This window comes from Lepidochelys kempii, chromosome 11, assembly GCF_965140285.1.
Source record: "Lepidochelys kempii isolate rLepKem1 chromosome 11, rLepKem1.hap1, whole genome shotgun sequence".
NCBI classification, from domain to species: Eukaryota; Metazoa; Chordata; order Testudines; family Cheloniidae; genus Lepidochelys; species Lepidochelys kempii.
The window spans coordinates 53528487-53816844 of record NC_136390.1 but is presented as its reverse complement, the minus strand read 5'-3'; the positions used below and the strand labels follow the sequence as shown (position 1 = coordinate 53816844).

The following is a 288358-nucleotide window of genomic DNA, read 5'->3' as shown; positions in this document are numbered from 1 at the left end:
GTTACATGGAGGAGGAATATTGCCCAGTGATTTAGAGTGAAGAGGGAAAGGTAAGTATTTTTTATACACTATCCATGTCCTGTTCAGAGCTGCCAGTTACAATTGTAGGTCTTTCTTGTGCAGAGAATGATCTTAGAGTCCAATCTCATGAAGAGGGGTAAAATGGGGCTCTTACCTTCCCACTTAGGCAACTCAGACCTCAAGAGCCCCTGTTGTCTCCCATGTTGCCTTAGTCCATAACTATTTTTCTGGAGAATACGCTTGTGCAGGGTGCCCATTCTCCCAACTACAAAGCCAAGAAAAGTATATATAATCCAAGTAATGTCGTGAGTCTAAGAAATCCTAGGTCTCCAGCCTCTCAGGAAAGCATAACTTCCTCCTCATTCTCTGTTCCAACTTGGATGAAGGGAGACAGTTGATCAGGCCAAGATGGTGTCATAGAAAAGGTCCAGTTTTCAGAATTTGGCTGTAGTTCCTTCCCACGGGTACCTTCAAAATGAGGAGTTCTCCAAGGAGAGTTTTCTTCCAGTCTCCGATTTGCAAGGAAAGATGATAAATTCAGAATAGAATTGCCTGGGCATAACCCACCCAGTCACAAAGTGTATAAACTCTACATGGCCAAATACATTAGGTTTATTTTGGTTCCTCAGCTGAGAGGGGATGTCTGTAACCAGGCTCCAGGGTGCCACTTCTCAGATAGATGCAGTGAACAAACATATTGAATAGTCTGTGGGAGACTGAGGCTTCTGCCTCTGCTCGGCAAGTCACTGTATTCTACATGGTTACCTGCAGGACTTCACTTTCTTAGGTACACCATCTACTGGTTCCTGCCAAGTCTAAGGGTATGTCTACACTGATGTACCCCATATCTGCCTTTCAGCATGGGATACAAACTGTTTCCAAAACCCAATTTAACCCCTGCCCTGAAGGATGGCACCAAGCTATTCAAGGGAATCCCAACCCACAGCCATCAAAGAGGCTACAGATCATGGCAGATTGTGCTTCCCAGTTGAGAAGACGGTATTGGTGAGGAGCTACTCCTGAGGGCATGATAGTGAGGTGTGCAGCAGCCATGTTTTAAGACATGTTCCTCCTGCTGCACAGCAAGCTTTCAAGTGCTGCCTGGAGGGGGATCAAGGTGTTGTGAGTGTCTAGCCAGCTCTTGGGATAGATAGTGAATAACTCCAAATGGCACTCAGGAGCCATCCAGATGCTATGTGACAACCTTCTCCTCACCTCCTTCCTCTCCACTGAAAGATCTAGTGAGGTTGAAGTCCCACAAAACAACCCCTTTTCCTGCTCCTTCTTAGTTAGTGGGGAAGTACTGGCTGATAAGACTAAAAAATTAATATGAATGTTATTCTTGTAATAGCTGTAGTATATTTAATAATGCATTAAACTATGTTTCCGTAGACTTACTGCAGTAAGTCTCTGACCCCCACCCCTTTGCTTTTTTTTCCTGTTTGCTTTGGCAAAAGCAGCTACCTCTTTCCTGCAATTATGAACCTCCACAAAGGCTGTTTCTTTATATATTTTAGAGGTTTCTCTTTCTCCTTACTTCATGATACAAGTAGATCTGTCTCTTTGATTGCTTCTTCCTTGTATGTTCATCTGCTTGTGACAAACAGACTCTTTTAACTTTCCTTCCATATAGTTTATGATGCAGGCACGCATATGTACAGTTTTATCTGTTGAACTCTTCTTCAGTATTCTTCTTTATTGTTCCCTCTTTGCTACCCTTATTTACTGACTCCCTTCCTGAAGGTACCATCATTATTTCTTCCTTGGATGAGTCAAAGAGAAAAATGGGGAACTATGGTTACTGGAAAGTTTGCATTTGAAGCTTTAAAACATCTCAATCTATGCAGGCATAGAGGAAGTCTTTTATTCTTTTCAAACGTTTCAGTTACTTATGAAAGAAATTGTATAGTACTTTACTCCTGGCAACATTCCTGGTAAGTTATTTATATTAATAGCAAGTATCTGACTCAATTTTGTGAATTTTGTGCCATTCCTCCACATCTGTATACCTGCTTTTATTGACCTACCAGTGCTTTATATAATTTTTTGCATTTTATTTCATATTTTCTTTTATTGAGTATTGAAATCTGTTTTAAGTGCTACTTGAACAGAACTCTGTCGTTCATTTAACCAAAGCAACACTAAACTTTTCCTTCCAAGCTAGATTTACTGTACATACTGTACTCTTCAAAATACGGAAACAGTTATTCTGAGTAAAGAACAGTTTTCATTTTCTTAATTAACTTTTTTTAAATGAGGGTTTAATGTATGCTCATTACATCAATTGCAGTTCCTTTCTGAAAAGTGACTGTAAAAATGGCATCATGGGGTTCCATGTTTATCGTATTTCAGTGATTTGCAGATCAAATGTGCTCAGTTCAGAAGTAAAACATGTTTTTCTTTTTCTGACTGGCAGACTTGCAAATTCAAATAAGACTCTGAATCAAGCTGGGTTTTTTCCTTCTCATGCATCAGCAGCAGCAAGCCAAATTATGGCCTCTGATTTTTTGTTTCTGTGAGGTTGCACAGGTGTAACTGAACAGAACTTAGTCAACAATTCTCTTGATTATGACAAGAAAGAATTGAATCTAGCTCAGGCTTAGCCGTGTTGACTCTGCAGGGCTAATAGGATTAAAGAATAGAAAATTATTTTTGTCACTAGAGTCCCCTGGTATGAGACTGAATACACATAACAGTTAGATCTCATAAATAAGTAGGAGCCATTTTCACAGTCGCTTTTCAGTGTACAACAGCACTCTTAGCCATTCCCAGGACATTATTTTGAGTAGGACAAATGATTAGACTGAAGCAGATACCCTCTGTGGAGACTGGGGAGACAAAATCTCTTTCTCCACCGTGGGGTAGGCTGTGGAGCTGCATTGCATCCCCTCCACAGCCCTCTGCCTAAGTCATATTTCCCCCTTCCCCAAAGACTGTGACGTGCTCAGATATTACAGTATTGTACTTAGCTTCACAACACACCTGTCAGATAGAGATGTACTACATGACTTGCCCTATGGTATGGCAGGGAATTGAACCCAGGTCTCTCAAATCCTAACTGGGGCCCTAACCACTGCTTCATCTTACGGGCTAGAATAGTGGCTGCTGCCCCTCTCTGGCCAATAGACCTTCAGGGCTATGGCTCCAGAAGTCCTCCTCCATGCCAGCATGTGTGGAGCCAGCATGTATTTCTCCAAGGGCTGCAGAGGTCCCATGTGCACCATGTGACTCTGCCTATGGACACCCCCACAAGGTGCCATTCTGCAGCAAATGGAGGATCTTATGCTGTGTCTTTGCCTATCTTTCAAGTAATCTTGCAGGCTATTAAAAGTAACCTGCTCCATAACAATAGAGGTACTTCTGAATCAAACAGGATGCGCTCAGTTGGATTGCTGAACTCTACAAAATGATAGCGAGGACATTTGAGATGTCAAAGTTTGATACTTTTCTTCTAAACATAACCTAAGTGAGTAGCAACTATTTTTAAAAGCATGGTAGAGACAAGTACGTTGGTTATTCTAGTACTAATTTCTGACCTCAGCTACTGTATTGGAGATCACTGTTGAATTCCAAGTTGGAAAAGTTCTTATTGTGAAGTCCTTCATTTCATCCCTAATCTTTTTCTCCTGCCATACTCCATTCATTTTATGTTTCCCTGTTATAACACTGTTGCAAGGATACATTATCTTAGCCTGTTGCTCCATAAAACTCCATTATATTCCATCTTATCATAATACCAACTTATTACAACACTAAATAAAAAGGTTTGTGTCTTTAATTAAAGAGGAGTGTATTTTGGTCTTAGTAACTGAAAAACTGTAAGCAGAAAGACTAACATAAAAACATCGAGAATTAATTCATTATACATTGGCTTGCCAGCATATAAGGAAAGGCTCTCATTTTGACTTTAATACATTGAGGAGATGATTAAAAAACATAAAAATAAATCCCATTCTCTTATACTCGCAGGCATTTAAACTGCATTGAGCACTAATGGCATTTTCACACAAATGCCACAGAAGATGTTTTACTGAATTTACAATAAGTCTCTGGGTGTCCAAAGACGTGGCACCAAAATGCTCTTCCTTATGTGTTTTTAATTAGACCATCATGGTATCCTTGTTTGGTTGGTTTCTGCTTCCAATGTTTGCCAACTACTCTCCAAAGACTGGTGGTTGAGCCCTGGCTTATTTAATGCTCTGATCCTGCCATGAGCTTAACATGGGCACAGAGAGCTGATTATGCAGAGCTTGTTGCAAATTCATGGCCTCTGACACCTCTTGATGCTGGTGATCTGGACAATCATTGCCCCACCTCTCTGTAGGTAAAGTTATTGAGAAAGTTGGTGTCATCTGGAACCACAGCAATGGTTGATCCTTCCAAAGTCTGTTTTGTTTCTTCGTTGGCCTGAGCACACCAGAGAGACAACATGTTTGTAGGGTTTAATTTTCTGCTCCTAGCAATTGACAAAGGTCACGTGTCTGTGCTGATAGTTGTATTTGAGTGAATTTCCCAAATAATTGCTAGGGAAAAGCAAGAGTCATGAAAACAAATTGCACTCACCTCCCTGTGTAAAACAAGTCCTGTCATTCAGTACCATACAGCAAAAAATAATTTTTCCTTGTCTTTTGCAAACCACTGTGTGATGCTGTCTGTAGCATGGACACTAAGGACCCTCTGGAGCCAGTAAGCATTGATTTCAAGGAAGCAATGCTGCTTTACACCAGCTGTGTATCTGACCCTATATAAATTAAGCTGGGTTAAATTATGCAAGCCTCAATTAAGACAAGTGCCCAAGCATCACAGGCTTTGGCCCATTGTATCATTTGATTCCATCATATCACGCTTACTATTGTTTCCATGATACTGAATCAATGGATTCCATATCTTTAAAACTATAGAGCCTGGCCATGCAGTTCCTATGCATTGATTGGAGCCAATAGGTGTTTCCTATGTTGGGACTGTAGGATCTTATTGACATCATTTTTCATATCTTGGTGTTTGTGCTGCTACCTCCTAAGGGCCCTAACCAGCGGCCCTATACCCATGGGTGACAATGAGTGGGTTAAAAGTCGTCTTCTCCCTCTCCAACCAGAGCATCTGCTGCTGACACCTTAGAGGTACCATGCGATAAATGATAGAACTTTATGGGAGCTGGGCTCTTGATTTCTAGGAACCTCTTTCGAATATATTCCACTTTCTTTATTCTATATTTAATTGTGATTATTTAGCATACAGATTGCTTTGAACTCTTCTTGAGTGACTAGCTGCACAAGAGTCCAGTCCTAGGAGATGTGAGGCAATGTCTGGAGTGCATAGAACATTCCTATGGTCTCTACCTTCACAGTGATCCACAGGGGATCCATTACAAGCCAGCATGAATTAGAGCAGTCTCAAAGTTGCACCAACTTACTCTAGGGGCTGAATCTGGACCCAGCAGCCCTGGGAACTGAGAGAATACATGACGGCATAAACTTTTCACATACACTGGGCAGAGCTCTGACATACCTAAAGATCTGGACCAAAACTTTTAAAGGACCCAGCTATGCTTGTTAATTAAAACAGGAAATCATTATAGATAATATTGCCTTTTAAAGATAGCAACTTTGTCTTTTTGAGAGGTGATTCCTCAATGATTTACTTAAACAACTAAGCAATCTAGTTGTTGGTGAAGAATCTAAACATAAGAGTATTCAGTTAATTACTTGAATTCTAAGTCAATAAACTTACCACTGTGCTCTTTACCTAACATCCAAGTAGCTTAGTATCATTTCAAATTATACTGAGGATAAACTAGAAATAGCTGATTTAGCCGATACAACTGGCAGACATGTTAGGAATTTCTTGAAATGGTTTTCATTGGTATAATAAAGCCATTTATTTTAGATTGGTCTTTGCAAGTAAGTTGTTGGGGTGGGGGGGAAGTGGTTGCTAAATCTGTTTGGCTCTCTAAATGAATCTTTCTTTGAAATGTCTTTAAAGATTTAAGTTTGCGCAATACATCAATCTCCAAAAGCATTTGGACTTGAAACAGTGAGCTTAACTAGCCTCTAGAATAACATGAAAGGTAGTACAGCGTTTAGATCATCTATTGACAAAGCCTCTAAAAACTCCAAGTGCCCTATTTATCTCTGGGCTTAACTTTAAAAACCTGATGGAATTTTTAAGTGAAAAAAGTTCTCCTAAAATATAATCATCAGACCCTCTAAGTCATTGTTCAGAACTGCCTCCGGAGGGTTTAGTTTCTTCCATACCTACTTGCAGTAAGATATCCTGCCTGAGGGGATGATTTACTGTATCTGGGAAAGGGAGCTGCAATTTTTCTTGCAAAGTTGTTAAAGGGACTGAATCTAAAGAGATTGGGAGATTTTAAGTTTGAGCTGTTTACCTGGTCACTTGGATAATTTACAACACCTCATTCAGTGGCTGTAGAGATGCAGTTCTGACTCCTGATATGGCAATACTGGTAATGGATGTAAATGGACTTTTAATTGCTTGAAACACTGTTATGAAGTCTCCTCAGGATTATATTATCCAGCCATTTTGATGGAGTAGATAAACTTGTTTTTTCCTTGGGTTCCTCTGTGTAACATAAATAGACTCCAGCAGTTCTGTACTTGACAGATTTGGACAGTTGATTCATTGCACAATGGCAAATGTACTTCATAATAAAATGTTTCTACGGACAGTCTGCTTTTGTATTAAAGTCAGCAGTAAGTGTAGAAGGAAATCCCAGGAGACCTGCCGTAATATGTGTGTACTGAGCTGGTTGGGGTCAGGGTTTGGTTTGCATGACTTGCATTAAAACCTAGCTTTCATCCTAGATCACAACAGTTCTTCCACCAGTCTGGACTAACCCTTGTGTGATCTTTGCTTGCTCTTATCTGCTCTTTCTTTGAAATCAAGATGGCACTTAAATAGTCCTATAAGGGACTGTGGAATCCATTCTGCTGGGTTATGAGTTTGACGTTTTAGATGTTTTCTCTAGTGACTCTATCCAGGGCCAAATGGAAGCCATTTCTGCCAGACTGCAGAGGTTTTTCAAGCCTACCACAAGATGCAGCTACAAGACCTGCTCCTCCTCTAGGAGGTATTACCGGTCAGATGTCACAGTTTGTTTTAATCTTAGATACTTGCCTCCCTAAACCAATTCAGCCACATACAATTTGACCAGATTCAGCCCTCTACTAGCCAAAATAAATATTTAGATTACCCATTTTCATTGTCATTCTGGTGATCTAGATAGTTGAGTGGAAAATTTTATTTGTTCCATTTGTTGTACAGTACATATTCCTGTAGGATTTAAAATTGTGGGTCTTGTAACCTTCCACCTCCTATTCCTGAAACTCCTTATGGCCAGATGTCTTTCCCCATTGCCCTGCTACTCATAGCCAGGATTGGGGTGGCTTGTAGGGTATTTCCTGAACCACATGCTGATCCAGGATAGATATTGTTTTCTCTCCAACCACTTCTCTCAAGAAGTCAGATAGTTGACTTCAGTTCAAAGACAAACTGCAGTGACTGGACCTTAAAACAATCCAGGAGTCAAATGGTATCAGTTTGGTTTTTTTTTAATTAAAAAACATGTATTTAGAATGGAGGGAAAATTAGACAAAGGGTGAAATTTTTGAAAATGCCCCAGTGACTTAGGGCCAGAGTTTTAAAGGTATTTAGCCACCTAAAAAAATTGAAAATTGTGAGATTTTCAAAAGCACCCAGGTGCCTAACTCCTATTGAAAATCTCACTAGGCACCTATCTGCATTTGTAGGCACCTAAATGCCTATTGAACTCTGGCCCTTTCCCACTTTTAAACACTTTACTCTAAATGAAACAAAATCCCAGACCTGAAAAAGAGCTCTGTGTCAGCTCGAAAGCTTGTCTCTCTCACCAACAGAAGTTGGTCCAATAAAAAATATTCACTCATCCACCTGATCTCTCTAATATCCTGGGTCCAATACTGCTATGACAACATTGCTAAAACACTGTGTAGCATAACTTTTGGGGAGTATAAGAATAGGTAAGGTAAGCTTGATAGGTCTACTTTGGATTAGTTGTAGTAAAGAAACAAACTTGCATGTTTATTGAAAGCACGTTCTCTCTTCCACAGATTTCCTGTGATTTTCTGTCCTCTTGGCAGAGAGTATACCAGAGACACAGCCTCTGCTTTCTTGGATAGGTCCTTCCTACTCCCACTTCAAAGATTGCCTGCAAGAATTAAGTTTGTGTCTCTTCTGTTTCTTTATGATGTATAAAAGAAGGCCTGAAAGGGTGTGTTTAATTCTGCTTAGTTTTTAACCTGAGACACAAGGCAGGTGAGATAGTATCTTTTATTGGACCAAGTTCTATTGGTGAGAGAAACAAGCTTTCGAGTATACACAGAGCTCTTCTTCAGGTGGTTTTTAACCTTGCAGATAGCAGGAACATCATCTCTGGTCTTTCCTAGTGTTGCCGTAGAACTTCTTTAGGGTCTCACAGGATGTGTGTGTCATACCTAAAGCAAGGGAAAGGAATGTTGAATCTTTATCAAATACTGTATATCCTTTATCTAAACTATAACTATATAAATGCTAACTAGAAAAAAAAAGTGGTCAATGATCTAACTGAAGATTTATTGCTCTCAATTGTTCATTTTTCATTTTCTTGACTTTTGAGATGTCATCGTTTTCCTAGTTCTTCAGTTGTCATAGGGTTCCAGAGCAGACAAGACCTGAATTTCTAATGTGAAGAACAAATGTATATTTTGTGATTTTATTTATTTTTTATAAATCATAAAGATTCAACCAATGCACAGGGCAACTTTTCCCCTTTGCAGATCACCCTTAAGGGTCGAGTGTCCTCATGCCTGTAGTCATTTTGAACTTAAGTTGTTAGCCTGTACATATCAAGCATCCTCATGTACATTTATGTACACAGATGTCCTCTCTGACGAGATTATCACAATCCCTTTTGAAATGTTGATTGTAAATTTCCCTATCAGCAGTGTATGCCTTGCTTTGGACAAAGAGTTTTGCTCTTGTTGGTTGTCTTCCACCGCCACCTTCCCCACCCCAGTCACAAACTAAAAAGTTCTTTTGAAACTATAGCTAGTTGCCTGTATTTGCACCCCTATCATCTAGGTTATTCACTGTTGTAAAAAGACTTTTTTCTTTTGGAGTGCTAACAACCTCCCTTCAAAGGTTTACTTTCCTTCCTCAAAGGTATTAACTTAACAGAAGGTTCACTTTTTGTTTTGCTTCTGAGATCTAAAAGATAATTCTGTGTTTCTCTCAACAACACTTTACTTTATATCAAATATAGCATTGGCGGCCAACAATCACAGATCACAAAGGAAAACTTTTGGGCAAAGCATCAGACTGGTGTCATCATGATGAAACAAGAGTGAGAGTTTTCTTTGGACATATCACATAATCGTTTAGAGGACCTACTTGTACGTCCAACAGTAGCATCTCTGTATGTTCAAAACATTGCTAATGTAATTCGTTTCCTTTTCACAGCGGATAAAGACAATTAAAACATAGGTTTCAGAGTAACAGCCGTGTTAGTCTGTATTCGCAAAAAGAAAAGGAGTACTTGTGGCACCTTAGAGACTAACCAATTTATTTGAGCATAAGCTTTCGTGAGCTACAGCTCACTTCATTGGATCTTCTGCAGTTTCCACAGTATGCATCCGATGAAGTGAGCTGTAGCTCACGAAAGCTTATGCTCAAATAAATTGGTTAGTCTCTAAGGTGCCACAAGTACTCCTTTTCTTTTTAATTAAAACATAGTTTGAACTGAGATACGTTAGTTTTATCTTGAATGATCTGAAAAGAGTTTGTTACATTGCATTGAAAAATAACACCAACTTTACAAATTTATTTATAGCACTCTATATGTAATTTTTGGTTGGATTTCATGTACTGTAGGGAATATTTTGTCTAGGAAGCAAACAAACTTCCTGATCAGTTGATGGATTATTTCTAAATTGTCTCCGGCCCTGGTGTTATGGTTGCTTGCAATGATTTATAATGCTTGGCCATTCTTTTCCCTCCCTTATGAATACATTGTTAAACTATCCTATTTGACTCTTCTTTCCTGGTAGCATTATTTTTAGGATTTTGATTATCTTGTTTTCATCTTTTTTATATCTATTGCAATACTGGATGCAGGATAATCTTGCTTCTCCAAGTGCCATGGGTGACAGTTAATACATTTGTATAACCCAGGGAAGTTTCAATGTAATTAGTAGCTGCCAAGAGACATCACCCTGATACTGTTTCATAATAATAGAGTTTCAGTGAGTAATCTATTGATATATTTAATTTTTTCTGCATTTTGATTTGCTAACAATTCCTAATAAATATGTAAATATTTAAAAAGACTATTTTTCCTAATTTAGACTCTAAATCAGGAAAGCACTTTGTGGAAACGTGGTTAAGTCCATTCCTATTCAGAAAAACATTTAAGCAAATGCTTAAAGCTAAGGACACATTTAAGTGCTATTCTGAAACACGTCTTTGCATGTCAAGCAATCCTATCATAGAAGCTATGCACTGGGGTAGAATTTTAATGCCTGGTTAATCATACAAGCAGGGGTGAAAGTAAGTCGAGTGACTTACCGCTACTCTGGGGCCAGCTCTGGCCCCTGGAAGGGGCGGGGCCTAGGGCGGAAGGGGCGGGGTTGAGGGGGTCAGAGCCAGCCCCAGCCCACCCTGTAAGGTAAGTGCCCCCCCAACCTGGGTAGCAGCAGCAGCCCGGGGCTCCAGGGGCTATTTAAAGGGCCCGGGGCTCCCCTCTTCTACCACCCTGGCCCTTGAAATAGCCGTCGGAGCCCTGGGGAAGTGGCGGGGCTCCAGCGGCTATTTAAAGGACCGGGGCGGCAGAGGCAGCTGGAGCCCAGGCCCTTTAAATAGCCCCTGGAGCCCCCCGCTAACCCCAGGGCTCCGGGGGATATTTAAAGGGCCGTGGCTCCCCTGCTTCTACCGCCCCGGTTCTTTAAATAGCCGCCGGAGCCCTGGAGTAGCAGCGGTGGGGCTCCAGCGGCTATTTAGAGGGCCCGGGCAGTAGAAGTAGGGGAGCCCCAGGCCCTTTAAATAGCTGCCGGAGCCCTGCAGCTGCTACCCCAGGGCTCCAGCAGTGGGGCTCTGGAGGCAATTTAAAGGGCCTGGGGCTCAAGCCACTGCTGGGAGCCCCAGGCCCTTTAAATTGCCCCCTGGGGCAGCCGGGCTGCCCCAGTATGGTGCACTGGCTCTTGCCGATACACCATACCGCGGCGTACCGGCTTACTTTCACCTCTGAATACAAGCCTAACACTCAAAAACAACTAGTAAAATTATTCCAGTTTCACAAAAGCTTTGGGAACTTGACTTGGGCAAATTTTTGATAGAGGAGGGCACCCATTTTGCTTCACTTATTCTGGCCAGCACTTCTAATTAATCACCATTTAATTTAATTTCAAGAAATTATTTACCATATCTGGTAATGAGATAAATTGTAAGTTAATTGACTGCACTACTTGCAAGCATTTAGTGCAAAGGAAAACACCTGCTGTATCATTCCAAGTTTGCATTACAATGGGGATATGTCCAAACAAATTCTGCTTATTCTTTTATCTTTTCTTTCATCTCTTTTTGCTGTTCTCAAGTTTCATGTGATATTTTCTGCCCTTGACACGGTATGTGGTAAACCGGAAGTTTATTAGGAACTGTACGGATGATAACATCAAGCTTTCAGTATCAAGACATTCTAGAACCATATGTTTTCATTCAGGCAGAGCCAACTCAGCCCTTCACACTTCCAAGCAGTCCCCTGCGGGATGGTGGGAATAACTCAGACCACACTTTAAAAAGAGGTGCTCTCTGATCTGCAATACCAAGTTGCTATGGTATATTTTGTGGGCTTCATCCTGCCAGATGCTAAGCACTCTGGCCCTAATTCAGCAGAGCACTTAAGCTCGGTTTGGGATAAAAGTCTGGAAGAGGAAAGCCTCACTAGATCTGTTGCAGCAGGATTTATTTTCTATGCACCTTATATGTTAACCTTATTTAAAATTTTGGTACTCGTTTTGGGGAAAACACCATGACAAATATAGATCTCTTTACTGTTCATCTGCAGACTTGTTAATGCTTGGATTTCTATTAAAGTATGATAATGTGAAGACAGTGTAAGGTTAGTGTTCCTCTAGCTTCTGTAATTTTCTGACGTAGCTCTTGTATGTATGGTTTGATAGGTTTTTGATTTTTTAATAACTAATTCTTCTTCTTTGGACAACTATAAATAAGGTTAGGTTTTATTGTTTGGGGTGGGGGGTTGGGTTTTTGTTTTTTTTTTATTTTGACAAATGGACCTTCTCCCATGTAATCTAAGCTTATCTGAAGGGGGACATCTTGTTTTAGTCAATTGTTACCTTGCTATGTGTTCTGTACACATTAGTAATATATTTGTTACATTAGGCAGAGAATAAAAGTGTTACTTGGAAAAGTTAACCAGGAAAACAATATTGCAGCCTACCTTCTTTAAATAAAGACCACCTCTGCACTATGAAGTAATACTCTGCGGTGCACAGTCATTTTCTAAAAAGCTTTTACACCTAGTTGTTCTAATTAGCTGAAAATTGGAGGCATGCTCTTTAGTCATATGATGAAGTTGTAATGGAACAAAGAAGGTAACTGTGGATAACTGTAAAGTCATTATTCACTCTAAACGTTTACATAAAAGGACTGTTTCAGAGTAGCAGCCGTGTTAGTCTGTGTCCGTAAGAAGAAAATGAGGACTTGTGGCACCTGAGAGTTTGTTAATCTCTAAGGTGCCACAAGTCCTCCTTTCCTTTTTGTAAAAGAACTGTGACTCCTTCAGGGAGTAGACTTTGTTCTATAGGTGGTGAAGTATGATCTAATAAGCGTAACATCATAAGAGCAATAATATAGGCAAAGCTGCATTAAAATAATACACTGGGAAGGGTGGCAGTTGGAATACGATGATGGTATTTTATCCATCATGATGGAGGAAAAAATAAATGGCCGTACTTCTCAACAGACAATGACTCAGGATTGGAATTGAGCCAAATAGCAAGGATCTCATGCTTCTAACCACTCCTTGATCTTCAGGGTTCTTAAAAATCGACATCAATTGCAAGTATTCTCTTCAAGGTGCATATTACAAACAATCATCAGGTATGAAAAGCAAAGCATTTTTAGTTAGTTCGTTTTTGCTTTTGGCCTAGTTGTGACTCGAACACCCTAGGCAAGATACAAGCAAACGGCAGCACAACTAGCGGGGCACCATATGTCTGCAATCCCGCCCAGTCTAGAGTAAGAAGGCCAAGTCAGTACTTCTGCTTCTGAATCTCTGGCCTCTAGAACACCACAAGGCAGGGGCAAGGGAGGGAGAGGAAAATGTTAATCCTGCTATGCTCCTGCTGTAAACACTACCATGTTTAGCCTTTAAACAGCAAAAAATGTATGTTCATTTGGCAATATCTATATGCTTACGGGTGCATTGTGAGGTAGAAGGCAAAATTCTATCCTCACAGTACTCGGAAGAAGTGTCTTTGGGAATATGTATCTCTGATTGTGTGCGCGCATATATGGTAGTGCAATAAGTACACTTACACTAGAACATGCTGTTGTTATCAAATAGGGTTTTTTAAAGACTTAAAATACAGCAATGAGCCACCTCATGAGAAGGCTACTGGTACATGCCTTGAGAACTGCACAAATTGCATACCATAATGCACATCCCAAAGTGGCTTGTTGGCATTAGACTAGCTCGCTCATTTTATATTTCATTTGAGATGTAGTTCCTAGTAAAATAGGGGGAAGGCTATAAGGGTTAAAACTTACATAATTATTTTTTAAGGTTAGCCAGATTTAGACACAGACCCCTTACTCTCAACTCCTAATTTCAGAAATCTCAAATCTCAGTGATTTGTTGACCAGCACCCAATTTTAACACCTTTTCTTTTGTAGACGTCGAATGTGGGCTATTGAACAGCTCCTATTTAATCTTTTCCACTAGAAAATGAGTTTAGAGGGGTGGAACGAGCCACCACACAGCAGTCTGGGAATTGGAAGTGTTTGGGGAGAGTTTAAAATCTGTTACTTTTCTCCATCAAGCCCTTCCTCTCTCCACTCCCAGCTGTCTTTCTTAACCCTCAGTCCCATGGGGTGCTTTTATCATCACTGGAAAAATAATAGTCTGAAACATCAAGGCTGTTTTATTTCATTAGTCCCATCCATTTCCTGAAGCCATTCTTCCGTGTTTTTGTCCATGAGAATACTTAAAGTGATCTGTGGGAACATGCCTATCTTCGGATATTGTTTGGGAGTTTAAATACTACCTCTATTCTTCTGGTGTCAATCTGAGCTCTTCAGTTACTTGTAACATTGACATTAGAAATTAACGGATGCTGTTGCTGCCCCCAAACGTCTTAGAGTCCAAGGCCCTGCTCCTGCAAAGACTTAACATGCTTAATTTTACCCTCCATCTCACTGAAGACATCCCCAGTGTGTGAAGTGAAGCATGCGTATAAATCTTTGCCAAATCTGGGCCTAATTTAAGCCCAGATTCTCCAAGAGAATATAAATAAACAATAAGAAGGAACTGGGGAGGGTAGTGGATGATAACAGGAGTAAGATCACACAGTTCATGAGGCAAATTAGAAAGTGCCCCTGGCAAAAAAAAAAAAACCAAACAGAAGTGTGAAGGTTCTCCAACTACCTTCCAGGTTTGTGTGAAAAGGAGTTTTCTGAATGAAGAAACCACTCCCAGGCCCCAGTATTCAGTCAAAACTAAATGGCTGTTTGTACTTTCACTGAGATTGAGTGGAACTGAGTAGAGGGTCTCGTCTTCAGGACAACAGTTCAGGATAGCTTGGAAATGGCTAGAGGTCTCTAGTGTTGTATAAGATTTTTTTGTGAAATAAGTTGGTGTTCTAAATCCAATTAGTACTGGACAGATTTCACCAGCTCATTTGGCATTAATTGGAACCCATGCTGGCAGACAGGCTGTGAAATGAATGAGCATGGAGAATGAACTATCCTTACGCCTCAGAGAGAAGGTCTTTCCAGAACTGAGTTAAGCCTACACCTGCTCTGACCATGTTACATGTGTCTGTGGATCTATACTGGAGAGGGCTTTAGTCTCCTGGTCTGCCAATCCAGCATATTTCACAAGCACTACAATTCACTTTAATATCTTCCAAATGAATTTAGGTACATTTTAATAGTAGTTACTAGAAGAAAGATTAGAGTTACATTTTATGGGCACAATCCCTTTAGGAGTAAATATGGGGCAGAATGTATCTGCACTACCTACAGATCATAAGGTACTTCTACATTCCATGGTACTATCTTTTTGTATTCTGAGGCAAACGTAAGATAGCTCTTTCCCTGACTTCCTAAATTTCAATTGGACCCTGACTCCTAATTTAGTTCTTCCCTGTCTCACCTGCCTGCGTGTGCTGCTAAAGACACCAAGCCCACACAGGAGAGGTGCTGGCAGGTCCCATGATCTGCCAAGAGCTTCTCACTCTGACCTGGAGAAAGTGCTGCTGAACACAAAACATGGAAAGAGAGAGAGGCCATAATGACTGATTGCATTTTGTCACCAAGAATTCTTTGAAGTTGCTCATTAATCTGTTATACAAATCTGTCATGTTAACGTCCAGCTCTAGAATACTAATAACACTCTGGGCTTTGAATAGGGAGGATGCTGGACTTTTAAAGGTAACTCTCCCACCTAGCTCTTTATTATATATGTTGAGTTAAGTGGTTTAGTGTAAAATATATTATAGGGATGTTGCAATTATCCCAAAACCAAGTGTGTTAAATCCAGAAACTCAGAGTAAAGGTTAAACTTAAATGAAAACCAAACACATTCACTAATGGAAATGCACAGTTAGAGCACACAAACAACCTTCACTGTGGCCTGCGTTGACACCATGCAATAATCATATGATTATGATTAAGTCATTTAAGTGTTTGTGATCCTATATTAGGTTAAACTGATTTGTAGAGACATTAATTCCCCCGTCCCCCTGTTGTGTCACTAGAGGGCAAAGTAAAGGTTGTTTGAGTGCCTTAACTGTGCAAAAGTCAGCTCAACCTTAACTCTGCACAAGCACTTCTTCCCACATATGTAATATAAAAAATAAAATAGCGCATTAACTCCACTGATGTCAATGAGCTTTGGATCAGGCCCATAGTTTTTACATTTATAAAGTGCTTTGGGATACTTTTAGATGGAAGGCACTGAAATAATATGGGATTTGGTAATCATCATCATAAGACATTTCAGGAACTGTTATAAGCTAAAGGAAATGGTTACACTTGACTGGAACCACTGACATTTCACTCTTGGAAAGAAATCAAAAGCTATCTGATAGATACTGTAGAGCACCAGCCCCCGACAGTATGAAATTGTATGACTTTCTCTCTCGTGCCCCTATCCAGCTCCAAAGACAGCAGGTGAGATGTTTTAATCCTATTACTATAAAAGGGAATGCCAAATATTTCTTGCTTTTTTGATGAGCACGTACCTTGGAATATAAAGTGTATAACATCTTGAACATCTTGCACATAAAGGACCAGCTGTTCCGTTTAAAGACAAGTCTATCTTGGTTTTTGTGTGTGTTTCCTTTTCCCTTTCACAGTCGTGTGCATCCTTTCTTTATGTTGCCTTAGCCAAATAACATACAACACTCACAGTAAACAAAGCATTTATAATTCTTTCTTGTGATCTGGTATTGCTGCATTCCTTCATGAAATTACTCAGTTAAGGATAAACAAGGCAGCATCTTGACAGGGTCAAATTCTCAGTGGAATGAGGGATTTGCAACCCGTCAGATCTCAAAATTCTGGGCCTCATCCATTTGGCTTCCAGGAAAGAAGTCTGATTAACAAGAGGCGAGGAGAATGAATCAGAGAAGTCATAATACAGTATGTCTCACTAAAGCTAAGTTGAGAAGAATGTGTGTTCTATTACCGCAGAGGTAAGGCGGGAAAAAGGAACTTGTCAATCTGATCTGTATAATCAGTAAAACTTCAGTATATCTTGTCATTTTGTCAAGATTTATCTTTCATTTTTTCAGAGTTTTAGGTTCTGTTTTCTTTTCAGATCAGACTCTTTCAACTGACATACTTTATACATGGAAACCCTGGTGAACAGGAAAGAATGCTCCCGGTGCTAAATATAAACCAGCAAGTTACAAGATAGCATTGCCAGGCACTTCAGGACTGTAGAAACACAAAAAAAGAAGTTAGGTATTAAGTTTAATAAGCATACTTGGCTCTTCTATAGAGTATACTATATTCAAAGCGTTTCATAGACACTAGCAAATTGATCTTCGCAATACCCCTGCCAGGAAGGGAGGTAAGTAATATTATCCATATACATAAGGAAATGCAGAGACTAGTGACCTGATTTTCGGAAATACTGAGGACCCACAACTTCCATAGCTCACCTCTGAAAATGAGGCCATGGCTGGCCTTCTCAAGATTTCTCACCAAGACGACGGCAGAGTCAGAGGCATGTATCTGTCCCCTCAGGGTAGGAATGGAGCTACACTGATTTACACCAGCTAAGGATTTGGTTCCTAGATGTGTAAAAAGCATGTGAGTTTACTACAGACAAGCCAATTCGAAGCCATACTTCCTCAGAAATCAAATATTGCTCCAGCATCTGCTTAAAAAGAGATGAGTGAATCAATTCTCCAAAATCCTTATGTTCTGATAGCAACAAGTGGTCAGGGCCCCATGTACGCTTTGATTCCACAGTAGCACAACCCTCACCCCTTCTGGAATCCAAGCTTTCACTTCTTGTGGCTGCAAAGAAAATCTTCCAAACATGAGGCCAGGCCAAACCAATGAAACAATGTCTGCCTGAGTTTGAAACGAGGCTCTGAGAAGGGTGAATTGCTACTATTCATCTTACTGGATCATACTGCAAGACTGGGATCTGAGATTGTAAGTTTTCTGTGGTTTGTGTGATGGTTCTCTTTGTACAGGGAAATAAAAGGGTTGCACCGTAGAGGTATAATACTATCATTCCCCTTTCCCATGTGAGGGAGACTCATCGAAGGCTTTGGAGGTGCTCCTCTTCTAACCACCAACCCATGTAAGGTGTGACCGGTATAGAAAGATTCCATGAGGGCTTACATATCCCCTGAGAAGCAGTTATGCTGACACTCCAGAGCCTGGACTAAGAAGGATTCCTCCCCTAAAGGCCCCAGTCCATGTCAGGTGCTCTGTTGTGCTGAAGTTTGACTTCTTAGGCCCCAATTCTGCAATGTTTTATGTAAAGGCAGACTCCTGTGCTTGTGCACAGCCTCTTCAGCAGGGCTCCAATGGGAGGAGCAGGCCTCCCATATGCAAAATTTGCAGGATCAGGGCCCCAAACAAATTTCTTAAGGACGACAAAACACCTTAAACATTAAATCGCAAACCTGAGGCAAAGAGTTAACTGCTAGTTTGTTATGAAGTCCTCCTTCATAGCGTACTACATGGCAGTAATATAATCTGCTTACAAAGAGGGCATATTTTTGCCAGTAAGGCAATTTATTTACAATAACAGACATATCAATCTGATGGTAATTACAAAATGCAACTGGAAAATTAAAATAAGTACCTCAGAGGCACTTGTAGAAGAAATTTTCCAATAGAAACATACTGGAAAAATACAATATATATTGTTTCTGTCCACAGCCTAGATTAGTTGCCACATTAACGTATGCTAATGTACATTTATGCACTCCTGCTAATCACATCCAGCGCCCTTCTGAAGTAAATACAGTCTCATTCCATTCCATCCAATACTGCTACACAAAACATAGCACTAATCAAGCAAGTTATCAGGGTAATTAGGGAATAGAAATCACTGGGGGCATCATGCATTATGATTTGTCTGCTTTATTTTTAAAAGCCGGAAATGCAAATGGCTAATAAATTTAGTTAGTGATAACTTTGGTTTTTATTTGATGTTTAAATTAGTATGAGACTAGCACCCGGGTGGCATATATTGTTAGAAATTGCTTGCTTGCTGCTTCGCTTTTTCTTGCTTAATGTGGTGTTGAAGCACCTAATCTTATTCCCTTGCCAAAAAGACAAGAATGAGACTTCTGTTATGTCACATGCTGTCCTAGAGCCAGATGCTCCCCTCTGCCTTGCAACGCAGAGGGGGATCAAAGGAGCAGGAAAGCAGGTGCAGTGTGCTTTGTGACCTACTCTCCGCCCCCTCACCCCCCAAGAACATAACATAGCTAGATATCCCCGAGCTCTGGGGGTCCCACGAAGAAGGCATGCTGTGAAGCACGATGCCCTGTCTACTTAGTGTATTTTCAGCAGGAAATCTCTGTAAGGCGTTAGGGAACGATCCAGAGCCCCTTGAATTCACTGGGAATCTTTCCACTGACTTCAGTGAACTTTTGGATCAGATCCTTAATGCTTTTCATTGTAGCATTATCTCCCACTGCGCAGCTTCTAACCCCCTGGGAGGTGCTGGGACCACAGTGACGGGGAGCGTATGTTCAAATACTATAATAAAATTCCTCAGCCTGGGTGAATTGTAAGGATGACAGTAGCACAGCTGATTTTTGCCCCACAGGATTAAAACTGAATGATCCACTTATGTGTTTAATGATTTGTTTCATGTTTATTTGCCTGAGGTATCCATGATTGGCTGGAAAACTAACTTGAAACCTGAAGTGGTCTTTGTGTTTAATTTATTATCTCTGGAAGTGCTCAATATAAAAGCAATTTTAAATAATTTCATCTGAGAGGAGAGAGAATTATTTGTTCTGGAAACCAGTGACCCAGCTGAAAATGAAGATGACAACACACAGATTTAGACAAGAATGAAGGCTAAGCAGTGAAGTATTTAGTACCTTTTAATTTTTCCAGCTAGTTTAAATTCAAATTTCTTCAGGCTCTTTAGAAACAGTCTATACATCAGACCAGGTCTGTGCAAAGATATGGTAGAAAGATGTTGATTTAAATCTTCCATTTTTGTAGGAAGATTAATTTGGGTCAAAGGAGGACAGTATAAAATAATATTGTGAGGGTTTGTGGAATTCTTTTTAATTAATGTTTCCAGAATCTGGATTCCTGAGGTGAAATTCCATTATTTAGACAAATAGTAAATTGTAAATTCAGAAGACCCCAGCACCGAGTGAGTTGCTGTGACAGATTTTCAATTTTTTGAAAATTATATTCAGTGACTTAAGCAACAGACAATAGTGGGTTTTTTTTGTTTTTTTTTTTAAAAGTACAACACTGAATAGTGGAACTGTTTTAGAAAACATAGGATAGTTTGTAGTGGTTGTCTAGGAGAAAATGAATATATTTGTTTCTGGCTTTCAAAGGTTTTAAAAAATTAATAAACACAATTTTATAATTTTACTAGCTAAGGATGTGATACTGTAAACCCTTACTCAAGTGTGGAGTCCATTGATTTCAATGGTGGTGACTCATGTGAGTAAGGACTAGTCACCTCAGTACGGGACTGAAGGACTGAACCCACTGGTGGTACTACTTTGTAATACAGAAGAAGTTCATATTCAATTTTTCAATTTTAAAGGAGAATTTAAAGCCAGATCCCCACCAGATGCAAACTAGTAGCTCCACTAGAATCAGTGAGCTAGAGTCTCTCCTTGAGGCCTGACACAACTCTAAACGGCTGACAGACGGATTTTAAATTATGCAGCAGGTTTAAGATCTTTAATGGGCTGCATGCCCGTGACAGGTTGCTATGCAAAGTATAGCCTCATGCCTGACTCTAACACGCGTGCGCACACACACACCCCTTCTCCCTTGACATGTGCCCTACAACAGGAGAGAAGGGTTGGAGGAGCAGCACATCTGCACCAGCAGGGCGAGGACTTTCAACAGGAGAATTCTTCATTGTCCAATGCAGCCAGTCTCCAGCCCCTTTCTGCCTCCTGGGTGGGGCTGGGAATTGCTTAGAAAATCCAACTCAGCAGAGCTTTAGTGACTTACGCCTGCTGAGGATGTGGCCTCTAGAAGGAATGGTGCTCGAAACAGTACTGGAAAATGAAGCAATCCACCCCACAGGACAGCAGCAAGCCCTTTCTCAGGGCAAACTCCCAGTAGGCCTAAGATGGCAGTTTAGTCTCTGTATTCACTCAGTTCCTGGAGTCTGTACTGCCTCTTGATGGCAGGATTGTTTCTTATATATTAATTATCTTTGAAGATGTTAATGCACCCAGAAACTTGTGTGAAGGGGTCACCTTTGTGCATATTGACGTAAAATATAAGTATAAAGGCTGGATGACTGCTGCTGAGGGAAAAAAATCCCTACATATTTGCTCATATGTAGAACAAATTTGCTTCTGAATTCAAATGTGCCCTTTTGTGTTTACTTTCCATAAGTGATCAGAGTTTTAAAAGCTTGTGTACAGTGAATTTTCAGTGACACACTGGAGTACTCACACCATAAGTGGTACATTTTTAAGTAAGATGGGCGCATAGGAAGCCCCTTAATAGAGCCCTGGAACAAAGGCTGTTAAGCAAGCAAACAACAATCTGAGCCACGGTATTTGCAACACAAGAGTTAAGAGTTTTACTTATTCAATTAGGTAATAAAAACAATCGCATGTGACTTATAATCATTTACAGCTTGAGTCTGAATGTCTAGTGATAAATATTTGTAGTGAACAGTTCTTGATCCCTCCAAAGTGGGGGGAGTGAGGTTTCTTCTTAAAATGTGAGTAATTTCAAATAATGACTACATCTTCCCTCCCCACCCCCACCCCCACCATAGATCTGCATGTAGAACAGGCTAAATTTAAAGTTAATTTATTTTCTCTGAATTGTTTGCTTATCCCTCAGTAATATAAGCCAAGTGCAGGACTACTTTTTTATTTGGGTTCACAAAAATATCTCACCAAATATCCAGGCCTAGGAGCTCGGCAAAAAGAATAACTGTTAAAGGGTACACAAATGGGTGCAGTCAATGGTAATTTATCTGCTCTCCACACACATCATGACTAGCACATCCCAAAAATATCAACTGTCAGCCTATTGATTGCAACCAGATAGTCCCAGGGAATAGGAGAAGTTATCAATCAAAATACGGTTCTCCTCGAGAAATGCCAGGGACTAGACCTGGTCAAAGTTATTCATTACAAATAAATTATCTGACAAATTTGACCTTTTTTCTGTTCTTGGCCTGGTCCTGATTTCTGCAATTATATGTACTTGTTCATTTGTATTTGCCAAAGTGTTTGAACAGTGCTCGGTCTTTGACCACAAAGGATTGTGGTGTGTATATATAGAACTGTTGACCGTTTTGTGGGTCATAGACCAAGAAAAGCTCAGACTGGCCAGTTTAGAATAAGAAGGAAGATTAAAAGCTGTATCCAGGGAGATGGATGGGAATCCCCAAGCTGAAATTTGTCTTGGGAATTAGTGGGAATCTGGTAGGGAGCAGGTACTACAAAATAGAGGCAATCTAAGTTGCATTTTCAGGCCCTAATATTGCTCTATTCTACCTTTGTTTCAATTCTGTGTTTAGAAACACAGATTATTTGAATAACTGGTTATTTAGAAAGAATGTTTACACTTTTCTAAAAACACTGTTCAGAAGGAAAAAGCAAAGAAAACCCCTGGAGACTGCTTTTTACCAGTAGTACGGTATTGAAATGAATCACCAGTCATACTGTAAAAGGGACAGTGATCTGTTAAAGCAGGAGTAGGAGTCCAGTGTTTCCTGCAGATGTATGTATAATTCAAATTAACTCAATTCTTTTCTATACATATTTAAAGGAAGATTTTGGCGATAAACAGAGTTATCTTTCAAGAGTCAGGAAAATTGTTAAATAAAGTTGATATGGGAACATTTACATTAGGCAGCAGAATTTATACATTATTGGTCTAATGGATATCAGGGCATAAGTAGACATATATATCTTTATTTTAGGAAGGTTGTAAACATGGTCCCAGATGACATGACATTCTCATAAGCAAGCTGGGGAATTGTGGCCTAGATAAAATTACTGTGGGTGCACAACTGGTTGAAAGATCATGGTCAAAAAGTAGTTTTATAAATGGTTCACTCTCAGACTGGGAGGATGTATCCACTAAATCCCACAGGGTCTGTCCAAAGTCTAGTACTATTGAGTATTTTCATTAATGTTTTGGATAATGGAGCAGCATGTATGCTTATAAAATTTGTGGATAACAACCAGCTGGGAGGGGTTTCAAACACTTTTGGAAGACAAGATTATATATCAAAATGTCCTTGATAAATCTGGAGATTTGGTCTGAAATCAACAAGATGACATTCAAGACAAGGGCATAGTACTACACAGAGGAAGGAAAAATCAAATTCACAGGTACAAAATGGGGAATAACTGTCTAGGTGGTAGTATCGCTGAAAAGGATCTGGGAGTTATAGTGGATCACAAAGTGCATATGAGCCAACAATGTGATGGACTTGCAGAAAAGGAAAATATTCTTAATAGGAGTGTAGTATGTAAGACACAAGAGGTAACTCTTTTGCTCTATTCACTATTGGTGAGGCCTCAGCTGAAGTAGTGTGTCCAGTTATGGGCATCACATTTTCAGAAAGCTGTGGGTAAACTGAAGAGAGTCCAGAGGAGAGCAACAAAAATGATAGAAGGACTATAAGGAAAAGTTTAAAACTGGGTATGTTTAGTCTTGAGACAAGAAGACAGAAGGGTGACCTGATAATCTTCAGATATGTTAAGAGCTGTTATAAAGAGGACTGTGGTCAATTGTTTTTCACGTCGACTGAAGATACTGCAGATTAAGTCCCTTACTTCTTGTCCTAAGGGAGTTTTAGGTTAGATAATATGCAAAACTTTCTAACTATAAGAATAGTTAGGCACTGAAATAGGTTACCAAGAGAGGTTGTATAATCCCCATCACTGGAGGTTTTAAAGAACAACTTAGACAAATACCTGTCAGGGATGGTTTAGATATAGCTGATCCTGCCTCAGCCTGGGGGAATGACTCTCAAGGTCCCTTCTAGTCCTATGTTTCTATGATTCTGTGATTACAGCTCAGGTTCGGTAGGCCACCTGTATTCAGCAAAGCACTTAAGCAGGTGCTTAAACTAAGTATCTTAAGTGCTTTGCTGAATAGCAATCAACTTCAGCATGTGCTTTAAGGCTCCAGTTCAACAGAGCACTTAAGCACATGCTTAATTTCAATAACTAGCAATGCAATCGATAATAATGACTAAGCACTCAAAGTACTTGTTCTTAGTTAAACCATGCAGGCATAGAAAAGGAAATTTCCCCACAACCCGTTCTTTGCGTGCTACAGTAAGGACTGTAGACTGTTAAGCGATTCCACCACTGAAAGAAATGAATTTCCACTTCAATAAAAACATGTCCAGACCGTTTACACATCTGAATCTGCTCCAACCGTGCAGCAACAGAAGTGTTTTCATGCACATTTTTCCCTGTAGTTGTCTGTGGCAGCAGGCCAGTTCATATTCCATTCTTAATAAAAAGTTGTTTTTTTTAAAAATTGTCACACACACCTTTAAAAACCTCCTCTTAATAGTGAAATGGAATGTACAAAATAACATATACAGCCACCAAGGATTTCATGGTGGTTCGTTATGCAGCACAGCACGTCCACTTGAAACTTTAGAGCCAAGGCAAAGTTAGAACACTAAATCCTCTTGCTTTGAAAAACATGGGACCCAGCTTTTTGAGCTTGAAGAGAAACATCTTTAGCTGGTATGATTCCATCCAGTAGAGATCTGTCACATGTGCGTATGTACACACACGTCTCCAGAACAAAATGCTAGCCCCACTGAAGTCACTGGCAAAACTCCCATTGACTTCACTGCGGCTGGGATTTCATTTGCAGAATTCATTACAATAGTTTCAGTTCACTTCCCTCCTCAGATACTGAAGTTTGTACAAATGGGTTAGAATTTCTCTAAGTACCATTCCTTTAAGGTTTTAAGGAGTTGTTAAAGAGATTTTTTTGGAATAATTTGAACAGAGTGATTCTAATATATTTCTCCCACTCCAGAAACTTTGAATATTTTCTGGTGTATCCATTATGAAGTGATGCTAACTTTGAATGACTTGCTGCATCATGTCCCATTACATCATGAAAAAAGAAATGGAGCCCATCAAAAATTTAAAAATGTCTTCTGATCAAGCTGTCACTACCACTTTTGACAGCAGCTGTATTTTCCAGGTTTCAGAGTAGTAGCCATGTTAGTCTGTACTCGCAAAAAGAAAAGGAGGACTTGTGGCACCTTAGAGACTAACCAATTTATTTGAGCATAAGCTTTCGTGAGCTACAGCTCACTTCATCGGATGCACTCAGTGTAAAATACAGTGGGGAGATTTATATACATAAAGATCATGAAAAAATGGGTGTTACCATACACACTGTAAGGAGAGTGATCACTTAAGGTGAGCTATTACCAGCAGGAGAGCGGGGGGTGGGGGGGAAACCTTTTGTAGTGATAATCAAGGTGGGCCATTTCCAGCAGTTGACAAGAAAGTCTGAGGAACAGTGGGGGATGGAGGGGGATAAACATGGGGAAATAGTTTTACTTTGTGTAATGACCCATCCACTCCCAGTCTCTATTCAAGCCTAAGTTAATTGTATCCAGTTTGCAAATTAATTCCAATTCAGCAGTCTCTCTTTGGAGTCTGGTTTTGAAGCTTTTTGTTGAAGTATTGCACCTTTTACATCTGTAATTGAGTGACCAGAGAGATTGACGTGCTCTCCAATTGGTTTCTGAATGTTATAATTCTTGACGTCTGATTTGTGTCCATTTATTCTTTTACGTAGAGACTGTCCAGTTTGACCAACGTACATGGCAGAGGGGCATTGCTGGCACATGATGGCATATATCACATTGGTACATGTGCAGGTGAACGAGCCTCTGATATTGTGACTGATGTGATTAGGCCCTATGATGGTGTCCCCTGAATAGATATGTGGACACAGTTGGCAACGGGCTTTGTTGCAAGGATAGGTTCCTGGGTTAGTGGTTCTGTTGTGTGGTGTGAGGTTGGTGGTGAGTATTTGCTTCAGGTTGGGGGGCTGTCTGTAAGCAAGGACTGGCCTGTCTCCCGAGATCTTTGAGAGTGATGGGTCATCCTTCAGGATAGGTTGTAGATCCTTGATGATGCGTTGGAGAGGTTTTAGTTGGGGGCTGAAGGTGACGGCTAGTGGTGTAGGATTCACACAAGGTTTATATGCTTGGCAACATTCAGGGCACACCCAGAGTGTTGTGCTGGACCTGTGCACACACAGCTCCTTTCAAGGGCATCAACCTTGGAAACTCGCCCAGATGACATGAACCGTGGGAAGCCTCCCAGGACTGGGCTCAAGGCCCGCGAGCAAGGAATGCGGTAGATAGAAATTGGTAAATAAGAATGTTAAAGCCAGTGTATTCCTTTTATCTGTTGGAGAATGTAATGCGCGGGGGGAGAGAAAGAATAAAGGGGGAAGGTGGAAAGCTGACAGGGAGAAGCCTGTTAGCAGACCAGCCGTTTGCTTGCTAAAAGCTGTGTTCTGTCTTGTCATTGAACCGCCACATAGTGGCGTTCTGTTATTTTCTTTGTTGGGCCTGTCCTGTAGTAGGTGACTTCTGGGTACTCTTCTGGCTCTGTCAATCTGTTTCTTCACTTCCGCAGGTGGGTATTGTAGTTGTAAGAATGCTTGATAGAGATCTTGTAGGTGTTTGTCTCTGTCTGAGGGGTTGGAGCAAATGCGGTTGTATCGTAGAGCTTGGCTGTAGACAATGGATCGTGTGGTGTGGACTGGATTCCAAACTGTCATAAACTGTACATCTTTTAAACCTGGCTCTTTGTTTTGGTTGTATTTTTGTCCCTGATACACAATTATAGGAGGCCTGAAAAAAATCTCTTTTAGATTTGTTCCAGAAAGACTTTGCCTCAGATTCTCCCCTGCATTTCATGGCACTAAAACTTTCATAGCTGATCACAAAAAGACTACAGCAACATAGGACATAGTCTGCATAAAGGATCCTCCATCTCAACCCTCTGGACTAGGGGAAAAAAGGTGATGTGAGTAGGTCCTCACTGTGCCCTTGCAATATCCCAGGACCCAACCAGGCCATCTGAGGCCACTAGTAGATGTCATAAATTAGAGCAGCTTGCCATTCCCCTTTCCCCACTCTTTGTCTATCTTGTCTATTTAAACTGTAAGCTCTTTGGGGCAGGGTCCATCTACTACTCTGGCCAAGCACGATGGGGCTCCATTCTTGGTAGGCCTTTAGACACCAACATAACACACATGTTAAATAATAAGAGGGATTGGATGCTGTGGGGGGAAACAAACAATAGAAAGGGATAAGTGGAGTCAAGAGAGCATGGAGGAAGAGGAAATGTGACATGTAAAAGGAAACATGTTCAGACAATATGTAGGAAGAGTGAGCTGGAATGACCAAAAGTAATGAAACCTATTTGTGGGCAGCAGTAGATCTGAGCTGGGGCAAGAGGTGAAACCAGAGGCCAGATTCTTGGCATAGACTAAGTCCCCATAGGCCACCTCAGTAGTGGAAAGGGGACTCAGAGCTGCCCTAAATGGGCAACTAGTAAGTGTCCTAACATTGGGGCAGCCAGTGGTGTAAAGCTCGCAGCATAGGAGATATTTTGGGATGACAGAGGCTGGGCTGGGCTGACCATATTAGGTGGTGGACATTAGAGCAGCCCGTGACTGCCCTAGCATATGAGTGGTCTGCCCCAGTGCTAGGACTGGGGAAAAGAGAGAGCTGTCACTTTAGCACTGAGCATGTAAGGATCAAGTCCCTGGTTTCCTTTTGCCTTTCAAGCATTTTATTGGGACCAGGAAAGAAGAACCAAGTGTCTTTGTGTGTGTATAATTAACTCAGTGCTGGAAACTCTTTACAAAATAGTTCCATTAGCCCTCTCTACCCCTTCCCGTCACACTATTACTGCACTAGTGCCTACTTAGGTAGGGAGGGAACTGGGTCCAAAGGAAGGCATGTTGAACATCCTGTACAAATGCTAAAGAAGTGGTTTCCCTGCAATGAAACCAGCTGAAAGCTGTTGCAGTGGCTTCCTTTAGTCATGTGACTCTTAGCTCAAGATACTGTGTCTGACTCCTTTTGCTCCTTGACATGAGGACTAGTCATTTCCCCACCAAATCCTAACCCCTCACATGGATGGGTCACCAAACCTCTTAGTGGATATGGGAAAACAGGCAAAAGTCTTTGATAAAGTCTCTCCTAAGAGGCTCTTAAAGAAACTGGTAGTCATGAGGTAAGAGGCAAAATGATTTAGAAACTCTTTAAGAGACTGGACATAGAGACTAGAAATGGTCAGTAGTCAGTGTGGAAGGAGGTTAATAAGGTCATTCATTCCTCAAGGTTATGTGCTAAGATGGTTATTTAATGCATTCATCAATGATCTGGAGAAAGGGATGAGCAGTGAGGTGGAAAGAAGTTTGACTGAACACAAACCAGGCACTAACTCCTGGAGTGAGGAAGAAACTTCTCCCACTAGAATGATATTAATGTGATTAGTTAACAAGTTAAAGCTAAATGGGAGAATGAATTATTTACAAGTGACTGGACCTGATATTGAACTGGAAAACATGTGGGGCCAGCCACTAACTGGCTTTTTTTGGGGGGGGGTGCTCTGGGGAAGGAGGCTATGCGCCCTGTTTAAGTAAACAGACTGCTCCCAACATGTATTCACAGGGGAGCATGCTGTCCCATAGGATGTGAGGCAGAGGCAAGGCCATGCCCCAGGTCCTGAAGAGTGGGCTGGACACATGTAGGGCAGCAGCATCCTTTAGGGGCTGGGGAGCTTAGGAGGAGAGTCTGTTGTCCGTACCGGCCTCTGGGTTCCTACATCTTACTTTTCTTCTCAGATCTTTGCAAAACAAGCACTATCGAACTCCCAAGAGGATGCTAAAGGACAGTGGAGATACCAGTTCCAGGCATATTATATTTGATTGGTTGGAAAAAAAATTGACAAACTATTTTTCTGGTTGAAAAATGCCATTTTGTCTATGCAGAAATGTTTCACAGAAACGTATCTGTTTTGACAAAGTGGCATTTTTTTTAAACCAGAGAAAAAGGTTTGTTGAAATGTTTCTGGCCTGTTCTACCTTCCCTTTTCCTAGCTATACTTAGAGGCCATTTGTTCCCCATTTCTCTCTGTCAAGCTTGGGAAAGTACAACTGAATCGGGATCTGCATGTGCAACTACTGTGCTGTCCCACAGTGAATTACACTAAAAACAACTACAACGAAAACCCCTCCAGAAAAGAACAGTAAGGTTCAAAGTGAAGTACTTCAATGTTAGGAAATACCAGTATTATGGTTTCTTGCACAAAGTTAATTCAGCCTCCTTGTGCATATTGTGACAGGGTCGAGCCAGATGGCTAGAAGGCAGATATATTAGCCCCAGGTTAAGTAGGTCCCTTTTCCCTGGGTTAGGTAACAGGGAAGTTTCCAGAACAATCAGGAACTTTCTGGAAACAATTAAGGCAGACAGGCTGATTAGAACACCTGCAGCCAATCAAGAAGCTGCTAGAATCAATTAAGGCAGGCTAATCAGGGCACCTGGGTTTAAAAAGGAGCTCACTTCAGTTTGTGGTGCGTGTGTAAGGAGCTGGGAGCAAGAGGCACTAGGAGCTGAGAGTGGGAATGCAGACTGTTGGAGGACTGAGGAGTACAAGACACCAGAAGGAAGGTCCTATGGTGAGGATAAAGAAGGTGTTGGGAGGAGGCCATGGGGAAGTAGCCCAGGGAGTTGTAGCTGTCGCACAGCTGTTCCAGGAGGCACTCTAGACAGCTGCATTCCACAGGCCCTGGGCTGGAACCTGGAGTAGAGGGCAGGCCCGGGTTCCTCCCAACTCCTGATCAGACACAGGAGCAGCTGAGCTGGACTGTGGGTTCATGAAAACAGCCAAACTGAGGGCTGCTGTGAATCTCCGAGGCGAGCAAATCCGCCAATAAACACAAGACCCACCAAGGCAGAGGAGGAACTTTGTCACAGTATGCATTATGATACAGTCTTTAATTTACATGATTGCATTGTATTTTTTCCACAGAACCTCTGCCTTGCTCTGCCAGTGGGTTTCACAGGTACTTGCTGACAGCAGAGGAATGCTAAGACTCAGAAATCTTGAGTTCTCTTCCAGGCTGTATGGACATATCTACACCGCAATGAAACAGCCCTGACTGGCCTGTGCCAGCTGACTCTGGCTTGCAGTGCTCGGGCTAAGGGGCTATTTCATTGCAATGTAGATTTCTGGGCTCACGCTGTAGGCTGGGCTCTAGGGTCCGGAGGTCTCAGGCCCTTATAAGTTATAAGCAACTGAAAACTGGGTCCTATAAAGGGAAAGGTCAGGCAACTTAAATAATCAGGGGTGCTAGAAGCTCCAGCTGTAGAATTCCCCTGGCTTTGGTCAGAGAGAAACATCTGCAATTAAATCCTTCAGACCTAACAGAGTACAGCATCTAACTATAAAGCCTGAGCATTCCCCAAATACCTAATTAATACTTTTAATTACATGTATTTTATGTATTTCTTTAACATGGAAGCTAACTTGCTTTCTTCCAATGCCAGAGTGTGGGAGTGAATTGAGTGTGTCCATGTGCTCTGCAAGACAAAGAGTGACAATTTAAGTGAGGCTGAGAGGCAATTCCTAGCTGTGAGTGCTGGACAGGAATTAGACCTGAGTTCTCTACCCAGCTCAGCCATGGATTGATTTTGTGATGTGGGCAAGTCGCCTCACTTCTGTGGCTCTGTTTCTCCATCTGCAAAACAGGATAAGCCATCACAGGAGGGTTATGTGACTTTAATTTGTTTTTATAGCATTTTGTGTTTCTGAGATGAGCAGGGCTATACAAACATAAAGTATTATTAGTAGGTAATATTACTAATCCTAAACTGATGGGTGATTAAGTGTGAATTAAATGGTAAAATTAAGTATAAATGACTGGAGATCATTCTCAATGAGGAAGAAGTAGAATTAAATAAGTGGGAATAGATACACAAGTAGAGAAGATAGCGGGTGCCACAGATTCTGTAATTTCAAGATTTCTGTCATTTAGTTCATGCTTAGTAACCAATTCTTATTCATTTGTGTGGAAAGCAAAAGCTTTAAATAAATACTCTCAGAATTCTGTACAGCATTTCACTGCTTGTGTGTCTGCCTGAGGTGAATGCAATAGGGAAAGAGATGTGAGATAAATAAAAGGATATTGAAATGTCAGCGATGACAAAGTATGATCTGATTCAAGTGTTGGACTCTTTACATAGGGTGAAAAAGTGAATCTGTGTGTGAAAAGTGACTTGCCCATAAAAATCTATCTTGTTCCAAAAGTCTATTATGGAAAATAACTTCCTCCCTTGCTTCATGCCTCTGGAGGTGAAATTGATCCAAAGCAACCCATTTTGGTTACAGAGAACTTATTCTATTTCATGCAAATCAGAGAAAGTTACAACTAGTCACACCGATAGAAAGTTTGCTAGAAATGCAAATTGATACACCAAATCTACCAAGGAACAAGCCTTCTATAAGTCTTTGCTGATTAATCTGATCCCTTACTTCTACAGTTAGGAATTAGTCCAGGGTGTCAATGAGTCAGAAGTCTGCCAAATGTATTCTGTATGATGTGCACTATTTAACTGGGAATTGTGTAGGTGCAAACCTTTGTGTTCATGAGCAATATGACATTACTTTTTTTTATTTTTAGGTTTGTGTCTTTTGCACTGAAGTCTCTTATTTAGCTTTTACAAAGACTGATGGCTGCTATAATCCTTATTTGGTTTAAGCTTTCTCCATGTACTCCGGTTATTTGTTGCTGGGCGGGAGGTTACAGGTTTCTTGCATGTAGTTTTGGAATTGCAGACTAATCAAACCAGGATCCTAAGCAGGAAGCCGCATGGCATCCCAGATATCTACAATAAATAAAACAAAGTAAAAGGGAAGAAAAAAATATATTATTTCAAGTGGCAAATGCCATAGGTAATCTAGAAAACAAGGAGCATAAACCTAAAAGCTTCTTCGGGTTTTTCACAGTGAGTTGAACTGTAATGGGATCAATTACAGTTGCCTGCCTGAGTCAGATGAAACTTTGTTTACAGTCTATGAAATGTACAGAGGAAGACTTGAATGCTTGAGGTTTTGGTTTTTGTTCTTCCCCTAACATCTTAATAGACATTATCTATCAGATTAGCAAGGACTGAAAGAGATTTCCAATGTTTCAGTGCAAGCAAAAAAAAAATCTTTTTCAACAGGCAAAGAGTAATAGGCACATTTTCAGAGTGAAGAATCTATTTAACATTTCAGACTTTAAAAGACTGGGAATGTTGCTCTTCAGGACTGGAATTGTAACTAAAAGCTGCTTCTGGTCGTGAAGATGCAAAGCAAACAAAAATGACAGACTCACAAAGTTCAAACAGCTGTGTGTACCTGCAAAACAGGCATTGCAGTGTGCATTTGATAAAGATATGCAGCCAAAAATCTAGATTTGGAAGGAATATTTCCTCTAAATAGTTCAGCAAAAGGAGAATGAGATCCATCTTTTTATTCTGAATAAACACAGTTGTCTCTTCTGTCTCCCTGGTTGGTCTAATTCTGTGAACTGTATGTTTGAAGGCCAGAAATTGTCCATATATAGAAAAGTAAGGCATCCAGTGCTGGCTCTACTAACTAAGAAGCTTCTGTCTGTATCAATTTTACCAGGGCTGAAGTCATGTTTTGAGTAGGTACACGCTAGAGGTTGGATATTTCAATTACAGAACATCGCTTCTTGCCAAAGCTCGCCATAGCAGCTGTCTCATTTCCTAATACAGTCAAGAATTTTCCCTGACGTTTGAATTTTCATCATGAAAATATTCTTTCACAAATATAGAGGCAAACTGAATTAGTTTGGATCCACCTGCCACTCTGTGAGGATGAGGCTGGGTCTGAGCTTTCCATATGACATGGAAATTTTACGCATGGTGTAGCTGTTAGTTCTCCTAGCGTGGTCATTGGGGCTGTTGTTTTTAGGTCGGGGACTATTTTGCATTTTCTGATGTTCTCAGGAGACTTTTTTGTGCTTGACTTGATGTGTGAGGAGAAGCAGGTGCACTAAGTAAGAAGACACTGGCATGGCCTCTAGCACTTTATTTATGAGAGCATCCTTTATCTCCATCTCTCTACAGTAGAAGTGTGGTGGCAAATCTGTCTTCGAAAAGTGGATGAAGCAACGTTGCAAACACATTTTTCTTCCCATAACCTATTTATCCTTCTACATTCCTCACACTACCCATTTATTCGAGTCTAAGGGAAGTTTAGAAATAAGGTTTTCTACCAGTGTAATTTCAATGGCACTTCCATTTTTGCTTCAGATTAGTGCTGTGTGTACAAGCATGATGTGTTGATAGAAACACCATCCTTTACTACACAAATGGTGTTATTTAATGCAATGAAGCCAGGGCAGAGACTTGCGGGGGAGGAGTGGGGGGAGATCAGCCTCTTCTAACAACACAACACCATCAGGTGAGCAATCATTTTCAAAATCCTATTTTAGGCTCAATGCAGTTTCTAGTAGATAGCTGTCCACCTCAGGATAAATAGCTGCACAATAAAGACCCTCTTATTGCCAGTCCTAGCAGAAAGGTCCGATACTAAATAGATGTGGAAACACAAGTATAACATACTTTGTAGTTGCATATTGCCTTCTCTCTGAGGATCTGAAAGCAATTTGCAAACATGAAGTATGCTTCCAAATGGTCCTGGGGGAGTAAGTACTCTCCCGGTTTTAAAAATGAGAAAACTGAAGCACAGAACAGTGAAGTGACTTGTCTGTGGTCTCACACAGTCTGGAACAGAGCAGGGAATAGAATCCAGATCTTGTGACTCCCAGTCCTGTGTTTTAATCACAAGAACATCCTCCCCCATGCCCTGATTTTGCCCTAGTTGCTTGCTTTGAAGGACATTGTGGGAAAGCTTGCACTGCTGTCGATTCTGCTGTATTTGATCTATGGATATAGAGAGGATTGCAGCCTCTAGGGCTGTCAATTAGTCACCTTCCATCAGCAATAAAAATCCATTCAATTTTGTTTTTAACACAAAATAAAACAAGCCTCCTTTTATTAGAGAGAGAATTTTGCCTAAGTACCTAAATCCCTAGTCACGCAATGTCTCTGAGGAAACATAGTAAATGGGAGAAGCAAGTAATGATTGGGGGAATAGCTAGAAATCAGAATTCACTGAAATAAGGGTGTGTCTAAGCTCATCCAGCTCTGTATTTTGGGTCTCACCCTGTTCCCATTGAAATCAGTGGCATAACTTCCACTTACTTCAAAGGGAGCAGATCTAATGCTACAGAGCAGTCTGTTTGCTGGGGCTACATGTTTTAGAGAGGGAAAGATTGGAAACCTGCCCAATATGCTGTCAGTGGCATGTAATTGACTATTTGACCATTGCTCCACATACCGCTAAGGATGGGAACATAAGGTCCTTAGTTTGCTTTAGGTCAAGCATTATTTTTCCATGCACAGTTTCATAAAGTTGTGAAATAGCCTTTCCGAGACAAATGTGCTAAAAGCAGCACAGTAACTGGGATCAGCTGCAGCCATGAATTTTATGAATGGTTTGCTGGAAAGCACATTAAATGGTAACATCAGTCCAAATATGAGGTCTGCATTGTTCCTGTTCCAGGCCTGCAGATGGGTAATTCACAATCTAAGTGGTTTTCATGGCCAACGTTACAAGAAGTCTTGTTTGCCTTGGACCAGCTTCCTTGGGCTGCAAAACATCTTGTCTTGTTTTTCAGAAAGTTTTTATTCCCATTCCAGAAAAAAGAAAAAAAAGCAGCCGGAGTTGCTGAAGCAAAAAAAACCCGGAGCAGCCAAGCCGCAATATCGGGACAAATGACGTCCCGACTGTGCATCGGTCGGGACGTGGGACAAAGACCTAAAAATCGGGATAGTCCCGATTTTATCAGGACATCTGGTCACCCTAATTTTAAAGTCCCTTTAGAAGGAATATAAAGCTTTGGGGCATAAACTAACTTTGATGGGTTGTCACCCTTGGGGTGCAGTCTGGAAGCTGTTGGAACCACTGTGCTCCTCGAAGACACACAGCTGGGTTGGGGACACACCCAACCTGTTATCCCCCAGCACAACAGCAGGTGGTGCCACTCACCCAAACTGGGCTACCTGAGTGCAAACAGCAGATACCAGCCCATTTCCCAGCTCCCCAGGCACGCATGCCTTCCGGCCCCCACCCGGAGTATAAACCCAGAATTATACTGTCTTGCACTGCACGGGGATTTGTACAGTGTAAGCTCATTAATATGTCCGCCCCTCTCTCAATGTGGAGAGGAATACGCACACTTGTGGTAACCAAGCTGAGGCTTTTTTCCCCCAGATGCTTCACTTAAAGGCACGCTGGTTTAGGTTAAAATACAAAACAAGTTTATTTACTATCATTTGTATTCTATCTTTTGTAGTTAACAGATCAAAGCCGATTACCTAGTAAATAAACAAAACTGCAAACTAAGCTTGAAATACTAGAAAGATTGGATATGAATTAGTAATTTCTCACCCTGGTGAGCTAATTTGATGGTACAAGTAGGCTGCAGATTCTTACAGGACAAGCTGCTTTTGCTTTGCAGCTTGGGCTCCCCACCCCCATTTCAAGTCCTTCTCTTTCGGAGCTTCTCTTAGGTGTTGAGTTGTGGGGGAGTGAAGATCAACAGATGATGTCACTCCCTACCTTATATAGCTTTAGCATAGGGCAGGGACCTTTTGATCCAAAAACAGTTCCCAGCCCAGTTTGTGAAAAAATGCAGGTACCCAAATGGAGTCCAGAGACATGTGGTCTGGTCACATGCAAAGTCATAGCAGCCGTTACTTACAGGCTGGCCAAAAGGTCCACAGGAAAGTTCACCAGGTAGGGGATAAGCTTCTCCTAAGGCCTATTATCAGAGGGGTAGCCGTGTTAGTCTGTATCCACAAAAGCAATGAGGAGTCCAATGGCACCTTAAAGACTAACAGATTTATTTGGTCATTAGCTTTCGTGGGTAAAAAACCCACTTCTTCAGACTTCTTTGAGGTGCCACCAGACTCCTCATTGTTTCTAAGGCCTGTTGTTTTCCCTAATGGCCCGTTACCCTGAATGGGCTCTTCACAATCAGCTAGTTACCCACTAGGCAAGATGCTTCCATCTATCACACAGGTGTGACTATATGTGAAATACAGATACATAGTCAATATTCATAACTTCAGATACAAAAATCATACATGCATACAAATAGGATAACCATATTCAGCAAATCATAACTTTTCCAATGACACCCTTCTTTTACAAAATGCACCATAATTATGCCATAATCATATCATAATAATATCACTATGAAGAATGTAGGGTGCAGTGTCACACTAACTTCTAACTAGTGGAGAGTTGTGAGGAAACTTGTCCTGGGGGCAGGTTCAGAACTGCCTGCTGCTGGATTTCTTCATTTGACCTCACTGGAATGGGTCATGGTCTGAAACAAGATACTGGACTGAATGGATGACTGGCCTTACCTAATGTGACAAATTCTATGTTCCAAACCATATGAGCGGAGCCTGCTCCTTTTGAATACTAGTTTCAAACTCTTTACCCATTGGACTTTTCCTACAATGGAACCTTTGTTTTCCCCTATAAAAGGATTTCAATTCCAGGGTTCCCAGGCATCCATCCATATTCTTTATGTTCTCACTTGTGTAGCAGATAATGAAAGTGGGATTTACAACATCTTGCAGATCCATGTTTTAAATAAAACCTGTTGCACAGCCCGATGGAGCCAGTTGTTTGGTTGGGAAGAATGACCGCGCTTCCCAAATCTTCTGTAGTCAGGCCCCAATTCAGGAAATGAGCCTTGTTCCAAAAGGGTGATTTAAGCACAGGTGTAAACCCACTGAAGTCAACAAGCAGTTTCCATTTTTACATAGTCACTCTTCAGAGCAGAATGGCACTTTTAAAATCTACAGAAACATTCTCAGAAAATTGCAAGTAAAAATAATGTTACGGTATAAATATTTTCTTAAACCAATTTGAAATATCTATGAATGAACTTTTGAATTATTTCTCATGAACTGCCTTTCTAATTATGCCCAGTTACTATTTTTGGAAATGAGCTTTTATAATTACCACACCCCTTGCCTCACCTACCTACTCAGCAATGAGCTGAGTTATATTCATGCAACAATGCACATAACCACCTACATGATACACTAAGATATTTTCCAAAATCTGCAGATGCTGTTCAACAAAAAGGCTAATATTTGTCTTTTATTTTCTCCCCACAGTGTCATTGGTAAAGTTTAGAGGTTACCTGCCCCTCTCAGCTATGGCCTCAAAATACAGAAAAGCAACATTGCCATGGTAACAAGCTGCTCCCACAATCTATAAAAATAAAAGGCTAGCTATTTGTTTCCATTGATAACATCTTATATTTAACTGCCTTGAGCAGCGCTGACAGGGTCAATCCTTGTTACAATAGTTAGTTGTTTTTGGCCAAACAAAGGAAAACACTACCTGCTGCAATTGACTGTGATGGACACAATCATAAATTGTTAGCATTAACCAATTTTACCACTATAAACAATCAGATGTGTCAAGTGCTCTTCTCACCCATTCCTTCCCATGCAAGAAGCAAAACAGTAATTTTGTTTCTTACCTGGCAAAGCACATGCTTGCTAATTGTATACATTCTAATTCTGGGAATAAAATATCTGCCCAGAATGCTGGTCTGCCTCTCTAGTAAAGTGAGGGGTGCCAGTAAGGCTGCTGGGGGGCTCAAACATGACTGTGCAGGGGAAATTCATCCAATGCATAATGCATGTTACCTCACTCATCAGTAGGTATCGCTCACTTCCGTGAGATAGACATTGTAGCGAGTCCCATACCAGGACTTCCATCTATTTACCGATATGTGCCCCATTATCATAATATCTGAGTGATTCACAGTTTTTAACGTATTTGTCTTCACATCACTTCTATAATGTAGGGAATTTCTATGTGCTTCAGTTCCCATGAGGATAAAAGAGGTAGGGACGAGGATTTTACAGGTATTTGGACACGTAAAGATACAGATAGGTGAATGGTGGATTTTTCAAATGGAAGTCAGTGGGAAATAGGTGTCTAGGTGCTTTTGAAAATCCCACTAAGCACTTCTGTGCATTTTCAGGTGCCTAAATACCTTGAAAAATCTGGCCCTATGTGACTTTCCCAAGGTCATATTGGAAGTCCGTGGAAGAGCAGGGACTTGAACCCAGGTCTCCCAATAATTAAATGTAATACTAAATATTCACAATACACCTTAGAACTGCCATGGAATGGAAGAAAGCTATGTTTTGGGTTGCAGCAGATGTTCTGGTAATGTTCCAGAATGCATGTATTGTCAATATATACAGATATTTTACAATAAAAATAGGTATTTCTTAAAGCATGCCAAGTAGTATACCATATTACTTTGTATTGATTAATAGCCGATTCCATGAAGTGGCCAAGTCAGCCTACTGACATGCTGATTTACTGTGGGACAAAAACATCTATTAGCACAAACAGACAAAAATGTGGGTTTATATAAATTTCAAGCCAATAATACAAAAAGCCTATGTGAGTATTAACCTCACATTAAGTGTAGAGGCTATCCGTATGCACTTCAATCCATTTGTGTGTAAGCAGAGTCAGGAGGAGCTCCGCCCTGACATCTGGTGGTGAGGTGTGGCAAGTTGTGGAAAAGAACTTCAGGGGCCAATATCATTTGCATAGGCACACCCACCCCGCCTAGAATGAGGCCATAGCTGCCCAAAATGGTCACTTTGACTGTTGTGGGATCCCCAGTGTCTCTGTTATTGGGGCAGGAAGAATAAATTGTTATTACCCTGATTATGGGAACTGTGCTTGGAACTATACTTGGCCTTTTGTTATGATGGAGGGACTCACCATCAACTAAGTAGCACTCGCTAGGCAAGGGACATGGGTTCCAAAACTCTGTGAATTGAGAGAGACTTGAGACAGGTATTAGTACCTGGTGGTGTGGGCCCCTTTGTGAGGGCCTGAAACACCAGTCTCTCTCCACTGTGGAATGTCAGAGCTAATTTTGGGTCTATTAAGAGTCTTGCTACAGGTACTGTGCTGAATTCACTTTGGCCTTATGGTGCACCAGCACGAAGGCTCCCACTACTATGAGCTGAAATCACTGAGCATTGTGTCAAGCAGTAGGGAGCCGGAAGATCTAGAGTGCAGTGGTGCTGTTCGTGGATAGGCTGGCGGAGCACATTTTTAGCCAGACTGGGGAGTAACACTCTGCAGATTAACTTTTGAACTCTGGGGCTGGAGTTTTTGGACTTTGGGTGATTTGTGGATTGCTGGACTCAAGAGACGTTTGGGTTCTGGGACTCAAGAACCCAAGGGAAAGGATGTGGCCCAATTTGCTGGGGTGAGTCTTTGCTCATGGTTTGGTTAATGAACACTAGTTGTGGTGTTTCCCCAATTTAATGCTGATGTCCTTTACCTCATGTTATTAAAGATTCTCTGCTACACCAAGACTCTGTGCTTGCGAGAGGGGAAGTATTGCCTCTTTGAGGCGCCCAGAGGGTGTGTAAGATTTTCCCAGGTCACTGGGTGGGGGCTCGAGCCAGTTTTGCATTTGCTTTGCTGAGAGGGAACCCCTGTGTACTGAACCCGGCCCTTGCTGCTATCAACTTGGCCTGGCAGAAGGGTTACATGTGTCCTCCATTTAATTGGACACAAATGGCATTGTGAGGTACTAAAATATATATTTCTTGATCACACAGATTTTAATCGATCCCCAGCTTTGAAGTCCACAAGGAATTTTCCCCCAGGGCATAGTGGCAAAGAATTTGGAGGGTTTTGCATTACTCTGGTCATTCTGTGGAGCATATCCTACACAGAAAATCTCTGGTGGGGATTTTGTTGGATCTTAGTTCTTCCTGGCTTTTTTTTTTTTTTTTTGGTAGAGGTAGATTTTGGAGTTTCGTTTTTTTGTTTGTTTGTTTTGTTTTGAGAAAAGTGGAATATTGAACAGGCTGTAGGACAATAGAAATCAAATTTTCTTCTGATTCAGTCTGGTGACTCAGAAATTTCTCCGAATTGAAATAGATTGTGAAGAGAGAGTTCAGAATTTTGGGGAGGACTTCTTTACAGATGTAAACCCAATCATAAAAGACAGGCAGTGCATGGTAATATGGCTTAGAAATCCTATTGTAATTCTATCTGCAAACTGACCTTAAAGAACTAGTCTCAAGTAAATGTTTGGAAGTCATACAAACCGTATAAAGAGGATGCTGTTTGGTTTTGCTCCTCTTGTTAAGCCCCACATTTCTTATGGGACTAGTAAGGTCATTCAAACTTGAAATTGGTGTCACCAAGGCCTTGTCTACACTATGGGGGTAAGCTAACCTAAGTTATTCAACTCCAGCTATGTTGTTCACATGCTGCATTGATGGGAGATGCTCTCCCACTGACTTACCTTACACTTCTCATTCCAGTGGAGACGCGGAGTCGACGGGAGAGTGATCTGCAGTCGATTTTAACGGGTCTTCACTAGACCCGCTAAATTGACCCCCAATGCATCGATCGCAGCAGCGTCAATCCCCAGTAAGTGTAGACATGCCCTAAGACTGACCTATTTTTCCCAATGGGATCTACAGGCACAAAAGAGAATTTCTAAATATGACTGAGCGATTAGCTTGTTCCATTGGGTGCCTGTTTTATAGACCCCATGCAAACATAAACAGAGCAGTTTCATATGTCAATGCAACATCTTTTTCCATGTATAAGCAAAGCCCAGGTTGAACCTGAGTAACCCAAGTAAGGATAGCTGCTACAATATGTATCTTAGCCATCTTTATACAATTCATGGCAACAGTATCAGGAGCTGGCAATCACACAACTAATCTTCAAGTATAAGTGAGGGCCCAAGTTCTGCCCTCGTGGTGCTCCCCAAAAGTAACTGCGGTTGCGTAGGGTGTCAAACAGATAATGATTTGACCCAAGAGTTTTTGCTTAAAAACTTTTTCAGTGAAAAAGTTAGTCCACCCACCTTGATCTCTTCTAAGGAAAGTGTGGGCCCCTTACTGAATGAGGGAGGCAACCTAGTGACAGAGGATGTGGAAAAAGCTAATGTACTCAATGCTTTTTTTGCCTCTGTTTTCACTAACAAGGTCAGCTCCCAGACTGCTGCGCTGGGCATCACAAAAGGGGGAAGAGATGGCCAGCCCTCTGTGGAGGTAGAGGTGGTTAGGGACTATTTAGAAAAGCTGGACATGCACAAGTCCATGGGGCCGGACGAGTTGCATCCGAGAGTGCTGAAGGAATTGGCGGCTGTGATTGCAGAGCCATTGGCCATTATCTTTGAAAACTCGTGGCGAACGGGGGAAGTCCCGGATGACTGGGAAAAGGCTAATGTAGTGCCAATCTTTAAAAAAGGGAAGAAGGAGGATCCTGGGAACTACAGGCCAGTCAGCCTCACCTCAGTCCCTGGAAAAATCATGGAGCAGGTCCTCAGAGAATCAATCCTGAAGCACTTGCATGAGAGGAAAGTGATCAGGAACAGCCAGCATGGATTCACCAAGGGAAGGTCATGCCTGACTAATCTAATCGCCTTTTATGATGAGATTACTGGTTCTGTGGATGAAGGGAAAGCAGTGGATGTATTGTTTCTTGACTTTAGCAAAGCTTTTGACACAGTCTCCCACAGTATTCTTGTCAGCAAGTTAAGGAAGTATGGGCTGGATGAATGCACTATAAGGTGGGTAGAAAGCTGGCTAGATTGTCGGGCTCAACAGGTAGTGATCAATGGCTCCATGTCTAGTTGGCAGCCGGTATCAAGTGGAGTGCCCCAAGGGTCGGTCCTGGGGCCGGTTTTGTTCAATATCTTCATAAATGATCTGGAGGATGGTGTGGATTGCACTCTCAGCAAATTTGCGGATGATACTAAACTGGGAGGAGTGGTAGATATGCTGGAGGGTAGGGATAGGATACAGAAGGACCTAGACAAATTGGAGGATTGAGCCAAAAGAAATCTGATGAGGTTCAATAAGGATAAGTGCAGGGTCCTGCACTTAGGATGGAAGAATCCAATGCACCGCTACAGACTAGGGACCGAATGGCTAGGCAGCAGTTCTGCGGAAAAGGACCTAAGGGTGACAGTGGACGAGAAGCTGGATATGAGTCAGCAGTGTGCCCTTGTTGCCAAGAAGGCCAATGGCATTTTGGGATGTATAAGTAGGGGCATAGCGAGCAGATCGAGGGATGTGATCGTTCCCCTCTATTCGACATTGGTGAGGCCTCATCTGGAGTACTGTGTCCAGTTTTGGGCCCCACACTACAAGAAGGATGTGGATAAATTGGAGAGAGTCCAGCGAAGGGCAACAAAAATGATTAGGGGTCTAGAACACATGACTTATGAGGAGAGGCTGAGGGAGCTGGGATTGTTTAGCCTGCAGAAGAGAAGAATGAGGGGGGATTTGATAGCTGCTTTCAACTACCTGAAAGGGGGTTCCAAAGAGGATGGCTCTAGACTGTTCTCAATGGTAGCAGATGACAGAACGAGGAGTAATGGTCTCAAGTTGCAGTGGGGGAGGTTTAGATTGGATATTAGGAAAAACTTTTTCACTAAGAGGGTGGTGAAACACTGGAATGTGTTACCTAGGGAGGTGGTAGAATCTCCTTCCTTAGAGGTTTTTAAGGTCAGGCTTGACAAAGCCCTGGCTGGGATGATTTAACTGGGAATTGGTCCTGCTTCGAGCAGGGGGTTGGACTAGATGACCTCCAGGGGTCCCTTCCAACTCTGATATTCTATGATTCTAGAGGCTCATTTGTACTGAGGTTTGCCAGTTACCTTCGGTCTCTATTATCTCCATTGCTTTCTGGTATCCTATGTGTGTGTTTGTTTCCCAGCATGCATAACACTCCGAAAATAATAATTTGTCCTGCTGTTATTCATATAGCCATTTGACACTGGAACTTGCATGCTCTGCCAGCCAATACAGTGTATACTAACCTTAGCAAAAGCATGGTATTCTCTAGAATAGTCACCAAATTGTAGTTAGGCACCTAATTCCCATTGACTTTTATGCAAACTGCAATTAGTGCCTTTGAAATCTCCTACTGCATATGCCATTGCCCAGCACTTGCACCAAGCTGGAAAGATAGCAAACAGGTGTCCATGAATGTTGTCTCATTCTAAAAGCTTTGAACTTCCCCTTTTTCATTCCTGAACTCCATGTTACAGCACCTGATCTGCCACATAAACAAATGGTTTTCTCTGGAGCAGACATCAGTGCCATTCCACTGGTCGACTGACTGTGGATAGAAGGACAAAGTACTTAGCAACTCCAATTAGGAAGCAATACACAACACCTCTGAGTCATTTTGCTTCTGGCAATCTGGGACATTAAATCTCATATTTACTGCCCAACCAAGGTCAAAAAAAGCTAACAAATAGTGGCATGATTTCCAAAGCAATTGATGGAAAGTGAACAGGTTTACTCACATAGGGATTTCTTTGCTAGTACAGTAAAACTCCTGAGTAAAACTCCTGAGTTTTTGAACTAATTTGACAGTTTGGGGAAGACTTACCATTGCACTAAATCACTCTTTAGACCAATGAGTCTGAGGATGGCACGCCACAAGTGGCTCTTTAATGTGTATCCAACAGCGCTTTGCAGTACATGATATTAGAACACTGGGATTTAATTATTAACCAGTCTAAATTACTAACCAGTCCGGATGCTTTTATTATGTTATTAACCAATTGTAGTTGATTAAAATAATACTTGGTCAGCCATTTTGCTGTAAGAATATATATAAACTAAATATTTCCCATCATACTGTTTAAATATGAATATATAGTGCTATAGTAAATGAAACAATGAATTCACACTACTGTGGCTCTTTTGGGTAATGTGGATCACTAATTTGGCTCCTGAACCACTGAGGTCTGAGTATCACTGCTTCAGGCCAAGAAAGTCCACATTATGGCTGAGTCCTGTTGATGTCCATTTGGCAAAGCTCCCATGGACTTCAGTGGGAGCATGATAAGACAGAGGGCTAGTCTTCACCACAGGGAGATTGACAAGGCTGCAATCGATGTAGCGGGTGTCCATTTAGCGGGTCTAGTGAAGATCCGCTAAATCGATGGCAGAGCACTCTCCAGTTGAGCCCGGTACTCCACCTCTCCGAGACGAGTAAGGGAAGTCGACTGGAGAGCATCTTCCATCGACGCAGTGCAGTGAAGACACCAGGGTAGGTTGACCTAAGCTACGTCAACTCCAGCTACATCAGGGGTCTTAACTCAAATGACCACGAGGGCCACATGAGGACTAATACATTGGCCTGAGGGTCACATCAGTGACACCCCCCCCGCTGCCCCACCCCCGCCCCCACTCCACCCCTTCCATGAGGCCCCGCCCCTGCCCCACCTATTCCCACCCCTTCCCTGCCCCCATTCCAACACCTTCCCCAAAGGTGGCTGTTATACCTGATCTTAATGGATGGCAAAGCATCTTATTTGCCATATAAAGAGATAAATTTACAATACTAATGGGTCCATATGCCATAACAATAGACTACTGCTCCAAGAAGTTTGCCTTTTCTATAAGAAAAATCACTTGTGAATTGAGATTAAGTTGAAAGGTAAATTGTTGGATGCCGCTGCCTTTGATCTAGTGATGAACTATAAAAACTGTCTTTAACAAAAATAATAATAAATCAAACTGTCACTTAATGAAAGTGTGATGGGGTAAAAGAGAGGGAAAATTAGATATGGCAAGAAATCTACCTTGTTTGAATATACACACACAGACAGGGACAGTTATAGAAAGAATGTGTTCCTCGAAGATCCAATACATCTCTACTGGACAGCTGAGCAGCAACAGGGTTTTGAAATCTTTCTGGAAAAGATAAAATCCTTTCACACAGAGAGAGCACACAAATTGTTTGAAAGATATGTCCAGTTTATTTTGATAAGTACCCCATAATCCTCTAGATGGCTTTATAATACATTAGCATTCTTAATAACAACTATAATCAACGTCAAAACAGACTGTCTTCCCCTACTAAAAATTCCTCTGCAGAAATCAGTCATAATCACAAAACCCCTCAACTGTCCCCCTAACTCCCAGTCGTCTTCTGTTCCAAATACTTCTGCCAGCGGACACTACAGTATGTAAGCAATCAGGAGCAAAGCGGGGAACCAAGTTCCAGAGCAGAGACAATGCAGCTGGTCCTTCCCTCTTTAAACCCCAAATCTAGACACCCCTCCATGTTTCACATATACGTTTTGCATAAAGCTACTGACTCTTATCCCTGAGGCTGAGCATAATTAATTCCATTTATTTCTAGCTTCTGCACAAACCCTTTTTTTTTTCTGGTTAGCGTGACAGTGCAAAGGAACAGTAAGTACACTCTAGAAAAGTTACAAAAGGCCATAACAGACCAAGGCTGTGGGGAGGGGCATGATTTTAAGGGATCCTGGCTTGTTTTGAGTTTGTTAGCATAAGAAGAATGGGAAAAATGCTACTCTTCAGTCCCATGCTTTTGTAAATTCAGGGATTGGGGCTGAAGGAGAAATCAATGATAAATGGGGGAGCCTTTGTGAGCTGTGGGGAACAGATGTATTGTGGCATGAAGGAGGAGCATGGTACAATGGAGGGGGAGAGGTGGCTATAGAAGGAGAAGCAGCAAGGCTGCCATTGTGAATAGCTAGTGAATGAGCTTCAGTGAAGGCCACTGGGCTTCCAAAGGAAGCTGCTGCCTGGCTAACATGTAAATATCAGCTGCAGCCATGGTGACCTTCTTAGGGGAGACGTCTGCAAAGCCAATCAAGAAGCTTTGGGACTCGAAAGGGTTGTAACTCAGTGGGAGCTTTGCATCCCTTTCATCGCTGATCCTGAGGTGATACATTGGGACTCAGAGGGTGCCGATCATCCGAAGCGCCAGTTGAAATGAATGGAGTTGTGAGGGCTCAGCACCTCTGATAACCATGCCCTAAATATATAGGGGGGTGGGCATGAGAAATTGAAGGGCCTATTGGTGTATTCTTTGTGATAATCCAGCCCTGAAAATGCTACTATGCTGGCCAACCTTGAAGCCAGAACCAGAAATGGAGTGATCTAGAACTAACCATCTCCTGTGACTGACAGGAGGAACCAACCTAGGTCAGTTTATGTCAGTGCGATGTTCTGCATGGTGAGTTATTACATGGTGATTGCACTTACTTGTTTTTTCAACTGAAGGTTCACATGCGTGTGGTGAAATATTCAGTGTCACAAAGCAAGTGTACCTTTAGAAAACAAGTTGAGATGCAAGCATTTTGAAATCTCTTGGTAATGGTGTGAAGGTGATGGGATTGGGAGAGGGAGTGTGAAGTGATTTAAAATTATGCCTTTGAATGCATTTTTATTACCTGCAAATCCCCTTATATTTGCAAATTGTCTGGCTTTCCTACCGATAAGCTGGCTGCTTCACTCTGTATACAGTATGTACATATATATTTCTTCCAGCATATTCCCTTTATTTTTATTAAAATGGTGCAAAACTCCTAAGAGACTTTCAGGAATGAAATCAGATTTGGAGGCAGTAATACGGATGTTATACTTGAGATTAATTTCTTCTTTCTCTAGCATTCCTAAACACAAGGCACCCAGGAGCCTGGCATAAATAGAGCCACTGTCTGCAATTTGAAAGAAACGTAATATACAACTTCCATCAGTGCTCAGTATGACTTTTCCCTTCCCCTTCTGAGACACGTTACTTTGTGAAACATCAGCCAGCACATCCTTGAAAACTACTCTTTGCAATCTTGTTTGTGAATAGACTTCCTGTATAACAAGTGGTAACTAGTTTGCATCTGAATGTCAGAATTCTTGCACGCTGTTTTTCTTGTTGTTTGTGTTTATATAAACACCTAAATACCTGAACCAATATTACAGACCCATTGTGCAGATGATTTGCATACACATAGTTTGAGACAGTCTCTGTCTCAAACAGTTTACAGTCTAAATAGACAAGAGAGTTGACAAGTGGGAGAAAGGAAGCATTATTAATCCATTTTACACATGAGGAACTGAGCTGCAAAGAGATTAAGCAACTTGACCAAGGTCACCCAGGAAATATGTGGCAGAACCAGGAACTGAACCCACAGCTCCTGAGTTCCCGATTAGAGCATTGACCACAAGACCATCTTACTAACCTCTTGGGCCAACCGTGCACCTTGAAACTATGTGTACCTGTAGCTGTGTGTGTGCACTCATAAAATCATAGAATATCAGGGTTGGAAGGGACCTCAGGAAGTATCTAATCCAACCCCCTGCTCAGAGCAGGACAGAATCCCCAACTAAATCATCCCAGCCAGGGCTTTGTCAAGCCTGACCTTAAAAACCTCTCAGGAAGGAGATTCCACCACCTCCCTAGGTAACCCATTCCAGTGCTTCACCACCCTCCTAGTGAAAAAGTTTTTCCTAATATCCAACCTAAACCTCCCCCACTGCAACTTGAGACCATTACTCCTTGTTCTACCACTTAGAACAGTCTAGATCCATCCTCTTTGGAACCCCCTTTTAGGTAGTTGAAAGCAGCTATCAAATCCCCCCTCATTCTTCTCTTCTGCAGACTAAATAATCCCAGTTCCCTCAGACTCTCCTCATAAGTCATGTGCTCCAGCCCCCTAATCACTTTTGTTGCCCTCCACTTGACTCTTTCCAATTTTTCCACATCCTTCTTGTAGTGTGGAGCCCAAAACTGGACACAGTACTCCAGGTGAGGCCTCACCGATGCCGAATAGAAGGGAATGATCATGTCCCTCAATCTGCTGGCAATGCTCCTACTTATACAGCCCAAAATGCCATTAGCCTTCTTGGCAACAAGGGCACACTATTGACTCATGTCCAGCTTCTCGTCCACCATAACCCCTAGGTCCTTTTCTGCAGAACTGCTGCCTAGCCAGTCAGTCGCTAGTCTGTAGCAGTGCATGGGATTCTTCCTTTCTAAGTGCAGGACTCTGCACTTGTCCTTGTTGAACCTCATCAGATTTCTTTTGGACCAATCCTCTAATTTGTCTAGGTCCCTCTGTATCCTATCCCTACCCTCCAGCATATCTACCACACCTCCAAGTTTAATGTCATCTGGAAACTTGCTGAGAGTGCAGTCCTTACCATCCTCCAGATCATTAATGAAGATGTTGAACAAAACTGGCCACAAAACCCTTGGGGCACTCCGCTTGATAGCGGCTGCCAACTAGACATGGAGCATTGATCACTACCTGTTGAGCCCGACAATCTAGCCAGCTTTCTATCAACCTTATAGTCCATACTTCTTTAACTTGCTGGCAAGAATACTGTGGGAGACTGTATCAAAAGCTTTTAGGTTTTAGGTTAAGCTAGGTCCGTTAGATGACAATCATTATTGAGGCACAGATTTGGACTGAGATGGCAAGGCTCTCCAGGGGAAAAAATGAAGGATGGACCATTTTGGCTGGGCAGGGGAAGGAGGGAGGGTTGTGGAACCAGAGATAATTTCGAGTTTAGAGCCAACTGTAGAAAAATGAAGCATACTGGAATAGAGTTATGAAGGGTCTTTCAAATTGCAAGCCACATTATCAGCTACTGTTGGATCTTATAACACTACAGTAGCCTTCTGCATGACCTGTTATTGTTGGATCTCTATTATCCTGCAGTATCCTTTCACCAGTATGCATGATGGCTATCGTTTCGCCAAAAAGACATTTTGAACAATCTACAAATAACAATGGACTTCAGAAGTAGCAAGATCAGCCATTTTATGGGGAATTATCATGGTGTTGGGGACCTTTATATGGGGGCTCTCACCCATATAAAACTAGTTCCCAAGTCTTCACTCAGTGGTTGAGGTTTTTAATAGACCATCCTTCTGTAAGGAGGTGGAGTAATAAACCATCAGTCCCTTCTCTCTTGATTTTCCTTAGCTTGTTAATCAGTGTTAAAGGTACTGGATCTAACAGGAGTCTTGTTCTCAGCACCATAAGCAGCTACTGATTTTGTTGAGCAAAAAATATTTCCCATTTTCAGCTGATATACAGCAGTACAACATTACATGTCACCTGGGGCTCCACCAGTTCAACTGAATGTAGGGCATGACTCACACCATGCAGTGGGACTGAAATAACACAGGGTAACATTTGTCCAGAAGCAAAAGTAAACAAGATCATTATCTTTGTCACAGCCTCATCTGTTGCTGCACTAAAGGATGACTGTGTCACAACTGAATTTTAACAGGCCTTTATTAGAATTTGACCCTTAAAACATGTCATAACTCTGCCAACAGACTATTTAGTTGAAAGAAAAGAAGTTACAAAATAGATTTAAAACTTGGCTATCACACAGGGAGAGAAAATCCTGAATAATCTTACATGCTTGCAGTATATGAGAGGCTATAAACGGTGGTAGGCCAAACTCTTCTCTTAGGGCCTGATCCACCACCCAACAACATCAATGGAGCGATTCCCATTGTCTTCAGTTGGTGCCAGATCAGGCCTATGTTAAGGTCATTAAGGTTGCATGTGCCAAACGGTACTTTCAGTTAAGTCCATCATTTTTAAACACATGGTCAAAATTCAACAATGGAGTAAATTCTAAATGCAGTCAACGGTACTCATGCATACTGTGGAAGTATAACATTGTATAAGTATAACGTTGTATAAGGGGACATGCTGGATACATTGTATATGAGAGGGCATGCCAAAACATGTTACAAAGTATCTGAGGGAGCACACGTAGGGACAGTTAGCTTCTGAATGGAGAAGCAATTAAGATAGAGCCAGCACGTCTAAGAAGCAGGCATCAGAATGGAAGGTGTGAAGGGCAATTAGTTAAGTTAACTGGAAGCTGTTAAAGGAGATTGTTAAGGGTGGCAGGTAATTGAAGATACGTGACTGGTCTCAGGGATCTCGAAGGGTGGTGACTAAAATCTTTTTCTTCTTTTGTCTGTAACTTCTCTGTAACTTGTTCTCCAGTAAGCTGTATAAATTAAGAGACACAAGCCCCACTCGGGGGGCTCACTTCTAAATGTATTAGCAGAGCAGCTTTGCTAATAAAATAGAGTGGTCTGATAAATTGTGAGTCTGAGTCAAACTTTGACAATACTTACATGAAGGCTGAGTTTGGTCACTTCTGCACTGGCATAAGTACTCACAACTTCACTGTATGCACATATTACACACTGAATAATGTACAGTAAAGTCATTTGAACAATGCACACCACTCCAACACTTGATATTTTTTCCTATTTCGATAATAATCTACGTAGGGGGGAAAAGTATAACTTCATTATACAGTAGACTAATCAAATATTAGCTTCAGAACGGTCCCGTTCATTTCCTAAAGCCAGCCCATAAATCCGATCCCTGATGTGGAAGCTAGTAACCCCAACAATTTTACTGACTTAAACCTATGTAAGTCATCTGACTAGTCAGTTTATTTTATTATTAATAATATTATAGTATCCCAAAAGGCTTTAGCAAAGATTGAAGCCCTATTGTGCTAGATTGCATAAAACACATAGTCACAGACAGACACTGTCCAAAGACTGTACCATCTAAACAGACAGATAAAACCATTATTATCACCTTTTTACAGCTGGGCAGTGGAGGCCCAGATACATTAAGTGCCCTGGCCAAAGGCCGTACATGAAATCTATAGCAGACCCAGGAATTTAACCCAGATCTCCCAAGCCACAGTCCAGCACCTTAACCAAAAGACAGTTATTAGAAGAAGCAATTGTTAAGGACATATTGCAAACATTGCTCTTGTGCCAGTAGTATGTATGTGACACACAGCATGCTGGTTAGAGAAACTGGCCTTGATTCTCTGTTGCCCTGATCTTGTGCAGCCCTTTACCAGTAGTGCAAGGTGGAGGTAAAACACTACCTACCATTCTGATTCTTACAATCCAGTTGTGTTGACATAATGGCTACACAGGATGTGTGGGAAGAGCGAATCCAAGCCTCAGTCACTGAATATGGTAACAGTTTCCAAAGGTCAATGCCACTGTTCCATGACGAGAGTCAGTCTCCACTCAGGGCACTTGCTACTGTTCCAGAACTCACTATGATTATTAAGCACACAGACATTTTTTCAGAAGTTTTTCCAGAGTTTTTTTTTTTTTCCAAACAAGAGTAGATTATTCTTGAGAATCAATTAATTAAGCTGAACATTCAGACTCAAAATCCAAAATGCCACAATGGGGAGTTTTGAGGGTGGGGAATTGAAAGAAAAAGAAGTCTTGTCTGCTCCCATTTATGCCAAAAAAGCAAATTAATTGTTCAACTTTATTTGTGAATATAAAGGCTGGAAGTTTTGTGGACATGATTGTTTTCCCCAGGAAAATAGAGATAAGAGAATGTTTGTCAAGCATGAACAACTAATTCTGATGGGAAGTAAAGTCTCTAAATTGATTAAGGCATGGGCATAAGATAGGCGTTATCAATAAACTGCAGGGGACTCTGTTTTGGCTAAGAGATAGAAACAATTAGCTTCAAATTACCATTGCCAGCTAGAACAAACTGAAGATTTAAAGAAACAAAAATAACCTCTTCCATCAAGATGTCTTAGTAACGTTCCTCAGCTATCTTGTTTTGAGAAAAGGCTTCTTTGTTTGGTGTGGGCTTGCAGTTAGTGTCAGGCACTTTCACATGACAGAACTTTTAATGGTGTTTGTCTATGGTCTGCTGCTTCTGGAGCTGAAATGCACCAATATTTAGTTTCAGAATTTATGTGCAACAGCCTAGAGCGAGTTCTCAAATTCAGACAGCCATTCTCCCTGCAATCTTTCCATCAAAAACCTGCTTTTCAGAGAAACAAAGAAGCACCTCCTAAAACTGCTTGTATAGAAACAATTCAAATAAAAAAGTGAGATGCTTAGGAAGATCAATCAACAAAATTTAGGGTTATACTTTAACTGATAATTAAATTTAAAAAGGGAAGATAAACGTCCATTTTCTTTGTATTAATGTAACTTACACCATAATATTTTTCAAGGGATCAAGACAAAGTTTCTAGAGCTTCCAGGCTACATCCCCTAGGAAAAGCCTCAAATTTTGATATTTATGATAAATTTACAACATTTGTAATGTATATCGGGATGGGAAATTTCTGTGAACTACGGGTCAAATTCTACTCTGAGCCATATTAATGCATCTAAAGGAGCACTGAGTCCTAAAGCTATAATGTCATGTGTCTATCATTTCAGCTTTCTAAGGGCTCATATTAAAAATAGTAATAATAATTAAATACTTTTGCATTTCAAGAGCACCTTTCATTCAAGGATCTCAAAGCATCTGTATCTTTTTACAACAACTTTTCACTTGGGGATGAATAAACCAAGTAAGAATTGACCTGAACCTTCATGCAAAATTTGAACCCAAACCTTTTGAAAGTTTGAAAGAAGTAGCTCACAATTTTTTTCAAAAAAAATCTTCACCTATTTTTCTGCACTGCCTGGTTTTGACCAGGAAATGGCTATGCCATGATATTGCAGAAAATTGAGAAAGGGATTTTCTTGTTAGATTTCTAGCCCCTTCTCCAGACCAAAGAGCTTCCAAACTTTAGGATGTTTATTCAATCCTTTTGAAGCTGTTTCATCACTACTTTTCACCCATTAGGCTCTCATCCGTCCCATCTTGCCTCTCTCCACTGAAGGTATCTAATTGCTTCAGCTTGAGGGGAACAGAGACAGCTTGACATCATCAGCAAATTCCCACCCAGGTGGAGAACTCTCTGAACCATCTTTGAAATATTCAGTTAAATTGGTGTAAAAGATTGATGATTCCTACAAAAAGAGACTGCTTTTCCTCTTTTCCCAAAAGAGATGATTTTGTCCAGCAGGGCTGCAGGATGTGGGAATCTACTTGGGAGGGCAAAAAAGAAAAGTGTATTTTACATATAAAAATATTGAGGAATATCTTGGCTCAGCTGGTGGTTTAGGGATACAGATCTGCAGCTTGAAAGGGAAGCCCACACAGAGAAGAATATTTCAAATTCAAATACTTGTGGATTATGAGTCCTAGCTCAAAAAGATATTAGATGCAGCATCTGCAGTTGGTCTGCAACTGCAGTTGAGGGTTTTCACAAAATATGATTATGAGAGCCCAGATCTATGGCTGTCAGGTTTGATTGGGGCCATGCTACGAGGATGCTCCCGGCTGCTTCCAGGATCTTTGGAGTAGAGTTCTATAGAAAAGATAATATGTGGGCAGGCAGTGCAGAGGAGCTAGAAACTGTCTGGATATGGACAGCTGAGAATTTCTCCAGCATAGAGGGCAGTCTGGGGTGGAGCTTGACAGCTGTATGTAGGCTGTCCCCATATGCTGGACAGCCCTTTGAGGCATAGTTGAGATGAGGCCCCAGGCCTGTCAGATTAAAATTCCAGAATTTCAGAAGTTTCAAAGAATCAGATCTTCCTGTACCAAGCCCTAAACCCTCGCATCCCTCTAAGTATGTTTGCAGGCACAATTCAGGGACCTGCAAAAGTTAGTATGGATGGATTCAGAATTCATTTACGTGAGGAAAATCTCAACAGATACAGATTCACACAAACCTAGCCTCATGGACTTCACACACAGGAGCCTCTGTGATGTTGGAGGGAAAGTCAGCCCCTTCTCTTTGACAGATTTGGGCCAAAATTTTTTTAATTCCCTTCCAAAAAGAAGAAAGGATCAGATGGTGATAAGGCCCTATACTGACTTTTGTCAAACACAAAAAGTACTTAACCAAGTCTCCTCCTACCTCCAAAAAAATTAAAGGCACTTTGAGATCATGATTCCAATTTCCAAAAACAACAATAATGAATTTAAAATAGCCCTAGCATGCAAATGAAAAGCCACAGTCTCCATTTACTCTCATGAAAATCAGACAGAAATGGGAATGTGGATTAAATGGAAATCTCAAGCCACTTGATTTTCCCGTATTGTCCTTGAAATAATTATTAGTCAGTTATTTCCAGTTTGACAGACTTTTTCCATAGGGTCTGGAAGTGGAGTGTTCGAATGGTTATAAAAGCAGTAATGAGGAAGGACTGAGGATTCATGAGCACAACTTAGAAACATTCTGAAAGAACCTACAGCTGCATAGGGCATCTGTAACTTTAACATGCATGCCCAGCACTTGTGCAGTTGATGATCTAAACTGACATGGGCTTGGCAGTATTGCAGAGAAAATTATCACAGGGATAGATAGTTTTCTTCATGGTGTTTCTAGGATACCAAGCAAACATATACAGTAACTCCTCGCTTAACGTTGTAGTTATGTTCCTGGAAAGTGTGACTTTAAGCAAAATGATGTTAAGCAAATCCAATTTCCCCATTAGAATTAATGTAAATGGGGGAGGAGGGCTAGGATCCAGTGAAATTTTTTTTCACCAGACAAAAGACTATATTATATATATACCACAGTATAAGTTTTAAACAAACAATTTAATAATGGTACACAGCGATGATGATTGTGCAGCTTGGTTGAGGTGGTGAAGTCAGAGGGAGGGATAAAATTTCCAGGGGGATGCCTTACTGCTAAATGATGAACTAGCAATTGGCTGAGCCCTCAAGGGTTAACTCGTTGTTTATGTAACCTCATACTCTACAAGGCAGCACGAATAGAGAGAGGGGAGACAGTATGGCAGGCAGAGACATAACCATGTGTGTGAGAAAGAGATGCACATTGCCCCTTTAAGAACGCTGACCCCACTCTTAAGTACACTGCCTTTTTAAGTAGATCGGCAAGCTGAGATGCAGCTGCAGGCAGGAAGCTCCCTCCATCCTGAGCCCTGTCCTGTCCCCTCTGCTCTATAGAAGATGGGGTAAATGGGGTGCAGGAGCAGGGGGAGGGGGACACCCTGACATTAGCCCTCTTCTTCTCCCCACCTTCCAGCACAGCAAGCAGGAGACTCTGGAGAGCAGCTCCAAGGCAGAGGGCAGGAGCAGCACATGGCAGTAGGGGGAGGGACCGCTGAACTGCCAGCAATTGTTAGTCTGCTGGGTGGCTGCCACACAGGGAACGTAGGGGAATGGGGAGCTGCTAGGGGGCTACCAGTCCACCCTGGTTCTAAGCCCCCACCAGCTAGCTGCAACGGGGTGCTCTTCCTGCAAGCAGTGGACAAAGCAGGCAGCTGCCAAACAAGCATTGCACAGCTTTAAATGAGCACATTCCCTAATTGATCAGCAACGTAACAACGTTAACTGGGATGACTTTAAGTGAGGAGTTACTGTACCCTCTTCAGCATCACACATGCATATCTATGGTTCTCTTCTATAGACTGTTATATGGAGACTGCCTCTCTTTACAACATGTTTGTTTCCTTTTCTCCACCATACTGTGTGTCAGATTTTGTTTTCTAATTGCTTGCAGCCAGCACACCTGCCCTGCTGCAGGAAACTTTTGAAAATGACATGCACATGTAAATCCTGAAAATGATTCCTATTCATGGTGGTTTATGTGGACCCATTTTTATGAATATATAGGTTACAGGAAACCAAAGGTGCACCCTGGTAGAAATTACTGGAATAGAACATTAGTCTCATTTAATTGGAATAAGAAAAACAGTATTTCTGATACTGCTGCAGACTTTCTGAAAGAGAAAGAAAAAAAATTATTAGAACTGCAATTAGTTTTTTCCCTTTGCCCTGAATGCATGACCTGTTGTCCCTCTATGTTCAAAAGTCTGTGATTTCTCACTCTTCTCTGGTGCACAAAGTGGGTATCTCTGGCTTTTATTGCTTTTCGCAATGGTGCATTTTGGCAGTCGTGTATCTTTTGCTATAGGAAATTCTGTAAATAGGATAAGGGATCTATCACAGGCCCTGATCCTGCAATGGGAATCATGGGTAGATGAATCTCTACACCCACTTTGGAGCCCCACAGGGACTTTGCACAGGATGCAGTCTGGGGTTCTCACTGCAGGTTCAGGGCTGTTAATTGTTAAATCATGATGTAATTCCTTTGAGATTACTTGGTAAATCCCCATTAGTAGGAAAGAGTTCATGGTAGCTACTTGTATTCAGATAAATACCTGAGAAAATAATCATAATTTGTGAAAACCCTCACCCAAGCAGCACCTTTCCCGAAGCCCAACCCCAGCCAGGCAAGGCAAGGTGCCTGCAATACCATGGAAGCTTTGATTTAATTCTGGCTGAGGTGAGAGGCAAGCTGGACAGAAGAAGGGCATATCTAGCTTTTGGAACCTGCGATTCGTGCAGTTCTGTGTGTGGAACTGTGGCATATGTGCAGGACAATTAAATGGGGCCTTGGGCCTAACCTTGTCTGCATATACTAACTGTTCTTAGGCACAGCTGGCAGAGTGAAGAGGAGTATGCAGTCTTCCGGCTCACTCTGGGGAAAGGCCCAGCCCACCCAGCTTTCTCCCTCCTACTCTTTATGATAGCATGAGGGCAACAGTGCAGGGAAAGTCTGATGCCCGTCCACCCCAAATGGAGAAAGAGTTAGAGAAGGAGAACAGACAGAGGGGATGTGGGATGGAAGAATAACGTCAGTGGGATAAGGGGGGCTCCCAGAACCTTAAATCCAGCTCTGGAAAAAGCAGTGGTCTGGGGAGGGCTGTTCTGTGCTGGACTGGGGAGAGAAAAGAGTTACAGGAAGCACCTAGAAAGGAGGATGCATTGGGAGGGGCAGAATTTTTGATGGATTTTGTCCGTCCATTAAGGCTGAGTGCATCTTTGTGTGCTCAGTGCGCCTATCATAAACATTCAGGATATTACACCTTCTCTTCCAATTACTGCTTCCTTTCTTCAAACCGCATTCACCATTTCACACTTGAAATATTTCCTTTTTTAAACAATAAGTCGTCTTGCTATCTCTGCTGCATCTCTTCTGTGTCATCTCAATAGTCTTCCGAATGCTGCTGCCACTCAGCTGCGCTTCAAGGGTCTTATAACAAGAACATGGTATGTGACACTCCGGATCTGCCAGGAGACACAGAAGAGATCTTACAGTATTTATATATAGAATCGGGTCTAGCTTCCTAGCTTTAGTTCTTTCATACACCTATGAAAAGATCTTGTCTTCCAAGATATTTCAAAATAATGGTACCCTTATTCTTGAGTCTCCAGTGGGAGGTATAAATAAAAGAATTAATTTTCTCCAGCTTTACCTTCAAAGTGCTTTCTACCATTAGTATTAAGTAGCATTTTTCAAGCACGCAATCTGAACAGATGGGGTCTAGGATGTTGTTGAATGAGAAGTGAAGTCATCTCATACAAGTTTTCTGCATCAAAAACAAACAGCATTAATCTGAGAACAAAATCTGTACAGTACCAGTATTGTCTCTTACAGCTCAGTGATGGAGTAGAAAATGCAGCTGTGGGTTCAGTATTTAGGCCTTTATTCTTCTTATGACAAATTGATAATGGAGGGCATTCTAAAGATTGTGTTAAAAGCTGACATAATGGGGAAGGAAGATATGTTGTAGTAATTTATTAGGTTGTTAAAAGTGAGAGTTGTATACACTTTGGCTTGCCATTTTCTTTAGGCGGCGGGTCTGGGAGATGAAAGCTGGCTACATTTTTAAGTTCAAAATGAAATTTATTGGAGGCTCCCGTTATTAATGTCGACATTTCTGTTGACAAGTATGCATGTCCTGAAAGGTCTTTATCACCTCTTCCTTGCCACAGCCGAGCCCTACTGTAATTAACTCTCAGAAATGACTCCTGTATTATTATTATGACACAACTTGGAATCTCCAGGCTGCTTATTTGCCAAAGAACTATTTCACATTGTGAAACATATCTCATCGCTGCCTAAGATAAACAGGGCCAGATCCTTCGCTGGTGTAAATGCACATAGCTCCATTGAAGCCAACAGAATTATGCAGATAATCTACTGAGAAACTGACTCCTAGAGTACTAATTATGGGCCTGATCCAAAACCCATCTAACTCAATGGGAATACTTCCAGTGACTTCAAAGGGTTTTGCATCAGGCTCTGTCTACAAAAACTCATCTTTTTAATACACAATAACTTCTATAACTTCCAGGGCAATAAACATATTTCTCTTATCAGTAAATCCACCATTCTTTTTACATCTAGTAGGAAAATGGAATAGTCTTTGAAAACATATGTGTTAATTAAACAACATCCTTCTGTAGAAGCAGAATAAAGTAATTTATCGGTGTCCACTGAGAGTCCACTATGAACTACAGCTTTTACTGTGTGGAGTCAATAAAGACATTAAAAACAAACTCTTTCATGTCCCACAAGCTTAAGTTCTTGTGTACTTCTCATAACTGAAAAGAAGCCTTTGAATTAAATATAAAATACTTGTAAGAGCATGTTGAATGATTATATTTGCTATCTTGCTGGTTCATTTTGCTAGCTTTTGATGTAATCCTATGTAACTTTGCCAGCCTTTTCTGATGTGCTCTTACGTGTGACTTCATGTGATCCAGCGAACATAGAATTAACAATACACTGATAGTTCTGATGGAATTTATCAACTCCAGAGGCGCTCTCTAAATCTGAATATTCCAAGTTGCCAATTTCATTTAATTTTCCTCTTACTTGTTCCCATCCGAAATTGGTTTACAAACTCTGTATCATTGCTGAACTGTTTAATTGTTATTTTATAATTAGCATATCTAGAAGTGAGGATGGAGAATTAAATAACAAAAATACTAGCTCTTAAAAATAACTGCCTACCTCTGACTTGTGTGTAAAATCCTTCCGTGTCACACTCTGTTCTGCAAGCAGTGTGCCTAGAATTCCTTCAGAATACTCCAAAACTCTCAGTATGCCCTTACTTTTATCTGAGCCTTTATAAGCTTTATTTAAAAACGAACATGTTGGATAGCGTGTAATCATTTTAGGACAACGGTATTAGAGTAAAGCTATGCGTAACGTTGGGAGATGCTTATTATTCACATATGAGTGCCCAAAAGTGTGCCGGGCACATCACGTGCACATGCACAAAGTAAAGATACAGTCCCTGCTCTGGAGCTCTCACCGTCAAAAGGTAAATGTGTTATAAGCGTGAAGGTGATAAATGAACACAGGTGGAAGGGACAAAGGTTAAGATAATGGAAAATGACAGGGTCACTCAGTAAAGTTTTGATGCTGCACACATGAGCAGTGAATAATTGATTATTTCCGGCTTGGTGGCTGAAACAAAAATTTTAAAAAAAAATCATTTCAGGTCATACAAAATGTTTCGTTTGACCTGAAATGATTTTTTTTTCAATTTCTTAATTTTGTTTCTGATTGGTATTGTCCCCTTTTTTTTTTGTTCAGTTGGTGTTTATTAAAAAAATTAGCTAATGTCCAAATGTCAGTTTAAAATGAAAAGTCAAAACATTTCATTTCTAAAATGTCAAAATGGAATGTTTGGATTTTTGAGGGGAAAAAATAATTTATTTTCAATCAAAACTATTCACCAAAATACACCCACATTTGCAAAGTTTTGCTCAAGCTGAGACTGCATTTTCCAGTAAATAAACTGTTCAGATAATTTTGTCTAGGGTTATGTGTCAGCTAGATAACGAAAGTGTGAGTGACTTCCTACTGAGAAGTCCCATTGACTGTATCCCTCAGCCCCAGCTTATATTTCTGACCTCATCTTCATTTACATTCTTACCCAGTCCCCTTCACTCTGCGAGTGTTGTTGGCACTGGTGCCCCTTTTGTTTCCTTCCCCCATTCCTGTCTCCATGGTCCTTCCATGCTGCCCTCCACCAGCACAACTACACCCAATGTATGGAACACCCTCTTCAAGCCTATTCACCCTCCCTCTCTTCATTCAAAACCCTCCCACAAATTTACTTCTGGGTTGCCTATAGAAAGTTTGGTCAATTAAACAGTTTCAGAAAGAACTATTTTGGATGGGGTGTTCACTCCACACAAGCCCTGGGCAGATTAACAGGGTCCAGAAGGGTCCAATTAATCTTAGATGCTGCACCTTGGAGGGAAACCAGGGATTGACAAAGCCTGGTTGCAGACAAAGCCTGGGAGGAGCTGAAATAGGATTATAATATAGCAAATTAAAGCTGGAAGAGGCTGCAGGGAAGAGGTCTGCAGTCACCACCTAGAGGGAAAGAGAGTTGGCCGAGGACCAGAAGAAAATCCAGGCGGTTAGTAAGCCTTGGACTGGGGAGTCTTACAAGAGGCCTAAAGGGGTGAAGTAGCCATAGGAGCAGAGGAATCTCCAGGGGTAACCCATAGGCAAGGAGAGAGATGGGGTAGGAAGTAGCTCCAGGAAATAGCAGAAGGGTCTGAGACTGAGTAGACCTCGGTTGTTAGTCGTAGGGTCCCTGGACTGGAACCTAGAGTAGCGGGCAGGCCCAGGTTCCCCTACCAGCTAATGGGCAAGAGGCACAGGGCATGGACAGCTTGTCCAGTGGGACTTTATTACCCTGGAAGATGGGGGACTATACAGTGACCTGAATGGAAGGCCAAGTCACAAAGAGGGAGTACCCGGAGTCACAGAGAGAGAGAGAGAGACCACTGTGCAAGCAACCAACAGAAGGGGAGCCAGATGAGGCGAGAGCTAATTCCCAGATCCAGCCACAAGGAGGTGCACCTTGGAACTCCCTTTACACTCTTCAAAAGTGAAAGACAGAGGCAAGTCTTTCAGAAGCGGCATAACTGACTGGTCTGAATGAGAACCATTCCAATACTTTTCTCTATTGATGTTCTGCAAACGGAGATTTCCAAACTCTCTTATGACTCTGGCTGACCTATGTCTTTTTTTTTTCCCTCCTTCTTATAGCTATGCAGACTGTTTCTTTAAATCTGCAGCAGGAAACCAAGCAGGAACAGGAGCTGGGGGAAGTTTTTGTTGCTGTTTTTGTTCGGGGGTTTTTGTTTGTTTGTTTGTTTGTTTTAAGGCAGAAGTTCTGCAGTGAATGACACTAACAAATCCCATATATAAAAAGTCATTGTACATCCTACCCCCATTTGGCTTAACCACTTGGCATGACAAATGCCAAGCCTGTCCTCTGAGTTCTGCCTCTGTCATTCAGTCTTCTCCTGGGTGCCATTGTTTGGTCTGAGCCTGGTCTGTAAGTCCCACGTTCCACCCGTGTTGCCAGCTCTCACAATTTTATCATGAGACTCGTGATATTTGTTGCTTTATTACAGCTACAGCTCCTAGAATCCTGGGCTTACATGACAATCTCAGCTTTAATTTTTAAAATGTATATTACCAGACTCCCTCATGGATGCAGAGAGGTGCTTGAGAAAATGACCTGAATGTCCCTAAAGGCTAAAAAATTCAGGTGGAAAATAAAAAGAATAAAAAAACACTTCAATAGTCTCATGATGTGTGGTCCATACTCATGATTTTTGAATGCTTGTCATTGGTAATACTGAACTTTGTGGCTACTCTCTGTAGCTAGAATGGGCTAAACAAAACCCAAATCCACTGGATTCAGTTTTGCAATGTGGATCCAGCTCTACTCTAACACATGTGTGAGAGAGGATACCACACTGAAATATCCGTTTAAAATATGATAAAGTCTAGGCAAGGCTTAAAATAGCATCCCCCCCCCCCCCAAATATTTAAAGCTCACAGATAGAGTGACAATGAAAAGAGGACAAATATTTTGAATTTTCTGCCTCAGTAATATTTATTACCACTGATTTTATTGAATTTGTTTGCATCTTAAGCCACCATGTAAGCTGGGAGCTGTACTCTTCTGTCTAGCAGAAGCTCTAGGAAGGATAAGTGATGTTCTTAGCATATGTGAGGAGGCTCCAGTTTGCACTGCTCTTGACCACATTTCAGTACTAATCTCTATAGAGCTCTGTATCTTTCCAGGTGTCCCCAGCTCTTAGTGTGGTGAAGCACATGAAGGCAGCACATATGGCAGCATTATAAGGAAAGTGGAGCTGGTCTATATCAGGAATAAACAACTGATTAAAAAGAGAAGGGGTGGGAGATCAGGTCCTCCCTGATGTCAGCGTTGTCATGGCTGGATGAATGGAGGAAGAGTGCACGTGCATTTGTCTGTGGCCAAAACAAAACATGTCCTTTAACTTCACACACAAAACAGTAATGTGTTTGCAGGGTAACAGTAGGGACAGTAATAATACTAACATAATCATTCCATTGTTCAGGTAGAAAAAAATCTGGTTGCCCAGTACAATGACATTTCTGTCACTATGAAAGCAGCTGGAATTACATGCGTAATGTTGCATATATTCGGAGACTTTAAGACAAAATAAAAGGATATTCAAAATGTTTTGTTTTATAGCATGCAAGTTCTATATCTATATATATAATGAAGAAATATATTCCATGTTTAAATAGCATCATCATATATTCATTCCGGAGAGAGAGAGCATTTAGAAATTAGCATCCTAACAGATACATTACCCATAGTGCTTGAGTGGCTATATGACATTGCTCTGAAGCCATTGTCTATCTACCAACATCTAGCAGAGTGTGGGTTGGGAATGAAAACCTATGGGCAAAATTCAGGTTAGTGCAGAGCACTAAGCAGGGTCAGGGAGGAATGAACTATCCAGCCTTATCACATCTACTATGCCAGCAACAGCGTAGTAGTACTATACATAGGCGCCAACTTCTGCTGGTGCCCGTGGGTGCTCGATCCCCCTCTGCCCCGGCCCTAGCCCCGACTCCACCCCTCCCACCGCTGCCCCACCTCCATTCCAGCCCCCTCCGTTCCCCCTATTCCCCCTTCCCCAAATCCCTGCCCGTGCCCCGCCTCTTCCCTGCCTCCTCCCCTGACCGTGCTGCATTCCCACTCCTCCCCCACTCCCTCCTGGAGCTTGTTACACCACGGAACAGGAGAAGCAGGGAAGCAGCGCGCTCAGGGGAGGAGGCAGAGGTGAGGTGAGGTCGGGCGGGGAGCTTAGCACCCAGTGGGTGCAGAGCACCCACTAATTTTTCCGTGTGGGTGCTCCAGCCCCAGAGCACCCACAGAGTCGGCACCTATGGTACCATAGTAACAACAGCCATTCTGTACCACATAGAGCTGCTAGTCCACGTAGTTGCTCCCAAATCTTCCCAAACCACTGACCCATTTGGAGCCAGCACTGACCCTCCTACCATAGCATGTAAAGGGACATAAATCCTACATGTGCTAGGTCAGGAAAGTCTCTCTGACTGATTGGTCCACCTTCAAGTCCTCCACCCATGTAGCTCCACCATGAGACTTAAGTAATGCAGAAGACCTTCCCTTGAGTCCTCCCCCCATGCCATAGGTGGATTTCACCTTATACATAAGGTTCAGACTATAGGCATTTCAACTAATATTATGGAAGGTTTCAATTCTGTTCTATATAAGTTCTTGTTCCGCTCTAATCACTGTAGTATGAGCGCCTTCCAGTAGTGCATTGAGAAATGTGATTAATGTACTATCTTCAAACAGTAAAACAAATAGAGAGGCAAGGACCATGTCTTTGGATGTGCTTATATAGTGCCAAGCTTTTGTACTGATTTTGTCCGCTTGCGATGCCTTGAGGCAATCTGGAAATCCATGATAGCTCTAACAAGGCGATGGGCTGTCCAAAAGTCATCAGTTCCATGCATGGGATTGCTGATGATGATAGTGCCTTGCGCAATGGGGCCCTGATCCTAATGGAGGCTTCTAGGCCCTTCTGTAATATAGATGTTACGTCATCAGAATAATTATACAAATTAAGTAATTCTTAGCCTGTTGGTTCATATTTTATCAGACCAAGCACAACGTAGACTTCTAGGTGTGGTAATAGTTCAAAGGTGGTGTTACACCCAATCGCCAGTCCTGTCTCTGTCTGACTTGCTCCAAAGATGGTCTTCCCAGACCTTGTCTAGCATATTTTCATGCCCCTAAAAGTGCACCTGGTTTGGTGGGACAGCGGAGCCTCTGTGTTTCTGATGTGGAGAATACAATCAAAATATGCCCAAGAGTAAAAACAAGTCTGAAAGGAGGACTATCTGTGAAACCACAGGCACCAGTTCATCAGTCCACAACACACAGACTTCTCGGTCATAGTGGAGGAAATAAATACTATAGCCTTCCTAGCAGAGGGATACTGGGTTAGAATGCCTTTCCTCGTTACTACTCTGACCTGGAGGGGTAGGTATGCATCAAGAAAACAACCAGAACCCTCCACACCAATATATTCTCCCTACCAGGGTGGCAAGGTATGAGGCAGCACTTTGCAGGGTGCCTCCATTAGAGCTATGCTGCCAGGAAGCAGGAGGGGAGAGGGCCCTGGAGCCAAAGAGGAGTTTCTTAGCATAGATGACTTTGCTGGATGGCTCCCCCAAGATTTTCAAGTCCTAGGTGCCAAAGCCCTTGCTGATGCTGTGAGGGAGGACAAACCCACCTCCTGATATAAGGTCTGGTTCACAGCCCATGTTCTGGATCAAGACCATAATATCCTAAAGAAAATTCTACAAATAATACCTCATGGAACATTCCTTTCCTAGCTGACTCCCCTCACACAGAGTTTTTCCTATGGTTGGTTTATCTTCCTGTGGAAGGAGTTGATCTGGCCCTAGGAAGTCTGTGATAGATATATATGTGCTGTACTTGTCACATCTTAATTGCTGGTCCCATCTCTTCACACAGTGGGAGACTGAGAAACAGTACATGTGTTGGCTTCAGTGTACAGCAGCTTAATGCAATTAACAGTTTAAAATGTTTCCTTTCCCCATGGTGTAATGAATATTTAGATAACTTGTGTGATTATGTTTTTGCAGCCCTCCTGTGGTGCAGACTTTGGGGGATTTTTTTAAAAAATTCCTCAGTACCAAGAACTCAGGGAAAACCAAGAGAGTGTTGTATATTTTTGGAGGGATGCTATGCAAGGCAAGAATTGTTTTCACTTAGCATGCAGTACACAGTGTATAGTGTAGTATACTTTTGGTCTAATTCTTTCTTGTTTTCTGATCCCATAGCAGCGATGATAATTATAATTATACTGTTGTAGAGCCCATGGTGTGCGATGCATTTTCCAAACAGAAATGAAGGCATAGTCCACAATACCCAGAATCTAAAAAAGACAAAGACAGAAGGCTGGAGGAAAGGGATGTAGCATGCAAAGCTAAGTGATCACAGTGAAGATGGGCATACATCTTTGTCAAGGTTCCTTCCCCACTCTGAACTCTAGGGTACAGATGTGGGGACCTGCATGAAAACGTCCTAAGCTTACTTTTACCAGCTTAGGTTAAAACTTCCCCAAGGTACAAACTATTTTACCCTTGGACTTCCACTGCCACCACCGAACGTTTATCTGGGTTTATTTTATTAGGAAAGCGTTGTTTGGAAACGTCTTTCCCCCTAAAATCCTCCCAACCCTTGCACCCCACTTCCTGGGGAAAGTCTGGTAAAAATCCTCACCAATTTGCATAGGTGACCACAGACCCAAACCCTTGGATCTTAAGAACAATGAAAAAAGCATTCAGATCTTATAAGAAGAATTTTAATAGAAGTAACCGTAAAAAAAAGAAGTAAAAATAAAAAGAATCACCTCTGTAAAATCAGGATGGTAAATACCTTTCAGGGTAATCAGATTCAAAACATAGAGAATCCCTCTAGGCAAAACCTTAAGTTACAAAAAGACACAGAGACAGGAATATCCATTCTATTCAGCACAATATATAACCGTCATATATATATAATGGCAAACTGTCTGTTGAACTTACACAACTCATTTACTGGCCTGCAAATAGTATTGGCAGAAATGTCTGTTGTCCAGTAACAGGAAATATTCAATAGTGACATCCTGGCCCCACTGAAGTCAATGAGGTTTTACCATTGACTTCAATAGGGCCAGGATTTCACTTCATGCTTTTGGCAAACATCTGACCCATTAAAAATCCATCTGTTTTGCAGTAATTCAATAGAGATAAAAATTGTCTTTATTTTTCCCTGCAAATGGTGCTATTGATAGTCTTTGATATTTGTTGTTTCTAAAAGGCGTGACACAATACTGACTGATGCTGGAGCTGGTTCTGCTCTCACTTATGTATCAGGGTAAAATCAAAAGTAATTCCATTGTTATCAATGGAGTTATGTTGGTATTAAATCAATGTAAATGAGAGGATAATCAACTCACTTGAATACAAAGGATTGGCCCTACAATGAAAACATTAGTGGCTATTTGTGTAGTTGGGGTTGGGTCATAAGAATTGCCTAGAATAAAAACTCAGTGTATGTGAAGGAGCAAACTGTATGATGAAGCCAAATTGAACCTCTACTGACCAAAGGGAAGGGATCTAACTAGCAGGTGCTCTCCAGCTGACTCACATAAAACAGCTGCTGCCAATGGCAGCTGCAGGGCACTCAACACAACCACATCCAGTTTTTTTGAAGTGTGTTCTAAGTGTAAAGCCAGAACTTAGCAACACAGCATCTGTAATGGGCAGTGATAGGTTTGTCTGATAGGATGTGGAGCTGACAAAAATAAAACCAGGTGCCATTCGTACAGCATTTGTAGAGAAGACAATTTAATCTGTGAAATTGTACTCTGAGATAGGGTTAAGCAAAATGCCACCGCTTCGCTTTTGTGATGCATGTCACCATGTCTAACAATGGTACATCGATATGTTCAACTGTTTAAACCATTTAACCATTTTTCACAAAACAGCCTTTTAACTGCTCGCAAGACCTCATCAAAGAATGTACAATTCACAAGTGTAAATTAAACCATATGAAAGTCTCTCTGAGCAGGTAACTGATAGTTTAGTAGTACACCTGCAGAATGCAGACCTAGGTGGTTTTGTCACATGGTACACACAATCCTTTGCTGGTCATGGGCCAGAGTCTCCATTGCAGCAGATGTATTTGATGCTGATATAAATGGAGTCACACTGATGTAACACACTAGTAAGGTGACCATACATCCTGTTTTGGCCACGACTGTCCCTTTTTTAAGCACTGTCCCAGCTGTCCCAACATTTTGGCAAAACTGGGCATTTGTCCCATTTGCTCTTGCCAACTGAACAAATGCAGTTTTGCCAAAAAAGTGGAGTGCGAACCCTACTGGGGTGTGGAGGAATGTTTGAGGGGGAAGAGGATGAGCGGCAATGCCAGCACTGTGCAGGACAGAGGGCTCAGGGGAGCAGCTGGGACCTGGCCAGCCCCATGCAGGCAGGTGGCAAGGGGGGCTCGTGTTGGCCCCACGCGCGGCGGATCGAGGTGGGTCTCGGGCTGACCCAATGCAGGCGGGAGGCCTTGGGCCAGCCCCATGCAATGTCCCATTTTCCCTTTGGGAAAATGTGGTCACCCTTCCCAGTAGAGAATCTGGCTCTCTGCTCACAAGTTTTTTTCCCCCATGCCTATTCTATTCTGTTAAGGTCTGCTGGACTGTCAGCACATTTCTTGTGAAGTACAGCTACTCAGATGTGAGTAATCATCTGATTACAATCTACTTTTTAAGAGGTGGAGGAGGAAGTAATTGGGCAATGTCACGGCACCGTCGTCATCATTGATGATCCTCTGCACAATAATACATTTGTGCCGGGCTTGATTTGAAGGGGCTCTGTGGTGAGATACAGTGTACATCCTCCAGATAGAAGGGTACAGTCATCCATTTAATAATCAATGTGCGGTACAGAGAGACAGAAGACAGAAATTAAGAGGAATTCTCCTTGCAAAATTATTTGCATTTAAGACCTCTTCTTCTTTAGAAGGGAGATGATTTTTGAAAGCACTGAGGAGGTGAAAGGTGATAAAGGGATGATCCAGACTGAAGGCAGAATTTATACCAATTAATAAATGTAAAATTTCTTCCTTTTTTTTTAGAAATTCAGGAGTCAGAATATTAGTGTCAGCATCAGCACTTCGAGCAAAATCACACATTTGTGTCTGTGGGGGCGGGGCGTGAAAGATGAGGAAAATCCTACTCATGATAGCAGCACCTGTGTGCTGCTTTTGCATCCCATCCCAGAAAAAGAGAGAGAGTCACATTTGAGTTTCTCTTGCTGGTGGAGAGCTTTATAGCGGGGGAAAGGAGGGGGAGAAGGAGGTATGAAACCTGCCCACATTTAGTGCCCTCTGCTCCAGACATCTGTTCCCAGAAGCAGTGATCCCTAGCCCTCTGCCGGTGATTTTTAATATGTGGTTGCCCCTACACAGAGCTTTTTCCTCCATATGACATCTTGTTTGGTGATTTGTGTGAAGCAGTAACATTCTGCAATTTTTTCTCTTTCGCAAGTAAGACCCAAGACAAATGCACACGCACGATGTAACATCCTGCTTCAACTGAAAGTAGATTAAAATTGCAGGGTAAGAGAGGAATTGCTGTATGAAGTATACAGGTTGCTTTGGGAAATATATTGATCTCTTGAGTTACTGTCTCTTTAAATGTTTCTCCTTTTCTGAATATGCTTTGAGGCTAGGAGCTGTTCAGCTAGCATGTCCCAGAGTGATAGCACAGGTAGAATTAGCTGGAAGGCAGCAGCTGAGGAGAGAAGCTTTCTGATCAGAACAGGCCTCTGAAATAAGACATGAAAAATAAAACTGTCTCTAAATCTGGAAACCAGATTCTGTAAAAGCTGGAGAAAAGGGAGACAAACTGATCACCCAGAAGAGGAACAATTCAGTCAGTGTCCCCCAGCCTTGGCATATGTTCATGCACAATATGTGTATTATGTGTATGCCCCATCTTGTGTAAAGCTGGTGTGATAAATGAAGGAGCGGGCATACCTCCATTTTATGGACACCCAGCCAGCCAGTTAGCTATAAAGTCCCTCTTGGTGGCTCTTCTCTGCTTGCTTTACCTTTAAAGGGTTAAGAAAGTCCCCCAGGTAAAGGAAAGGGAGTGGGCACCTGACCAAAAGAGCCAATGGGAAGGCTAGAACTTTTTAAAGTGGGGGGGATATCTTCCCCTTTCTCTCTGTTATTGTTCTCCGGGAAAGAGGGGAACAGGGAGCAGTTATGCTGTTAGAAGATTTAAGCCAGATATGAAAATCATCACATCATACCTAGAACTACTTTTAACAACCTAAATATGTAAGTAGATCAGGAATGTTTAGAAAGACACTATTAGGTTTATTTTCTGTTTATTTCTTATGGCTAGTGGACTCCTCTATGCTAACTCCAGATACTTTTATTTGCTTGTAATCCTTAAGATGAACCCACAAGAAAGCTGTTTTGGGTGCTTAATTTTTGGAATTGCTCTTTTAAATCTAGCAAAAGCCTAACTTCCAGATGTATTTTCCTTCTTTATGTTTTTAATAACATTTACCTTTTGTAAGAACAGGACTGGATTTTTGGTGTCCTAAGAGGTTTGTGTGCATGTTGTTTAATTAGCTGGTGGCAGCAGATAATTTCCTTTGTTTTCTTTCTCAGCTCTTCCCTGGGGGGGGGGGATGAAAGGGCTTGAGGGTACCGCACAGGAAGAAATTCCCAAGTTCCAAAAGAGATTTTGCATCTGGGTGGTGGCAGCGTTTACCAAGCCAAGGTCAGAGAAAATCTGTAACCTTGGAAGTTTAATGCAAGCCTAGAGTAGCAAGTATTAATTCTTAAAATCCTTGCAGGCCCCCACCTTCTGCACTCAAAGTGCCAGAGTGGGGAATCAGCTTTGACAGCTGGCATAAAGCCATCATAGCTAGCTCTTATTTAAACTTCTCTGAAACCCCTACATGTGGGGGAAGATTTGAAACTTTCCCAGGAGCTTGGGTGTCGGCATGACTGGAGCACTCTGTGCCCTGCCAATCCCTAACTGGCCTCCGCGTATAGTTTAGAGTAGCCCTGGGCACATCTGCCTCCAAGTATGTGGATCCACAAACATCTCACACTTCTTCGGATGTGTGGCACTGACAGACCAGGCACCAGCTCTTACCAAGGCGTTAGGCCTCAACTGAGCACTGACAAATTCATTGCTGGAAACCAGTCTGTTTCACCTGTGTATTAGTGTGGCTAATATGGGTATTGGACTTATAACATGTGTTTAGACTTTATGAAATACTTCTAAATTGCTGCATCCATTAATCTCATTTATAATATCTTTATCACATGCTATGAGGTAATATTTAAGTTTTTGCTTTATAACTAAAAAATGTTTGCCCTGAAATTGTGACCCCAGTCAGGTGAGATCGTCTCCTGCCCATCAAGAAGGACTATTAAAACTAAATTGGCCATTGTGGAATGTCACAATACAACGACTTTCTTAATTGCCATCTCACAACATAAGGAGGCTCCATGCAAAAAGACTCTTCCCATCAGCTTGAATTCTGGAAGAAGGGAATAAAAATAGGGGACAATAACATTTTTCATCTCTTTTGCTGTTTGGATTCTCACAAGACCAGAGCTATGAGACAGAAGTAGAGATCCCCAGGGTCAACCTGGGTTAGCCCTAAAAGACATTCAGAGCTCACAGATTACTACAAACTCTGTCACCTTTTAAAACAATAGGCTGTAATTTGTTTGTGAATATATCTTTGCCTGCTTTAACGTTGTAATAACTCTCTCATTTCTTTTTCCTAGTTAATAAATCTTCAGTTACATGTGTTGTCTTTGGTAAGAGAACTGAGGTACAAATTGATCTAGAGTAAGTGACTGGTCTCTTGGGACTGGAAGCAACCTGAATATTTTGTGACATTTGGAGTGTATATAGCAACCAACTATTACTAAGTCCAGCTTGCCTAGGTGGCAAGATAGACAGGTATGTCTAAGGGGACTGTCTGTGACTCCATGGTAAGACTGTTATAGTGCTTTAGGAGTTCACACTTGTTACTGGGTTGGTGAAATCTAATTATAGAACACACAACCAGTTTGGGGTCTGCCCAGCTCCTTGACAGTCTGCCCTGCTCTTGGCACTCCCGGTCGTGAACCACTCTAGACAGTGTGACGGGGTGTAGCTCAGGTTTGAGGCCTTTGTACAGACAAATGTGCAATGAATTGTGGTATGAAAATTGTACATTCTAAGTTGTACCCCTTAGAGTGCACAAGCATGTGATACTGAAAATAGCAATCTTTTTTTTAAATTACCAATTAGTACATAATTTAATTGTAATACTACTGTATTATAATGTACTTATTAACAATAAACCCTGTATAAGAAACTCAAAAGGCGATTCACTTATCAGAAATCTCTGTTCAGACCTTATTACATTTCTATAAAGTTATCACCATGCACCTTTACAAAATGCTTAGGTGTATATGTGTGTACACACATTGAAAATAACCTAAGGCAGACCATTTACATGTACCACACTTGGGGGTTAAATTACTTTCTCTGTACAACTTAGTCTGCTTGTGGCTTTTCCTTCGTTTGTCCATGGTGAAACCCATGATGATTTCATTCATAGCCCACAGTTTGCAGTGAACTTCACATAAAATACCTTTTACTGTTCTAATATTAAATGCCCTTGCTAATCTACACTTTGCCAAGCTGTCATACTCTGCTTGCTTCTCAGCAAAGATCAAATCAGTGAGAGATGTAGTGATTTCCTATAGGATTCATTACCAAGGATTCAGTATCTGTATGAAATATGACCTAGTCCATTATGAAGAATGGTAATGTTCTCCAAAACAATATACAATATACCTGTTTCTTCACTTACTTTCTCATTAACAAAATTGTGTAATTTGCTATGGATAGCCCGGTATTTAGGACGAATTAGAGAGAGTCTGCTGTAAATACAGTGGAAAACCCTAACCTACCCATTCACTTAATGCTGATGTATCTAATTTGCATGTTTCATTCCTATATATAGCATAGCTGTAATTTGTTTTAGTCTATGTAACTACCAGAAACTGCACTTCTCACCTGTTTTGATGATCTTTAACACACACACTGTTTTGGGGTTTTTTTTTTAAGAGTAATAGAATGCCTGATCCTGGGGCAGTTCCTCACATATAATCCTTACTCACTGAAATACTTCCACTGATACCAGTCTGACTGGGCCACCTGTAGCCAATGGTACGGTTCAAGTAAGGAAGAGTTGCAAGATCAGGTGCCTATTGTGAGTCAAATAACATTTTTGGTGAGATATGAAGACATTTTCTAGAACGTTAAAGCTATTCCAGAACCACTTACCAAAGCAAAATAAAATCCCACAGGAGTCAGCACGAGTTTGTCTTAAATGGCACGTTGAGACCTAGGAATGTAGAAGTGCCATTGTTTTTTTAAAAAGTTAATTTTTAATAGGTGCTTCCATCAAAGCAGTGATGAATTAATTAAGAAAGCACTTGAAGAAATAATAAGGGAATGGATACTTTTTGAAGGACTTTCATTTTGTGATGGCAAAGTGACTCTAGACATGACTGCCACGATGCCAAGTGGCACTTGGAGGACAGTTCAAAAGGCTCCCCAATATCTGTCAACAAATTTTGCAGCATCTGAAAATATGTGGGAAAGGATAGTGTAGGGAGTGTGAATGTGTCAGTCCAGTTTCAGATTTCTCATCTCCCCTCTATTCTTCTTTGTGCTACTGGAAATATGGTTTGTTTGTTTTTTAAGTTGAGGTTTGCTTATACACACAAGTTGTACTTGCAATGCTACCCTCATAGTGTGGCTGGTAAGGGGAATAAGCTATGCAACTAAAATGATTAGGGGGTTGGAACGGGGTCCCATATGAGGAGAGATTAAAGGGGCTCGGACTTTTCAGCTTGGAAAAGAGGAGACTAAGGGGGGATATGATAGAAATATATAAAATCATGAGTGGTGTGGAGAAAGTGAATAAGGAAAAGTTATTTACTTGTTCCCATAATATAAGAACTATGGGCCACCAAATGAAATTAAGGGTTAGCAGGTTTAAAACAAATAAAAGGAAGTTCTTCGTCACTCAGTGCACAGTCAACCTGTGGAACTCCTTGCCTGAGGAGGTTGTGAAGGCTAGGACTGTAACAGTGTTAAAAGAGAACTGGATAAATTCATGGAGCTTAAGTCCATTAATGGCTAATAGCCAGGATGGGTAAGGAATGGTGTCCCTAGCCTCTGTTTGTCAGAGGGTGGAGATGGATGGCAGGAGAGAGATCACTCTATCATTACCTGTTAGGTTCACTCCCTCTGGGGCACCTGGCATTGGCCACTGTCGGTAGACAGGACACTGGGCTGGATGGACTTTTGGTCTGACCCAGTATGGCCATTCTTATGTTCTATATGGCATTTTTATACCATTATAACTGTGTCCGCAGTAGGGTGGGTACTAATATAACTACATCTGTTTAAAAAAAAATACAACTTCTAACCAAGATAGTTATACTGGTACAAATCTGTGTGCAGACCAGCCATCAGAGGAAGTGAGAAAAGAAAAAAAAAACACGTCTCACTTTTTTGGGAGAAAAAAGTTAGTGACAGCAAATTTAGGGAGGTGGGAAGGAGACTTTCTTGGACTTAACTTTTTTCTACTGCAAAAGCATGAGGATGTTTTTTTTAAAAAAAATAGTTTTACTTTATGTCACTATTTAAACTTTTTTTCAAAAACTCTTCCCCTATTTCCTCCACCTCTTTTCTCCAATGGAAAAAGGGATAAAGTAAAGTTAAAGAAGGGGGTGGACGGGAATCAAAACAAAACCCTGACCATTCAAAACGAAGGAAGGAGGCATTTCAAAAAACAGGAAAACGAAATTGAAAATTTTGACAGGTTTCAGAGTAACAGCCGTGTTAGTCTGTATTCGCAAAAAGAAAAGGAGTACTTGTGGCACCTTAGAGACTAACCAATTTATTTGAGCATGAGCTTTCGTCGTGAGCTAGCTCACGAAAGCTCATGCTCAAATAAATTGGTTAGTCTCTAAGGTGCCACAAGTACTCCTTTTCTTTTTGCGAAATTGAAAATGAAACTCTTCGTTTTCTCTCCAACTTTCTGTGTGTGCAGGGTCGGGGGGAGGGAGGGAATCCACAACGTTTTGACTAGGTACACTGTAAGGTGCTTAGCACAATGGAGCCCTGATGCCTGATTAGAAGAGAGGAATCAATCTGACCCCTGTTGCGGGGGTGGTATTTAATGAGAGAAAGTATTGCTATTCGTCTCTTAGTCAAATTCTGTTCACCATATTCAATTGATATCAATAGGATTACTCACATGAATAAGGTGAGAAGACTACAGCTTATTAGGCAAAAGCCTGAATTGGGCTGTTTTGTTAAGATCCATTATGACACAAACGCAGAAATAGGAACTGTTTAGAACTAAAAATAGATTAGGTAACATCCAAATTCTTTTTTTAATGGTCACTCATTTTCTCTCCTATAAAAAAAAAATCACCAGGGTCCAAATGCTCTAACAAATTGGTACCATGGCAGTGCATTTATCAATGTGATTAAAGGACAATATTGCTGTTACCCAATATTACTATCATAGATCAAAAAGCCTTGAATTTCTGATTTTGTTTATTTGCTAAAACCACTGTGCTAACCTCTAGTATAAGGATATGCGATGTTAAAGAACTTTATATGCAATGTTAGTATCCAATCCAGATTGTTTTAGCTTTCTGGTTTTGTAGAGTTTAGAAGGTGCTAATCACCTTTCTATATTCCAAATTATGTTTCGTGCCAGCCCACAGCATTAACAGACCCCCTTATATTTGATTGTGCACAGTTTGAAAGCTTTATGCCACAATACCAAAGAACATTTCAGGCAGTAAGCTATTAAGGCAGCCATCATTTAAATTAAAAAAAATGCTTTGGGTTAAGTCTGGCTAATAAATGCTGTTCTCAAAACAAGGGCTGGAGTTTCCTGTTTTATGAAGCTGCAGTACCAATCCACAACCGAAGTGAATAAATTTGACTCACAACAAATTCCTATAATGTGTAATTAGCTCAGTACACATGTTTGGGTCAGATGAGCACTCAAAACTCGATATGCGTCCACACCTCTTGGGACTTTAAAAGTTCATCTGGATATCTTGTGAGAATAGTCTTCCTTGTAAGATTCCTGGTACTGCTTTCACATTATTTACGGCCATACACATTCCTTTGGTATTGCATGCCTAGAGACAATGAGATTGTGTGTACTCTTCTAATCAGTCTGTAGCAACACAGAGATTATGAGCATTCTCTTTCCTCCCATTATAATGGGGGGAGGAGCTACACAACTTCTACTTCTATAGCTTCCTTTATCAATCAAGATTGAGAGGAAAAAGATATCATTAGTTTAATGATGAGTGTGTGAGAGTTTAGCAATTACATTTTCTCACTACTTTGGTCTCAGAAAGTGTCAGAGTGCCTATTGGGAAAGAGAGTATGAAAATAACAGTTACATTTTCTCTCTAGTCTAATGAGTACAGATACTTACACAGAGAGGGTTCCCTTGGTTAATTATCTAGTCATCAATCACTTCAGCATTCCCTATTACGAAACTAAGAGCCAGAAGGAGGTATAATAAATATAGACTGGGTTGCTGATCAGGAAAATATGGCACAGTTCAGAGGTCCAGGCCTCAGGACATGCTATGTTAAAAAAAAAAGACATTTTGATGCCTCTCCAGAAGCAAATTGAATATAAAATCAAATACATTTTCAAACAAAATTTCCAATGAATACTCTATAGCCAGCTGTGAGTAAAAATAAATGCGGTAATGATCCTCTCCCATGCCTTGGAGGTGATTAAATAGCTGGAAGAATTTGATTGCTTTTACTATTGTTATCTTTCCTCAGTTCACAGAATTTGGAGTTGGGAAATAAATCACTGCCCAAATTGATGCTGAGATTTTTGCCTTTACGTTTTTGGCATGGCAGTAAGGACTTTTTTTTTTTAGTAAAATACAACAAAAATGCAGCACACCATTATCTATTTGGCTAATATTCCACTGAAAAACATTTCAATCAGCAGTGGGTTTACTCAGTGCAAACATAAGAGCATGCACGCATATGCTTGAGAAAATCAACTCTGAACAGAGACAGCGATAATGTTAGTTTTTAAGAAAATGTAAATTATTAACTGCATAATCCTCCTGGAACTAGTAATGCCTCTTCTCACACAGAAACAGAGAAGCTGCTGAAGTTTTTGCTGAGCTATTTCCATTCTGTTAAGAGTCCTTTCTCCCTTAGAGAATTATAGGGGAATTTCCAACATGCTTCACTGGAATAATTTGACTTTTCTCCTTGATTTATCAGGGATCTCCTAGCTGGGAGCTTTGGAGTTTCCAAGAGAATCTGGATAGAGAATGTCCCTTTCTCTGCTGATCCCCCCTGTCAAGGTTCCTCCCCCACTCTGAACTCTAGGGTACAGATGTGGGGACCTGCATGAAAAACCTCCTAAGCTTATCTTTACCAGCTTAGGTCAAAACTTCCCCAAGGTACAAAATATTACCCCCGTTATCCTTGGAATGGCCGCTACCACCACCAAACTAATACTGGTTACTGGGGAAGAGCTGTTTGGACGCGTCCTTCCCCCCAAAATACTTCCCAAAACCTTGCACCCTACTTCCTGGACAAGGTTTGGTAAAAAGCCTCACCAATTCGCCTAGGTGACTACAGACCCAGACCCTTGGATCTTAAGAACAATGAACAATCCTCCCAACACTTGCACTCCCCCTTTCCTGGGAAATGTTGGATAAAAAGCCTCACCAATTTGCATAGGTGACCACAGACCCAAACCCTTGGATCTGAGAACAATGAAAAAGCATTCAGTGTTTTACAAGAAGACTTTTAATAAAAAATAGAAGTAAATAGAAATAAAGAAATCCCCCCTGTAAAATCAGGATGGTAGATATCTTACAGGGTAATTAGATTCAAAAACATAGAGAACCCCTCTAGGCAAAACCTTAAGTTACAAAAAAGATACACAGACAGAAATAGTTATTCTATTCAGCACAATTCTTTTCTCAGCCATTTAAAGAAATCATAATCTAACACATACCTAGCTAGATTACTTACTAAAAGTTCTAAGGCTCCATTCCTGTTCTGTCCCTGGCCAAGACGACTACAGACAGACACACAAACCCTTTGTTTCTCTCCCTCCTCCCAGCTTTTGAAAGTATCTTGTCTCCTCATTGGTCATTTTGGTCAGGTGCCAGCGAGGTTACCTTTAGCTTCTTAACCCTTTACAGGTGAGAGGAGCTTTCCCCTGGCCAGGAGGGATTTCAAAGGGGTTTACCCTTCCCTTTATATTTATGACACCCCCCCTCCCCCCAACCCTCCACCCAGGGTGAAGGGAATCACTGCTCTAAAATGTATAGGGATGGAATCTCCACCTTGCGTAAGCTCCCTAGTGGAGAGAGAGGAGTTAAGAGCTCTGTGTAAATTGCTGCCCACAAGAAGCCATTTGCAATACACAAAAAGAAGTTGTACTGGTCCGACAAAAGCCAGGAACTATGCTACATATTCTTGAGCACCATCTACTGGCACTTTATCTTCTAACTACCTACCTATATATAGATAGATATCTCTCACTTAGAGGCTGCAAGGAGTTGGTTGCAGATCCTGCACCAACTTGCCCTGGCATAAATTAGAGCTGCTGAGGACCAGCTTTATTTTATACCATCTGCATAAGGTCCCACGGGAACCTTACACGAGGAGAGGACCAGGTGTAGTGGAGCTTCATTCTGTCAGGCCCTGCCTGTTTGCCTGTGCTGTGGGGAGGGTGGCTAGTCTAGGAGGGCGGACAGCAGATAGGGCCCTTGTGCAGTGGCCAATTTAAGTCCATTTTGCACCATTTGAGCAATGCAAAGTGCACTTAATAGATGAAGAATCAGACCCATCAATTTTTAGGATACTGGGCATTTGCCCCGGTTATAGTTATCAGGGACCAGCTGTTGGTGTAGCTGCACTGAGCAAACCTCTAGTGTACACAGGTAAAGCTGCTATTTGCCGTCGTGGAGCTTACACCTCCTGGAAACAAAGGTAAATCACAAGTTATAGCAGTTTACTCTGTCTACAGTAGGGGCATGTACAAATACAGCTATACCAATGGCTAGCCAAAACGGGGTAAATCTCCGGCATAGACAGAGCCTTCCCATTTATGCTCATGGGAGTAGCCTGTCTCAGCAATGAATATTGTCCTAGTCCCTGCCCAGCCCCCATGTTGTAATAGATTGTGTGGCAAAGAATGCAGACATTGATTTGGTAAAGATATAGCTAGGGCAGAGACGGCTACACTTTCAGGAAAATGTAAGCAGGCCACTTTGGCTCTGTGCAATAGGCTAAGGCCATATCCTGTCTCATTCTGGGCAGCTGCAGGGGGCTGGCCCATCCAGAAGGTGGGGGGCAGGATCTGGGCACTCTAAACACATCTGCATCCCCTGCATGGAATTCTGTGTGTTCCAGTGCAGGGAGAAAATGTTGAGGCAGAGAGTGATCAGAGAACACAGTGATGGGTGTCTCAGAAGAACCTAGGTAGACTGGTAGCTGGTACTATCTATCTGGTACAATTTTATCTGATACCAGCTACTATCAGACAGAAGAAACACCATGCGGAGCCAGGAAATTGACATCATACAGGAGTGACGTCATTCTATAACTATCTCCAGAGCTGTCCCACCTGTAGCAATACAGTGCCATATGCTCATCAGCATTCCACAATTACCTGCCAGTCAAACAATCCTAAAAATAAAAGCCAAATGTCATCAAATTTGGAAAGTTTTCCCTTTTATCTCTCTCTCTCTCTCTCTCTCTCTCAAGTGTTGCCATGTCACTTAATCCATTGAACTATTGTCTGTCCTGGAAGAAGCAGTGATTTTCAGTGTTTGTTGATTTTGCTACTAATGAGGCTTGTAGGAACTAGGCTTCTTGTAAATCAACTAAAAAGTGAGAGCTTTTGAGTTGGTTGACCTTAGGCAGAATTATGAATTTCTCCCTGTCTTGAAGAGGACGTTCATTCCTGCTCATCTGGAATGAATGGTACTGAGTAACATTGAATTCCTATGTAAAAAGCCCTGCTGGAAGGTGAAATTTTAAAACTCCAGAACTGTACTACATAAACTGTCAGAATCCATACATTTTAGTCTACTTATGTATAACCAAAAAGTAAAATGTCAATATTCACAGACTGTCCAATAAAAGATATTACCCCACTGTGATAGACCCAGACCAGTTGGCTACAGCAGAGTAGCAGAAGGCAGATATACTGGCCACTGGATTAACAGTTTTCTGTTCCCTGACTGACCAGAGCAGGGGCTGCTCCGGGCTAATAATAACACCTGACTCCAATTAACCTGCAAAGAGTTAGGTGAGGCCATTAAGCTAATGTGACCACCTGACCCTCTAATTAAGGCCTCTCTGATACTATAAAAGGGCTCACTCCAGGAGAGGAAGTGCAGCTGAAGGGCTGGTTAATGAAGACACGCTAAAGGCATTGGTAAGGGAGCCCTAAGATAAGGGTAAAGAAGGGAGAAGCAGGAGAGCTGTGAGGAAGTGGCCCAGGGAAATGTAGCAACTCTGGCAGTGAAAGGTTGGCTGCCAACAGCTGCTACCATTAGGGTCCCTGGGCCGGAACCTGGAGTAGAGGGCGGGACCAGGTTCCCCCCAACCTACCACTACAGAAACACCTCCTGGGAGGGGAAAATAGGCCCCTGTCAGGAGAGGAGGCTAAACTGTTTTGGTATAAGGCCATAGGAGCAACAGAGACTGTGGGAATTCTCTCACCAACCTCCTTGCTGGCTTATGATGAAAAGGGCTCAGTAGACTGTATCCCTGGCCCTAGAGAGAGAAGGGCTACGTGGAGGGTTGCAGTGAGCCTCTGAAGCTAGCATAAACCTGGAAGCACGGGACCCATGGGGACAAGGTCGGAGCTCTGCCACATCACCCACCTTGTCTCTCTAATATCCTGGGACCAACAAGGCTACACCACCACTGCGTACAATAATATTCTTCCTCACTTTTCTTGCCCTATTTGTGATTGTTCCTATCAATTTCATATAGCCCAACCAGTGCTATATACTGTACCAGTATGTATTATAACATTTTGCATGTAGGTTTGCCCCATTTCCTAGCATGAGCCATAAAACGCGGTGAAACGAAAAGTAAATCACAAGACTGCTTTTTGCCACCAAGGCTGTGGAATGCTTCAGTCAAAAATCAAAGGCTGACACAATCTGCTGAGAGGCATGTCACATGCCAAGAAATGCTGAGCCTTCTCATGTTTATATAAAAAGAGGGTTTTTTTCATTCTTTTGTATTCTTTCCCACTTTGTCCTCTGAAACAGTTAATTACAGTGAAAAATACTTTTATTTGAGTAACTGGCAATGATATGTGCTTGGATTACTCACTAGTTCAAATGAAGATTAAAATCCATGTTATTTTTGTCATGAATGGGGGGAGAAAACATGCAGATGAATGTAATCTATTTATTGGTTTAAAGACACAAAGGAGCCCCTGAGAGCATCAAAAATCCAGGTGATGTCCAAGTGTGCTTTATTTTGCATTCAGATCTGTGAGTTAGCTGAAAGCAGTATAAAATCTGTGCTATCAGATATAGACAAACAGTACCCTTTTGGTATGCATCAGAGTAGGCCCATGTGTACTGCTTATTCCAGCAAGCATATGATGTATAATAAAATGTGCTCCAACACTCGCTTCTTATAGGAGCACGGGACTTACAAAAGTGCAGGGCTGAAACCACCGACTTTTTGGTAAAACTGTTCAAAGCTGCAAAAAGAAAAGGAGTACTTGTGGCACCTTAGAGACTAACAAATGTATTTGAGCATAAGCTTTCGTGAGCTATAGCTCAATCCGATGAAGTGAGCTGTAGCTCACGAAAGCTTATGCTCAAATAAATTGGTTAGTCTCTAAGGTGCCACAAGTCCTCCTTTCTTTTTGCGAATACAGACTAACACGGCTGCTACTCTGAAACCTGTTCAAACCTGGGTAGTCTGTTCAAATTTGGGAATACTGGATGTGATTTTTGGTGGATGGCAAATAGCACAAGAATACAAGATACTGCTAGCACTCCAAACTCATAAATTATATCCTGAACAATTTTATCTGTCTTCTGGTTAAAAATCAAACTCTTGGTTTTTGTTGGATGAAAGTTAATATTTTAAATCATATTAAAAAGAGAAACTGGGCAGAGGATACCACCTCACGATTGTAGGTGCTCTAGCACCCCGACGGAGCTAAGTTCTCCAATCCAGCACAGCTGTTTTCAGGACCGGGGCAAAGAGAGGAAGGTAAAAGATGGCTTTAGATCACCTGTATGTCCCCTTTATCCTGGGATTGGCCAGAGTCTAGTCTATTTTATCTAGGTTCTTGTCCTACGCTTATCACTGTAGTAGTAGAAATAATACCACCTACCTCTTATTTGAGTGCCTTCCACTAGAGCATTGAACAATAAGACTAACCTCTGTCATGTGTTTGTTTTCTCATGTTCTCCCCAGGGTGGGAGAATGTGTGCAGTGGAGTGTTTTGTTTTGGATTTTTTGTTGGTTTGTTTGGTTTGGTTATTTTATATTGTGTGTCTGAAAGAGAAGGCACGGTCAAAGAAATGTGCCTTGCACGTGGAGCAGAAGGTGGTGAGCTTTATGATGGTTCTTAGTTTTTGGAGCAGTTCATTCCACATTCTTGGGCTAGCCCACAAGAATGCTCTGTCTCCTACGCACACAAGCTTTACCGTTATTGTAGAAAGTTCCATAGTCCAGAGGAGCAAAGTTGTCAACCATGGTCTTCATCCTGGAGCTTTTAAATACCCTGGGCCCAGGCCATAGATAAGGACTTGAATTTAATTTTGTATTCTGTAGGGAGTAGAGGACAGATCTGATGTGCCCATGGGAACCTCTGTTGCTGAGGGGACGTGCTGTAGCATTCTGTTGGAGTTTCTTAAATGCTGAAGGTTTCTTGGCTGGACTACAGCAATGCAATGTACCTGGTCAAGAGATGACAAAGGCATGAAAAATTGAGGTCAAGTCATCATTCACTGGGATGGGAAGTAGTTGCCTGGAGATGGTAGAAAGGGATCCTGCTATGTGAGAGTTTAACATCAGGGAGGAACCTAGGAGCACTCCTAAGCTACTGACTGAGCTGAGCAATTGTGGATGTGAATTTTCAAGCAAAAAGGACTGTTCCATAGCTGCAAGCAAAATGCTATTCTATGTCCACCAGCATCATCTCTATCTTGCTTGGGTTCAGCTCCAACCAGTTCTTCTACATCTCTGAGCTGATCTCATCCAAGCACTGAGCCATCTTGGTGGTGATGGTATAATCATATGTGGTCATATAAATGGAGCTGTATGTCATCTGTATATTCCTAGCACTTCATAGATTCCAAGGCCAGACGGGACCATTGTGATCATCTAATCTGACCACTTGTATAACACAGGCCGTAGAACTTCCCCAAAATAATTCCTAGAACATATATTTTAGAAAAACATCCAATCCTGAGTTGATGTCATCTGACCAGTTTACCTAATGGCTGCATGAAGATGTTGAATAGGACCAGAAAGACAATGATCCTTGTGGAATCTAGTCCAAGAAGTGAATATGGTTGAACTGGTCAGAAGTAGTGACCATAACTAAATTAAACTTAACATCCTTGTAGGGGGCAAAATACCAAAGAAACCGATCACAGTAGCATTTAACTTCTAAAAGGGGAATGCAAGAGGGTGTGTCTTTCCTCCTGTCTTCTTGTCCTGCAGAAACTGAGTAGACTCCACTTTTGGTACATTCACAGTGCCATTTAGTTTGAGTTCCCTCCATCAACACCACTCCACTCCAGTCCCTGTGCAATGGTCCATTTCCAATATCTTCTGTGCCTTTGGCCCTCTCATCAGGACCCTGAATGGAAAAGGAGTCTCCTTTCCCTGAGGCCTTCTGTGTGATTGGACTCAGATGGCCCTGTTTCTGTTTCCACCCCAAACCCCTACATTCTTGGTGCTTCCTTCCTGTGCCTCTTTATCAGATTTAGGCTGATGGGCTAATTGGCTCTTTATCCCACCCAACCTGATTATCCAATTATCTCAATCAGCTTTCTCTGAATAAGTAATTGGCATGTTAGTGATCAGAGTGCAGGCTCACTTGTTCACTCCCTGCACTCTATCACAGGGAACTACACCAAAATGAGGAAGCTAGTTAAATGGAAATTAAAAGAAACAGTCACAGGGGTGAAAAGAAAAGGGGTACTTGTGGCACCTTAGAGGCTAACCAATTTATTTGAGCATAAGCTTTTGTGAGCTACAGGTCACTTCATCGGATGCATACTGTGTGCCTGAAAGCTGCATAGAAACTATAAAAACACCATAGTAGAGGCTTAAACTAAATATATACTCCAAATAAAAAACCAAGCATACAGTAAGACAACCAAAAAAAAAATGCCACTGTGTCTAAACAACAGAGAAAAAGAGGCAGTTAGATGCAAGAAGTTAGTTAAAACCTGGAAGTCAAATCCTACTGAGGACAATAAAAAGGAGCCAGGCAAAGTCAAAAGTAAAAGTACAATTAGACAGACCAAAAAATAATTTGAAGAACAACTAGCAAAAATACAAAAACTAACTGCAATTTTTTAAGTCTTTAGAAGCAGGAACCCTGCCAAACGATCAGTAGGGCCATTGGGACAATGAATCTGCTAACGGAGCACTGAACAAAAACAAGGCCGTTGCAGAGAAGCAAATTCTTTGCATTGGTCTTCAATACAAAGGATGTGAGGGAGATTCCTACAACTGAGTCATTCTTTTTAGGGGACAAATCTGAGGAACTATACCAGATTGAGGAGTATGTCAGTAGAGGAGGTTTTGGAACAAATTGATAAACAGAAATAAGTCACCATGACCAGATGGTATTCGCCCAAGAGTTCTGAAGGAAGTCAAATATGAAATTGCAGAACTACTAACTGTGGTATGTTACCTGACACTTAAATCAACCTCTGTACCAGATAACTGGAGGATAGCTAATGTAACACTGGTTTAAAAAAAAAAAAAAAAAAAAAGCTCCAGAGGTGATCCTGGCAATTACAGGCTGGTAAGCCTAACTTCAGTACTAGGCAAATTGGTTGAAGCTAAAGTAAAGAACAGAATTATTGGACTGTCAGATGAACATGATATGTCAGGGAAGAGTCAACATGGTTTTTGTAATTATGCCTCGCCAATCTGTTAGAATTATCTGAGGATGTCATCAAGCATGTAGACTAGGCTGATCCAGTTGATATAGTTAACTTGGACTTTCAGAAAGCATTTGACAAAGTCCCATACCAAAGGTCTGTGAGTAAATAAGCAGTCCTAGATAAGAGGAAAGATCCTCTCATGGATCAATAACTGGTTAAAAGATAAGAAACAAAGGATAGGAATAAATGGTCAGTTTCACAATGGAAAAGGGTAAATAGCGGGGTACCCCAAGGATCTGTGCTGGGACCAGTTCTGTTCAACATATTCCTAAATGACGATACAAAATTACTCAAGATAGGTAAGTCCAAAGCAGACTGTGAAGAGTTAGAGTGATCTCACAAAACTGGATGACTAGGTAACAAAATGACAGATGAAATTCAATGTCAATAAGTACAAAGAAATGCATATTGGAAAACATAATCCCAACTACACATACAAAATGATGGGGACTAAATTAGCTGGTACCACTCAAGAAAGAGATCTTGGAGTCATCGTAGATAGTTGTCTGAAAATAACTGTTCATATTGCCATAGCAGTCAAAAAAGCTAACAGAATATTAGAAGCCATAAGGAAAGGGATAATGATTGAAAATATAATGCTACTATATAAATCCATGGTACACCCACACCTTCAATATTGCATGCAGTTTTGATCAACTTAAAAAAGATACATTAGAATTAGAAAAGGTACAGAGAAGGCAATAACAATGATTAGGGGTTTGGAACAGGGACTGTTTAGTTTAGAAAAAAGATGACTTAGACGGGATATGATAGAGGTCTATAAAATCATGACTGATGTGGAGAAAGCAAATAGTAAAGTGCTGTTTACCCTTTCACAAAACTCAAGAACCAGGGGTCTCCCAATGAAAATAATAGGCAGCAATTTAAAATAAACATAAGGACGTACTTCTTCATGCATTGCATAGTTCACCTGTGGGACTTTATTGCCAGGGGATGTTGTGAAAGCCAAAAGTATAACTGGGTTCAAAGAAGAATTAGATAAGTTCATGAAGGACACATCCATCACTTGGTCTTAGCCAAGATGGTCAGGGATGCAACCGCATTCTCCAGGTGTTCCCAAAACCTCTTACTGCCAGAACTGGGACTGGATGACGCGATGGATCACTCAATAATTGCCCTGTTCTGTTCATTCTTTCCGAAGCACTGTTGGGTGACAGGATATTGGTCTGACCCAGCATGGCCATTACGTTCACAAGTGAAGTGTCTTAATGGAAGTCCAGTTTCCCATCACTACTCAGAGGGTGCTCTCCTCCAGAAAGGATTCAACCATTTCAGAACATTATCCTGGACTCTGGCCCTCAAGGGGCCATTCCAGCTTCTGAGGCCTGTGCAGGAGAACAGGAATATTCCAGCCACATTCCTGTTCTCCCAGAAATGCTCCCTGTGCTTGGGGCTCTATGTTACCCTGAGAATCCTCAGACAGCTGGATCTGCTGGCTTCAGACTCATTTATCACAACAGAGAGACACAAAACAGCCGTAGTGGGATAGTGATGGAAAAGACTCTGACACTCCAGTTGCAGATAGTAATTTTCATGTAGTTGTGATTGGATGGGAATATAGATAAATGCAGATATGAACTGGCCTATATGCTGAAGGATAGCTGAGAATACTGTGCTAACAATAGACTGTGTAATAAGGGATTAATAGTGCAGAAGAATGTGTTTCTCAACTAGGTACTATATGAGAAAATTATTGTATCTCAGTGTCTGGTCATTCATAAGAAATGTCTAAAGAGGAAAAAGAGAAACAGGACATTCTGAACACTGTGGCAGCTGTATTTTTATCATGAAATATTTGTATGAGTAAAGTTTCTTTTACAGCTGCCTTGGATATTGATGGTACTATATCTGAGACTGTGCCTTCACTGGCCAGTCATGTAGGCAAATATGAATTTCAAATTCCAGATGTCTGTGTCCTGCTGCCATATGTGACCTCTGGTGAAAGTCCCAGAGTCCAAGGTAAGGTCAAAAGGCAGGCACAAACGTTGGAACACTCCTTTGCAACTTCATCTGGAACCAGAAAATGCCTTGTCTGAATGGATGACAATGAAACAGGTGCCTGTCTTTGAGACCTATGTATAAGACAGTTACAGTTGATAGGTGTCTCAGAACTTCTTATGCTGACCACTGCATTACCCTAATATAATATGACATTCTAGCTTTATTTTTTTTTAAACTGGTCTCTATTACTGGTGTTCTTTAACTTTGTATAAATGCCAGAGCTGCCTTTGCTATCATGCACTGTGTGATGTACTATGAGGCAGCCTAGGGAATTTAAGAAAGGCCCTGCTTTGTGAGGGTCCTGGACCAAAATTTCCAAAATTGCCACTACGCACCTGGAAAAGGCCAGTGTTGATTTTGGAGTCCATGGTTGTGGGGAAGGAAAATAAGTTATGGGGGGAGCCTGGGACAGGATTGTTGGAACATAGTCTGAGTAGAGGATCGAGAGAGGGAAAGAGAGGCTGTGGATATGGGAAGAGGTAGAATTCCCAAGATGGAGGAAGAAGCAGTGAGACTGTGGGGAAGAACTAGGGAAGATGAAAAGAGATTGGAGAGAGCTAGAGAAGGAATAAACCAAGATCTGGGACCAGAAAGACTTTGACAAAGAGAAGGGAAAGGGACATATAGACGGAGAGAAGAAAGAGCACAACCTCTACTGCAAACTCTGTCAGGATTCTATCGCCCCTGCTCAATGGTCTGTCATGATTCCATCTGCTGATCAGTGGGTGCTTCATGTGTCTGATTGCTAGTCTTTTTGTCTGTTTAGATGGTAAGCACCTCAATGCATAGACTTTGTCTCCTCCATGTTCTACAACTTCAGTGATAGATAAACAATAAATACCAGAGGGAAAAACAAAAGGAAGGGGGTGAAGGGAAAATGAAATGAAAAAAGAGAAGAAATAAAGAAATATGAGAGAGAGAGAGAGAGAGAGAAAGAGAGAGAGAGAGAGAGAGAGAGGGAGAGAGAGAGAGAGAGAGAGAACTAGAAGTTAAAAGAGAAAGGAAAAGCAACAAGAGATCCAGGTCCAGATTCTGGTCTAAGTCAAGTAGCTCCATTGACGTTAAACCCTGTGATTCTATCTAGCTTCCAATTCAACCACGTTAGAAGTCACAACTGCCTTGTCTAAACCAGACTTTTAAATCTTAGAATGTATCAGCTAACATGTCCTAACCAACACGTCTTTAATCCTACTCAAGGCAATGGGACTCGGGGAGTCGATAATGACAGCATAACGGCAGGTGGGTTGGGAGCAGGAGAAGCAGAAGACCAGTGTAGAGGAGGAATGGAATTTCCCCTCCTTCTGGGGGTTGAGAAGCTGCAGCCCCTGCCTTTTCTGAAACCCCTAATTCCTTCTCCCTCAGGAGAAGATGAGGAGGAAATTCCATGCATTCAGTCTCTTGGACCTTTCTGGCCCCCTCCTGCAGGTGTTCCCCTATGAGAGTATTCTATGGTGCTGTGACATCTAAACAAAAGATCTGGATTAATATTATTATTGAATACAAACAGGCTCTTTAGGACATTGCTTCATCAAATAGGCAGGCCACGCTGGGTTGTTTTTTTTTTTTAATCCTTATTTACTTGCCAAAATAATTGGCCAGATTTTCAGAAGTGTTGGGCAGCAGTAGGTCTCTGGGGGCTTTTGAAAAGCAGGCCATTTATTTAGCTGCTATAGGCACCCACGTTTGAAAATCTTGGCCATGGACTTTGGTGCCTGGTTAAATTCAGGTTCCAGCTGAAGGACGCAGCTCTGCCCCCTGTTTGGGAAGAGTGAGGAACCCGTTCCCCCGCCCTCCCCACTTCAAGCCAGGTGCCGGCTGCTTAAGGAGAAAACGGATGTGTATAATATTTATTTATCTATTTACTTCTTCAGCGACGCAATATTCGGCGCCTGGTGTTCTCCTGCCACACGGTGGTGCTTGCCAGTTTCAGACCCCCCCCCCCCCCCCGTGCTTCCCCCTTGGTGGTATTGCTACAGCCCGTCAGTGTTTAAACGAAGCAACATAAAATCCCCAGCATTTGTCCGTAAGGTGACATTTCTTGCAGTGCTTAATAATTTAGAAATGGGGGAGCGGGAGGGGGGAATGATGGATGCAATTGTAGTTGCTGACTCTTTAAGACCATTAACTCCGCTGGAGTTTCACTGTACGGCAAGGGGACTCTAAAGAAGAAATTTATGATTAGTGAGCATTTACTTAGCCTTCGGATACACTTGGAACCGTTAAAAGGTTGCAGGCCTCACTGATGATCTTTTATGTTGTGAGCCGGGCGCTGAAGTGCACCGAGGTCCTGTTTTCTCGGGGTAATTGTTGCATAAACACTTTGTAATGGCCTTCCTTTTATTTAGCTTAACGCGTGGTTTATTTTCAGAAGCCTGCCTGATGAGTTGCCAGAGCGGCTCTTCTCCAGCGAGCAAAGATGCCTGTCTGCAGCCGAGTTTCTCAATCTTTCTCCACGGTCACAACGTATTGATGTGATGTTACTTGTGTGTAAAGGGCTGCCGCAGACCTTTGATTTCTGGTCCTCTGCCTTACGGGATCACCGTTCTAGCTAATGGCTCTGCCTTTTCCTTAACGGATTCCGCTGCTGCGTCTAGGGGGAAAAAACCGAGGCTTTGATGCCGTCTGGGTAAATTGATCCGTGTTTTTATGGAGCCTCCCTGAGCAAGGAGCAAGAAGCCACAGCCCAGCCTGTGAACAGCTGCACTTTAACTGTTGGGGGCGGGGGTGGCTGTGAGCCTGGGCTCTTTACCTGGGAGGTTGAGAGGAAGATGGGTCTAGTCCCCCCCCCCCCCCCCGCCTCTCCACCAAAGACCGACTGCGCTAACTTGGAGGGACCTTGCTGCTGTGTGCGCTCACGGCGGGAAGGAGACGGGCAGAGGAGGGCTGGCAGGGGTGGGGAGGTTGCATTTGAAAGCCTCCTGTGGCTGTCTGACCCGCTCAGCCAGCGCTGGGGGGCCCAGGCCAAGGGCCCTGCCGTCCCCTTTTGCGGGGCTAGGAGCGAGCGTGGCGCTCCCCAAAGAAGCTGTTCTGCGCGCAGCTCTTAACTGCAAACACCGCGCGCGCCTCCGGGTTTCGGTAATTCCCTTGTGGGATGCGGGCGACCTGGGAGGAGAGAGGAAGGAGGGTCCCCCGGGGCCGTCTCTGGCGGTCAGTGATGGCCCCGTTAGCGGTCAGAGGGGGGGTCTGGCTGCGAAGGGTGCAGCGGGCGCAAGGCGGATCCTGCCAGCCCCGCTGGGCAGACGGAGGCTCCCGCGGAGTTTCACAGTCTCCCCGCCAAGCACACGCGTCTGAGGCTAACAGAGCCCTGCACACCACCGTGATCGTGCGTTTTCCTTCATCTGCTCCGCCGGGATGCTGCTGTCGCTGCACCCGCCGAGACCTGGTGCGTTCTGCCGCCTTCTGGGCAGGGCCGGGGATGTCTCCTTTCCCTCGGGTCGCCTCCTCTCCACCCTCTTAACCGCCGGCCCGGGACGGTTTGTCCGCTTTACAGCCGACCTGCCATTCCCCACCCCCCACGCCAACCCCGCCACGGGCGAACAGCTCAGCCCGGGGGGGGGGGGGGGTAGTTGCTAGGAACTTCACCAGCCCCCGGGCTGGTGGTCCGTGCGCAGCTGCTGCGGGCGTCACGCGTGTACCTGGGCGCGTGCAATGCGCACAAGCGACGAAGCCCGCAGGCATGTGTGACTGCAGCCCTGTGCACGCGTGTGTGTGACTGCGCGTGGAGGGCATGGGTGGGGGAGGGGGAGCGTGCCGCGCACGTGCCTGCACGCTCTACGGGGGTGCGCCCTGGCTGGAGCCCCCCGGCCCCCTCAGCGGCTGCGGGTCCCGCCGGAGGCGCACCCGGGACGGCGGGGAGTCCGGAGAGCTGCTGCTCCAGCCCACCCCGGCGAGCGGCTCCGGCCGCCCCCCCCCCCCGATCCATAGCGGCGGGCGGGGGCTGTCAGCAGAGTCCGGTTCCCCGCGGCGCAGCGCTGAGTCTCCTCAGCCCGGTCCCGAGCGGGTCCCGGGCAGCAGCCGCTGCAGCCGCCGCCGCATCCCTCCGCCCGCCGCCGCCGCCGGCCCCGCCCTGCCGGGGGACCTGCATCCCGCTCCTCCAATCAGGGGCCGGGCTGCCTCGGCCACGTGACGCCGGCGAGCTGAGGGACCTGCTGCTTCCCCCGCGCCAGAGAGATGCGGGCGGCAGAGCGCGAGAGCAGGCGGCGGCCGTTGGGCTGTGGAGCGCCGTGACTCCCTCCCCGCCCGGAGCCCTATGGCAGCTGCCGCCGCCGCCGCCTCCCTCCTGCCCGGCCGCCGCCGCGCCTCGGGCTGAGCCCGGCCGCCGGATCGCGCCGCCGCTGGGAAACTCTCGGGATCGTCATGCCGGGACCGGGCTGCCTCTTCCTGACCCGCTGCTGGCCGGGGCCCCCGGGATGCTAGGCAGCCCCCCGCCCGGATCCCTCCTGCCCCCCGTCGCCCCGAGACCGCGCCGCTTCGGGGAGCCCCTGGCTGCTGCCGCCGCCGAGTTGAGTTAAGAAGTCATGGTGCTGGGGGAAGCCTCCCCCCCTCGGCAGTGCGGCGGCGGCGGCGGCTGGACACTTTGCGATTGCTGTTGCTGGCTGCTGCTGCCGGTGATGTTACTCCTCATAGCCCGACCCGTGAAACTTGCCGCTTTCCCTACCTCCTTAAGTGACTGCCAAACGCCTACCGGCTGGAATTGCTCCGGTAAGCTGCAAGCCAGATCCCCCGCCACCTTCCTCTCGGTGTCCTTTTCCAAAGGCGGGCTCGTCCCAAAACCTGCAGATCGCGGCGCTGACTGCAAATTACTGAGCACTTCGCCAGCCCTCCCTGTGACTGTCCAGTGTGCATTGCCAAAGGAGAGACTGGACAGCAGGGCGGAAAGTGCAGGGATGTTTCAGTACTTCCCCCGCCCTGCACTATAATGGCATCTGCTCGAGCTTTTCATCCAGCGGTGTAGTCCATAGAGTTTGTTGCAGGCTGGACACACACTATCGTTTTGTGATCCCGCAAGACTGATCAGTGCCATGGGGTGTTTTGTTTTTCATAACGTATTAGAAGTGAGAACTGTGTGTGTGTGTGTGTGAGAGAGAGAGAGAGAGAGCAACAATTTTAGGAGAGCGAATGCAATAAATCGCGTTGTGGCTGTCTGAGAAATGCTGATTCCTTGCAGAAAGTGCAAGAATCCGTGCTAGGTCGTCTTTCCAAGAAAAAGCAACTCCTGATAATAATAAGAATATGGAAGGTTAATCCTGTTGGGCGAAGACCCCTTTTTTGTCGCTGCTTCCAGGCATTTCGATTTTGTTGTAGGCATGGGATTTTGTTTGCTTTTCTGTCTTTCATGATGTTGTATTCACTTTGTAAACCCTATAGTTTCTGGGGAAAAGTTAGCAGAGGAACCGTTTGCAGCTGTCACATTGGGTATTCACAGGACCAAAGGGCAGGGTAGCTAGCCGCAAGTGATCAAGAAGTAACGCCTCTTTCCTCGAGTTCTTCTGCGGGCTGCTATTAAACAGGCTTTTCCCCTTCATCTGGTCAATTTCAGCCCCGCTGGAAGGTGCCTGCCAGGCACAGTGCGGGTGAAATGTACTAATTGAATAAGGAAGAGGCTGGGGACCGGAGTTCTTGCCCTTTTAGATCAGCTGCGAGCTGGCTTTGTGACTGATCAGCATAGCCCTTAATACAGTAATAACAGTGCATTGCATGGAGTGTGTTTACCATTTGTGCAGTATTTTCAATACAACCTCTGTTTGTCAAGGCCCATGGTTTTTTGTTTCTAGCTGATGTTCAGTCCTTCTTTTTGAAGCACTCTTTTATATAGAGAGAGGGAGACAGATCTCCAGACCCATTTGCAGGCTTCTGGTGAAGCAGAATCACTCAGTCTCTTTCAGTGACAAAGTGATGTATGTTTAAATATGTCACGTTGTGTGTATGTGTGTGTGTGCATTGGAGGTTGGGAGACAAGTGCTGTGTATAGGTTAAAGTCAAATGCTTATCTATCCACTGATTTAAAAAAAAACCTGGAGTCTCAAAATAGGGTGATCCCAATTTTTTTATCATCCTTAAAGTTGCTGACTTTACAGTGAATATAATATTTGGGTCAACAGGCTATGCCTCCAATATTTGAGGCGTTTCTGCAATGAGACCTTATAAAAGGGTTCTGAGAAAATATCAGCCTTCAAGGTAATATATGTATAATATATAATAGGTTGGCAAGAAGCAATTTTCACTGTTTTCATTTTTAATATTCAGTGATATGGTTAGAAGAATTAGGACATTTAAAAAATCAGTGGGATTAAATCTTAATGGATTTGGAATGTAATATAGCTGTTTTGTTTAATGCCTTGCTACACACTGTCGGAGTGGGGTGGCAACTAGTGAAATCTGAAATTCACACTGGCATTCATGAGCTAAATCTTCAGCCAGATCTATTTGTCTGCAGAACTGACGGGAAAGAACTAGGTTCACTCTGAAGAACCTGGCACCCCTCCTGTTAACTTAGAGGTGATCAATCTTCATTCGAATCAGACAGACCATCACAGAAAACACACAGCCTGTTTATCTTTATTATTGGGGCTTTGTTATGGCATAGTCTGGAGAAATTCCAATTTGGCTTTAGACCCAAAGATCTGCTGTTGCATGGAAAAATGTTGAACCAACCAAAGAAAATATAATACACCAGTCACTGGATCATTTTTGAGGAACTGGAGTCTGTTTAATACTGTAGAATAAAGAGGGTGGAGGTGTGGGGAATAATGACATAAAGTGTGGATAATTGAAAACAGGGAAGGACAGAACATCCAGACTGTATTATTTCACCAACAAGATTGTGGTGCTATGTAAATTAGAAAAGCAATCACCCTGTATTGTATATCCTGCCATACTGAAGCTGACAGTATTTTTCTGTTTACATTTGAGGTTATGATGACAGAGAAAATGATCTCTTTCTCTGTGATACCAATACCTGTAAATTTGATGGGGAGTGTTTAAGAATTGGAGACAGTGTGACTTGCGTCTGTCAGTTCAAGGTAAGAAGATTGCTGTTTCATTCTTTAATTCACTAATAAGAATACAAATCTGGGATCTCCCTTTACAACCTATTACTTGGCAATTTATTTCTCTTCGTGCAGTGAAGTTAGAGGGAAAACCTGGCAGCAAGTATAGAGAGCTGGCAGGAGTGCCAACTGATGTCAAAAAGACATAAGTTTCTCTGGGAAAATGCGGGTGCTGTGGTTATAAATGTCCGTTTGGGGTCTGCAGCTTCAGGTTGTGCATGTGTGATTTTGTTGCTGTGCCCTTTTAACAAGGATTTTAAATCCTTTCCAAATATACTAATGGTACTGATCATGCTTTATACACCCAGTGTTCTGTTCTAGTTAGAGAAATGGATCTGTAATGTGCTTATACGGTATTTTTCAGTAAGGTTGCATAATGGCAATGCTTCTGGTTGTATATCAGATTTCACACCCCTACCCCCGTCCAAAATCACAAACTTCATTTAGGTGTTAGGTAGTTTTAGTGGGCTATTGTTGATTTTCTCCCCTCTCACCACCTCCTTTCTCTCTTCCCTCTCCATTCAGCTAAGTCTAAACCTCAGGCATCCTTAAAGTCACATAGATTAATCATAATGTATTTCTTCTAGTGTGTTTTGCCTAACCCAGAAGACAGCTGTGCTTTGCGTAATTATCCAGATAAATTTTTTGCAAGTTATTGAGTTTTGAGACTGTACCAGCATATGCTTTATATACACCTATGCCCCAGTGGTTTTTTGCATTTTAATACAGCTTTATTAAATTGTAAAACTTTTAATAACTATTTAAATAGTTACAGTAGAACAGACCGAATGGTGCAGTGTTTGGTATTATACTCATCTCTAATGACTGATTTAATTTATTATTGACCATTGATAGACTGTTTACTCTAAAGATAGACAAATATCATTTGTATTACCAGAGGCAAAAATATCATATCTGAGGATGAAAAAGACAAAATTAATAATGCCTTAATTTAAAAAATGAAAGACCATCTCACCAAATGCAAAACAATTGTTTTACTAAAATTACTGTATTTAACATTAAATGATTGTATTTTTCTGTTGACGGAGATAATATATATGGCCCGTAACCAATTTTTTAGGTCTCCAGTTTACATATGGTCAAACATTTCATGTTTAACAATAAATGTTAATGTAGAGAGTTGAGTGGTGCAGCATTAGCATTTGTAACATGTTTAGTTGTTTAGACATTTTCATTCCCAAGGAAACCCTATAATGCAATCAACATTTGTGACTTGCGCTGTTGCCTGGTGCCGATACCTGTGCTGTGCCACTGACATATTGATCATACAGTGACCATAGAGAACACTATGTTCTTGTGTTTGGTCACAGTTTGGCACTGGCAGTTGGTTTAAATGGAACAATTGCCAGGGAGGAGCAAAGCAAGACTTTGCTAAGGACAGGGGACACAATGGAGGCTATGTTTTCCCAAGGAAGCATGCCAGTCTATGGTGACTAAGAATAAAGAAACGATAGTAAACCTCAGTAGAATGCATTCCCTTGGATTTGGGAGATAAGTGATATCTGTGCTGATGTTGGAAAACCATATGATGTTGAAATATACCAGAGAAATAAGATACAGGCTTGCCAGGTTTCATCATCTGGGTAATGTTTATAATCTTAAATGAAATGAAAGTAAAGTGACCAGGTGATCGTGGAATTCATTGAAAGTTCTTTGAAGTCAATGGGAACCTAGCCATTGACTTCAGTGGTCTTTGGATCAGGCCCCATATGAAATCAGAGCTCTTTCTTTTGGCTTTGGCCATTCATGGAGCCACATATTTGAACATGAGCTCGTAATGCAAGCTACCTATGGTTGATGCTATACAGACAATGCAAATACTTGTGTGGCTGATGCTGTCGGTTTGCTAGAGTCAAAGTAATCCTTGCACTTCTGAAAATCCCTTACTTTAATAGAGTTAAAACAGGGAGGAACTTGGCTCATCATATAGCATCTATGGGCAGTTTAGGACTCAGGAAAGGTACACAGTTTTAGCAGAAAATGAATTCTAATACAGTATGGGTTGACTGAGTAACACACAAAGTCACACAAGGGGTATATGGAATACAGTCACAAATCCATATGGCTCAAGTTAGGGGGTTTGCTTAGTCAGAATTCAGGCCCTCTTTCCATCCACGCTTCTCTATGGTGACAATGAGCAAATCAACAGAGGAGTGCCCATCAGTTTAATTATTTTTTATGTTTTCTCTGTTACTTGCTAGGGGCTTTAATTGCAGTTGGAAAGCAAAGATGAGGGTTGCCTTTATGCTATTTAAAACTTCTGTCTGGCCACCCCTTTACGTGTTTTTTATAACACTGGTTCAGATAGTGTCCGGCCAAACTGATTTAATAAAATAAACATTTGTTGCTTGAAAGGCAAATTAAAACCAGACTGCTTTGGGTCATTTGAATGGGCTACTGCTCCCAGGCAGAAGATAAATGACTGGGGTTTCCCCCTAGTTGACTCATTTTTGCTTTTTTAACACTGCAGAAATATAGACCACCCATTGGTTTCACCTGGTGAGGGACTTGTATTTCACCAGAGCGTATTCTCTCCACATTTGTTTTAATAGGAACAGAAGTTCACTTCTTCTTGTGTTACAGCACAACCCTACATGTTCATTGGGTATTAATGTATCAGGCCATTAATCATTCCTTCTCATTGGAGTTCATTGTTAGCTGTAGGTAATAACCTCAAGGATATAGAATTAACCAACATTTCTTTTTATGACATCATAATCTCTGCATATTAGAAGGGCCTTTATTTGACTGCCCCTGACCGCACTAGTCTGCTAGACTAGCACAGTCCTTCTTTTTCGTCTGTGACCACATGAAAATGTCTGAATAAGTACTTAGGTATTTCAGTTGATGCTGAGTTTGTTTCTCTACATTTAGGACCTGATCTTGAAAACATTTACACACACACGTAGCTTTCCTTATGTGAGTAGTCCCATTTGCTTCAATGGGACTCCTCACATGAGTTAGTTACTCAAGTATTTTCAGGATCAGGACCTTAGTTAGAGGGTTGTGAGTTGTATTATTGAAATGCATTTTCATATTACTTTGCATGCTCAAAATATGTGAAGTGTGGTGACAGTATTTATCACATGCTTATGAGAGTAGGAAGTAATCAGTTTTGTAGTGCTAACATGAGCGGGAGTTACACAAGTATGTCAGCTTCTCTGGAAAATAAACCTTCTGTGCTAAATAAACCTTATAAACTCTGTTATGCCAATACATTCATATGCCTATGATTATAGGCATACAACATTCCAAATGCTATGAAAGGTAGTCAAGGGCCGGTGTATGGCGAAATTAGGGCATACTTATTGTTCTTCCTTGCTTGGGTTAAGCAAATATATGTTAAAAATACATGTGTGAGAGGGAGAATTCTACATAATAGGAACTTTATGTTGCAGCGAATGGGAGTTTTGACATGATTTGGCCCTCACTGAAACTCATCTTGAGGCCTAGGACTTGGTGTAGAGTCCTGAGCCAATGCCCAGAATGTACGGCTGGATTGAGGAAAGACTGACAGTCAAAATCCAATATGCCACCAACTGCTGGGACCAGAGAGAAATGAGTTTTATACCAATGGAAATCCGTGAATGCCAGTTTTCCATTGTTATAAAGCAGCAGAATCCAGCTGTGACAGATCATGAGATATCAGATTATTAAAATCACAGTAGTCTGATAACCATTTTGATTTTTCTTCCCCACTTTAATTCTGATTTTAATTCTGATTCTTCCCCACTTTAATTCTGATGATTTTTCCACCCCACCCCGCCACGGGCTTCAGTGCCCCTGGTGCTCAGAACCATAGTTAGTACCCTCTGAAAACTTCACATATCCACGTTCACTGTTGCTGAGCAGCAGCTTTAATTTTTTTCTTTTTGTCAGTGTAACAGTTGTGTATAGGTGATGGCATAAAGAATGGATAATAGAGGCAGAAATGCATTGGGCAGGGAACACTTTTTGAAAAGGAAAGGATGTGTCACCTACATGTATGCAGTGACACATGGCTTGTTGTGTGTTACACAACGCACAGTTCCACCCGTGAGCCTGAGTCTCAGTTTGAAAATGTCAAGAGTCCTGAAAATGCCAGGATGGAAGAGAAAGAAAGACTGTAAAAGCAGAACACAGTAGCATCCTCCACAGAATGCAATAGTCTCTCAAATACCGTGTGTACTTCTAAATGTACAGAATTTGGGGTGAAATCCTGTCCACATTGTAGTTCATGGAAATGTTGCCGTTGACTTCAGTGGTCCAGGATTTCACCCTTGACCTTTTCATGCAAACCCTGCTCACTTTATGCACATGAATAACCGCATCTGAGGTAATGGGGTCACCCACATAGGTAAGGAAAGCAGGATGTGGCCCTCACTGTTTTGAAGCTAGTTGGCATAAAAATTATGAATCTTATCCTGCTTTCACTGAAACTAATGGAAAATATGCAACTGTCTTCAGTGGAAGGAGGATCAAACTCTGTGTTTCTGCTTGTAATGGTGAATGTTATAATATTCTGGGCCAACTCCTGAATGTCTTGTTCACATAAATAGTCACTGTGGTGTTCATGGAACTTTACGTGTAAGGCAACTAAGACTTGGTCCTTCATGCTAAAAAAAAAATCCAGTTGTTTGTGTTAATTGTCTTGGTAAACTATTCCAAACCACCCTTCAGCTCTGTCCAAATCACTGTTTAGCTTCTGGGTGAAATCTGGCACTTCTGTCTTTGACATAGGTCAGATTTAGAATGTACTCTTCAAAATGGCAAACAGGCACATTTTAATCAATAGTTCAAAATAGTAGAATTGATGAGCTGTGGGGTAGGAGAAGAAAGCATTTGTTGTTATGTTTATGAAAAAGAAGGTGGCATAGCAGGCCTAAGACTTTTAAGAAAATATAATACATAGGGAAAATGTCACTCATCTTGGACCAATCAAAATGTCACTCTGACAAAGTCTGAATAATTTCCTGGCTATATCCCTGTGTGGAGGCCTGCAATTAATTCAGCTCACGCATGTGTTAATCATGTCTGTAGCCATTCGTATCTAGGCAGATTTCAAATTCATATTGACATCAGTTTCATACTGGATATCACATGTTTTAGCACAACATAAGACACTCAACATAAGACAGCTAAATTGATAGTATGACTTTTTAATTTTTATGTGGTTTTTAAACAGAGGTGATCTTTTATAAATAATAATCTTGATCATTACTTTTATAATTAAACAATGAGACATATCAGGAATATAGTAGTCATGAGATAATCACATCCCTGGCATAATTATCAGGTACAGGGCACATCCAAGTGTCTCTAATACCTCAGAGTGTGATTATCTTATGATAACTACACCCTGTAGGTTGCCTAATTTCCATTATAAAATGGAATTATTTTTATTAAAATGAACAAGCGGGGGAAGAAACTTGTTCTCTTTGTGATGGAGGAAAATAAAGCTGATAGTTGACAACACTGAGCAGAAGTTTCAGCTGAGCTGATAGTATGCATATTATTCAATCTCTCTGTTCTTCAGTATTGTTGACTTTACATGCCTTGTAATTCTGGCCCTGATGCCCTCAACATGAAATAGAGAGCTGTGAACTCTAGGAAATACTGTAACAAGAGCTTGCTGAAAAATTTCAACATTTTAATGAAAAAAGGGACACATCTTTGCTGACAATTTTCACAAAAAAATCCATCCTGTTTTCTAATCCATCCAATCAATTCTAATTATGAGAGAGCGTGCATGCCTATTATCCTTCAATGGGAGTGGGAATGCATACATTGCCATACCAGATAAGACCAGAATTACATCTTGTCTAGCATTCTGTCTCTGAATAGCCAGCACCAATTACTTTAAAGATATATGAAAGCCCAGAGTGGACAGTTATGGAATAACTAGCCCATATGGGAAGTTTCTTACTCACACCTGTCAGTTAGAGGTCGTGTTGTGCCTGAAGCATGACCATTTAATATCCCTTCATTTTTTTCCTGTAGTCCTACTAATAATGATAGTTTTGAAAAGAATGAGCAAGGATCAGGCAGTTTCTTAGCTCCTGCTGTTTTCATGCTGTTTTATTTTTTTGACTGGGAGATGGGGCGGGATATGACTTGGTATGGTACCATTTGGTGGTTGTTACTAATTACATTCTTTCTTTTTCTGCATTCATTAGTGTAACAGCGACTATGTGCCGGTGTGTGGCTCCAATGGCGATACCTATCAGAACGAATGCTACTTGAGACAGGCTGCCTGCAAGCAGCAGAGTGAAATACTCGTGATGTCGGAAGGATCATGTGCAACTGGTATGTATAATACTTAGTTTGTAGACTATATTGAGAACTTGGTTTGAAATCAGATAAAATAGCTTGCATATCATGATAAGGACTCTTTGGATTCCTGGTGTATTAACTCCAGATGAATAATTTACCATATAGACCTTAAGTAGCTACTGTCATCCATTCCTTTTTTTAAAAGATTCTTGACATGATTTTGAGGAACAGGGCATAGAATACCATTTCTGTTTTAATATTTATCGTGCATTCTGCCATGTGGTGTGCACTGTATACAGATATATAGTGTGAATACAAGTAACTGGACAGAAAGATTAAGTTAACCTAGAACACTTTGCTTGTGTCAATGGCACTTTGTAATCTGGAGGGGACAGCCTATGAATGTTATTGCATATGGTAACTTTTCCATAGGCTTTTTCTTATATACTTAGGATTAGATCCCCAATGGTATAAATCAGCATAGCTTCAGTGACTGCCGTGGAACTGCACTGATTTATAGTGGCTAAGGTTTTGGCCCTTAAACTTTAAGTTAAATTAGTGAGATTGTGCAATTGTCTTCTCTGTATTTCGTGGAAGAATTAACTAAGTATTATTTCGCAAGGCACCTTTTTTTTACAAAAACTAGACAAGCCATTTACAACACACACTTTGCTTCTCTACAAAAGAAATAGGACACTAAACTATCTAAACTACTATATGCCACAAGGGGCCACAACAGTGGTTCCCTTAACCCACCCAGCAATATTTTTGTTAATCTATCCAACTATACTCTTAGCCCAGCAGAAGAATCTGTCCTATCTCGGGGCCTCTCCTTCTGTCCCTCCACCCCCACGAACATGATATAGTTCTGTGGTGACCTAGAATCCTATTTTCGACGTCTCTGACTCAAGGAATATTTCCAACACACCTCTGAACAACATACTAGTCTACAGAGACCTTCCTACCAAGACTACAAAAAGAAGGATTCTGGGTGGACTCCTCCTGAAGGTTGAAACAACAGACTGGACTTCTACATAGAGTGCTTTCGCCGATGTGCACGGGCTGAAATTGTGGAAAAGCAGCATCACTTACCCCACAACCTCAGCCGTGCAGAACACAATGCCATCCACAGCCTCAGAAACAACTCTGACATCATAATCAAAAAGGCTGACAAAGGAGGTGCTGTCGTCATCATGAATAGGTCGGAATATGAACAAGAGGCTGCTAGCCAGCTCTCCAACACCACTTTTTACAAGCCATTACCCTCTGATCCCACTGAGGGTTACCAAAAGAAACTGCAGCATTTGCTCAAGAAACTCCCTGAAAAAGCACAAGAACAAATCTGCACAGACACACTCCTGGAACCCCAACCTGGGGTATTCTATCTGCTACCCAAGATCCATAAACCTGGAAATCCTGGACGCCCCATCATCTCAGGCATTGGCACCCTGACAGCAGGATTGTCTGGCTATATAGACTCCCTCCTCAGGCCCTACACTACCAGCACTATCTTCGAGACACCACTGACTTCCTGAGACAACTACAATCCATCGGTGATCTTCCTGAAAACACCATCCTGGCCACTATGGATGTAGAAGCCCTCTACACCAACATTCCACACAAAGAGGGACTACAAGCCGTCAGGAACAGTAATCCCGGAAATGTCACAGCTAACCTGGTGGCTGAACTTTGTGACTTTGTCCTCACCCATAACTATTTCACATTTGGGGACAATACCTTCAAATCAGCGGCACTGCTATGTGTACCTGCAGGGCCCCACAGTATGCCAACATTTTTATGGCTGACTTAGAACAACGCTTCCTCAGCTCTCGTTCCCTAATGCCCCTACTCTACTTGCGCTACAGTGATGACATCTTCATCATCTGGACCCATGGAAAAAAAGCCCTTGAGGAATTCCACCATGATTTCAACAATTTCCATCCCACCATCAACCTCAGCCTGGACCAGTCCACACAAGAGATCCACTTCCTGGACACTACCGTGCTAATAAGCGATGGTCACATAAACACTACCCTATACCGGAAACCTACTGACCGCTATTCCTACCTACATGCCTCCAGCTTTCACCCAGCTCACACCACACGATCCATTGTCCACAGCCAAGCTTTACGATACAACCACATTTGCTCCAATCCCTCAGAGATAAACACCTACAAGATCTCTAACAAGCATTCTTACAACTACAATACCCACCTGCGGAAGTGAAGAAACAGATTGACAGAGCCAAAAGAGTACCCAGAAGTCACCTACTACAGGACAGGCCCAACAAAGAAAATAACAGAACGCCACTAGCCATCACCTTCAGCCCCCAACTAAAACCTCTCCAACTCATCATCAAGGATCTACAACCTATCCTGAAGGACGATCCATCACTCTCACAGATCTTGGGAGACAGGCCAGTCCTTGCTTACAGACAGCCCCCCAACCTGAAGCAAATACTCACCAGCAACCACACAACAGAACCACTAACCCAGGAACCTATCCTTGCAACAAAGCCCGTTGCCAACTGTGTCCACATATCTATTCAAGGGACAGGCCTAATCACATCAGCCACGCTATCAGAGGCTCGTTCTCCTGTACATCCACCAATATGATATATGCCCTCATGTGCCAGCAATGCCTCTCTGCCATGTACATTGGTCAAACTGGACAGTCTCTACATAAAAGAATAAATGGACACAAATCAGATGTCAAGAATTATAACATTCAAAAACCAGTCGGAGAAGACTTCAATCTCTCTCGTCACTCGATTAGAGACCTAAAAGTGACAGTTCTTCAACAAAAAAACTTCAAAAACAGACTCCAACGAGAGACTGCTGAATTGGAATTAATTTGCAAACTGGATACAATTAACTTGGGCTTGAATAGAGACTGGGAGTGGATGGGTCATTACACAAAGTAAAACTATTTCCCCATGTTTATTCCCCCCCATCCACCCTCCACTGTTCCTCAGCCGTTCTTGTCAACTGCTGGAAATGGCCCACCTTGATTATCACTACAAAAGGTTTTCTCACCTCCCCCAACCCCCCACCCCGGCTCTCCTGCTTGTATTAGCTCATCTTAAGTGATCACTGTCCTTACAGTGTGTATGGTAACACCCATTGTTTCATGTTCTCTGTGTATATAAATCTCCCCACTGTATCCACTGTATTTTCCACTGAATGGATCCGATGAAGTGACCTGTAGCTCACGAAAACTTATGCTCAAATAAATTTATTAGTCTCTAAGGTGCCACAAGTACTCCTTTTCTTTTTCCGAATACAGACTAACACGGCTGCTACTCTGAAACCTGAAATATTCTGTAACACACAGAAAGGTGTATGAGCACAATCTGACATGAAAACTGACTTGCTCTGTGCTGGAGTTCTCAGTATTTTCCTTTTGTGTTCTGTATTCATTAGAGGTGGGCAATGAAGTTAACTTGAAAAGAAGAGAAGGATCAAGCCTTTGTTCCTTGAGGGAACTCTTTAAATGTAAAGCAGAATTTTTCAGGTTAGCTTGGAAGAGTCAATAAAAGTGCAAAAGAAAAACTTTTTGTGCACTGCAGCAATCTGTGTTTCTTGCACCTAAGAGAAAATAAAATTTCTTCCCGTAAATTATGCTTCATCTGAGATTGCTACCTAAGACTTTGCAAGGGGAAAAGCACATTGTGTAATGTTCTTTGTCTACAAATTGGTATTATCTGGAGTTCAGGCAGGCAAAGTCTGTTTTGGCAGAAGAGTTTCTTTAGGAAAGATACTGGGCTTTTTTCATCAAAAAGTTTTTAATAGAATAATTCCACTTCCTTGCTGCGTCATTTCTTAATCTCTCCCATTATTTGTAGTAGTCACTTTGGAGACATCCTCTGCGATGCTCGAGGTGCTTGGGGAGGAAAGAAAACTGGGATTCCTGAAGTCTTGCACATTGGTCTCTTTTTCCTCCTCACAAAGACAAGGCTTCTGTCAATTATGGACCTGATCTATAGCCTACTGAAGTCACTGGGAATCTTTTGATTTGCTTTGTGGGGCTTTAGATCGGGCCTTATCTGAGAGTGCTCTTTGCTTTCCTTGGGGCTGCTGGGGAGTTACTGGATCTCTCTGTGGATGTAGGCAGAGAGAGCAGAATGTTAATCACAAGAGTACACCTAATCCATTATGCTGAGAGGAGAGTGCTAAACCAACTGATCTGGAAGTTTGGAATCTGCTGGATTCCCCCCAAAGGGTGGAGTAAGACGGACCAGTACAATCCCATCCTACAGTGGAGGGAATGTCACTGAGAACATCTGGTGAGAAAGGGAGGATGGTCAGAAAGAAACCCCTTGAGGATGGCTAGGTGGAGTCTGGATATGAGTGTGTGGAATGAGAAAGGAAAAACATGGAGCTTCTTTCCTCCAAACAGCTGGGAAATGCATGGAGTACATAAAGGAGAGAAAGGCTAGTGTTCATCTCTCCCCAGCTGCCAGGCAGGGGAGGGAGTGGGGGAGCCTCTGCTTTCCAGAAGCCAGTAGTGGTGTGAGATTGAAGAGACCTTTCTCTCACGAAGCAGCTGGCCTGGAGAGGGTGTGTTGTGGGGAGTATGTTGGAGAATCAGGTTAGGAATATGGGTGTTGCAAAGGATGCTAGGTAGTAGAGCACCATCATATTTTATTCCCTATTCCAGCCACTCATTGCCCCTGATGTTTATAATCATGCTGTGAAAAAGTCCACAGTTTCAAGATTTAGCCAGCTAAAAAACCAACACATTTGAGTAACGTGGCTCATCTGTTTGTTTAGCTAGCTGTAAGATTTAATTGGTAACCCACTGCTGTGGCAAAAAAAAAGTCTTGTTAATCTGAAGATTTTTTTTTATCTGAATAATGATGGAGTTTACAAACCGACTTAGATTAACAAGATCTGACTGTAAATAAATTGGGATTCAACTCTTGATAAACAAACAGAATCACCATCTTGCCTTTGCAAGCTCTTCGTTTGGCTTTCTAACTGCCTTTGACACTGAGCAGTGCTTGCAAGTTGAGTTCTCCAGTAAAAAGAAGCTCTTGATAATGTAACTTTCTCTTTTGCTTTCATCAATGCCTTTATTACATTAAACTGCTGAAAATGGAGACGGAATTTAGATTTTCTTTTAGCCAGACATCTCTCCGTTTGTGTGCATTTTTATACGTTGATTTGTTAAGAATGTTTCTTAATGAAGTTCTTTGCTTGACAATTTCATGTAGCTGCGCTTCCTAAAACTGGAAACATAAACAGTCCATCTAAATTTCTTCAGGTTAAGTTGAAGGATTTAAAGACAAAGCACTTGGTTTAACAAGCAAGTAACCTTTAGGAGAGTCTGTAATTCTGACCATTCCTTTAAAGGATTAAACTAATTATTTCAACTGACAATGTTACTCTGAAAATGTGGCGGGGAGAGGAAGGAAAGATTAGCAATTTTATAAAAAGGCTTTGCTTGCTTGCTTCCTTGCTTGCTAGGTATTCGTTATAAATATTTCCTTTCTTTACTGCATAGCATTCAGTTTATGGTAGGAATACTGACTCAGTGTCATCAAACATTTCTGATATTCTTACATCTATAAAGCTCTTTGATGGTTATGACTATATGTGACATTCATTTCTATATGTTCTACCACCGAATTAACGTTGTTTTTCTTTTTTTAAATATGGTGTGTGTAAGGGGGGGAATGAAATTGCACAGTAAAGTAACTTTGCAAAACTGTTAATCACAAAGCTCTTGAAGAAGATGGTTTATCAGTTTCAGCAAATGAGACAGAGACTTAGGAGAACATTATAGCACTCCTGTGCTTGGGCTTTTTCTGTCTTTTAAGGAGACTTTTAAAAAGAAAATTCAGACATCAGAAAGATGGCTTGAGTGAACCATGTAGAGATTAGATCTCTGTAATTTACCCAGGGATGACATTAAACATAAAAAACACCCTGATGAATGTAACTGATCAGTGTTGCCTTACATATTCATAGGTCATATTGTCACATCTGAATATAAATTTCATTGTGTTTTGTCTTCAGATGCAGGCTCAGGATCTGGGGATGGAGGTAAGAGTCCTCTTTTAATATTACTCTGCCTGTCTAGATTCACAAGGTCTTTCCCCTTTCCGTAGCGTAAGTGGATGTGCTTTGCAGTTGTGTTGTAATGCTATGTATTGTCTTTCATTTAGTTTTTTCTGAAGTGACATTTTGCATTTTAGTCAAGCTGAAACCTCATAAAGACCTGCCGTTTTCTAGGGAAATTCAGCAACCATATTACTTCTGAGAGGATTCTGTATTATTTATGAGTTGTACTAGGTGCTCTATCCCCATCTGCTGTTTCTAGCACACTCATGTATTTTAAGTTTAAAATAATATTTCTCCTGTTTTTAAAACATGAACCAAGCCCCTTGTATTGTCAGTCTTCCCCTGGAGGATTCAAACCCAATAATTTGCAGTACTAGAGAGCATTCTTATAGTAGTTATGCAGCAGAAATGTCATTGGTAGGAAAATGATGACGTGGCTTTAAAAGAAAACACAACAAAACCCCAGACTCTAACTACTTACAGGGACAGTGTCAAATACTTTAGGTCTTTAATTTAGATTTTGTTTTAAAAAAATTGTGTGTGGTGATTTGTTAGTTTAACATTTTTGAGTTAGATCATGGATCTTGTACACAGTCTTGCTGAGCAAGAGACAGTGCAGAGCTGCAAAAGAGGCTCTGGGACGCATGGGGATATCTATCTATGCTACAGTCAGAGCAACACTGTGACTGCAACACACATGGATGTACCCAAGCTAGCTTTGATCTAACTAGCTCAGATAAGAAAAGCAGCGAAGCCAGTGCAACATGCGAAGCAGCATGGGCTGTACAGGACTCTGGGTAGATACTCAAGAGACTAGCCCAGGCTGTCATGGATTTGCCGCTATTATTCTTTGTGCTAGCTAGATCAAAGCTAGTCCAGGTGTGCTGCTATCCCACCTTGGATTGCAGGGTAAACATCCACACAGGGAGAAGGACAATGCCTCCCAAGCACCCTGGCTGTGGCAGAGCAGGGGAGTAAGTTTTCTGAGTGCAGGATCATTACTTGACCAGATTGTGACTAATCCTAACAAAGCCTCGTTGGCTGGTGCATAGAAAAGTGGGGCCATGGCTTTGTCCCTAGGGAGCATAGGGTGCAAAACCCCTGTATTCCTGCCCCACTGCTGCCCACTTCAGCACCCAGAACAAATATCTGAATAGGCCTAATGTGAATGTGCAAGGAGAGAAAACGTTGCTCCCCTCTAGACCCCTGCACAGTCACATCGGGACTAGTCAGAACCTCTCCCTAAAACAGTCCCCTATGGTGTTGAAAACAGTCCCCTGTGGTGTTGCGGCTTCATGGAGGACAGCTGATTCCGCGACAAAGGGCAGCAGGAAGCTGGAGAAGCCCAGGAAGCTGTGGCAGAGAATGAGAAAAGGCTCTTGTAGGGAAGACACTGGCACAAGGGGTGTAAAGCTGAGCTCCAGCTTGGTAAAGCACAGGAGTGATGATTGTATTGGCACTCAGCTCTGAGAAGTAGGGCCAGGGACTTCTTATCTTAGAGAAGAGAGACATTGAATGGGGGCCTGGAACCTGGAGCGCCAGATTGTGTCAGGACTAAATCAACTGGACCTCAGGAGGAGACTGTTTATATCTTTGGATGGGTGATGTGCAGTTCTTAAGGGGCCCTGAAGAGTGACCTCTGGTCATGAGGGGGTGCTCTGGAGGCAGCTGCCCTATTACAGGGATCCTCCAAATCTTACATGTTGTGTGTCGCAACTTAATAGTGAGATTTTCTCATGGACCAGCCAGGCTGCGTTCATGACTGCAGGGATGTCATTTGATGGGATTTAGCCATTACTTTTGTAATTTATTGGTTGGTTTATGACAAGGTGAGCTAACATCATAGGACCAGCCAGCTTTCTGTGGCTCACCAGTCTAATTATGTGGTCCATTTAATGTGAAATACAAAACAAGATGACGTCACCTAAAGCAAAAAGTAAGCCAGAGGTCCCTCCCCTTGATTTCAGTAGGGCCAGGGTTTCACCCTAGGTAATTTTAATAATAATACTTCACACTTACAGGTTTTGATTTTCCTCCCACACCAGTTTTATACTGTAACTACATTGAATTCAATGAACTTACACTATTGTAAATCGGGGTAAGAGAGATGGAATTTTACCCCTACATTTCTTTTCACCTGGAGATGCTTATGTAAAACATTTTAAACCCTACACACAGTAGATAAGAGTAACCATGTCATTGGCATGTTATTGCCTCATACAGTCTGAAGTGTATTGTACAACTACAGAAAGCCAACTGAGCCATGGACATTAAGTGATTGGGTTAACTTATAGTGAAGTAATTTTTTTTTTCTGAACCATTGGTTGCTATATCACAAGTAAATTGGCACTTTTTTGTTGTCTAAGTTCTCTTCTTCTGTTGCCCCAACTTCTGGAAGACAAAAAACAATCTGAATTTTTTAAAGTGTAATTTAATTTCACTTTCAGTAAGCTAAAGTTTTATTTAAAAGTATAGGAAAGGAATTACATTTATCGAGTAATGTTCATGGTTTTAGAAAGTGACGATTGATTTTTGGGTGCCTCAGTTTTTGCATAGCCAGCTTGAGGCACCTTATAAAGTGGCCTTAGTTTCAGATAGTAGGTATTCCGTATTTTCTAGAAGTCAGGTCTCTTTTAAGGTGTCTCATAGTGGGCACTCAAAAAAACCTGAAACCCCAAAATCTCTAGTCACTTCTGAACATTTTGCCGATATATTTCTGTCTTGGCAGAATCTTTTTACAGCTACAGAATGTGGATGAAATCTTCAAAAGTGCATAGAAGAGAAGGATTTCTGATTCATACTGTATATTCAGTCCTTACAATTTATACTTAAGTTGGGCCTTTCTAACAAATGATCTGTAAGTGATTTTTCAGATGGAGTCAAGTTAAATTAATGTTTTATATATATAACATATATGTAAATATAGATATACCAAAGAAAACAAATAGGATTTGAAGATTGTTTATAAAAAATATAGAGGGAACAAACTTGGCCATTCTCCTGAGATAGTGAATTCAGACTCAAAGAGCAGAACAAGCAAAAACATAACTTTCAAACAATTTGAGTTGAAAAGCAGATGTTGACAAAAGACAAGTAGAACAGGACCTCAGGGTAGTAGGGAAATAGATCTGTGAAGTAGACGGGATCTAGTTGGAGCATCCATTTAAAGGTCTACAAAGCTGTCTTCTATAATACAAGATTTAATAGGCAGCTAATGCAGTTCTCAGAATACAGAAGTATATTAAGGTGCGTTGAGAAGCCAAACCTAAGTCAAGTAAACACTCTCACTACATCATTCTTTACTAGGCAACCTCCTGTCATAAAGGCTGCAACAAATTCTCGATTTCATTAGAGCAGGGCTTGAAAAATCCACTCAACAATGATGAGTGGGAAGTTTTCCTTGGCAAGTGTGAGAATCTAGTCATCAACTACTGCAAAATTTGAGTGTTCTTGATTTTACTTAAACTTTTTTCCTCTTATGGTTTTGAAAATAACCTTACAGATGTAAACAGAGGCAGTATTGTCTTCCCAAGTCTGCAGACTGGCAGCGCCAGTGACTCTCCAGCTACTCATAGACTTGCCAACCAGCAGCAGAGTGCAATTAACAAAGCTAGTCAGTTTCACTGCTGCTACTCCTAAGGCTCCAAGCATCAGCATATCTGTCAAAATTTGTTAGCATTGTGCCACTGCTGCCTGTGACTTGGGGAAGCGTATAAGCAGCAAGAGCGGCCGGTTCTGAAGATATGTACGGGGAGGATGAATTTTTAAAAAGGGGCTGGAAGGTGAGTAGAGTAGTGGAAAGCTCTCCCTCATACAGTAACCAGGAGACTCTGGAGTGGGCTGAATAGATAAAGTTCCTGCTCCCCTCTGGCAAATGGGGTTGTGAAGCTGCAAATTTATCTGACACCTTCTGCTCAAAGGCTAATACAAAAGATAGAGCCACCAAGATGGGTCCAGGGAAAACACCTTAGCAGAAATCTCAGCACCCCACTTCCTTGCTTTTAAGCAGCTGGAGGTGACAGGGGAGAGTGTTTCTTACAAGGACTTTGCTGCTTGCATTCCTCGACGCCTTCATAGCGACCTTGGGCTGGTAGGTTCAGTCCAAATATTAGAGTGTCTGGTAAATTTTCCAAACCCTGCACTAGTGTGTAATGCAGACACAAGGCTTGACTCAATCAGTAGGGGGCACAATCACACGTCACCCCTAAGATGTTACTGCCTGGTTAACAGGAGGCTGTACTCTCCCTTCACTGTTGGATTCAGTGGGCTCTCCACTGCATAGTCTCTTAATGACTTTTGTGGATTTCCCATTTGGATTTCATGCACCATTAACGTCCCCTGAGTCTCCTCCTGACTCCCTGCTATGTGAACGTGAGGGTGGTAGCCGCAGAAGCCGTGTTCCAAAGTAGTGGGGAAAGGAAGCTGTGCATAGAAACAAGACCTCTACCAATGTCCTGAGAGCCATGGGATTCTTATGCTATTGGAGTCCACGCCCCCGACCATTCATGAGTTGGAGAACCCAGGGGAATGATGAACGCACCATAAGATGAAACTCAGTTTCTTGCTCTTATGGGAAAAGTTCCCTAAAAGGAAACATAAAGGTATAGAATTAAAAGCCACCTCTAAATTTCCATGGATCATGGAATAGGGAATAGAATTATTTTTTTTAAAAAAAAGTTGTACTCCAGAAGATGCAGTGCCAATCAAATGCAGGGGCCTAATTGATAAAAAATAAAAAAAGAATCTTGCTTTGATGTGAAAAACTTCATATGCAGAATTCTGAAGAAGAATAATTTAAAGAGATCCCACTCACTTTCAATCTGTTATTCTTTAGATGGCTGACTCTTTTTAGAACCCAAAGTAATCCCATTTATTTGTCTTGAAATGCTTCACGATGAAATCTTGCTAATTTTCTAGTTTCTTTAAAACAGCTACAAACTCAAGAGGCAATATTTTTATAGTATAATAGTTTTATAGTATAATATTTTATATTATATACTATATAGTATAAATATAGAATAAATATAGTATAAATATTTTTATAGTATAATATTTTATAGTTTGTGGGGGGGGCGGAGGGTGAGAAAACCTGGATTTGTGCTGGAAATGGCCCAACTTGATTATCATACTCATTGTAAGAAGAGTGATCACTTTAGACAAGCTATTACCAGCAGGAGAGTGGGGTGGGAGGAGGTATTGTTTCATGGTCTCTGTGTATATAATGTCTTCTGCAGTTTCCACAGTATGCATCCGATGAAGTGAGCTGTAGCACACGAAAGCTTATGCTCAAATAAATTGGTTAGTCTCTAAGGTGCCACAAGTCCTCCTTTTCTTTTTGCGAATACAGACTAACACGGGTGTTACTCTGAAACCTGTCAATATTTTTATTATTGTCCTTAATGTACTTGGAATAGGTTCACCTTGATTATTTGTTTCACTGAAATTTCTTTTTCCTTGCCTTACCTGTATTTATAGATCTCACTGTTGCTCAGCTTTCCTTCCTAATGGATAACAAGCTAGCTAGGTACCTGTATGGCCCCCATTACTGCAGTATCTGAGTATCTACATAGAATTGATTTCAGGGTCCAACTCAATTACTGTTGAAATACTGTTGACTTCAGTGGGAGTTAGATAGGACCCCTTCTTCCACATCTCTCATCCTAGTTTGATTTTATGTTAATTATGGTTTAGGATAAAGTCGAGTGAAGAAACCAAGTCACATACTTAATCAATATCCTCATTACTTCTGTTTCAGTAGCATGTAGAGGCTCTAATGAAGATCAGGGCTCCATTCTTCTAGGAAGCATGTAGATGCAATCCCTGCCCCGTACAGCTTATAGTCTTAACAGACAAAGGTTGGAAGGAGAAACAGCAGCACAGAGAGGTGAAATGATTTGCCCAAAGTTACACAGCGGCTTAGTGGCAGAGCTGGGAATAAAACCTAGGTCTCCTGAATCCCAGTCCAGTGCCTTATCAGTTGAACTGAATAGGCCATGGGGTTGCCCAAATGTAGCTAAGCAAATAATTGGGCCTACATATTATTCTTAAGATTGTTCCTACTTTGTCACCCCATCATGATTAATCATGGGCGCACTCTCTCTCTCCCATGTCATGTTGTTAGTTCATTTTTCTTGCTTGCTCCCTTGGGCAAAACTGAAGTTTTTGGGGCTCATTGTGGGCAGAGAGTCCACTGACACACCCCCAGCTACAGACCTGGGTCTTGCCTTCCTTTTCCTGCAGGTATTGGAGGTGTTGGGGTATATGTGTTATAAAACTGTTCAGAAGAGCAGGTAGTCCCAATGCACTAACCCAGGCTTCTTGTCTCAAGCAAAATAGAGAAAGAGATTAACTCTTTATAACCTGAATATCTGACTTATTTTAAGGCCAGTTGTCGTGCAACAAGTTACGGTGACAAGCAGTTTCACTTAGCCTAATGTGTAATTTTTTTTCCCCAATAGCCAAACAGTTACTTTGACTCGATTACATCTATATTTGTCTGTGTACTAATTTGGTATGAATAACTGCTAAATTCAGCAATGCTGTTGCCTTTATACTAATTTTTTCCCCACTCTGATTTGTTGCAAGACAGATTGATAGGAAGGGCTATGTAGAACATAATGAATATTGTCGTAAACCCCTTCCTCGAAATATCACTTGAGCCACAATACTCTATAAAAGTTTGAGTGTCCATTGCCTGGAATTAATCAGTGTATAAATGTGATACTAACACATACACACAGTATATATGTGAGAGACATGTGAGTGGGCTAATTTAAACTACAAAAGCAAGGGAATTCAGATTTAAGACTGAAACACCCATCCTTTTGTGCCTGGGTGTTGTAGATAATAAGGCACGCTATCACGTGGCCTGAGGACATTTGCTGATCTTGTGTATTATATAACACTGTAGTGCATCAAACAGGGAGTTTTGTGGCTGAATTTCATTTGGAGTATATTTTTATGGCAATATCAAAAAGATAAAAAAATGTAATGAGTGTAACGCAAGAGTGACTGGTGTTGTGATGGGGAATATTTAAATCTTAAGTGCCCAATCTGAATGGTCAGTTTTCATTATCTTAAATTTTTTTTTTTGACTGTGCAGCGAGGAATAAGATCTTGGAGTATAGCTTTCAAAGGCACTAATGTCCCCATTTTCAGAAGTGACTTGGGCACTTAGAAGCATAAGGCCTTGTCTACAGGAACAATTAGACCATGACGAGCTGGGGTGTGAATCTACCCCACCCTAGCCTGCCAGGGTCAAACTGTCTGCATGCACCCTGCTGATGTGTGCTAGCAGTTTGTTAGAGCTCTTTGAGGAGCCATTAATGCACATGCTGGGCACACTACGACTTCTGCCTTTATGTCATTCGGGGTTGGGGAGGGGGTTCTTCACACCCCTGAGCGTGACATAAATCTTGCCAACAAAAGTGGTAGTGTAGACATGGCCTTACGCTCCTAAATGCCTAAATCACTTTTGAAGATGGGACTGAGGTTCCTAAGTCACTGAGATGCTTTAGTACATTTTAACCTTGGCTCTCTCCTGCTCCCCGACTTCCCCTGCCATGGTCCAAAACCCTAGCATGCCCATACTCTTTTCTTGACTTAAATGTGTAACTCACATTATATTTTAATTTGTAAAAGTGCCAATCACATAGTCTTTGAACATTGGCAAATATTCTTTAAAATATCCAGTGTTTCCCCTAACTGTTGACCAGTCTCAGCAGCTGAAGATTATCATTGCCCCTTCTCAGTCACTCATGCAAAAGTTTGTGGGAAAAAATGGACTTTTTCACGAATTAAACAAATTCGTGGACACTAGAGGTGGAAGCGAATTCCAGAAGTGAGGCCCTTCGAGTGAGACCATCCTGCCCCTAGCACTTAGTCGCTTACATTTATGGATAGTTCTCTTAAGCATTTGAACCGCCAGGAACAGTGGCATGCCAGGAAGGCGTGTGAGGAAGTGATTCTCTTGTATCAAAAAGAATATGACACCCTGCAGTGTACTTAGTGCTCATTTCACATGGCCTATTTTTAGTTTCAAAATCAGAAATTCTTCTCCACACCAAAACTGAGATAAAAGTCAAAAATATGCTTTTTAATGATGTGCTGTATGTAAAGGTCATAAACTACTCTAAATCATCAAAACGTCAAACTAATCCTATAATAGTCCAGCAAACAGATCACAGAGAGAGCATCTTAGCTTATGCAACATACATATTGGTGTGTCATTATAAACAGAGTGGGGGAGAAATACAGTGAGGCACATTTGGCTGTTACCTTGGCGTAAACCTGAATTAATGTCTCTGGACTACAGTAGAATTACTAGAAATGTAAAAGACCAGGAGAATCTAGCCCATAATTTTGGCTACCTGAATCCTTCCTAAAGGAGTGAAACTGCTTCTCTAAAGCTTTAAAATGGGTACTTCTTACTCACTTGAAATAGCACAAGAGGCCCTGATTCAGGAAACCACTTAAGCACATGTATAACTTCCAATGTGTGCTTAAGACGCATTAACTCTGTGGCCATAAGTGCTATCCTGAATAGAGACGCTTTCCTGAACTGGGGCCTGAGGAAATCTGCAGGGGAGCAAATGTTGCTTAGATCCCTGTATGCCTCCTACTTAAACGTTTTGTGGTTTAATAGTGTAAGTGCTTGATTGACTATGCCCCTTCCTTGAATTATTTGCTGGCATGCCATACGACTGGTTAGAAGTTCCAATGAGATCTAAAAGCACAAATAAGATTCAACTTTATCTCTTGTGTTAATTTCAGGCAGATTCTTTAATGTTGTTTTAAGATAATCTGGTTTTTGAATATTTAAATTCCCTTTTGTTTTATAGGCCTTTTTTCCCTTATCCTACTAGCTTTGGAGTCAATGGGAATTGTCATATTCAGGAAAAGTACGATTGGATCCCAAATATTTAACAGACTATAGATCGACTGACTTTGTTTAAATACGCATACAGAGAGTTTTTAATGCATGTATTGTGGACCTGAGATACCACAACAGTTCACATAGTTATTCAGATCAACTAAAAATTGTAGGCTAAAGTGTTGCTAGGTCTCACGATTTTATCATGAGTCTTGTGATGTTGGTCTTAAAGCCCTGGGCTCTGAGTCATGTTATCACATGAGATTCTCACTTAAAAAGTTTCTAGGCCTCATGGTTGGAGAGTGAGCTACAAAATGGCTTAAACGCCAGAAGGCAAATAAAAAGATCCCCAAATTATCTTGTGAAAATGTCATGACTCTGATTGTTTAATGCTTCGAGTTGGCAATCCTGATTGTTGTTTAGTATATTCTATATAGTATTCTGTTATATATCCTGAATCTAGTTATAGTATATAATAGATAACAAGAGTATAAATATAGGCTGTATACTGTAGATTATACATAAAATAGAATGAGATTGCTCTTGCATACAAATTTTGTTGTATGGAAACTATGCTGGTGTACTTGCAGTTTACAAAGAAAAAAAATATTTTTTCCCAACTTAAATTTTTGCCAAAGACATGCATAGAAGATGGAAAAGCTTCGCCTAACAGAAAAAAAGTCTCGAATTCTCCTTTTCACTGCTTTGCATTTGAAAGTGACTTTCCTAGATTACATTACATTGCATTAAAATCCACTTTAAAATGACCATCAGACACCATAATTTAGAAAAACCCGTGTCCTATGTTTGTAATGCATTTAGACAAATAGCAGTGAAGTAAATTGGGGGGCTTAAGTTTATTTAGATTAGTGGCCTTTTGAAAAATAAGGTGTCTGGTGTGCATAGTTTTGAAGTCTGTTTGCATCTAATTAGCTGTTTAGCTAAAACAAGGTGATGTCACTTGTAATCCACACAGAGGTGAAGATATGATACAATAGGCTGGTCTATAATCTCTTCAGTGAGGCTTGTAGCACTGTTATGGAGCATAGTGAGAGTATACAAAATTTCAGCGTGTAATATAAAATAAGATATAATAGCATAAAACAGCTTTCTTACCCTGATTCAAATAGTAGAAGTCCTGTTTCCTCCTTCATATATCCATTGGCTCCTTATCACTGCAGTTTAGAGCGATACCTTTGTAGCAGGCATTGCTGTTTTGTTGGGGTAGGTATCTCCATAATGGCATTTTTACCCATGTTTGCTACTGATTCCCTCACACTAGATTTTTCTCCCGGGAGACAGCTAATTTGAGCAGCTTGAAATCTAAAAACCTATTGCTGTAAATTCTGGTTTCTAATTCCACAGCTCAGCTGACAGCACTGGGAAGTCACTTTCAAAAGCAGAAAATCTAACACCCTACAACAGACTTTGTTCAGCCACCATGCTGGCTCCCAATTTTATTTTATTGCTCCAAAGCCTACACGCTTTCACATGTTACTGTCGGGGGGAAATCTGTTATCAAACATGTAAGCTTCTCTACAATTAAGCCGTGCTTATTGCTGCGCCAGTGCATTTAAACTGTGGCCAGAAAGCAACTTCCCTTTTACAGCAATAGCAATTTAGTTTTCATGCTTAGTCACAGATGCATGCTTAAAGAGCTCTGTAAAAGATTTCCTAAAACAGTGGGAGAAAGTTGGTTGTTTCTGTGTGTCTCTCCAAGGACTTTTTCCTTCAATGTGCTGAGCTCTTACACACTGATTCAGTAATCAATCCCTTTCCAGCAAAGACTTTTGAGATTCAAGCACATGCTTAACTTGAAGCGCATATGTAAGTGCTCTGTTGAATTGGGGCAGTTTAGTTAGTGGAAGCTGATGGCATTCAGCAGCTTGGAAGTTGAAGGGTGAGAACCTTATCCTTGCACCGGCCCCATTATGCCTTGTACAGGGGCCAGAGTTACAAAAATTGGCCTTAAAATTTCCATGGACAGCTCAGCGCAGCTTCCCCGGGACAAGTGCTGCAGGAAACAGCTGTAAGCTTGTTTTCCAAGGATCCTTTTGTATGCCCCAGTATAGGGGGCATGTTGGGGATTGGGGTTGGGACAGGGCTGTAGCAAGCAGCACCGTGAAGATTATTGGTCTTGCTGCAGCCCACAGGGTGGCCTGAATGGAGGCTGCCGTAACAGGCTCAGGCTTCCAGGCCTGGCTGATTTACACTGTAGGCCTCTCCAGTCCCTGGAGCATCTCAAAGGTAGCTTAAAACCACTGTAGTCACCTTCTAGGCAGCAAGTTCTGTGCTGTGCCTCTTAGCCACATCACAGAACCTCACGCCACGTCCTTTGGGCCTGCTTCTGTAGGATGTGATGTGCCTTCAAGTCTTAACTTATGTGAGTTCCAGTATTTTTCAGTGGGAGTTGAGGACACTCAGCACCTTGCAGGATTGGGCCCTTAGAAATTATTTTCCATTCCAAGTCCTGACATTGCTTCTTTCTTTTGAGTGGCAGTGAAGGTTTGTTTGTCCTCCTTGTCAGTGCAAGCAGCAGCAATTCATAGCGTCACAGATTCTAAGGCCAGAAGGGACCACTGTGATCATCTAGTCTGTAGCACACAGGCCATAAACTTCCCCAAATAATCCCTCTTGTATATCTTTTTCGAAAAGCCCTACACTTGATTTAAAAATTGCCAGCAATGTAGAATCCACCACAGCCTTTGGCAAACTGCTTCAGCGGTTAAGTACCCTCACTGTCAAAAAATCATACCTCATCCCAACTCTGAATTTGTCTAGCTTCTGCTTTCAGCCATTGGATTGGGTTATGCCTTTCTCTGAAGCCAGCCGTATTTTAGGAAATGTTCTTTTGCTAAGTATTAGGGTTTTTTGCCAGCAGGGGGAGCTCACAACTTGCTTCTATTGTGGGTCCTGGAAAAATGTTTGAGACTTGTTTTTGTTATCAAATATTTAAAATCCAGAGAGTATGTTTCCCCCATATTATTATAGTAAGGTTCAGGTCAAATTTGACAGCCTAAACTACAATACTTGAGTGCTCCTTTAAAATTAAGGACACCATGTGCCCAACCAACTATCTCTAAGCAGAAGCAATAACACTATTTTCAAAATGGAAGCATTTATATGTAGAAAAGCTTTACTAACTAGCAAAATAAATCCACGTCTGGATCACTTAGTATTACTTATGGCTGATGGCTGAAAGACTGCAGGATATTTTAGAGGTTGTGTTCAACACTGCTAACAATTCCATTAGCTGCTTTTTCAGGAGGTTTTTAGCTGGATGATAAATATATGCATTTTGGCTGAAATTTTACATATAGTAGCCTGAGAGCTATGTGTTTGTTTATTTGCAAACTGTGAAAAACAATTCCTTTAGTCATTTTTGAATTCATAATTTTTTTAATGAAGTTTTGTGGGGTTGGGTTGGGGGGTTTGTGCTGTTTTTTACAAGGGAATTTTTCAGATGGGAGCCATTGTCTGCTAATCTGTGGCCAATGCCTTCAGATGTTTTTTAGATTGTCTTTGTGGCTGCCCAGCCTCTCTCCTGCCAAGGTTTCAGTTAGCTCCTTCCCTTCTCCTGGAGAGCAGTGCTAAAAGGGAGACTCCCGCTGATTTCACTGGGCATTGGATGAAGTTCATTGAAGTAAGGGTTCAATGGAAGTAAGAATGGTCTCCATATGGTTACAGCTGTAGTATCCATTTAATACCAGGAGAAAAAAACTATTAAAATGGAGTTGGGGCTGAGAAAACACATCGGTAATGTGTTTTTTAACAAATAAAAAAACTTAGGGTATGTCTATACTACCCACCGGATCGGCAGGCAGTGATCAATCCAGTGGGGGTCGATTTATCACGTCTAGACTAAATGCGATAAATCGGGATCCCCAAGCACTCTCCCGTCGACTCCTATACTCCTCCTCCACGAGAGGCGCAGGCAGAGTTGACGGGGGAGCGGTAGCAGTCGACTCACCCCAGTGAAGACACCGTGGTGAGTAGATCTAAGTACATCAACTTCAGCTACGTTATTCACGTAGCTGAAGTTGAGTAACTTAGATAGATCCCCTCCTCTAGTGTAGACCAGGCCTTAGAAGAAAGTTGTAGTTATCTACAAACAAGTATAAGAAACAAGGAAATTCAGAGCTAAGAGAATAGCAAGAGAATGCCTTGTGCAAAAGTGGAGTTCCACTTAACAACTCTAGGAACATGTTTTGGATATGGCTAAATAATGGAGCTGGAGAGTTAAAGAAAAAACCGGAGAGTAGAAAAATAGAGCAGGTAGGGAAGGGGGGAAATCCCACCTTTCTGTTAGCTCAGCCTCCTGTGCTGTGGTTGGCTTGAAAAAATTTGGTGCCTGAGGACTGCATGCTGCCCAATAATTCTAAAAATACATTGGAGGAAGTCTTTGTGTAGCAGAATTTCTTTTCCTTTAAGGTAATCTGTTACACAAGGCTGCTGTAATTTGGCTTTCAACAGCAATGACTAGTTATGCCAAAAATGGATAATAAATAAAGTCTAGACAAATGTAGTGTGTTACCAGAGGCAGCCAGCAGATGCTTTGTGTAAACCTCAGTCTATTGCTAGTCAGATTAATTTTCAATATGCTTTTAATTTGCAACGCCTTTAAACAAATATTGTTAAAATAAAAATCCTTTATCAATTTGGGCTTCTTCAGAGTGCGTAACAAAGAACATTGGATTCCCTTCTGTTCTAAAGAATAGTGGAACGTGTACCTTTTAAGAGCCCCTGTTGTGATCCCTGAATCACCATGTAGTTTACACGCATTGAAGAGCATCTCTGGAGTACTCCATAGTTAATCCTCTTCAATTATCATAGTACAGCAGATAATGTCAATTGAGGGAGAAGAGAATGGGAATAAAATGCAGATAGACCTCAGGGAGTGGAAATAGAGTTTCCCCCTGGATTGTCTATTGAGAATATGGTTATAATTTGATTTTTAAAAGCCCCTCCTTTTTATAACAGGCCTGGGTGCTATGAAATATGTGGGTCTTAGTATCGTCTGTTTAGAATACTTGTTGTATATTGGAGAGCTGCACCACTGCTTTTACACTTGGAGTAGTAATAGAATCTTAAACCTCAAGCTTTTCCTTTCAAGCAAAGCAAAGTATTCTCGCTGACTAAAAGAACAGAAAGGTCAGCAAAGCTTGTCCTTGATGGAAAAACAGCCCAAACTGATACCACTGTGAAACCTGAATGGTAAACTAAGCTGTCCTTGATTTGTGGGAGACGTGATTGAGCTTTTCACTCATTATAGCTGCCACCGAGCAATTCTCTTAAACTAGATAGTCTTCGACTTAGCTTAATTGAGGAACAGGCCTTGCTAATGAATTTTTATGAGTTTATCGGTCCTGGCATATTTCACTGTAATGCAGTCGGTATATTATATTAAAAATGTATATCACAACAGAAGCAGTTTTGTAAAACAAGCTTTAATGCAGCAACTGCTTATTTGAGCCTTGGGGATGTGAAACAAAAGCAAACTGCTTACTGTTTGAGAAATCAGCACAACACCATGTATATTGCTGTGGTGTTAGAAGTCAGAGAAATGCCATAGGCTGGGTGTAGATCAAATCGTTGTGCTGGTAATTAGAAGACAATAAGGCTACATAAAATTGAACCAAGATGTATTAAAATCAGATAGTAATTCTCCTTAACGCTGACTGGAAGCTAGTCGTGTCGGTAGGTATCTTGAATCCATTATTGTTTGCCACTATAAAAAGCTGTGTGTCACCTAGGACCTCTTAACTTTTTTTAGATGTGAACATTAAAGGAGGGCCTGGTGTATATATTTTATGTATTGTATTCTGCATAAATACTTACACATTATTTATATAGGAACATAGGAATTGCCTTCATGAATCAGACCTGGGGTCCATCTTGTCCAGAATCATATCATTGACAATACCCAGTACCAGGTGCTTCAGAAAAAGGAACAATAAACCCCACAGTGGACAACTGCAGAATTACCTACCCAAACAGGAAGTCTTTTCTTAAACCCTGTCAGCGCATGGCTTATGCCCTAAGTATGAATGTTCATACCCTTTCAGTGTTTTTCCTATCCTGTCTAATGTAACTGTAATGTCCTCGTTACACATATAAATGTCTAATAATTTTTGAGTATTACTAAACTCTTGGCTTAGGCAGTATCCTGTGTCAATGAGTTCCACAGACTGCATTATGTATATTTTTTTAAAAATATCCTTTCACCAGTTATACATGTTTCCTTTAAAGTGATTGAATTCCCTCTTGTTGTAGTACTATGAAAGAGGGCAAATAGGATGCTTGATTTGTCTTTGTTGTACCATTCATAATTTTGTATGCCTTTTATCGTGACCCTTCTTTTTAGTTTAATTTCATTTAGAAATGAGTCAGGTCTCTTCATTCTGATCTCCTCTGGAAGTTGTCCCATGCCTCTGATTACTTGCATTGCCAGAATCAGGACCTTGTCTTTCTGCTATATCCTTTCTAAGGTGACCAGATGTCCCGATTTTATAGGGACAGTCCTGATTTTTTTTTTTTATATAGGTTCCTATTACCCCTCACCCCCTGTCCCAATTTTTCACACTTGCTGTCTGGTCAACCTAATCCTTTCTGAGTTAGTGAACAGTGTGTTCTGGTCGGGGGGTACTACTGTTTTATTTAATGACTTATAATATTTACAGTGTTGTTTTCTATCCTGCTTCTTATACTTCCTAAAACTTTTGGTTTTGGACACTGCTGCACAGGGAGGAATGTTGTCAGAGACCTTTTGTATGGCCACATAATTTTTATGAGCTGGTCCTCCTTCATCTGCTATTTTTTTAATACGCTCAAAGAATTTTAATGAACATAAGCCCAATGTGTACACATCTTCACCAAAATTAACCAATCAGCCTGGATTTACATAATCAGATCTTAGACAGGGGTAAAAAATTTTTGCGAAGTTTGGAATAAATTGGACGAGTTTTGGGGATGCATTAAAACTGAGGTTGGTTTTACTTCTGGAACATCTTCCAATTTTTAATTATTTATTTTGGTTCTCATCTCCAGAATGGATTAATCTTACTCTTGCGTGAAGTAAGCAAGAGTTATTTCCCGATTAACTGCTTCCTCTCTGTTCTTTGCATGTCCCTGACATGACCTTTATAAAATCCATATTGTGTAGATATAGACAGCCAGGATGAAGAAGCAGCAGGCAGGGAACTACATAGTTGGGGAATAGATAGGTCCAATCTGTGAGGAATGGGAGAGCACTAGCTGTGTGAAGGTCCAGTCCAGGATAGAGCAGGGTCCATCGTTGTGCAGGTTGGAAGGTCCACTGATGTCATCACAGTGCAATTTTTTGTGTAATGCAAACAAAAAGAGAAATGCTCAAAGCTGAACTGTTCATTAGCTGGAGTTAGGGTTGAGCAGATGTGTCTCAAGCAGTAAAGGATCAGACTCTCCACCCTGTGGGTCTGGGGCTCCATGGAGAGGCTTCCTGAAGCTACCATGGTTAGGGGAATTTGGTGCTGTGGAGGTGGCACTCTCCTCTGTCCCCCCCCAAAGACACAGTTTGTATTTTGGCATGGGACATATGGCCTGCACTGTGTGGAGGGCCTCTCCCTTCCACTGATTTCTGGACCTGAAGACTCCAATCTTTTTTATTCTGAGCTCCCACTTTACTTCTCCAAAGTGGATACCAGATCTACTTACAGGCAAGACAGCAGAAGGCACTCGTGGCTAATGGCAATCACCCCTACCCTGGAAGCCCAAGTGCATGTATCTCACTGATACACTACTGTGGGATCACAGAGACACTAGGCCGATCCCAAAGTACAGCACTCAGTGTTGCGTCTTTGCCCCTGGGATGGCTCCTACAAGTTTTATTCGTAAGGGTGATTGCTGGGCTGTTGAATATGTTAATCCTCAAAATGTGATGTTTAAAAATAAAGCAACACTAGGCACGATCTTTACTTGGGCGCAACACAGAAGAACACAACTGCTTGAGCTAATGACAACCATAAGACAAACTGGCACACAGGCACTAAGGCCATGTCTGTACTACAGCTTATGTCGGCCTAATTTATTGTCGCTCAGAAGTGTCAATAAGCCACCCCGCAGAGCGACGTAAGTTCACCAACATAAGCGCCAGTGTGGGCAGAGCTATGTTGGCGCCAGAGCTTCTCCCATCGACCTAGCTACCACCTCTCGCAGAGGTGGTTTTATTGGGCCAATGGGAGAGCTCTTCACCAGATGCCCTGTATGTACAGACAAGCCTTATGACAGTTATCCGGCTCTTCCCCACACAGTATCTGCACCTGCATCTGCTCCTGACCCCCAGCATAACTGGGGGCTTAATTCTGAAGGCAAAACTTTCACTGGGTCAGCTCTGAGCTCAGTCTGTCCTGGAGTATCGCCACTGATTTCTGCCTGTAAGGCCCTGTGTAGCTCCGACAGCATGTGTACATTTTATTTACAGTAACAGTAAGACACAGTTGCAAACTCAGATCTATATATTTTCACACTGCAGCAAAGATCCGTTTAAAAAAAATCCACTGCTCACCTTTAAACGTCATGGACAAGCCACTAAAAGGGAAGAAATTCTGAATTTGCTGTTCTGAGATAGCAGCATTTTAGGGCTAAAATGTACCTAGACATGGACCTGCTGTGCTTGGAGAGTGGGGGAGATGTACTGCTTAAGTGTCAATGCACAAAGCAGTCTACCGCTGCAGGGACCTTGACGAGCAGTAAATCTTACTACAGCGTTGGAAACAAGCTCTCCTGCTGCATAGCTGTTTGGGATAGGGACAGAACACTATCCCCTCATCCAGGCCACTAGTACAGCAGGCAGCCCTTTGCACACCCCAGTACAGTTAGCTAAATTGTCGATAGGCCCTGCACAGTTGGGGCAGGAAGGTGGGTTCTCCCTCTCCCCACAGCTAGTGCGCAGTGCAGAAGCAGTAATAGGTTTCATGGCCCCAGTAGTGTAGAAACTATCCTCCTTTGGAGGATTAAATCCTCAGACAAGCAGAATCCTGCTCAAGTGAAATGAGGTTGCCATCCTGCTCATTTGAATGAGAGTACAGGAAAGCTGGTTTAACACTTGCCTCACTTCAGGACTCAGTGTGGTCGGTTGGGTAAGATGGCTGACTTTGTTGTGGGTATAGAACTTCCTGTATTTGTATTTTCATCAAAGGGCCTATTGATATGTTATTTATTTATTGGAAATGTGGCTATATACGTTGCCACCACTTAGATTACTCTGTCTATCCAATCACCATAGCGTTTTTAGGCACTTGATTTTGCTAAGCATTTTAAGATACCTAGAAGAAGTCTAGTCTGATAAGGAAAAGTTCATCTAGATGAAGGTGTGCCCCAGAGATCACAAATTGGGGTGCCTGGTTTTTGGCACTCAGGGAAGTGGTTCGAATTTCAGAAGTGCTAAGCACCAACCGCTCTTATAGATCAGTGGGATCTGTGGAAGATCAGCACCTCTGAAAACCAGACTGCTCAGTTAGATGCTTTAAAATGGGCTTGGATGCCTAAAACTAGGTAACAAGGTCTGGGAAATGTTGGCCATAATGCCTTCCAAAAAATGTTAAAGAAGAGGTATTCAGGGTCAGCTTGCACTCTCCCACATCATCCAGCCTCAAAATGCGGGTTAGGAATGAAGGGGAAAATAGCATTGTGCTGCTTGTTTAGTGCTGTTTAAACGGCTAAACCTCTTCCAGCTTAGCCCTTTCTGAAGCACTGACACCTTTGCATGTTTGAAGACTAGCTTCTTACTTTACCTGTGAAGAACTGATTGTGGCACTTAGTCACAAGCCCTCAGCAGAGGTAATGCAGAGCTGCACTGATGAAGGATGAATACAGTAGGGATTGTGTCTGACTGAACTGGAATATCCTTCCATGCTGCTCCCTGTGCATGGTACAAGTGCCATTAGGCTGGCTCAGAATGCTGCCCCAGGAGACCACCTTGCTGTGCAGTCTGCTGTGGAAGTGTCAGAGAGCAAGGCCAAAACTACTCTGGCTCCAGGAGATCAGGAGTGAGCAAGGATTTGTGCTCCCCATTGCATAGGGTAAGCTATTGTGTGTTGCATGTGGGTAAGGTGTGGGGTAGGGGCAGGGAGAAAGAGGCTTCTTGCTCAGCCTCTGCCCCTGCAGAGATGAGTAAAGTCAGTGCACAGCCTGGGACTACATGTATGTGATTAGGGTGGAGATGATCAAGGGTGTAAACAGAACATTTGTGAGTCAGACGCCAAGGTGCGGGGAGGGAAGTAGTTAAATCTGTAGAAAGCAATTCTGTTCTGGAGATGAACTCTAGGCCTGGCCAATGAAAACATGTATTATTAACACAGATAATCACAAGAGTACTCTACAGTCCACAGGAAAAGGCTCTGATGATTCAAAAGCCAAGAAAATCATTGGTAGTCATGCGGAGATAGGAATTCAAAAGGGATTCCAAAGTATGGAGAAGAAATAAAACCTCAGGAAGTAGCAAATGAAATTAATTGGTTCTCACTACAGAACATTTACAGGAGGAAGAAAGATTATATATATGTAATATTATTTAAATAGCTGGAATGAATTAAAATTTCCTGATATGTGGCAATCATTCAAATAATGCCAAAGAGGCCCTGAGTTGGTGATTTACAAACTGAGGCTAGAGTGGACTGGATTAATCCTATCCCAGAACTGAGGAAAACATGGACTCGATCTGGTTGAGCTTTGAGTCTTCTGCTTCAGTTGATGAATAAATTAAAATATGACTGTTTGGAAACAACCTCTTCCTAACAGGTAAACTTTTGTCTGTTTGGTATTTAAGGGTATTTTCTTGGTGAAATAAATAGTGTCAGAGTTAGAATTCTACTATGATGTTATTCTTTGACATTTTAAATGGTAGCTTTAGTTGGATGTCATCTTCTCTTCTTTTTGGTAGTATTTTTGTGGATTACTAAATAGCGACTATGGCTGCATGTCAAGGATGGATGATCCATCTGTGTGTTATTCCTGATTCTTTAATGAGTTTTGCGTAAGTCCACTGTAAGTTTATTGCAGGAGTGGGGGTTATTGTTTATGAACTGCTTTTGTATCCTTCAGAATGAAAGGCACTATAAAAGCCTTATTTTATTTATGGGTTTGAAATAAGGACTAAATCCTCTGCATATTTTAAGTCAGGGATATTTCTTACAAAACATAACTCTTTGTTCCATAGGCAATTCCATTACATTCCTTCAACTGGTCTCTCTTGGTTTCTGCCAGAGGACACATAGCTCCAGAAACCTGTAGACTAATAGATCCCTTGTAGTGCTTCCAAACCTATGTAGTAACTTAAACTAATCAAAAAATATCAACAGGAATTTCCACTAGAGCACAGAGGTGGTTCGGTGACTTCAACATTTCACAGAACTTAGTTATACTCTGCCTAATTATTCCAAGGAGTTATCTTTTCAAAATTAGAAGAAAAAGCAGATAATTACAACTGCAATATTAAAGTACTTAATGTCTGTCTAACATATGGGCACCAAGTCAGATGCTGTATTTCCAAGCAACATCCACTTTGTAAGCAAAATTGAGACAGGCCATGCAGCTTCTGTAAGGAAGATCTTTAATATTTGGGCACTACTGTTACAGATCCAATAACAACACATATGTCTTTAGGTACAAAAAGGAAATGAGCCTTTTTCCATCCTCTTTCTGTTTAACTTTTTCTTTCTATTTTTTTTTTTTAGAAACATACCTACTTAGTTTGAATCCTGTATGCTTGGATGTGACGTGCATATCAAAAAAATGATTCTTTATAATGGGATATAGAGCCATAGTCTGAGTCAACATTATCACCATCTGATATGAGATGACTGTATACAGCACCACCATTCTTCATGGAAAGGTGTCACATCACAAAACCACCAATGCTCACATTAACTGGCACTGAACAGCCACAGGGACCAAATTTCTCTTTCCCCTAGAGGTGGTCTCTCCAAGGGCCGATCTAATGTCCAGTGATATTAATGGAAAGACTCCCATTGTCTTCAGTGACCACTGGTGCAGGCCTCAAGACAGGGAAGGAAACTGGCAGGGCTGGGCAGCATAGGCAAATCTTCTCGTGCTGTCTGTTCGGTGGATAAACAGTGGGCTTCAGGCCCCACAGTTTTCAGTCAAGCACCTTTCATGAGCATTAAATGCTCTGCAAAATAATTAGTTTTTAAGTGCATTGAGATTCCAAACACCTGCTCTATATTCATTAAGGAAAATGGGAAGCTGGAAGAAGCTGAGAGAAGTTCAGAGGTGTATGTATTAAAGACTGCTGAGAGAGAGAGAGAGACTCTTGAAAGCTTGAAGAAAGCAGGATTTGTTTAGGAGAAAGGGCCCAAAACCTAAACTTGAAGTCAGATGAACATTTTGAGCTTGTGTAATATTTTGAAAAAAGGTAGCATTTCATTCAAAGCCTTTCAAAGCTAACTATGTAACTTCTGTGCTTAATAGCTGCTGTTTTGGTTGTTTTCCCTTCAAAATTAATCTGCAAATTGCTCACCCTTGATAACCTCTAGTCGATACTCTTGTTCATGAGAAGCGAAGAGGAGTGGGGGGAAGGGAGGTAGGACATTATTCTTACGTATGGTGGGTAAATATCACTTTCAGCTCATCGTTACACTTATGCGACATGACATGCTCATATGACTCAAATGTGCTATTTTTTATGGCACATAGTAAATGTGAAATTGTGACTGGTGTGAGATAGAGCTGCGTGAGATCTCCTGCAAATGTGTCATGTAATTTTATTTTGAGAATGAGAGGTCTTGGATGACAGCCCTGTATTTCCAGCAAATTTATTCCATTTATCTAGGGTGAGATGTCCCCATGGGTCACACCCTGCCACCTTTTTTGTTTGATTCCTTACTAACATGACATTTGGTTTCATCACAGAACATAAGCAGAAAACGTAGATGAGTCCTGAAGCTGTAAAATAATTTGCAGCATGAGGGAGAGACCCTTTCTTAAATATAATGCACCACATCCTCAGCTGATGTCAACTGAAGTCCACAGAACTATGCTGATGTACCTCAGCTGAGGAGATGGCCTAGTGAGAGTCAGATTTGGACCATGGCTTCTGTTGCTATGAATTAGCCTCTCTAAAAGCCAATCCTGCTTCCATTGAAATTCATGCCAGAAATCTCACTGACATCAATAGGGCAAGATTGGGCCCGTATGCATTATGAATATGGTGATCAGTGCCAGAGTATGATAAATACTTTAAGATGGGCACAAAAAGTTATCTTGAAGGGACCTGATTTTTCAGAACAGTGCTGCTGAGCACTCTGAAAACCAGGCTTCTTTAAGTCATTAAAGTTGGGCCACTAAAATTACTTTTCATTTGAAAATCTAGGCCGCGGTTTTTATTCTTGTCAATATAGTGAACTGATTAATACTAACAAACTACACCCATGAACCAAGTGTATGTTTCTATTCTTGGTTAATCAGTTCTGACACAACTAAATACAAGACAATAGTGCTGTCAAACAAACAAAAAATTGGGAGGCGATATAAAGCCAGTTCAATGAGAGTTGGAGAGGGGAGGCTTTTAAAATTAACCTCTGAAGTGTCCCTTACCTTTAACACCTTTATTTTATGGTCATAGCTTTAAAAGAAAACTACTTGTATTTAACCTCTTATGATTTCTGGGAATCATTTTATTGTAATGATAGTTAATCCAATTAAATGTGGATTGCAATGGCTGAATCATAAAATACTGGCTTTGATTAGTTGATTTCTGTTTGTTGTCATAAAAAGAGAAAATGCAAACAGCAAGTTAGAACATTTAGTTCACTTAGACCATGCTGAGCTGAGTACTATTTGTGTTTACAGCACCATTTGTTTCCAAAAGCAGTAAAAATGGAGTCTAGATTTAACACATTGAAATGTATATTCGAACTCTCTTGTTTTCAGGGAAGTAAATCTGTAGTACATAGCCAGATTCTCTCTGCAATTAAATTTCTGTGGTGCAAATCAGATTAGAAATCTGCAATCAGGATTTTGTCTATTGTATTGGGTGGAAGAGAAATAGCTGTCTTTACTAGCATCTAATTTTCTATGATTCAGTATATGAACTAGCTTATTTATGCTTAATATATTGGATAATATGATGCTGCCTTAAACATGGCATACTCCTTATGCTGCTATGTAACAAACAAACATTTTGGGCCTGCTTCTCCACTATCTTTTACCTGCAGGAGTCCATTTAGGGCCCAATCCTGCAATTGATAACATGCAGGCAAAAGTCAGTGGAACTCTTTGAGCAGGAATGCTCATGCATAATCAGCCTCAGGGTCAGGGCCATATTCCTGTGGCAAGTGAGAGCAACATAGGTGTAAAATGTTACCATTCTGTTTGGTAGCGTTTTACACCCACACATACTTATTTTGCACTAGTGTAAACAACTACTTGAGGTGTAAAGCAGCGGAGAATCAGTCCCACAATGTACACAGTAATGAAAGTAAACTTTAATCATACTTAACAGACTATATTGGAATTATAAGGCAATACAAATACTGAGCATATCTACTCTGTTCAAGTTTCAGAGTAGCAGCCGTGTTAGTCTGTATCCGCAAAAAGAAAAGGAATACTTGTGGCACCTTAGAGACTAACAAATTCTGTTCAAGGTATTATATTTGTAATAATGGCACTGATGCTAATTTTGCATTTATTTTTATCTGTAATTGTCTGTTATGGCAGACATATTTCTGCTGTTAAAAGGCATTGGGAAGTAGTCTGAACTACTTAGTGTGGATCTTTGCTTCAATGGAGTTATGCCACATACAAACAGTGGGGTGAAAGATCAGAATCTGGCTCAGAGGAACAGGCTGACAATCTGCTTTGGAAATCGTAGAAACTGACACATTTATATTGGTTTTGAGTTTTTATTTTTTTATTGGGTTGGAACTAGAGATCTACCACTGGGGTTAGTGCACCAAACTGTGATAAACACCCACTGGTCCCATCCATGTGACATGAAGACCTTAGTTCTCTGCTCCTGTCAGGGGCATCTGTGTTGGAATACAGTATTTATTGCCAGTGTGGATGAGAAAACAATTGTCTGTGTTAGAAAACAGTGTTTTGAAGACACCATTCTGCCATGTAGCTGAATTATAAACATAGAAGATAGTGATTTTTCTCACTCCAAGAAATAAGTTAAGCCCACCACCATTATTATTCCCCATGTAAGGAAGAAATGTATAACTGGGTGCAGGTGGGGGGAGAAGATGGTACAGAGGGCCTTATCTGTCCAGGAAGGACCAGAAATGCATTAAGGTTATCCCAGTCCTTGTGGGAATAAGAAATGACTAGAATATTGTCACTCTCTTTAATTAGAGCTATGCCAGGGATCAATGGAACTCTTATCAAATTGTGTCAAGGGGAAAAACACACTGATTAATAGGGCTGGAATCCTATTAAGCCAATAGGCTTTTTACACCAGTGGGATAGCTCCTGTATTATTATTAAACATTTATAATATGGTAGGCTCAAAGGCCCCAGTCCTCGTGCTGGATATTGTACAAACAGAGAGAAAGAGACAATATCTGCTGAGAGCAGCACAGACTCTTGGATGAGAAGCATCCTTATTGGGAAATGCCACCTTCAAAGCCTCATATAACTCTTCCTACTGCCTACTTTTATCCTCCCTTGACCAGTTTGTGTTGCCCATGTCCCCTCGGCTCCACCAATCTCCCCAGTCTTGCCTGCCCCTCTGTCAACTTCTTGACACAGTCGCCTCTGAAAACCAGTTCACCTTTGCCATGCTGCTTTCAGTGAATCAAGTTGATTTGTATATTAATTGCCTATTATTGTTTCCCTTCCCCTAACCTCTTTCTAAATAAGCACTACATAATAATAAAAGCACCTTCCAATGGAAAGTCTGCCTCTGTGCTTGCATTTCAGAAAAGACACTGTCTAGTTCCTGTAAACTCACTAGTCCATTTTTCGAATTAGAAACTGGCCTTTTATCTTTGTTAGTAGTGTGACTGCTTATTGATTAAATGTATGGAAATGAGCTTCCTATGAGCTCTTGCAACAAATTAATTATGGAACAAACTCTGGTTCTTTGGAAGTCAGAAGCTACTGAGCAACCTATAATCAAGGTTCTCCTAATGCTTTTTAAACAGACCCATTATCATAGTAGCATCTTCCCGAAAGCCTTCAGACTTCATTTCCCCATTAGAAAAATCAACATATCTTAGCTGATAAGCTCCTGGTACATTCAAAAATTTGCAATAATACTGACGCTGAAACTTCTCCAAAACCTGCTCTCTCATTAAAGGTGATTTGCACCATGAAGGAAATATATAAATAGGGAATCTATAATTAAAGTGCCATGTTATCTTATTCTAAAGTTTAGAGTATCTTGAAACTAAATACACAGTATTATCATTAGAACTTTTACTGAGGAATTTTTCTGATTTCATTAGCATAGGTTAAATCTTTTTAACTCGTGAATGTCAAGGCTACATTTTGTATTTGTCTGTTATTCATTTAAATCAAGGTAGGAGAAATCTCTTCAGGGGGCTGGATTGTCTTTGTTATACAAAAAAATTAGTAATTCCAAAATAGAAATGCAGAAGAAAAAGTTAAAAAAAAAATCAGTGGACAAAGTGGTGTCAGATTATGCCAAAAGGTGAATTTGGAACACAGAATAGAAGATGAACAGAAGAAATGTATAAATGTCAGAGTAGCAGGAGAAATTGTGTCTGGTTTTTGCTATCTTTTCACTTGGGAGAACAACTATAACTCAGATAAAGCTCTTCTAATAATGATAAAATTGAGGCAAATATACTGTTTCTTGAGTGCAAGTTTAATAGCTGAAAAGAGTCATTATTTTATTTATATCTGGGTGTAGGGTTAAACCATGCTAGACAGTTGGATAGCTGTGCCAAACCAGATATAGGTGCCTGAAGTGCTCAAGCTAGTACGATACAGAATACTTAGTATGATACCACACAAAAACAGTGAGTGATGAGTCGTCATAGTTGGTGATGAGGTGGTTTTCTGAAGAGGCAGAATTAGAGGTCTTTATATACATGCATTCAGAGGCTGCTCTGGGTGTGTGGGTGGCACAGAAGAAGGTCAGTATTTGGGACAAAGAGAAAGGAGTGACAATTGGCAGATCAGAGGGGTTGAAGGCAGAGGTGTATTAGAGAGCCTTGTTATGAAGTGCCTTGAAGGAGAAACTTAGGCTGAGATTTTCAAAAGTGACGTGGCTACTTTGTATGCCTAAATTTTTGGGAGCCTAATTTGAGTCCCCTTAAAGAGACTTGATATTTTGACAGTAGGTGCTCAGCACTTTCTGAAATCCAGGCTCCTTTTCAGGCATTTCAAGTTGGGCACTGAAAACCTGAGAGCCCCCAAATCACTGTTTGCTTCTGGAAAATCTTGGTGTCCACCTTTCTGTAGCAAAAGAGAGGCAGCCTATCACTTGATGTGGTCAGAATAGCAAAGTAGCTAGATCACTTTGGCAGCAGCATAAGGTGTGGACAAGGAACAGCCATTACTCTGGGAGGGCTACGTTACATCCAGGCACTTTCTTCTGAGGGTTTAAAAAAAAATGACAAGATTTTATTTTAGTAACAAATCAGGCAGCTCGTGTTACAAAAGCTGCATTGGTGCCTAAATTCTGACACTAATTACAGTCACCTCTTTACAGGTCATCCCCTGTAAATGCCCAAATGCCACGAGTTTAGCATTTAGAAGTATTCAGTAACCATCTGTGTCAGAACTTCTTCTCATTCCTACTTCATGCACAGGAACTTTGGAGGGGTGGGAAACATTCTCTGCTCAAATCCTGTATTGATTGGGCCTTTTCGAAGGAATTGCAACACACACACAAGAAATCCTACCCATGTGTAACACTGAGAAATCCCACTGATAGCAGGTGGCTGGTTGAATGCTTATGCTTTTTAATGGACCCTGTCTAATTTGCTGTCTTGTTAGTCAATCAATGACTTTCTGTATGCCTTTAGAAAATTATCCCTTGGTGGCATGTTGTGTAATTTTTTGGTTTCTGCTAATTGTGTACCCCTTAGAAATGGTTAGAGGTAATCTAGATGCCATTATTTAGACTTAGCTTCCTGATGTATTGATCAAGCTGAATGTAGGAATGGAGAGCTCGTATTCATCAGGCTGAGATTCAAAAGCAGAGTGGGGAGACAGGTTTTCTTAGTACTAATGATCTGATACACACCATTTGTATCCAAACTGTCACTGCAAGACACTGCTGGGAGTAAGAATTGAAGTCAACTTGAAGCTCTGCTTTTGGCATTATCTGGCAAGCTGGCAAAATGCAACATCAAAAAATGTAATTACACCCTATTCACAGAGGTCTCATGAAAAATGTATTGAGTTAGATATTTATTCTGCTGCTAAGCCAAACTCTGACATTCGTCTTTATGATGAAATATGATATATGGGTATATGCCCACATGTATAGTTTTCTCTGTTTATTGTAATGTATACACATAGAGAAATGTGTAGGTCTGTGTGTGTATATACAGAATGTTATTTCACTGACATAGCAAGGTGGTGACTAGACTTTGTGTCTGCGATGGTACATTTTCATGATAATTTTCTAAGCTGATACGCTATGTAGCAAAACAATATGGTCATTTCTTAGATTAGATAAATATTATTTGAAGATCTCTTCAGCACCCAGGGTTGTCTGCTATTTTCAGGGACTAATCTTACTTCCCAGGATGAAATCCCTGCCTCATTAAAGTCAATAGCAAAACTCCCGTTGCCTTCACTGGGACCAGGAGTTCACCCTCAGCGTTTTCCTCTCCTTCCTGACCCAAAATGCATGCACTGATGAATACTTTTACTCTTCAGCTTCCTGGATAGGGCCAAAGGCTTCATTCTGCTTTTGCAATTGGAGGGGCAAAATGCAGGGGATTCAGATTATCGAGGCTACACGAGAGGGAGGGTTGGCTGTGTGGCTTGCTCTCTCTTTTATCTACAGAGACATCTCTGTGGCATTTCCCCCCCAACACACACACACAATCAAACCAAGGATTGTATGACAGGTTAAGCCAGTTCCCCTACTGCTGGGTGAACCTACTCCACTGAGGGAGTTTGGGCAACAGAGGCAGACGTGGCGTCATGTGAGCATGACAAATCCAGGAGCAGTCAAGGAGACCTAGTGAGGCACAAGGCCTCTGTGGGGATAGGCTTGGCCATCAGCAGATAGCCAAAGAACAAGAGTTTTGTGGAGAACCCCCTTTGCCTGAGAGAATGGATAGACAGAAAGTCAGTGGACTTCTGAGCCCCCCATGTGGGAATAATTTGGCCCATAGTTATTGATTACAGTTTCTATTATCATAATGCTGAGAGGTCCCAATCCAGAACATAGGCATTGTACGTACACGTAAGACAGTCCCTGAACGCTTGTCCCCATTTTACATATAAATAATTGACATGCCCAAGGTCACGCTGGAAGACTTGTGACAGAGGTAAGAACTACCAGACTTCCTCAGGCCAGTCCAGCACCTTAACTATCTTTCCATTTTTCCTACCTTCCCAGTATTAAAAAGTGATACAGTCCTTGAAAAGCAAACCAAATCAGAAAAATAAGCTCATAGTGTGGGAATGAGAAAACATCATTTGTCCTCTTTCATCACTTTGTTGTCCAAAGATCTAATTACTTCAGTGGCTTTCGATAAATGGCTGTCTCTTTTAGGTTATTCCACACACCTTACTTACCAGTTTAAGATGCTTTCTAAGTATTTTTTCCTTTAATTAAAAAAATGCTAACAGCCAGGTCTTCTGCACCTATTTTTGAAATCTGTGCATGTTTGAATCCAATAAAACCAAGCATTTTTAAATGTTCTAATGTCTTATGGTTGCTAGATAAATATGAGGTAATAGCACCCTTCATCCCAAAGTACACAAGAAGCTCTTCACAAATGTAAGATGACTTACAAACTTCACGTGGAGAGCTTCATCCACAATTGAAATGTAGCTACCAAGGTGGTGAAATGTGGCTGTTTAAGAACACAGAGACCAATTCTGCACAATCACTTACGGTGTTGCCAAACTCAAACATTCACAAACCAGCAGTCAGGCCCCCCCAAATCAAGCAATTGTTTTAAAATAATACATTTGTATTATTTAAAATAATACATACATAATAATACATTTCTTTGTATTTGCCTTTTTTGCTTTCGGAGCCGTTAGGATAAAACTCGCTTCATATTTTCAAACTTTTCTCTGCAACCATGAAGGCTAGAAGTTTATGTTAAACAAAATGAAATCTGAGCTCCTCATGAAAGCCAGCTTCCGGCATTTGGGGATTTCACAAAGCCTTCAAATATCACAAGACTCATGATAAAATGGCAAAAACTGGTGACACACTGAGGGCAGGGTGTGAAGAAAGCTATGGTGTAAAGAAAGCTGTCACAGCAGGGGACAAGGAGGCAGACAGAATGTAATTACCCGCTCTGTAATTTGGCTGGGATACTGGGATTATCCCCATCACTGGGAGGAACAGTGACACTGAGTTCTTACCCAAAATGGCCAGGGGTTTGGTTTATTTTTCCACAGTAAAATCTGAGAGTTCCTCTGCTCCCTGCATATGGCCCCAGTCACGGGTGACTCTAGTTCTTTTGTGGGCGGCTAGTATTAGTTCTCCCTCAATGCCCAGTTCATTCCTAAATATGCCATCTGATGGCTGCTCAAAACAGTAATCTGTGTATTAAAGAAGAAAATGTAGAGTTGAAGTTCACCAAGCAAAAGATTTAAATAACTGTAAAAAAGGCTGCTTGTTCTACTTATAAAAGCCCCATTTTCCAGAGTTCTTTAAAAAGACATGGGCTTTGAATTATTTGATTATAACAATGCCTGTAAGTTTACTGAGCAAAGTTTTTTAAAAAAAGAGCGAGAGAGAAAAAAATCAAAAGAATGGATCACATCACAAGTTCAACAAAGGAGAAATCAGCATGGTAAATTGCACTTGCAACGCTGCACAACATGTCTTGTGTATGTTGGCATAAATAGCAAATCAGCACTTTTGTAGTACCTATGGTATGATATAGACAACTAGACAGGTGTAAATATGACTAACTAGGGATATGTTGGAATATAATTAGGTAAATATACCAACTCATGGGCTTAAATTGGGTAACTAATTACTTGTAAATGTTAAGTTACACTGAGAAATCTTTATTTGATGTCTTACTGCTTTATTCAGTTTAGACACATTATTTTTAAAGATTGTGTTCAAGTAAGCATCAGTTTGGAAGCCTTTCTAACAGGATACCAAGAAGGCAAATGATTGTGGTGTTTGAAATCTTTCAACGCTTACTCCCCCGTAGGACTGATTGTGTCTACTCTTGATTTATACCAGAATCAGGTCAGATGTTGCTTTCTTCAATTTGGTCTGATAGGTCTGGTCTGGCTTCAGGCTTACTTCTGGGTCTGCCATGTCAGGAAAGTCTAACTACTTGGGAATAATCAATCACTTCCCCTCGGGGTTTGCTGAATAAACCTTTATAGGAACAGAAATGGCTTTCTCCTGCATGAATCAGGTATTGTTCCCAGTATCCCTTTGGGGTCCAATTCAGAGATCATTGGAAGGACTGCTGCTGATTTAAATGGGGGTGTGTAAGCCCTAGGTATATAATATTGGCAAAGCCATAAAGGCTTAGCTGCTTTGGGAACACTGGTTTACATTAAATATGTAGCAGTAAGTTCACTGTTTCCAATTCTCTCTCTTTTTGTCATGAGTCTTGTGATATTTGGGATTTTTCTTAAAGAACCACTCCTGGAGGCATGTGATAAGGGGAGGATCTCAGCTTTCATCTTATAAGGAATTTTCTAGCCCTCCAGGTTGCTTGAGAGAAGCTTGAAAATGCGACCCAGTAAAGATAGCTCTTCTCTGGTGCTTTTCATCAATAGATCTCAAAGCACTCTACAAAGGAGGCCATTATCCCATCCCTGTTTTACAGAGGGGTAAACTGAGGTACAAGAGCAGTCTGAAAGCAAATAATACATTTGATCTTTTTTTAAAAAACCTCAAGATTTTAAAGCAAATCTCATGATTTTTTGATTACTAATTCATGATGTTTGAATGCTTAAGCTTGGCAGCACTGTGCTGTACATTTTGCTTTCAAGTCCCTCCTCCTCTTTCCTCTCTCTTCTCATACCTCTGAAAATCTAATAAAATTAACATGCTTTGTACTAGGTTCACCCAAGGTAACTACAAAGAATGAAAACCTACACAAAGGCCTGAAAACCATGGCCATTACGTTTTTCAAGACTAGTTTATGGAAACGCTGATTTAAGGACTCGTTCCAATGCCCACTAAAGTCAGCTGAAGCCTTCTTGTTGGTGAATCTGGCCCTAAATGCAGCTGTTCTAATTGCTTTGAATCTTCATCTTGAAACAATACTTGTACATTTTCTGAAATTTCTTGAAGTATTAGTTCCTTGATACAAGGCAGTTGTCCCAACATTATACTAGTAATGAAGTAGCTGTTTATCAGTACCACTAAAAATACTTTCTATGAGAGAGAGTATAGAGACAATGAAGAAGAAAGAGAAATGGAACCTAAAAGAGACAGTAATAAAAGACATGTATCATGCATAAGCCCAGTACATGAGATGTCGCCTAAGTGCTGCAATTTTAGTGGAGCACTTATATAATAAACATTTGAAGAAAAATTTTACATGGCAGAAAACTGTATGAATGGAAACATCATCATTTCTCTTGATAACTTCGGTGCCATGGAGATTATGATCAGACTCTAGTTTAAAGGGTTTGCAGACTTTTAACAGATCACAAGGAACATCACACTTTGGGATGTAACTTTTATTCATTCAGTTCATTCACTACTGATATGCACATAGCTCCGTTTGTTACAAGCATCACGGTGCTGGTAGTAGCCTGAGGTTATGAACAGTGGGTCTCCAGACAATATAGAGAAGGTTGGCCTTACATAGTTCCAACCCAACCATCAAGTAATACTTGTTTAGATCTGAGTTATACATTATACTTTGAACAAAGACATGTGGGGCTTTTGTCAGCCTCCTGCTTTTCAGTTTATGAAAGACACTTCAAAAGAATGTTCTTTATTTTTTTATTCCTGTAGACATACTTTAGAACTATTCAAGGTGTCTTTTTTAATACAGAAATACAATAGACAGTATGTACATATAATACATACAATACCTGTCAAATCTTTTATTTTTTTAAGGTTGCAAACGGTGTGATTGTTCCCTCCCTTCCGCCCCCATGAACTTTAGTCCATTGGAGTTAAAGTGAAAGCACCAAACCCACTTTATTCTGAACTCTTGAAACTATTGAATCAAACATACTTCTAATTCTAACAGTAATTTGAGTTAAAAGTATTAAAACACTTGTCTGTCCGCTCAAGTAACTACTCCCCCAAGTATTCTGGGGGTGGTGAGGGATTTTACAGTAAGACACAGTATTTCAGGTTGTCAGGTCCTAGCCCACTGTGGGCTTTGGAGATAAGGGTGGGATTTAAAATTAGATCCAGAACTGGTTTGGGAACAAGTATGGTGTGGAGAGCATCAGTGTAATTTGTTCTCCTCTGTATAGTCCAGGCATAAGATAGGCTGCTGCATTTAGAACCAGCTGAGACTTCAGTGTCAGCCCAAAGTAGAGAGGACTGCAGTAGTCAATCCTCATAGTAACAAGTCATAGATTCCTGGGGCCGGGTCTTTATCTGTGGGGCATGAACACAATCCTTTTGCCATCTGGAGAAGGAAAAAGACATTTCTGTCCACTACCACAGCCTGAACATTCAGGTGTACAGTTGAAGAGAGTGTGAATCCCAAACAGTGCACTTCTTTGACAATCGTTGACCAAGCATTTGACTGCTGTAGGTTCTGTTGGATCTTAGCAATGCCCTACCCACATGACTCTTCCTATTTTACTTGAGTTAGGTAGGGAGCCAGCAATTTTTTGTCCAGGTTCTTATTTCTTCTAGACTTTGGAGTTATTGGGTATCTGCACTGACAACTTCAGATAAAAAATGAGATGTATATGCAAGTATGTCGTTTGCATATCCTTTATCCCATGATACCTGATTCCTTATGGAAAAATTCTATGGAATTTAATGAAATCAATAAAATTCCATATAAATTACTGAAGAGATAATTTAGTAAAAAAATAATGTTTCTGCAGGTGTTTTTTAACTAACTTAGAGGAAGGTCCAAAAAACTTAAAGAAATCTTGAACTTTTCAATAAAGGCTATTGGCTGAATGTAGAAATTGAAAAGGAGAAGGGAAAATACTAAGTTCTGTGGGATTTCCCAAGTGAGGGCTCTCAGTCAGGAGGAGCAGCTGTCCTGCATGACCCTCCAAATCTTGTCTGAGAGGAACAGCTGAGTAAAGTTCCACAACGCTCTGTTATTTCGCACAGATAGGTTAACAGCATTTCCTGGATGACTCTGTAGAAGACAGCTGGTAGTTCCAATAGAATCACGATGCATGTTGTGTTGTTGTCTGTAGCTGTGAAGAAGGCATCCCCCCAATGTGATTACGGCTGTCCCTGATCCATAGCCAAGTCTGAAACCTGACTGAGAAGGTTCCAGGATATTGACAAAAGTTTTCTACTGTAAGAGGTGACCTTCTCAATGACCTTGCCCAGAGAGGGAAAACTTAAAACCAGGCAGCAGATAGCAAAATCAATCGGGTGCATCCACAAATTTGGAGTCAGCCATACTATTCCCTTGCCTTCATCAGCCATGAGGGGAAAGGGATCTGACTTGTACAGTGGTAGGAATAGCCTTTAATCCTTCCTGATAGGTACAATGCTAGATAAGCAGTGTGGAATGAGCGCTTCAATGGGTTTGATTGCTGCTGTTCGTAAAAGACACTTCTGGATTTTGTTGACTTTTTTTCAGTGAACAAACTGACAATGTTTAATGACCATTATGACAGTGAGATTGTGCTCCATTAATGCAGTTTGTAACTATATGTCATGCTAGTGGCAGCATCGAGCTATAGACTATATGTTTTCATTTGTGCTAAGTATTAGATTTTTAATAATGCAATGCTCTTTATATACATATCAACTCATATTAAAAATTTGCACTAAAGGTTATTACATTTTTAAGTTAATATGATGAAATAGTACTCCTGGTGCAATTATTCATGATAACAATGATCATAGAAATGAAGAAAATGCGTATTGAAAATTGATTACAAGTCTGGTAAAAGCAATATTGCTCATAGTGCTATTTAATAGGGCTCAGTTGCTTTGCATTTCTGCTTTCACTTAAATCAATGGCCTTGTCCACTCTGGATGATGATGATAATTTTATTTATTCATATAAATACAATATATAGTAATAAATGTAATATCCAGATATATACAAAACTGGCTTGTCTTTGTGAATGTGAATCAATTTATTTATAACCTCAATGGAAGTAGATCAACATCCAGGCCAAGCTTGTCTCTCTCCCTTTATTAAGAGACTAGGATCACTTTCATCCAATAATATTTATGTTGATAGAATGGAAATCACATAGTGTTGTGGAGCTCATACACTGGATTATTTGCTATGCCACTAATGTCTTCAACAGTGCAGCAGGCTAACCCTTTTGAAATCAGTCAATACCTTTATTAAATAGTAACATTTAATTTTTGAGTGCTTTTATAAAATCCACAATAGTTGATGAAAGCAGATTAAAGGAGCATGAAATTAGTACGGCTTACATCTCTTTGGTTTGTGAGCAATACTATTGTTGATCTCTAGATCTGATTCTGAACCCTGACAAAGTAGGCCAAAGTTTTTCATCTTAGTTTTCTAAACACAATTTTTTAAACTTACTTCATTCTCACCCCATGAACAACAAATCTACCATATGTATAATATTTGTGTATGAAATGACCCTCTAACTTTTTCTCTAAGCAGTAACAAAAATGAATAACTATCGTATAAACTGACTACAACCTTAGTTGAAACTTCAGGGAAACTCTGATTATATGGGAGAGGGAGACGTGGTAGGAGGAAACATTCCGTGGGGGCAGGTTATCCCACAACTGTCTAATTAATGTGTTTTTCCTCAGAAGCAGCTGGTGCTGGCCACTGTTGGAAACAGACTAGATGGACCACTGGTCTGACCCAGCAAGGCAATTTCTATGTGACTATATTATTACCCTCTCCAGAGTTAAAGAAGACCCCTTCCTGACTGTGCATCTGATCCGAGTTTATAGATCCAGTCAGATGAGTATGTTACAGGATTATTCAGTTATTTTTACGGTAACACCCATAATGTAGTTGGTACTTTCTGATCAGGAAAGAAGAGACAGTTCATCACTAAGGAGCTCACATTCTAAAGACAGAGAACCAGATAAGAGTTAGCAGTGGGGAAGGAATGTAAAGGTAGAGTTTTCAGAGAGATACTAGGCCAAATAGGGTTACCATAGTCACATAGGGTTAATTTGTTCCTTTTTTTCTCCTCTCATGTCAGTATAAATCAAATGGATTTCTCATAGGCAGCACATCAGAAGTTCTTCAGGAGGGACATGAGTGAGGAGAGAGGAGTGGCCTTACAGATGAGATTAGGGAGGGGGTTTCTTGCATATGGGTGATGTGGAAGAAGGGGTGGAGACATTTAGGTTAGAATTGGACAAAAGGGTGGATAAGGTTGGCATCATTGGTAGAGAGGAGGGCATGACAGCAAAATGAGACAAGGGCAGATCAGTAGGAGAGGCAGAATTATTAAAGTGCATAATAGGTTGTGACAAAAATCGTGATTTTGATATGATAGTAGAGGAAGAGCAAGTGGAGAGATTCAAAGAGCATGACATGGTCTAAACAGTGGTCAAGGAAGGTAATTTTTGTGGCCGCACTCTGTATTTGGGGGTGGGGCAGAGTGAATGTGTTTGCTTGGGAGGCCAGCAAGGAGTAGGGTGCAGTAATCGGTGGAAAATGATGAAATGCTGAATGAGATGAATGGATCCTCGTACTCTGCTGGAAGAAGTGACAGGATTTGGAAATGTGCTGGATAAAAGGGGCAAAAGATAGGGGAGAAGTCAGAATGCCAAGTGGGGCTCTGATCAGTTGTGCACTTGGGAAGGCTGTTTCATTATTCCTGAGACAAGACATGTGTTTGGGACTTGGTCCCTGTTCCATAAGATGACTCTTTGCCTGAAGGATGGACTCTCTGGCTGGGGACAGGCAGATCTTCTCTTCCCCTCCCTTGGCTCATATGGAAGCTGTATAGACTTTTTGGCGTATTCTTCTCGTTTTACATGTAAGTGTATATATTACATGCACTAACATTTCACCCTTTAAAATGACTGACGTGGAGTTTGGGCATGTGAGAATGAAATGAGTTCCAGCAAGGAGAATTTCTAAAGGGTGTGTCAAGTGATTAAAAAAAAATTGTTTACTTGGAGGATTAAAACTGTGCTGCCAAAATCACTGAAGTGTATAGATCATTTGCTGTCATGCCAAAATTAAAATAAAATAAAACCATTGTCTTTTCAGATGAGATTATGAGCAAAACAATCTGTAGTTCCTAGAAAGCTCAGATAGCAGTGTTGTCAGAAACAGTCAAGAGGCATTTATTAGGGTTTTTTTCCCCTATTTTCAGTCTAGATGTGAAGGTAGTTCTTGCATTGATACTGTAATTTCTTCTATTATTGTGTGCTCTTCTTTATTCTCCCAATGGTTCAGTAAAACAGCATTCAGCTAGACTATAATTCTTTCACGGGGGGAAAAATGCTGGCACATTAACCTGCTGACATTATTTAGTATCCTGCTGCTAGATCTGCAGTTCTGAGAAGGGCAAGTGAATGCTAAAGAAGACTGAATCTGAGCCACACTTCAGGCAGTCTTACAGTTTGTGTATAGGATGACGTCTGTGTCCCCTTCATGGTCTACTAAGGGCACCCACTTTAGGCTTCCAGTCATCATCTCTCTTGGGCAGAAACCCATGTCTCACTCCCTCCTGACTGTGGTTTAAAGACTGAACAGTTCCCTGGATTACACTGTGATATCCCCTGCAAGCAGACTGCCTAAACAGGCCAGCACCTGAGCTTTGCTTCCTCTCTGAAGGCAGTGACCAGTGTATTGCCCACAGTTACGTTACCACACAGCTCCTTCTGAGCAAGTACATTTATTCTGAAGATAAAAGCATTAGAGAGAAAACATATTTTAAAAAGTTCCTGTTTGCATGCTGAAAGCTTATCAGAGGTCAGCTCTCAATCTTATGGGACTCTAGCAGGTCAAATCCTCCCAACTCCTCTACAAGGGTTGCCCCCTCCCTCTTGGACAGAAGGTTTTGTCCATTTGTTGGATCAGAAAGGATGCTCTGACTCAGTTTAATCTCAGGGTATTTATCCAACAGTTCTTTCTTTGTCTGTTGGGCTCTGGAGAGTCCTAGTATATGCAAGCCTCCCCAGGAAGTGGTTACACCTGGAGTGGCGGGGGTTACAACCTGGCTGATTTAACTTAATCACCATCCGCTGTTTTTAGTTCCTGGAGGAGCTGTGGAATAGAACACAATCATATATAAACTATTCATTTAAAACAGTATACCCTAAAGACACTGCATCGCCACGCAGTGTCCGTCACCTCTTTACCCTAGAGAGATTACATACAATTCCAACCTACAATACATTAACATAATACAATAAGTTATTTCAAGGATATTGCAGGTAATTGCCATATCTGTCACTCTCTGATCTTGGTCTGGAGCTAAGGTCTTGGAGCTAAATGTTCCTTGATTGAAATGTGGAGATCCCAACTGCATAGCCCTGAGTTGCATTTAATCTCAAAGTACAAAACTAGTATAATGTTGAGATAAGCCCAAACCAAAAGCCTGTATCTGATATGCCTGAATATTCAGGCACTTGGGGAAGCGTGTGGATTCTGAACCCAGATCTAGAATGAAATGTTGCAGCTGGGTCTTTCCTTTATAATGGTCCAACATTCAAACATCCCTTAGCTTTAGGCTATTCAGAATCTTGATTGAATTGTTAAGTTCCTGCCCTTTTCTAGTATAATTATATCTTAAGAGGTGAAATCATTTTTCATCTTCATTGGCTGATTTGCCTATAGATATTGAGGTGCAGCTTCTCCTAACACCAGTGTACCAGCCAAGGATAAAGGGAAGAATTGGGTCCCATATATTTACAATTTCATAAAAATATAAGACTCCATCTACATATCAGATTGTGCCCTCTGTATTTGAACAGACACAAAAGAGAATAAGCACATTGTAATAGATTGGTGGGGGGGGGGTCAAAAAACAAAATTTCAATTTTTGGTAACTGCACTCTCAGAGTGTTCTAAAACATTTAGGTTTTAGCAACCAAAAAACCCATATTTTTTATTTAACCAAAAACTGTTTTAAATTACATGTTTTAGATATTTCCCATTCATATTTCCATTTTTGCCCTCCCCTCCCCCCCACCCCCCCAAAGGCCATTTTTAATCAAAATTTCAACCAGAGCTTCCTGCCAGACACTTGCTTTGTGATTTTTTGCAAGTCAGTTAAGTTGTGTGTTTTAGTTTTCTGTACATTTATTCTTTGAGAGTCATGTTTTCAGCCTTGGCCTCTCGGTGTCTTTCTTCGTTGCAGAGTTAACCCAAGTTACTTCTCTCAAGTTAGCTTAGTTCGAATGAGAGCAAAGTAATCCTGCAAGTTGCTTTGTTTGCTCTACACTGGTACTGCATTTACTCATGTGTGGCACTAAGACTTCTAGAGGCACATCCCATGGTCCTTTGCACTGCAGTAAACAGATCAGCTGTATGAATTCTTTCCCAGTGAATTGTGAGAGAACTTGTCTGTCCTTTCTGAGCACGTGGGAGGGCACTGAAGGACTAATGGCATTCAAGCGGAGCTAGCCTGAGGTCTCACTGCAAAGTGGTTGTGTTTGCAGCTGAGTTGTGCTAACTCAGGCTTTAGCTTTTACCCCTGATGGGTCATCCAATTCCAGTTAAAAGCACCGTCACACTTGAGTTTGTGTGTGCAGCTGGAACTCAAGTTAGAGATAATGCTCTAGGAATAACTCAAATTAACTTTGTGGTCACTTTTTTATATGCCTGAAAATACACCAGCTATTTATACACACAGCTGAGTGCCTGAACACATGGGTTTGGGCAAGTGAATGACTTCTTGTATGTGCAAAAATGTGTGTAAAAAGACCTAGAAGAAAAAATGGTCCTAGATAACATATGCGCTGTACTTCCTTTTTATTTTTATTTGGTCTTACCTTCCTGAGGCTGTGTTGCAGTCATGGTAATACCAAGTGTTTGGTCCATCCTCCAGTAAATGTATGCTCTTCTTCCTGTTTTCAACAAGAGCTTACATTCATGAACCATTTCTGATTAATATTAACATCATGTTTCAGACTCCTGGTTCAGATTACAGAAGAGACCTTTGAATGTATCTTGACTGCATTGTCTGCATACTTAAGTACCTCCACACATTTCAAAACGATAATCAAACCAAAAAAGAGGCGGGCACCCACCCAGGGCTCAAGAAATTACCTCTGAAGAGACTGCATGAAACAGACATGGCACTAGGCAATACCACATGAAATGAAATAATCCCAGAATGAATCCTTTTAATCAAATAAAGATTAGAGTAGTAAGATCCAAATATAGCTTTCTTTTTTTTAACTGGAAGAAATGAGTTCCCAAATCATAATCTTTTGACAGATATTCACACATGTATGCTCATACGCAATTAGCATAGGAGAAAAGGGCAGGTGTACAATTTCACCTGTAAGCAATTAAACAAGTGACAAGTCAAAGAAAAAGAACTATCTGCCAGTAACCTAAACACATTAGTTCACTGTCAAGGCTTGAAAGTTATTGGAAACCTCTTGTGGAATAGACTTTCAAAGTCACATTTCTTTCTTTCTGTCGTGGCAAGTTTTGCATTACATTCAGAAAAGAGTGACAGGTTGAAAATGACTAGATTATACTAAGGGTTTTTAAAATAACAGTAAAGTTATGCAGTGTTGTTGTAGCCGTGTTGGTCCCAGGATATTGGAGAGACAAGGCAGGTGAGGTAATATCTTTTTATTGAACCAACTTCTGAAGTTATTGTGAAGCTGGTTCTAAGTGGTTTAGAAGTGAATATTTTATATTCTCTTTAATTTATCCGATAACTACTCCAAGATAGATACAAAGGGCCAAAGCCTCAGCAGGTGTATAATGGCGTAACTCCACTGACATCAGTTGATGTCTTTCACAGATGGCAGTGGAGGTGAGAAGCTGCCCAAAATGCTTCCCGCAGCTCCCATTGTCCGGGAATGGTGAACCGTGGCCACTGGGAGCTGCAGTGGCCATGCTTGTGGACGGTCAATGTAAACAAACTGTCTCGCGGCCCACCAATAGATTACCCTGACGGACCGTGTGAAGGTCACAGGTTACCCACCACTGCTTCAGAGCTTTTTAAGGCTAGAAAGGACCGTCATGATCATCCTGCCTGACCTCCTGCAGAACAGAGACATAACCCAGAACTTTTAAAAAGTTGATCATAATATCTCATGTATTAACATTGAACCTAAGCAGATAATACAGTGAATGGTTAAAATATATATATTGTGTGCGATAAGCTGCTTTTTGTACACTAAATAATAAGGGTCAGATCCCAAGTCTGTTGAAGTTAATGTAAAGATTCCTGTGGACTTCAGGGGGCTCTGGATTAGGCCCTGTGTTTCTAAGGCTTGTCTAAACACAAGTTGTATTTTCAGTAGCAAAGACTATTCACAATTAATTTCTAATAAATTAACATGTAAGATGGTTGTTTAAGGAATACTTAAGGTTCTTAATAAGACATTATAAATGTCCATTGTGCTTCCTTTTCTTCTAAAGGGAATTTGAGTTCTGTTCGATTGCCAAGTTATATTGTGTTATTGACAATGATTTACTTTTTTAACAACAAACAAACTAAACACAAATCACCATATTTGAGAGCAGATCGAAAGAGTTGGGTTACTCTGCAGAATGAAGACTGGATAAGATAAATGCAAACAAAGAAGTGCTTGGCAAGTAAAATAATAAAAGATTTCAGACTTTTACAGAATGGAGTCTAGCGCCACATAAAGATAAAGGGTCACATCCTACGTGTAAATTGGCATAGTTGCGTTGAAGTCAATAGAATTATGCTGATTTACACCAGCTTTGTATCTGTAGAAAAAATCCAAGTCTGAAGATATAAAGATTGGTGCAAAGAGCATATGGGATATATTGTTTTAATGACTGTGTTAAACACTAGAAATCCAGGAAGGGCCTTCCTAATACTTATGTTTGGTTTCCAAGAGGTTGCTCATTGATGAGCTATAGGAACATCTGCACCAACTATATGGTTCATGAAATCTGTTTCATTGAGCTGTAAATAATATGCCTACTCTCTTGCCAGTGTCTGTTACGTCTTAACTAATCAATGTATTCATACTGTGTTGGGGCAAGGCCAGATGGCTATAGAAAACTAGTGGAAGACAGCTATATTAGCCCCAGGTTAAACAAATCCCTGCTACCAGGATAAGCAGCTGCTCCAGGTCAATTAAGACACGTGGCACCAATTAAGATCTTTCTAGAAGGCAGGGAAGATAGCTAAGTTGATTGGGACACCTGAAGCCAATTAGGGGCTGGCTGAAACTAGTTAAAAGCCTCCCAGTTAGTCAGTTGGGCGTGTGTGTCAGGAGCTGTAGGAGGAAGCCACGTTGTTGGAGGAATTAAGCAGTACAAACCATATCAGGCGCAAGGTAGGAGGCCCTGAGGTAATGGTGAAGGAGATATTGAGTGGGGGCTGCTGTGGGGAAGTGGCCCAGGGAATTGTATACATCCTATTTCCAAAAATTCAGCTACAATAGCTGCTACTATTAGGATTCCTGGGCTGGAGCCTGGAATAGAGGGCGGGCCCAGGCTACCACCTCCCCTCCCCAATTAATTACTGAGACTGGAAGACAACAGAGACTGTGTGAGGGAGGGTGGCTTCTCCTCACTTCCCTTGCTGGCTTATGATGAAAATGGCTCAGTAGGCTGTGACCCTTGCCTCTAGAGAGAGAAGGGCAACATGGAGGGTTACAGTGAGCCTCTGAGGCTAGCAAAATCCGCCAGGAAGTGCGGGACCCACTGAGACAAGGACAGAGCTTCGTCACAATACATTATCTTCCTAAAAATATACTGCAGACCAAACCTACTGTCTTGTAGAAAATCACATGATCCAAAATCAATACACTTAACAACCCAGGAAAAAATATAGCAAGATTCTGTGAATTTCATACTACATATTCTACATTAAAGTACAGAAGTGATTTTATTTTTCTCACCCCCATGAAAAAAAATCTTAAGTGATGATGATTCAGGATTCTTCCCTCTAATCTAGTATTGAACTAATGCTCCAGGATAGTGTTAAAGGTCATTAGATAACTAGAGGTGCTGACCTTCAGACAGAACATCATTAACTTATGGTCATTAAAGGTCCCGTGGTACTTTTTTTTTGCAAAAGTAGGGTTGTTAACCTTGGAGTCTTGGCTAAATTCCAACTTGTGTAATTGCATTCTCCCTAACTAAAATTCCACAGCCTAATTTCAACCGGATGAGGTATTCTTCATGTCCTACCCTGAAGTGTTGAGTAGAGTTGCTATTTGCTATATGTCAACCCATAAGTGGCTGCATTTTTGTAGGGTGCCTTGTAATTCTTCTGGATTAAAGGTGCTATATACTAGAAATGTAAATGTTTATCAGTGCAGAAACTGGGAGGATTTGAAACCAAAACTCTACATCATCCAGAGTCTTGGTCTGATTTCTGAGAGGTGTTGAACACCTATAACACACAATTACATCAGTTAGACTTTGCAGACGCCTGGCACACCTGGAAATTAAGCCATGTGTTTATTTAATGGAGCCCTATTCTAAAAAGAAATCTGACAAAAATGGAAAAGTTCAGAAGCAAAGGGACTAACGTAATCTAACTATGGATCTGTAGCAGGTCTTTGAGAGAGATTGATACTGTGGGTCACACACAAAATTAGTTATGCAGTGCTGAGAATGTCATTACCAATGCTGTATTCTCAACACTGCATATCTAATTCCGTGTGTGACCCACAGTATCAGTCTCCGTCAAAGGCTTACTATTGATCCACAGTTAGATTATGTTAGTCCACAATATAAAGTATGAAATTAAACTGTGTCATCCTTGCAGTGCTGATTCATCTGAAATAAAACTTCATAGTCAATCAAGGGAAGACCTCCTTTTGTTTGTTAGTATCTATATGAGGAAGCTTGAGTGGATTGTAGTCTAAATGCAATGGTGATTGTTTTCTGGGCAAATCCTATATTTTTTGAAAAAACAGCTCAATCCATACATTAAAGAATGTGCACTTCAAAGTGGTTTATCTGTGTAGATAAGGCTATGTGATACAGGAATTAGGAAAGGAATAAAGCTGGAATTAGTACTAAATCCATAGTAATATTCTGCTGTGAGATACCTCGACCTGTAGTTCTTTTCAAGTCATACTGTGTGCACTGCAAGCCTGTATGTGCTTGTAATAAAATATTAAGGAAAGTTTCAACTAGCTGAAGGAAAAGTTCAGGTATTTATTGTTCTCCAAAGTGGTATTATCTATAGTGAGAGTCAAAAATTGCCTGTTTCTCAGTTAAATAAAAAGATTATTCAAAGGTAAAATTTCCTCGGCACCTACACTTTGATCCAAGGCTGAAGTCAGTGGAAAGACTCCCATGAACATTTTAAGTCTGTGGAGTAGGAAAGTTGAACTGCTCCATAATGTCTTACCTACAACTTCCTCCAGATAAGATTTTTTTATTTTAAATTTCTTATTTTATTCACAAAAGATTCTCAGACTTTTATGTTAACCCACCATATAGTTTACCTGCTTTTTACTGATTTCATGTTCCCTCTTCATGTAAACATACTCTGTTTTGCATCTAATGTATACATTCTAACTTCAGAAGACTTAGATGAAGCCTAGTAAATCTTCTGTCTGCTAAAAGGGCACAGTAACTTTCCAGAAAGTATTGTTATGATGGAAAATCACAAATCTCCAAAGAAGCAAATCTTCTTCCTAAGAGGTGTTAGTCTTCAAGGAATCCTGTAGAGTTGGCTAAGGCATTCATAGCTGATATCTTCAGAATATATTCCTGGGTACTGTATAGTCCTCTCTTTATTCTTCTATTTCTGAAGATCTTTTAGGAACCCAAATCCTGCCTCCCATTTGATCTTGGCTGGCCTCTTGGTTAAGTACTGGAGTCCTTTATTATTACTATTTTTTATAAAGTAAACAATTAAAATTCATAGTCGTCATCATGAAGTCGACATGTCCTAAAAAAATGTTGAGCAAGATCACTGGATCCCTCCAAGTTGGGCTTGACCCAGGGTACAGGGGAAATGTTGTCTCTATGTTGATCCTGGGGCCAATGGGGAGCCCGTGGCCCTAAATGTAACTTAAGAGCAGCCTAAAGGCAATTGCAAGACTCACTGTCAAGAACAACCCCTCAGGGACAGTTCCAGTGCCAGGGACTGCTGGAGTGCACTCCAGTCATGCTCCACCCCTTCTTTCCCGCATCCCTGGCCTGCCTCTTGAGCAATGCAAAGCAGAGTGGATGGCCCATTATTTTATATGCCCCCTTGGTTTGTATAGTGGAAAATCTTACTTGGCTCCTAGAATAGAGAATAAAATGTCTGCTGGGTGACCCTCCCAGCAACCTATCTGGGGCACCTATCCACCATCCTGCCTGCTCACAAGAATGAAGCAGGCAAGAAGAGGCAGCTCTCAGCAGAGAAGATGAAAAAACGCATCAGCATCTTAAAACAAAAAACACAAACAGCAGCTTAACTATGCATTTGTTTTCAGATGTTCAAATATATATCTATTTCAGGTCAGATTTTATTCAAATTGAAACCCCTTTAATTAATGAGATGACTTTCCTACTCTGCTGTGGAAAAATATAGAATCCACTTTTCTCACTTCTGCAAATTGCTAAAATTTAGCCCATGAGATTTATTTGTTCTCTTATGTTCATAATTCTCTTGAACCACAGAAAACTGAATCATAAATAAAGTTATTTTAAAAAAAATTGTAATTAACTTTTGCTCTTAGCCCTCTTAGTAGCCACTTGTATTCACGGGAGAGGACTGAGAATTCAAAACTGCTTATCCTAGCAGCATTGCAAAAATAGACTGGATGTATTTGCTATAAATAATCTCTTTAAATTGCTGGCATTGTACTGGATTACTGTATAAATGAGAATTTCTATAATAGCTTACATTGATGTTACTTTGGTAATATAGTAGTTATAAAAGATGAAGTTGTCTGGTGTTTTTTGTAGTTTTAAAACATATGAAGAAAGACATTCAAGGAGCTGAGTATCTGGCCAAATTCCTAGAATAGCTAACAGAGCTTCTACCAGAACTGGTAACAGAATGCCTGATATTATTTGTCCTTTGGAGAATCCATTATCCATGCATTATAATTAAATAGCCCAAATTTTCCAGCCTTCATGACAGCCAGGGGCTTTTCCTAGATAGTGTCCAATTACACCTATGCAGCTAAAGGTACACTAGACCTTAGACAACATGCCGCTCTCCTAGGAAGACCATTACCTCCTCAAATCAAGCTTTAGAGGAATCCCTTTTTACCTATTCAGTGAAACAATTAAATTATTCCATCACCAGAAGCTCTTGCTCCCAAAAACCTTTCAGGAGATCATGAAGATCCTGTTCCTAAAGAGGGTGGGTGATTCAGTAGTTAAGCTGTTACCCTGGAACTCAAGAGGCTTGGGTCGATTCCCTGCTCTGCCGCAGATGTCCTATATGACCTTGGACGTAGTCTCTCTGTGTCTCAGTTCCCATCTGTAAAATGGGGATAATAGTATTTCCCTACCTCACAGCGGTGGTGTGTGCATAAATATCTTACCAAACAGGACTCACCTAGGGCTGATGACTAGCATACAGGAGTATGGGGTGGTGGAGAGCAGCACTCATCCGGATCTCCTGCTTCTTGTTAGATGCAGCTCAGATAGCCTTGATGAGCACTCAGATCACGAGAAATCCCACAAGTCTTGTGGCTCTTTCCTCCTATTTAACACCTATATGAGACTGGAGAGAGAGAGAACCATAGTATTCAGCACTTACATCATGATCTGACTTGTGTACACCACCCATAGGCAGCTGACACTAAACCATGCATCTCTTCCTCTGCGTCTTTCTGGCAAATGCTAAATCTGGTGGTGTGTGGAGAGACTCAACACTGTAAAATTTCAGCCTGACATTCGACAGTCTGAGTCTTTCTAAACAAAAGCTTAATTGCTTAAAATCCGAGCAAATGATCTGAGCGATCCACTAGCATAACCCCAGAGTACCAGGGTACATGAGTGTGCAGCACAGTATTAGCAATTGCATGAATGAAGAAACTATCTCTTCACTCTTTGAGCCTGCGCAATTCAGGCAGGGTGTAGAAAATGTAAATTATAAGTACAGCTAAGAGGATTTGAAGAAATAAAACTGCAACTAACATTTAGTGCTGAATATCTGAGCTGTGAGATGGTGATTGGTGGTTCACTACGTCATCCTCTCCAGAGAGACAATGCTACCATTACAGTTTGCTCTGGATCAATTAAAGAGGAAGCTATGCTATCCCGATCCTATTCAGGATTCAGATGTTGATACTCTATGGCTTAAAGAATACTGCTGGATTTAAAGGATGATGGTATCTAACAGAGAAAGGGAGAATATTATGAAGTGTTGTTGGTCTTTTACTCAGTGTGCAGCAATGGTGAAACATTGCATAGACAATGGGACAACGTCTACCAAAATTATAGTCCACACACACACTCCCTGTTGCAATAAATAAATAAATAAACAAACAAATAAATCATTTCATATTATCAAAGGTGTTTCAAGACTAACACATTGAATTGTCCTCAAGTCCCTGGGTTCTCCAGCCAAAACAGTAGAGATAGGATGTGAATACTACAGGAAATTGAATGTCTCCTTAAAGGACTCCTATCATTTTCCTATGTATTAATGATACCCTTGATGTGATCAAAAGTTCAGCCTGCCTTGGCAATTTAGATCTTATAAGTGGATATTGGTAGTCATAAGAAATAGCTGCCCAAGAAAGGAAAGTATTTATGACCTGTCAAGGATTGTTGCAGTTTATTGTAATGTCTTTCAGACTTCTTAGTACCCCCTGCTAATTATTTTATTTTATTTTTGAATTGTGAACTAAATATTGGAGACACCTGTGTAAAGCAGATCCAACCTTTTCCTTGATTGCATTTTGGCCAAGCAAAGAGCAGAAACGATTCAGAAAAGTATTTGCACATGTGCTTAAGATCATCACTTCAGGAAAATACTTAAGCACATGTTTGACTATTAAAGTAAAAATGTTTGTAAGTATTTTCCAAAATAGAAATATTTTCCGGAATAGGGGCCTTAGTTTGATTGGGGACCCATCCAATTTTCCTTCTCTAAGCAATGCCATCTTGATTCATGGCCTTAAGGGAAGAGAGCAGAAGAGTATTGCAAATGAGTACTGAATGGAAAAGCCATTGAAGGGACAACTAGCTTTAATTACAAAACAAAATAAACGTACATGGTGCTTTACAAAACACAAAGTAAGACACAGTCCCTGCCCTAAATACATATACGTAAACACACAGACTAGTGTGCCATTCAGCAAAGATGAACTCTCTAATACTGCGAAATGTCCATTAATCTGTTCATGCTTTGAACAATTAATATTTGAAAGGAGTGAAAAATTTCCAGTTCCAGTTCAATGCGAGAAAAACAAATGGCAAATGTGCTCTGTAAAGGTTAAGGCTAGGATCAAATATCACTCCATTTGGACTCTTGCTTGTAGGTGTCCTTGTGAACAGGTCAATAAAAGAAGGATATGAAGTAAGGAAGCAAACATGCAAACCATGGAGTTGACTATTTTTCTAATTCTAACTTACAAGAGTGGGAAAGAAATTTAAGTTTTACTGAGGCTTTTAATTATTTCATGCTAAATATATGTAACTTTATGCTTGGACTTTCCATTCGGGATATTTTTTGAACAAAATTAACTTCAGAAATTGTCGCTGTCATTTTTAAGCCCTAATAACTTTGGGGGGTTGAAGAGAAGTTAAGCTCCAAGGAACAGTAGCTTTTCAGGTTGATATTAAGCCAGATGTTTTCAAGAGATACTTAAAAGGTATCTTGAGCCTGGGAGTTTTTGGAATTCTTTCTGCAACGGTGAAGAATGACTTGTATATTTTCATTTGTCTGAATCTTAAAAGAAAACCAAAAAAAACAAAACCTTGAATGTTCCTCTTTGAAAGTACCGGGTCGTCTTAATTCTGAATCCCAGAAAAGACTCCTGGGGAATGTTTTGCTGTTTTTTGATGCTGTGTGTGCGCATCCACACGCACACACTGATCATTTTCCACATTGTTGGAACTCCTGTTGTTTGTGCCTTCAGTGTTGTATAATTTTTGTTTGCTTTGGCTTTTTTGTTTGAATGGTCCAAACCAAACCAGAGCTACACAGCACTGGATGAAAGGATTTTTCCTCTCCTGTAAGTATGCATACACACAACACAAATGATGCATCTGGGCTTTAAAGCAGAAACTTTATATATTCTGAGAAACTTTATATGTGCTAAGAAAACTTAAGAAGTGTAAGGAATATCAGTTAATAAACTGATGTGATGTCAAATCTTTGAAAAAGAATAAGTTGAGGGCATTTCAGTCAGTAAGACAAGGTTAAATATAAAATTATACAATCATCTGCTCATCGACTTTTGTTTCTCTTTTATTTGCTTCTCATGTACTTAAAAAAACTGGGCTTGCCATAGTTGTGTTTGTTTTGTTTCATTTTTTCCCCCAAAAGTACTGTCCACCACAAATGGCCACATTGAATAAAATGTAGGAGGCAGGACAGATTTTAGGAGACAGCCATTTTATCATACCTATTGCTACCTTTGGTCACTATAATGTAGAAGAGCCAGAGATTCTATTAAGTGCATTAGGGAATTCTCATTGCTATTGATTTTACGTGGAAGGCATTCTGATATGATAAAATCTTTAGATACATGTGTGATAATTGCAACCTATTGCTGTGTTCTGTGTGAGACCTTTGCTTGCATCTGATATGGCTTTTGAAAATTTCTACTTAAACGCTTCTTGATGGAAGTAGGATTGATTGTGATTTGTCATAAGACACATCAGAGGCAGGTAAAGGGGCAAAGCTAGGGTTGCCAACTTCCTACTCACACAAAACTGAAAACCCTTCCCCCGCCCCTCCTCCAAGGCCCTGCTCCCTCCATCCCCCCTCCTTCTGTCACTTGCTCTCCCCATCTTCACTCACTCGCTCATTTTCACCTACTGGCTCAGGAGGTTGGGGTTCAGGAGTGGGTGAGGGCTCTGGCTGGGGATGCGGGCTACGGGGTGGGGCCAGAAATGAGGAGTTCAGGGTGCAGGAGGGGGTTCTGGGCTGAGGCAGGGGGTTGGAGTATGGGAGGGGGTACAGACGCTGGGCTGGGGGTGTGGGTTCTGGGTTGGGATCATAAATGAGGTGTTCAGGGTGTGGGAGGGGGCTCCAGGATGGGGTAAGAGGTTGGGGTGTGGGAGGGGGTGAGGGCTCCAGCTGGGGTGTGGGCTCTGGGGTGGGCCTGGGGATGAGGGGTTTCAGGTGCAGGAGGGGGCTCCAGGCTGGGACCGAGGGGTGTGGAGAGTGGGAGGGGGATCAGGGCTGGGGCAGGGGGTTGGGGAATGGGAGGGGGGTCAGGGATGCAGGCTCTGGGTGGCGCTTACTTCAAGCAGCTCCCAGAAGCAGCGGCATGTCCTCCCTCCAGCTCCTACATGGAGGTGCGACCAGGTGGCTCTGCGCACTTCCCTGTCTGCAGGCACTGCCCCCACAGCTCCCATTCGCCGTGGTTCCCGGCCAGTGGGAGCTGCGGAACCGGCACTTGCGGTGGGGGAGCATGAAGAGCCCCCTGGCTGCCCCTACACGTAGGAGCTAGAGGGGGGACAGGCTGCTGCTTTCAGGATGTGCGCGGAGCCACAGCAGGCAGGGAGCCTGCCTTAGCCCTGCTGCACCACCAACCAGACTTTTAATGGCCTAGTCAGTGGTGTTGATCAGTGCTGCCAGGATCCTTTTTCGACGGAGCTTTCCAGTCAAAAACCAGACACCTGGCAATCCTAGGCAAAGCAGCAATGTAGGCAGGACATGAGCATCAAACTTGTGGCCGGTAGCAGTAGCAGGATTCATATGGACTCTTTGTTACTTATTATTGTCATGTTATAATAATATTGTTATTATTATTATGGTTTTTCATCCAGATACAATCAGCATATTGAAAGGTGTTTCTTTAATCCCAGTGGCAGGAAATCACATATTGCACTTCAGAAAGTAATGGCCTTGTCATATGCTCCTTGTATATAATTCATAGCAAACATAGAAGGAACGGGTGAATTGGACAATTGTAAGTTTTACCTCCTGAAAAATCTGTTACTGTGCAATGGGTGCGGTAAATGACAAGAGTCAGATTTTATCTTATGAACAGCCACTTTCTGCAAAGATGCTGAATTAACAAGTTAGGTAACTGCAGAAAGTTAGTTAGAGTGCAAGACCGTGTGATGGCTCAGCTGTCAGTGAGACCCCCGTAGATCCAACAGCACTTCAGAGACTACAGTTTGATCCAAGTCATCAGTGCCTAGGTTGGGATTTGCAACTTAAATCAGTTAGCAATAGGTGTTTGTGAAGAAGCATTAAACCGTTAAACACAGCTGCACAGCTGCACAGAAGGGAACCAGTTGCAAGCACCATCATGCTTTGGCTGCAAGGAAGCTCTGAGCCAGTTGTCAAGTGTGCTGCTACTTCAGCTATGGGCTGAGAGACTCAGGGTATGTCTACACTACGAAATTAGGTCAAATTTATACTTGTCGATTCTTTTAGAAAGCGATTTTATACAGTGATTGTGTGTGTCCCCACACTAATGCACTAAGTGCATTAAGTCAGCGGAGTGCATCCACAGTACCAAGGCTAGCATCGACTTTTGGAGCGTTGCACTGTGGGTAGCTATCCTACAGTTCCCTTTAGATCCGCCACCCATTGGAATTCTGGGTTAAGCTCCCAATGCCTGATGGGGCAAAAACATTGTCGCGGGTGGTTTTGAGTACATGTCGTCAGTCGCCCCTCCCTCTGTGAAAGCAATGGCAGAAAATCATTTTGCGCCTTTTTTCCGTGTGGGCGCCATAGTGCTTTCAGCAGACGGTGCAGTAGGACTGCTAACCGTCGTCGTCGTCATCCACCGCTTCCGCTGCCACTCTGCTCTCCTGGTGGTCTCGCAGGGCCGCTTCCACTGCAGCTCTGCTTGACTGCTCTTGTCTCGCCATACCACGGCAAGTGTGCAGCCTGCTCAGCTGTTGTGTCCTGGCAGCAGACAGTGCAGCAGGTCTGCAAAACTGGTCATCCAACCACCGCTTCTCCTGCAACCCTGCTGTCCTGCAGACGCCATACCACGGTAAGCATGGAGTCCACTTAGATCACCACAGGAGTTTTGAGCACTGTAAACACCTCGCGCATTATCATGCAGTATATGCAGAACCAGAACCTGCAAAAGTAGGCGAGGAGGTGATGGCAGCGTGGTGATGAGGACATGGACACATACTTCTCTCAAAGTACAGGCCCCGGCAATTTGGTCATCCTGGTGACAATGGAGCAGGCTCGTGCCGTGGAACGCTGATTCTGGGCCCAGGAAACAAGCACAGACTGGTGGGACTGCATAGTGTTGCAGGTCTGGGATGATTCCCAGTGGCTGCGAAACGTTCGCCTGCGTAAGGGCACTTTCATGGAACTTTGTGACTTGTTTTCCCCTGCCCTGAAGTGCAAGAATACCAAGATGAGAGCAGCCCTCACAGTTCACAAGCGAGTGGCGATAGCCCTCTGGAAGCTTGCAACGCCAGACAGCTACCAATCAGTCAGGAATCAATTTGGAGTGGGCAAATCTACTGTGGGGGCTGCTGTGATCCAAGTAGCCAACGCAATCACTGAGCTGCTGCTATCAAGGGTAGTGACTCTGGGAAATGTGCAGGTCATAGTGGATGGCTTTGCTGCAATGGGATTCTCTAACTGAGGTGGGGCGATAGATGGAATGCATATCCCTATCTTGGGACCGGACCATCAAGGCAGCCAGTACATAAACTGAAAGGAGTACTTTTCAATGGTGCTGCAAGCACTGGTGGATCACAACGGACATTTCATCAACATCAACGTAGGATGGCTGAGAAAGGTACATGATGCTCGCATCTTCAGGAACTCTGGTCTGTATGAACATCTGCAGCAAGGGACTTACTTTCCAGACCAGAAAATAACTGTGGGGGATGTTGAAATGCCTATAGTTATCCTTGGGGACCCAGCCTACCCCTTAATGCCATGGCTCATGAAGCCGGACACAGGCACACTGGACAGTAGTCAAGAGCTGTTCAACTATAGGCTGAGCAAGTGCAGAATGGTGGTAGAATGTGCATTTGGACGTTTAAAAGTGCGCTGGCGCAGTTTACTGTCTCAGTTAGACCTCAGCAAAACCAATATTCCCATTGTTATTACTGCTTGCTGTGTGTGCCACAATATCTATGAGAGTAAGGAGGAGACATTTATGGCGGGGAGGGAAGTTGAGGCAAATCACCTGGCCGCTGATTATGCACAGCCAGACACCAGCGCAGTTAGAAGAGTACAGCAGGGTGCACTGCGCATCAGAGATGCTTTGAAAGCCAGTTTCATGGCTGACCAGGCTACGGTGTGAGAGTTCTGTTTGTTTCTCCTTGATGAAAACCCGCCCCCTTGGTTCACTCTGCTTCCCTGTAAACCAACCGCCCTCCCCTCCCCCCTTCGATCACCGCTTGCAGCGGCAATAAAGTCATTGTTGTTTCAAATTCATGCATTCTTTATTAATTCGTCACACTAATAGGGGGATAACTGCCAAGGTAGCCCAGGAGGGGTGTGGGAAGAGGGAAGCACCGGGTGGGGTGGTGGATGAGGGGAGGAGGAAAGGACAAGGCCACACTGCACTTCAAAACTTATTGAATGCCAGCCTTCTGTTGCTTGGCCAGTCCTCTGGGGTGGAGCGGTTGGGTTCCCGGAGGGCCCCCTCACCTCCCATGTTCTTAGGCATCTGGATGAGGAGGCTATGGAACTTAGGGAGGAGGGCGGTTGGTTATACAGGGGCTGCAGTGGCGGTCTGTGCCTTTCCTGCACCTCAACCATACGCCAGAGCACATCAGTTTGATCCTCCAGTAGCTTCAGCATTGCATCCTGCCTCCTTTCATCATGCTGCTGCCACCTCTCCTGTTGCTCCAGCCATCTATCCTCTAGTGCGTCCCTCCTGTCCTCGCGTTCATTTTGTGCTTTCCTGGACTCTGCCATTGTCTGCCTCCACACATTCTGCTGGGCTCTTTCAGTTTGGTGGACTGCATGAGCTCAGAGAACGTTTAATTGCGAGTGCATTTTTTTCGCCTTCTTATCTGCTCTAGCCTCTGGGACGGAGATGCTAGTCGCAGCGTTGAAACATTTGCAGCTGCGAGAGGAAAAAAAGGGAGATTAAAATTGAAAAAGACACATTCGCCATTTAAAAGGAGAGGCTGATGTTTTCGGGTTAACGTGCAGCACAAGCCCAACTAACCCCCCGACCCACCCAATTCTCTGGGATGATCGCTTCACCCCTCCCCCCACCACATGGCTAACAGCGGGGATGATTTCTTTTCAGCCACAGGCAAACAGCCCAGCAGGAACAGCCACTCTGATGTCCCCTTAATAAAATTCCCCTATTTCAACCAGGTGACCATGAATGATATCACTCTTCTGAGGATAACACAGAGAGATAAAGAATGGATGTTCTTTGAATGCCAGCAAACACCGGGACCACAAGCTGCCATGCTTTCTTATGCAATGGTTCCAGACTACGTGCTACTGGCCTGCCAGTACACATGGTAAAGTGTCCTACCATGGAGGACACAATCAGGCTTCCCTCCCCAGAATCATGTTGCAAAGGCTTTGGGAGTGACTCCAGGACAGCTTAATTGAAATGTCCCTGGGGGATTTCCCCCCATCCCCAGACATGTTAACAGACTTTTCTAGTAGCTGTACTGGCCACGAATGCATCCCAAGTCTTCAGGGCAAATTAAACATGCTTGCTTTTAAACAGTGTATTATATTTACAAAGGTACACTCACCAGAGCTGCCTTCTCCACCTTGAAGGTCCGGGAGCCCATCTTGGGAGGCTGGGGAGGGTACTGGATCCAGAGTGATAAACAGTTCCTGGCTGTCGGGGAAAACGGTTTCTACGCTTGCCTGGTGTGTGCTATCTTCAACCTCCCCCTCCTCATCATCTTCCTCATCCCCAAAATCCTCATCCCTGTTGCGTGAGACTCCCCCCTTGCAGGAGTCCACGTACAGGGGTGGGGCAGCGGTAGGGGCACCCCCTAGAATTGCATGCAGCTCATCATAGAAGCAGCATGTCTGGGGCTCTGACCCCGAGTGGGTGTTTGTCTCTTGGGTTTTTTGGTAGGCTTGCCTAAGCTTCTTAAGTTTCACGCGGCACTGCTGCGGGTCCCTGTGATAGCCTCTGTCCTTCATGCCCTTGGAGATTTTTTCAAATATTTTGGCATTTCATCTTTTGGAATGGAGTTCTGATAGCACAGATTCGTCTCCCCATACAGTGATCAGATCCAGTACCTCCCGTTCGGTCCATGCTGGAGCTCTTTTGCAGTTCTGAGACTCCAAGGTCATCTCTGCTGATGAGCTCCACATGGTCACCTCTGCTGATGAGCTTGCTACACTGGCCAAACAGGAAATGAAATTCAAAAGTTCTCGGGGCTTTTCCTGTCTACCTGGCCAGTGCATTTGAGTTGAGAGTGCTGTCCAGAGTGGTCACAATGAAGCACTGTGGGATAGCTCCCGGAGGCCAAAACCATCGAATTGCGTCCACACGAGCCCAAATTCGACCCGGCGATGTCGATTTCAGCACTAATCCCCTCCTCGGGGAGGAGTACAGAAATCGATTTTAAGAGCTCATTAAGTCCACAAAAATGGCTTCGTTGTGTGGATGGGTGCAGGGTTAAATCGATCTAATGCTGCTAAATTTGACCTAAACTCGTAGTGTAGACCAGGGTTTAGGGTGTTAAAACATTAACATAGGGTTGGAGATGAGTTGGAAGGTGAGGTAAATACTGTCTGGATGATCTGAGAGGGTTAAGAAATATCCTATTTTTGTTAGCACTGGATATGGTTTTACTTGTCTCTGCTACATGCGATAGTCTGGTACATTAACAAAACACTGTAGTTCATTGCAAGCTTAGCAGCTGGAACAGGACCATGAAATTGGCAAAAGTCTCACTAGTTTTAAAATGCAGATTAATAACTGATTGTCAAAGTAACGATGGCTTTCTAATCCTGTAACAGACCGGTTTAGAGCTAATGAGACTCAGGGGCCATGGTACCTGCTCTCTTCAACTTCCTGCATTTGCTCTCTGTTTAACTACCTGTGGTGCTTAAGCAATTGGGAGAGAAACATCTGAACTTGTTAACAAAGTGACTAACTTACATGTATTGCATTAATTATATACTGAAAAGAGCATCTGGTGGAGATGTGCACAGGCCTTCAGCTTTAACTGTAATCCTCTCTGATGCCCTCCACAGCTGCATTGCTGCCCCTCAGCTGGTTCTGACATTTTCCTAGACTTTCTACATATAAATACTTAATTTAGCATATTTCATCATTACTGATGTCCTGACAGTACTTTCTGAAGGTAGAGGAAGGATTCTACTATACTACAAAGCAAGACCCTATGCAATCTTCTTACAGCTATCTTTTTCTTGGAATTGGGCAGCCAGCCCAGGTTCAGACAACTGGGAATTTGTGTACTGTCCAGACTCAAGACAGCCCCGTGCGTGGGCTGTGGTTCTCAAAGAAGGTCCTGCCGGGGCCTTCAAACAAAAGAGAAACATGTAGAAGAGAAGAAACAAAGTTGTTTAAATTCTTCTAGTTATTGTCTGTGTTCTTTTACTACTATGCTAGAAAAGGCATTGTTACCAGTTTACAGCAGAGGCCTGGGACTCGCGGGACCAAGATTCTATTCCTCTCTCATGGACTCTTGGCCTCATTTTCCTTTTCTGTAAAGTAGACCTAGTAATGTTATGAAGCATTTTGGGCTCTTCAGAGGGAAAGACTGTCTGTCCATAAGGTACAGGTTGGGAATATTAACCCTGATCCTTAGAGCTGAATGTAGTGTGCTGAGCAGATACAACTCTCTTCTCCGGACCAGGCCCATTAGGCCCTACGCCTTGTTATTTATAACTGTATATTTACAGAGATTGAGACTTTACAGAAAGCTTCCCCACCCCCTTTTTGAAGTTTTGTTTTTTTTTTATTCATCAGCTATGTGATGGAAGATGTTCCAAAAGTCCCTTCCTCTGGTTAAACCAATCAGAAAACAGCTATCATTATTTTACCCTTAATACACACATATGGACCATTGCATTAAATAAAGTACTATGCAAACTCCTACTAAAAGCATTCATTGCAAGCATATCTGCGAAACATACAGTGGATGTGAAATTAGGCATTCACTGTGGGGTAGACTTAAGTGTTTGTGTGACTGCCATTAAATGAACAATCATTTTTGTGAGGATTTGCATAAACCAAACCACACATGCATGACAAAATAAAAGCCTATATTTGTGCCTCATCCCAACACCCCATTTACATGCTCTTCATTTAAATTAATAATGGAGAACTGGCATGCAAAAATGTAAGAAAAAAAATGCAAATAATGTATCACAAAGAAGATATTTCTATTTTTAATGTATTCACACATTAATTCAGGGAGGAAATTATTTGGACAGGTAGAGAGTAATGTTTACTCCTGTGGGATAGTCCTGTTTTATCTGGGACTTCAATGGAGCATAAAGGTTCCTGAAAGACAGAAAATCCTTAAGGATTGTAAAAGGAAGTTCTCTGAATTTACAATAAGGATAATCCAATGTAGCCTTTCCCAGAAACATTTGCTGTTGTTACCCAAAACCAGTGATATGGATCAGTCCTCCCGATGTGCTTCTTAATGTTCTACAGTGGTATGCCTAGGACCTGATTCTGAAAATCATTCTGTGTAATTCATGTATTGTGTGTAGTTGGGGTGAAAGTAAGTCGAGTGACTTACCGGTACTCTGGGGCCAGCTCTGGCCCCTGGAAGGGGCGGGGCCTAGGGCAGAAGGGGCGGGGTTGAGGGGTCAGAGCCAGCCCCAGCCCACCCTGTAAGGTAAGTGCCCCCCCAACCTGGGTAGCAGCAGCAGCCCGGGGCTCCGGAGGCTATTTAAAGGGCCCGGGGCTCCCCTGCTTCTACCGCCCCGGTCCTTTAAATAGCCGCCAGAGCCCTGGAGTAGCGGCGGTGGGGCTCCAGTGGCTATTTAAAGGGCCCGGGCGGTAGAAGCAGGGGAGCCCTAGGCCCTTTAAATAGCTGCCGGAGCCCTGCAGCTGCTACCCCAGGGCTCCAGCAGCGGGGCTCTGGAGGCAATTTAAAGGGCCTGGGGCTCCAGCCACTGCTGGGAGCCCCAGGCCCTTTAAATTGCCCCCTGGGGAAGCCGGGCTGCCCCAGTACGGTGTACTGGCTCTTGCCGATACACCATACCGCGGCGTACTGGCTTACTTTCACCTCTGTGTATAGTACACCAGGAACAGTATGCAGTCCAGTTTGTGGTCTGCTTTGCAATAGACTGTACTCAACTGCAGTTGTTCAGCTCCCTTAATCTCTGCATGTAAATCGTCTTTTCTGTTTGCACACTTCAGCCGTGTCCACCTCTCAAAGAGGATAAACGCTCATTAGAGAAAAAGTCTGTTTTTAAAACCTGTGAACAGAATTCAAAACAGAATGAGAGCAGGCACAAGCAGTAAATTATGGCAGCCCTAGAGCATTTGTAACTTGCAGAGGACTGATTTATGTGTGTTTATATAACTGTGTATTCTTCTATTCATTGTATGGTTAAAGAGGTGAGAAGTTATGTGACCTGTATATACTTCACAACATGAAAATAATATTGCAGAGTCTGAGATAATTATCATTGTCGTCTTTTTTCATATGTAATCTCCCCAAGGTAGTGAGAGGATGGTTTATGAAAGCTCAGTACAAAATAACTTCTACGAAAGCAATAGTTCGTGAAACGTTAATGTTATACAATCCACCTTTGAAAATAAAGCACCTCCAGAAAGAAACATGCCTACCTGCATCATTTTCTAATCTACATTTTTCAGATTTCTTCCAAGTGATCATGGTTAACATTCAGGACCAGATCCTCTGCTGCTCTATTGAAGCAGATAGAGGGACCTGACTTACACCAACTGAGGATCTGTCTCTAGCCAAAAAGAAAGCGCCTCTTCCCCTCATGCGAGTTGCAACAAGCAAAATCAAATTTCTTGTGGATCATAAAAAACTAAGTGACATAGAAATAGCAAGACAAGGACTGAGTAATTCTGACTATCTAAGAGAAGCTTTAACGTAATCTTTGGCTGAAATAAAACTTCTGCCTTCCAGACGTGTGAGAGAAGGTCTCAGATCTTTTATTATATTTTGAATAATTTTATTTTGTTCATTAGGTTTTGATGAAAAGACTCTAGGGTCACTGAGCCTGAGGGAATAGTAGGGGTCGTTAATATATCTTGTAGGTCAGGCTCCACAATCCTGATTCAAGCTCAGTAGTACTTAGGGAAATAGTCCCATTTAAGTCCTTAGAGCTATTTGCTTACACAACACTCAGGATTACTCCAGATTGCAGAATCTGGCCCATAAGCAGCACTTGCTTTTTTGATCAAATTCCACTTTATTTGGAGTTGTTCTGGTGAAGTCGTCATAGAGTTATTCTTGTTTTACACCAGTGCAGTTGGGGACAGAATTTAGCCCAGTGCCTATTGAATGCCTTACTTACATTGCATTTTGGGAGGGAGGTACATCACATGCTCTGTAGAAAATCCTTAGATATGTCTAGAGCTCTGCATGGATACAAAATTGGTATCCGTATCTGGTCCGCAGATATCCACAGATTTGCAGGGTTCTAGATACGTCAGCTGTCTGCTGACTTCTCACATTCTCTCCTTGGCCGCTCTCTCCTTTTGTGCAGGTATATATTTGGTTGTGGGTGTATGTGGGTTTGGGATCATACCGCTTTGTTGCATTTACCCTCCATAGGACCTGTAATGGCCCTCTAGGTGATTTCTTCTCAGTTCATCTCTAGGTGATTTCTTCTCAATTCATCTCTCATTTGCACTGAAATCCTGCTCTCACCCAACTGTCCATGAGGATTTGCTTTATCACCTAGAGTTCAGATGATTTACCTGATGCTCAGCTGGAATTTGAACCACTGGCTGTCTTGATTCTTATTTGTTTGTTGTAACTGTTCAACAACACGCTAAGGGCCTGACCTGATTCCATACAAGGCAATGGAAAGAATCCCACTGACCTGGATAGGACCTGGTTCAGACCCAGCACCCTGCTCAGGTAAATGTATTACCAGGCTTTTTTTATTAGAATGAAAGCAGTGTCTTTTTCTGTCATTCTCCATGAGATTTTGGAAGGAAAAATTGCATCTTGAATACAGATTGTATTTTTGAGATTTACTCAACTGACCATTTTGTAAACATAGCTTCCACACACACACTTTGCCATAACAGATTTAAAAAGGTTGAGTCATCTTAAAAGGCTAATTTAATACTAAATAAAGAAAAATCTTCCTGTAGTCACACAATGCACACAGCCTCTTAAATTGCCTTCTTCATCATTAAGACCTTTTTAAATTGCTTTTTTTTTTTTTTTTTTTTGCTGGAACTCTGCTTTTCAATATTAACAGCTACTTGCAACAGTGACCAAGCATTCACTTGGCACATGCATGCTTATGAGATGTGACAGATGGAAATGTCTGGACCTCCTATTCATCATTTACTATTTCCTTTCTGGGAGGCTGTGTTACCACTGTTCAAATAAACTGTAACTCTTCGCTCACCCCAACAGTGCACAAAGAAGGGAGAACAAACAAGCCCTAATTTACCCATATAGCTGTGAGTAATATCTGAAAACCCCATAGCCTGGGAAGCTTTTGGAACAAACAGGGAGTGCAACACAAGAAAACCGAGCTCAAGAGGAAGTGGAACAAGAGCCACCTCTTGTACCTCAAGCCACATCTTGTACCACCCAGATTCTGGACTGCTGCAGCTGGTGTGGCTCCCAACATAAATTTAAGCAGGCAGGATCTGCTCTAATTTATTATAGTCTCCCCAGGGCTGCCTCTGGGCTGCTCCACAGTGGGGCATATAGAATGGGGCACATTTTACCCCTCTGCTGCACCTGCCTCTAGCACATCCTCTGCGCTGTGGCTTGTGATGGGGATAGAGGGTTTGCTGTGATGGCCTTATGCTGCTCCTGTGCCACAGAAGATCTCCTTAAGCAGCCCCATGTGGTGCCTTTACAACCTCTGTATGCCACCAGAATAGTGAGCATGGCCAGAATAAGCCCACAGGTGTTCACTTGGTTTGGTTGAGTTTGTTTTTGGAAGAACACAGAAAGACGCCTAATTATAATCAACAAGGCTAAACCTGGATGGGTAAAGTCTGGATTTCTCCTATCATAGACAAATCTCATTATCAGCCTTTAACCTTTGGGAATGAAAGTTTCTTACCCATATGAACGTGAGTTTTTGCAGCCTGGGTCCTAGAAGAAATACATTCTTATATGATTTTCTTTCATTTCTCAAATTAGCAGTATCTTGCTGCAATGCAGCTAGAAGTTGGTGGATTGGGGCAAGCTTTTGTTTCAGGTATGTCCAAAGAATGAGAGAATTTCTTCGTCTATGGGAGGAAAAGAAGGATTCACTAGTCTGTCATATCATAAGTAGAGGTTCAAGTGGCACTGTAGTCTTGTCCAGAAAGTTCCTAGTAAAATGTGAGTCCTCTGAATTTAGAGGAGCCATAGTATGGTAACCAACTATTATACCAGTTATTTGTGGAAATATTGATCCTTTGGCAGAAGGACTACCATCATACATCATATGCACAACTGCTATAAAAATAATTTAAAATAGTAAGCCATATCCTGAAGATTTTACCAAGTTTCTGCTCAGGAAAAATCCCCCTGGATTTCAGTGGGAGTTTGCATGAGTATGGACTGGTAATACTGAGTAAAGATTTCAGGATATGGCCAACAGGCAGGAAGGAGTTGGGTCAAAATAAAGTGAAGCTATGTTTTCAGCCCAGAATGAGGCATAAAAAGGAGTTTCCTTTTTCTCCTGGGCTCTAGAAAACAATAGTACAGCATTTCCATCCTGCTTTGATCTTCATTCTTTCCTGGAGATACGTATAGATTACTTCCATCTCACTAAAACCGGTTAACCAATGAGCAATCCCTTCTATCAATATTATGCCTTATGTCTCACTTCCTCCCCTACATGGCTCAAGCACGTTTTCTTCTTGATGTATGTTCATACTATAAATTAGGCTCCTGAGAAATTACTTACCCTTCCTTCCTTTGTTTTTCTGCGCAGAGGACAGAAACTTATGTCCATTATGTGGGGTTTCTTTCCCTTTGTTCTAAAAACAAAACCTGAAACAAAAACTAATATTGAGATATTGAGCCAAGATTCACTCATGATTTATGGCAATAGGACTTCCTGGGTGAAATTTCGTATCCTGAGGGGCAAGTTTATTCTGTTCATTGTTCATTAAAAACCAATTTAGTTTGTGCCCTTTGTGTAATAATTTGATACTTTCCTAGATTGGAATGTTAACCAGCAGGGAAACATTTTTAAAAGAATTACAGTTGGACATGTGGTATAAGAGATAAAATAAAATGTAGATATTAAGAGATGAGGAATAATTATTAATGATCAAAAGGAGAGAAACTAAAACATCAGAGTTTGTGGAAATCTAACATTTTCCTTCTTATTGATTGGACTGTTCGGTACCATTAGCTATTGCAGTGAACCCTCACACACCGAAAACACATAATCATTCCTCTCTAGCACGATGTTACTGAGATACCATTTTCTAACTTATTTCTGTCCTTTTGAAACAAGGTCTACAATACATGGAGTCAACTGATTGAAAAGAGTTCCGTGCTTAATCAACCCTCATCATTTTTCAACTGGGGTTTATATTGTCCACTTGAGTGTAGTGACACAGTGGGTGAGAAAATAGAGAATTAATCTTCCATCACATTCCCTTCTGTAGAGGAGCTTTCTAATTAAACAGTAGAAAATTATTTGGAAACTGAGGGGGAAAAAAACCTTTTCATTCACTGTGTTCCATGGCACTGTCATGGGCAAAGTTAATTGCAAAAATAATTTATTCATAAAAGACTTTCAATTGTATCTCATGTCTTCAGTGGTTTCAGTACTGAAGAACCCATATTTCCCCTAATATGTACTTGTGATAGGAAAACAAAACTTGTTCTATATGCACTACTTTGTTTCTGATTCATATTTTCTATCCTAAGGTACTTTTTCTTCAAATCTGTCTCTGTCTCCAGTGTTCAAAAAATCCCTTCATAATTGCATTTCTTAAAAGATCTTCGTTCCTAACTGCTAGTTGTGCATATTGAGATTTTTTTCCATTTGCTATTCTGGTCTATTAGCTGCTAGGAGCACAGATAAGACAATGCAGAATGAAAATCCCTTGGTTCAAATATTTTGTTTAAAAATGGCAATTCTAAACATATTACTCTATTTAGAAAACAAAATCCAAGTGCAAGGCATCCTGGGTAATGATATGGAAATGATCACAGATGCATGAAAAGCAAGTACACAGTTGAATGTATTAATCAATGACTGATATAATCATTACTTTGGGTTTTGCAACTGTAGAAGGGGGCTTGCAGCTAGAAAGTCAATTGAATATTGAAAGATAACATTTTACAATGTGTGGAATAAAGAATTTTTCTACAACTTTTGTTAAAATCCTAGTGTGAAGCTGTTTGGGCTTAAATAAGGTCAATATGTTGGTTTCATGCTTTTCATATTAGCTCTGGCTTTCATTTTGGCAGGTTCTCCCTTTCACTGTTTGTGCAGCATGACATAGTAGTGCCAAGTTTGTAATGTCAACTCTTTGCAGCTCTTTTTAATGCTTTTATCTACAGAAAGCTGCCTACTGCTTAAATGTAGAGTGAGCTTAGGGAAAAACTGAAAGTTTGTGGGTTGGAAATCATCATCATTGTGTTGTCTTTGCTTATCTTATGCTTACTTGTGCTTCCCTTGTTAGCTGGGTTTTGTAGTGGTACAAAAATGCTGATGCTTGCTATTAGTTTCATAAGATGATGCATACAATGTTGTGTTGAAGGAATATACAACAAGAAGTCGTTCATAGAAACTCCACGTCAGGTGGGGTGGTGGTAGTATTTGTTTCCATATGTGGAAAATATTGCTGCATAGGGATGCACTGGGTAGGTCAGTGGTCCCCAGACTTTTTCTGTCATGCCCCCCATTACCCATAATGGAATCTTTCCATGCACCCCCTACCCTCCGAGCTGTAGTCGGGAACCAGGGCTGGGAGCGGAACCATAGCCAGGACAGGGGTTGGAGCTGCGGCCAGGGTCCGAATTAGGAGCTGGGACTAGGAGTGAAGCTGGGGCCAGAGAGCCAGGGAGCCAGAGGCCAAGGCCGAGGCCAGAACCGCGGCTGGGGCCGGGAGCGGGACCTGGGTGGAGCTGGGGGCAGAGCAGAATTTAGTGGTGCTCCCTTCCTATCCCCCAGGGGCTGGGGGAAACTACAGTGGTTTGTTTTGATAGGGGAAGGAAGGGTATCTGAAATTTCACCCAGATGTCCATCTACTTGGCTATGCTGCTTAGATTTCTTATTTTAAGTTAGGGGAGAGTCTTTTTTCTGAGAGAATTGGGTTCATAATCCATAAAGATACAGAATAACAATCTTTTACTATTCATAGCCAGTGCTTGCCATTCATTCACTTTCGTAAATGCTGGTTTCACAAGGAGACTGGTAGTCGACACTGAAATAAGGAAAGGACATGTTATCAGTAGATATTCGAGACAATCATGTTTTCTTGTCTTGATTCATTTTGTGTAATGAACTTTAAGAAAAACCATTCAGTTTTGGAATAGACAAAAATGACCCTCTATTATACGTTATCTAAGTTAATGGATTCCTTTTATAAAAGGCAAAAAATAGCAGTGTTACTAAATGTAACTAATGTATCTAGAGTTTAGAGAGCATAATGCTAAATGTCCATAGTACATTCTCCATCCCTTTGGGCAATATCTTATGATCAGTTTTGCTACTCTACCCTGACCTAATTATTGCTGTTGCTAATGAAAGGAAATAGAGAAAAACATGTCTTAGTTGGTTAATAAACCATCCAGAAAATTATATTACCATGATCAATCCTTAATGATTATAATTTCTCATAATATTAGATCACCTGAAAAGGTGTTTGTTGGAGGGGAGGGGAAGAAATAAGTTGACTTCATCAGGCAATTAGCCTTTGCGTACTTCCTCAGTTGATTTTATAGAGGCACACCTATCTCAACTTCTATTCAAGCAGATAAGGGTACTTTTGTAGAATGTTATTACTGTTATTACAGTTATCAGAGCCAGATTATTTCATCATTATAATAATGGAATATTTGAGGCATTTGCTTCATTGTTAACTGGCTGCTGATCAGTTATGTGATGCTTTACACAAATTTCCTATGCATAAGCTAGCAGTCTTGAATCAGTCAGTAATAAGTGGCTGAAAAGCTCATTTAGATTCTTAAGTGGATTTGCTAAAGCTTCCAACTGGCATTTTCCACCTTAGTTTCCCTGTCATGATATGCTTTCAATTTGCAAACTATTATCCATTTAGCATCTCTTTTTTGTCTATAGTTGTGTCTTTACTTCTCAATACCATGGCACAACCAAGGCATGTTTATTTTGATAAAAGTATTTGACTTAGAGCATGTCCAGTACATTTTTTAAAAAGGGGATTAAGAACAACCCAGGGAGTTATAGACCAGTTAGCTTAAATTTGGTACTCAGAAAGATAATGGAGCAAATAATCAATGCTAAGCACCTGGTCATGGCACCAGTGAACACTGCCCATTATGCTGCCATCATTGGTGCCAATGTTAATAAGAAAATAGGGTTATAAGTAACAGTCAATATGGATTTGTCAAGAACAAATCATGTCAAACCAACATAATATTCTTCTCTGACAGGATAATAAGCCTTGTGGATGGGGGGAAGCAGGAGATGTGGTATATCTCAACTTTAGTAAGGCTTTTGATACTATCTCACTTGACCTTCTCATAAACAAACTAGAGAAACATAGCTTAGACAAATCTACTATAAGGTGGGTTTACAACCAGTTTGGAAAAGTGTACTCAAAGCTGTATTTTCTACTGCACGTGTCCGATGAAGTGAGCTGTAGCTCACGAAAGCTTATGCTCAAATAAATTTGTTAGTTTCTAGGTGCCACAAGTACTCCTTTTCTTTGTACTCAAAGAGTAATTATCAATGGTTCACAATCAAGCTGGAAGGGCATATTGAGTGGGGTCCTGCAGGGATCTGAGATGGGTCTGATTTTATTGAATATTGTCATAAACTATTTGGATAACGGCAGAGAGAATACACTTATAAAGTTTGCAGACGATACCAAGCTGGGAGGGGTTGCAACCATTTTGGAGGATAGGATTACAATTCAAAATGATCTTGACAAACTGGAGAAATGGTCTGAAAAGAATAGGCTGAACTTCAGTAAGGACTAATGCAAAGTGCTACACTCAGTAAGGAACAATCAGTTGCACAAATACAAAATGGGAAATGATAGGCTAGGAAGGAGTACTGCAGAGAAGGATCTGTGGGTTATAGTGGATCACAAATTAAATGAGTCAACAATGTGATACTGTCGCAAAAAAAGCAAATAGCATTCTGGGATACATTAGCAAGAGTGTTGTAAGCAAGACACGAGAAATAATTCTTCCAAGACCTCAATGAAGTATTGTGTCCAGTTCTGGGCACCACACTTCGGGAAAGATTGTACAAACTGGAGAAGGTCCAGAGGAGAGAAACAAAAATGATTAAACATCTAGAAAATATGACCTAGGTGGAAATATTGAAAAAACTGGGTTTGTTTATTGTGGAGAAGAGAAGACTGAGGGGAAACATGATAACAGTCCTCAAGTACATAAAAGGTTGTTACAAAGAGGAGGGTGATAAATTGTTGTCCTTTTCCACTGAGAACAGGAAAAAAAGTAATGGGCTTAAATTGCAGCAAGGGAGATTTAGGGTAGTTAACCTCTGGAACAAATTACCTAGGGAGTTTATGGAATTTCCATCATTAGTGGATTTTAGGTGTTTGTCTAACCTGTTCTTGTCAGGGATGGTCTAGACTGGATAATAATCCTGCCCTAGAGCAGAGCACTGGACTAGATGTCCTATCGAAGTCCTTCCCTGTATACCACAAACACATCTGTAAAATTATACATCGAGGACAAATGTCAGCCTTGGTGTAACTGGATTGAACTCCATTGTTCCCACCAGGGCTGGATTTGGCATGCAATATTCACACCACTCATCTTAATGGTAGGGGTTTGGGGGTTTTTCAGTGAGTTGTTATTTAAGTCTTTAGGGTTGGTGATTCCTGACAGAAAATTGAAATCCCCAAGTTACTCAGAGAGCTGGAACAGTTTGGCCCCAGCAGTGCAAGCTTCCCCACTAGAGTTCTGCTGCCTTTCTAGGAAAGAGGCTATTTCAGTATCTATACATATTAAATTCTCTGCCTTTCTGCTGAGACTCTCTGTGATGTAGTGTATAAACCCTCCCCTGGAACTGAATGGGTTAAGGAGCAACTCTGGGTCCAGGCAACCCTGCCCAGCTGCACATGCAGAGCATGCTCCAGCTTAAAAGAGAGTCAGACAGCTAGGAAGAGCCTTGACGGGGCAGGGGGAAGGACCTACCCTGAGAATTCCTGGAAAAGGGCGCTGCAGTAACCTCCTCCAGGAGAGAAAGAGCCTGCCTGCTAACCCCAGAGGGACTGATGGTTCAGTTATTATCTTTTCTTTTACTACTTCGATGCAAACTGTACGATTTTGGCAAGAGTATGGGTGGCAGGAAGTGGCCCAGGGAGGCAGCCTTAAGGCACTCCTGGGTGCTGGACATTGGTACCTCTTATCTGGGACCCTGGGCCAAGGCCTGGTGGAGTAGGTGGGCCTAGGCTCCCCTACCAACCCCCCTTTTTAAGAAGGGTATGAAAAGCCTCGTTTTTAAACTCTCCCTGAGGGCAGGAAGGAAGGGAAACCCCTGGCTGGGACTGGACACCCATAAGGGTCAGTAGATGAACCCTGTATGTTTCTTGGAACCCTGTCACACCAGAGAGAAATTTGACTGATGACCTGACCAGAGCGTCGGGTCAATCCCCATAACAGACACAGTCACAGGGCATGATGGTGGCCCAGGAGACAGATGAGAGTCATGGCAAGCAGAGGCCTAAACCCCTAACCACTAGGTCATGCCACCAGTGAACACTGCCCATCACGCTACCATCATTGGTGCCAATCTTAATGATTTTTATGATGTGGACACATACATTATGTATGTATAACCTGTAAATGTGTAATGTCGGCAGTGATGAGTGCAATAAACAATTAATGGTGCCATTTATAGTGCAGGGCCTTGTCCTGTCGTTAAAATGGATATACGTGGATGTTTGGAAAGAAATATGGAACCATAAGTTACTTTAGTTTGTCAGATGACTCAGAATGAAAGACATTCTCAAGAAGCTGGATACTATACTTTACATAGGTATTTTGCTATGGAAGGGAGGGCTATGCTATAAAATATGGGATCCATTTTGTGCTTATTGTAAATATATACTAATGTAGGGCTTGAAAACTTTGCCAGACATCCACTAGCTAGGGGACCAAACTTACTTGCAGAGACCGATATGAAAGGTGTTACCAGCAAGCCTCAGACCCCAGCACCTGGGATTCTGGCCAGGGTGCTGTTCATCTCCCTTCCCAGGGATCCATCTTTCATGTCAGCATCTCATTGATACTGTAGGTGTCAGGTAAATTTGAATCTGCTCACCCCACTCCTCTGCTCTTGTTGGTTGAAGGAACCTACACCATCCTTCTCCCCCTACTCCCACATTCTCTTGACTATTGAGAAGTGAAGTCAGACTCTGTCCCCCTCCTCTGGTTTCCTGACTACTATGGTACTCTACCCATCCTCAGTCAATTAATAAGTCTTCCATCAACCTAGTGTGGTCTACAGCAGGGGTTAGGTTGGCATAGCTACACCTTTTTTAGGGGTGTGGATTTTCCACACCCCTGAGAGACATAGCTGTGCCAATGTACGTTCCTAGTGTAAACCGGCCCTCAGTTGTGACTACAGAAAGCCCTTTCTGGTACACCTTTTAACTCTGGACTTTAAGGAGCCTTAAAGTGGGCGTAAGTTGTATTTACACTCACTCTGAGGCCCTTTTACATTGCCAGAGTGGTATAAAGAGGACTTAGTGTGCATTAGAATCAAGTCCAATGTCTGCAACCTAGTCTTAGGATTTAAAAGCAGTCATTTCCTAAGTGAATCATAGTGTAATCAAGCCTAGTAGCAGCATCTTAAAATTGGTTAATATCCATATTTGGGTTTCCTGGATGGTTTAAATGGAGTGGCATATTATCTTCTCTATAGTCATCCTAAAAGATAGATTTGATGGCTGGGAGCAAAGATGTGAAATTGCTATAGGCTTCTTCTCTTATAGCCTGCCACCTATTTGATTTATATGATAAGTGATCTCAGATGACCCTCCAAGGCACTGAACCATTAGAGAGTTATGTTGCACTGTGATAAGAAATCTTCAGAGATACCTAAATCTTCCTTTACCACTGGGACTTTCATCTGTTCTGGAATACAGAACATTTTTATGTATGATGTTGCTATCTCGCTAGCCATGCTAATATTCAAAAGGATACACAGATTTAAATCAATAGCACACAGATAAAGACCTTAAAACTGAAGTATTTGCCAAGTGCATGTTAGGACAGCTCTTTCAATTTTATTTTTTCTTTTGTATTCTGTTTCTTGAAAGTTGAATGGCCAGAAGGGTTCACATTCAAGTTCTCTTTTAATGCTCTGACCAAGCAGGAAGCTGGCCAGCATGCACACTACAGTCTGAAAGCCATTTCAACCAAGGAGTGATTTTCTTATTTTAGCCTTCATGTATTCATGGATTATGTCCTTTCTTAGTTAGCACATGTACTAAATTCAGGGTTGGTTTAGTTGTTGTCTTCTAGGAACAAGTGAAAGTGCCGCTCCTTTTGCTTTGGATCATAGAGGGATATGTGTTTTTAGCCTGAGATCAGTAAGGGTATATCCAGTTAACTACTGGTTTGTTTGTTTTTTTCAGGAGAAAATAGGTGCTGTTTATCCGGATTTCTGCTGTTGCATCCATATCTAATGCAGCATTGTTTAAAAATAATCTGCCATAAATGTGAGCTTCATAGTGTAAATTTGATACGTAGAGTTCATCTACTCTATATCAGGTATAGGACATCAAATACTAGCCCCTTATAGTATTGTAGGTACTATAGTATTTAGCCTCCGCATTACCACACAAGGGAAGGAGAGTGTGCAGGTGCCTACCTCTACTCAGACTGCTGGGCATATCAAAATGGACAAGATCAGGGGAGTGGTGCAAGAAAAGCTGTTCTAATTTGCAGCCTGCCAACCTTGGCAGCATCATGTGAATGTTTACAACTGCTGCATTTGTTCATTGAAAATTCTCCTGTAAGAAAGAGATTTCTCTTTAAAATAAAATTAATGCAAGAGAGAGATGAATAGTCTCCCCATGCTACTTGGCTTTTTGCTCAAAGATATTTTATGAGAGGCAGCTCTTGGCAAATTTAAATGATCCTCTTCCTTAAGCTGGCAAATGCTGTCAATTCCGGTCCTTTTACACTCACATAAATCTGTAAAGTTGGCATCCCAGATACACAAGGCAACAATAAAATTGTGCAGGGGGACAGCGCAAGGGTGCTATAATCACTGCTGGTTCATGTCAGCATTCAAAAAAGCCTCTATTAGGGTGTTATTCTATGAGCTATTTCTTTTGAAACACCATTACCTATATTTGCTAGGAGAGACTGGTCTTGGCTGATTATATTTTAATTTTTAGGAAATGCACTTTAAATAGAGTTGTGTGCGGGAAGGGGGGTGAATGTATAACAGAAACTAGTAAATAGTGTTAGAATAAATTTTATAGGCCCTCCTTTGACTGCTTTTGTTTAAGAATTAAAGCCATTCCCAACAGGCTACAACTGTACAAAAAGAGAACACCCGGTGTGTGTTTGTATAGATTCACATCCTGACTGCCGACCCACATGCTCATACAGGTCCATAAACCATCCCCACAATGAGACAACAAATAGGAGGGTAGTATCAAGCAGTGGTAGGAGAGGAGCAATTCTGTGGCTGAAAAGCCACTCCCACTGCCCCTGCATATAGCAGTGGGGAATACATCGGAAGGAGTTGATGCCTCCTCCTTTGTCTCTACATTAGAGACTCTGGCTCTCTGACTGGATGACAGCTGAGGAAACAAAGTGGTGCCTGAAAAACCCACAAGACAAAGATATCCCTTCTCCCCCAAGCAATTAGGTGGGAAAGGAACCCAACTCTCCATTATCCCACTACTTCTTCCTTAATAAATAACCTTTGGGTTCTTTTTATTTGTCTTTTGGGTACGCTTGGGTCACATTTTTCAAGCTTTTCTCTGCCATGAATGGCTGGGAACTTATTTTAAGAAGTAAAGATTCTCCTATATTCACATGACTCAAAGAGCACCAAATAATGGGCAACTCATGATAAAATCATGGCAAGAGTGGGTGACATCAAACAGGACAATTCCTGCCCCGGGCCTCAATGTCCTTCTTGCATTCCCAGATTGCTCTGTATAGGTTATTACAGTCCCTAGGGGCGTGGTCTGCAGGGCCTAGGGAGACAGAGAAGTATGTGTATCATCTCCTGCTCCTTTTCTGAAGCTCTCTGGGATCTGACTGGTCCACAGTTGTAGAGTCCCTCTGTGTCCTTTAACATACCTGTCTGATCCACCCCAGGACTGGGCAACCCTGCATGGATCCTTAATACACAGAAGTGCTCCCAAGTTGCTCAGCATTACAATTTGCTGCACACTGTATATTTGAAAACTTTTGGTGGTATTCTGCTCAGTTACATCAGGGCATCCCCATTGACATCAATAGGACTCTTTCAGTTGGGTTCAAAGGGCTCTGGATAAAGTCCTGAATTTGCTACAGAAATTGTTTTGTAATGTAATTATTAATTTTGTTGGTGCATGTGTATGGGCCGGAGGAGGGGGGATACATTTGTATCTGAGAGAGAATTAGACAGCAGGATAGAAGAACAAGACATGTCAGACTTATTACCGATGCGGAAACCATTTTTTCATTTTGTTCATAATGTTGTTTTGAACCTTTGCCAGCCTTCTGTGAGGAGGCAGGAAGGCCACTCCTGAGCCCACCCCATGTTTCACACCCATTCATCATTCTCACTTTGCAGCTTTTGATGGAGCTAGTGCTTTCAGGAGAAAGACTTATTGATTAGAATGAAGTCATTGTCAGCATCTGGGCTTTTATTGCTCTACTCTGTTTTTTATTCACTGTGTAGAAGGTGTTTGTGGTATTTTACCCTAACTTGGCAAATTCCATTGGCCTCTCTCCACTTATTCCTCAGAGTACTCTCACTTTGTCCCCTGCCCTTTTGACCTACTCAAGTCTGTCATGATAGTGCTCAAGCATATGGTGGGATCACTAAGGGCATGACTACAGATACAACACTGCAGCAGTGGAGCTGCATTGCATCTGGTGAAGATGCTCTATGCCAGCAGAAGAGAGTTCTCCCATTGACATAGTAAAACCACCTCCGTGAGTAGCAGAGGCCATGTCAGCGCGAGAAGCTCTCCCGTCGACATAGCGCTATGCACAGTGGTTTAATGCTCCAGAACAAGCTTTCATTACAGTCTTCCTTCAACAGTAGAAAAGAAGGCTACAATATAATAAATCATTTTTACTTCTAATTTTCCTACTCTTCTGTAAGAGAGATCACGTATTAGTTGCTGCTGAGATAAATTCTTAAGAAGCATCTCTAAATTTTATGGGATTTTTAGTCCTGCACTACTTCCCATGTCTTTGTGGGTCTGCTGTGTTGTGTTTTCTTGTCTTCTGTATGCAGTGAAATCCTTTTTGTAAATAATTGGTGTCAAGGTTCCTTCCCCACTCCGAACTCTAGGGTACAGATGTGGGGACCTGCATGAAAACCTCCTAAGCTTACTTTTACCAGCTTAGGTTAAAACTTCCCCAAGGTACGAACTATTTTACCCTTTGCCCTTGGACTTCCACTGCCACCACCAAACGTTTATCTGGGTTTATTTATTAGGAAAGCGTTGTTTGGAAACGTCTTTCCCCGCAAAATCCTCCCAATCCTTGCACCCCACTTTCTGCAGAAGGTTTGGTAAAAATCCTCACCAATTTGCATAGGTGACCACAGACCCAAACCCTTGGATCTTAAGAACAATGGAAAAGCATTCAGTTTCTGAAAAGAAGGATTTTAATAGAAGTAAAAAGTCAAAAAGAATCACCTCTGTAAAATCAGGATGGTAAATACCTTACAAGGTAATTAGATTCAAAACATAGAGAATCCCTCTTGGCAAAACCTTAAGTTACAAAAAGACACACAGACAGGAATATCCATTCTATTCAGCACAGCTGAATTTCTCAGCCATTTAAAGAAATCATAATCTAACACATATCTAGCTAGATTACTTACTAAATTCTAAGACTCCATTCCTGTTCTGTCCCCAGCAAAAGCATCACAGACAGTCCCAGACCCTTTGTTTTTCTCCCTCCTCCCAGCTTTTGAAAGTATCTTGTCTCCTCATTGGTCTTTTTGGTCAGGTGCCAGCGAGGTTATCCTAGCTTCTTAACCCTTTACAGGTGAAAGGATTTTTCCTCTGGCCAGGAGGGATTTTAAAGGTGTTTACCCTTCCCTTTATATTTATGACAATTGGGCAATAGAATAAATAATCCTGAGCTATCTCAAAAGGTTTTAGCAACAGATACTGTCCCTTTTGTAGATCACTTGGTTTTCCCACAACATGCGGCTTGCAGTATGTTCTTTGAGCTCAGTATGAGGATTTAGCTTCTATTCCCTTCTTTTGCTTGATAGACTAAGTCAAAATGTTTTTTTAAATTAACATTTTTGTGTCAGATAGTTCCTCTATGCATGTGCACAATTGGTAATGTAACTGCTGTACAATGCAATAGATTTCTATGTGTGATTCTAATATTATAAAGTGATGTATGGAATGAACGTTGAAGTGAGAGCCAGGGAAGCCTAAATTTTAATCCTGATTCTGACCCTATAGCCAGTCACTCAGGAACAGATTTTCAAAGTTAAACTCTAATCCAAATTAAGACTAGAAATAGGATGAAATTTTCTAACAGTGGAGTTAATTAATCACTGTAACAATTTACCAAGGATTGTGGACAATTTCCCATCACTGGCAATTTTTAAATCAGGATTGGATATTTTTCTGAAAGATATGATCTAGTTCAAGCATGGTTATTGGACCCAAAGCAGGAATTAACATAGGCTTGTGTTATGTAGGAGATCACAGTGGTCTCTTGTGGCCTTAAAAATCTGTTAATCTGATTTTGAGTGCCTCAATATTTGGATGTCCAACTTTACACACCAAAGGCCTCATTTTCAGAGGTGTTGAGTACTCCTCTTCAATGGATGTTTAGAGGGGCTCCTCAGATCAGTTTGCTTATAATGATACTGACCTTCTTCGTAAAGTGCTTTGAGATCCACTGATGAGAAGTGCTATAGGTGGTGGAGGTGTTATTAAGGGAGCTAGGTTTAGGCACCCAGATTAGGAAATTGTGGCCATGGTATCTGAAATTGGTCGCTATATAAACAAACAGCAAAGCTAGAAGCCATTTCTGGAAACTCAGATTTCTGCCTCAGATATTCCAGTCTTTTTAAAATGGGGATTAAAATGCTTGCCAAGTGCCTCACAGTGTTTTGTGGAGAGTGATCATTAATGTTGGAACACTTCTTGGAAGAAGAGTCATGCTATCTAAGTACCAACTAATATTCATCAGATTAGCCTTCCACATATACATTTGAGTATAACATCCCAAGTATATTGTGGTCGCTCTAATTACAGGTGTGCTAGAAGTTGGGGTGAGCACAGGGACCCCTTTCCCTTTCAACACACCTGCACAAGGGGTACTCATAACTTGTCTATGCTGAATAGACAATGTAAGGAAAGGCTGCCTTCAGTGCTAGTAGCCACACAGGGATGATGTCTGAGTAAGGTGATCAAACCAAGACTCAGGCCCTCTTTAAGGGCTTGATCCAAAGTGCATTGATGATAAGTCTCCCAGTGACTTCAGTGGGATTTGAATCAGGCCTTTAACATGCAGAAAGAGCTTCTCCTCACCACCTTGCTCTCTGCATGCCTGGATTATTATTCCTCATGCAGTCATAATGGCTCCAGGCCCTGCTGCTCAGGAAATGCACCTGCTCCCTTTTTCTAGTGCTCCATTGCTTCTGATGAGGCATAATTTGGCCCATACTGCTCTTTTAATAGCAGGCCAGTAGCACTCACTGAAGACCTTTAGCAATTTTCAGAGCTGCTGTATCCAGAATGAATAATGGTTACTCTCCCCCCACTTTCTAGATTATGTTATGTTATCTACTAGTATTCTCTTGCCAATAAATGCTTCTTTAAGTCACGACAAGGTTTCTAAGAAGAAAATAAGAGGAGTTATGAAGCATAAATAAAACTTGAAAACAACAGCTTGGAAGCCTTTATATGCACTGTAAACAGCTTTTATCATTAAAGTCTATCTGAGCATTGCAGGTGGAATTTGGCACATAAACTATACAAGAAGAAAGGCAAAGTCTAGGTTTGAGGATTTGACATAAAACAGTGGACCTTCTTCCCACTCTTCAAAAGAGAACTGTGACATTCAGTGGAGGTAGCTCATTCAAGTCTGGTATGCAAGTATTAATTATGTGGTAATTTATGCACGTTACCAAGATGTTAGTTTGTTCCTCAGACTTGTTGTAGTTCAAAGTTATTCTGCTTAGTTCAGTCCTCTGTAAAAAGCTGCCCTCAATTTTATCACACAAACACAAAGTTGAAAAGCAAAGTTATCTAAAATTTGGGGAGCTTTTAAGAATACCATTCAGCTTCTGTACATGAGTCAGTCTGACAGAAGAGTAGATATCACTATGGGTGCTGCATTTTCAATCTTATATATTGACTGGCTTTATTGCTAGATATTTTCTTCACATGAAGAAAAGTAAAGATCTGGGTAATACTGATGACTTACCAAATTCTACCAACCCTCTGGAATAGTGTTGTGGCCAAGTAGGCTGTTACTGAGACTAGTGGCTGATTGGGTGGTGTCCAGTAGCAGCAGGGTTAAGGAGCTTGGCCCAGCTTTGAAAAAGCCAGTCAGCCTGGGACGTTAGTTAGCCTAGATGCTTGGCTTAACTGGAAGCCTGGGCATCTTGAAACATTTGTTCCCGTCCTGAAAGAGACTTAGTTTAGCTTAGGAGCTTAGCTAAGGCAGAGACCTAGTCCAGCCTTGAAAGACTATCATAGTCCCCTATCAGCAGGTGGTATGGGAATCCTTGTAACCTAAGTTAATGCAGTTGCTAATGGAGGTAAATTTTAAAGGAAGTATATTTTCAATGTTTCGAGTCTTTTTCTGCTGCTTACTTCTTCACAGTAGTAGAGTCCACCACCCACAGTTCATGCGGAACAGTTCAGTCAGAAAACTACATGACAAAGGTACTATCATCATGAGTAAAGGTGGTAGCAACGGTCCCAAAATATCTTTCAAGCTAAAGTATGCCACAAGAGCACATCCCATGATAACGTTCAAGAAGCATCACAGCATCACCCCCTGCCCTTGCCTCAGGGTATAGTAACTTGCTGTGGGTCTATACCAACAGCAAATTACTACAACCTCCTTCTTCCCAGTGCCAACTCTGCTCCACTGGCTAGCACCTCAGTGAGTGAAACCAAGGTTCCACCCACTCTCAGTCCATCTACCCACAGCAGACAAAGAGCACCCATTTAGCCATGTGTATCCAGTCCCAAGAACCAGGCAGCATGTGCAGTAGCATAAGGTGGGGGGGGCTGTCTTCTGTGAGTGCATAGGCTGAAGAACAATCATGCCCACTGTCTTTTCCTTACTCTTCTATTTGTTTCTCTCTTTCTCCCTAATCTTACCTACTATATGGCAATACTTAACAGGCTAATACCAATTCCATTTAAAGGAATTAGCCTTCCATGATTTCAGAATTCCATAGCACAGGAGCAAATTGTTAAAAAATATATATATTTATGATTGTATTACCTAACCACTAAGTGATTCAAGTAATCACAAAAAGGTAGTGAGGTTCCCAATCCAAGACAGACAAGGCAATTTCTCATGGTTTGTTTTATATTAAATCAACTGCATTATTTTGTACTTAACAAGCTAAAATTTAGGTTATTAGAGACAGTAATCTAAATCAGATTTCATAACACAAGTTGGAATGTAACCATAATAATGCAAAGTACATATATTTTATGTATTTTTATACTATGATAGTATTTCATAATGCGTGTATTTGTTGTATTTATACAACATATTTTAAAAATATTCTTGGGATAGCATTGCAATAACTTTCATTACCCTGGATAAGCCTCTGCAAACTGGAACCACTCTTTGGAGGTCATCTGACTGCTTTCAAAGTTATACATATGAAATGTATCTTAACAGCTGCAGAGCTATGTGGTTGTGGGGGATGCTACCACTTAATTGCTTTCTCTTTCATGTCACCCACCGTGCCTCTTTTCCTCTGACACTGACTGCCCTGTGCACTATCCATCAGAGGAGAATGTTTGCTCCCTTTGTCATTTAACCAATATGTGGCCCCTTGCGTCTGAAGTCAAGAATTTCTGCTACCCACTCCAGGGCTAACAGTTCCACTGTGGCTGCTGTGAAGGGGTGGATGGAAGCAAGTTTCCAAAAGGCATAGATAAAAGCATATTTGATTACCTACCAATCTACCTGTTGGAAGAATACTTAACAAGATTTATCTAGCAGTTCAAGCACCGCTATTTAGTATCTTTTTAGTTAAATATCAGACCTGCCAGAGCGTTAAACCCCTCATGGGATATAATGCGGTGGCAGGTTGGATATTTAAAGTCAGAGTGTGATTTCCTATATGTGCAGGTGCCTGAAAGAAGTATTCACAGACTGAAAGAATTGAAAGTTTTTACATAAAATTGAGATTTGGAAAGAAGGTTGAAGTTTCCACTAATGGGTTGGGGTTTTTCCATTATTCTGGAAGCCAGACGGGCACAACGTCAAACAAATATGCTGACAATGTAGATGCTTACAAAGTGGTTTCCTTAGCAACAAAAACAATATGAAATCTTTCCAAATTTGGTTTCTCCCTTGTGTGAGATTCAAGCAACCCAGATCCTGTTGATAACACAGCTATCTGATCTGAGTGCAGTGAGGCTGCCAGAAGAGGGCCAGATGCTTAAAATAGGGGCTGTAGTGGTTACCACAGTCCATTGACTGTCTAAATTATGTTTTGTGCATCTCTAGCTAAGAATCCCTGTTGCTGAGGAAATTGAGGTTGTCTCTGAAGTGACTTTCAGATGGTGTTAAAGTCATGTTAGCATGTTTCCTGTGTGACAGTAACTTGCATTCTGGAAGTTGCTAATCATGCTAACACAAAAAGGAACTTGCTCCTTAGCAGTTCTGCATTACATTAATAATAAGAGACTGGCTCTGGCTTTTAAAGCTCCCCTGAGACAAGTGCCCTACCACATTGCTATCCCGTGGTCCTCTGGAATTGTTCAACTGTATTAAACTTGCTAATAAGATAAGAATTGTGTGTGTTATGGCAGAGCGAAGAGCCCTTTTATTTTTACCAGGAGCAACTCACTTTTAAAAGACAAGATAGCTTTTTCCAGTGCAGCAGTAAACTTTTTTTTCTTATGTCTAATTCATTTTCCTCTGTAAAGATTTGTTTAGTTGAGCTACGAAGGCAAGTGCAAACTAGCTAGTGCAGCAAAGAAAAAAAAGCAGTCACCTTAGAAAGTGAACATCTACCAGTCCTGAAGCTAAATAGCAGAAGGAAATACAGAGAAAATAACTCTTTCTGAGATGTCTGCTTTTATCAAGGCCACTCATCTGCACAGCAGGAAAGAGAAAGTGAGAGAAAACTCATCTTAAATGTGAATCATAGTCCAAGGCAAACATTTTCAGCCAACACTGGAAAAATGTAGATTCAGTAACACCAAAACATTTTGCAAATATAACTAATTTTCACCAAATTGTTCATGTCAAAACTTCCCCTTTCTCCCCCCGCAAAAAAAAAAAAAAAAAAAAAAAAAACCAAATCAAAATGTTTAATTTTGACATTTTCAAAACAAAACATTCCAATATTTTCATTTTGCAATTTCCTTAAAAAAATTGTAAATATAAAAAATGCATAAAGTTTAATTGAAAAGCTTTGCTTTGTGTCAAACAAAAATTTCAAAAAAAATTGTTTTCAGTGGGGCTCAAAATTAAATTACCAGCCAGCTGCAAAGTCCATTATTTGCATAGCTCTAATTAAGATCAGCCATCTCTGTAGACACTGAAAGCAGAAAAATGAGGAAAGGCTAAGTCATTGCCATTTAATCAGGAATGTGTAAGGTTGGGTGCTCGGAGTCTCAGTGGTGCATTAGTACATTGTCTCTGGAATGCCAAATGCATGGCTTCTTTGATAAAAGAGCTACCTGTTCATTTCTAGCAGAAATTAAGAGCTGTGCTATACTTATATGAAGATATTCCCCTCTAAAACATCTCCTTTTATTCAAAATATTAAACCTTTCAATTACATGAATTGTTTAAAAAATGACTTACATAGCTATTAAATTGCTTGAGACAGTGCGAAAAGTTCCTGGCCAAATGTGGAGGTAAAATAAGGACACACCTTTTTAAGTACAATAAAAGTGAGTTTTGGAGCAACAGAATAGAAAAACAAAAGATGTTTTGCTAAAAATATAGATTCTCTCCCTCCAAAACTGGGACAAATGGCATGTTTACAAATGCTCAGTTATGAGATAGATGATACTTGGCTGTTATTTAGTGCCTTCCACCTGGAAATCCCAAAATGCTTTACAAACTATACTGCAAAGTATAGTTATCCCCATTTTACAGCTGGTGAATCTGTGGGGCAGGGAAATTGTAACTGGTCTGAGAGAGAGCTGGAGTTGAGTGCCTTAGCCACAAGACCACTGCCAAGATTGGCTGCCAAAAACTGTCCTTTCCAAGAAATAGATTACCATTAAAATTCAAACTTGGTTAGATAGGCTAAATTTCCCAGAGCTTTTAAAGAAAACATCAAAACACCATACTGGACCCTTCTTTCAACTGTGACAACTCATTGGAGCAGAAATCCAGGGTTTGCTTGGTTGGCTTTCTTTTGTTGTTGTTGTTTTTCAGCTTCCCTTGATTGCTTAAAACTGAAGTTGTGTGTGTATAAAGATAAATAAACTTACAACAATTCTACAAGCAGGAAAAAAGCCCCCATTGATGTTAACTTCCTTCTTTTATATCCCAAAAGTCACCTTAGGTGAAAATTTCCTTTTTAATATAATTTAGATTCAGGCAGTGATTTGATGGGAAATTCCTTTAGAATAGCTCAGATCTAAAAAGTATGAATGTTTGCTTTGACTTTGTTAAGCCTACAGGAAAAACATATGAGACTCTCTCTCTTAGGTACTTCTGTGGTTACTATCACTGTAGTATCTGAGGGCTTCACAACCTTTAATGTATTTATCTTCGCAACACCACAGCAAGGTAAAGAAATATGCTATTACCCCATTTTAGAAGATGGGGCACTGAAGCAAAGACAAGTAATAGGCCTAAATTTTCATAAGTAGCAAGTAATTTTTGTGCCTCTATTTTTGGGATCTCAACTTGAGACACTTTGGGCCTGTCTTCACTACGGGGGTAAGTCGACCTAACTTATGCTACTCCAGCTACGTAAATAATATAACTGGAGTCAATGTAGCTTAGGTCGACTTACCCCAGTGTCTTCACTGCGCTGCATCGATGGGAGATGCTCTCCAGTTGACTTCCTTTACTCTTCTCAGAGAGTTGGAGTACCGGGTTCGACCAGAGAGTGCTCTGCCATCCATATAGCAGGTCTTCACTAGAACTGCCAAATTGATTCCTGCTGCATCGACTGCAGTAGCATCGATCTCCCTGTAGTGAAGACCAGTCCTTTAAAAAGCTTGATTTTTCTTCCAAGCCCCTTCTAAAAATCAGGTTTTTAAGGTGTTTCAAGTTGGGCACCGAAAAATCACTAGCCCCTTTGAAAATTTAGGCTTGAATGGCGAGGTCACAAAGCGAGTTTCTGGCAGAGCAGAAAGTCTCCAAAATCCAGGCTAGCACCTAGGTATAGCTCCCTAACTACCCTTCCTCTTTTGGGGGGTTAGAATACCTACCTCATAAAAACTACTTTGCAGTAATTTGGAATCATTTATCGTTTTGTGCTGCACCACTTTAGGAGGAAAGACAAACCAATTTGGTGCCCGCCCATACAAACTTAAAATGTGTGTAATTCTAGTACTACAGTACCATTCCAGCAACTTTCAGAATGAGATGAGTAGAGCTGGGCACAAAATGGTTTTCCTGTCCCATGAAAACTTTTGAGATTCTGGAAAAATTTTCTCATCCTGAACTGGGATAAAAAAGTCAAAATTGTGAAAAATTTCATAAACCAAATATCTGATGTGGTGGGGGAAGAACTGGTACCAGTCAATAAAATTATTTCATTTCAGTCATTTCTAAACATTTTGTTTCAATTGAGGATTTTTTTTTTAAATTGTACTATAATTAACTGATTTTTTTAAGAAAAAGTCATTTTGAACCAGAAAACTGATACCTTTCCTTTACAAACAGGCTCTTTTGACAACTTAGAAACTTTTCAAAAAGATTTTGAGCCAAAACATTTGTTGAAACCAACTTTCCCCCGGAAAGTTTTGATGGCGGCAGGTGGACGGGAAGTGGAAGTTTTGCTGGAAAATTCCTGACCAGCTCTAGTGATTAATCCCATCAATTTCAGTGGGTCTTAAAGGTATACAGGGGGCTTCTGTGCTTCACTGGATTGGAGCCTAAATCTCTACAGTTACTTATCCTACAGTAAATCTGCACCACTGTACAAAATCTGAATGAACAAATAGTAAAATGAAAACATTAAAAGTAAGTAGCATAGAATTTCTATGCAGATAATGACAATCAAAGTTGTTACTTTAAATCTGGTGTGAGCTAATTATTCTGTTACTATAAGAGTTATATCTTTATGTATTGTGTCTTACTACAAAGCACCTGTCCACAGCTCTCAGTACTTATACTGTTTTATAAAAACATCTATAGCATTCTGTTGGATCATTTCACAAGAATTCTCCCTAAAACTATCCATCAGTCCACTTGTACCTCTCTCAACTTACCCATTCATATTCTTCCCTCAGTTCCTTCATGTAATTTATGGGACATTAAGGGCTGAATTCAAAGCCCAATGTAACATTTTCAAATTGAATTTCAATGGCCCTTAGACTCCTATGTCACCTATGTAGGCACTCTTGGAAATTTTACCTTTTATCCCCGTGTCCAATTCTGTGCTGAAGGGGGCCCATGAGAAAATTCTGCCAGCAAAATGAAAGAAGGGGTGGATTGATTTCTCTGTCCCTGGTGGTATTCTTTCCCCAATCTGGACAGTGCTAAATCATCCCTGCCAGAGATGTCTAGTCCTGAGGGCTTATAACAGTACTTCTGAAGAGACAAATCTTTTGCCTTTGGAATAGACCAGATAGCACCATGAGTCAGATATTTTCCAAACATTTCTTGGGGAAGCATACACCCCTGGGTTCCTCACAAGATCTTCACCTACACGGACCGCAAAAGACAAAAGTAAATCACTGTGCTATATTATCAATCAATTCCTAATATTTTTCCAGGAATAAAGCAGTGCAGCTTAATATGAGTTTGCCAGCTCAGTGTTGCTGCCTCCTTCCTTATTATGATTTTGAGAAAAAAATATTGTTGAAATGGGAAAGCACATACATTGATTTCCCCCGTTCCTCTCCTCTTCTCTCAGTTAGCGCATGTATCTCTGGTCTGTGGTGTTTATCCCAGTAAGGGGAAAAATGTTTGTGGTAGTCTCTTGTTTGAAATATGGATGTCACCCGAGCGCCACCATCTTGACCACTGTGTTAAATTATCAAAGGTTAATATATAAATTTAGCTTTCCTATAGATGAGAATCACTTTGCTGTTGTTTTGTGTTTACTAATGGATATTCTTCTGTGTTTTGTATCAAACAGTCAATGAAGGCTCAGGAGAAACCAATCAAAAAGAGACGTCCACTTGTGACATTTGCCAGTTTGGGGCAGAGTGTGATGAAGATGCAGAGGATGTTTGGTACAGTAATTTTACACATCTCTTCTGTTATTAATGTCTTATTATTTAAAGGTGTCATAGCTCAGAGACTCACCATGTGAGAGGATATTAAACAATAATGTACACCCTTTCTCTTGTCCTCCGCCTAAAGTCCATTCATCCTACACATAGATAGAGGCATTGCAAAACATGCTCTGTTGGATTGAGAGCACTTATTTGGAAGGGCAAACATGATAAAGCTATAAGACTGTCTCTAAACTGAGAGTATAAAACAAACAGAAAGGAACAGATTAAGAAAAGAATAGGGAGGGAGTAATACCAAAGAAGGTTATTAGACATGGTGTTAGTCAACTGATTCCAACCAAACACAGTGTTCTGTGCACCAGTCAGGCATGAAATTACGAACATTGCTTCTCTTCAGTAAGGAAGGTTATGGATGTGGTAAGCTAGGAGAAAGCACGTGATAAATTTGTGCTCATTTTGATCTGATCTTGCCAAGCTTTCAAAGGCCTATGATTTTATGCTTAAAAAAAAAAACTGGCTCTGAATCCAGTTAGCAAGAGAAATTGTGCCACTGAAAAATAGAAGCAAGATTCTTCCTGATTATATGTCTGTAATAATGGAACGAGACTGAGTTTAAAAAATTGCTTAATTTTGATTTTGTCTAAGAGTATTACACAAAGCTTCTGTTTCCCGGTAGGACCTTCACCCAATTATTCAGAAGTGCTTTGGTCATGTCTGTGTCAAAATAAAACTTTGTTAAAATTAATATATCAGAAGTCACAGTCCAGTGGTTATAGTTTCATATTTAGGTGAGCTTTTAAGTTGAAGTAGAAGAGAAGAGAAGGATAGGGAGTATAACTGAGTACAGGATAACGTTATTAACCATGATAAGCTCTGTGTAATGCTAGCATTTTTTGTTTGTTTGAGGGAACATAACAGATAAAATAGCCTAATTCCCTTCCTTTGAAACATCTGTGAAGAACAACATAACTGTAGGAACTGAAGTGCCTGGTCTTTATTGACAGGCAGTCTTTCTTCAGAGGAATACGCTTTGGGGTGCAGGAGGCAGGGAAGGACACTTAGAAGGATGTTACTAGTTAATTTGGTAAGAGGTAGTAAACCAGATTTCAAAGCAGAAGTAAAAAGACCATGCTAAGGCTGTTAAAGGGTTGTTTTGAAGTCAACAGTTTGTGTGCTACAACAGAGCTCTGTTTTCCAATTCCTACCCCCGATTTATTTTTGGATAAACATATTTCTAAGAAATAAGTCTTCTGTGTGTAAGCCTCTTTTATTATTATATTTCTGAAATGGAAGCAGGCTATGTATTGAGAGCCTAGATTTCTTTCAAATATACTGGGACTGAATTTCAGAATTTGACATGAACCAAAGACAATCACATTCCTTCATATACATACACACAAATTCAGTGTGTAAAAAATAAATGCTCCAGATTAGGTGAATAACACACATCAGTTTATTATTTGATCGATATTTTTATCAAGTCTCAGAAACAAACTTTCTTTAATTATCTTACTTGACTGATTAGCTTTGTGGAGTCCAAATTAGGTCAATGGTTACTAGCAAGCATTGGGAACTATTGTTATGAGGAAATTAGCCTAGAACTTTCAGTTTGTCCTATCAATCAGAAACTGTTCCAAAGCCCTGGGGTTGGTACTTGATTCACTCTAAGTAACAGGAAAGCAGGCTGGTAGTAGAAACTGATCATAGAGAGCCGTGGATATGAAGCTGGCTGCTTGCCTAACACTTCTAGAGTGTCAGAATAGATCAGAGAAGAGAGCACAGGTGTGATAGCAGATGTGGCTGGGATGCTAATGATTTAAAGGGACAATTAACATTATTCTGAATTGCTACAGTCTTCTTTTTTTCAGTCCCTTTTCCTGTTTTAGCTCTTTTTTGTCAGTCATTGTCAAATGCCACTCAGCTCAAGAGAGCTATGTGTTGTCACTATTTTTTAAAAAAATTTTTGACTTGTATGACATTTGAGCTATTAATGGCCCGACTACTGGGATTCTGTTGAGAGGCATGTTGCCCTGTAACAGATTATTTAAACTGGTAGAATGTGTGTGGCCATTTTCTGGACAATTTGGAGAAATTTGTAATAAACAGATAGCTTTCTGCACGCTTATTAGTCCATTTTACATTCTACCATTGTAAGTGTGTGTGAGATCTGGCATTCCATTAGTGAACATCTTTACTGTGTTAAGAACAAAGACTATTCAGCTTGAAGTCTTTAACATCTTGCTTCTTTTAATCTGTGAAATCTTCTTGTCACCAAGAGGATCGTGTATTACTGGCACTGTTCCCACTTTTAATGCACTTTGCACCAGTAGGCTTCATGAATATTTAAAGTGGGGCAGTGGCCGTGCTCTTTAGCACTAGATTGCAATCTGTTGGTAAATCAGATATGTCATGTTGCTTACTTTGGGTTTGTATTTCTGAGCTTGCTAAGGAGTAATTGACTTTGCAAGACAGGGCTACTCAGTGTAACGCCTGAGAGAGATACAAAAGAAAATGGAGAATGAAACATAAGGTTCTGAACAGAGTAAAGTATTTTCGAGATTGTCCAAAAAGCATTTGACGACACTATTAAACTCTCAGCTAGTGTATAAATAGTACATATCAAATGGAGTGCTCTTTAATCTGGTAAAGTGGCTTAGTGTCAGTGTACAACCATGTCAAAGACCCAAATGCAGGTCTTAATCTCTTGTTTTATAGACCACTGAGGGAGTAGGCATTCTTCCTACACTATGCTAGTCATGGTATGGAAAGATACCAAGCGAGGTCTGAGATGTGTCCATTTAAGTGGCATGATGTAACTAATAGAAATAAACCTTATAAATCTGCAGAATTTCTATAGCAGAAGAGATGGGGAAAGGACTGCAGTATTTTCTTAAATCAGGATTAAAAGCTGAAAACCTCTGATTGGTAAAGTGAATCAAAGTGAAAATGTTGTACCAGGGTTAAGTAATACCCTTTTCTTTTGCATTTCAATATCAAAGTGTAGTGAGCATGTGTACTGCAAAGTGCATAGATTGTGCAGAATAAGACACAGTTAAAAGACTTGCACAGATGTATAAAGTATACAACAGAAAATAAACTCCTCTCCCCCAAAACATATACACTCCTTCCTAAAGGTATTAAGCAAAGAACTCTTTATCTCATATTTCATTTCTAATCACTAATATACATTGTGTAAATTCTACTACATGGGAAATGAATAAACCAGTTAGCAAAAGACACATATCAATATGTTTAAAATGCATTTTCATGCAAATAAACTGCATACTTGTACAAATCTGATGCAACTGTTAATAGCAACTACCCCTAAAATCAATAGCACTCAATAAATCAATATTTATCTTTATTATAGTAAAGAAGGAAAACATAAAGGAAACTAATATCTGATTTTGCCAGCTTCCCAATCCACATAGCAATTAGGTCAGTCAGCACTGGGTCCCTTCCCTCTTCAATCAGTTGGTCTCAACCAGAGGATCTAAAAAAAAGATGTACTACTGATTTTCGTATATGGTACTAAAAGGTAGTTTGAAAGCCCACATACATTACAGGGGTATTGGCTGCTTCATGTTCAGCAGTGTGTGTAATAACTATGTGTGATCTACTTGTACTGGATTCAGAAGCAACCACCTTCTTTCGCATCTGCAGTACCCTGTGCATTTTATAGTACTGTGAGGTTATAATGCTTCATGTTGTTTTTTCTTGCTCCTCAGAGAGAAATTAGGTATTCGTTCATTGTCAGATATACTTGCAAAAAGGTATTAAGTAATGGAGAGTTAGCGCAATGTAGAAACTTCACTTCTGCAAAAGTTTATGGTGGTCCACAAAAGGTATGTTTACACTGCAATCTAAGGTGGGATATAGTGTAGATATACTCACGGTAGCTTTAATCTAGCTAGCATGGATAAAAATAGCAATTAGGATGCAGCAGCATTGTCTTCAGCATGCACTGTCTGTCCAGAATCCTGGACATGTAACTTTTTGAACACTGGGAACTTGGTACCACATCTGGCAAAATTGTTTTGTTTTACATTGTATACTGTTTTAGTTCAGACCAATTATTTGCTTCTCAATTCCACTAAAATTCTCAAAACCATGTAGGTGACTTTGAATCCTAAGTCTCATTGCTCCTAAGTGCCTAAAAAAGTCTCTTTTGAAAATGGGACTTAAGCTTTTAGACTTTTGAGAATTTTGCCCTTCCTATCTATTAAGTTAGCATGATCCTTCAGAGAAATGTATTTTTCCTTTTAGAAGATTGTGTTTGTTTGCACAAACTTCTGCCCTTGCAGAGTCAAAGGATTTATTTTCCTAATAACATTCTTTTAAAAAAATATAATAATGAACCTGGTTTTAACAGAAGCCAAGACTGTCTGGAATTACTTATACTTCATGTTGTTTTATTGTCAATATACTTTAGAATGTCCTGGTAAATAATTTAGTCTACCCCCAAAGAAACTGACAATATTTTCTCTATCGAGGAAGTCTCTTATATAGACAATATTTCATGATTTTCAATGTTCCTGAATAAATCATAAACCACATTTTGTTCTGTGTGTATCATTCACTACAGTCTGTTATGGGACCCTGTATTTGATACATAAATCTCTTGTCCAAAAGGTAGATTCTGTAACATTTGGTTCTGTGGCAAAAAATGACATAAAATTATAGCAAGAGCTCAATATGTGTTCTTGTATATAACCCAAGGCAATAACATTAGATAGTAAAGCTAAAGGATTTGTTGTGCATACTTGATTTTTCAGATGTTCGTGCCACCTCCTGGGTTGAAATTCTGATCCAACTGAAGTCATTGGTGGTGTTTTGCCATTGTCTTCATTGAGGCTAGAATTCCACCACACCACTGTAAATATGGAGTAACTTCATTAGAGTCAGGGTAGAGTTACACTAGTGTTAATAAAAAGAAAAGGAGTACTTGTGGCACCTTAGAGACTAACCAATTTATTTGAGCATGAGCTTCCGTGAGCTACAGCTCACTTCATCGGATGCATCTTTTTGCGAATACAGACTAACACGGCTGTTACTCTGAAACTAGTGTTAATGAGAGCAGAATATGGCAGCGTAAATCCAGAGTAACTTCACTGACTGTAGAGGAATTATTTTGTGATGGTGAAATTGAGACTAGAATTTGGCTCACTGACTGCTTGGATTATTTCTAGGTAAATAACAATTTCTGAATAGCTATAACTTGCTTATGAGCATTCAGAGGGGTTTTTTGTTTCGTTTTCTTGTCACGATACTCCCCTGCCCGATTCAAAGTGGCTAAAGTCTCCCATTGCTTTCAAATGGGGACTCAAACCCAACTGCTGCAGCCAAGATGGCTGCCCCCTATTTGGCATATGTGAGCTAAACAGGAGACAGTAAAGGAACAGAAGAATGTGTGTTTGTAGAAGGTGGCAGAGAAGGAGAGTGCTGGGGGGGATACTAAGTCAATGTGGAGGAGGAGAAAAAGAATGTGAGGTTCAACAGACTCTAAGGAGGAAAAAAAAGAAAATATGGGTGGCAGGTGAATGTAGGGGACAAGTGGGGAACAGGAGACAGAGACAACAGGGAGGGAGAATGTGAGGAAACAGGAGTCTGGGAGAGGCGGCAAGAGGGGCGGGGTATTGAGAGGGATAGAATGACAGCTCCTCCACCCCAAAGGCTAGGAGAAAGATACATGGAGTCCCCTACCCTGTAGCCAGCAAGGAGGCCTTTTGTTTTCGGGTGTGCACTTTGTGTGTATTGACAGTTGATATTTCCCATCCAAAGTGTGCTGGCTGAGAGAGACATTAATGATACAAGAGACAGCTGGATAGTGTCTAAGGGAGCAGTTCTACTGGCATTTAGATCTCCGTATTGGACTGCATCAAAATGGCAGCTGAGCTACGCTCATTATAATGGTGTGTACATGTGGTCAGGCATTGTGCAAGGAAATGGGCATGCTTCTCTGTGCCCTGATTTAGTTTCCGTGCACAAATGAACAGGTAGTCTATGGGACAACAAGAATCCGTTTCCGTTCTCCTGTTAAACTGGGCACACGGTGCACATTTTCTTACTCCTCTATTAAGACTCTGTATCAAACAATGACTCAGCTTTTTGATCCTAGGTAGCAAAATATCTATCAAATGGCTTACTGCAAACCTTTACTAACATTTTTTAAAAAATTGTTTTGGCAGTCTGTTTTGTACTCTGAATGTATCATAGGGCATGGAAAAGACCAGGCCCGACATCTGCCTTTTTGTGCAACATAAACAAAAGGATCCGTTTTGGCTTTGTAAGGGCAGAGCTCTGTGCTGATTGTACAAAGCTGAAGCCCCCACTTTGTTATGTAACTCTGTGTCTAGGACAAACTTGCCTCACAAGATTGTGAAAGTGCACAGAAAGGATAATATGAGAACACACATCAAATATTAATGAGCATTGACACACAATCTTCTGTGTACATCAGGGCATTACAGCATGAAAGAACAAGCATAGGGACCTTGGACAGTAATGCATTTTTTCACCTATTTTTTACTTTTTAAAAAAGCTCTCCACACCCCACATGCCCTGCATTTAGCCAGAGTCATGCCCTAGCAGTAAACTGACTGGTGCCTTGATGACGGCTTATTTAGTTGCAATAAAAAGCCAATTGGCCTAATGTGCAATCAAGAAAGAAGTGACATTTATTGCTTCAGTTTTATGATGCTGTGAACTGAACAGGATTTGGAGCATTATAGTACCTTCAGGGGGCAGGAGATCACAAGCAATGAATCATATTTATACCTTTTCCAATTTCCTACTAGCATTTTAGCAATAAATAGATTGTGTTATAGAGTTTTATGTAAGTATGTTTAAGAAAGCAGGAATGCAACTTTGTCATTCAGAAATACATGGGTTGGCTAAATAGAGCAGCTGAGAATAAATGTCTGTAAAAAGCTGGGAGAGCACTGCCCCATTTTCTGCCAAACATCCCAATAACATGCTCCATCTCCCCCATCCTGCTTTATGTTAAATTATTAACTTAAAAGTACACTGTTGGTGGAAGGTTGAAGTTCATTCACGCCTCCATGAGGGAGCAGGAAGGCCACAGTTTCATTCACAAAACTCAGCCACTTTTTTAAAAAGGGCATTAAATATAAGCATGACAAGAATTAACATGGACAGTAGAATATGGTTGCTCTCTACTGTTTGCAAACCACTGCAAGATGGAGTAACATGTTTCCTGCCTGGTACTGGACAGAAGCACAGCTATTCTCCTCCCTTGCCTTCCTCCTAAATGTTAGACAATCCTGTTTCCTTCCTGGGTAAAGACTTCCTGATACAGCAAGAGTGTTCCTGTGAACGTCAAACCATAGCTAAAAGCCCATATGCAGTATTATTGTTCCTGGTTAGATCATATCTACCACAGACTTAACCAGTCTCTTCTTACTTGGCCATGCGTCCTCTTTTAACGCTTCTGGATCGTAACTAGTTGAAACTGAACACATCCTCACCAGAATCAAGAAAGTGGGTGCTATTCAAGCAGAATCGCCATGGTTACCCTGTCACCAGCCCATCATCTCCAGCAGACAATGCCTTACATGCACAGTAACAATGAATCTCTTTTGCCTACTCAGGTCAGCTAGATTTGTACTTGAACTTGATCCATTTTTTGGTCCTGAAGAAGTGTGGTTTTCTTATCATCTGTTAAGCTTGGCACGATGAACTTCTCCATGAGACAGTAAATCTCATTCATTCATCAATCTTCCCTATCCCCTTATTGCTGTCTTTCTGGATCCAACAAAGTCTCCTGATGCTAACCAGCTAACTCCTGCTTGTTGCGTGACAATAAAGAGAAAAGAGACCGCATGTTTCATTCACTGCCCATTGCTGAATAATAATACTGAGCTTTGTTTAGGTCTTTTCACCCATAAATCTTAAAGCACTTTACAGAAGGGGGTATCATTAACCCCATCTTACAGAGGTGAAGAGACTTGCTCAAGGTAACACAACAGATCAGTGACAGACATTAGAACCCAGGTCTCCTGACTCCCAGTCTGAGGGCTATTGATTGTACCAAGCTCTGACTTTTAGCAATATCTTTCCTAGATCTCTTCCAGAGAGCAGTCCAATCCTGACCACTATAGAGGGTAAAATGTAATTACTGCAGATACAGAAATACTACATGGTAAGTGCAAGGCCTTGAGGAATGTAAAGATAATCCTGTGAAAATTTCATTAAACAGATAGACTGGATTTTAAACTGATTCTGAGTCAGATCAGGAACACTCCATTTTACCTCCCCCACATAGGAAGGGGAGGGGGGGAGGATCAGCCATCTTTTAGCATAGCTTCCCTCACTTCTTGGGATCTCACAGATGGCTCACCTCAGAGTCGGGATTTGCTCAGGGAATGAGGGGTGGGAACTCAAGCTGGAAATTGGAAGCAGATGGCCTGGAGTTGATTGGGGAGGGGCACATCATTCCCCATTGCAACCTCACTCCCCACTGCAATCCAGGGAGATTACCAGGGAAAAGCAAGAAACAAGGTGGGTGAGGTAATATCTTACTGTTTGATCTTACACAGAGCTCTTCTTCAGGTCTCTGCGTAAGCTCAAAAGCTTGTCTCTCTCACCAATACCCAATAAAAGATATTACCTTACCACATTGACTCTGTAATATACTTGGACCAACACAGCTATGACAACACTGCATAGGAAAAAAGAAATAGAGCAAAGCTGTTCTACAGCAGTGCTGAATCCCCCTTCAAGGGGTGTGCCCAGGGCAGCCAGAAAGGGAGGGCAGACCAGGACCCAGAGCCAGTGTACATGGCCTCTTGCAGTTCCCCTTGGAACTGTAAGGAGGACATTTAGAGGACAAGCTCCACTGATTAATTTATGGGGCGCTCCCACATTCATGGAGCAACCAGGGATGAACTCTACGAAAAGATCCTTACAGAGATTTCCTTCCACTTAACCCCTTCCCACAGGTTTTATGGGAGCGGGCAAACTGGCCTCCCTGCAGATATTTCAGACCTCAACTCCCATGGAGTGCCGTAATGCTTTTCTCCTAGATGGAAAGGCAAAGTGGTTACATGAAAGAACAAAACAAAACTTTACCTTTGACTCCCACCTTTTCGGTGCTACAGCACTCTGTGAGCAAACCTAACCTTTGAAAGCCTGCGACCATTTGCAGGCCTAAATGACAAGTCACTTCATACAATTAGGTACTTTTTTCTTTTTACTCTATTGTATGTTGCAAATTAATATGAAACATGGTGACTAACTGCAATGGTTCATGTTACTTAATTGGATTCAAAATACAATGAGCAAATGTCCTAGCAGTCCGAGGCGCACACAGCAATAAAAGATCCATGCGATAAAGGACAATTTTGAATGTTTATGCAGAATGTTGCTAGTGCTTTAACACAGACTGCAGCAATGTGAAGGACACATGAAGTGTAGGCAAAACGTACAAATGCATTTTTTATTCTCTGTGCTTCATACACCACGTACTTGCTCATACTTGAATTTAGGATGTGCATGTAATTTGACTGTTCTTATTCCTACCAAATTAGTATACAGATTTATTTAGTTTTGCCATTCCTTTTCAAAAACCTATCATGAGCTATGTAGTTATCTGGTTTCTCCATGTGTACTGTATGTCCCCAGTTCAGCACAGGCTGTTTTACGCAACTTTGTCAGTTCACTTTAAAGTGGAACAATATTTTAAAAAATAAAATGAGACCTTTATTGTGCCCTTAAGGTGTTAACATACAATCCAGTATACCAGGGGTCGGCAGCCTTTCAGAAGTGGTGTGCCAAGTCTTTCATTTATTCACTTTAATTTAAGGTTTCGTGTGCCAGTAATACATTTTAAGGTTTTTTAGACGGTCTCTCTCTATGTCTATATATTGTATAACTAAACTATTGTCGTATGTAAAGTAAACAAGGTTTTCAAAATGTTTCATTTAAAATTAAATTAAAATACTGATCTTACGCCACCAGCCCGCTCAGCCCACTGCCAGCCTGGGTTTCCATTCACCTAGGCCGGCAGCAGGCTGAGCAGGGCCTGCAGCTGGAACCCCGGCTGGCAAGGGGCCGGCAGCCAGAACCCCAGACTGGCAGCAGGCTAAGTGGGGCCAGCGGCCAGGACCACAGACCGGCAGTGGGCTGAGCAGCTCAGCCCGCTGCCACTCATCCCGCTGCCAGTCTGGGGTTCTGTCCGCCGGCTCCTGCCAGCCAGGGTCCCGGCTGCCGGCCCCACTCAGCCCGCTGTTAGTCTGGGATCCTGGCCCTGCCCACTTACAGTGGGTACCTACCTTCTACCTGGTTCTAGCCCATTCTCTTCCTCTCTCTCTCTCTCTCTCTGCACTGAGCTGAGGATGGGAGTGCACTGAGCAGAGGGCTGGGGGTGAAGGAGCAGGCTGGGGTTGGGGTGTAGGGTCTGGCTAGGAGCTAGAATGAGGGAGGGGGCTCAGGGTTGGGGCAGGAGGTTTGGGTGTTGAGTGCTTACCTGGGCAGCTCCCATTTGCTGCGAGGGTGCAGGTGGGAATGGGGGGGTGGGTGCAGGAGCTCCCATTTGGTGCTCAGGGTGGCGGTGAGAATGTGGGGGGTGTAAGAGTCAGGGCATTGGGTGTGTGGGGGCTGGGTATGTGGGGGGGTGCAGGAGTCAGGGCAGGGGGCTGGGGGTGTGTGAGGAGGGTGCAGGAGTCAGGGCATGGGGTGTAGGGGTCAGGGCAGAGGGCTGGGGGTGTGGGCTGGGGTCATGTGGGGGTGCTCCCAGCCCCCTGCCCAAAGCGGCTCATGGCAGGAGGATGGAGGGGATATGCCCTGATTCCACCTCTCTTCCCCAAGGCTCCGTCCCCACCTCTTCTCCACCTCCTCCCCGGAGCAGTGAGTGTGCTGCGGCTCCACTTCTTCCCCTGCCTCGCGGCGGGGGAAGAGGCGAGGGAGGGGGGACCTTGCCTGCCCTGCAGCAACAGCCAGCAGGACCAAGCTTCTTTACCCTGCCCCCCGTGGGGGTGGAGAAGAGCAGGCCGGGGCAGGCAGGCTTTCTAATGGGACTTTGAATTATAAGAGGGAAGCAAAGGCGAAGATTTAATGCAAGCGGGTTTTTTTTGGTTGTTTGTTTGAAAACGTGATAAAGAACATTACAAAACAAATGAAATGAGAATTAGGGATCAGTTTTCAGTGTCTTGTATAGTGGATTACCTATATAGTTCTCATTAGCTGTCTGTACTAGAGCCCGGTCCTGCAAAAACACAAGTATGTGGGGCCATATCCTCAGCTGGTATAAATCGGGGTAGCTCCATTAATGAAGCTAACTTGTGATTTAAATGTAATTATTCACATGAGAATAGTTTGTGTATGTGTGCGCAAAATCAGGCCTCAGACACTTTCTAAATAACCTATGCAAGGCTGCAATAATTAATTATTTTTTTAAAATCCATACATTTTTCGTAAAGTTGCCAGAGACTTCCTGCTATTAAAAAGCAGAAGCATGGCAGCTGTACAGTTATTATTCCAGCTCCTGGCGCTGTACTACAGCCGTACTTCTCTATTACATTGCCTTTGATATGCAAGGCAGGGTAGCAATAAATATATTCACCATTTTAGTGCATTTTAGCTTGACATATGTCCAGTAAACAGCATTTTGGTCTATTGCGGTCAAAAAAATCACTTGATTATTCAGTGCTTCTTTCTGTTACGATGCTTTGGGGTCCTTCAAATCATTTTCATTATGTACTATATAAAAATAACAGTCTCTGTGCAGTGTCCTGAAAATTCCTTTCATGGTGTGTGTGATTTCTAATTGTTTGAATAACAGCATGCAATTGAAATGCCATGCAGAAATGTAGCTGCACCCTTAAGGAATCAAGCTTTTCTCCTTTTAGTCTTAATGAAGACAAACATTTGAACAGTGGAAACAGGTAAAACATCACGGGAAGCTACTGCAAAAATCTGATGTTCTGAACTGCTTACCACTGGCACAGGCCTCTACAAGACAAAAAGAAAAATAAATAAATAAATAAATAAAATAAAAAGGCATTTGAAATGAGTCATTTTGTTGTTTTTACTCATGATCTTGCAGAAGAGGAGAAAGCTCTACCCTGGAAACAAATTTCAAATGCTGTTTTTATGCTGGCATTATAAAATATATATTTTATGTTATTTTGCAATGTTTTTCATAAGCCTGGAAAATAAAGCAAAGTTTGTTCTGTTGGACATGGAGCATCTATATCTTTTAAGTCTCTCCATTATATAGCTTAAAAAGATACAGTGGGATTTCAATATATTTCTTAGCATAAGCAAATCTTGGAGTATTGCTTGAAAATAGTGCAAAAAAATTTTAAAGTCACCTGAGTATGTAAGCTGGCAGACAATATTGTCTAGTGTCAGGAACAACATTTATGAGCCAGACTCTTGGGTGGTATTCCTGACTCTGAAGTGGTTTAGTTCATGAGTCACCAAAGCCCTGTATTGACTTCTACGGTCTTTGGGTGAGACCACAAATGTCTGTGTCCCACAGTTTACCTCTCTCTAAAATGGGCATAATAAGTAATCATACAGACCTCTCAGGGACATATTGAGGCTTAGTTAATTAACTGTTTATTAAGTGCTCTGAGATCTGTAGATGAAAGCTGTATAAATACCGAGCCTGCTCAATAATGGAGAACCCCAATGCTTAGGGTGCCACTAGCATGCCAGGTGTACTATGACTCGGAGGAAAGTACCGTCAGTGCTTCAGCAGCTAGGCCTTGAAGGTGTTAGTCCTGGTGGGTACTAATAACCATTCAGACACGAGGCTAAGTCAAACTTTTTACCAGGGCTGGCAGGAAGAGGGAAGGGTTGCAAATGCCCTAGGTGCAGAGGTTTAAACAGCTACAGTTCAAAGTGAACAAATAGCGATTCTCGTTTCGGTCCCTGAGGGCAGCCCAACTGAGAGTCAGGGCTATTCAGGCCTAACGCCTGAGGTGTCCTCTCCAGTTGAGTCTCTATTCAAGCAAATAGGAGCTTGCGGGTTTCCAAGCCAGCCTCAGTTAGTGGTCTTACTCGGGCTCCTCTACACTGGCTCCCTGCCCCACTGCTGTGATTTCCCCGTAAGCCCACACAGATTTGCACCAGGCTGTAACATTTGGCAGTCACAGCCTGTTCTACATTCAGTTCTGGGGAATCTTTTCAGCACCTCCTGCCTCTCCATGTGACCCCTGCACCCAGATTCTCTGCAGGGCCTGGCTTGCCATGTAGGTGCTGCTTCCTCAACAGAGTCTAGCCCACTTCCTGGTTCGGACCTTTCCCCTTAGCAGGAAGGGGATATGCAGTGGGGAGGGCACTGATGGGATTCATAGTTCCCTGCTTAGCGGATCCATCACAGCTGCTGGATAAGTGCTGTTCTTGGGACAAATCCTGAAGCTGGTGTACATGTAAACCCCAATAACCAACATAACTCCGCTGCAGACAAGGCCAGCTCATCTTGAGGATGGCTGCTATTGGGTAGATTAGAAAGGGTAAAGTAGCCTAGGGCACCTATACCTGTTCCACTGTCAGGAGGTGTAGAGCTGCTTGTGTAAATGAGCATCCCTACCTGTACCCTGATACAGACACGTGCCACTATAAAATGAGCAATTCACTTGCAATGTATAGTGTTAACCAGGGCTACAGTAAGCATGCATCATCCTGATTTACTGCAGAATACATATATTCTTTTGGACTAGGAAACAGATGTTTGTTTTAATAGCGCTAGTATTTCAATGTTCCTGCAGTAGTGTTAACAAAGACGCCCATGTACCAAAAAGAAAAGAGTTGCAGGAATCAAAATGAAATAGAAGGCATTTTGCATTAATCACTGGCATCTTTATGCCAGAATATACTGCTATGGTAGTTTTAGATGTAAATTATATGCACATTCAGAGGGCTCTCTTTTGTATGGAAATGCTACCATTCAAATCAGAAAACTGAGTTTCTGGCCAATGTGTTTTAGTTAAAGCAGTGTAAAATAAATTTTGCCCAGTAATGGAAAAATTGAGGTTTTGCTGTTTTATGAAAAATAAATCAATTTGTGATTGTTTTTTTCAATGTTTTCTGCAAAATTGAAGAAAAGTTTTGCCAGTGAAGACTTAGGGGAGTAAAAAGTGTTATCTGCATGAAATATCTTTTGCCTGGAGAAAATACATGAAAATTTAAATTTATTCCAAGATGGAATTTCAGCTGTAAAATAATGTGTTCCTAGATAGAGATGACAAGATTTTACCCTTGCCTAAATTAGCACATGCAATCAAATATCATAATTTTTGCTGGCAAAAATAATAACACATTTATATTTACATATCTCTAGTTCCTGCATCCTTGCCGGTTCAGTTATATGCCTTGATTCTTGATTGACAACAATTTCTCTTTGTGGCAGATTTATTGCATAATCAGCTAAGCACAGGGCATTAGTCATTTTCATTAAGTACCATTTTCAAGTATCTGAAATAGAATTTTTCTGATACTTCGGTTCCAGAAGCAAATGACCAATGATCAATGTAGTCTAAATATGAATCTTTAATAAACAGAAGTAGTATCAACATGCTCTCAGATTTCTAAAGTAAGGAAGGGCTATCTAAAGTGTGTTGAATAGTGAAGCGTCACTGCATGCTCATGCTGAATAAAATACTCCAGAACCGACTCTATTTTAACAGTATTTTCCTCCTTTTCTTGCATCCTCCTCATCAAAGCTGCATAAAGAGCCTTCTTTTTGCTACACAGAGAAATTGTCCAGCAAATTTTCATTATTCCTTAATATGATGTTGTTGAAAGCAAAGTCCAAATATTTGCCTTCAGAGTGCAGTTCCTTACACAGGTGTAAGGCACAGTTCACGTTTATCATCCATGTGTCCCTCTTATGATTATGCTATAGTCCCATATAGTAAAGGGAGAAATTAAAATAGACAAGTCTCCTGTTCCTTCTGGACAAACTACTGCCCTCTCTTTATTCATACCCCTCCTTAAACTATACTTCCACCATAGTGCCTTTCAGTGACAGTCCTCCATGGCCATTGATCCGTTCCATTGCGGCCTTCTCCCTGTTCGTTACACAGGCAAGGACTTTCTCAGTGCCCAATAAATAATATTTAATTTAATGAGGAGGGCTGTATCTACAAAAGTTTGAAAGGGGAAGTCAGGGGCCATCACCCTTGCCAATGCCTTTCATTTCTTGGTGGGGTGTCAAATTTCACAGATAGAAAATTAGTTTGGCAATTAGCATCCTAAATTCATCCATATCCAATAGTGGCAATTTGATACAATGGTTAGTGCTGACCTCAGAGAGATTCAGGAATGGAGCTGTCACCTTTCAGCTCAGAAGCAAGCTGTGTAGGTATAACTGCATAGGGAAGCTTGTATCGAGCTTACCAGCATCATGCCTGCCTCAAGCTATTACTAGTCTCCCACATATAATCCAGTGGGCTTCTCCTCTACATTACCCAACATCACTTGCAACCATGGACTTCCTCCTAAAGTAGCTTTTGGCTGACTTTATGTCCTCACAATGTGGTGATTGCAACATCAAAACTCTGGGCTGCTTAAGAGCTTAGTCCAAAATCTCGCTGACTGGTCAGAAATCGCTTCAGCTTGGCAGTTCTGTTAGTTTTTTGCTTTAGCGATCACCCAATTATACCATCCAACAAAAGTAAAATAATTAAATGAAATGCTGGGTGTCAAGCTGCAGCTAGATATAATGATAGGAAGGGAAATAAAATAAGCCTATCAAAAAGTAGAATTCATCAGAAAACATGGCACTGACCCAGAAGATTAGACAGGGACAAAGTAAGCAGTGTTTGCAAAATAGCTGACACTGTAAACTATTTTTAATCTTCTGAAGTATGAGACCTTCACTTGAAAAGTGTTGTGGATCCATAGACTGAGTTGAGGATTTCTTATTTCTTCACAAAGCCCATATAATATCAGCTGCCATCTTGGAATTGCACCTTTCCCACAGCTGGTTTTAAAGCTGTTTTTCTTACCGCAGAAGGCATATTTAAATGTTGCGCATGTACTTGATGTGTGCTCTTGGGTAGAGTTTCACCCAGTGAGCCCTGGGAGAGATCATTGACCTTCTCATGGCTTCTTGAGCCGGAGGAAAGCACAGTCAGCCTTTATATTACCACGTTTTCCTCAACACTATAATTAGTAGTACAGAAATGAAATAGATTTATTGATATAGCTATAATTGGAAGTCATAGCCATGATGATAAAATGGTCAAATGATCAAATTACTTAAAATTAGAGACATCCTGAAGTGCCTTGGGGACTGGGAAACTGCTGTATTGGCATGGTCTGCGGTTAGACGCACAGCCATTCAGTAACTTCCTTACACAGCAATAGGCATTCCTCTCAGCCTCAAACAGAGGAAGCGCAGGGAAACCTTGAGAATCCTGTTAAAAGGTCTTGAGACAGATACAGCCACCATTGAAATGGATTGGACCAATTTGATTTTCCCTTGGGAGAGAGAAACAAAAGTTGGCCAGTTTGGAGCCTGAAAAATCAAGTGTTACAGATCCAGTGCGAGAGAAGAAAAGCATTTGGATAGGATATGAAATATGGGCATTGTAGGACCAATGAAAGTGGAAAAGTGCCATGGCCCAGGACTTTATACGTACGGCACCTTGGCCCTCACACAAAGGTTCAAGTCCTGAAGTTTATACTTAGATCTTTCTCAGGCAGAATTCCCATTGACTTCATTGGGAGTTTTGTTCCAGCAAGGACTTCAGAATTGTCTCAATATTTTTTAATAGAGCTGGGTCTCATTTAGCATGTATGTTGCATCAGGAAGCTAAATCATCTTCATCTATGGCCCCAGCACCCATTCCTTAATCTATCCCTGAATATGCAAAGTGACATTAATACTTTTGTTTTTTATATTACTGAGCAATATTATATATAATGATGCAGTGTGTGTGGATGTATATACATAGATTAGATAAGATATCTCTACTAGAACAAAGGTCCCTTTCCTCTGTATTTCAGAATTCTCTTAAACTATTCTTGACTTTTTGGGCTTGGTCCCAGTGAAATAGTTGGGAATCTACATGTTTCTCTGGTTTAAAATGTGTAGTAGTAGAATGTTACCATTTACATAGTAAAAGGAATACCATAAATTAAAGAGGACCTACAGTTGATTTCAATAGGAGTTAGGTATCTAGGCACTTTTGAAAATCTTACTAGGCACCTATCTATATCTTTGGGTCCCTAAACACCTTCAAAATTCTGGCTTCTACATCACTAGGCCATTTATAAAAATGGAACATAGGCTCCTAAGTCACCTGGGCATTTTTGGAAATTTTATATGTAGTCAAATAGTCCTTCCCTATAGCATATCCCTGTTTTTCATCATTTTCTCATGAACTTTATTTTCTCTGGACTTGAAGTCCGAAGGTATACTAACCTATACTCCATTTTTATATGAAAAGCTGGAGAATTTAAGCTCTGTCTGAATTGTTATTACCACAGGGAACATATGGTTCATTGTGTACCGTCTGAAATGCAAATAGAGGAGCTGTGTGGAAAAAATCCAGATTACTTCAGCAGTAAATAGTTCCTAGAATGAGTTAGAATTTACTAAAAGGAGCAAGACCTTCCTAAGATGTGTATTTTTTACTGGGGAAGTAAATATTTTAGTCGAGTAAAATGTTCCTATTATATGATAAGAAAGTTTTTATGAAATTGACCAATTTTTTCTTTTTATATGTACATTAGTACCGTTCAGATACAAGACAGAATTTCTACTTACTGACACTGGCTTAGCTCCTGATTTACACTAGTGTCTGAGGAAATCAGGACTTGTATGTATGTAACTGAATGCAATCTTTTTTCAAGCTATTTTATGTATAATATTTCAGCAAGAAAAGTAAAATGTAAATAATGAGCTTTAGATTAATTGTTTTGTTCACTTAACAGCGAATTCTATAGTTAAGGTTACAAAATCATTTCATTTATAATCCTGTATTTTCATCCTTTCCCTCCTTTGGGGCTGAAGAGTTCCACACATTGTGAACATTTTAGGAAAATTTCAGGAGACTCAATTTTGCCCTTTTTTGAGTAATGGGAGTCTGAAAAGAAAATCTCTATTGAGACCATTGTCTCAGGCACAAACCAAGGAGAGTAATGAGGAGCAGGTTCGTCACTGCTCTATTACTTCAACTTCAGTTTGTGCAACAGATCACATGTACTATCTACTCCTTGGAAACGGCACATTCACAAGTTTCCCAGGCATAAATGTTAGTGTGCACAACACTGTGTTGGTGGGAGATGTTCTCCCTCCGACATAGCTACTGCCACTCGTTGGGGGTGGTTAATTATGTTGTCGGGTGAGAGATCTCCTGTCAACACGGGAGATCTTACAGAGGCACAAACTGCATCAGTACAGCTGTGCCACTGTAAGGTCTCTAGTGTAGACATAGCCTCTGTTTGTGTCCAAGTTTCTTCCACCAACGCTGTCACATTGGGCACCCACACGTACACTCTCAATAGTCTGGCAGGTGGTCCCCATCTCTGTGGTGAGTGTGAGGTGGATTGACTTGGAATGGGGTGTAAAAGTTAATGAATGAGGGTGCCAGGAAATTGTGGCAGCATTGTCATGACCTTAACTTTGCAAGATGAGAACTGTGAGGTCGGCATTATGGGATTTAGGCCCTGCTGGTAGGCAGGAGATAAAGACTCAGTAGCATCACTCTGTATCAGAGGCAGGAGGATCAAAAGAGCAGGAAAAGTTTAGAGGACAGTATAGTCACAATCACATACTCAGAAGAGCTACGGCAGCTGCAGGGTTAGACCATTGGCATAGTCCGCAAGCAGAATCCCACTGTTGTTTCTGTAGGCATTACTGAAGCTCATCTGTGTATTGTATGCAGTCACAGGACTATCAGCATGCCTTTGCTGCTGCTGACAAGCATCATGACATCAGTGATGGTCATGAGACAAGAGAAGCAAAGGAAACAAACAGCAGTCCTGTGCTTGGGATGCTGCTGCTCTGTCTTTGAACAGTGGAGGTGCTTGCCCTGGGGAAGAATACTGGAGAGAAGTGGGCCTCCTCCTGACTTCTGTGGCTGAGCAGTGACTCAGCTGATTCCTTCTGATTCCCCTCTATATTAATATCTCAGAGGTTCCATGTCCATATGTTTGTCTTGATGCGGAGTTGATATGTCAGATGAATCCCTCCTTTCAAATTCAGCAGTTGCACTCTGTGATCAAACTGCACGCTGGTCTCTGTCTCTCTCTCACAATTGCTTCCTTGAGAGCCTGTTCTTACTGTTCAAGTCTGGTTAATTAGACCTGACGGCGGCGGCAGCTCTCTAAGATCCACATACAGAACTTCTTGAGTTGGAAGTTAACAAATGTTGGGGAAACCTGGCTGCAGCTCTGAGCTGGCCCCCATGTGTCTGGCTACAGACCCTTAATTAAGATACCTTATTTGGAGAACTGCCCATTTCATTTCCGAATGTGCAGCCACCAGGGGTGAAAGTAACTTCAGGGACTTACCGGTACGCAGGGCAGCCAGGGTCCTGGGCAAGGTGGCAGGAAGGGGAGCCGCTCTGGGGCCCCGGGGCGGGGCTGGGGCCAGACTCCCCCACCCAGCCCTTCAGAGCTGCCCGGCCTGCGCCGCCCAGGGCTCCAGAGGCAATTTAAAGGGCCCGGGGCACCGGCCAGTGGCACGGTAGCAGCGGCGGCCGGGAGCCTGGAGCTCCAGGGCCCTGGGGCAGCTGCCCTCCCCCTCACATCAGTGGCCCTGCCAGTACGGTCGGCTGTGTACCAGCTTTCTTACTGGTACACAGGACCGGACCGGCTTACTTTCACCTCTGGCAACGACCTCTGTTACTAATGTGCTTGACTATCTCCATTTTGAGCTCAGTCTGCAACTCTTCAATGCACTGAACTCCCACTGAAGTCAGATCAGAAGAGAACCCTGATCATTCTCATGGAGCTGTGTCTCCCTTCTAACATGGTTTACTAATAATAAATGTGAGACTTATTAAAATTGGAAGTAGTGGAAAATGAAGGCAATTCCTAGGCTATATAAATGAAGGGATTCAAGAAGGCAGTAGCCAGTTAAAGTGTGGCCTCAATAAACAGACAAAGACAGTAGACATCTGTCATCACAAAGCAACAGACCTGCTTCTAACGAGGCTATTCCTCGGGGTGTCCTAGTAATTAGTGTGCGCCTTAGAACCTTAAATACTAGGAAATCGGCAGTCGGTGTTTTGATTGGCTCAGAGGCAGGACACACTGCCACTCAGAAAAGTCAAGATGCTGACTCTCCTGAACCACATGGCAGGTTCAGCTAAATAGGGAGCTATGACCAATACTGTGTGACAGATCATGTGACAAAACCAAACCAAGCCTCAAAAATGTGTCACGAGCTGTTCTGACATGTTTCCTGAGATTGATTGTAACTAGTGAAAAAAGATTTTGGATACATTTTTCAGAAGTGCCTAAATAACTGAGGTCTGCTCTACACAACAGACCTATATCAGTATAATTACCTTGCTCAGGGGTGTGAAAAGTCCAGGGGTGTGAGTGAAGTAGCTATACCGACGTAACCCTCCCCCCCCAATGTAGACAGCACTATGTCAACAAAAGAGCTTCTCCCGCTGACCTAGCTGCTGCCTCTCGGGGAGGTGAATTAACTACGCTGATTGGAGAGCTCTCTCTCGTCAGCTTAGAGCACCTTTGTTAAAGCACTAGGTCGGTGCAGCTGCACCAGTGCAGCGTTTTAAGTGTAGATTTGCCCTTAGTCTCTTAAATGCCATTTTCAGAAGTGATTTAGGCACTATTGGAGCTTAGGCCTTGTGTACACTGGCAAGTTTCTGCACAGGAAAGCAGCTTTCTGCATTGTAACTCCCAAGGTGTACAGACTGCCAAGCCACTTAGTGCGCAGAAACTGCACAGTTGCAGTGCTGTAAAAAAACCACCCCAAGGAGAGGTGTAGAGCTTTCTGCGCTGGGGGTACAGCGCTGCGGTCACCAGTGTAGACACCCTGGTCGATTACAGAGCTGCAGTTGGCCTCCAGGAGGTGTCCCACAATGTCTGTTCTTGCCTCTTTGGTCATCGGTTTGAACTCTACTGTTCTGCCCTCAGGTGACCAACCATCATCCTGACCCCGTAAATTCCTTGGGAATTTTGAAAGTCCCCTTCCTGTTTGCTCCGTGATGCTTGCAGTGGTCTCAGTGCATCTTTCCAGGTCACCATGCCTGCTCCACACACCAGGCAGTCCCCCACCTGGAGTAATGCCGAGCTGCTGGACCTCATCAGCATTTCGGGAGAGGAGGCCGTGCAGTCCCAGGTGCATTCCAGCTATAGGACTTATGATACTTGTGGACAGATTTCACGATGCGTGACAGAAAGGGGCCATGACCGGGACACATTGCAGTGCAGGATCAAAGCGAAGGAGCTGTGGAACGCCTACCACAAGGCGCGGGAGGCAAACCACCGCTCCAGTGCTGCGCCCATGAGCTGCCAGTTCTACAAAGAGCTGGACATGATACTCGGTGGCAACCCCACCTCCACTGTGAAGTCCACTGTGGATACTTCATTGGCTTGCGTGCTAGTCAAGAGTGGACCAAGCCAGGAGGAGGAAATCTTGGACAAGGATGTGGAGGGGGAGGGGGACCCAGAGTCAGAGGACAACTCGGAGGTCAGAGATGCATGCAGCCAGGAGCTCTTCCCTACCCCTGAGGAGGCTAGCCAGTCACAGCTGTCAGATCTTGGCAAAGCACAAACAAGAGAGGAGGCTCCTGGTAAGTGGCTTTGATTTTGGGAATCGCTGAAGTGAGTTGTTGGGGGCAGGAGGGTTGCAGAAAGCAGGCTTGTGTCTGTATGATGTGCGTACCACCACATGCCTAGTCTGAGCAGCGGAACAGGGTGTTGACGGACTCCCTCACTTCACGGGAATCTGCCTCAGAGATCTCCATGAAAAAATTAAGAAGATACTGGGAATCTGCTGCAGCAGGTTCTTTGGCAGAGCAGCTGCTCACCGTTTTGGGGGTCTTGTGACTCATGTGTGCTTGCCTGAGGTCAGCCAGTTAGTGACAGGTATGTGAATAGTGGCTGTGTTTTAATTCACTGAATCACTGGTCTGCTTCTGTAAAAGGTTGCATTTTGTCTTCACAGATATGACCTTGGGAGCCCAGCATCCCTCTTTGTTATCAGCGTCAGAATGGCTGCGCAGACTTTGAAAGCGGCCAAGAAGAACTAAGGAGGAGTTTCTGTGTGAGGTCATAATGCACGCTGCGGCTGAAAAACAAGAATAGAAGGAGTGTGAGGACAGCGAGAAGAGGGACCGAAAGGAGAACGCGGCATGCCAGAACAAAGCCACGGAGCAGCTCTTAAACGTTACGGAGTGCCAAGCGAACATGCTCCAGGCGCTACTAGCACTGCAAACTGAGGAGCTCCATGCCCGCCCTCCCCTGCAGCCACTCTCACAACACTCTTCCCTGTGCACCCCCCAGACACCATCAACACACTCTTGTGAACCTCCTGGCTCCAGTCTGTACCCACGTTTTCCCACTCTCTTCATAGTCCAGCACTGCGGACTCCCACCACCCACTGCACTCAACACCCATCCCTCTGCAGTTTAGCCCTACTGAAGTACAGTACCTGCTGCACTGTACTCCAAAGAAGAAGGTTGGATATGATCCCTGGACCCCACCTATTCCTTGGACCCTCCCTTCCCCCATCCCACTCAGTGTTCATGTGTTTGTTTGTCTCTCTCTCTCTTCTGGTTGTTGTTTTTTAATAAAAGAATTGTGTTGGTTTGAAAACAGTCTTTATTCTATTAATTGAAAACAAACAGAGCCCTGCAAAGCAACAGGCAATTTTCTTAAACCTTCCTAGTGCATCGTCTGCACAATCACCTCCCAGCATTACAAGCACTGCACTCCCGAGCATAGTAATAAATATTAGTGGCTTTCAGCTTCAAATTGATGCCTCAAAGCATCCCTGATCCTTATGGCCTGACGCTGCGCCCCTCTAATATCCCTGGTCTCTGGCTGTTCAAATTTAGCCTCCAGGCACTGAGCCTTAGTGGTCCAGCCCTGAGTGAAGCTTTCACCCTTCCATTCACAAATATTATGGAGCATACAGCACGCAGCTATAAGCATAGGAATATTGTCATCAGCCAGGTCCAGCCTCCCAAGTAGGCATCGCCAGCGGGCCTTTAAATGGCCAAAAGCACACTCAACAGTCATTCTGCACTTGCTCAGCCTGTTGTTGAGCTGCTTCTTGCTGCTGTCAAGGTGCCCCATGTATGGCTTCATAAGCCACGGCATTAAGCGGTAGGCAGGGTCTCCGAGGATCACAATGGGCATTTCGACTTCCCCACAGGGATCTTCTGGTCTGGGAAGAAGATCCCTGCTTGCAGCTTCCTGAACAGGCCACTGCTCCAAAAGATGCTTGCATCATGCACCTTTCCAGACCAGCCTGCATTAATGTCCATGAAACGCCCACAGTGATCCACAAGCACCTGGAGAACCATAGAGAAATACCCCTTCCGATTAATGTACTCGGTGGCTAGGTGATCTGGTGCCAGAATTGAAATATGCATGCCATCTATCGCCCCTCTGCAATTAGGGAAGCCCATTTGTGCAAAGCTATCTACAATGTCACACACGTTGCTCAGAGTCACAGTCTTTCGGAGCTGGATGCGATTAATGGCCCTGCACACTTCCGTCAACATGAGTCCAACAGTCGACTTTCCTGCTCCAAACTGGTTGATGACCGATCGGTAGCAGTCTGGAGTAGCCAGCTTCCACAGTGCAATCTCCACGTGCTTCTCCAACTGCAGGGCAGTTCTCATTCTCGTGTCCTTGCACCGCAGGGCTGGTGCGAGCTCATCACACAGTCCCATGAATGTGGCTTTTCTCATCCGAAAGTTCTGCAACCACTGCTCCTCATCCTAGATGTGCATGACGATGTGATTCCACCACTCAGTGCTTGTTTCCCGAGACCAAAAGTGGCGTTCCACTGTGGTCAGCACCTTCGTGAATGCCATAAGCAATCTCGTGTTGTAACTACTATGCGTGGCGGGATCAATGTTGCACTCCTCTTGCCTCTGTAGTTTAAGGAATAACTCCACTGCCATTCGTGATGTGTCAGTCAGAGAGAGCAGCATACTGGTCAACAGTGCGGGATCCATTCCTGCAGACCGAAGAGGCAGAGCGCGCAGTACACAAACCGTTGGAAGATGGCACCAAATGCAGACAGAAGCACAGGGATTGCTGGGATGTGAAGCAATGCATCATAAGGCACTGAGACAGGACCCAGGATGCTCCGCGACTCCCTCCACCTTCCCACAACTCATAGTGGCAGAAGAAGAAGAGATGCTCTGTGGGATAGCTTCCCAGAGTGCACCACTCTGAATACCGCTGCAAGTGCCGCAAGTGTGAACATGCTATTGCGCAGGCAGCTGGCAGTGTGAACAACGGTTTCCCTTCAGCGCCTTCTGAGCAGTGCTGTAACTGCCGGCACTGTAACTCTGCTAGTGTAGACATACTCTTAGTTTCATTGAGAGTCAACGAGACTTTGGCTCCTCGGTCCCTTTTGAAAATGTTATGTCTTGTGCACAGCTTCCTCCCTGACACTGGAAGAGTTAGAGAGACAAGGTGGGTGAGGCAATATCTTTTATCAGACTGACTTCTATGGATGAATGAGCCACACAGAGCTCTTCTAGGAAAGATACAATCAGTGTCATAGCTAAATACAAGGTGGAACAGATTGTTTAGCGTAAGTAGTTAACACACATTATAAAAGACCATTTGAGGTGAAGTGGCCAGGTAACATCTCTCCAATCACAGGACAAATGAGGGGGTTAGTGGGTTATAGATTGTTGTAATGAACCATAAATCCAGTATCTTTATTAAGACCACAATTTTAGCGTCTAGCGAAGTTATGAATTTGAGCTCCCAGACTCATGTTTTGAAGGTGTTGTGCAGGTTTCCTTTGAGGATGAGGACTGAGAGGTCAGATATGGAGTGATCATTCTGTGAAAAGTGTTCACCCACAGGTGATAGGGTGTTTTTTGTCTTCTATCATTTTTTGGTATGAGTTCATTTGAGAGCACAGTTATTGTCTGGTTTTACCCACATAGTTGTTTTTGAAGTGTGGTGGATTAGGTGTGCCACGTGTTGTAATAGGTATATGTAGGACCCATGGATCTTGAAAGGCATCTTGGGGGAGAGTAGGTGTTGATCAATGTAGCAGTGGAGAAAGATTTGTGCATCTGTTGTTATGGCAGGGTCTGATGCTGCTTTGAGTTGGTGGGTCCTGGTCTGTGCATCCTGGAAGAGTTAAAATAGTATCCATCTGTGGTCATGCTAACACTGAATTGCCTATGAGCCATACAACATACAGATTCAGGAGATACCAGCATGATGCTTTTATAAATGAGAAAAGAATATGTCTGGGTTTGGTTATTTACTTTATTTTCTGGCTTTAGGCTGAGGGAAGCTATAGCATTATCTTTTATGCCAATGTATCTTTAATTATGTCAAAGGTGCCTACAGTCTGGGATAAATATTATAAATGTTTATATATAATCACAAATTGAAATAAATATGTACATATATAATGTGATATATTATGGGTCAGATTCACAGCTGGTCATAGTTCTACAGAGTTCATCGGCACCATGCCAGCTCACGCCAGCTGAGGATCTGCCTGTATGTAATTTATTTTACAGTAGTGCATGCTTTAATTTAGTTTTAGAAGTCCAGTTGTTTGCCTTTTCATTTTTCTTTGCTTTCTTTCTCTTTCACTTTTTTCCTGGCATTTCATTCCAATCCAAAACCACAAACAGCCCTTCACCAGAATTTTCCAGTTTCATTCCATCAATCTTTATTGTACAGCCATGGAAACCCTCCAAGCCGTCTTTATTTTTGTGCTTTATCTAGGATGTCATGAGAAAGCTTTCTTACATTAGCCTGTTTTTAATCTGTTCAGGTGCGTGTGCAACATTGACTGTTCTCAGACCAACTTCAATCCTCTTTGTGCTTCTGATGGGAAATCCTATGATAATGCATGTCAAATCAAAGAAGCATCATGCCAGAAACAGGAGAAAATTGAAGTCATGTCTTTGGGTCGATGTCAAGGTAATGCTCAGAGCAAAATTCATTTCAAATAATGTTTTCAATTTTTGTGCAAAAATAAGAACTAGGGCTGGCTTGCTATTAGGCACTTCTTACATTTTCAATAGACTCTTCTAATTTACAGTGTAGGATGCGGTCTGGTGGAGAGGGAATTTTGTTGATTACAGGTTTTGAAATACTGGCCTTCATATCTGAGCTGTGGCTGAGCTCTGGTTGGTGCAGCCCTAGAGAGACATGTGCAAAGGTGGCTTTAAGCAACTTTTGCAACCTTCTTGCTCCCGCTCCCGGTGCCCCATTCTGGGGCCCTTCAGCCCTAGAACAGGCCCCAGCACAAATTTCTATAGCATTAAGGTGGCTGTGTATGTCTCATATCTGTAGCCCCAAGAGGCAGTTCCAGCTCCTAAGCATCATTGTGGCAAAAGGAACAGCCCAGTCACACCCCCTTCCCCCAGCCACACCGTCTGTGCTGGAGGTTAGAAGGGAGGCAGCATTACAGTTCCAAGCCTCATAGGGATTCTCCTGCATATGAGGAATCTTGCTTGAGGGCTGCCTTGTGCCACTGGATCAGAGGCTCTGGCCCAGTATCTTTAGTGGAGCCTATGTAATCACCATTGTTTGTTGTGTCATCTGGATCTTCATGATGCCAAAGTCACAGAGCCCAGCCTAATGAATATGGCAACCCTCCTCTTCCCAGCAGAAAGGCATATGTCCTTTCAGGAAATAACTTGGTGATTCTTGTTCACCTGGCTGCATTCAAGGTTTAGAATTAGGATTCAGAGCCACCTGGCACTATTTCATGTGTGTGCCAGCGTAACCATTGAGTTGATTTTCAAAAAGCCTATTTTGTGCTCAAGATAAAAATGGGGAAAATATGGTTTTAAATAGTCTCTGTAAATAAAATGGCCATTGAGTCACAGGATCCTTAATAGCTCCCCGCCCTCCTCTGCTTCTGAACTATAAATCCTAAACACATCTATTTACAGAGCCCTATTAAACCTGCATATTAAACACATTCTATTTATATTCCTATAAAATATTTATTTAAAATGAACCCTCCTTTCCTGTTCACCATTTTCAGATTAGATTATCGCCAGGTCCGGATTATTTAAAACAATGAGGAAATCACACCTCACTGTAACTGGATCTTTTTAGATCCAGTTAGACATTGTTAGACAAATGTTATTCCTGGAATGGCAGCTTTGTGTCTCAGCATGGGGTGAATCAGTCCAAAGACCCTGATCCTGCAATTGACACTTGCAGTCAGATTCTTGCTCCCATACACAGCTTCCTTGAAGTCAGTGGAGCTCTGCATAGGTGCAGGGACTTCTTGCTTACACTCTGAGACTTACAGGATTGGCCTCTCTTTTACAAAAGCAGCAGGAAACGTCAAAGCAACACATTGTATTTCTTTTAACACAGATAACACAACTACCACCACAAAGTCTGAAGATGGACATTATGCAAGAACGGATTATGCAGGTAAGATTCCTATTATAATATCAGTAATATGAGAAGTACAATTGGCAAAATCTTTGGGGCGAGAACAGTTTCCCCTATGTTTGCAAAACTGTAAGTATAGTAATCTTTAATTTTTTTTTACTTATTTGTTGGGGCGGGGGTAATCTGAAAACTGCCTCTCTTTTTATCAAATGTCTCATCATCACTAATGTACAAACACTCTGGGGCAAAAAAAAAAAAAAAAGCCTGTATTGACAGTGAGACTAGTTAACATTGCAGAATGCTTGCCCCGGCAGCAAGTATTGGTGGAAATCAGTACAGCTTTCACACTGAACCAAATGTTGCAAATTGTTGTCAGAACACCTGAATATGATTAAGTGAAAACCAATAGTTTTGTATAGCTCCTCCCAAAAATACAATATATGCTGCGTCATCAGATGCTGCTAGAATTGATATTATCTCTGTGTTTGAATGTAAAGTTAATAAGGTATTTATAATAGATTTTAAAAAATGATAAATGGCTTTAATTTATTTATACGCTCCAGTAAAAATTAATGGCTACGTAGCGTGATATAACATTTTAAATTAAAAACATGTAAATGTTATGTAGGGTTTATCGAATTTTGTTTTGGGTGAACATCTTTCTTTTTCAAATCTTCTTACTAGGAGGATTAATTTATGAGTGGCTTTTGTGCAAATGTTCACAGCTTGACGTTAGAACTGTGAATAGAAGCATTTGGAGTGTTCCTGTTAAAAATGTGGCAAGCCATGTATAATTGCTTAAGCTTGTGTTTTTTTATATTGTGAAAATAGATCTTTACAAGGGAGTACTGTTGAGCTACAAAGCTCTGAATGCCAGGTTTACCCCCACTGATATGCTGTGCAGTGAAGATGAAATACAGTTTATCTCTTAGCGGTTTATAATTTTTACTAGTAAAATTTTGTAAAACTTTTTATTAAGGCGAAGTTACAATAAAATGTTAAAACTATATTGTACATTACTTATTCAAGATCAGATTAATAGCCAGAACCTGGCTAAAGATTCTTGCTTGCTGGCTGGGAAGCACTCCTCCTCTGCATACGCTAAAAAGGTTGATAACATTTCAAACTATCTACCCTCTTTTTGGTGCTTCCCTTGGGCATGTACTTGGTATGAAAGCTTTTCCATAATAAGGAGAATCTATATGTTACTATACACAATTCCATAGGAGGATGGTTCACATTTTTTCAGTTGTGTGCAATACAAAGTCTAGCAACTAACTATAAAAAATAAATTAATTTGTCATTTGTTAGAAATTTAGATCATTTACTGGCTCATTAAGTAAGCAGGTCGGAGGATCTCTAGGAAGCTGGCATTTTGTCAAAAGATGAATCTCTTTAATAATTTTCTTTCAAAGCCATCTAATTCCTGAACCCAACCACCAGATGTGCATGTATGTACCCTTTTCCCTGCAACTCTTCCAACAGAGCGCCTCCCTAATAGCAAAAAAGATGATGGATCTTAACTGGAGTCAAATTAAATATTTCATTTAAAAAATTCTTTGAGTAATACAAACTGAAGATGTGTATCATCTAGCCCATACAGAGAGACACTCATTAGATCAATTTCTTTATCCAAATTTCTCTCTCACCTTTTCATCTGTATTGTTTTCTGGTCAACATCTTTTTCAGTCAAAATTGTATATATCTTAGAAATTAAATCTTTTGTTCCAGCTTGCTCCTGGAACTCCTCAAAAGTGGTTAAGGGTCTAGATAAAATCTGACTTGTAAATATTGAAAATATGAGCTCTTTATATTATTTACACTACTACAAATCTCTTGGTATGTTTTCAAACCTGCACCCTAGAACAGCTGTCCAAATTGAATAATCTCAGCTCTTACCCACAACAAATAGTCACTTTGATATTTCCTAGGGATAAATTCCTGGTGATTAATAAAAGTAGCTAAGGAAGAGGGCCTCAGTGACAGCAATTTAGAAAATTGGTCCAAAGCTACTTGGAATGTATGTTAGAAAGTGTTCACTGTTCATTAGTTACCAATTGGTAATCTAGGGTGAGGATCCATACTGGGTGGTTATTCTGCATGGACGGTAAGCCACACAGTTAGAAAATGTTTATTCCATTCCAGTTTTAAAAGTGATGTATTGAGATTTAAAAAATATACAGGGCCAGATTATGGCACAATGAGCTTGAGGAGCACTGGTTAGTAACCGTGGAACCTAAACAACATGAAGGGAGGACACAGTGGGTTCACTTTGGTAGAGAAGGAGCCAAAATGCACAATGCCCCATATTTTTTCCTTTCTCAAGGAGCTTTTCCAAGAAGGACGGGGGCAGAGGTAATAAAAGGAAAACTCTACAGAGTCAGCCCCAAAAGCTTTGATTGATGCAAGCTTTCCCCTCTAAGTTGGCAATCGGTTTTCTTAAGACACAGGCAAGGCTAAGGTTGAATCTTGTGATAGGTTGGGGAGAAGCAGAGCTGGGCTAAAATGATTTCTTTTCAATTAGAAATAAGGACAAGCAATATTGTTGTGTTAAATCCTCTATTTTCCTTGCTTGAGACCTGAAGAGAGCGGTGGAGGTTCTCAGGTGAGAATTAAGGCCTGTGGCTCCTTTTAAAATGGTGCGCTAGCCTATCCAAGTCTGCTAGCCTCTAGTAATTTAGCATTAGCATGGCAGTGAACCACATGACCTGGTGTCTGAACAAAAGAAGTGCACTTAAGTAAAAACCAGCTCAGCTGTAACAACAAGGGAAAGAGATGGAGGAAAGAGAGGCTGAGGATTAGGAAGAGGGGAAAAATAGCAGTGGCAGCAAGGGAGAGGGCCATTCAGGACGAGGTGGGTTGTGAGTATAGGTCATTGGGGGGCGGATGGGAGGGAGGACCACAGAAGATACCATGGAATCAGAAATAGAAGGGAGACCAACGGCTAGATGTTGGTCAGGAAAGTCATGATAATTTCCCTTTGGGGAGCACAGAAATGGAGTGGTAGTCCTGAGAAGAAAATCAATAGCAGCAACAAGTTGCTGGAGATTAGAGGACAGGTTAGAGATGATGAAGAAGGTGATGCTGAATTGTTTTGCAGGAGGCAGGGGCAAAGATGAGGCAAAAACAAACAAAGGGGTATTGGAGAAAGTCTGTGAGCATCAAAAACTGCAGAGAATTCTGTGAGGATACTAGAGTGAATATTACAGAAAGTGGAAGGGACTGGGGTTTGTGGAAAGGAGAGAGGAGTGATGTCCAAGGAGAGAAGAAGATCAATAAAAAAGAGTCATTTTCCTCACGGGCAAATCTTCAGTAGTATCCCAGAGCAGAAGAAATAAGGTCATGGAGCTGCAGCTCCTACGTTGTTCCAACTCCCCGGAAGACATGCACTGAATCTGAGTCCCTACATTTGTGGAAACGGTGGGGTTGTCCTGGATAGCTCTCATGCAATAATATTTATCTAGCTATAATTCATAACTAATCCCTGGTGACTTCTTTTCTGATTTGAAGTCATATGGGTTCCAGTAGATGACTTGCCTGTTAGGGTAGGTCTTCCACCAATGTAATTTGGTATAGATTCATTGACTTCAATGGAGCTACATGAATTTACACCAGCTGAGGATCTGGCTTCTTTTCTGAACTTAAATATATTCTTGTCTAATCTCCAATCTCTACAAGTGGTAACTGAGTTTTGCTAAACATGTAGTTTGAAATCTGGTAAGTTCATGCGCAGCAACCCATATGATTTCAGTTTCACATAGTGCTCATGGAATAATTGCCATTGAAAACGTGAGTTTAAAGGAATCATTTAGAAAAATATCTAAAGCCCTTGGTAAATTACTAGTCAAGATGGAATAAAACTGAGGTTCATTGGAAGTTCACGCTTCAGTTTTAGAACCACTTGCAGGACTGTATACAACATGCATTTCTCACGTTCTCTAACGTGCATTGCTGTTTGACTATATGTTTAATGATTATTTTAGGGATATTCTGGTATAGTGTGTGTTACTGTACTTTCGATGAACTCATCCGATGAAGTGAGCTGTAGCTCATGAAAGCTTCTGCTCAAATAAATTTGTTAGTCTCTAAGGTGCCACAAGTACTCCTTTTCTTTTTGCAGATACAGACTAACACGGCTGCTACTCTGAAACCTGTACTTCCTCAGAAGGGGAATGCTATATATTCCTCATTGGGCTCATTTTTATGTGAAGAAATAGCACTTCCTTCATCGCAGTATCTCTGAAATAATACATCCAAATTAATGAATCTAGGGCTTTCAATAGAAGTCCCTTTACTATGCCTAGTATCAGGGGATAGCCGTGTTAGTCTGTATCCACAAAAACAAGGAATCCGCTGGCACCTTAAAGACTAACGGTATCATTGGGCACCTCTGAGGCCTTGTCTATAGTGCGGACGTGTTGCAGGTATAGCTGTATCAGCATAGGTATAACAGCAGTGCTCGCCCTGGTGTAGACAAAGCATATCCAAAAGAAGGAGTTTTTCTGCCTGTGTTAGAACACCACATTAGTGATGGTAACAGAAGCACTCTTCTGTCAACATAGTTGTGTCTGCATAGGGGATTTTGCTGGCCTAGCTATGCCAGCTAGGGAGTGCTGGTTTATTCGCACATACCTGTGCTGACAAAACTTTGGATTATAGGTCTGGCCTGAGACAGAATTTCATGCCCACTTATAAAAACTCTGAATCACAAGAATTGACTTTTCCAGGAAGAAAGGGAATAAGGAAATAATTGGTATTGTCCATTATATTGATCCTAACTCTGTGAAATGCTCTCTGTAAAGGATCGGGTAACTAAAGGAACACAGGTAGTTCCCTTTGCACACACACATCAAGTCTCCAGAGTACAGTGGTCTTAAAGGATCACCCGAACAATCTCTAAGGTACTGCTATGTTTTTCATAATAACCTGTTAATATCATACATTTATTTACCATACTTGCTTCCTAATGTTCTTCTTTTAAACCACAGTGATTTTTGTTAATAAATTTATGTACTTCACTGTTCACAAAACTGAAAGCTCACTTTACCTGGAAATGTAAATCTATCCATGGATTTGCTATATTTCTTTTTTTCTGTTTGTTTTTTCTTTTAAGGATCCCATTCTACACAGACAGGTTTTGCTCTGAGAAATGGACATGGCTGAATAATTTCAGATAAACATAAACTAATGACAGAGTGCGTAGTTTTCACCAAAACTAACATATGCATTGGGGGAGAGAGTGTCTATGAGCTTGCAAGCAGACATGAAATTCATTACTCTGTCAGGTGCTTCTCCACCACCAGCATCCAAAAGCCCACAGGTTTTACTGGACTCTCACTGCCAGCTTTACATTCTATGTGTGCTTCTCTGTTCCCACGCACGCATCCCTCTCATTTTTAATAAGACACTAAGGCAGGGGTGGGCAAACTTCCACATCAGGGTGCGAAACTGTATGGAGGGCCAGGTAGGGAAGGCTGTGCCTCCCCAAACAGCCTGGCCCCCACCCCCATCCGCCCCCTCCCACTTCCCACCCCCTGACTTCCCCCCTCTCAGAATCCCCCCCATCCAACCCCCCCTGCTCCTTGTCCCCTGACCGCCCCCTCCCAGGACCCCCGCCCCTAACTGCCCCTGGGGACCCCACCCCCTATCCAACCCTGCCCCATTCCCTGTCCCCTGTCCCCCCCCCCGAACCTCTGCCCTATACAACCATTTGGATTTTTTTTGTGGGGGAGGGAATTGGTGGATTTTTTTCCCCTAAACGAACTGGCAATAAATGTATTCCTACAACTCAGAAGCTACATTTAAAATACTATAGGAGTTGTATGTGTGTGTGTACACGTATGAACACACACACACACACATATATATATGAATTAATTCCTGGAATATTTAAAAATATAGCTTCTAAGTTGTGAGTAGGGCAGTCAGTATTTCCTTGAAATAAGGAAGGCCTGCTGTTTGTATACATTGATTTTATTTTATTTTATTTGTATATCCTCATACCTTTTTAAGCCCAGGCTTTCAAGCATTTTTTATAATATCTAATTTTTGTTTCTTTACCCTCCACAACCTCTTAGAAGCTGGGCATTAGCAATTATGCCTGTACTGATTTTATTCTTTTTTTCATTGGACAAACACCTTTTTTTCTTTTTTCCCAAACCCACCTGTGATCACTGTGAAGACTATCCCAATATGGCTGGGCCATTTTCAGTGTTGTGGTTCACTAGCAACATTAGTGATAACATTGATAGTTTTAATACAGATGTGAAAAATGAATTGTTAATTAATATTTTCTCCTTACTCAGGCAAAAATCCCCAGATAACCATTGATCAGGCCTTGAGTGTTTGGTTCTTCAGGGGCTTGATACAAAATCCATTGAATTCAATGTGAGTCTTTTCACTGACTTCAGTGGGCTTTGGATTGGACCCCAAGAGCAGAGAAAAAATGTCACTGAACTTATACATAAAACAGTCACTACTATTTTATTCTTAGTTTCAGGGATAGTATGCTAGGAATTCAGAGGGTATTCCCCCACCAGATTATAACAGTTTTAAAGTACATCAAATTTTGACCCTAAACTACTTGACAGTGTCCCTTTTTAAATTAAATTTTATAAAGACTTCCATGTCATTCATTTCCTAAAATGCTGGCGAATAATACAGCCCGACAACTTTGCTCTGGTATACAAGCTACTATCTAGTTTTTGCTGTGTCTTTGCAAACCAGGCATTCTTTAAGGAATAAGCAAGTGAGGCATACAGTATAGGGTGACCAGATGTCCTGGTATTAAAGGGACAGTCCCGTATTTAAGCCCTCCTGCAGGTGTCCCGACTTTTTCCTAAAAACGGACACATTTTCTGTCTTCCCCACCACCATCAGTATTGGCTGGTCTTGCTGCTGGACAGATCCCTGTTCACCAGCTGCCTGCCCACCAGCAGTGAGTGGGGCGGTCCAGTGGCCAACAGTAGGGGTGGGTGTGTAAGTCTGTGGTGGGGCAAAGCTGCTGTGCTTGGGGCCAGATGCTCCCCCTGCTGGTCCTTCAGCACAGCCCCGCTGCATTCCAGCTCTCGGCCAGCAGAGTCCCCATTTCCGGCCGGCACTGGCTGCAAGCTGCGATGGCTGGTGAGTGCAGGCAGGTGCCAGGCGGTGGCTGGTTATGTGTGACCTCTGCTGACCACCTGTCGGCCCATTACACGGTCCCCCACTCGCTGTCCTCTCCCTGCTTTGCCCCGTCACACACACACCCAGCCCCGCTGCTCCTCCATATCATCTCCACCTCCCGCTCTCCCCCCGGCGGGGCATATCCCGCTCCCAGTACTGAGCAGAGACCCAGCCCCTGGTCAGAGTGCTCAGCTCATCAGCAGCCTGGCCACCAGGCCCCTTCCTTCCCCCACTACCTCTGTCTGGGCCATCGCCCTGGGAAAGGCCAAGACCTTCCAGCCTGGGTACTGGCCAGGAGGAGCCGATCCTGCAGCTCCTCTCCCTTCCCTCCCGCACAATGCAAAAAAGCTACTGCTGGCCACATTCAGGTTTGAATCCTGGCAGAAATCTGGGGGGCATGTGACCCTGTATGCCCCCACATACACACACTTGTTGCCTCGGGAAGATGTGGCGCTAGATACCAGAAGAGGAAGGTCCATCCTGGGGGGCCAGCCAGGCATGGAGAGTGGAGAGTGCCGGGCAGGGAGGGTCCAGTCGTTTGATCACCCCACCCCCATGTAAGACAGGTGCACAGGAGTGTGTACATGTCACCTCTCCTTATGTGAGGGGAGGTGGAGGGGATGGTGTCACTTCTCCCCATGTGAACCCTAAACCCTTAAAGATAAGAAGGTAAATAAAAAGAATCCAACTATACAGTATTTCTTTTTAACAGGGGCTCAGTCAACTTGATGTTAATTTGAACATATGTACTGCATAGCTCTGACTGATTGCCATTGAACTCGCTTGAATATGAGTAATTTTACCAGGTGTCCCCTATTCAGCAAAAGGAAATATGGTCACCCTAATAAAGTAGCACATTGTGTGTCCATCATGCAGAAGAGAGAAACCTTTCCTCACCTGCAGCTTTAGAAAACAGTTAGGAAGATTGGATCCTTGCACATGCAGATCTCTGTGGATTCCATTTGCATAAGATCTAAGTTGGAGGTGGCCAAGCACTAAATGAATACATTATTTAGCAAGTTTTGGTGTTTTTCCCTGACATAACTTAAATAATGAAAACACATACAATATTTGGACACCTGGAGCAGCGAATTAAATGCTGTTTGGCAAGTTGCTGGATATATGTACATTTTGCCTGGTATTTAGCTACCCGTAATTGCAGTACAAAGGTTTTATAAACTCCGTGTGCCTTAAAAGTCAACAATTCTTAAACATTTATTTAATGTTAGTTACATTCACAAGGATATGATTCCATTAAAAAATTATCAGGTTTTTGTACAATGGAACAAAGGCAATGGAAGCCCTCGGTGGAAGAAAAATGTTTTTCAACTTTTTCAGCCTAGTGTAGGCTTTCACACCATCCAGACTGGGTTTTTTATCCAATTTTCCTGTAATTTGAGGGACCCAATCAGTCATTGTTTGCTTGGGGTAGCTTGAAGACATGGCTGCAATGAGGTGAAGAGACTAGGAGACCCAGCCTTCTTGTCTCTCCCGGCCCCTGAGGGGAGCTGGAAATTTGACCAGCCCGCCCCTCTGTCATGATTAAGGAGCTCACAGGCCAAATTTGATTGGTGCTGTGACCCTCCCTTTCACTCAAACTTAACCTAGCTGCCCCTCCATCAGGACAGGGAGGTGGCCAGGCCAAATATGAGCAGCACAGTAACCCTGTGTACCTGTTTGGCCCCTCCACCTTTTGCAGTCCTTCCTATACCCATGGGCGCTGAGCATCCCCAGCCCCTGAGAGAAGCAGAGCAGGGGGCACTGATGGGAGGATTGGCTCCAGGCTTTTCAGGCTTCCTACGGAAGTGGAGAAACAGAAGTGGGAGGGGAACTTGAGCTCCAAGAACTGCTTTGCCCCTGGTAGGGATGGCATTCTTCAGCCTAACCATTTCGCTGGGTGTGGGGTGGAAAGACTGTAGGGCTGGGTGCAGCAGGAGACCTTGGAGTTGGGTATGGGGGCAGCAGAAGGAGAGTGTGTGTAGAGCTGGGTGCAAGGGGGAGAGTGCACATCTGGATACAGAGGCAGCGTGAGAGAGTTCAGGACTGGGTCTGGGGACAGTGAGTCGGAGGAGGGTGTGGGGCTGGGTGCCAGGGGAGGGTGCAGGAGAGGGAACTTGGGGCTGGGTTCAGGTGGCATCAGGATAGACCTCTGGGCCCCCTCCTTAGGAAAATTCTGGTTGTGCCCTTGTTTTAGAGATACCCATGTCACATCCCTCCCAGTGTCTGCTGAGTTGTCTGAGCATTCAGACATGTAGCTGGTTACATGTAACCTGAGCCTAAAGACTGTGAAGGCAAAATGTATATGCAGAAGACCAGAGCTGAGCTCCATGCAAATGTAAAAAATAACTTTGCATGGGGGGAGCTTCAAATCTGTTTTTTCAGCCTCAGCCAAATTGATCCTGACACAGGGCCTTCCAGAGTAGGAAAATGAGACAAAGAGCTGGGAGGAGGGGGCAGATCTTCTAGAAATTTGAACAGTATCATGAAGAACAAGTACTCACTTTGTAAAGAAGGGTTTTGACAGCTATGCACAACCATCCGTGAAATATAGTTACCCACCAAGAAGATGGAGTAGGAGCTACCAGTAACAGCTGGAAAGCAAATTTGTAGACAGATATAATCTTTATCACACAGAGAGACAGAAGAACAAGCAAATGAATAAGACAGCAAAGCGAGGAGAAGAGTGTGTTGAAGATTGAAAAGCAGCTAAAGTGGCAATCGACTGAGCATGTTGCAGCAAGAATCAGTGGAAAGTGTATTTCTCTTATGGTGGAATAAAGACTAATAGATAGCAAGTGCAGAAAGGGTCACAAGCAAATATGATGGAAATACAAGGTCCTAGACTAGATCATAAATTTGATCTAGGAGGAAAGGATTTTTGGTGACACAATGGTGAGTCATTTGTCTCGAAGTAGACCAAATAAAACTGACGATGGTAGCCCAATTCAGAACCATTCCAGTTTGTCAAGATTATTTATATTATCATTTAGTTGTACTACAGTAGCACCTAGAGACCACAGTTGAGATGAGGGCGCCATCACGCTTACCACTGCACAGATGCATAGTAAGAGAGCACCTCAGAGAATGTACAGTCTAAATAGATAAAACAGACAAAGGAAGTATTGTTATCTGTTTTACAGATTGGCATCTGAAGCACAGAAAGACACTCGCCTGACACACACAGTCTGTGGCAGAGTTGGAAACTAAATCCAGGTCCACCGAGTCCCAGTCCAGCACTTTAACCACTAGCCCAACCTTCCTCTCTTATACACACATATTAGAATGTAAGACTGGCCAATGTCATTCTGGTTGTCCATCTAGCCCAGTATCCTGTCTCTGACAGTGGCCAGTGCCAGAGATTTCTAAGGGAATGAACAGAACAGGGCAATTTATCAAGTGATCCAACCCCTATCATCCAATGCCAGCTTCTGGCAGTCAGAGGTTTAGGGACACCCAGAGCATGGGTTTGCATCCCTGACCATCTTGGTTAATAGCCATTGACGGAACTATCCTCCTTGAACTTATCTAATTCCTTTTTGACCCCTGTTATAGTTTTGGCCTTCACAACACCCCTGGAAATGAGTTCCACGGGTTGATTGTATGTTGTGTGAAGTACTTCCTTATGTTTGTTTTAAACCTGTTATCTATTAATTTCATTGGGTGACCCCTGGTTCATGTGTTATGTGAAGGGGTAAATAACATTTTTTACACACCAATCAAGATTTTATACGTCTCTGTCATATTTTCCCCATAGACATCTCTTTTCTAAGATGAAGAGTCCCAGTCTTTTTAATTTCTCCTCATATGCAAGCTGTTTCATATCTCTAATCACTTTTGTTGCCCTTTTCTGTACTTTTTCCAGTTCTGATATATCTTTAAGATTGGTCAACCACAACTACGTGCGGTATTCAAGGTGTGAGTATATCAGGGATATATACAGTGGCATTATGACATTTTCTGTCTTATTATCTATCCCTTTTCTGTTGATTCCTAATATTTTGTTAGCCTTTTTGACTGCCGCTGCACATTGAGCAGATGTTTTCAGAGAGCTATCCACAATGATTCCAAGATCTCTTTCTTGAGCAGTAACAGCTAATTTAGACCCCATTGTTTTGTACGTATAGATGGTATTATGTTTTCCAATGTGCAAAAAATATGCATTACTTTGCATTTATCAACACTGAATTTCATCTGCCATTTTGTTGCCCAGTCACCCAGTTGTGGGAGATCCCTTTGTAATTCTTCACAGTCAGCTTTGGACTGAGTATCTTGAGTAATTTTTTATTGTCTGCATTCTTTGCAACCTCACAGTTAAACCCTTTTTCAAGAACATTTATGAATATGTTGAACAACACAGGTTCTATCCTATCCTTTGTTTCCTGTCTTTTAACCAGTTACTGTTTCATGAGAGGATCCTACCCTGTTATCGCATGACTCCTCACTTTGCTTAAGAGCCTTTGGTGAGGGACCTTTACAAAGGCTTTCTGAAAGTCCAAGTACACTTTATCCACTGAATCACTCTTGTCCACATGTTTGCTGATCCCCTCAGAGAATTCTAATAGATTGGTGAGGCATTTACAAAAGCCATGTTGATTCTTCACCATCATGTCATGTTCATCTATGTCAGGGATCGGCAACCTTTGGCACGCGGCCCATCAGGAAAATCTGCTGGCAGGCCGGTTTGTTTACCTGCAGCGTCCGCAGGTTCAGCTGATCTCAGCTCTCACTGGTCGCGGTTCACCGTTCCAGGCCAATGGGGGCTGCGGGAAGCGGCCTGGACCGAGGGATGTGCTTGCTGCTGCTTCTGAACCTGCGGACACTGAGGTAAACAAGCCTTCCCAGCTTGCCAGTGGATTTCCCTGACAGGCCACGTGCCAAAGGGTGCCTATCCCTGATCTATGTGTTTGATAATTCTGTCTTTTACTATAGTTTCTACCAAATTGCCTGGTACTGATATTAGGCTTACCGGCCTGTAATTGCCAGGATCACCTCTGGAACCTTTTTTAAAAATCAGCATTACATTAGCTATTCTTCAATCATTTGGTACAGAGGCTGATTTAAGCAACAGGTGACATGCCAGTTAGTAGTTCTGCAATTTCATACTTTTGTTCCTTCAGAATTCTTGGGTGAATACCATCAGGTCCTGGTGACTTATTACTGGTTCATTTATCAGTTTGTTCCAAAGTGTTCTCTATGGACACCTCAGTCTAGGACAGTTGCTCAGATCTGTCACTTTAAACAGAATGGCTAGTTGTGGGAATCTCCCTCACATCTTGTGCAGTGAGGACAGATGATTTATTTCACTTCTCTGCAACAGCCTTGTCATCCTTGAATGCTCCTTTAGCACCTTGATCATCCAGTGGCCCCACTGACGGTTTGGCAGGCTGCCTGCTTTTGATGTACTTACAAGTTAACAGCAATTTTTTTTTTTTTGGTCTCTTATTGGTTGCTCTTCAAATTCTTTTTTGGCCTGTCTAATTATACTTTTACACTTGACTTGCCAGAATTTATGTTCCTTTCTATTTTTCTAAGCAGGATTTTACTTCCAATTTTTAAAAGACGTCTTTTTGTCTCTAGCCACATCTTTTCCTCTGTTGTTTAGCCATGGTAGTATTTTTAATAGCTTAGGTATCTTAACTAATATTTACAAAAATCATTTTTTAAATCTGTCATGATTTTTCATATCTCCATAATTGAAGAGGTGGGGGGCTCTTAAAAGGGAGGGCTGCTATTTTAATGCTACTTTGCAGCACGAAGTCCCTCCAGGAAGGACGCATTGCAAGATGTTAGTTACACCTAATAGGGCCAAGCTCCCATTGTATTCAGTGGAAGTTGGATCAGGTTCTAAAACAGATGCATAGATAGAAAATTGCTGTAACGTGATAATTGCTTCAGAGAAAACATCACATCGCCCCACATGGGACTTGAACCATCAATCTAAAATTTTCTCCACTGGAAAAATCCTATCAAAGCTAACAGAAAATAGAGCCTGTCTATATGCTAGTGGTTTTGGTTTTTGGTTTTTGTTTATCATCCTATAGAATTTAATAGAGAAGGCTATTCCTGCCACAGAATTCTGTAGAATGGTTCAAAAAACCCTCAGAAAGATTGTCATTTTCCATTAGACTATTGTCAACTCCAAGTATTCCAGAATCATGACTGTGCCCCAAAATTATGAGATTGGCTTAAAAATCATGAGTTTTTTTTTTAAAATAAATTGTGGATGTTCATTTGCCTTCTCATTTCTGAAATTTAGAGTGCACTCAGGTCATATTTTCAGGCTTTTTTCCACAACTGTGAGGGCTAGATACTTTTAAAAAACATTAAAGCTGAGATTCTTATGTAATTCTGTGAATCTGGGACCTGCAGTTTGAAGAAAAATATCAAATATCCTGAGTCTCATAAAAAATTGCAACAGTTGGCAGCATTAATTAAATTATATAGCTTTCTTTAGGATGAGTTCTATAGAACATTATATGTTTCAAAGTAGCAGCCGTGTTAGTCTGTATCTGCAAAAAGAAAAGGAGTACTTGTGGCACCTCAGAGAAACTAACAAATTTATTTGAGCATAAGCTTTTGTGAGCTACAGCTCACTTCATCAGGTGCATGCAGTGGAAAATAGAACTCTCTAAAACTCTATTGGTTCTGTCCCTAGTAAGTTCTATATGACTTTTTTGCAAGGTTCGGGGGGAAGCTAAATGGTTCCAGGGAGATGTGAGCCCCATGCACAAAGTCCCATGCCAGGAGATAGGCAGTGGCACATGTTTCAGTAATATTTAGTCTCACATTATTTCCTGAAGGGCCTGTAAGACTGAAGACAGACTTATGGAGATTTTAATACAAAACTATAAGGAGAAAGCAGCATTGCTCATTTAATCTATCAACCCTGAAAGTCTAGCTCATTTTTTTGTGAGTGTTCTCCTGTAACTCTGAATTGCCCTATGACAAGCTTATATATGGTCAAATGTAGTGAGTTGGTTGGTTTGTTTTTAATGGGAGATACAGTGCTCTTTCTTTGCGTAATGTTGTCCGTTGTTGCACTCATAGATCCTAAAGCTGTGAGCATTAAAACTGAAATTGACTTCTGATCATTAAATGAATTTCTAGACATCTCTTTTCCATAGACTTCTGTCGCTCAAGGAAAGTAGAAATTTCCAATAGGATGTGCTTTTAAAGCTCAGTGCTTAATTTCCTTATTAATAAATTTGGACCATAAGTTACATTGAGTTGGTTTGTGCCTCATTTCCATAATGAGCGAATTCAGCTATGTACTGAATGAACATTGAAATGAAAGCTGTTTGGTTTGTCCACAAGCACGTAGCCTGAAAACAAAATATGTCTAGGCTAATAATTTGATCTGTATGAAATAAATAAACAGCAAATGCAAGCACCAGCTTGTAGCACCAATTGGCATGAGCAGCATAATAAATAAAAGGTTGGACCAGGCTATTATAGTGTCACCAGCTTGCCTGAAATATTTAAGTCCTGGAAATGAATTAAGGTGTCAAACGTCTTTGAGATTTCTGAGTGGAAATTTTGCAATACAAGTATTTTTCCCTCTGGGGTTTGCATTAAAGCTGTGCAAGATTCATAAAGCTTGCTACAACTCTGGCTCACAGGTTTTCCACTTCCTTCCTACCACTGTTCTTTAGTTGTTTTTTTCCCCTATAATATCATGTAGCCAGTCATCTGTAACATTATGTTATGTTAGTGGTTATGGACAAACACAGAGAAACTGTATTTGCAATACATATGAGGGTCGTACACAGAACAGCTAGCCAGCCTGAGCTCACATAAGCATTCCTGCAAATTTCTCCATTTATGCCCCAGTTCATAAATGCATCATGCATCATTTATATATGTAAAATGCAGAAATCCTTGTTCTTAAACAAATTAGAGGCTGTTAATGCTAATCCCTTTTTCCCCCTCTACACATCTTCAGTGTAAGTATCAGTGCTATGCTCAAGAGAATAAAATAAGCTCAAATTGGGGTAAGGTTTGCAGAAAACTAGACTTTCCCTTCTGAGACATCGGAATTAGACTCGGAGGGTTAAATTAAGCCTGCCTCGACATAACTTTTCGCCTTTTAAACTATTAAAGTTATTCTTTGTTTTTAACCAGAGATTCTTTTTAAATATGACATTGGTTGGAGAGGGATGCTGAGAGATAGGGAATGTGGGAAGAAGTGCTCAAATACATTTGCTTAATTTGCTAGTCGTGCTTTTTGTAGTGCTCTAGGTAAGGCTATGCCCCAGCATTTGCTTTCTAAACCTTTGTTTTCAGAGGTTTATGACAATGTACTAGCTGAAACATGGCATACAAAGGTGACACGATTTCTGAGTGGAATTTTCAAGATACGCAGTAACAATTAGCCACATGCAGTATTGCAGCCTTGTTCTGGTGAAAAGATTACAGCTCTCACACCAAAGTTGTTTTATATAAAATTAAGTCACACGGAGACACATAATCAACAATTGTATCTTCACTGTCCCCTAGGCAAATCATACTTTTAAAACCATTTCCCCATTTTTAAATCAACGCTGCTTACACCTTTAATAAATAGCATTCTTTGTTAATTCCATCTGAACGCATGGGAAGAATTGTTCTGTGGACTCAAGTGGACTCAAGTGGCTTTCACAGGCCTATACCTTTGTTTATCACAGACAGACACAAACCTGCTTCATGTTACATGTTACGCTGAAGCCTTTAATTTTTTTCCCTTGGTATCCAGAACAAATCTATGTTCCAATTCCCCCGAAAGAAAGAGGAGACTAAAAATCCATAGCAGAATTGCTGGAAGTGTGCATAAATACTTTTAAGTATAAAATATTTATTCCTTAATCTTAATAGTAGTAAACAATTGGCATTGGAGCTGACATTTCAAATACCTCTTTCTGGTGCTTGATATTCATGTTTGATGACTGGGTTTGATTTTATTTTCATCTGCTCATAGTATTGTTTTAAACACTAGGATGTAATAGCATTTCATTCACCGTTATCAGAAAAAAATAGATACATACCAGCTACCATACTGACTGGTACAGGTGTATACCTCTGCCAGCATCATCTTTCCCTCTGGACCCAAAGAAAACTATCCCAGACCTAGGCTCTGTTAGCTTTGTTAAATCTGGCCCTGGAAAAATATGCTATGCTTGGAGCCCAGGTTTGGGATTTCGCTATCCGAGGTTCCATCTGGCCCTTTTGTAGACTTCAGAATTTCTAGTTAGTTAGTGGCATTCTTCTTCTTAGTACTCTGCCAGGACTGGAGACATAATATAGAAGCACAACAGCTCCCAACAGCACAAAACACTAATTTGGATTAAGTTAATTAATCCTGCAGGCAGCCATAGTAAACTTTACTGCATATCAGCACCATTTTAGGAAAACCACCTGCTAAAAGGATGCCACTAGAGACTGCTCTCCCACCAAGAATCTCAGGATCTCTAAATGGACACAGTGGAGCACAAGAAAGTGTATGTGTAGGGAGAAGAGGTTTATTTGCTTAATTTTCAGAGGGCCTTAAGTATTCGGTTTAGAGAAAAGAGAGGCTGTTTCTTGCTTACTGTAATACTTTTCCCCATCGGCACAATCTCAAAGAAATGTTATGTGTCACATCCTCAACTGGTATAGATCAGCACAGTTTTACTGACTTCACTTTCCACCAGCTCAGGAATTGGCCACATACTTTTTCCCTTTATATATCTGAATTTAAAAAAATACATTTTCACTGGTTGTGTCAGCAATGCAGCTTCGTCCCTCCCCCGACCCCAGCCAATTCTAAAAGAAATAAGAAAATATTAATGGCAAAAGCATGTTACTTCCAAGGATGGAAAATGTCAATAGATATTCATAAATATAGTAATACAAATTAACTAAAATATATCCAGGCAAAAGAACTAAGATTTTACTAGCAGCTCTTCATCATTTTTTTTTTAATTTGCTTCCAGGTGAGAGTTGATTTCACAGCCCCTCGTCCCCAAACACACCCTTTCACTTTAAAAGGTACATACAAACATTCCCCTGTGCACATCAGAAATCAGTCCATTGGATATTTGTAACAAACAGGTTCATAACAAAGAATCTATTAGGAGACTATTCAAAAGCCACATTCTCCTGTTTTATTAAATGACCTTCAGTCTAGCATGTTAACACATGTCCCCCATGGGTGTCACGGTTAGCGTTAAATTATCATACTCTAAATATAATAGGTGTAAACTAAATGTGTAGTTACATAATCAGTGGCAGTGCATTTCCTAATTATTATCAACACTGGATTGGAATGCACTTTCTGCACAGTGCTATTATGACAAGCATTATCCATTTTTGACAGCATTACATAATAGTAAAATATATTTCAGGCTGATTAAAAAAAAAAACACCAACTACTACTACTCCCCATGGCCTTTTAATCTCCCTCTTTTACATTATCTGAGGTTTAAAGCTATGTGTATTGTACATCAAGAACACCCCTTCCCAAGGGTATTTCATTTGCAATTTTATTTAATAATGCAAGCATACTTTTATCTAGCTAAGATGGGAAAGGATCAAATAAAAATCATTCTAAAATCAAGTAACATACTGAGTTCTGAAAATGAAATAGCCAGAGAAGGACATATTATTAGTCTATAATATTTAAACTGATAAACTATTAGCATTTTGTCAGGCAGAATGCATCCTAAGCACTTCTCCTTTGCAGATTGCTTCAGCATGAACTGTAACTGTTTTAGACATATCTGGCACTGCAGAATTTTTCCCCTTCTGTATTTCAGTGATTTAAAGGGCCTTGGCCAGGCAGATGAATGTCAGCTGTGTGGTTTAAAATGTTTATAAAAGTGAATACAGCTTTTAAGAACTAGTGGGTGAAATCCTGGCCTCACTGAAGTCAGTGGAAGCTTTGCCATTGATTTCAGTGGGCCAGGATTTCACCCTAATGCTTTTATGTCGTTTTTTATTCTTGTTAAATTCCCCATTTCCAGAAATGGTTCTTTCCCCCTCCCTGTCAGCTTCCCCCCACTTAATATATTTACAGTGTTGTTATGAAGGAGCAATGAGTAAGGTAAAATGGTGATCCTTTTCTTTTACACAAATACCATCATTACATTTCACTTCTGTGGCAGTTAAATAAAGCAATACTGTATACATAGTAGGTTATGTTCCACTAATAAAACATTCCATTTCTATAGCCCGTTCCATCCAAGGGTCAAAATGGATTTTGCAAAGAGTAATGAACTGCAGCCCATCTGGGGCAGAGAAATATTATCAGCCCCATTTTTATGGAACAGGAAAGTGAGGAAGAAGCTGCCTTCTGGGTTCCATATGGCAGAAGTCACTGAAATTTTCCAGGAGAGGGAGGCCCAGACTATCTGCTCTTTTAGAAGGTCTTGCTGTCGGATAGAGACCATAACAAAACTTTCAAAAAGAAATGAGGCCTGGTTGCTCAGAATGTGCACCTCAGAGAGAGGACAGCTGACTGACTTCGGAAAGTAAAGTCTGACATGGATCAATGGGAAATGTCAATTAAAGGATGTTGAAGTCCTGGAAAAACACACTGTCAAGATCCAAGGAAAGTGTGGATTGCATAGCAAGTGGCACTGCTTCGGCGTTATGCAGCCCAGGGATCAGACTGCATTTAGCTTCTGATGATGCCAGGGCCAACTAATGTTCTGTAACATTGGATGTTCACCGCCTTGTGTCACTAGGTATGTGTGCCACACTTCTTTGATACGGCCTCATGCTGCATGCTTCTTCTCTTTAGCCTTTGAGTTATTTTAAGAAGCTTAAATGTTTATTGTAAAACTGACCCCTCTGAAGCCAAACCGCCCCAGCAAAGTTATATAGGTGATATTTAAGGACTGCCATCCTGCATCACACCCAGTTTTAATCACTGGAGATAATAAGTGTGGGTATTTTTTGTGTTTATTATGTAATATCTTAATGCATTTTTTTGCCTTGGCGGCATTTTATCTTGTTTTATTATTATCTCCTTATACTTAAAGTTGGAAGAGAAGCCATAAATGTGAGTGGCCCTTAATTGGATACTGAGGTATGGCTTTTCCGCATCTGTCATGGGAAATGAAACATACTGTTCTCATCATTGTGCGCTGCAGTTGGAATTTTTAAACGGCATCCGCTGCAATAAACATTCATCCCCTGAACAACCACAAAAGGAAAATGTAATAAGAAAAGCAGGGAGATACTAAAGTTACAGACGTAGACTCCATGGGCCCGATTATCATCACCCTGTTTGTAATGCAGCACGCAGGAGAAAACAGATGCATAAAAATAAAGGCTAGGGTAGGATTCATCCCTTGAAAAGTGCAGCTACTTCCCTGTGCACAGGGGTGGGGATCACAGCTCTGCAGCATGCCCATAAAATGCTTCCCCTCTTCCCTTTAACTACCACAAAAGTAGCAAAAAATATGACTGAAAGTGACAGCTGTTAGCTGACATTAGACACCTGTCTGGGCAGTCACAGGAGAGTCAGCGACAAGTACTGCAGGGTAAGATCACTGAGGATGAGAAGGGAATGTCCAGGATGGGTGACCCAAGCAAAGCAACACAGAATGGCTGGTGCCACCGTCATGGCAGCAGGAGTGGGAAACAGAGAGTTCCTTCCATTCAAAGCAGTATTGCTGCATGCTATTAGCAGTCCAACCCTCTTTCACATTTGTTGTCCAACCTGTGGCCATTTCTAGATAAGCATTTACTGTGGGGACTGTCTCCTGTGCTTTTATTCTCACCACTAGCTCACCCTCCTGGTGGTGCAGCTTGCTCAGGCTTTCATTCCTGCTTAGCACCCAACACACTAGTGCTGAAACTGGTTAGATGAGACATCACACCCTGTCTCCATCAGGTGGCTATGGAATCAGGGCACACTTTCCCTATTACAGTTCCCCTCACAGCAGCCTGAACTTCCTTCATCACATCTCTAGCAGGAAGGCATAACGTACATGCAGAGTAGCACGCTCTAAAGCCATTTCCCACTCTTGGCACCTCGTGTAAATGCAGGTGTTGTATGGGGTGAGCATATCACACAATTGCTTTTTTTCCCCTTGGCAATGCCTTCTTTACTTTTGGTCACAGCCACTTTCTTGGGGTTACAGGAGCTGGACATCACTAGTGCCTTTTGCTACCTGTTCCCCACAAAGTATGATTGAATGTAAGTTGCCCGACTTTTCCTAGAATGTGGGACAAATTGCAATTTTTAAGTCCCTTTTGTTGTGGCTTGGGATGATCAAGTTGATCATATGCAGATATGTTCGCTTGTGTGTTTGACTTCTACATATACAAATTCATTCTCTTTCATTTTATTTTTCCCTCCCTCTTTCTTTCTTCCCTCCCAAAATCCAACTGTTCTCTCTTGAATTCCCTTTGTCAGTTCTCTGAGGAAACATCTTTTATAAATAGAAGTGTTACCAGGAAAACCGTATTTGAAAGTGTGCCACTCACTAGCTCAGCTGCACATGAGCAATACAAAAAGATTGCTTTAAGCAATCCAAACTAAAAATAAGGTAAGTCTCAGTATTGGGTCTGTAAAGCTGTCAGAAGGATTGAAGGAAAAGCCTCATAACCAAAATGACAACTGTAGCCTATTTTTACATTTTGATTTTCAATAACCTTTTTATTTCTTTGTTACCAATCAAAACTATTTGACATTTTTGCCATTCATATTTGTTTCCAGTTGGAAATTTTTGTGTGAAGACCAAATACTAAATGCATGAAAAACTGTGCTGGCAGTCCTAGAATAAGTCTAAGACCTTTTGAAATGCTGCTTTATGCCATCCATAAACCTCCACTATGAAACAATCTGTTCAGAATGGGGTTTGCTATTGAGAATTAGAGAGACAGCATAGTATAATTGGATTAAGGGGTGCTTCTATAGCCTTCCCTATTTGTAGTTGCTTCTCAAAATGAAACTCATGTTTTGTTTCATTGATCCTCTGCTCAGTCATCCCCTGCAGCAGCAGCTCACATAGTCTAAAGAGATAGATCCAGGGCTGATTAAAAATGTACATGAATCCCCTTATCAAATATATATGGGCATATAGATGTTATGTACATCCCCCCCACTCCAGAATAAAATCCGTTGTAAACTTACACTTAGGGGTGCTCCTATACATTTCTGCTCAGCATTGTCATTAAAAATCAGAGCAATCAGCAGCTGGACCAATATTAACGTTCATGCCAGCCTCAACATAGATTTCATTGAAGAAATAATTTGGGGACAGTTGGGTGCATGTGTATAACTGAGGGCATAATCTGGCCTTCAGAACCTTTATTGCTGCTGCTGTTGTGTCAGAAGTAAAGAACTCGGGTTGACTTTCAGATCCCAAACTCAGTTTGTAGGGTGGGCCATTAGGAAAAATTATAGCTTTAGTGGTAAACTGAGGACAGTTGGCATGGCTATCACTGAAAGTCAGAAAGCATAAGGCACTACGATGCCCTTTTTACTAGTAGTCACTTTCATAGGTGCTGGAACTAGGGGTGCTGCTGCACCCCCGGCTTGAAGTGGTTTCCATCATATGCAGGGTTTACAGTTTAGTTCAATGGCTCTTGGCACCCCTACTATACAAATTGTTCCAGCACCTCTGGTCACTTTTCAGAGCAGAACTGCACTTTACGTATTGCTCATAGCTCACGAGTTTTCTGTTGTCGTTTCCTTTGATTCTGTGCTATGCGTTCATCTCATGGGCACTTCCTAAACCACTTTTCTTTCCCATATCTTTCAGCTCCACAGACACTCTGTATGGTGCTTGAAAGTAGTACACAAATCACATGGACTATTGTAGGTCTCCACCTTTCTTAACGTGAAAGATAATCACAGCCACACAGAATCCTCTTGGCCATTAAGGTCACTTGCGCCTTTTTGTCCCCATTCCTTCACCCCAGAAGAAAGGGGTATTTTGTTTGTGGGCAAAGCCATGTTTCTCCTCACAGCCAGAATTCTTTTATTCTGTGGGATGGCAAAGGTACAACCCCCCTACTTACCCAAGGAGAAAGAAACTTGAGAAACATCATTAATCATGCAAACTGTCTCCTGTACTAGTGCCAGCAAAGTAATCTTCCTTACTCCACCCATCAATATTCTTGACACCTGTCTTAAAACTTAGGTCATGCATATCCATCTGCCATTATAGAAGTGTCAATGTGCCAACACCTCTTGCTATTTTTAGGGTCATATGAAAAGTATTCATCAACTTTCTGTCACCTCGTCCAATTTGTCACCTTTAATGTTTTCTACCAACATCCTCATTGGTCACCTTTTTTTAAAAACAAGTGTTTTTAGGAAGATGTTCGAGACTTCACTGGGCACTGAAGAGAGTAATGTTTCCAGTGCCAATCAGAGGGCAACAACTTTTGGGCTCACTTTCCCTGCAAGAACCTCCCTATTGTTAATGATAGGAAGTGCATGTCATCTTCTCCAGAACAAGAAGCTTAGAAATGGGTTTTCTTTATCACCTTGATGCCCATTCATGGAATAACAGGGCCAGAATCTCAGCAGATTTAAATCAGTATAGTTCTATTTTAATCAATGGTGCAGTGTTGATTTATACCAGCTGCTGATCTGGCCCATAAATTTTTAACTAGGAGTATGCTGCCTTCAGTACCACCAGCATTCAGAGACAAATGACCATGATCCCCGTCTCATCATCTTGACAGTGTTGATAGTACAGATGTGGATGAAAACAAAGCCCAAGCTATGTATTTATGAACAATTTGTAATAACCATACAGAAAGGATTTTGAGTCGTATGTCAGTCAGTAGAAAACAAAACATATGACACCTACCCCACTACCACTGGAGGATGTCTGAATTCCTTCCCAGTATATAGCTTGATGTCCAGCTCTAAGCATGGATAGGGAAAAGGCATCTCTTTTCTGATGTACATGAAGAAATTCTGCAAATTGCTTACACAGTGAAATTGAGATACTTTACCAGTGCTATTGGATTTTCGACATTAATATACCCAGGTTTAAACTCTGGGTTTACATACCATCTGCCTCATCCTTATCCTTCTTTGAATAATAAGCAAAATAGATAAAATCCTCTCTGTTTTCATTGTGTGGAGTTTCAGGTAGATAAGGATTTGCAATTCCAGAGCTCCAAACAAGTCTTTGACCAAGTACATGCTCTTATTTTCAAGTGGAAGATCTGTGACAAAAATCAATACTACCTTCATAGTTATTATAATGAATCTGACCCATAGCCTTTCTTAGGATGGCCGCAAGCTTTCATCATGTGTCTAAGGTTTATTTATAAATATTGATTTATATTATAGATTACCTCTAACATTTCCTATAAAATACTCAAGTCTTGCTGTTTTGCTCTCCATGCTCTGCTTGGTATCAAAGGTACAGCAATAAATCAAAAAGACGTGCCTAAAGCCACCACTGATAGCCACAGCGTCCAAGTTATAATAATGAGTTGTTTTGTTTTAATTTTAAGGAAGATCTTGCTTGGAAAGCATTATTTTGATTTAAACATTACTTTGGAAGTCACAGCAGATTCTGTTTACTCAAAAAGAAAAAAAAGTGAAACCTTCATATGCAAATATATGGCATTTCAAAATGTCATATAGCTGTATCTACATATAAATAAGCTGCTTTCTGTATTCTATGATAGCAAGGCTGTTTTGATATAGAAATTGAATCATGATATACAAATTAAAACCAGTGGGATATCATTGGGCCAAGCTTTAGGGCTGTTATTTCCTTAACCATCACTGAACTAGTTAGCTAATATTGCTATCCTTTTGCACAGATAGCCGTGGAGTCCAGAATAGGAACATGGTACATAACTGTTACTTGTTTATTTATTAAGAAGTGTAGTGAGAGCAAATATACCAGAAAAGAAGTGCATGTTCATGCTGCTCCTTACTCCACTGGTGGTTCTATTGACTATTGGAGACATCCGGGTTTGGATCCCAGAAGATCAGTATTGAATCTAGAGGATGGCAGGTAGTTTGGTTTCAATATACTTGTTCCAGCTGATCCACCTCTGCCACCCCCTTTACTGCCATGCAGTAATATCATGGATGGATTTGGGCCTATAAAGTAGTTTTGTTCTTCGCTCTCTCCTACCCTTTTATTTGTGTTGTGGGGTTGGGTTTGTTTCTCTGTTTGGTTTTTGTTCCTTGTTTCTTGGTTTTTGAGAATAAACTGTCTTGTTTTAATTATACTGATGCATAGATGGGAAGTTTGGTGGTCTCAGTTCAGTTCCCAGTGTGCACATTTCAAGAGTCACTATCATTGGCACTAGCCTGCAACCTTAACCAATAGACCAAGAAGGGAATAGAAGCTGAAGTACCCTTTCAGTCTAGAGAGGAACACTTCATTCTAGGGTGGAGAAATGTATCCAGCCATTATCAGGGCTGTACCTGTTCTATGGATAAATACAACACTTCTCATGTCTCCATCTCCAGTAGAGGGCTTTGGCACACAGGCTAACAAGCTGGAACCCTCCAGATTTCTAAACTGACACCAACATTTGTAAAATATTGAATTACAGTAATAATCATATTGTCCCATTCATTAAAAGTTCAGGTCCATCAATGGCTATTAGCCAGAATGGGCAAGGATGGTGTCCCTAGCCTCTGTTTGCCAGAAGCTGGGAATGGATCACTTGATGACTACCTGTTCAGTTCATTCCCTCTGGGGCACCTGGCATTGGCCACTGTCAGAAGACAGGATACTGGGCTAGATGGACTTTTGATCTGACCCATTGTGGCCATTCTTATGTTAATGAGCTGCTTCATGCACCTGCCCAGGGAATAAGGGGATATACGGTAACCCCCTTACTTCCCCCATAAGGGCTACATACCCTACCAATCTGTGCATGGGAGCAGTGGGGCTGTGGTTTTTAAAAATAAAAAAAAATTAAAAAAAAAAGTGGGTGAACTAACCTAAATTAAATTCTATGTTCCCCAAATGGGAAGTGGGTAAACTCCATTTACCCTTGATTACACTACAGGACTATGGGGGAGGGAGAGTAGCTGCCATGGAGCCAGTAGTGCCTCTCCCCCACAGGTGCACAGGGAGCAGCTAACACCTTGTCTCTACTTCCAAAACAGCAGACAGCACAGATAGCATGGAGGGTGATTTAATCCATGTCAGGTGTAGGACTGCCACACACAGTTCTTCCCTGGAGCAATAGGGACCAAACTGGGACTCTAAATCACAATTCAGTCCCCAGTCTACTCCTGTGCCAGTACACCTGCACACTGCTCCTTACCCACGGCTTCTCCTAACCCCATGATCTAGCCCTGAGTCGTTAAGCCAGAGTTTTATATAACTGTTCCTTCCCAGAACATCTGTGGGGACTGAACTTGCAACCTGTGGATCTAAGCATGAGTCCCTACTGTGTAAGCTAAATAACCAGATTGCTAGTGCAATGCCAATAGCAAACTCTTAAACGTCAAGATCTGGTCTCGTCACTCAAGAGGGACAAAGAGCCATGCGTGCTAGTGTAGGAGAAATTGTTTTAAGACACATTTGTCTGGTTAGTGCTTTTTATTTTCCATTTTAGACCTGCTAATATCACTGATTGCGTGTACTGAGAGTGCAATCACATGGCAAGTGGTTATTGTTATTTGTATTACAGTAGCACCTAGAAGTGCCAGGCAGGTTGGGACCCCACAGGGCTAGGCTCTGTATAGACATATAATAAAAGAATTCCTTCCCCCAGCTTGCTTACAAGCTCAGTATAAACAAAATACAATGGCCAAACGAATGGGGATGGGACAGGCGAGAAGGGTAACAATAATACGTGCTTGTTTTGAATGAACTAGCATCATTGTGGCTTATAGGAAATGGATTAACGGGTTAATTGGAATTTTGTCAAGCAATCCTCAACCTATTCAGTTGTTTCACCAGTACTGTGTATAAATGTAGGTACATTTTAATGGTTTTAAAAACTCAGAAATGTTTTTAGACTATAATTTTTTTCAAATATGCTGACATGCTTTGATTATTTTTGCTTGGTATGAACATCTGGGGATTATTAGTGTGCCTTTATTCATAACTTTCCATTATTAATTATGGCAACAGACTGAATAATTATGATATACTGCTGTAAGAGGCAGAGATCTTACTATTTTTGCAGTGTACTGTATTAGAAACCATCGTCTCAAACATAAAAAGTACTACGTTATTTTTAAAACAGAAAATGGATGTTATCCTCAGTCCAGGGAACTCGTTTGCATGACAACCTTTAAAATGAATAAGTGACTGAGTCGTGCAAGTGTCTTTTGTGTCTGAGAAAAGATATGAATGCAATTTAATTCAGAGGGATCCATTTTTTCCCTGCTTGGTAAAATTAATAATATCAGGATGGTATTTATTACACGGTTTTCAGGGAGCTGCATATGGAAGGACGTGAGAGGCTCAACTGCCTAGTGTGACTCCACTGAAGCCATTGAGTTACTCTTGGGTGAATTTAGCCCCATGTTGTAACATGCTGTTGAGGGGAGGTTTTCAAAGGCACAGGTGGCATTTCAGTGCCCAACTTCCACTGACTGTCAATGGGAGTGGGATCCAAACTTCAATTTGTACTTTTGGATTCGTTCTCCCTTTTGAGCAAATTCTTCAGGTCAATGCACAGCCCAAGTAGCACCCTGGTGGGGAAGTGGAGGAAAAGGAGTCTTCTTTCCAGAACAATGATAGAGCTGCTCCATGGAGTATGTTGGCTCCAGGAGCCTTCTGCACCTCTGCCATAGCAACAAGACCATACAAGAATGACACCTCTGGCTGCAGCCCACGCCTGTCTGCTTCATGCCGCCATGCAGAGAGCTTCCGCACATGGGACTCCATGTTACACAGGGTATGTGCCCTTTACACATGCCCCCTTCAAATTCTGCCCCACCTTCGTCACCCTTGAGAGTAGAACTTCTCTGGTTCTGCTGCACCTTCCATGGTCACAGGGTCAGGATTTGCAACATTTTAAGAGAAATGGAATACCCATTAAACAGATGGTTAATTTACTATAGTTGAGACATGAACGGCTGTTAGTGACTAAATTGTTTCCTGCTGAAATATGGTCTGTTCGTTGGAAGCACTAATCAGATGTAGGAAGTCCTGCTCTGTGGAGCACAAACTTGAACAAAGGAAATACTGTATCTGTCTGTTCCATCAGAACCAGGGCTTTGTTGTGACCTCTTGGTTCTTATATTGCTTCTGTCACCTTGCTGTCTGAGCACCTCATGTGCCTGGGAATTCTGGGTAGCTATCCACACATGTAGTAAAATTATTTAATGGCCCCTGCTAGGTGCGGAGTGCTCTCAACTGTTGTTGAAGTAAATAGAAGAAAACCCACTAAAACAATCATGAATGATCAGAGACAGGGGATTTGAGCCTAAGTGGCATCATTGCCCCACTCCTTCTGCCCATGCAGTGCGGTGGATATCTCTGGGTTGTGGGGGCATGGCTAGGAGGGAGCTGTGCTGAGGAAGTGCTACAGCACCATTCCCCCTGCAGATGCATAGCCACAGGAAGGAACGCTGACTCTGAAAGAATCGTGGGGGAGTATCAAAGGATTTCCCTGTGCATGCACCAGCAGTGTTGGCCCTGAACCTTCGCCCCAGTCATTGTAACCTTTCCAGGTAACTATGACCATCCCGTGAGTTTTTCCACATCTGCTGGGTGGGCCTTTGTTCTTACAATCTAACTTCAGCTCTCTAGTCATTTCCATTGCCTTCTTCTAAACTCCTTGGACAAATTCCTAATAGTGAAGTGCTCAGAGCTGCAGGCAGTAATCTTGGTGCCGCCTCACAACAGATGCACTGAGAAGAAATATCATCATGCTGCTCTGTGACATTGTGCCTCGCTTGCGCTGCTCAGTACCACATTGGCTTTTCTTTCTCCCTTCAGAATAAATGTCTGAGTGGAAGTGGATGCTCTGCTCCTCCCTCCTACCCCTTGGCACACACAAACATATGCACACACACAATCTTGGATGCTTGTATAATCTGAATTACACACTGCTTAACCATGTCTCTCATTCAGAGAAGGAGAGGTTGGAATTCTTCCATGTAGGCTTTGGTGCATATCATTGGGAAAATTGCCAGATATATGAAAAGGGACACAGTTCCAAAAGGGATAGAGAAGTTTAAGCAAGTAGAACTGACCCAGTTAGGAAAGCAAGAGGAGAGTCCCTTTTCCCACATTTAAATCCTCAGAAAGTGTGATTTGTGAGGAGTTGCCACTTCAGTACCAATAGGAGAACTCTGATGTAAATTTGATTGACCTCAGCAGCATTTGAAGTGTTGTGTTATTATATAAGTGAATTCTTCTTCACGTTGTCTCCAGTGAGATAGGCATAAAATAGCTTTAATTGAATATTTGGCATTGTGTCTTCTGGTACCATCCCATATTATGTCTACACAACTATGCAATCTCCAAAAAATGCAATCTCGCCCCACTCACGTCCATTCAGAATAGTACCACAAAGATCATTTTCCTAACCCATCTCTTCGCATCCCTCCATTAGCTGCTTCTTCATTATGGCATCAAACATAAAACTGCTTGTCTTCACTCCCCTGGCCCTAAACAGCTTGTCTCCACCTACCTATCATACGTTAATCAGTACTGAAAGATGGACTCCTGCCTCTGATGACCCAGGATGCCAGCCTAAAACTCGCCTTTGCCATGTTGCCTACCAAAAACTTAGGCTGCTGATATCTTTGGTCCACTGACTGTCAACCTGGCCACTTGCCTCATTGTTTCTTGTACTCTCCTGTCAGTATCGACCAGTTGTCTCGTGGTTTATATTTCAATTGTAAGCCCTTTGAGACAAGAACCATCTTCTTGTTCTGTATTTGAACAGTGCTTAGCACAACAGAGTCTTGGTCTAGGACTGCAGCTCTTAGATGCTGTGATAATACAAATAATAATAATTTTGAAAGCCCTTGCTGGGGAATTTCCATTTTACAGTAAAAAGAAAAGGAGTACTTGTGGCACCTTAGAGACTAACCAATTTATTAGAGCATAAGCTTTCGTGAGCTACAGCTCACTTCATCAGATGCATATCGTGGAAACTGCAGCAGACTTTATATATACACAGAGAATATGAAACAAACACAAACCTTAATCTTTTTTACCTAAGCCAACATTTTCTTACATGGTCATTATCTATTAATTGAATGCCAATACTGTGCGCTGCGCTCTAGGAAACAGAGAGGATGACATGGGAATCTATAACCTAAGGCACTGATCTTGCATGTTCTTAATCACATTATAAATCTCATTGATTGAGATGGGACTATTCATATAATGTAGAATTAGACCATTCTCAAACATATACAATTCCCACAGTGCCAGATTTTTGTCTGTTCCCATCCAGAGTAGCTCATTTGATGTGAATGGATTTATTCCAAATTTTTTCTGGTGTGACTGAGATTTAAATCTAGCCCATTGAGTTCAAAGGAAGTTTGGGGACTGTGAAGACTGCAGGATCAGGATTTAGATTGCATTTTCTCTGTCCTGTGTAGAATATGCTCCTGTTCTTAGACAAATTCTTTCTTCATTTGTATCTCACCTTCTATTCAGAGTTTTACATAAGATTCAATGTTTATTAGCTTCCAAATATGTGTGCATAGATACAGATGTATAGTTAGACTGAAATTAACAAAGTAAAAAGAATACTAAATACAGTTGCAATAATTTTTAATGAGATGAAATCAACATGTCCTTAAACATACATATTAAGGAGCATAGACCAGATATCTGTAAATGGATGTCTTTTATTTAACATTTTCTAAGAGATTCCTTCAGTGGAAGCAAGGTCTCTAAGACTAGCCATCTATTATTACATCATAGATTAATTTCCACTTTAATGGTCCTGAATAAACTTTTTAGTAACTAATTGTATGCTTATAACCAGTTTTATAGTGATTTCTTTTCATCATGTCCTTATTTTATTCTGTTAAATGAATGCAGAGGCGGGCCTAGTTAATGGCATTTTTCTTCCGTTTTTTATTTACTTGATCTTTTGTTTGTGGAACTCAATCACTCATTTCTGAGATAAAGAGCAATTACAAGGCTTTCTGTCATTTCGAAGACTTGGAAGAAGTCTAAAGTATGGAAGCAGTTGTCTCTTTTTTCCCACCTTGGAGAAGTTAAGATTATGAACAAGCAAAAAATTTTCCCAAGAAAGAGGGAACCAAGGAGGAAAAAAATGAGGCATTAAGTTATTAAATATAACAAAAATTCAGTTATGTTGTTTGTCACTTCTTTGACTCACTGCCCCAGGAGGGGTTCAGGGAAGGATTATGCCATTAGAATCATATAGCCTGCTAGCCCTTATACACCAACCCTACTGCATGGACTGGGGCAGAAGGAAAGCATGGTCCCAGGTCTTCCCAGCCACTTTGGCTTGATGTCCACCCTGGAGCACATGGAGAGAACATCCCCAGCTCATCCCCAGTTACAGTGAAGAGCTCCTGGCTTTCCCCACACCCTGTACAAAGCTCAGAGAAAATCTAACCCCAGTAATCATAATGAAAATGGCATATGCAGTTACTCCTGCATGTGAAGTAAATTGTAGTAAATGAAGAGCACTGTTATTAAAGGGTGTGGCACGGTATGATTTCCTTGTTAAGTGTCAACTTAGTGGATTGATTTAAGATGCAGTTATTCCTGAAAAAATCAAGACCTTATCCGTGTTCATGTATTCCCATTAATGTCTGAGATAACTGAGGAAAATGCATAATCTTCCATTTCTGTTGCTTTGGAAGTTCTCCACTACAACCGGTAATCTGCTTAGATGAATGTTACAGATATTCCAAACGCTAAGAATTGTTTTTCAAAAGTCTCGAATGCTGTAATTCCAGACAGAGAAGTTTCTTGAAGACAAATATTAAAATTACATTTTGTTTTCTTTCAATGTTTTTGTAATTGTGTGACCATAGATAATATGCAAGTGAACAGTCATTGGGCCCAGGGGTGTTGTTTGGGCTTCAGAAGTCAGGAAGGATTTTTTCCCACAGCACAGCATTGTACTGAGAGGTGCACTATGGGACTGAAGAGCATTTCTCAATCTTTTCCTGTATTTTTCCTCACTACGTCCCTGTGAGGCAAGGAAATGCTATTATCTCCAGTTTGCAGTTGCGGAATTGATACACAGAGTGATTACAACCCAAAGCCTCAGGTATTTAGGCCCCTAACTCCCATTGGTTTAAATGAGAATTAGGCACCTAAATACTTTTGGGTTTCTGGCAAAGTTACACAAGTAGTCTGTGGTGGAGCTGAGAACTGAACCTGTTTCCTTAGTCTTAGACTAGTGTTCTAACCATTGGATAGTCCTTCCTCCAAGAGGTTTGTGGTCCCTTCTGGTGGTGAGATGGTGATTTTACAGGACAAGCTGTCTGCTACATCCTCTGGAAAATTCTAGGAGAAATGGTTGGGCAGATTTAGCTAATTGGAAATGCAGTATGTGGGCCAAAAATGTGGGAATGTTTAAGTCTTTGGACATCTATAATATTTTTTCTATTTTTTTTGGATGTGCCACTCTTTTTCATGTTGTATACATAATAAATGCAAATAGAAAAATAGGTGTGAAGCATCCTAAGAGAAGTTCATAGTAACAGGAAATTCTATGACTTCAAATAGGACTGAAGTCATGGGGGAGGGGGTTTGTCATACCACACAGTCTCCATGATGTTCCCCATGAGCCTGTTGAATTGGCTAATAAAACACATGGTATTGGTCTTTGGTCTCCACAGCTATTTCCGAGGGTATACTTGAAAATATTCTCGTAGGCATACAAAGATTAGAAGATTATTTGATTCTTTAGAGAGTAGATTAGATTTACTGTCTATAAAAATGTCTGATCAGGAGAGAAAAATTAATATTTGTTGACAAAAGTATTAATGAAATCCATGAAAAATTAAATAGCTGTGGACAGAACACAAGACATTTGTCATTGGGCTAATTCAAGTACTTTTGCCTAGGAAATATGACAGTCTATAACATTTTGCCACGATCTATGACGTGTTCTGGATTTTCCCAACACTCTTGTGGGGAAGAAACTGTATGATTTTAATGCAAAAGCTTTACATATTACGAGTGATTGTAACACTCACACACACACACACTCCCTTCAGAAGTCTAAATTATTTTCTGTCTCCAATAAGGAGCTTCTACAAATATTTTCCACAAAATCTATTACCCATACAATGATTGTAACTTTCTTATTACCTGTTCATCTTAAAAGGCTAATAAGCAGAGATGGCCAAAAGTCAGAATTTTCATTTTGCAGGAAAAGTTTGCCATTTTAATATTTGTTTTCATTCCAAATTTGGGGCATAAATATGTCTTAAATACCCCATAAAATACAATTTTTTAAAAATCCATTCTAAAAATATTGTTTTGGGGGGGTAGTCAAAATTTCATCTCAACTCTAAATTATTATTTCAAAATGTTTCATGGAATTTTTTTGCATTTTTATTTTATTATTTTACATTATTTCATTACATGTAACAGTATTGCATATTATCACATCATATCAATTAATTTTTATGTTTATATTATTTTATTTTCAAAATCATTGAGTAGTTGCTATTTAATACAGATTGAAACATTTTACCTTATTTCCTAGATCAAAGTGTCTCCCATTTGTGTCGTAATGAAACAGATTGACGCTTTGACAGTTTCAGTAAGAACATAAGTTAAGCACTCAGTGATGAATTAGACAAGCATCTGTTTTCAGTATCCTAGAAAAATAACTCCAGGTTAACACAAGGATATTGAAAACAGCAGCTCCTCATATTAGTACACTGAGAGCTTATCTTCTTTTCATGTTGAAAGTGTCAGTTGTCAGTCTGTTTCATTACAACACAAACAGGAGACCTTTTCAACAGGACAAGAAGATGTGATGTTTCAATCTGTACAAAGGAGCATCTACCCTTAGTGATTTTAGAAGTAAAACAATAAAATAGAATATTTAACGATGATATTATGCCATTATGATATGTCATTTTATGATCTCTGAGTAGTACTGCATAATATGGCATGACTTGCCATGGTATGACACATCGTACTATGCACCGACATGTCATGAAAATTGTCATAATAATACAAATACTGTGAAAGTGAAAAAACCTAACATAAAATAAATATTGAAATGAAAAATTCATTTTGAAATAGAATTTTGAATTTTTCCAAAATGAATTTTTTGAAGCCAAAAATTTTGTTTCATGGGAAATTTCATTAAAATCAATACAATTTCATTAAAATGTTAGTTTTGTTGAAATGACGTTTTCTGATGAAAAACTGTTCTGAAGAAAATTTTCCAACCAGCTTTACTGATAATAGGTCTGGGGGGCAAATGTGATATTTCTTTTAAAAACAAAAAATTGAGGTATACTTCCAGGTGTGTCAAGAATCACATATGTTCAGAGAAAGAAACTATTGATTCTACAAGCTGAATTTTCATCTTTGGGCTATCTGTTTTATTTCCATCCAAATTTGGTCTTAGGAAATTTCAGAAAAAGTATGGCTTCCATTATTTTGATGAAAATAAACTTTTCCTTACCACCTAGTTGTCTAATAAGGATATATATAGAATGTTTCATATTTGAAGATGAGCTATCAACCTTAATATTACGTCAATTTAATACACTTTGAACTCACGGGTAGCATTGCTCTCTGCCAGAAAAAAGAAGTCTGACTTTAAATTTAAGCTTTGCTCTCTGTAGATGTGAGATTGGTGCTGAAGATGAGCTCCTCAGTTTAGTGATGAAATCTGATTAGTTTAAATATGTGCCTGCAATATCTGCTTTTTGAATAATCACAAATTATGCTGGGAAAACCCCGTTATTTCTTCTCCTGTGAGGCCTGGAAACCTGTTTTGCTCAGTTATAACCCCCAGGGTATCATAAAGTCTTTTTTATTTCATCAGTGGTCTAAATGTTAAAGAAAATGGCTTTGCTTTATGGGTCTTATTTCAGTAATTATTATTGAATGATGAACAGTGAATGAACCACACATGACAAATGGTAGTCTCATTGCTTAATGCATCTCTGGAAGGTGCTCTGATAGAATTATGCTATGGTAATGAGCATTAGAACCTAGACGATCTAGAAATGATTTAAAGAAATAAAAGCACATTGCAATGTTTTGATGGTTTGTTTGTTTTTTAATTGCACTGATTTTCATAGCTCATCAATTCAAAATGAAACAGCTTTTAGTGAATACTTTATTTTTGGATTTGGGTCTCCTTGAGTCTGTAAAAATGAATCTTCTTATCTGTGCAGTGAAAAAAAAAATTGCAATACGTGGAGAAGGTCTAAGGTTTCCATGCAAGAGAAATATTCTGGTTGGGAAACAAAATGCTCCCATATCGCACAATTGTTAGAGAATTTGTTAAATTGTATGAACTCTGCTTTCATCCTGTTTGGGATGCTCTTCTGTCTTTTGAATAACTTAAACTGCAGATCAAACTAGAAATGAGGTTTTCTACCATACTGTAGCTTTATGCTTGATAAGATAAGGAAAGGAAATCTTGAGAGCTCAATATCTAACTGCTTTAGAGAAGACTCTAATCAACAAGAGGAACTGTGGATGATTCATTTCTAAATTTCATGGTTTCCTCCTATCTGGATTAAAAGATAAAGCATTATATGGAGCATTTGTAAATCCTGGGCTATTCCATTTCTGATCCAGTCAAACATTCTCCATCACAGTATTATACTTACGGATTTTCAAATTATTGGGCCTAGGTTATCTTTTGCAATGTGCTAGGAGCTAGATGCACAGTGTACTGTTTTTCACACAAGACATAACCACACAAGGAGGGAAAAATCATTCCTTCTCCTATATGAAAAGTGTTGCCATCCCCTGTGCCCTGAAACCATGGAGAACCCTCCACAAGTTCAGGGATATGCCTTTATCCACTTCCACCCTTGCCAACACTGTTACATTTTCCCCAGAGGTAATGCAGGCTAGATTCCTCTCAGCACTGTGAAGTCCACCCCCTCTCCTGCTCCAAAGGGTATCCTATTGGTGGTATGGTGGTGCTGCCCACAAATCAAGGAGAAGCAGGGATCCTTGCTAGTCCAGGGCACAGGGCCACCTGCAGACAATTCTAGGCCATCTGCAAATTCACCAATATCCACAAGGCTTGGAGGAAAAAAAAATGCTGCTCTCTGCCTTTTTTTGTAAGGACACAAACCCCATCCCATAGCCTTGTTAGTAATGACTGAATCTCCAAATATTCCAAATAATATGGATATTAGCAATGGACACAGCTGGCCAGAGCTGAAAATGCTTCAACCTCACATTTAGACAGTACCCAACCATGTCCAGCACCACAACAGCTGACACGTCTTTCTACTAACAGGTGTATGTCTTGCTGTAGCCAGGCTCAGGAGGGAACCTTGGGGAGTTTTTCTCCCATGAGGCCCAATATAGCTATGTTTTCCCTCAAAAGGGAGCAGTCTGGTCCATGCAAAGGAACTGTGCATCATGATACCTAGTATTCCACAGTGTTTAACTACCAGCCGCCCTTCCACAGGTAAGACAGCTACATCACGATGAAGGACTCAGTTAAGGGCCTAGATAGCTAGACTTGTATTAAAATATGTATGTATGTCGTGGTGAACAGTGGCTATCAAAAAATGGGACAATAATATAGCAGCCGCTCTCCATTGTATCCTCACACAGGAACTGCCCATAACCTACACAGCCAGGTAGGCTAATGCTGCTTATTTCAGTGTTAGTTACCTCTCCATGGTTCTTATCACCCTGGTCTGGAATATGGTAGCTCAGCAACTGTACTGCTGGGCAGAGAAGAGCCTCTGAAAGATGTTGACACTGCAGGTACTCTGCACTGATAGCACAACTATTGCAAGTTTGTACCGGACCCCCAGGCTTCATGTCTCTAGCCCTTCCTCCACGGCTGCAAATTCCTTACTCAAGCAGGAGAAAGAAGGGCTATTTCTGCATCCTCAGTCTAGTGCACTATTTTTCACCCCCTTCCTATGGCTTTTGCTGCAGCAGGGGAGAATTTAGCCCTATATTCTGATATGTCCTCACAAAACCCTAATTGTGAAAGAGGGCTTTGCATGTTTTAGCAATATCCATAGTTCGGCCACTCCTCAAGGTTTTCCGGGATTGTGGTTTGCTTTTATCTCTTTTAAGATAAGGAAGAATATTCAACTTTATTAGTGCAAGTTGTGAAGACAGCAGAATTCTCTTTGGACAGTAGTGATAGGAAAAAATGCATTATGAAAAATTGAATCTTGGATCTGCTATACCTGTTTTTCCTAAAGGCAAGATAATACTTAAGCATACCTAATGCTGGCATGGCTGAGCTACAGAGCTGAACATAAATTATCATTGTTTTATTAAATCCAAGGAAAATGCAAATCTTTTGTTATTGCTTCCATTTATTTCTGTCAATGTCAGATATCTATCATCAGATATATCCCTCCATTATTCGCTTGTTTTTTCTGGCTTTATTATTGGTGTTAAAATGTATTTTAAAATATTACTAGCAAACTCGAATATTATCATCATAGATGAGAATGCACAACAATGTAAAATTTCAAAACAAAAATCAGCCTTACCTGTTTCATTAGGGCCAGAATGTGCAATTAAGAGCACCGTCGCTATCCGAAGTACACACACTTAGAGCTAGGCAGGAAATGGGTTTCCCATCATGTGAATTTTTTTGAGATTTTGTCATTTTTTTTCCCTTCCTGAATCAGGACAAAAGTCGAAATCTTGAAGATTTTTGTGAACTAAAAGCCTGAGAAAAAAATTGGATTGGGTCAGGCAAAATGTTTTGTTTTGATCATTTCAAAATATTTCATTTCAATTTTGACCTCAATTTTTTATTTTTTTTTACTAAAAGTTAACTTTTTATTTCCAAATTTAAGTTATTTCAAACTGAAAAAAAAATGGAAATTTTTTGTTTCAAAAATATCAGAATATCCCATTTTGACAAGTAGGAAATTGGATGTTTAAATAATTAAAACATTTTTTTTTCAAAAATGGGAAATTTGTTGAAAATGATCCTTTCCTGCAAACAGTTTCACTTTTTACAACTCAGTGTTTTCTGACTAAAAAGCATTTCACCGAAAAATTCCCAGCCAGCTCTCTAAAAGAGAGTCCATCATTTTGCACTCTTTAGTCCGCTGACCCCAGTGTACCCGGCCTACTGTGTAAACCCGGGCAACTGGGGATTGGGCTGTGTCTTTTCTATGCCCCTTTCATCTAATTTCTCCCTTTCCCTCCTAGCCTTTTGGATTAAGTTTACCCTGCAATAAAAGACCCATGGCAACAAGTCTCTGGGCCTGGGTCAACTGACTTGGGCTCATGGGATTCACGCCACAGGCTAAAATAGCAGTGTAGGGGTTCGGGCTTAGGCTGGGGAAACCTGGCAAGGGCGGGTGGTTACACTGTAGAATAAACCAAGGTCACTTGAGCCCAGTTCTGAGACTTGTCGACAGGTGGGAGGGGGTTGTAGTGCTCACATACCACTTGGTATGACCTTGGGCTCCCTCATGTGTAGAGCCTGCCTTTGTGTCTGGCCTTGCATAGCAGGCATTGAGGGAGAATGTTCTCTCTCTCTCGCTCTATGCCAGGGCCAGATAATCTGACATTTCACATATTAAAAAAAAAGTCCAGATATAAGTCTATGAAGTATGTGCTGAAATCCCTAACCAAGATAGGACAGCTTTGAATGTATTTATCAAGTGTCGTTAACAACTTGATGTTCTACCAAATGAGAGTGAGTATATTGCAGATGGTGCTTAGGCATTTAAACACATTATGTAAATGTTAAACATAGACCCATTTCAACCTAAATTCATATTTGGAGCTTTCAGTTTACTGACAACATTGGGGTAAATATTTTCTTTGATTCATATGTTCAGTGCCGATCTAATGCTTGTGGAAATATACCTGTGCACATTGCAAGAGACTATATAGTAATGTTGTATGTCTCATCCAAAGATCTCAAAGCACTTTATGAGTATTAAAGAATTTATCCTCACAAGCCCCACTACAGAAGAAGGAATCCCATTTTACATCTGTGGAATCTGAAGCACAGAGTTGTTAAGCAACATGCCCAGTGTCACACAGAAAGTCTGTGACAGAACTGAAAATAAAAACCAGGATTTTTAAGTTCTACTCCTGTGCTTTAGCCACAAAACCATCCTTCATCTCACTACGTGCATTCCACTGAGCATAGAATCAGAGGGTTAGAAGGGACTGCAAGGGTCATCTAGTCTAACTCCCTGCCAAGATGCAGGATTTGTTGTGTCTAAACCATCCAAGACAGATGGCTATCCATCCAGCCTCCTTTTGAAAACCTCCAGTGAAGGAGCTTTCACAACCTCCCTTGGCCATCTATTCCATTGTCCTACTGTTCTTACAGTTAGGAAGTTTTTCCTGAGATTTAATCCAAATCTGCTATGCTGTAGTTTAAACTCATTCCCTCTTGTCCTGCCCTCTGGGGCAAGAGAGAACAATTTGTCTCTTTTATGGTAGTATAAGTATAGTATATCGATGTCCAAGTATATCGATGTCAAGTATATTGATGTCCAGATTCTTCCTAGCCCTGCATGATTCTGCGGAGAGAGAATTTAAAGGATAACAGATATTATTGGACATTTTTCATGGAATATGTTGTGATGTTTAAATATAGTAAAAACATTTTTTAAATAGTAAAGTTAGGTTTTCTGGCAACACAGTGCACAAACCTAAAGGGAATTAGATAAGCAAAAGAATCACAAAATAGCTTACAAAGCTCTGCATCTGTGCTAGGTGATTCCTGTCTAATATTAGTCCTGTTTAAGCATAGATTTCTGGGTTGCAAAATCATTTCAGTATTTCTCTTTCTTTTACAACTAAATAGGAGTCTTTCACATCTTGCCCTTTTGAATTTTTCCTATGTTGTATCTTGAGCATTTAATGCCATGTTTCTTCTCACCTCCCCTTACTTCATGCTTCCAGGTTGATGATGTTCTTTTCATCTGTGTTCACAGAGAATGCAAATAAACTGGAAGAAAGTGCCAGAGGGATCTACATTCCTTGTCCAGAACACTACAATGGCTTCTGCATGCATGGGAAGTGCGAGCATTCTACTAATACGTTGGAACCATCTTGCAGGTAACGCTTTTCCTCCGGAGCCAGTGGTGATAAGTGGAAGATGTAGAGTTGCTAATATGTGTAATCTAGATGCAGTGTGGAAAATAATTATTAGCCAAAAACCCTTGTACGGTAAAGCACCTTAGACCTAAATTATGCAGCAGAATTGCCCTGAATTATGCCACAATGTCAATCGATTATAAAAACATGAAATAACCTTAAGACATATTTAAATATTTTTAAATGCACCACAAAGGGCAAGCGTAGCCAATGGGTGCTTTTCGTTGACTTGTAGCACTGAAATCTAGTATTCCCTGATACTTTCACAATAGGCAAACCTTAAAAAGTGAAGAACTGAATGGAAGACAATTTCTTACAGCTTTGTGTGCAAGGTGACTTAGAAAGAGGACTGGGCAGAGAGGACGAGTTGTGGTTGAAGTGGGGGCAAGGAGATGAAGTGCACATTTGCTGCAGCTGTTGTTCTGAGGCATACAAGACAGGGAGATTGGAGATCAGACAGTTCCTCGGAAGCTCTGCATGGAGGGTACCAGCTCCTGCAAATCTCCCCTAGATCATGTCGAGGCTTTTGCATGCCTCCCCTTACCCTAGCCTGGAGCACAAAGCTCAGTGAGCACCACCACCACCTCTAAGACAAGATCCAGGTCTCTTAGAGTTGCTAGTGCCATTGACCTGAAAGGTTTCCCTTGTGATGCCTCTCCGTTCCACTGCCAGCAGCACCGGAGCCAGCCCAGGGGAACAACTAGACTCCCCTTTGTGGGAAATCAGACAGGGAAGAAGATAGCAGGACAGGGAAACAGCGAGGAGAGAAACAGACTTTGTATGGCAGTGGGCAGAATAAACAGGGATTTTAGTGGCAATTGGACAAATAGGTAAATTATGTGTTCATTTGCAGGGCCTTCAGTGGGTAATCTGCGTCAGAGTCCAGCACCAGATGGCCTGTACCCCACCAAGGGAAAAGTACCAAACATGGGATATTTTTGGCATTCTCGTCCGAAAGCACAGGGAGTTCTAGCATCAGAGGGGATTTGGGGACCTCCAGGAAAGGTCTCAGCACCATCTCCTCCCACTGAGGTTAATGAGAGTTGAGGGGACTTGGGCCCACTCAGGAGGCACTCCACATCTGTCAGGATTTGGCCCAAATGGTGACAAGTTTATCCCTAAGACTTCGTTGCACATTAGCAAATAAAACATTCTGGCCTGATTCCTGTGCCACGCTATGACCACTTTGCATTGCTATGGCACAAAGAAGACCCAGCAGGCCTGGCCCCCAGGGATCTCGTCCTTGGACAAGAGACACCAGAACTGCTCCTCCCACCTCTCTTGTTGCCCTGGGGGTGTTGCTTTAAGAAAGAGCAGGTTGAGGCTCCCCTGAGCCCCAGTGATCCCTGGCTGCCCTATGGCTACTTGGCAGCATCAGCAGCTGGTGCAGGTGACAGCTACGTTCAGGAAACTCTGACCTGTGCCTAAGGACCACCCTAGTGCAGAGCAGTGCCAGGATTGGGGTAGCGCAAAGGCCCGTACTTAGATCTGAAACCATACAAATTCAGCTTGGACATAAGGCACACATTGTTAGTAGTGCCGGTGATTAGCATTGGAATGAGCTGATTCTCCATCTCTCTAGGTCTTCAGATCCAGACTGGAGACCTTTCTGGAAAATATGCTTTAGCCAAACACAAGTTATTGTGCTCTGTCCAGGGGGAACAGGGTGAAGTGTAATGGCCTGTGATATACAGGAGGTCAGACTAGATACCCTAATGGACCCTTGTGTCTATAAACCCTATGAATCTATTGGCTAATACCTCTTCAGAGAAGGGATCTAGGAGCTAAGGAGACTGCTGCGGCCTTGGGGCTAGGGTGATAATAGCAGCTGTGAAGCAACCGGACTTGGTGGTGCAGTGGGTGCCTGCTTTCTGCTCCCCTGGCTCCTGATGAACAGGCCTGGTGCATGGTCCAAACATTCAGGCTCTGTGGGGTATGTAGGATTTTGCCTTTTATAGGAAGTATGGGGAAAGCAATAGCTAAAGAGTAAAATAGACTATCCTAGAAGCAACCCAGTGTCATCAAAACCAAAGCTTTTCCCAGACAAACACGTTGGCATAGGTTGATGAAAAATGCATGGCTCACCTGTGAATCCAAGGGAAAAGCAAGTATCCCTGCACAGCCCTCAGCTTTTAAGGACTGTCATTCATTTCTCCTACCCTTTGTCTATCTTGTAGGCCGGACGCTCTTTGGGGCAGGGACTGTCCCTTACTGTGTGTGTGCTTAGCACAATAAGGTGCCAATGTAGGATGGGGTCTCTGGGTGCTCCCCTAATCCAAATAGTCACCACATTTAAGACATCCAAGTAGCTATGTATCTCATTATCGTAGCCACTTGGTGTTTGTGAGGTCAAGGCAGTCCTCGCGTAACCTGGAAGTATAATCTACATCCCTTTTTTTAAAAAAAAAGCCCACACAGTGTCTGCCAAGCCGTACTTTTATACACAGAGCCTCCCTCTCAAGTTCTAATCAGGGGCATAGTCTGTCCCTCTGCTAAAAGGGATGCAGGAGATCTAAGTAACAGGATAAACATCTTTCACTGCAGGTGTGATGCAGGCTACACTGGACAACACTGTGAAAAAAAGGACTACAGCGTTTTATATGTGGTTCCAGGGCCAGTACGATTTCAGTACGTCTTAATAGCAGCTGTGATTGGAACCATCCAGATTGCTATCATCTGTGTTGTAGTCCTCTGCATTACAAGGTCAGTATCGCTACGTTTTTGCGATAGAAGAAAAGGGACTTGGTTTATACCCACTTGATTCTCCAGTTACACAGACTAGTACATTTGCACTCAGATAACGAATCCCACTTAATTCACTGAAGTAGGGGAAAGAATTGTTTGGTCCCAGTGCTGATTTATTGATCAGGACTGTATTTTCAATGCCAATTTATTCAGACTTAGGCCACACCAGCACATATAGCAAATGAAGTTTCACATTCTGTATTCAGATGCTTGGATAAAATATTGTTCATATAAATAAAGGGAATGTAAATGAGGCAACTGGATCAACAGTTACTAAATAAATCTACTTCTACCTGTGTATGTATTTCCAAAGAGCCCATCACTGTAGCTCCAATCCAGCAGAGCACTTGAGCACATGCATAACTTTAAGCCAACTGAAATTATTTTAATAAAGGGGACAGCACATATGCTTAAAGTTATGCATGTGCTTTGGTGTTTTGCTGGATGGGAACGTAGATAAATATCCAGGTGTAATGTTGCATTTTTGTAAATAAAGAAGCGCTTATTAGCATGGAAACTGTGGCCTCAAGGTAGTTCAGAATTAAAGTGTGAAGTGTAATTATTCTTCTCAGGCCCACAAGTGCTACATACAACCTCACTGACCCAGTTTCATTGTTTCTGGAAGAGTTCAGCGTGAGCCCTGGCATCCGAGTTTCTCCAGGCTTTTGTCAGAAATCACCAGGTGAAACTCATTCAGCCCTCGTACAGCTCTACCGATAAATCAGATTGAAAAAGGATTTATTTCTAAACAAAAGGCAGGAAAATAAAACACAGGTATCATACCTCTATAGAAAATAAAAGCTCTAATATATCTCAGTATCAGTGTTGCACTGTCTGGTTAGAGGACAAGTGCAGCATTTGCTCCTGGAAAAGACAAAAAATGATTAATAAATCTTCCCCTGGCCTAAATGCGTAAAGCAAAATCATCTGCTGAAGCTTTGAGCTGCTTTCTGGCCAAGCTGAGTTCATCAAGTCTACTACCTTTAACAGTAGATGCCAAAAGAGGCAATGGATTATATTAAAGTGGGTTACAGGGAACATGGAGATAATTCATACCAAAAAAGAGTGTACATAAAAAAGGAGATGGAAAAATAACTGATAAATGGGAAAATGCACCATGTCATTTTCTTTTAGTGACTCTAGTTTTTTCACCTTCAGGCAACCTAGTAAGGTAGAGCATGTGAGCAGGGGAAAAGATATGAATCCTTCCTACTTAACAGATTTAGATTAGGATCTGTGGTACTGCAATCTAGATGACATATCCCACTGATACTTTAATAGGTGTTAACACCTCCCCGCATGTTCTAATGTGGTTAATTTATAAATGTTGACCTTTTTCTATAATCCCTGTGATTATCGCAAAACAGCCTCCAAACCTCACTTAACAACTTAGACTACATTTCAGATACAGAGACCTAAGTGCCCTAAGAAAAGTGCATGCAGTTTGCAACTTCCAAGAGTTCTGGTTGCAAATGCACATGTGACTGTATGATTTGCACAAGTATGGTTGAATGAACATGAGTGTATTGGGTTGAACTCCAGGACATCCCAATGCATGAACTCTTCAAAGTAGGAAAGACAATAAAAATGTGCCCAAAAATCCTTATATGAGAGAAGAAGTCAAACTTGAACCCATTAGACTGTCTTATGGCCAAATTCTCAGTTCGTGACTTTGATTTAAGTTTCATCAGTTTGCACGAGCATGGAATTTGGATCTCTGTGTCTAAAACTTGTACTTGTGTGCCATTCGCCAATATTATTATTACTGATCATTTCTTTGTTACGATTATTAACATATGCATGTAGCACTGCAAATGCCTGTGGTACTTTCCAAAGCTGAGCATTTCTGAGAGGCACCCAGAGCCTCCAGCTCCCACTGAAGTTAGGAATCACAGTAGTGCTCATCCTTGTTCCTGACTGAGCCCATAGAGAGACACCCACCTGAGAACTTCCAACTTGAGAGACAAGACAAAGACGGAACAGTGTAGGTGAAGGAGGACTTGGAAATATAATGACAGGTTTCAGAGGAACAGCCGTGTTAGTCTGTATTCGCAAAAAGAAAAGGAGTACTTGTGGCACCTTAGAGACTAACCAATTTATTTGAGCATGAGCTTTCGTGAGCTACAGCTCACTTCATCAGATGTTTACCGTGGAAACGGTTTCCACGGTAAACATCTGATGAAGTGAGCTGTAGCTCACGAAAGCTCATGCTCAAATAAATTGGTTAGTCTCTAAGGTGCCACAAGTACTCCTTTTCTTTTTGGAAATATAAGGTTATGCTCAGCATTGTCCTGTCTCTCAGCACTTTTCTTTACTGCTTTGTATTACTTAGTAATGGCAGTTTATTTGTATTTAGTTATGGCAGTTTATTGTGCAAATAACTTGATTAAAAATGAATGGATTGTGTGCTTTGCCTGCTAGGATTACACGATCACTGACTCAAGCCATCCTGTGAGCCTCAGCTGGCTAGAAGGCAGGAGGCTTGTGTTCTAGTTCCTAGTTTACATTATTTTAATGGGTATGTTCATAAATAAACATAGGTCTCATACTGAGCACATCACAAAGCTCAGTTTACTTCAGGTGGCTGAAGGAGTCAAGGACCAAGTGGCTCAACTTCAGCTCATCACTGAGTCTATGGAACCGGACTCTGTTCTGAACACACCCAAAGACACTTCATCTGAGCCGGCCACAGGTAGCATACACTTAGATCCCATATTGTACCATGTTTTACTAACTTTAGCAATTGTAGTAGTAGTATCTCAAGTTCCCTGGTACTGGTCACCTTTCTTAAACCAACTTTGTTCCCATTAGCTGGTAGTCATCTGGAGTAGAGGTTTCACTTTGCATTATAGACTCACACCGTGTATATGTTTTCATTCAAGAAATTTTGTTTCATAAAAGGAAGCCTAAGTTTCAACTCAGTCCAGTTGACTTTGGACCCCATGACCACACCGTCATTATGTGAGTTCATTGTAGAGCAACCCATTGCTTCCAGCCGGGCCATCGCTTCCATCTCATGGTCTGAATCCACTCTTGTGCTGGGAGATGGGTTTGGATCCACTGAGCGAAGGCCTTTTGTCCAATGCTAGCACACGTGCCCCCACTGCCACTCATCTGATCATCTGGGGCCAACCCTCACTGAATCAATCCCTTTTCTCCCAGCCCAAAGGCACCTGTAGGCTATTTCTTTGTTTTTAGAACTTCTCAGGACCTCCGATTCCTCCCTTTCCTTGCTTCAGTCTCAGGTGCTGTGCCATACGTTTGGTAGCTGCACAGACCAAACCTTCATCTCTGGATTGTCCCTGGAAACATTCCAACTCTGCCTAGTTACTTGTTAGTGACAGGATAAGGACCCAATTTTCAAATGTGGAGGCGTGAAGGCATATAAATCTATATTTAGCCACCTAAAGACCTGTTCAGCGCTTAGGTTTAAAAACAGGTCCCTAATTCCTTTTCTTTTCTTGTTGAAAGAAATTCTGAAATCTGTGTACCCACTCGCCCTTGTTTAAGGATTTAGGAGTGTTTCTATTTCCAGTTGTCTTTTTGCAGCTCACTATTTTTCTACTAATACCCAAAATAAAAAGGGAATATATGTTTTAAGAGGATATTTTAACAAGGCACCAGTCACGCCCCCTGGACAGTCATCTAGGGACCTGTCATCCAGAGAATCAATGCTTTCACACACTTGTCTCTCAGCTAATATCACTCTTTCAGCTCTAATTGTTAACTCACATTTTGGCTTTAGACTTGGGTATGGAGGTTATGCTAGTTTGTTTGAGGTTTGTTTTTGTTTTTTTGGTTAACAATCTCCATTTTTGTGAAGTGGCCAGTGGTCAAAGGTCTAATGTCCATATTCATTTTTTCTGATTGGTCAAGCATCCTTGATAAACCTGACCATGACATTTTATTGATTCACTTGCAGATTCTAGGTGCACTATGATTTAGTGGTTCTGTTCTTTCTTGCTTGAGAGATTCCAGAGATCATTCTTGTGGAATATTGCAAGGTCCTATTTTGCCACCTCTCTTGTTCAGTGTGCACAAGAGGCTACTCTGGGCTATGAGGCTGTCAGTGAGCTGATGACATGTAGCTCTGTGAATCAGTCCTAGGTTTGCTAGCGATGGTGCCCTAGTTCATACGAAAGGTTTGCAAATGAGTATGGGATCTTTCCTAGTCTAGCTCCTCCTACTGTTTCCTGAAAAGTGTTATATTAGTTAAGAAATAATATGCGACAGTTCACTTAAGGAATGTATTGTGTAGGACATGCCTATTACAAGGGGGCAGAGTTAAAGTTGTACTTGCAACTTTAACTTTGACATCACTTGTCTTATGAGTAGGCCTACCATTATGTCACAGAAGTCACGGAATCCATGACTTCAACTGACCTCCATGACATTTTCTGCCCCCGGGCTGCAGCTCCCAGCCCGCCCCCCCCCCGGCAGCTCCTACCCCCCATACACACACACACACTGGTGGGGGCACGCTGCAGCTATCCAGCTGGGGGCGACGGAGACTCACCCCGTGAGGCAGATCCTGTAGCTGCCCAGCTGCAGCAGACAGTGGGGGACTCCAAAAAAATGCCCAGCCGCAGGGGACAACGGGAAACTCCCCGGAGCTGCCCAGCCATGGTGGGAAGCAGGGGGGCCCAACTCTGTGGGCAGGGGACCCTGCAGATCCCATTCCCCACAGCAGCAGGGGACCCCAAAGCTCCCACTGTCCACAGGGTTTGGGGACCCGGGAACCCCAACAGCAGTGGGTACTGAACCCACCTCCTCATTTTGTCAGGGATATTTTTCATGAAAGTCAGGGACAGGTCACAGGCTTCCATGAATTTTTGTTTATTGCCTGTAACCGGTCCAGGACTTTTACTAAAAATATCCATGACAAAAACTCAGCCTTACTTATGAGTGCTTAACCATGCAACCTTAGTTTTCTCTTACTGTAGTTTTTCGTATCAAGGCTGACATTTTTCACAGGAATGCAGAGAACATGGCCCAGTTGTTCTCTCTGCCACATTGCTTGGGAGGAAATCTAGTGACTGGGAGGAAGATCTGTTTCCTCTTCAGCTTCCCATCCTCATATTCTCACCCAAGCCCTTTTGTTAAGCAAATGCCTCGCTATGATTTGTGTATTTTCCCCCCTATTTCTTTCAGAAAATGTCCCAGGAGCAACAGAATCCACAGACAGAAACAAAACACAGGGCACTACAGTTCAGACAACACAACAAGAGCATCGACCAGGTTAATTTAAAGAGTGCATGTTTCCACAATGGCAAAACTAACTGCAGAGAGCTTGGACTACAAAATACAGTATTATAGACAAAAGATTAAAACAAGATCTACACATGTTGCCTTGCATTTGTGGTAATCTACACCAATGAAAACATGTACTACAGCTATATTTGATTATGTATGGATATATTTGAAATAGTATACATTGTCTTGATGTTTTTCTGTAATGTAAATAAACTATTTATATCACACAATATAGTTTTTTTCTTTTTCATGTATTTGTTATATATAATAAATACTCAGTGATGAGAAAAAAATGGCCTTAGATTTGCTGTATCTTATAGCTGTGTATAATCTTGGGATATTATAAATGGACACCAACAAATATCTTCTCATATTCCAGTTCTAGCGGCACTGTGTTAGCCTCTGCCAGACTCACTGGGTAGAGTTTTAAGAAAGTCCAATATCAAAGAAAATTATGATTACAGGAAAGATGAAGAATAGTTTATTCTATTCTGAGTAGGCATAAAATATTTCAGATCCTGGAGTCAACTACATTTCATCAGCCTTATTCCCCTTCTCCTCCATCCAGAGGTGAAAGTAAGCCAGTACGGGCCGGTACGGAGTACTGGTAAGAAAGTGACAGCCGGTACAGGCCGGTAAGCAGCCGATGTTAAAAGCGCTGCCGCGACAGCACTTTAAGCACCGTACCGGCAGGGCCGCTGATGTGGGGGCAAAAGGTCACTGACAGAGCCCCAGTCCCCCCACCTCGCCCAGGACCACGGCCACCCTGCATAACACTAAGTCCTTTAAGTTACTTTCACTCCTGCCTCCATCTTTACTTCCCCCCCGGAAGCATAGGAGTCTTTGCCTTCAAAATTAAATCATAACTGAAGGGAAAACGGAAATTCTGTATAACTGTTAGAGAAGAGCAGGGAGGATAATGTTTCTATTTGGAAATGAATGAGGTAACTGTCAAGATGAACCGAAAGCATACACATTGGTCCGGCATGCAGCAATCCTCAACTCTTGGTCACTGGGGTGAGTGAAAAATTGCTTCTTTTTGATGAGTGAAAATTATTAGCTAAAAAAAGTTAATAACATAATCATAGCTGAATGCCAGAGCTGTTTGTTCCTCATGAACATGTTGATATAATGTATTTTTTTCTTCAAGGAGAAGGTGAAAACCAGTAACAAAATATCTCATGAATAACTTTCTGGATAATCCCACTCCATTACGTGTAATGGAACTCAGAGTATGATTATACCTCAGGAAAATAGGGAAATGCATTAGGTTGCACATCCACATGATGGACAAGATATTAAATTATTCCCACAGCAGCTTGAGAGCCTTTGAGACTTACTCGTTCAGAAACCAACACTATTCTGCTTTGTTTTACAAAGTGGGGGATTTTACAAACTGTGAAGATGAAAAGGTTATATTTAAAGGTCAAAGTCTGATACCCTTACTTGTGTTCAGTAGCATTTTACTCCCTATGTACTGTTCCATTGACCACTGAAGTGAGGTACTGTTCATTATAAGTAAGGGTGTGAGAATCAGACCCTGAAGAAATTGAAAAATAAGATCATTATAGTACTCCCCTCCAAATGAATGTAGCATTGGCCTAGAGGAAAACACCCTGACAAGGATTAAGAACTGTTTCACCATAACAAAGGGCATCTGGAATCATTTTCAGCCTTGTTGTTAACTCCACTGGCTTACATGAAATTCCCTATTCTATACATTATTAGAGGCACTATGGGTATTAAGGTGCAAGGCTACAGTTTCTCATCATTTATTTTAGTTACTGTTAGTAACTGGTTTCAGGGACAGGCCATTAGAGTTGATTATTTCTATGGCCTCTTACAAGTTATCATTTCTTTTCTGTTGTTGTTCCTAAACCTTTTAAAATATCTTTATCGTGTGTTGGGCACATGGCCTGGGATTGTGTCTGGTTAATTAATAAAACAGGTTGGCAATAGGTGTCTACAGTTTCATGGTCTTTGCTGATAGAAGGGTGTGTGTAAGTACTGTGGTCTCCGTTATTTTCAGGTAGTGGGGCAGATTATGAAGTAAGGTTTTTCAGAGTAAATGACTGGCAGTTTGTTGCTGAGCTGAGAAACCACCTGCTTCAAAAAGTTGTTAACTCTGTGGGGGGGGGGAGTTTTGGTACATCCTTGTTCACAACTGATCTTCCATTTCTGTGTCTGTCAAAGATTATTTTCCAATTAGAAAAACAGGAACCAAGTTGAGTGAGCATGAATAGCATCATGACCGTGAACAGGTGTGTCCCTGCCATCGGTAGCACCTGACTGCTTCTGTGCTCAAAAATGGGAAAATAAATCCAGCATAAAGTACATTTTCCATTGTCCCAATAACAGCCATTATTCCAACAGAATAGCTCTTCCACTTGGAGGATCAACAGCAGACAATATAACATGTATTCCCTGCAGTAGGAGCATCTAAAGCAGGAGTATGAGGATTGAATTGAGTATCTTGGCAGCCACCACAGATCACAGAAGGGAACTTTCAAAAGTTCCCTTAATTGAACTAGTGTACCTGTAGGGTTCTAACACCCTTCCTAAGCTTTGTTCAACAGCTAGATACTACACGTATGGCAATGAACACTCCAGAAGAGCCTAAAAGCCATTGTATTAGAGATAAATTCAAGCAACCAACTGAATCTGGAGTACAGAGACCTCATCGATTTGTAGGGTTCCAATCTGGGGTGTTGTTTTTTATCCAGAGTTCAAATTTCAACCCTCCAGCCTTTCACCAACAACAAAAAGTCTGGGAACAGTTGGAGCTGGAGTACTGATATCTGTCCATGGCTAATGCACACATAAAAAGTAGGGTACTAGAATAGCCGCATCTATTTATAAATTGATATATCTAGATAATATATACACATGCGATAAATGTACTGTAAGCCCCACTATTTTCAAACTGGTCTGCCTAAAGTTAGGCATCTAAAGCCATATTTAGGCATCTATCTAAGTGGCTGAGCACCTGCTGCTCCTGTGACTTCAGTTCCTACTGCAGGTGCTCAGCACTACTGAAAATAAGGCCACTTATTTAGGCTCCTAAATATGGGCTTGTGGGGGAGAAAGGTAAAATATGCACAGAGCACTTGCGTGCCCAGCTCCCACTGAAAGTGAAAGTACCCTTGGGCCTTTGACGGGCTCCCTACAGATACCTAACTTAAGGTGTGCAAGTCTGAAAATATTGGTCTCTGTGTTTGCCTTTTTCTCTTGTTCCAGCTACAGCTTAATGAAGGTGATGGAGGTTTCACCCCAAAACTGAGCCAGTACCTGTAGCAAGCTCAGTGGCTTTTTATTTTTTCCGAGTTGCTTTCAAATAAAACTTATTATCTGAATAGTTTGAGCAGAGAGATGGGAATTTTTCGGGCAGATTTAACTTAACGAGATTAGACGAGGTGGTGCTGGCATCTGGTGTGTTTTGGACCCTTTCCGTGAGTGATGCTCCATCCTGAGCTGGGAGTAATGTAAATGAGTTCGTTTGGCATTTTGCAGCTTGCCCACTGGCTCCGCCATCTAACGCTAGACAAGTTAAGAATGCAAATACATGCGGCGCTCACTGCTCACAGTTTTAAATACTGCATTTGGCATTTTTCATAGGACGCTTTCACACAGCTGTGATGCTGCAATAAAAGAGGCTGGCTAACAGCACATATTTGTTATGCAGAAAGCATGGCAGGACAAAGGCAACATATAAAGCTGTTTGTGAGGAAGAGCAGCTCCACTCCCATTGTAATCATGAGGGCAGAAGGATGGTTTTGTAGTTAAGGCACCACGAGGGGAGTCAAAAGATTGGGTTTCAACTCCCAGCCCTGCCACTGGCTTCCCTTGTGACCTTGGGCAAGTGGCTCAGTTTCACTGCACTTCAGTTTTCCATCTGTAAAACAGGTGGTTGTACAGTGATTAGCACAATAGGGCCTGATCTTGGCTGAAGACTCTACGTGCCTCTGCAATACAAATAATAAGGATACCACTACATACAGGTTATGTAGGAATCGTGACAAGACAGAGGCATTGTATGAGCCTGTTGGGTGCACGAACAGCTCCACCCTCCTTGTAATGCCATTCTTGGCAGCCAAATACTGCTATTACAAGAGCAATTCGAATGGGGTTTGATGTGAATGGGCCGTGGAGCCAAGGTATCATGGACTTGCAGTATGATGGCAAAGTGCATTAGCAAAATAGGAGCTCTGCTCGCCAGTGTTCAGGGAAGACAAATTCGGTATTGGATTGCCTGGAGACGTATGGCTCAAAGCTGCCAAGCAGAGCAGACTATTCAGAAGAATTGTTTAGGTTGGAAAAGACTGGGGGGGTGAGAGGAAAAAACACCTTTCTTAGAAGTTCAAGTTACGAAAGAAATAGGAGGGGAAGCGCAAATGTTCATCACATCAGTCCCTTCCACTGCTTGAAACGGAGCAAGCTAGTTCAAGTGTTTGTGCCTTATAGCACAGAGGAAAGAAGTGGGATTTATAATTAAGCAATGGCTAGGCTTTAAATCTTACAAACAATTAGTGACATGTCTCCCTCCCCCACGACAGACATTTTTACTGTGCACCTATTCCAGGCAGATGTTTCTTTCTTTTTAACTAAGAGGTGCATGAATGTTCACTTACACCGTTATAGTAATACACAAGTTACAGAAAATTATCGCCCCGGTCTAATTAAAGTCATCTGCATATATGAGGGGCAAGAACATTTACTTTTAGCCGTTATGTTGTTTAGCTTGTCTACCGCTCCAGGACCGATAACTCCATTATGGCAAATAAAAGCATACTGTAGAGACAGAGTGTTTTGTAATATATTCTCCTTGCTTCTTTCGGAAGGAATCCTGTTATCTGGATCACAAATGTCTAGAGCTGGGCAGTGCATGATGAGCTCAGTTTTGCTGCAGCTTACCAGATACCAAGTTGGAGTGTTCTGCAGCAAAGATCCAGACACGCAGTACTGCACACCGTCCACAGTGCAAACTCTGGCTCAGGGGCTGGTCAGGAGGTGAGTGGAGTATATCGCTGCCGCCTGTTTTCCAGACGCCGCTCTGAACATTTCATCTTCAAAGCGTTCTCCAAAGCGTCTTTGAAAGCAAAATGATTAAAGGCTATCTTGTCTCTCATCCTACATCAGACATATCTCTACCCCCTCATTTTTCACCCCCGATTATACATGCAGCTTTAGATTAGGTGTTATAATCCTAGAATTAAAAGTGACGTTCATTACCACACATCAAAGTGAACTCCTTGCATTGGCCTTTCATTTATGTGTGGGTGTGGTTCTGTGAAGGATCTGTGTGGCGTAAAATAACTGAAAACAGTATGGCCCTGATATTCGGAGGCATTGAGCATTCCAGTAGGCATCAGCAGGAACTGTGGGTGTTCCGCACCTTTAAAAAACAGGCGCCAAAAGCTAGTTTTGATATTTAGCTGATCCATGGGAAGGGGCTACCCCAAACGTCTAGGGCCTGTTAAATCAGCCTCTGTGTAATACACACTCTGATATTGCATTATGTGCCCATCATGTAAATGATGGTCATTATGATATATTTACTGTTAAGTTATGACCTGCAGGCTCATTTCACTGAAAAGCCTTTAAGAACATCCAAGGGTAGGACTCTCAAGGCCAGACGTACCTGTTCAATTTGAGGATCATGGGAGCTGTGAGTCTTAAAGCTGTAAACCTGACATTTTGAAATAAAGTGTGTATTGCATTAGGTGTGTTTGGTTTATTGTGGAATCAGTTTAATTAACAGTTTTGTCACAGCTGGAGGGCTGTTGAAAACAAAAATCCATTTGACAACAATTTTTTAAAATGGATTTTTACAATACTGACTGTGAGCCACAAAGCAGTAAAATATGCGGCAGTCTCACACAGAAGCAGCTAAGACTGCATACTAAAGAGCATGTTAGGAATGTGTTTTATAAAGCTAAATAGATGGCATTAACCATAGCGGGAACATAAAAAGGATGTCCTGTATAGAGCAGTTTCGGAAACCCATGAGCAGTTTGAGGCTTTTGATGCTCAAACCCCATATAAGGCCTTGGCATTAGCCTTTACTTGTTGTTTTTCCTCCCCTTCTTCCTCCCCCGCACCATATAGCTTAGGTCTGACCTTTTTCTGCGTGGTAGGTGAAGTCATGAAGTACTTATGCAAATGACAAGCCAGAAACACCAAGAGAGCAAGCGGGGGGGGGACCCGCATTTTATTAAAACAAATGACCAGTGCCAACAAGTACAGAAGCAACGCTAGCTAGAGCCACCCTATGCCTCATTTTTCTCAGCTCAAAACACTTTGACCTTTCGCCGCCCAAACATGAAACAAGAACCATTAAAAGGTGAAAAATGTTAGCACAATGGAGTAACACCTCATAAACACGCTGTGAGAGGAGCGTTGAAAGAGGCTTGCTTTACATCGGGTCAGTCATAAATGAAGTGTAATTACTCAGTATAAATTCCTGCTTCTAAATGCAAATGGCCATGATGGAACATTACCTTCCGCTGTGGAACAGGGGCACTGTTGAGTTTTATGGCATGATGCTTTCAACTGAATGTGGAAGGGCTGAGAGGTGAACAACAGCAGTTTAATGTGACCTGAATTCAAGGCTCTAGCTAGTGCTCACTGCACGGTTTACATTTTCAAATAAAAAGGACGTTTGTTTAAAGGTTAATAAAAAATGGTTAGTGGTCACAGGGCACTGATTCGGTCTTTGACAGACACAAAATGTGCTACATGGAGCGGCTGCATGACATCACAGAAGAGTAAACCCATTTTTGTTGCTTACGTGTCTAGTCTGTGTTTGCAAGTTCATTCTTAATAGAGTTACATGTACTAGGTTTATTTTCACTGTACCACGTGGGCTGGGTGGATTCTAGTAGCTACTAAAGACTGAATGAACGGCTTTGGAAAGCAGGTTGGTCTAATGGGGCCTGGAAATGCAGCTGGGGAAATGGAATAGCAAACTACAGAGTAGCAAACTGCAGTCATCGGTGTCCTTGCGAAAAAAGGGACAAATTATTGCTTTCAGTTGTTCAAGATCAGCCACTTTAGCAGAGAGATGCCGGTGGCAATGATGATATCATGAGCTGTGCTCTAATCTTACCCCGCATCGTTTTTATATACTTATCACATCGCAACTGCACTGCATGAAAGGGTGGGGTTGCAGTTTTTCCTAATGAAGTACTGATCTTTGAGCTATAGGTGGCGGTATTCACAAATGGGTGGTGGAGAGCCACGGCTGCGCTGGCTGCTCGCTCACCTTTGGGCCAGTGGTCTGCAAGGAGCTGAGTTCATGCCTCACTGTCCTACTTCTGCCATGTTGCTACAAGAACTCAGCCAAGCAATCATGGCGAGGTTGAGCAGACATGGTGGGGGAGCTGATTCTAGTGATAGTTTAAAAATGTTTAACCAATTTGAAACCATCAGGTTGTGCATATCGAACCTGAGCTGGAATCGCTGGTGTCAATGGGAGTTTTGCCATTGACTTCAACAGGAGCAGGGCATAGCCGATGTAACTGTAGCACCCTCGTGGCCAAGATGGAGTCTGCTGTGCAGGGTGCTCTGACCAAGAGAAGGCGTGTGCAGAAACGCAGCAGGGAAAGTCCCTTCCACCCCAGGAGCACCTGTTCCAAACCCCCCCAGAGTGAACACACAGGCAAAGTACAATGAATATAGGAGGGGGAAATGTTTATTTACAGAGGTATGATAGGAGAAAAACAACAGGGGGGAATATAGGGGAGCGGTAAAATGGGATTGCATTCAACTCAAGGCCCCCACAGACCTAGTGGTACCACAGTCTGAAAGGACAGGCACCGAGCAATGTGGCTGCACACTGAGTTCAAGCATCCTGGGCAAAGTTCGAGTCCAGTGGTGAGTCTTGGGTGCTCCTGGTCATCTTCAGCGCCAGTAAAATGCCCCCAACAAACCCCTCAGTGCCCTCTTCCACCGCTCTCTGCAAAGCCACACAGAGCGACCACCTCCCGCCTTATTCCCAATGCAAAGTCACCAGCCCCAGTACTGACAGCCCCGTGCAGCTTTGGGCAGCAGTGATACTGGGTTCAGCTCTGGTCTGTCCTTCACAGGTGATTCCTCCCTGGCACAGTGCTCCCCCTAGCGCCTGTCCTGGGGTGTCCCCAATCGGCCGCTCTGTCCCTCCCAAGCCTCAGGCAGGTTCTTGACTTCTTCACTCTGTGAGGGCCTGCTTGCTGCACCCCTTCCGTCTGCAGCTCCAGACACACACATCCTGTTGCTCTCTCTCTCCCTCTCTCTCTCTCTCTGCTCCCCCAACAGCACTTCCCTCCTCAGGAAAAATATTTAAAGGGGCCCTGCTCTCGCTAAACCCCAAAGGGGTTACCCTAATTTAGGTGACTGTGCACTGTAGCATCAGTAGCCCTTCTCCGGCCCTATCTTCTCCATCAGACTGTTTGGGCAAATCATTTGATGAATATTGTTTTCAATTATATTGTAAGCGCTTGGCGGCAGGGACTATAGCGTCCTGTGTGTTTGTACAATACAGCACAATGGAGCCTCCATCCTGACGGGGGCTTTTGGCCATGCACATTGCAAAAAATCAATAACAGCAATTCTGCAGCTAGAAAAGTTAATTGTAAATGAGCATGGGATGCTTTAGTACCATGCAGGTTGATTGGCTAGTACTATAATGTAGTATCTGTCTGGCTTGGTATGTGGCCTCAGACGCCTGTCTTTAAACACTGCTAGCAGATTTGCTAGACACATCCAGCAATAGCCAATGCTTGCTTAAGTGGTTGCCATAATGCATCAACACAATGCTATACTTAATAACCTAATGCTGTTTTGTTGGGCTGCAGAAACGAGTGCTACTCATGCTCCCTGAACACTGTTGTCTGCCAATCTGTGAGCAAGAGCCCCTCAAGGCCAAGATAACAGTGGGCCCGTTTACCCGAAAGCCATGTGCTGCATTATGAAATGGGAGGGCGTAGAAATGAATGGCGGATCCTGCCACATTCATGGCTCTGGGGATTCCTTTCACTTGTATCTGTAGGGTGAGAACTGAAAACTCTGCACCTCCCTTCAGCTGCCCAAGCCCACCCACCCCACCTGAGGGAATGCATCGCCTACAATTTCCTAGCAGCTCAGGCAGTCATCCCCACTGATTTCAAGGAGATTGCTTGTGTAACCCACACACCTTCTGGCACAGAGAGAGAGAGAGAGAGTAAGAGAGAGAGAGAGAGAGAGAGAGAAAATGAGTCTGCTCTACAGCCATAGCTAACAGCCAGCTGGCTTTTAGCTCATGTGGCAGAGGTCTCGGTTTAGTGCTCTGACACATCGTTGGCAGGCACAAAGATGGCTTAGCGTTTACATTGTTTTCTGAGTTGGGTGAGCTGCTGTTCTTTTGTTGGTCTGGGCCTTGTTTCCATTTCTCATTGGGATTTATCAGGGGAGTGGGCAGAGACATTGCGCTTGCCATAAATTTCGTTTATTAAACGTTGCTGAAGGTGCCCCGAGGTCTGTGGCCATGTGTGCCAACAAATAGAAATTGTTATTCCGATGGTTATTATTAGTAATAGTCATTTTTATAGCGATACATCAAGCATCCAGATGCCTTTCCATCTTCTAAACTCTGCAATGCCAACGCAAATCTATTATGCAGACAGATGAGTCCAGCTACTGCCTTCTATACTATGTAAGCAGAACAATTGCAGCGATAGTTAAAAAAATTAAAAGATGAATGAAGGAGAGGGTCATAGTTCAATAACAATGAATTGAGTAGGGCATAAAAAGACAACAGATTAGAGAAGGTAACATTTTAGTTTAAGAGTTCCATCATTATTAATTCATTTGGTGTTCATTATGATAATACCAATCATTTGAAATTCATTTGGTGTTTAGGTGGATGTCATCTCGACTTCTATAGGAATTCCAATATAATTCAGCATTAATGTGCTATTAAAAATTGTCACCAGCTACTACCTTCATTACACCACTGGCATAAAATAGTCTTGCTTTTTTTGTTCTTTTAAATCAACTGCCAGTGTTTATTTTGCTTTTATCTTTATTAGGGCTTTAAAATGTAATGTTTCTGATTAAAAATGCTCCTTATGCTCCATTAGTGCTGGTGTCTTTGACAGTATCAAAAATATGCAAATAAAGGGTTTTTAATGGTGATTTTTCATTTTGTTACTGTCATTTGACTGAAAAACAGCTAAAGATGTTTCAGCTTATCACTTACGACAGTGAAGTTAGTGCGCTGATATTTATGCTCAGTGCAGATGACACAGAAGCAAATATGTATGAAAGACCATCTGTACTATGTTGATTCCTTTCTTATGGGCACAATAGATGTTTTTCCAACTCATTTACGGGAGCAAAACTACATTGGGAAGAAAAAAATGCCATTTTTCTAGGAATGGGAGGGCATGCTTTGACAGATTTTTTTTTAACGTTGTCGGTTCACAATTCAGCCTTCGGCTGAAATTTTTTTCGGTTTATATTCTAGTATAAAGGGAACTAGTCGCACCCCTTAACACTTTAGAAAAGATTCTTGCAGCCTTTTCCTTAAGAAGCTCTCCCACCTTTGTTGGTTACAGCTGCGCTCTGAGACGGAACATTTTCAGGCGACAGCGGCGCCTCGCCTTTCTCCCAGGAAATGCTCTTCGCTTTCTCCTGAGATAGAAACCGTTTAAAAAAATTGCTGGTTCGCTTCTCTCACTTTCATCCCAAAAATGTTGCGAGCCTGGTAAATAATACACGGACATTCTAAGGCCACAAGGAGGCCCCCACCAAAGTGGTAGCAACAACAGCACCCACTGGACTCAAAACACCGGGGACAACGGCTGCAATGAGCGACTGGAGGGTAAAGAAAGCTGGCATAGGGTCAGCACTGGCCTCAGTCGCTCATCCTCACCCACCCAAGGGTGCCACATGGGACAGGGGCTCCCAACTCCTGGTGCAGAGAGAAAGCCAAAGCAGTTTGGCCTCCCCACCCTCCAGAACCACCCCAGGATCCAGTACCTGGACCCAGAAGTTCATTCTCTCCTCTGAGGATCTCTTCCTACCAGCTACGAGTGTTCGTTCTAGAACTCAGGCATTAGCTGCAGTGAAGATGGTGCAGGCTTGCTGGGAGCAAGGGGTTGTTATAGTTGGACCTCGCAGGACTTACTTTTACTGTATTACTTTCTCTTTTAATTAGAACATTTTAATGCAAAAAAAAACCTACATTAAAAGAACATTATAATGTCAAGCACCTGAAAGTTAGAAAATGCTTCCTTTACACTTGCCCATGGACCTTCCTTCTATTTATGAATTACAGACCCGTTTTTTTAATGACAGAGTCGCAGCTCATTATTGCCACAGGACCCCTGCCTCAGGCAGTGCACAGCATGAGGGCACCTAGGGGCTGGGACAACTGTAAGTCTGGCATTGCCTATCTTTCAGGTGCTTGACTCTGCAACCTAAATAGCATTCCTTACATTTTAAAAAAAGGTGGTAAATTCAATTTAAACTCCAGATTAACTGAGATGCAAGTGTTAAGGTTTACACTCTGTATCAGCAGCGACACTAAATGGCCCGGGGTCCTCTTCCTCTCAGCCACGTGACTGCACACCAGTTATAGACCTTCCCTGGCAGACCATACTCAACTTTACTCCGCTCCTTAGCTGCAGAAGAGCCTTGTTGTCAGGACCACCGTGCACCTGCAGCTGCCACTGACTGCAGTGGAAGTTGCTGGTGCTCAGTGCTGGTCAGGTGGGATTCTTCAAACAAAGCCAGAACGGCGACTCGCTGAAAAGTAGATGGTAGGTGGGGCATGCTGTGCAGCTGGAACTAATCTCAATGAGGCAATAAAAAAACTCTTCTTTCAAAGCTCTCAGAGCACTGTCTAAGGGTAAGAGTGAATCGTACAAGCCTCACTTTACTAACGGGGAAATTCAGACATGAAGAATTTAAATAATTTGACCCAAACCATGCAGTGAGCCAGTGGAAGGCCCTGATGTCTGCTCCTGAGGGCTAATACGGCCTTTCTTAATGGGGCCCTCTCATTAATCTTAATGGGGCAGCAGTTGGCTTTCATTTTAAAAAGTAGCGCTCTAGCTATTCAGGTTGCATAGAGAAACCCTTCAATGCATAAAGCAAGTATCTCCAGCGCAGAAATGGCTGCCTCCTTTTGCAGAAAGCCTGAAGAAACAGCTCCGAGGTGTGAACTGCCCCATTCATTTCCATGGGTACCAACTCAGAGGACAGCGGTGACACCTAAAATGTCCATACTGCTCATTATTCCGCTGCTTGTCAAAGCACATAGGAAAGGAAAGCTGGTTCCTAGTAGGAAGAAATGCAACGGCGAGCATGGAAGATGCACACAGGAAGCCAGACAAGGCATGATGGGTTTCAGATTTGAAGCTCCTCCCCGCCTTCAGGCAATATTGATCAAAGGCACTTCTGACCTACTGTATTAGCATAACACTGCCTTTGGTATGCGCCCAGCTGCACTACTGGGCAAGCTAAGTACTATCTCACCACACGGCTGTTCCTCCGCAGCCTCAAAGCAGGAGTCTCTCCAGAAAATGGGTTAAACAACTATAAAGGGAGAAGTTGATTAACTTTATGGAAACCAGAGACAGCCAAAACCCACTATACCACACACGACTCTAACTATATCACATTAAACACACGTGCACCTGAAATGAAAAAAAGGGAGGTCTCTGCCACCACAGAGGTGAAGTAAGGTCTCACCTTGGGCTCAGAGGGAGTGGGTCAGGGAGGGTGTGAGCTAAAGGGATCCTGCTGACATGGGAACGACCACAACTGATGCTGCCCAACATGGAACTCGGCCTGTCCTTTAGAAACACAGAGGACGGGAAACAGCATCCCTGCCATGCTCAAGAAAATCTGCCCTGTGGCACCTGATGTGGCTCATTTAGTCTATGCCTCAAAGGATATGTGAAACAAGCTCCTCCTACGTGGCTCAGTCAATACCAAACAGGGCAGATTCTCCTGTCGCTCATCCAGGCATAACCTCTCTGATTTACATGGGAGACTAGGAAGGCCCTTCATAGAGGAATTTTCCACTTAATTAAAAGCATGGGATGAATATGAATACTTCAGATTAGCAGAACCTGGCAGTTTTTACTAGCTTGTCATTTCTTAAGGATTCCTATTAAGTCAAACACATGGCAAAGATTAAAGAGTTTATTAATGTTATTAGAGCTGAGATAAAATGCCATGCCTGGCAGGGTCGCTCCTCTCCCCATTTAATGAAAACATTTTCATCACGCTCTGCATCTATTATACCAAAGCTTCATTTCAGAGGTTCTATGATGATTTCATTTTAATTAGAAGAGCTGTACCGACCACCTGCAAGTAATATAGTTAAAATGCCTTATGGAGCCTTTCGCCTCACCCCCCCCCAGCAGGTAAATGTTCTTCCAGTTGTATTTGTGGAGAGCAAAAGAGAGTGAGTGAGTGGTGTCGTGCCAGTCAGGGGAAATTTTAGAGGCGCTGTGTTAACTGCATGTAGGTTTTCCAGGCTGATGTGCTCCAGTCACCGAGTCGTGCGTCTCTTTCGCTACCTCGTCCCCATCCCATCAACCCCTCCCCTGCCCAGTATTCTTTCTGACAATTGGACCAATGTATAAGTGAAATCCAGCTTGCCAGCTCGGGACAAGGGTGTGGGGCTGCTGTGCGGGCTCCAACCTGCTGCCATACTTGTTGCATGGGGTACAGAGACCATTGGAACAATGAACCGGTGGATCCATGGCCCATCCCCTTCCTGCCCTCATTGCAGCTGATTCAAAGCCCTCTCAAATCAATGGAAAGTCCCCACTGACTTTAATGGACTTTGGGGGGGGGGGCCCCACCAGAAACCCATTTCTAAAGTGCATAGGAACCCCTGTGAGTCTGCTCCACCAGCAGACTCCCAGTGCAGCTCTTCCATGAGACTCAAGTGGCACAGAGGACTTTGCCCTGGTCTGCACATCATGTGAATTTCACCCAGAACAAATAAAGAATGTCATCCCTCTCCAAGAGGAGCCCCTGTCAGGGCCTTGCAGGTCAGCTTCCCATTAGAAGAGAAATCGGTGAGGTGGCATCTAGGAATTAGCGCAACTTCTTTTATTGTCACTTTCCACCAGTTCTGGAACAGAAGGGGTCACAGTTAATGTGCAGGCAAGCCTCTCTGACAGGAATCTCAGCCCAAGCACCAACGCTCACTTCTGCAGAAGCATCTCCGCCTCAAGGTTTGACTCAGTTTAGCAAGATTCAGGCAGAACGCTCGCACGGCTTGACACAGCTGCACCAGGAAAGATTTCAACAAAGATCAAAAACTTGCCCACCTGCTAAGAAAAAAGCTCTTGCAGGATTATGTGCAACAGTGCCTCTGAGGACTCCTGCGGTAACAATAACAAACAAATTAAGAACTAATTAAGGGGAGGGGGAGGAGAAAACACAATTAAGAGACTAGTTCAGTTTAAAAAAAAAAAAGGTCCATGATGCCCTTGGCTGGGAAGTGCTGTTTTCCAGGCATCTCTGATAAGTATTTTTTTTAAATGACATAAAACAAGAATCCAAATATATTCTTGCTGTAACACCATTGGCTTCACTGTGCTTACACCAAGGGTGAATATGGCCCATGAGATTCAGTGCTGCAGTAGTTCCAAGCAGCACTGTGTTGTTTCATTTGCCAGGAAAAAATGGGGAAATGATTACATTTAGACAGAGCAATGACTGAGCTACATTTACCAAAAAAAGAAGCAAACAAACTTGAATTGTGTCTTCCAGCTCTAGACCTTATAATTACATTCGCAATGCAAGCAGCACCGAAGTGTGCTTTTTTTAAAAAAACCCACATTTCTAGTAACCTGATTTAATTTGTTAATTTATTCACAAAAAGAAAAGGAGGACTTGTGGCACCTTAGACACTAACAAATTTATTTGAGCATAAGCTTTCGTGAGCTACAGCTCACTTCATTGGATGCATTCAGTGGAAAATACAGTGGGGAGATTCACATACACAGAGAACGTGAAACAATGGGTGTTACCATACACACTGTAACGAGAGTGATCACTTAAGATGAGCTATTACCAACAGGAGAGCGGGAGGAGTGGAGGGGAGGAAGAAAACCTTTTGTAGTGATAATCAAGGTGGGCCATTTCCAGCAGTTGACAAGAAAGTCTGAGGAACAGTGGGGGATGGAGGGGGATAAACATGGGGAAATAGTTTTACTTTGTGTAATGACCCATCCACTCCCAGTCTCTATTCAAGCCTAAGTTAATTGTATCCAGTTTGCAAATTAATTCCAATTCAGCAGTTTCTCATTGGAGTCTGTTTTTGAAGTCTTTTTGTTGTAATATTGCGACTTTTAGGTCTGTAATTGAGTGACCAGAGAGATTGAAGTGTTCTCCAACTGGTTTATGAATGTCCCTACTCTACTTGCGCTATATTGATGACATCTTCAATCATCTGGACCCATGGAAAAGAAGCCCTTGAGGAATTCCACCATGACTAACACGGCTGCTACTCTGAACCCCTTAATTTATTCAGTAACTCGATGTATTGTTAATTTATTTTTGCGAATAAGACATTGTCACTTTAAATACTAACATTCAGATTTTTTTAGAATGCTTCTGCCAGCCAGTGTCTGTGTGACCTACCAGAGCCTGTTTTGTATTGTACGAGCATTTAAACCTTTATTACCATTAAACAATGTAACTCCATACAGTTTGCAACTTCATCTCTACTACCCTCCAAGACTACACTTTGAAAATATACCTTTAAGAGCTGAAGAGCAGATATAAAATCATCACTTGTTGCCGAGCAATAGCCATACCATCACTTATGGTAGGTTTAGCCTAAACACAAATGTAAAATCAGTAATGAGTATAGCCACGTCATGGCTTCCATTCCTGGGGGTATTGTTTGCCTTTGATTAATGGTTTCATACTTCTTTAATTTTTTTGTCCAATCTTAGAGACATTAACAGAACTCAAATATAAAAACCCCTGGCCAATAAACTAATGTCTAATTTTCAGAAGCAATGAAATTATTGGTGCCCTGTTATGACACTGAGGGTAACTCAAATGCAAGTCAAGGTCATCAGCATGAATGCACATTGAGGCTGAAGCTAAATTAATGCTGCCTCAGCATTTCAGGATTCAGACTTTTTTTAAAAAATCCATCCTTCTTTCTTGCAATAAATGATAGATTAGCAGGAGAAAATAAGATTATATTTGGCGTGCCTTGAGGACTTCCTGAGGCTGTTCCAAAACCCAAGAAAGGCCCTACAGCCAAAAAAAAGTCATCTCTCAGAGCTTCCTATTACTAGACTGTACTGCAACAAATAACCTTTATGATTTGCATATGTTTCTGTGGCTGTACATTTACATTACTGTAACCCCGCTAACACGCTGATTGCTAAGAAGCGATTTGAAGCTATGCTCCTGGCTTTGCTTTGCTGGTTGTATTTGGTGGCCAGCTACTTTCTGCTTTCAAAACTGTGGCAAGCCAACGTGCTAACAGAAATTCATTAGCCCTAGCTTTGACTGACAGCTGACAGGGGAGACAGTCCTGTACGTCGTGTCCACGATGCCATAGCTGTAGGCACACAACTCATTCATAAAAGCTGGTGACAGAGCTTGCAATCAAGAAGAATTAGAATATCAGCCAGCACAGAGGCTGAACATGCAAGACAGTCAAGCCTGCCAGCAACCTTCATTCAATTTCTGGCAATGATGGTTGGCTTGGCAAACACAATGGTAACGAGATAAACTGAAATAGCAGGCAACAAGGTTGCTCTTTGAAGTAATTATCCTGTTGGGAACCAAGAGACAAAATTGAAAAGGTTTTTCAGGGACAAGATGTGGCTGCACATGGGGGACAACTTACATTCCTGAACCCAACTCGTTGGCCCAAAGTTTGCAAAAGGGAGCGAGCTGAGCTAATGGAGGGAGCCTGCAACATGGATAAAGTTGTTAAAATAGACACACAAGAGTGGGGCGTGTGGAGTATCATTGAGGAGACAAGCATACACCACTTTGCTAGATTCCAGCTTTGCTCAGCATTCAGAGGGAGTGTGTGATGTGCCCAGAGTTTTTGCTTGCTCGCTGCTTACAGAAACAGAGAGAGAGAGAGAGAGTGTGTGTGTGACCCGCAAAGACATGAATGTACATCAAGCAAGGTTGGGGTTTTTTGTTAACTGTAGAGTAGAGGCACCAAAAGTGGTATCTCCCCTTTGCTGCAAGCTGGAAGACCACAGCTTCACTCACACACACAACGTACTAGTCATGCAGGATAAGGAGTTTTTTTTAAACACCCAGTATTCTTTTGTTGCCCTCATGGCAGGAGGTCAGACTTCCTGTACTTCTAAAGTAGTTTCATGCTCTGCAGAGGTGACTATCGTCCACTATTGATATGCTATCCAGCATACCGATCTGTATATGTGTCATGGCAGACACTTATGATGCAGATATTTAAAAATCAATAAAAAAAATCTTTTTAATAGGGCAAGGGGGAGGAAATGGGAGAGCCTCCCAGAGCAGTGGGAGATATGGGGTTCAATGATGTATTGCAAAATCTTGCAGTCAGAAACTACAAGTTACCTAGTGAGCAGGATTTTGAGACACAGTCTCTAACACCACAAGGATCCATCATGATCATCTAGTCTCACCTCCTGCATAGTAAGGGCCGCAGAACCTCACCCACCCACTGCTGTAATAGAACCATGGCCTGTGGCTGAGTTACTCAAGTCCTCAAATCATGCTTGAAAGCAGAGGTTCCCAAAGTGTTGTCTGTGGACCACCAGTGGTCCGCAAGCTCCATTCAGGAGGTCCGCAAGCTCCATTCAAGTGGTCCGCAGATAGTTCTCTCTAAGGTACCCTGGGCAGCGGCACATGAGAGAATGAAGGGCCACCCACCAGGCGTGTCTCCACTAATTAGGTGCCCGGACCCTGGAGAAGACGTACATGTAAGGTGAGGTGGTGGCCTTGGTGGTAGATGGGAGGGGGCAGTGGGATGAGAAGAGAGGGTGGGGGGAATTTGGGATGTGCAGCACTGCGGTGGCCAGAGAAAGGGGCGACTTTCCCCAGCTCCAGGGCTTCAGCTGCTGGGGAGAAATGGGCCTCCTTCCCAGCCCCAGCTCGGGGGCTCCCGTGGTGGGGGAGAGAGGGAGAAACCGCCCCCTCTCCTTCCCAGCCTCAGTTTGTGGGCTGCTGGGGCAGGGAAGAGTGGGAACATCCATCACATTAGAAAGGTAAGACTACTGATATTAAAATATGAGTTGTGCGCTTTTATTTGAAGAACAAAAACCATTAATAATTATTGTTTTTTTTAACACAGCGCTTTTATCCAAAGCACTTTACAATAGTTAGCTAATGGTACAAACAACATTTAGAAAGTCATTAAGTGGTCCACCGAGACTCTCAGCAATTTTCAAGTGGTCCATGAAAAATAAGTTTGAGAACCACTGAAGACTTCAGGTTACAGCGAATCTACCATTTACACTAGTTTAAACGGGCAAGTGACTTGGGCCCCATGCTGCAGAGGTAGGCAAAAAACCTCTGCCAATCTGACCTTCCCAACCCCAAATGTGGCGATCAGTTAGACCCTGAGCATGGGAGCAAGACCCACCAGCCAGATGCCCGGGAAAGCATTCATTGTAGTAACTCAGAGCCCTCCCCATCTCCATCTGTTGGACATTCTGGCTAATAGCAGTTGCCAATGGGCCACATGCCATTGTAGGCAGTCTCATCCTACCATCCCCTCCAGAAATGTATCAAGCTCAGTCTTGAAGCCTGTTAGGTTTTTTGCCCGCAGTGCTCCCCTTGGGAGGCTGTTCCAGAATGTCACTCTGCTGGTTAGAAATCTCCACTTGTTGATGGCCAGGTTATATCCATTTGGTTTTGTGCCAACACTGGTGCTTAACTAAAATAACTCCTCTCCCACCCTGTTGTTTATCCCTCTGCTGTATTTATACAGTGCAATCATGTCTCCCTACGCTTTAAAATTACACACACACACACACAAAAGCAGAGAAAGTGAAATAAAAGGGATCCGTAATATGTAGCAAACAAATTCCCTTGGGACACTGAAGACTAAACATACACGTTTCTGGCATTTCCCTACTGGGACTTGTGACTCAAGTCTCAATTTGAGGTCTTAAGTGAAATTATTTTGAAGTAATAACAGTTCTCATCACACAACCTCCGTGAATAATCTGGCATGACTGGCAGGCTTCATTTTAAAAGGCCCAGAGCTAACGGTATAGCTAGAGTGCATCTCTCCTTGCTCCTTTGAGTGAGTACTTCTTCTGCACTGAGTTGGAGGTCATTAACTGGGCAAGATGTGGAGGGAAAAGTGCATGCTGCCACCTGCAGTATTGCTCTCAGTAGCTAAAACAGAGACTAGTTTTTGTGAGAATAATTCCTATCTGAAACCAGATATTATAGGGATAACAGTAACATGGTGGAATAGTAGTCATGACTGGACTACAGGTATTGAAGGGTATGTGCCGTTTAGGAAAGACAGAAATAAAGGCAAAGGTGGTGGAGTAGCATTGTATATCAATGATGAGGTAGACCGTAAAGAACTAAGAAGCAACGGAATGGATAAGACAGAGTCCGTCTGGGCAAAAATCACATTGGGGAAGAAAACTACTAGAGGCTCCCCTGGGATAGTTCTTGGGGTGTGCTATAGACCACCAGGATCTAATTTGGATATGGATAGAGACCTCTTCAATGTTTTTAATGAAGTAAATACTAATGGGAACTGTGTGATCATGGAAGACTTTAACTTCCCAGACATAGACTAGAGGACAAGTGCTAGACAAGGGATAGCTCAGTGGTTTGAGCATTGGCCTACTAAACCCAGGGTTGTGAGTTCAATCCTTGAGGGGGCCATTTAGGGATCTGGGGCAAAAATTGAGGATTGGTCCTGCTTTGAGCAGGGGGTTGAACTAGATGACCTCCTGAGGTCCCTTCTAACCCTGATATTCTATGATTCTAGTAATAATAATAGGGCTCAGATTTTCCTAGATGCAATAGCTGATGGATTCCTTCATCAAGTAGTTGCTGAACCAACAAGATGGGATGCCATTTTAGATTTGGTTTTGATGAGTAGTGAGGACATCATAGAAGAAATGATTGTAGGGGACAACCACGGCTCGAGTAATCATGAGCTAATTCAGTTGAAACTGAATGGAAGGCTAAACAAAAATAAATCTGTGACTAGGGTTTTTGATTTCAAAAGGGCTGGCTTTTAAAAATTAAGGAAATTAGTTAGGGAAGTGGATTGGATTTAAGAACTTATGGATCTAAAGGCAGAGGAGGCCTGGGATTACTTCAAGACAAAGCTGCAGAAACTATTGGAAGCCTGCATCTCAAGAAAGGGGAAAAAATTCACTGGCAGGAGTTGTAGACCAAGCTGGATAAGCAAGCATCTCAGAGAGGTGATTAAGAAAAAGCAGAAAGCATACAGGGAGTGGAAGATGGGAGGGATCAGCAAGGAAAGCTACCTTGTTGAGGTCAGAACATGTAGAGATAAAGTGAGAAAGGCTAAAAGTCATGTAGAGTTGGACCTTGCAAAGGGAATTAAAACCAATAGTAAAAGGTTCTATAGCCATATAAATAAGAAGAAAACAAAGAAAGAAGAAGTGGGACCGCTAAACACTGAGGATGGAGTGGAGGTTAAAGATAATCTAGGCATGGCCCAATATCTAAACAAATACTTTGCCTCAGTCTTTAATGAGGCTAATAAGGATCTTCAGGATAATGATAGCATGACAAATGGGAATGAGGATACGGAGGTAGATATTACCATATCCAAGACAGAAGCGAAACTCGAACAGCTTAATGGGACTAAATCGGGGGGCCCAGATAATCTTCATCCAAGAATATTAAAGGAATTGGCACATGAAATTGCAAGCCCATTAGCAAGAATTTTTAATGAATCTGTAAACTCAGGGGTTGTACCGTATGACTGGAGAGTTGCTAACAAAGTTCCTATTTTTAAGAAAGGGGAAAAAAGTGATCTGGGTAACTACAGGCCTGTTAGTTTGACATTTGTAGTATGCAAGGTCTTGGAAAAAATTTTGAAGGAGAAAGTAGTTAAGGACATTGAGGTCAATGGTAAATGGGACAAAGTACAACATGGCTTTACAAAAGGTAGATCATGCCAAACCAACCTGATCTCCTTCCTTGAGAAAGTAACAGATTTTTTAGAGAAAGGAAACACAGTGGATCTAATTTACCTAGATTTCAGTAAGGCGTTTGATATGGTGCCACATGGGGAATATTTAGTTAAATTGGCAAAGATGGGGATCAATATGAAAATTGAAAGGTGGATAAGGAATTGGTTAAAGGGGAGACTACAATGAGTCATACTGAAAGGTGAACTGTCAGGCTGGAGGGAGGTTACCAGTGGATTTCTTCAGGGATCAGTTTTGGGACCAATCTTATTTAATCTTTTTATTACTGACCTCAGCATAAAAAGTGGGAGTGTGCTAATAAAATTTGCAGATGACACAAAGCTGGGAGCTATTGCCAATTCAGAGAAGGACCAGGATATCATACAGGAAGATCTGGATGACCTTGTAAACTGGGTAATAGTAATAGGATGAAATTTAATAGTGAGAAGTATAAGGTCATGCATTTAGGGATTAATAACAAGAATTTTAGTTATAAGATGGGGACGCATCAATTGGAAGTAACGGAGAAGGAGAAGTACCTTGGAGTATTGGTTGACCACAGGATGACTATGAGCCACCAATATGATATGGTCGTGAAAAAAGCTAATGCGGTCTTGGGATGCATCAGGCGAAGAATTTCCAGTAGAGATAAGGAGGTTTTAGTACCATTATACAAGGCACTGGTGAGACCTCATCTGCAATACTGTGTGCAGTTATGGTCTCCCATGTTTAAGAAGGATGAATTCAAACTGGAACAGATACAGAGAAGGGCTACTAGGATGATCCAAGGAATGGAAAACCTGTCTTATGAAAAGGACTCAAGGAGCTTGGCTTGTTTAGCCTAACCAAAAGAAGGCTGAGGGAAGATATGATTGCTCTCTATAAATATATTAGAAGGATAAATACCAGGGAGGGAGAGGAATTATTTAAGCTCAGTAACAATGTGGACACAAGAACAAATGGATATAAACTGGCCATCAGGAAGTTTAGACTTGAAATTAGATGAAGGTTTCTAACCATCAGAGGAGTGAAGTTCTGGAACAGCCTTCCAAGGGAAACAGTGGGGGCAAAAGACCTATCTGGCTTCAAGATTAAGCTCAATAAGTTTATGGAGGAGATGGTATGATGGGATAACATGATTTTGGCAATTAATTGATCTTTAACTATTTATGGTAAATAGGCCCAATGGCCTGTGATGGGAAGTTAGATGGGGTGGGATATGAGTTACTACAGAGAATTCTTTCCTGGGTATCTGGCTGGTGAATCTTGCCCACATGCTGAGGGTTCAGCTGATCGCCATATTTGGGGTTGGGAAGGAATTTTCCCCCAGGGAAGATTGACAGAGGCCCTGGGGGTTTTTCACCTTCCTCTGCAGCATGGGGCATGGGTCACTTGCTAGAGGATTCTCTGCACCTTGAAGGCTTTAAACCACGATTTGAGGACTTCAATAACTCAGACATAAGTGAGAGGTTTATTGCAGGAGTGGCTGGGTGAAATTCTGTGGCTTGCATTGTGCAGGAGGCCAGAATAGATGATCATAATGGTCCCTTCTGACCTTAATGTCTATGAGCATTACACATGAAAATATCTGCCAGTGAAATAAATAGATAGACAAGAAGTTTAAAAAGAAGACCACCCTAGGATGCTAGATGGTAGCAGAGGACATGCAAAAATCCCAAATCTAGGACTGAACTTTGCATTTTCAGGCCACAAAGGTGGGCACACAAGATAGTAGGCCTGATTTTTCTACTCTATTATGTTGACCTTTGGCTGCTGTAAATCCATCACCATGAATGTATAGTTTGGGCCCCTGTTTCTGTGACTCTGTCCACACAACAGCTGAAACCGTTGTTAGCAACAATTGCATTTTAACAATTCTAATTTCAAGTCTAAACTTCCTGATGGCCAGTTTATATCCATTTGTTCTTGTGTCCACATTGGTACTGAGCTTTTCCCAAGCAGCATGAGCGGGGGCTTTGTTTCTGAGATCCAGCTTCTACCCCTATGATAGCAACGTTATAGTCACAGAATCCCAGGCAAACAATCGATGCTGGCACCATTCTAGGGAAAGACAGAAAGAAGATGGGGTGGGATCTGAGTTACGTAGGAAAGAATTTTCTATAGTATCTGGCTGGTGAATCTTGTCCATATGCTCAGGGTTTAGCTGATCGCCATTTTTGGGGTCGGGAAGGAATTTTCCTCCAGGGCAGATTGGAAGAGGCCCTGGAGGTTTTTCGCCTTCCTCTGTAGCATGGGGCACGGGTCACTTGCTGGAGGATTCTCTGCTCCTTGAAGTCTTTAAACCACGATTTGAGGACTTCAATAGCTCAGACATAGGTGAGAGGTTTTTCGCTGGAGTGGGTGGGTGAGATTCTGTGGCCTGCGTTGTGCAGGAGGTCGGACTAGACGATCATAATGGTCCCTTCTGACCTTAGTATCTATGAATCTATGAATCTAAGATGGGGACTGGTGCAGACTGGGCTAAGTGATGGGGAGGCCAGAGACTATATCATTTTTTGATGAGGTGACATTTGGGTGCTAAAAGTAATGGGGTTGATGTAACATACATAGACTTTTGTAAGGCCTTTGATTTGGTACCGCACAACATTTTGATTAAAAAACTAGACTAGCTATAAAATTTACTTGGCACATATTAAATGGATTACAATATGGCTAACTGATAAGTCTGAAAATGTAATTGTAAATGGGGACTCGCCATCAAATGGGTGTGTTTCTGCTGGGATCCCACAGGGATCAGTTCTTGGCCCGACACTACTAAACAGCTTTATCAATGAGCTGGAAGACAACATAAAATGATCACTGATAAAGTTTGCAGATTACACTAAAATTGGGGGAGTGGTAAATAATAAAACGGACACATCACTGCTACAGAGTGATCTGGCTTGCTCGGTAAGCTCAGTGCAAGCAAACAATAGGTGTTCTGTTATGGCTAAATGTAAATATATACATCCGGGAACAAAGAATGTAGGCTATACATACAGGACTCTATCCTGGGAAGTAGTGACTCAAAAAGGATTTGGAGGTTGTGGCGGATAGTCAGCTGAACACGAGCATCCAGTGCATGCTGTGGCCAAAATGGCCAATGCAATCCTTGGTTGCATAAACAGGAATCTCACATAGGAGGAGAGAGGTTATTTTACCTCTCTCTTTGGCACTTGTTCCATCGCTGGTGGAATAGTGCATCCAATTCTTGTGTCCACAATTCAAAGGTTCAGAGAAGAGCTACAAGAATAATTAAAGGATTAGAAAACATGCCATATAGTGATAGACTTAAGGAGCTCAACTGAATCATCTTAAAGATATGATTAAGGGCTGACTTGATTATAACCTGTAAGTAACTAGATGGGAAACAAATATTTGAAATGGGCTCTTCAGTTTACCCTAGAAAGATATCACATGATTCAGTGGCTGGACAGTGAATCTAGACAAATTCAGCCTGCACCCATGCCCTTGGAAAGGGTCCAGTTGGGGAACCAGTGGCAGCTCCCACAGTAGATTGGCACAAAGAGGTTATAGGACAGGGATGAATTCCTCCTGGGTGAGCAAGCAAGCAGCTCTCTGATCAGTACAGAAGACAACAGCTGTAGCATTGAGGAAATGACTGGTACACAAGGAAAAGTTCTCTACTATTTTAGGGGGACAGCTGTGTGTTGCCTCTGAAAAGTAAACAAACCCTTTTAGTGTAGTTCTAACAAAGACTAAACTGTTTATTACAAAGGTGAATTATACAACAGGAGCCCCTGCACAGAGAACAAAATGTAAAACAGGGAAAACAAATGTAAAAAGCTCTATAAAAGTTTTAATGGATTTTTCAGATGTGCAATGGCATTTTAATGTGATGTCTTAAATTATCTTTCTTTTTAGCGCTCAGACAAACTATTCATCTGAGGGGCTCTTTCTGCCTGCAGAGGAATAACATTTCAAAGCACAGTCAACTATCAGATTCTTTCTGGTGGGGAAATGCTAGAATGCTCTTACACTAGCTAAGATAAAAAAAATTGCAAGGGCAATCAGTTCTCATGCTTCAGGGCATGAGTTGATCACCAGCGGGATCAGGAAGAAATTTCCCCCAATGCTATAATGTTGCCAAATTATGTGCATTATTGGGGAAAGGCAGGGATTACATATTCCTCTGCAGCAATCTACAGTGACTGCTTTTTGGAGACAGTGACTGGCAGACTAGACAAACTGTTTGTGTGTTTGCTTTTAGAAACCTTTGCTCTTAGAAATGAGAAACAAGCAAGACAGATATATCTGTTCAAATCCCACTATCAACTCTCATACCCATTCTAGCCTCCAAATGAAGTGAAGGGCAATGTGTGTTGTGAAAAATAAAGCATGTGTGGCAGCCAATTGCCTCAATCACTCTGTTACTTTGCAGAGAGAGGAATAACCAAGGAAAGCATGAAAATCCCCTAGTGCAGTGTCTGGATGCTACAGTCTCTCAGGCTGATCCTGCACTGCAAAAGTCAGAGGGAGCTTTGTCATTTGGCTTCAAAGGGCCCAGCATCAGATAAGGATTTTACATGAAGAACTGAGCAGCCTACATGAAATAAAGTGCATACATTTTGCCAAGCTTTCGAAAAA

The 288358-nt window shown here is 41.7% G+C and overlaps 1 protein-coding gene and 1 long non-coding RNA gene across 4 annotated transcripts; one reads left to right on the top strand and one right to left on the bottom strand.

The window, feature by feature from the left end:
* Nucleotides 1-49327: 49327 nt before the first annotated feature.
* LOC140895758 (uncharacterized) lies at nucleotides 49328-76905 on the bottom strand. The gene is made up of 3 exons (XR_012154341.2): nucleotides 76779-76905; nucleotides 57165-57278; nucleotides 49328-56976 (listed from the first exon to the last, which is right to left on the bottom strand). It is a non-coding gene; the product is annotated as an uncharacterized LOC140895758 (long non-coding RNA).
* A 13197-nt stretch (nucleotides 76906-90102) lies between these two features.
* TMEFF2 (transmembrane protein with EGF like and two follistatin like domains 2) lies at nucleotides 90103-262828 on the top strand. 3 transcript variants are annotated; one of them, XM_073306223.2, is made up of 10 exons: nucleotides 90111-90652; nucleotides 92864-92973; nucleotides 99177-99306; nucleotides 105294-105320; nucleotides 187663-187759; nucleotides 213707-213855; nucleotides 215272-215331; nucleotides 254438-254561; nucleotides 257145-257303; nucleotides 262497-262828. In XM_073306223.2, exons 1-10 carry the CDS (start codon nucleotides 90469-90471, stop codon nucleotides 262591-262593), a joined length of 1137 nt encoding a protein of 378 aa, XP_073162324.1. In that variant the 5' UTR covers nucleotides 90111-90468; the 3' UTR covers nucleotides 262594-262828. The 3 variants fall into 3 exon arrangements, 2 of the variants coding, with proteins under 2 accessions (XP_073162325.1, XP_073162324.1); XR_012154338.2 differs by lacking the exons at nucleotides 213707-213855; nucleotides 215272-215331; nucleotides 254438-254561; nucleotides 257145-257303; nucleotides 262497-262828 and adding exons at nucleotides 208850-209508; nucleotides 209882-210531 and having other exon boundaries at nucleotides 90103-90652; XM_073306224.2 differs by lacking the exons at nucleotides 213707-213855; nucleotides 215272-215331; nucleotides 254438-254561; nucleotides 257145-257303; nucleotides 262497-262828 and adding an exon at nucleotides 209882-210531 and having other exon boundaries at nucleotides 90103-90652.
* Nucleotides 262829-288358: the final 25530 nt, after the last annotated feature.

What these genes read in the sequence shown, in the direction of transcription:
- TMEFF2 (XM_073306223.2), top strand. Translation starts at nt 90,469, where the DNA reads ATGGTGCTGGGGGAAGCCTCCCCCCCTCGGCAGTGCGGCGGCGGCGGC. An exon ending in CTCAGGATCTGGGGATGGAG is followed by an intron (nt 105,321 to 187,662) that starts GTAAGAGTCCTC and finishes TGTATCAAACAG; the next exon opens with TCAATGAAGGCTCAGGAGAA. An exon ending in GAAGATGCAGAGGATGTTTG is followed by an intron (nt 187,760 to 213,706) that starts GTACAGTAATTT and finishes TAATCTGTTCAG; the next exon opens with GTGCGTGTGCAACATTGACT.